This window comes from Rhinoderma darwinii, chromosome 5, assembly GCF_050947455.1.
Source record: "Rhinoderma darwinii isolate aRhiDar2 chromosome 5, aRhiDar2.hap1, whole genome shotgun sequence".
In the NCBI taxonomy this organism is placed as follows: domain Eukaryota; kingdom Metazoa; phylum Chordata; class Amphibia; order Anura; family Rhinodermatidae; genus Rhinoderma; species Rhinoderma darwinii.
This window is the reverse complement of record NC_134691.1, coordinates 261,532,581-261,820,938: the sequence shown is the minus strand read 5'-3', so window position 1 is coordinate 261,820,938 and position 288,358 is coordinate 261,532,581. Positions and strand designations below refer to the sequence as shown.

At 41.6% G+C, this 288,358-nt stretch overlaps 3 protein-coding genes and 1 long non-coding RNA gene across 7 annotated transcripts; 2 read left to right on the top strand and 2 right to left on the bottom strand.

Moving 5' to 3' along the window:
- Nucleotides 1-58,509: 58,509 nt before the first annotated feature.
- On the bottom strand, nucleotides 58,510-77,885 carry KIAA1143 (KIAA1143 ortholog). 2 transcript variants are annotated; one of them, XM_075827080.1, is made up of 4 exons: nucleotides 77,788-77,885; nucleotides 74,941-75,050; nucleotides 62,785-62,926; nucleotides 58,510-58,860 (listed from the first exon to the last, which is right to left on the bottom strand). In XM_075827080.1, exons 2-4 carry the CDS (start codon nucleotides 75,046-75,048, stop codon nucleotides 58,652-58,654), a joined length of 459 nt encoding a protein of 152 aa, XP_075683195.1. In that variant the 5' UTR covers nucleotides 75,049-75,050; nucleotides 77,788-77,885; the 3' UTR covers nucleotides 58,510-58,651. The 2 variants fall into 2 exon arrangements, with proteins under 2 accessions (XP_075683195.1, XP_075683194.1); XM_075827079.1 differs by having other exon boundaries at nucleotides 77,774-77,875.
- KIF15 (kinesin family member 15) lies at nucleotides 77,816-167,506 on the top strand. 2 transcript variants are annotated; one of them, XM_075827077.1, is made up of 35 exons: nucleotides 77,816-78,124; nucleotides 93,017-93,050; nucleotides 94,184-94,370; nucleotides 95,595-95,671; nucleotides 98,133-98,170; nucleotides 100,674-100,771; nucleotides 102,669-102,848; nucleotides 103,937-104,146; nucleotides 104,710-104,835; nucleotides 105,493-105,615; nucleotides 114,746-114,869; nucleotides 118,373-118,461; nucleotides 123,230-123,439; nucleotides 124,654-124,831; nucleotides 125,980-126,118; nucleotides 126,498-126,639; nucleotides 129,418-129,615; nucleotides 136,658-136,765; nucleotides 137,579-137,684; nucleotides 138,239-138,404; nucleotides 143,808-143,958; nucleotides 145,121-145,206; nucleotides 145,345-145,423; nucleotides 145,528-145,614; nucleotides 147,992-148,096; nucleotides 148,303-148,425; nucleotides 148,571-148,717; nucleotides 150,634-150,723; nucleotides 156,334-156,471; nucleotides 156,549-156,658; nucleotides 158,483-158,558; nucleotides 161,562-161,599; nucleotides 162,306-162,471; nucleotides 163,508-163,639; nucleotides 166,106-167,506. In XM_075827077.1, the coding sequence occupies exons 1-35, from the start codon at nucleotides 78,106-78,108 to the stop codon at nucleotides 166,166-166,168; spliced, it is 4,143 nt and encodes a 1,380-aa protein (XP_075683192.1). In that variant the 5' UTR covers nucleotides 77,816-78,105; the 3' UTR covers nucleotides 166,169-167,506. The 2 variants fall into 2 exon arrangements, with proteins under 2 accessions (XP_075683192.1, XP_075683193.1); XM_075827078.1 differs by lacking the exons at nucleotides 161,562-161,599; nucleotides 163,508-163,639; nucleotides 166,106-167,506 and having other exon boundaries at nucleotides 162,306-162,434.
- Nucleotides 167,507-176,233: 8,727 nt separating this feature from the next.
- LOC142652897 (uncharacterized) lies at nucleotides 176,234-178,599 on the bottom strand. Its single transcript, XR_012847975.1, has 3 exons — nucleotides 178,263-178,599; nucleotides 177,891-178,165; nucleotides 176,234-176,317 (listed from the first exon to the last, which is right to left on the bottom strand). It is a non-coding gene; the product is annotated as an uncharacterized LOC142652897 (long non-coding RNA).
- Nucleotides 178,600-181,332: 2,733 nt separating this feature from the next.
- Nucleotides 181,333-264,999, top strand: TGM4 (transglutaminase 4). Of its 2 annotated transcripts, XM_075828591.1 has the most exons (15): nucleotides 181,333-181,395; nucleotides 182,494-182,640; nucleotides 244,150-244,342; nucleotides 244,835-244,941; nucleotides 245,097-245,229; nucleotides 247,035-247,153; nucleotides 249,243-249,350; nucleotides 250,033-250,207; nucleotides 257,141-257,279; nucleotides 259,690-259,793; nucleotides 260,789-261,040; nucleotides 262,325-262,621; nucleotides 263,055-263,224; nucleotides 264,348-264,484; nucleotides 264,746-264,999. In XM_075828591.1, the coding sequence occupies exons 3-15, from the start codon at nucleotides 244,165-244,167 to the stop codon at nucleotides 264,885-264,887; spliced, it is 2,061 nt and encodes a 686-aa protein (XP_075684706.1). In that variant the 5' UTR covers nucleotides 181,333-181,395; nucleotides 182,494-182,640; nucleotides 244,150-244,164; the 3' UTR covers nucleotides 264,888-264,999. The 2 variants fall into 2 exon arrangements, with proteins under 2 accessions (XP_075684706.1, XP_075684708.1); XM_075828593.1 differs by lacking the exons at nucleotides 181,333-181,395; nucleotides 182,494-182,640 and adding an exon at nucleotides 237,329-237,416.
- The last annotated feature ends 23,359 nt before the right edge of the window (nucleotides 265,000-288,358 follow it).

Genomic DNA, 288,358 nt, shown 5'->3' with positions numbered 1-288,358 from the left:
AATGCAAAGACAATGCAAATAAATAAATAAAGACAGTGTACAAGATAGGAAAAGAAGCGATTACCACACCATGCTGGTGGAATTAAAGGCCGGGTCCTGTGAGGGAAACAGGGGCCGAGACCCCACGCGTATCGCCGTTGGTACGGCTTCATCAGGGGACATGAAACGACACATGAGCAGTGGAGAAAGCACTGTTTATAGTGGGTGCGGCAAAAGGAGATATGAGAGATTGGGAAGAATTTTAAAATAAAGGTGTATTAGGAATGATTACAACTTTACATCATATGTTTGATTATATTTATTATGGGGGTACAGCAACAGGAGATATGACAGAATTCCAACTAAAGTAAACTTTACAACTTTACGTCATGTTTAATTAAGTATATTTATAAGAAAGTGGCCAACCACTTTAAGGCTTTGTTCACATCTGCGTCGGGGCCCTGTTCTGACATTTCGTCTGAGCTTTCCGTCAGAACGGGACGCTGAACAGACACAAACTGACACAAATGGAAACCAGAGGTTTGCGTTTCCATCACCATTGATCGACTACGCTATTGCTTCCGGCAAAAGGACGGATCTGGTGCACAACAGGGACAAACAGAAACCATGGGCACCGAATCCGTCACCATTCAAATCAATGGTGATGGAAATGGAAACCTCTGGTTTCCGTTTGTGTCTGTTCAGGGTCCTGTTCTGACGGAAAACTCTGACGGAATGTCAGAAAGGTACTTTTACTTTTTATCCTTTCATTGCCAGAAATTTGGAAGCTGTATTTCTACAGGTTTTTGAACAATGTTTTCAATTCAGCTATGCATCAAATTTTTGCTAACAATAGCTGCAAAATGGGAAATTAGTCAAAATTACCCTATACACGTATACCAAATATGCATATGTTACTGACAATTTGTCACTACTACAAAACCAAAATGAATGGATACAAAATACAGTTTGTGACATTTTCAATCAAAACCTGGTTCTGAAACTTTTTCTAACAAACTTTGTGTAATGACAGGGATAGGGAAAAGACAAGTGAGCCCTAATCTACCCGCCACTCAGTCCGTGCCTACTTGCAACGACCCGCCCTAGGCGACGGGGTACAACTGGGCAACGGTCCCTACACTCAAGAAGTGCACGACAGACAACCAGACAAGGGAACACAGAACAAAAGGGAAACAGGGCAGTTGCCCACGGCAACACCGTGAGCAACAAGAGTAGTAAACGAGCCGAGTCAAACCAGGAGAGTACGAGGTGCCAAACGCAGAGCAGGAGAGTAGTGAACAAGTCGAGTCAAACCAGGAGTGTACGAGGTACCAACCGCAGAGCAGGAGAGTAGTCAGTAAGCCAGGGTCAATACGAAGCAGGGACAAGTAGTTCAAGAAGCTGCAGCAGGGCCAGGAAACAAACAGAGAAGAATCACAAGCAAGGAGGAACAGGAAAGGCAGGTATACATAGACAGAGGGCGGGAGGAAGCTCCGTCTGGCCAGGCTGTGATAGACTCTCCCACTCCTAAGCCTGCCATCCTGAGTGGTGGAAGATGGAGTCAGTCTCACAGACATAGAAGCAGGTGCAGACTGATTACCTATGGGCGTTGATACAGAAGTTGTGCCTGGCAGATCCTTTACAGTACCCCCCCCCCTTTTATGAGGGGCCACCGGACCCTTTCTAAGTGGACCTGGTTTATTGGGGAAACGAAGGTGGAACCTCCTGACCAATATCCCAGCGTGAACATCCCGGGCGGGTACCCAAGTCCTCTCCTCAGGCCCGTATCCTCTCCAATGGATCAGGTACTGGAGGGAGCCTTGGACCATCCTGCTGTCCACAATCTTGGCCACCTCGAATTCTACCCCCTCAGGGGTGAGAACAGGGACCGGAGATTCCCTCGAGGGAGCCAAGGACGGGGAGCAGCGTTTAAGGAGGGAGGCATGAAACACGTCGTGTACTCGAAAATATGGGGGCAACTCCAGTCAGAAGGAGACAGGATTGAGGACTTCAATGACCTTGTACGGCCCAATAAACCGGGGAGCAAACTTCTTGGACGGGACTTTAAGGCGCAAATTTTTTGACGATAGCCACACCAGATCCCCGACCATAAACAAGGGGTTAGCAGAAGGTCTACTATCTGCCTGAGTTTTTTGTATGCTCTGGGACGCCTCTAGGTTCTTCTGAACCTGGGCCCAGACTGTGCACAGTTCCCGATGAACAACCTCTACCTCGGGATTGTTGGAACTACCAGGTGAAACGGAGGAGAACCGTGGATTAAACCCAAAATTAGAGAAAAAGGGGGAGACCCCTGACGAGTTACTGACCCGGTTATTAAAGGAAAATTCGGCGAGGGGAATGAATGAGACCCAATCATATTAACAGTCAGAGATAAAACACCTTAAATATTGTTCTAGAGACTGATTAGTCCTCTCAGTTTGGCCATTAGTTTCAGGATGGAAGGCAGAGGAGAAGGACAGATCAATCCCCAACTTTTTACAGAAGGCTCTCCAAAATAATGAAACAAATTGTACCCCTCTGTCAGAAACAATATTGACAGGGACCCCATGGAGACGCAGGATGTGTTTGACAAACAAGGTAGCTAACGTCTTAGCATTGGGTAGTTTCTTGAGGGGCACAAAGTGGCACATCTTACTGAAGCGGTCTACTACAACCCACACCAACGACTTGCCTTGAGATGGAGGCAAATCGGTGATAAAATCCATGGAGATATGGGTCCAAGGTCTCTGGGGAATGGGCAAAAAACGTAGTAAGCCCGCTGGTCGGGACCTGGGAGTCTTGGACCTAGCACAAACTTCACAAGCGGTGACGTAGGCCTTAACGTCTTTAGGAAACCCAGGCCACCAATAGTTTCTGGCAATGAGGTGCTTGGTACCCAGGATGCCTGGATGACCAGATAGTGCAGAGTCATGATTCTCCCTAAGTACCCTTAGCCGGAATTGCAGGGGAACAAACAGCTTGTTCTCAGGAAGGTTCCCGGGAGCTGAACCTTGATCAGCCACAATGTCAGAGACTAAATCAGAATCAATAGAGGAAATGATTATACCTGGAGGCAAAATACAAGCAGGATCTTCCTCCGAAGGAGGGCTGGCCATGAACCTACGCGACTGTGCATCAGCCTTAATATTTTTAGACCCAGCCCTATAGGTAACCAAAAAGTTGAATCTGGTAAAAAATAACGCCCATCGAGCTTGTCTCGGGTTTAGCCTCCGGGCAGATTCTAGGAAAACCAGATTCTTGTGGTCGGTAAGGACCGTTACCTGGTGCCTAGCCCCCTCCAGGAAGTGGTGCCACTCTTCAAATGCCCATTTAATGGCTAAGAGTTCGCAGTTGCCAATATCATAGTTACTCTCAGTGGGCGAAAACTTCCTGGAGAAGTAGGCACAGGGACGGAGATGGGTGAGGGACCTGGTACCCTGGGACAAGACAGCCCCCACTCCCACCTCGGACGCGTCAACCTCCACGATAAATGGTTCCATTTGGTTGGGCTGAACCAGCACCGGGGCCGAGATAAAGCACTTCTTAAGGACCTCAAAAGCCTGGACAGCCTCAGGAGGCCAGTGGAGGAGATCAGCACCTTTGCAAGTGAGATCCGTAAGAGGCTTAGCGATGACCGAGAAGTTAGCAATAAATCTCCTGTAATAATTAGCGAACCCCAGGAAGCACTGTAACGCCTTCAGGGAGGCAGACTGGACCCATTCCGCCACAGCCTGGACCTTGGCGGGGTCCATGCGGAATTCATGAGGAGTGAGGATTTGACCCAAAAATGGTATCTCCTGCACCCCAAACACACATTTTTCGGTCTTCGCAAGCAGTTTGTTTTCCCGAAGGACCTGGAACACCTTCCTGACATGCTCAATGTGGGAGGACCAGTCCTTGGAAAACACGAGTATGTCATCAAGGTACACTACAAGAAATACCCCCAGGTAGTCTCTTAAAATCTCATTTATGAAATTCTGGAAGACTGCGGGAGCATTACACAACCCAAAGGGCATGACGAGGTATTCGAAATGACCTTCGGCCATGTTAAACGCAGTCTTCCACTCATCCCCCTCTTTGATGCGGATAAGGTTATAAGCCCCCCGTAGATCAAACTTAGAGAACCATTGGGCCCCCTGAACCTGATTAAAGAGATCAGGAATCAGAGGAAGGGGATACTGGTTCCTTACAGTGACCTTATTCAAGCTTCGGTAGTCAATGCATGGCCTAAGACCACCATCCTTCTTCCCTACGAAGAAGAAGCCAGCACCTACCGGAGAAGTAGAGGGGCGAATGTAACCCTTGGCCAGGCACTCCTGGATATATTCTCTCATGGCTTCACGTTCGGGACAAAAGAGATTAAATATCCTACCCTTAGGGAGTTAAGCTCCTGGTACCAAATCAATTGCGCAATCGTATTCTCTATGAGGAGGTAACACTTCGGAGGCCTCCTTAGAGAAAACATCAGCGAAGTCCTGAACAAACTCAGGTAGCGTGTTCACCTCCTCAGGGGGAGAAATAGAATTAACAGAAAAACATGACGTCATGCAGTCATTACCACATTTCGTAAGATCCCCAGTATTCCAGTCAAACGTGGGATTATGCAACTGCAACCAGGGAAGGCCTAAAACCAAATCGGACGATAATCCCTGCATTAACAGTACAGAGCACTGCTCCAAATGCATGGAGCCAACAAGGAGTTCAAAAACAGGGGTATGCTGAGTAAAATAACCATTAGCAAGAGGAGTGGAGTCGATACCCACTACCGGGACAGGTTTAGGCAAATCAATCAAAGGCATAGCTAGAGACATAGCAAATTCCACAGACATGATATTAGCAGAAGACCCTGAATCCACGAAGGCACTGCCGGTAGCAGACCTACCACCAAAAGAGACCTGGAAGGGAAGCAAGATTTTATTACGTTTCATATTTACGGGAAATACCTGTGCGCCCAAGTGACCTCCCCGATGATCACTTAGGCGCGGAAGTTTTCCGGCTGCTTATTCTTACACCTAGGACAGTTGTTCACTTGATGCTTGTCGTCCCCACAGTAGAAGCAGAGACCATTCTTCCTGCGGAACTCTCTGCGTTGTTGGGGGGACACGGAGGCCCCGAGTTGCATAGGTACCTCCGAGTCTTCCGTGGAAGAACGAAGTAACGAGACCTCGGGAGGCATCATGGGGGAGTCAGAGGAGAAAACACCAAGACGTTCAAGTCGTCGTTCCCTGAGACGTCGGTCAAGTCGTACCGCTAAAGCCATAACCTGGTCTAGAGAGTCAGAAGAGGGGTAGCTAACTAGCAGGTCTTTCAGGGCGTTCGACAGGCCCAACCTAAACTGGCACTTTAAGGCAGGGTCATTCCACCGAGAAGCTACGCACCACTTCCTAAAGTCAGAACAATACTCCTCAACAGGTTTCTTACCCTGACGTAAGGTCACCAACTGACTCTCGGAAAAGGCAGTCTAGTCAGTCTCGTCATAAATGAGTCCGAGAGCAGAAAAGAAGAGATCAACGGAGGAAAGTTCAGGGGCATTAGGAGCCAAGGAGAAGGCCCATTCTTGGGGCCCCTCCAGGAGCCGGGACATAATTATACCCACCCGCTGGCTCTCAGAACCTGAGGAGTGGGGCTTTAAGCGAAAATAGAGCCTACAACTCTCCCGAAAGGAGAGAAAAGTCTTCCGGTCCCCTGAGAACCGGTCAGGCAACTTGAGGTGGGGTTCAAGAGGTGAGGTGAGGGGCACTACCATGGTAGCATCAGGCTGGTTGACCCTCTGAGCCAGGGCCTGGACCTGTAGGGAGAGACCCTGCATTTGCTGAGCCAGGGTCTCAAGGGGGTCCATAGCAGTGTCAGGGACCAGGGTAGACTAAGTATATGGGCTTGTGATTATGTAATGACAGGGATAGGGAAAAGACAAGTGAGCCCTAATCTACCCGCCACTCAGTCCCTGCCTACTTGCAACGACCCGCCCTAGGCGACGGGGTACAACTGGGCGACAGTCCCTACACTCAATAAGTGCACGACAGACAACCAGACAAGGAAACACAGAACAAAAGGGAAACGGGGCATTTGCCCACGGCAACACCGTGAGCAACAAGAGTAGTAAACGAGCCGAGTCAAACCAGGAGAGTACGAGGTGCCAAACGCAGAGCAGGAGAGTAGTGAACAAGCTGAGTCAAACCAGGAGTGTACGAGGTACCAAACGCAGAGCAGGAGAGTAGTCAGTAAGCCAGGGTCAATACGAAGCAGGGACAAGTAGTTCAAGAAGCTGCAGCAGGGCCAGGAAACCAACAGAGAAGAATCACAAGCAAGGAGGAACAGGAAAGGCAGGTATACATAGACAGAGGGCGGGAGGAAGATCCGTCTGGCCAGGCTGTGATAGGCTCTCCCACTCCTAAGCCTGCCATCCTGAGTGGTGGAAGATGGAGTCAGTCTCACAGACATAGAAGCAGGTGCAGACTGATTACCTATGGGCGTTGATACAGAAGTTGTGCCTGGCAAATCCTTTACACTTTGCTTTCAAAATTTGGTCCAAAAGACAATTTTTTACAGAAACAACAACAAAACCCATCAAAACAAAAAAATACAAAACATGTGCCACACAGATGGAAACTCCACACATTAAACTTGAAACATTTCACAAAGGTATACACTTTAATTAAACCAAATGCATAAGGCTAACACAGTTAAGAGTAATAACTGCAAAAAACACCAAACCTAAAAGAATACTGTGGGGATGTCGTATGCTTGACTAGATTCTTTGAGAATTACAAAAATGGTAGCAAAATCTAAGTCTAAGCAAGAGGAAATGTCTGTCCTATAAATAAATACATTTTTATAGATTAAACCAAATAAATAAATACTTTCTGCAGGCACGAAACGAAATCAATAAATAAATATATTCTTTGATCATAGACCAAACCATAAAATAAAATGATTGTAATCAATGAACCCCTTTTTATATATTTGATAAACAAACTCATTATACACTAAATAAACCGTATGCACACTTCACTTTAAGGCTTCGCAAACTTTTGCAAGATTTTTCTCTATTATTAACTCAATGTTTTAGATGCTTATGAACATTTTTTTAAAGACCTTTATTACATTTTTTGCTTTGTTTTTCCAATACACCTTTTCGTTCGCTTTTAGCCAAATCCGTCAGTTCAACTAAACTAAAGTCTCGGCTGAGAGCGGGTCCTGTATGTGTCTAACACACAGGATCATCATAGTTACGATCTCATCTAAGTTGATGAACTTAGATGTGATCGTAATTATGGTTTTATGTACTCCTTGCTCTCCTACAACTCATCATAGAGCTCTCTCCATTATGTCTCTCTAACAATCCATCAGTAATTGTAAGCCATGAAATTCATTAGCCCAGTTCCTTACATGCAACTAATATTCAGTAGGATACAGCTTTTAAGGTAACAGTGGACACCTTTATCTACTGGGCGCCTATGCAAATGCATAGGTTGCACATATGGTATGCAATGTATGGTTATAACTCATAATTACATATACATTTCTATCAGTAAGTGATGATTTTGTCACCATAGACCCACAGAGAGTATCATTATTGTCTCAAAATCTTTATACCAGTGTTAATAATAAACTGATTCTGATGCTAACTAACACAACTGGCTTGGAATTAAATCTAGCTTTAAAACTTAAAGGCTCAGTAAAACTTTGAAAGTGTTTTTTTTTTTAAATAAAAATGTCAGTCAGTGTGATCGGTGCAAATTTCAAATAGTTTTTTATAAAAAAAAAATTTGGGGGAGATACAGCTGCTCTGTATCCTGTATACAGAGCAGCTGTATCATTCGCTCAATCCTGTACCCGTCAGGTCCGAGGGACTGACAGGTTTAGTGAGAGTGGGTCTAAGTTCTAACTTAGATGTGAAAGATTACAGGCGGATCCTGCGTGTCAGAGACTTGCAGGACCCGCTGACACTGAACCCGTTAGGTCAGCTGGACTGACGGATTCAGGTCTTAGTGAAAAATACAGCAAAAATAATTTTTAATAAAAACTAATTTGGAAGTTGCACCAAACAGACTGACTGACATTTGTATTATTATATAAAAAAAAAATACTTTCAAAGGTTTACATATCCTTTAACAGGAAAGTTTGTAAATTTGGAAATTAAGAATATTAAGAGGATAGCAAGTACATTATGTCAATTCTACTTTCTTAGATATCCAACTTCTTATACAAAGTAAGGGTATGTGCACACGACAATGCCAAATACGTCTGAAATGACGGAGCTGTTTTCAGGAGAAAACAGCTCCTGAATTTCAGACGTTTTTACAAGTGCACGCTTTTTTGGCAACTTCCATTACGGACGTAATTGGAGCTGTTTTTCAATGGAGTCAATGAAAAACAGCTCCAATTACGTCCCAAGGAGTGTCCTGCACTTCTTTGACGCGGGCGTAATTTTACGCGCCGTCTTTTGACAGCGACGCGTAAAATTACAGCTCGTCTGCACAGAACATCGTAAGACCCATTGCAAGCAATGGGCAGATGTTTGCCGACGTATTGGAGCCGTCTTTTCAGGCGTAATTCGAGGCGTAAAACGCCTCCATAGTGTCTGAAAATAGGTCGTGTGCACATACCCTTACTGAAACTTTACCAATTTATTCTGTATCAGTTTTTGTTCATATTATTGTTCAAAAGCATGTAATGGTTTTTATAGACAGGGTTCATTTTTGGTCAGGTGTATCCACATGTTCTAGTTTAAAAAGATGTGAACCCTATTCTTGTGAGACGTTATAACAAATAACACATCAAATATGTTGAGTTATATTATGTAATCAAACCTGCTATCTGAATGTATTTGTCTTCAGTAAGAGATGGAGTATGCTATGAAGTAGCAATCCAGGATTAAACCCACTGACAAGAGGATGTATTGTGCTGAAAGCATGCATTTAGAGATAAGGCTGCTGTCTAATAACATGTACCTTGCTCTGCCAATAGAGCCTCAATATATAATGCAATGGCTCTGTTAACCAATAAAAGCTTGTAGTGCTAACCGGACAAAATAAAGAGTGCTTAAATACATTAAAAGTGAAATTATATCAGCTCACTACATAAAAAATTAAGGTCGTCTTAGAATTCTGTTTATGTATTTATTCCCATAGACATGAGATATTTAACAAAAGGAAGATAAGGTGATGGTTTAAAGTGGGATTGCCTAAGGGAAAGAAACAGATTATTATAACACTTTGATATATTTTATTGGATTAGGCATCAGCGTTAACACATAGAAACTTTCAAGGGCGCTAATTGTCTCATGTCCTAAAATGTGCTATCATTGTAGGGCATAGTAACTCCTTCCCTTCAATGCTTTTACCATGGTTCAGTGAATGAATCTCAACTGTCTTTTCTTGTTAGAGTAGCAATAAAGCTCTCCACAAAATTTTGTGTGTGCGTTTGTCAAGGAGGCAAAGGCTTCAGCAGAAGGTGAGACCTGCTGAAAAGTCTTTCTCTACAGAAGAGATTAATCTGTCAATCAGCACTTAAACAGATGCCGGTGAACACAGAGGTCTTTCCACTAGGCTGTATTGTAGGGTTTCTTGTGCCTTGTATTTCCGTATGCACGGATTTTGAATTGTTGTTTTTATATTTACTTAGTTTCTATTTTGTACATACCCTAAAGAAATAAATGCGGTTTAGTGTAAATATGAAAAATGTCGCTGTGAAGCCATAAGTGAGGTCAACTATAAAACAGTCTGTGTTGCATTATCAAGGGACACTGATATGAATACTCAGTGCAGGAAAGGACTTTGCACTCTGATAATAATCCTTTAAACGCTTTTATATTAGTAGCAGTGTAATACAGGGTGGGCCATTTTTATGGATACACCTAAACAAAATGGGAATGGTTGGTGATATTAACTTCCTGTTTGTGGCACATTAGTATATGGGAGGGGGGAAACGTTTCAAGCTGGGTGTTGACCATGGCGGCCATTTTGAAGTCGGCCATTTTGTATCCAACTTTAGTTTTTTCAATGGGAAGAGGGTCATGTGACACATCAAACTTATCAAGAATATCACAAGAAAAACAATGGTGTGCTTGGTTTTAACGTTACTTTATTCTTTCATGAGTTATTTACAAGTTTCTGATCACTTATAAAATGTGTTCAAAGTGCTGCCCATTGTGTTGGATTGTCAATGCAACCCTCTTCTCCCACTCTTCACACACTGATAGCAACACCGCAGAAGAAATGCTAGCACAGGCTTCCAGTATTCGTCGTTTGTTGCTGCACATCTCGTATCTTCACAGCATAGACAATTGCCTTCAGATGACCCCAAAGATAAAAGTCTAAGGGGGTCAGATCGGGAGGCATTTCTTCTGCGGTGTTGCTATCAGTGTGTGAAGAGTGGGAGAAGAGGGTTGCATGGACAATCCAACACAATGGGCAGCACTTTGAACACATTTTATAAGTGGTCAGAAACTTGTAAATAACTCATGAAAGAATAAAGTAACGTTAAAACCAAGCAAACCATTGTTTTTCTTGTGAAATTCTCGATAAGTTTGATGTGTCACATGACCCTCTTCCCATTGAAAAAACTAAAGTTGGATACAAAATGGCCAACTTCAAAATCGCCGCCATGGTCAACACCCTGCTTGAAAAGTTTCCCCCCTCCCATATACTAATGTGCCACAAGCAGGAAGTTAATATCACCAACCATTCCCATTTTATTTAGGTGTATCCATATAAATGGCCCACCCTGTACCTAAAATTAGTAGTGTTAAGTAGACCAGATATTTTCAAATGGCTGTCCATAGATCAATTGCAGTTCTCAGATTTTCAGTGTAGATACTTCATCGTGGTCAACTTTGCATACTCTCGCAAAATAACAAAACTGGTTTCAGAAACTTCCTCTGTGCCCTTGGAAATGTCTTTGTTTTTAGAAGATGGACAGACTGCACAACATATTCCTCTTTTTCCCTTTGATGAATTAAATTCTTATCATCATTGAATGTTTGCAGCCTTTAAAATTCATAGTCTCAAAAATGTATTCTATTGTAATATTCAGTAATTATAGGGGTTGTCTCATCAGGACAACCCCTGCTCATATGCCCTATAAGGGTCTATGGAGATCATTGAGTGCCAGAACAGAATGTCCCTGTGGCGAACCCAATGCATCTTTGTATTACATGTATGGCCATTTATTTAAATGACCGGCATGTAGTGCAACATTTCCCCTACAGCAATTGCTATTGGGTTGTCTTCATTAGTAGCCGGCAGAAACAATGAATGACTGGGACCGTTATTGAGTTCATGCAGGCTAACCTGGATTGCAGAGTCTAAAATAAACCCTTGTTCTTCACTCCTAAACCCCACAAAGACGTATGGATTTGCATGTAGAATTCCCAGGTCGAGGTCCCCATAATAGTCCCCAATAGACAGTTGATGCTGATGATGGTGGGTATAGGCAATACTGTGGTCGAACAGCTCAGCGTTGTTAACAAGTAGGCAGCATCAGGTCAAGTAAACGGCATCAAGAAGCAAGGTCAGGCTCAGGCCAGAGGTTCGGACACAGATTATCAGATCAAGCAAAGTCAAGACAAGCAGGGTCAAACACAAGAAATCCCGGGGGAACTAAAGAAAACTCACCACTAGCATTGAGAAACAAGCAAGGAATTTCAGAAGTAGTTCCTATTTAAGTTTAATCTGACAATATCTCCTGCAACCTAGCCTAGATCATGCAGTTCAACCGCACAGAGTGCAGAGCAGGGAGCGGTGGCGTTGCCCTAGCAACGGGATGCCATAGCTCCGGATTCATCATATCTGGGGTAGGCAGAGCCAATGAGCTCCTTGCCGTGCAGATGGAGCCCCATGGTGGGACAAGTGTGATGGCTGGCATGCTCTGGCCGGGCAGATGGATTCCTGCAGTAGGTCAAGCCAGGTGGCGATCCCTGACACATGTGAATAGATTTTCAACTAGAAAAGTCTTTCGTTTCTCTACATAAAAGCACACTGGTTTCATCCTGTGTCTCTACCTACATCTATTTCCATTATTTTTTTAATTAAAAAATGTATGTACATTTTAGTAATTGGACCTCTGCTTACATAGGTCCATGGTTTCTGTACAGAGCCATCACAAGTATGACGGGTCAATTTTCAAACAGATCCCAATGAATCCTGACAGAGCCCACTGACCCACAGACCCACAGGGTCTGTTAGGTTTCCTTTGGGTTGCCATTGTTTTGGATTTCAAGAATATCACTAAAACTACCCTATTCTTGCCACCAAAAACATTTGAATCAGCGCCATACAACATAGCAGCAAAGCTAAGAGGCTAAGGCTTTTAATTATGTAGATATTTATTAAAGGGTATGTGTCACCAGAAAATGACTTATTGTTTAAATTAAATTTTTATGCTAAACATATTTTTAAAGAATTTTTAGCGATGTTTTTGGGTTTTTTTCTAAGTCACTATCTATAATTTAAAAAAAAATCTGAAATCCTGCAAATTTCACTCTGTCCACTGAGCCTCATAATAAACTAACACTTTCTGTTCTGTAGAGATCACTTCTCAGCAGTCATCTCATTATCATCATAGGTAGGATTCCAATAACAGGTAGCACCTTTATTATACATCATTAGGCAGATATAACAGAATACACCAATGAAAACAGGTGATGGCCACAGCTCACCGTTCCTTATCCCTGCACCGTGACCTCTGCACAAGTCGCAGAGCATACCTAGAAAAGTCTCATAGGAGTCATGGGTTCAGATTATTGTTTCCTATGGTCCATATTGCTGCTGTAATGTGTATCTCTAAATGCTGTTTACAGCAGCTCAGGCAAGATGGCTGCCCCCATAATCATAACAAAACAATAGAAAAAAAAATGTATAATAAAAAAATAAAAGTAGACTAGAATAAAAAAAAGAATAAAAAAAGAAAAAAAATATAGGCGATACATTCCTTTTAACTTTAAACATAGTAGACTGATATCTAATAGACCAATGGCTTACCTTATTTGGCCATCAATGTTCATTAATGTTCTGGTTTAATTGTTCAGCAATTTGACATCTAATGACATCAAATTAATGTATTCTATAAATAAAATGAAACCATTTTTAAGAACAAAAGTAAGATTCCAAACTATTTTCTTATTATGTAAAGCTTTTGAATTTGCGTTTAGTAGAAAAATGGTAATGCAGTGTTATACATTTTTGAATGACAACTTGTACAATGAGAAACGTATGCTGAGTGCAGACTTGATGATTTACTTTTCTCTATATTCCACTAGAGCGCACATTATGATACTTCTGGCAATGACCTCTATAGTAAAGGAATCTCAAAGCAAATGTATATCTTTCTGCATTAAAGATTATTACTGCTGAATATTTGTTAACATACACTTTTTAAAAGTATTTCACGAAAATTAGTTTGCAATTATTTATATTTATTTTTTCTGTTATTAAAAGCAATATATGGTACAAAATAAAAATGTTGCTGCAGCAGCAGATACTTCAACCCTTACAGAGGTTGTCCAGCAAATACAAGTTATTTTTAAACCAGCTCACAATGGTGTGCACACAAAAAAAGTCTTACTCACCTCACCGATCCCCCACCGCTTCTGTACCGTTGCTGCCCGTTCCCCTGCTAGTCTCTGCTTCCTGCTGCAACGACGATGTCCCAACACAGGGACATGTGACCGCTGCATCCAATCACTGGCTGTAGTGGTTACAAAATCCAGGGCAGCCAATTACAATCTCAAGGTTTAACCATTGTTGAACAGAACAACCATAAATAAGTAAAGATCACTTTAAATGTTATAATTGCAGCCTCAGCAAACAAAGTATGGTAATCAATCTGATCAAAACCTGTTTTAGAACAATAGGTCTGTCTTTACAGTATTTCTTCAAGGAACACATTTGTACAGAGAAAGGAATTTCAAGGATAGTACATATGACAAATTAAAGGGGGTTTTAACTGGACGATTATCGGGCAGACGAGCGCTCATAGAACCCTCGTTTCTGATAATTGCCCTGTGTAAACGGGAACGATCAGCAGATGAACGAACAAACGCTCGATCATCTGCTGGTCGTATTGTTTTAAAAAAGTAAAATATTATCGTTGTCGGCAGCAAATCTCCCTGTGTAAACAAGGAGACGCGCTGCCGACATGATAATAATGTATGGGGACGAGCGATCGAAGTAATGACCACTCGTCCCCATCCATAGCACCGTGTGACAGGGTCAAACGAGCGCCGATCACTGCATCGGCCGCTTATCGGCCAGTGTAAAAGGGCCTCAAGGCTTCGTTCACATCTGCATGAGGGCTCCATTCTAATGTTCCGTCGGAGCTTCCTGTCAGAACGGAGCCCTGACTAAAACAAACAGAAACCATAGGTTTCCGTTTACATCACCATTGATTTCAATTGTGACGGATGCGGTGCAAATGGTTTCCGTTTGTCTCAGTTGTGCAAGGGTTCTGTCGTTTTGACGGAAGCAATATCGTAGTCTAATCTGTGTATAATGCCTTTTTTTTTTTGGGGTGGGAACTGGAAATTGTCATTTAGAGGGCAGCGTGAGATTTTTACGCAGATATGCAACTACATTATTTAAGTGCCCTAATAAATAGCTACATAGATAGACAATCCTAGAATTGTTCAATGGACCCTGGGCTGCCTTCCTATTTAAAACATGGTTACAGATGATGTCACAGGGCATTCCTATGGCGTGATCAAAGGGGGATCCCACTTTGCGTTTTGCCGTTTAACTTTGATTGTGGCATACAAGAGGATAATGTTGTCAGGGCAGACAGTGGCTATGTATAGATCAGTGTGTTGTTATAATAGTACCATGGAGGTCCTCTGGGGACTCCTGCCTGCATTAAACTGTTACTGTACAGGTCCTAAAAAGGGTTAAAAGAAATGGTCAATACTGATTTGTTTTGTCATCTCCACCTTATATGTTCGACTAAATAAGACTGCTCAACTTTCTAACCTGCAAGCATGAGCACTGTGTTTTTGTGAGTAAGGTGACATTTTTTCAGATGCTTTAACCCATATCCCTTTCTGGTAATACATGTACATCGACGTATGTGAGAAGTTAACTCAAAATAAAAAATATTTGTGGATTTCGTTGTTTTTTTTTACATATTTCCATTTTATACACTGTTCTGCTGCAGATGATGGGTGTAACCCATTTTGTGATCAAACAAATCCAGGTTGGTAACAGGTGGACAACGTAAGGCCTAGTAATCGGAATCAAGAGGCAAGGTCAGGATCAGGCCAGATGTCAGTACACAGAGAAGTAAAAACAAGCAGATTGATGACGAAAGCTGGGTCAAATACAGGAAAATCACAGGGAACAACAGGAACAAATGTGAGAAAACTCACGATCATGGCTGATAATAAAGCAAAGAATTCCAGGAGCAGTTCCCCTTTAAGGGTATGTGCACACACACTAATTACGTCCGTAATTGACGGACGTATTTCGGCCGCAAGTCCCGGACCGAACACAGGGCAGGGAGCCGGGCTCCTAGCATCATACTTATGTACGATGCTAGGAGTCCCTGCCTCTCTGCAGGACAACTGTCCCGTACTGTAATCGTGTTTTCAGTACAGAACAGTAGTTCCACGGAGAGGCAGGGACTCCTAGCATCGTACATAAGTATGATGCTAGGAGCCCGGCTCCCTGCCCTGTGTTCGGTCCGGGACTTGCGGCCGAAATACGTCCGTCAATTACGGACGTAATTAGTGTGTGTGCACATACCCTAAAGGTGCAGGAGGAGTGACATCACGCTACACGCTGGGTCCTGGTCTTGCAGCTGAAGCCGCACAGGACGAGAAGTCAAAACAGCAGACAGACTTCTTTTTCAAATATCAAAAACATTTCTGAGCTTATTCTCCATCACATGAACACACGATGTTTCAGCTCAACAATGAGCCTCTCTCAAGCAATTACAAAGTGTTGTGTCTCAACTATAAAAATAATTTATTTACAACAATATCATTAATCAATCAAGAAAACTCAGTACAAATAGCATGAATATACGTATACAGTGTAAAAAAACACATTTTATAAATAATAAACCGACCAGTGCATCTCTGTCCAATAAAAAAAATCTCTAGATAAAGTCCATTTCAGAATAAACTCATAGAATTCTAATGTTATGTTCTTCAGCCCACCACTAAACACACATGAAAAGTTAGTATATGCTTTAGCAGTCTTCTCACTTGGATTACAAAGGGTCAAAAGTTACTTGAACTTGTCTTTACCCCAACTAAATGGGCAATAGAATTTATTAGATTTACTGGACTGGATTTTGGTTGTGCATGTTTTTGTTGGTGCTGGATTCCTAACTTATAAAGGTCATTCAACATGTTATTGTTGGTGGAGGTCTGCACTTTTCTTGTCACCTGGCTTTACTATCACCTTTTCTCTTTCCACATCCCTGTGCTTCCTTGAACTTATCTCAAATTATTTGAGACACATCCCTCGCTATACATGTCTTTTGTTACAGTAACATTTTAAACATACTCTATGTAAGGCTACAAAGATTCAGTGTTTTTTAGCTATGATATTATAAAAAAGCAAATCAGGTTTGCAGTGTCCGCCGAATAGGGAAGTGTCTGGCATCTTGAGCTCCAACTACTTCCCTTGCCCTCCCTAATTGACGGCTCTGCTTGTATGACGCTGTAGACAAACAGAGCCATCAATGAACTGCAGAGGCGAAGTGGAGAATTTGGAGCTCAAGATGCCGGACACTTCCCAATTTTTTGGACACTGCAAACCTAATTTGCATGTGCCAGGATAAAACTTTTTTTTACTCTAATGTAAGGACTAAGAACAGTGGTATGGTTCTACTGCTTTATCCTACAGCTAACTAGCGGTATCGTTAAAAAAAAATCTCAAACTAGCCATTTACTGTCTTATCGTAGCACAACAACAACTGTTTTTCCATATTCGCTGCTTCTAAAGTTGTGCCCTTACAACATTAGAATTCTTAAAAAGATAATTGTTAATGCTCATTGACCTAAGTTTATTATTCAATTTCTGCCTGATTTTTGTGGAAATTGCACAACCTGAAAAGTCACATCTTTCAATAAATTAGGCGCAGTGCTTACAATCTACCATCTTGGTGCAAAATATGGCAATATTAATAAACATTGGCCATTGTTTTGAGGATGCTACTAAAACGGCTGATGTATATTTATTTAATCTCTTGTAACATATTTGGGACATGCTTTAAATTTTTGCCATAGAGGCAGAACATGTGGCTGCTATGGGACCTTGGAAAAAAGGGGCCCAGACTTGGTTGGTCCCACCCCTTTATAATAGTTGACGAGCGACGAACTTCACTGTTAGCAAAGAGTCACCCCATGAGTCACGAAAAGGGAATGTAGGGGACACAAATTCCAGGCCCCTTTTGTCTGGGTGGCAACACCTGGCACCATAATGGGGGCCCATTTTGATCTTTGATAAAAGTACCTTCTACTGTATACGCAATTGGCAGCAGGTACTGACTGTCTCACTTTCTGAGTCATTGTAGCCCATAGCAATGAATCAGACCATCTTTTGCTTTATATACTTCATTGGGAAATAGCAAGGCGGAATCTTATTAGTCACTATGGGCAACACTGATTTTTTGTATTTGCACATGTTTTAAGTCCTTAGTAAATAGAGGATCATTGGGTAACGTAATTTTTTAATACAATTGGGCCATATTAATACTGAGACCAGATATATTGCAGTTCGTGATGAATTTATCTAGTATCTAGCTGCATTGTTTTAAGCAAAACCCTTAAACATGTTCTCAATAGTTACATTTAAAGTGATATCTAAAAGTAGGCAACAATAATTAAAGGTTTTTGAAATCTAATTTTACATTTTATTGAAAGATCAGAAACCATTCGGTGTGACAAATATGCAATAATAATAGCGTAAATCCAGAAAGCGGCAAATACTTTCCCATATCACTGTCCTGGCTATTTGGATTATTTATTATCAAGTTAAAAAAAATCTTTATAGCTGTGCCTTTTTAGTTTTTTTGCAGTAGTATTATTTATTGTAATTTTTTTTTTTTTAAAGATAGTTAACCTGCGAGTTGCTTGATCTATTTCATGCCATTCAAGCGCAGCCATCATTTATAACCATTATTTGGCCTAAAGTAGGTACTGTTTTGAAGGGGTTAAATAATATCTAAGGTCATATGTATGTTAGTGAATCCCAGCATGCAGAAAATCTCTATTGTGTCAGAAAGAAACGCCTTTGATAATGAAAAACATTTCCACTCTTCATTCCAGGCATGGCCAGTCAGTATTTCTTAAGACTGCACATTAGTTTTTCATTTGCCTCATAGATTTTATTGTTTTTTAAAAGACTTAAATGATGCTATATTTTATTGGCAATCTCCTTGCCCTAACACTGATTCTTGTCATTGACTTCGCTCATTACAAAGCAGCCAGTGCTCAAATTGAAGATTATTTTTTTTTATAATAGAGTATATCACTTTATCTAAATGTAACTATAGGCTTGGGAGGAAAAGCTTAGGATTATTTTTTGAACTGTTTGCATGGCTTCATCATTTATGGCTTACATGTAGTAATATAAAAATCAAATATCACAAATGAAGGTATTGTACTCACCCATATACTGTATATTTAGTCAAGCTGCACAGGTCAGATCTAGTGACATGTGGCTCAGGAAAAAAATGGTTTTGTCTAAAAGTTGACACTTTGGCTCTGATGTATGCCCAAACGTATACACTCCTCAACATTGTAATTGCAATACCAAGAAAAGGAAGCTGTAACGTTATGCAAATCGAGGAAGTAGCAAATGTCGCTAAGATCTACAAATTATCACATTTTCAAGCACCTAGCGCCAATCTGTAGCATGTAAGAGCGACATAAAAGCCAGGTTAAAAGAAAAGTTTTTTAGCCACATGAAACCTCGAAAAACCTCAAGTGGTGTGGAATGATTGTGCGATGCCTCCTGTTCGTCGACATGCCAGTTATCGCCACTTGTCGCAAACTGAGAGGGACAGAATCCTTGAACTGAGAGACCTTGGTTTATCACTCCGGAAGATCACTATGCGCCTAGGCCGAGATGTCAGCACTGTTCAATATTGCGCGTCCAGGAGGTTGGGAGAACAATGAACGGGAATGACAGCAAGTGGTGCGTGGAGGGGAACCTCTGCCGGATGGAACCTCTGATTGGAAGAATGGCGAGTAGTGATCCATTCTGTACTGAAAGTGGAATTGGACATCACATCCCAAGCCTATGGCGGCAACAAACCTTTAGAGTGTGCTTGCACGACATTGAACTATGAGCCAGACGTCCAACTACAGGTGTTCCATTGACCACACGCCACCGCTCTCAAAAGCTATCATGGTGCACAGCAAGATAACATTGTAGGTTGGAATAGAGGGCTATCCTCTTCAGCGATGAGTCCCGCTTTTATCTTTAACACAATAATAGCCAGAGATTGGTCTGGAGACCACATGAGCAACTCCATGACAAAGCCTTCATAAAGGAAAGTCACACTGGTCCTACTCCCGGGATTTTGGTGTGGGGTGGCATAATGTACGGCACCCCTCTAGTCTTCATTTCAGGTACACTAACAGCTCAGCGTTACATTGATTTGGACGTGGACCCAGTGGTACGGCCATTTCTCCAAAGTGTCCCAGAAGCTGTTTTTCAACAGGACAACGTCAGGCCGCATGTTGCTCGTGTTACTGTGAGCAGCTTGCATGCCCTAAACGGGAGTAAACGTGCTACAATGGCCTGCAACGTCTCCGGACTTGTCTCCCATCTAACACATCTGGGACGTTATTAGTCTGCAATTGCAAAGGGACCTGCCAGCAGCCAATCTTGATTGTTTGCGTGCCCAAGTGCATTCAGTGTGGCATAAAATTCCTCAGACAAGCATTAATAACCTCATTGATTTCATGCCAAGGCGTGTAAGTGCATGTATTTCTGCACGTGGTGCTCATACTGGATGCTGAATAAATGACAATGTTTGGAATATTTTATTTCCATTTTTTTTTATCATTTGCATATCATTAACATGTCTATCAATCCTGTGATTCACACAATTCCAAAACTTTTCCTTCTTGGTGTTGCAATATTTTGACTTTGACTTCTATTGTAAAAAAGAATACCATGTGCTATATTTCGTGGGATATAGCAATTTTTCATTTAGAAAAGTGTTTTTTAAAGCCTCCTGCACACGGGACCTAAATGCTGCAGAATTTTCTTCTGCAATTCAGAAATTCCACAGCGTTTGCTCAAAACAAATTGATATGCTGGGGTTTGAGAAACCACACTGCAGGTTAATTTTGGACATGCTTTATGCAGATTTTTTCCACAGGAATACCAAGGTATGCCAGCAAAACTGAGACACCCTTTTGGCGTGCTTCTTTTTAAAAGAGCTCTAAGGGAATATTATACGTATTCATTGGGAGTGTTTTCCGTACAGCCTCAATAGGGTTTGATCAAAGCCCTCTATATAACTGAGACCTAGAATGTGTTTACAGATGTCAGGTTATATTGGGTAGTATTGTGTTAGTGCTAAAATATCAGATTCCCTTACGTCCTGCAGCAGCACAATAATGGGGGTATCTCTGCCCCTGTGAACTAGTAGGACAGATGGAATTTTTATTTAATCAAACTAATCAACTAGAGTCTCCTCCCTACATAAATACATCCTCCTACCATGTGTTTATTCCTGTCCTTTGGGAAAGGATTCGGGAAAGGACTGAGTCTATCGACCTGGAAGGTCCAAAATTTAGTCCAGGCCGCATTTTGGGTAAGATACTTTGCATTAGTCCTAAGAGGTTTATGATCAACTACCTCTGAACCTCGGGAAGAGGTCCCACATAATTACTTATCCTAAGAGGTTATTTGCTTCTAATCATAATTCAGGGCGAACAAGAGCAGTGGAGAGCCCTGTGTAGGGGGTGGGGTGTGTGGGACCCCATACTCTCCAATAAGACAAAGGACGCTACTCTTATATTGGATTGTACTGGGTTACGATTAAAGATGGGATATAATAAACAAAATTTATAGTAATATCCCACAAATAGTCAGTGATTTTTCTTAACATATGTTTACAAGTGTTCAAGACAAACGCGAATTATGGCCATTTTTAAAATGGTTTTGCAAAAACCAACACTTCTTAAAAAAGTCAGTAATCAGTCAGTAGTCCCACATCGTGTTTCTTCGTAGAGTGTACATTGTATGGCAACCGACAAAGAGATCTATAGCAGTTAAAAACTGCTCCTAAGGCCTTATTCAGACAAGCCTGTTTCATGCGTTTTAGTTCCGTGTAGTTTCAGTGTGCTTTCCGTGTGGCATCAGTGTTCCCCATTTTTTTCTTCTCACCATTTCTTTAGAAACTGGTGCATGAAAAACACGGACAGCACACAGATGTCGTCTGTGTGTTGTCCGTGTTTTTCACGCACACATTGACTTCAATGGGCGACATGGTCCACAAAAACAGACCAAAATAGGACATACAGTGAGTTCCACGTAACGAACACACACTGCGTGAAAAAACACAGACCTGTAAATAGCCCCATTGAATTGTATAAAATGCTTGTCTGAATAAAGCCTAACCATATCCCACTTATGTAGCGGCACAAAACTTTGTTCGGCTGTTTTTCAGAACACAGGATTAAATCCCTTTTTCCAAGCACCATAAAATTGTGATGGGAGTTATAACGCTAGGATTTGTTAGAATCTTTTCCCATAATCACTATGATAAGTAAGTGTTTGAAGCCATACCTCTTAAGTATATATGATGTCATTTTAGTCTATTCCACTATTAATTATGCTTTTTGGTAACATCTAAATCCATCTTATCTAATTCTTTCAGAATGTTAAGCCCTATAAGGTAGAGACTCAATAATATATTATTTTTATTATGTGCCATATGTTTTATCTAGAGAAAAAAATTATTTTACTTCATCCTGAATCATTTCACTGCCTTCCTTTACTCACATTCAAAACCATCACGGGATATAGGCAATAAAATATTGAACAACATAGAAGCTTCATTTATCATCTGGAAATGTCATAATAATTACTTTCACCCTGTATCTTTGTGGATATAGTAAAAAAAAATATTTAACTTTTTGTATTTGCTATGGCTCTATTAGAATTTACTGTTTTCATTTTTTGAAAATGTTTTGTGTGCATTAATATAGATAAGAATATATTTTCTATATATTTTATAAATTTTTTGAAATTTGTTATTACTGTTTATTTTGTTGTTTTTTAATTGTTCATTTAAAGGGTTTCGAAGTTAAGATGATCATAGGGTGTCACACTGCTGAGACCCCAGTGATCAGCTGAAATCTGTGCTGGAACCCAGACACAAGTATTCAACTCTCCTGTTACGCAACTGCAGGTTAAATGAAGCATTACCAAGTTCGCATTTAAATAAATCGGCTGTCCGAGTAATGCACGCACAGGCCACGTCCTCCACAGCGAGAGACACCCTTTGCAGCAGCCCTCCTTCCTGACTAATAAATGAATTGGAGCCCTCCTTTATTAACTTACAATTTTCTAATGGGATTTCTAAATTAGATATAAAGGACACCGGCCACTTACCAGGCCACCATGGACAACATCTAGATTTACTCATCGTCTACCAGTCTATTACTGAGCACCTCTAGATATTTAAATGTGCCTCTGACATGACATCCTTGCCTAGGTAATAGATTCTTTTGTTCCTGTGCTCTATGAAGTTATACCATTCGTTTACTTCATTTTGACTTGGCTTGATTCCTGACAACGATAACTGATCGCTGACTCGTGTCTGTTTACTCTTACTGCAACGTTCCACCAACCCTGAACTCGGTTCTGTACTTCTATGCATCTGTCTATTGTCCTAGTACTTACTTTGGATGTACAGTCTGCATACACTTCTGACTACCACTTCCAGGCAGAGCATCAGTGCACAGCAGGAGGTGTTTTTTTGGAAACAACTGAGCTACGCTGCTTTCCCCGTAACTCCCATGGAAGTAAATGGGAGTTACGGAAAAACCAGCGCAGCTCAGTTGTTTCCAAAAAACCTGTGGAAGTAAATGGGAGTTACGGAAACAACGCAGCACAGCGAGCGTCGCTGTGCTACACTGTTTCGGTAAGACTAATACACTTCTATATGATCTACTGGTATTGTTTTCGAAACACCCATCCTGCTGTGCACTGAAGCACCGCCTCAATGTGACAGCCAGCGGCCACCTCACCAGATGGCACGGGGTCGGGAAACTTCAGTTCGAGAGATAGGTGCACATCCCAGAGGTGGATATGCTGTGGACATGCCATAAATGTCTGTCATGAGACAAACCTTTAATTATTAAAAATAATAGATAAGCAATTACTGAGTATGTGAGAATTAAACAGGCCCAGGTGCATTATGTACATTAGAGCGCCTCTATCAGAGCTCCTATCTGAAGGCAGCATATAACAAAGGGGGGATGCTGAACTTGGGGATATATCGTTTTTTATGATATGATTCAGTATTTTCATGTAAAACCTGTTTAAATGGTTTAAATTGTGTTATATGGGAAGGGACCTTGGAGATATTGCAAAGTTTTGCTTTATAGTATTTTCTTGTTTAAAGCATTTGTCTACTTTTAAATGTGAACATTTTTGTCTACATATTTAAGATTTTATTTACTGAAACCGGAAATATCCCTCTAAGCTAATTGTGTGGAATTTGTTAAAATTTACACACTGCCTATTCTCAATCTCATCTAGTAAATGTTCTTGTTCGTTGTGCAATTGCACTTGTGTTGCAGGTTAATTTTATGTCATATATGTTTTCTTTGACGTTTCTATAATCGTATTAAAGTTTTTTTTATAGGGAATTCATGCATAGTGACTGTTGTAGTATGGGCTAGGCACTGGTTATTATTGGCTTTAGGTGTTTTTAAATTTGTGTATTTTGTGGTGTAATAAAGACTATGTGTAATAAAACTGATACATTGTAGCAGTGCATTCTTCTTTTTCCTCTATAATAGTTTTGGTCATAGGGTTTAAAATATAGTTTTCGCCATCTCTGTCCTTATTTAATATATATTCAAATCCTAAATAACTTAGAGAAACATTGATTTGCCGTTCGCCAGATCTAAATATTAGTGCTCTTACAAAGGCATAGTTTTCATACCAATCCTCCAATGAATCATAATATGCATACTAAATAATGGAAAAAAACAATTCTGATGGAAAAATTCAGTGCCCTGTGAATTAAGGGAGATGAAGATTTGGATGAACCTCAAAATAAATGCTGGATATGGTGCCTTCTGTTACAAATTATAATAATATATATAACCTGTTACAATATATAACCAAATGTTTTGAGACTCTGACTAGAAGAATATAGGTGAAAACATAGCGAAGACGATTCCTTTGAAATATGAGGAGGGGTTTCATTATACTTAGTAGATTGCAGCAGACTGACAGCACTTTTCTAGTGGCTTTTCTTCTAAGTACATTTATTCTGAACAGAAGAAACTTGGATCCACCTTACCCATTAGATGAGGTTTCTGTCACATCTTAGCAGTGCTTTGCTTAAAGTGGAAGAAAGGGAAGAAAAGACATGAAACTCAAGATGCGGAAACCAATTAAGAAGTGGCAAATTGATACAATATGTAGGGCAAATATTGTCATCTATATCTATCAATAAATCATTTTATTGTAGATAATATGAAGATAGAAGTTTGTTTTTAGTTATTATTGACTTACAATACATAGCCATTACACTTGAAAGGAAAGATGTTGAGGATTTAAACTGGTGTAAAGAAAAGGTACAGTACTGTCAGGCTTCATCTACACAGTAAAGCCTTGTGTGCTTGGAAACACCCATAGTCAATTCATGTGCCCCTGCATGTTGGTTCCATAAGGCGCTCTATTACAGAGCTATATGTCGTAGATTTCAATGGCTGCTCTATTACAGCTTTGTACATGTCAGGGGTTGTACAAAGCCATAATACAGTACTGTACATAAAACTTACTCATAGTCTCTGAGCAGATGTTATTTCTCCAAAAATTTTGAATATGGCAGCACATGTTGATTTGCAGGTAGCAACATATTTAACTTTTATATCAAAGGTTATGGTAAATATTGAGCAATCCTGTAATCGACATGAAGTGCATAATATACAAAGTAAAGGCATATATTTGCCTACAGAGACCGATTTTGAGACTGGTTTGGAAATTGACATAATTATTTCTAATTGAAGAGATTGTATCATCAGAGAATGACTCATTATTTACATCATGCTTTTATTATAAACAGATTTCTTAATTTTTGCAGTGTTTTTAATGTTTAGGTTACTATCCATATTAAAATCATGAATTATTCTAGTTTTCAAACTCGCCAATGAAGCACACACAGTAAGCTGACATTTGATGTTTTCCGCAGCTAAACTTTTAGCTTTTCTGTGTAGACTGGGTTAGAGTCAGCAGTCATCTTTTAATTATAGAGGGTCCTATAATGTTGTACTGCTGAAAGCCTAGATAAGGCAGGATAGTAACAATATAGACTATACACACAAATAAGGCTTTTTATGCATCTCCCTTGTTAATCCTTGGCCTCTCGGGAGAACGATCTGTACTTCATCACTTCCCAGAGATCATTAAATTTCATTTCTCATAGTCGCCATAAAGTGCACACACACCCTGCTTCACTGTCTATACACATAATGCAGGAGAGGTGTGTATCTCCAATATGGCAGCCCCACAATATGTTTTTAATATTAAAGAATTCAATAGCTACAACATAAAATTACAAACACATTATCTCTCTTCTACAGATTTAGATGTAATGAATGAAACTAAAATAAGGTTCATGATACATTACATTTAACTACAGTAATCAGTTATTATAATGAATGTTTTAAACACTTATTGTGCTTCTTAAATCTATTCAATTTCTCCAAACATGTTTGCAGAATAAACAAATCTTAAATTAATTGACTTTATTTACTGCCTATTCAAAATGTCTCTTCTCTTGTTACATTGGTACATGCAGGGACTATCAAATATTGATTTGAAATGCACCAGCTATGATAGATAGATAGATAGATAGATAGATAGATAGATAGATAGATAGATAGATAGATAGATAGATAGATAGATAGATAGATAGATAGATAGATAGATAGATAGATAGATAGATAGATAGATAGATAGATAGATAGATAGATAGATAGATAGATAGATAGATAGATAGATAGATAGATAGATAGATAGATAGATAGATAGATAGATAGATAGATAGATAGATAGATAGATAGATAGATAGATAGATAGATAGATAGATAGATAGATAGATAGATAGATAGATAGATAGATAGATAGATAGATAGATAGATAGATAGATAGATAGATAGATAGATAGATAGATAGATAGATAGATAGATAGATAGATAGATAGATAGATAGATAGATAGATAGATAGATAGATAGATAGATAGATAGATAGTATATATTTCTTTTATACAATTTTTGTATAAAATGTTTAAAAGTTATGCTCAAAAGAGCTGTAATTCTAAATGGTAAAGTGTCTAATCGTATAGACCCAGTACTGGCCATTATAAAGATGTAGCAAAGCTGAGTTTGTAATTTGGCGCAATTCATTATGGTATCATGATCTATTGATTTACAAGGGCTGCAAATAGGATGCACAAAAAATGACACGTTACAAATGAGCATTTTCATGAGGTGTACCGGAGATTCATACAACTTGCTTCACAATAACAACTTGCTTCACAATAACTGCTAGGATGTCAGTCATCCTATTTTTATGAAAGTAAACAAAAGGTTGTCACAGCCTTTCCCTGGCTAGTAAGCCACTGAGCAGTAATGTATGTAGAAATGATGATATAGGTGTTACAATGAAGATAAACAGTAAAGATATTTTCTCCAGAGCTATTTCTCTTGTTAAGGTTTTCAAGAGTCGATCCCTTAAAATAGGGAATTGGATCAATCAGTACAGAACACAGTGTACTTTAGCTAGTACGTAGAGATTAATATGTGGTCTTGTATACATACATAATATTTTATATGATATATTTCTGCTTTGTATACCTACAACACAAAATGTATGCATGTGTAAATTAAATTGTTAAAAAAACAAGAGGTCAACATTTCCTCTGGAGCAAAATTTGCTGGTGTAAAGACAATATATCCTATCTTGCTGGCTAAGATGGTGCTGATAGAATTAGTTTTTTCAGTTTTCTGATGGCTAAGCTGAAAGATCTGACAGAAATGTATAATGATACTTGCAATCAGTGTAAAGAACAGCAGGTTCTTCTCAAAAAGTGAGAGCTCAGAAATAAAGGAACATCTGTTTTACAACTGAGAAAGCGTCACATACTAACAAAACGGTATCATTCCAAAATATATTCTGTAGGTCCATAGCTCAAATCACTAAAGTCTTTTTGGTCATGTATTAATTTGTTACATTCGAAATTGTCTTGGAATAGCTTTCCGCCGACATACCAAATGGGACCGGTTAATTGGGTTAGTAGAAGGAGCACAAGCACAAGCACCAGCTGCTTATTCCAGCCACAAAATGACATTATAACATTTAGGGAAAGAGATTATATAAGTAAAAACTATGCTGAAATATAAACACAGGAAACTTTTTGGAAAACATTATTGCTCGGACTAGGGTTGGAAGCGGTTAAGAAAATCTGCAGATATATTTTTCCCAGAGCTTTGTGCATTTCAAATTAAATAAAACCTAAGCAGCAGGTGCTGGTATAGATATGTAGAAGTAAAAAAAATGCCGCATGCAACTCTCGGCTTTAAAAACCTAATGAAAAACACACTGAGTTACCAGAAGCTTCTTTCTAGTCAGGCCCCCTGCTGAGATAAAAGGTCAGAAAAGAGAGAGTGGGGATGGGAGGAGGCAGAGAGAAAGAAGAGAGGCAAGGTATTTTGCAGGCAAGATAAATTTAATGCGAGTCAGTGCCCAAGCCGATAGTCCGGAGTGATTATTTTCTTTGAATGCCAGATGTTAGCATCCTTCATAAAGAAAAATAAGATATAATCCATTTAAAAACAAATACAGTCATATTTCCCCAGCTGCAGTGACGTCTGCAGCAAAAACTCCTTTTTACAGCTAATCATTTTCAGGCGCTTATGGAGGATTTTTCAACAGTCCCCTACTGCCTCCTTCAGGATGAATTGTGAATTGATCTGTTCCAGGAGAAATATGAAAGAATATTATAATATAGATCCTAAAAATGAACTGCTGACAGAAGTGCTACATTCTGTTTCTAAAATAGACTGATATATACGGGCAAATGTAAGCCGGTACTATTCAACATTTTAAACTGATTTTTCTTCTATTTTTTGTATATACACAGTTGGACAAAGTAACACAAAAAAATTACATTACACAAGAAATATCACAATAGGTTATATATCTCTACACATCTATTGCCCCTAGATCGGTGTATGTGTAAAGATGCATGTAACAGATTTTAAGGATGGACAATGGGGAAATAAGTGGATTAGGCCGGTTTCATACAGCTGTCGCAACACGTGTCTCAACTAGGCTTCCGACTATTCTACTAATCCGAACTTAGATCACTTTAGAACCCTATGTTGATCTAAGTTCAGTAAAACTGTGGGGTCGTGTCTTGCTGTCGTAAGACAGATAAAATGAGTCTGTGTAAAAGTGGTTTTCCGATATATATAAATATATATGTATATATATATATATATATATATATATATATATTTATTTTTTAATCACTGCAACGGTTCTATATGTATATAATAATGTCCCCTGCATATTGTTAGCTATTTTTTTTATTTTAATTTACGATTATGCTCCAACGTTTACATATTGAGATTTGTTTACCCGTTTCTTCGTTCCGTTGCTCTTCCGGTCATTGTGTTCCCTGCATGCAATGCTTGTATCCCAGCACGCAATGCGCCGGCAGCAGGGACTTAAATTGAATTTTACTGCGCATGTGTGATTGTAATAAAAATATGTTGGAACGTTAGTCGGAGGAGCTGACGACAAGGACGTCACAGATGATGCACCTTTCGAGCAGAAGACCGGAAGAGGAGTACAGAATGGAGAAGACCAGACAGTACGTCAGCGGAAGACAAAATTTCTGATGCTGGCAGTCACATGACACTACTCGGTAGTAGAAGACATCTACAGCTTTAAAACGGTAAGGCCCCATGCACACGAACGTGCTTTTGTGGCCACAATTCCCCCGAAAATCCACGGGAGAATTGCAGCCCCATTCATTCCTATGGGGCCATGCACATGTACGTTTGCCAAGAAACCCGGACCGCAGAAAGAACGGGCATGTCTTATTACGGCCGGGTCCAGGCTCATAGGAAATAATGGACGCGGCCATGTGCACGGCCCGCGATTTGTGGGCGGCTTGCGGGTGACACTCCGCTGCCGGCCGACCCGAAAATCACAGCCGTGCACATGGCTACGGTCATGTGCATGAGGCCTAAGTATATCACAAAGATACATTATGATATACGTATAATGTATTGTATAATTGTTTTCAAAGGTGGACAACTCCTTTAAGGCTATTTAAAACCGTCCTTAAACTGCTTTCAGTTAAGCTTAATACATGTGATTTTTTGCATCCGTAATACGTACGCAACACCAGGACCTCCCGCGGTTCATCACAACCAAAGTTAGAGGATAATAGGTTTCTATTGTGCTTTATCTCCCGCTCTAATGAGCCCGCAATAGGTCCAGGTGTTGTGTTTGTAAAACGGGCGCAAAAGAGCACCGGTATTACGCCAGTCTGGAAGCGGCCTTACAATGATGAAGTATGAGCAAAAATTGGGTGATTATAAAAAGGAAGATTTCATGACATCTGAACAATTATTCACCAAAGAAAAAAAGAAACATAACGTATCCTTTTTCCTGAGGAAAAGGAAAGTCAACTTTTTATTAAGTATCAAATTTGCCAGCTAATATATTTACCAGGGTACTCGGTACACTTTATTGAAATGCATTAATGTTCTCAATGTCTGTGGCCTCCCATTCCATGCAACTTCTCTTCACGGCTGACTGCCATTGCCCACCCAAAACTTTCAGCTGCAATTCTGGGTCTCTTAAGGGACCAAACGATATACAGGGTGGGCCATTTATATGGATACACCTAAATAAAATGGGAATGGTTGGTGATATTAACTTCCTGTTTGTGGCACATTAGTATGTGGGAGGGGGGAAACTTTTCAAGCTGGGTGTTGACCATGGCGGCCATTTTGAAGTCGGCCATTTTGTATCCAACTTTAGTTTTTTCAATGGTAAGAGGGTCATGTGACACATCAAACTTATCGAGAATTTCACAAGAAAAACAATGGTGTGCTTGGTTTTAACGTTACTTTATTCTTTCATGAGTTATTTACAAGTTTCTGACCACTTATAAAATGTGTTCAAAGTGCTGCCCATTGTGTTGGATTGTCAATGCAACCCTCTTCTCCCACTCGTCACACACTGATAGCAACACCGCAGAAGAAATGCTAGCACAGGCTTCCAGTATCCGTAGTTTCAGTTGCTGCACATCTCGTATCTTCACAGCATAGACAATTGCCTTCAGATGACTCCAAAGATAAAAGTCTAAGGGGGTCAGATCGGTCGACCTAGGGGGCCATTCAACTGGCCCACGACGATCAATCCACTTTCCAGGAAACTGTTCATCTAGGAATGCTCGGACTTGACACCCATAATGTGGTGGTGCACCATCTTGCTGGAAAAACTCAGGGAAGATGCCAGCTTCAGTGCATAAAGAGGGAAACACATCATCATGTAGCAATTTCAGATATCCGTGGCCTTGAGGTTTCCATTGATGAAGAATGGCCCCACTATCTTTGTACCCCATATACCACTCCATACCATCAATTTTTGTGTTCCAACAGTCTTGGAGGGATCTATCCAGTGTCAGACCAATAGCGGTGGTTTTGTTTGTTAACTTCACCATTCACATAAAAGTTTGCCTCATCACTGAACAAAAGTTCTGTGTAAACTGAGGGTCCTGTTCCAATTTTTGTTTTGCCCATTCTGCAAATTCAGTGCGCCGATCTGGGTCATCCTCGTTGAGATGCTGCAGCAGCTGGAGTTTGTAAGGGTGCCATTTGTGAGTAGCGAATATCCGGCGAAGGGATGTTCGACTGATGCCACTCTCCAGTGACATGCGGTGAGTGCTACGCTGTGGGCTCTTGCTGAATGAAGCTAGGACAGCCACTGATGTTTCTTCAATAGTGACAGTTTTCATGCGTCCACATTTGGGCAAATCCAACACTGAACCAGTTTCACGAAACTTGGCAAGCAGTTTGCAAACTGTAGCATGGGAGATGGGTGATCTTGTAGGGTGTCTTGAATTGAAATCTGCTGCAATGACCCGGGTACTGCGTTCACCAGACATCAACACAATTTCTATCCGCTCCTCACTTGTTAACCTCTGCGACATGTCAATGGCTGTAAACAAAGAGAAGCTTGTAAATAACTCATGAAAGAATAAAGTAACGTTAAAACCAAGCACACCATTGTTTTTCTTGTGAAATTCTCGATAAGTTTGATGTGTCACATGACCCTCTTCCCATTGAAAAAACTAAAGTTGGATACAAAATGGCCGACTTCAAAATGGCCGCCATCGTCAACACCCAGCTTGAAAAGTTTCCCCCCTCCCATATACTAATGTGCCACAAACAGGAAGTTAATATCACCAACCATTCCCATTTTATTTAGGTGTATCCATATAAATGGCCCACCCTGTAGAATTAGCAGCCAGGGGCGTTGGTATGATCTTAAAAGATCAGGGGGAAAATTCCCAAGACATCTAATTATTATCTATAAGACTGTGAACCCCTATAGTTACTCCACTATATAGGATTAGATACAGTGTCTCAGGAGACAGTATCATACATGATAGGCTTAGCTACAAAGCTCAGCAGAGAGTATCCCACATGATAGGCTTAGATACAGAGTGAGAAATTATTCTAACTTTACAGCTATTTCAAGTAAAATCTTAGTAATGAGAAACTGGTGGAGTGGATAAGAGCAATGTATGTGATACATGTGAATACATAGAGAGGAGAACACCGGATGGAATGGCACCGGATGGAAGAGACCCTGTTATCTAATTGGGGGGTATACAGAAATTTGTTTTAAGCATCAGGAAACCATGTGGAAACAGCGATCTAGTTTATGTTCTATGAGCAAAGGTAGAAAATCCAAAAAAAGAAATTCATTTAGTAACATGAGCACATTCAGTCATTACTCACCGAACAGACTCCCCGGTGCTCCAGAGCATCCATTCCGGTGCTCCAGAGCATCCATTCCTAGTCCTCCCCACCGCCAACATTTGTTGACATGGCTGCAGCGATGATGTGCCCATATATCCACATGATCACTGCAGCCAATTAATAACCTCAGTGACCCCATGCCGTATACCCACTGAAGCCAGTGATTGCCTGTGATTAACCAACAGTTACAGAGACGACCAGAATGGCTGCGCTGAAATGACGGGGGATCTGTCAGGTTAGTAATTCTTGTTTGTGTTATTGCATTTTCCCACATTCATGATACTTTAAATTAGCTAAGATCAACATTGCGCAATTTAATACAAGTTCAGCTCACTTTAACCCTTGTGAATGTAACACGGACGCTAAAATGCAGATGTACTACAGCCGTCTCAATGAGGCCATATAATATGGTATGTTATATTTTCTTAGCAGTGTCAAATCATTTTTATTCTATTGATACAACTATTTGTTTAATTCAAAGTATCGCTAGCAGTAAAGAAGTAACAATAGTAATGAAGTATTTTTGTCATCAATTCTATAACAATTGTAAAAAAAAAGATCAATAACTATCAGCAACAATCTGACTATTCATCATTTCATAAGGATTGATTGACTAGTACATGATCCATAAACATTGATCTGCGTATGTATTGCTTATGTTAATTACACGGCAGATTAAAACTGAAGGCTTACTAGGCTTGCGTCTATTGTTGCGAGGTCATAATATCTGTGTTAATAGTTTATCATTCATAACATCAATATATACTATATTGTGTCGAATGTGTATGTACTGTATATATAATGCTGTATTATATTTTCTTTCAATGCGAGAAATTCAGTGATAACATATTTCTCAAAATTAACATTGTGTAAACTATGATGCAAATGCAACTGCATATAACAATCACTTTATAAAGGTGAACAGCCCTGTATTACCGTTGTCCCTTGTACAATTTACAGAACAAAAATGAGAAGCAAGTTCAAAGGTTATGCAAACCTTTGAGCACAATATATACATATATATATATATATATATACACACTACTGTTCAAAAGTTTAGGGTCGCTTAGAAATTTCCTTATTTTTGAAAGAAAAGCCGTTTTTTTCAATGAAGATAACATTAAATTAATCAGAAATATACTCTATACATTGTTAATGTGCTAAATGACTATTCTAGCTGCAAACGTCTGGTTTTTAATGCAATATCTACATAGGTGTATAGAGGCCCATTTCCAGCAACCATCACTCCAGTGTTCTAATGGTACATTGTGTTTGCTAACTGTGTTAGAAGGCTAATGGATGATTAGAAAACCCTTGAAAACCCTTGTGCAATTATGTTAGCACCGCTGTAAACAGTTTTGCTGTTTAGAGGAGCTATAAAACTGAGCTTACTTTGAGCTAGTTGAGAATCTGAAGCATTACATTTGTGGGTTCGATTAAACTCTCAAAATGGCTAGAAAAAGAGAGCTTTCATGTGAAACTCGACAGTCTATTCTTGTTCTTAGAAATGAAGGCTATTCCATGCGAGAAATTGCCAAGAAACTGAAGATTTCCTACCACGGTGTGTACTACTCCCTTCAGAGGATAGCACACACAGGCTCTAACCAGAGTAGAAAGAGAAGTGGGAGGCCCCGCTGCACAACTGAGCAACAAGACAAGTACATTAGAGTCTCTAGTTTGAGAAACAGACACCTCACAGGTCCTCAACTGGCAGCTTCATTAAATAGTACCCGCAAAACGCCAGTGTCAACGTCTACAGTGAAGAGGCGACTCCGGGATGCTAGCCTTCAGGGCAGAGTGGCAAAGAAAAAGCCATATCTGAGACTGGCTAATAAAAGGAAAAGATTAATATGGGCAAAAGCACACAGACATTGGACAGAGGAAGATTGGAAAAAAGTGTTATGGACAGACGAATCGAAGTTTGAGGTGTTTGGATCACACAGAAGAACATTTGTGAGACGCAGAACAACTGAAAAGATGCTGGAAGAGTGCCTGACACCATCTGTCAAGCATGGTGGAGGTAATGTGATGGTCTGGGGTTGCTTTGGTGCTGGTAAAGTGGGATATTTGTACACGGTAAAAGGGATTTTGAATAAGGAAGGCTATCACTCCATTTTGCAACGCCATGCCATACCCTGTGGACAGCGCTTGATTGGAGCCAATTTCATCCTACAACAGGACAATGACCCAAAGCACACCTCCAAATTATGCAAGAACTATTTAGGGAAGAAGCAGGCAGCTGGTATTCTATCTGTAATGGAGTGGCCAGCGCAGTCACCAAATCTCAACCCCTTAGAGCTGTTGTGGGAGCAGCTTGACCGTATGGTACGCAAGAAGTGCCCATCAAGCCAATCCAACTTGTGGGAGGGCCTTCTGGAAGCATGGGGTGAAATTTCTCCCGATTACCTCAGCAAATTAACAGCTAGAATGCCAAAGGTCTGCAATGCTGTAATTGCTGCAAATGCAGCATTCTTTGATGAAAGAAAAGTTTGAAGGAGAAAATTATTATTTGAAATAAAAATCATTATTTCTAACCTTGTCAATGTCTTGACTATATTTTCTAGTCATTTTGCAACTCATTTGATAAATATAAGTGTGCGTTTTCATGGAAAACACAAAATTGTCTGGGTGACCCCAAACTTTTGAACGGTAGTGTATATACATATATATATGTTAAACAATATATAATATACATATATAATGTTAAACAATATACATATATAATGTTAAACAATGCATTAGCGGTTTCTTTAACTTTTTAATTGGTTTTTATGTTAAAAGAAATTTACTTTTTGAGTTGCAGTTTCTGTGTATCCTGAATACATGGAAGCTGTATCTTGTGCCCACATTTCTTTTAATAAAAAACAATTAAAAAGTTGTCTAAAATCCTCTGATACGTTGTTTCATTAAAAAAAAAAAATGTGCTCAAAGGTTTACATAGCCTTTAAGTATCTCACCCTTTAAATCAGAATTGATGTCTTTAACAAGCAGTATCGAATGGGGTCAAATGTCCAGAATATGTGGCTTTAAGAAAGCACTTTTCCAAAAAGTCCTATGATCTATGGATTAAAGTGTAGCTAAAGGTACGACAAACTTCTGACATGTCAGAAGTTTGGATTGGTGGGGGTCCGAGCACTGAGACCCCCACTAATCGCAAGAACGAAGCAGCTGAAGTGCTTGTGTGAGCGCTCAGCCGCTTCATGACTGTTCGGCCTTTTCCGTAAATAAATGTATCGTGTACGGACTCAATACAAAGTCTATGAGCCCGTACTCCGATACATCGGCTTTCCGGAAAAAGCCAAACAGAAACAAAGCAGCTGAGCGCTCACACGAGTGCTTTAGCTGCTATGTTCTAGCGATTGGTGGGGGTGTCCGTGCTCAGACCCCCACCAATCCAAACTTATGACATGTCACTATGACATATGATAGACTGGTTATCCACAGCACTCACTTGATCGGAATACAGCTACTCAATATCAGCTGGATGTAAATTCCAAGTCCAGTGATCCCTCCTGGACAATCAATTGTAGCAAAAAAACTTGAGGACAGCATCCGTATGGCAAAAGTAAAAAAGTGTTTATTAAGACATCCCAATATCAATAGTGCTACGTTTCGACCCTGCAGGAGTCTTTATCATGCTTGATAAAGACTCCTGCGGGGTCGAAACGTAGCACTATTGATATTGGGATGTGTTAATAAACACTTTTTTACTTTTGCCATACGGATGCTGTCCTCAAGTTTTTTTTATATTTTTTATGTCACTATGAGATGTCAGAAGTTTGTCGAACGTTTAGCTACACTTTAAGTTTTTTGCTGCTGAAATTTTTTCCCCACTTTAGACATATATAAATAAAACCTGCAAGATAAAATAGAAAAGTCATATTATACTAGATCTAATCTCTATCCCTTAAAATAGAAAATGAAAAACCATTTTAAGGGGTTGCACTGATGACTAACACTATAACCTGCCTTGACCATGTTAAAAGGATTGTATGATGATAATTAATCCTGAACAAGCGCCAACACAGCACAGTAAATGTATGAATACGGCAGATGTCACTAAGGGGTTAATGTTATCTTTTGTGTGTACAATGTAGGGTTGTCACGATACCAGAATATGGACTTCGATACCGATACTTTGTGTAGTATTGCGATTTTCGTTACCAAAACGATACTTTGCCAACAGTAATAAAAAAAAATAAGTTCTTCCATTTTGTGATGTGAGGCACAATGTATGATGAATTTTGAATGTGCCTCACACTAATAGTAATTAACCCCATGTTTCTCAGTCCTAATGGGTTAATGTGTATGGTACATGATGGGGTTAATTACTATTAATGTGAGGCACATTGAGGTTAAATTCATCACACCTCGTGCCTCACATTAATAAGTGAAAGAAAGCCGTTTTTATTTTAATTTTCTACAGCGTACAACTCATAAATGACGCAAAAATATAGTTGTGCATGTTATTACGGCCGCGCCAATACCGAATGTATATATTTTATGTATTGAGACTTATTTTAATGTTTATTGTAAAAAAGGTGTATGCGTATTTTTTTTAATTTAACATTACTTTGTTTTTACTTTTTTATTTTTAAACTTTAATGTACTGGCATGTATCTATATGCCAGTACATTACTCTGTGTACTGATAGTACACAGGCAGTTGTTAGGACATACCTAAGTATGCCCTAAATACAGGAAATATGGTAAGACAACCCTGGGGTCCTCCAATGAACCCTGGGCTGTCTGCCTATATATGGTATGTCCCTCAATCGCGTCACAGGTATTCCCTGTGACGCGATCCAAGGGGTATCCCCCCTTCTCATTTTCCCCTGAATGCTGCGGTCAGCTTTGATCGCAGCATTCAGGGGAATAACGGCGGAGATGAGAGGTTTCTCTGATCTCCGGGGTAAGAGCGGGGCTGCGGCTGTGTAATGCAGCCATTACCCTGTTCCTGACCACAAGTGCGCTTGCGATCAGCATGAGGTGATGCGGCCGGCGCTGCACTAATGAGTGGTAGGCACTGAAGACATAGCATGGGGGTGTTTTGCAGTGCTTCCGGCATTTTTGGTCTTCGGTGCCGCCGCTCAGGGCCGCCATCAGGGGGGTATTAGGGGTACTACTGTAGGGGGCCCGGCCAAACTTAATTGAAAGGGGGGCCCGGCAACTGCCGCGACTTGCCTTTGTTAGAAAAAAACAGGCCCCTGCAATGGGGCCTGTTCTTTTCACCAAAGCAATGTCGTGAGCTGCGGGCCCCCCTCTCATCAAACACCGCTGTGAGCTGCGGGCCCCCCTCTCATCTAACACTGCCGCGAAACACCGCGCGCGACCGCGCGCGCGAACGACCGCAAGCGCGCGCCGGCGCACTCGTTACCGCAAACGCGCGCTCACGCGCGAACGACCTGGGGAAGGCTGGAAAGCAACCCGCTCGTGCCCGCCGCCGAGAGGGATGCGGTGCGCACACACCAAAAGTACAGCGACCAATCAACTGGGAAGAACAGCGGCGCACAGTCTAATTACCTGCTGGCCCGCCTCCGACTCCTCGTCCTCCTCCTCCGCCTCCTCGTCCTCCTCCTCGGCCTCCTCGTCCAGCGCCTCCTCGTCCGACTCCGCCTCCGCCTCCTCCTTCTTCTCCTCCTCCAGAGCGTAGCTGCGTAAGGAGAGGGGGAGGAGTCCAGTTCTTGCGCGACGGCAGGAGTTCTTCGATCCTCGCAATTTTCTGGAGCCTGGAGGTGAAGGACGACATCTGGACCGAAGACATCGCCTGACGAGGACTGGAGTGGGAGCAGCTCTTCTGACACAGTGAGTAAAGTGTCTGAAAGTGCTGTTTATGTATGGCCCTGTTCACACAGAGTATTTTTGCAGGGCAAAAAAATCTGCCTCAAAATTCCTTAAAGAATTTTGAGGCAGATTTTGACCTGCCCACACTATCTTGCCGCGTTTTTTGCTGCGTTTTTTGCCCGCGGCGATTGAGGACAGCAGACAAAAAAGGCAGCGAAAAATGCATTTTCTGCCTCCCATTGATTTCGATGGGAGGTCAGAGGCAGAACCGCGGCAAGAAAGGACGTGCTGCTTTTTCTTTTTTCCGCGACTGGCTCCCATTGATTTCAGATTAAATCAATGGGAGGCGGTTTTGGAAGTTTTTTGGTGCTGATTCTGACGCAGTGTCCGAGTCAATATCAAGGTCCAAAAACTCTGTGAACTGGGCCTTATTGTTAGGGCTTATTCAGACGAACGTGTAATACGTCCGTGCAACGTGTGTGATTTTCACGCGCCTCGCACGGACCTATGTTAGTCTATGGGGCCGTGCAGACTGTCAGTGATTTTCACGCAGCGTGTGTCCGTGTGTCCGCTGCGTAAAACTCACGACATGTCCGATATTTGTGCATTGTTCGCGCATCACGCACCCATTGAAGTCAATGGGTGCGTGAAAGTCACGCCCAGCACATGGAAGCACTCCCGCAGCCGTATAAACTATGAATGAAAACAGAAAAGCACCACGTGCTACAAACATCCAAACAGAGTGTCATAATGATGGCGGCTGCGCGAAAATCACGCAGCCACGCATCATACGCTGCTGACACACGGAGCTGTTATGGACCTTTTGCATGCGCAAAACGCCACGTTTTTTGCGCACGCAAAAATCACACGCTCGTGTAAATCCGGCCTTAGGGTAGGAACACACTAGGCATGAACACTGCGGATTTTATGCAACACATTTTATTGTGGAAAATCCACAGTGTATCACAGTCACAGCCGAGTGGATGAGATTTGAACAAATCTCATCCACACGCTGCAAAAAAAATTGACCTGCAGTGTGGCTTTTTAGGCCGCAGCATGTCAATTTATGCTGCAGAATCGCCACTCGTCTGGTGCGGAAATGCTGCGGTTCTGCCGCAAAAATCACAAAAGAGAAAAAAAAAAGGCACTTTTTTAAATTGATAAAAAAGTTTATACTTACCCCGGCCGTAGTCCTGGTGACGCGATCTTCTATTCTTAGCGCAGCTCCTGGAGCTGCTGCCGGTCTCTAAATAGGCAGTTGGTCCAGTAAAATTTGGAATTATTTTTTTTTGTGAACCAGCTTAAAAAAATACAAAACTTTTGTGTTAGGGCCTGTTCACATCACCGTTCGCTTCCGCTCCGGGGTTCCATCTGAGGTTTCTGTCGGGTGAACACCGCAACGGAAAGTGAAAGTGACAGCACAGCTTCCGTTTCAGTCACCATTGATCTCAATGGTGACGGAAACATCGCTAATGGTTTCCGTTCGTCACCATTCCGGCTGGTTTTCGGACGGAATCAATAGTGCAGTCGACTGCGCTAATTGTGACGGAAGCTGTGCTGTCACTTTCACTTTCCGTTGCGGGGTTCACCCGACGGAAACCTCAGATGGAACCCCGGAGCGGAAGCGAACGGTGATGTGAACAGGCCCTAACACAAAAGTTTTGTATTTTTTTAAGCTGGTTCACAAAAAAAAATAATTCCAAATTCTACTGGACCAACTGCCTATTTAGAGACCGGCAGCAGCTCCAGGAGCGACATCATAAGGGACACACTAGGCGGATATGCTGAGTAAAACTACACAGCTTATCCGCCCCGGTAGCCGCAGGGAATTCCGCCAGCAAAACCGCACCAAGTAGTGGTGCAGGTTTCGTGAGGCGTGTCCGCTGCGGGAATCCTGCAGGGAAAAAAAAGTTTAGACTTCCCCCGGCCGTAGTCCTGGTGACGCATCTCTCTCTTCTGAACGTAGCCCCGCCTCCTGGGATGACGCTGTAGACCATGTGACCGCTGCAGCGGTCACATGGGATGAAAAGTCATGACAGGAGGCCGAGCTGCGCTAAGACTAGAGGATCGCGTCACCAGGACTACGGCCGGGGCAAGTCTAAACTTTTTTATAAATTTAAAAAAGTGCCTTTTTATTCTCATGTGTGATTTTTGCGGCAGAACCGCAGCATTTCCACAACAGAGGAGCAGCGATCCCACAGAATACATTGACATGCTGCGGCTTAAAAAGCCAAAAGCCACACGGCAGGTCCATTATTTTTGCAGCGTGTGGATGAGATTTGTTCATATCTCATCCACTCGGCTGCGACTGTGATACGCTGCGGATTTTCCACAATAAAATGTGTTGCATAAAATCCGCAGTGTTCATGCCTAGTGTGTTCCTACCCTAAGGCCGGATTCACACGAGCGCGTGCTATTTGCGCGCGCAAAAACATGGCGTTTTGCGCATGCAAAAGGTCCATAACAGCTCCGTGTGGCAGCAGCGTATGATGCGCGGCTGCATGATTTTCACGCCATCATTATGACACTCTGTTTGTATGTTTGTAGCACGTGGTGCTTTTCTGTTTTCATTCATAGTTTATACGGTTGCGGAAGTGCTGGGCGTGACTTTCACGCACCCATTGACTTCAATGGGTGCGTGATGCGCGAACAATGCACAAATATAGGACATGTCGTGAGTTTTACGCAGCGGACACACGCTGCGTGAAAATCACGGACAGTCTGCACGGCCCCATAGAGTAACATAGGTCCGTGTGAAAATCACGCGCGTTGCACGGACGTATTACACGTTCGTCTGAATAAGCCCTAACAATAAGGCCCAGTTCACAGACTTTTTGGGCCTTGATATTGACTCGGACACTGCGTCAGAATCAGCACCAAAAAACTTCCAAAACCGCCTCCCATTGATTTAATCTGAAATCAATGGGAGCCAGTCGCGGAAAAAAGAAAAAGCAGCACGTCCTTTCTTGCCGCGGTTCTGCCTCTGACCTCCCATCGAAATCAATGGGAGGCAGAAAATGCATTTTTCGCTGCGTTTTTTGTCTGCTGTCCTCAATCGCAGCGGGCAAAAAACGCGGCAAGATAGTGTGGGCAGGTCAATATCTGCCTCAAAATTCGGTGCGCGGTTCCAGGCGGTCGCGGGTGCCCATGCGCAGGAGTTTGCGGGTGCGCGCGATCGGTCGCACGGGCAGCGGTGTTTGACGGCCCCATGACGACCCCCATGCTACCCAGGGCCGCCATCAGGGGGGGTATTATGGGTACTGATGTGAGAGGCCCGGCCAAACCTAATTGAAAGGGGGGCCCGCAGCTCACGACATTCTTTTGGTGAAAAAAACGGGCCCCATTGCAGGGGCCTGTTTTTTTTCTACCAAAGGCAAGTCGCGGCAGTTTGCCGGGCCCCCCTTTCAATTAGGTTTGGCCGGGCCTCTCACATCAGTACCCCTAATACCCCCCCTGATGGCCGCCCTGGGTACCATGATATAGTGCTGGACGGAGTACCGTTAACAGGCGGTGCCACGGTAGGGGGGCCCAAAAAATTTAGCTGTAGGGGGCCCTGAAATTCCTGATGGCGGCCCTGCCGCCGCTCATTAGTGCGGCGCTGGTTGCATCACATTATGCTGACGGCACGCACTTGTCAGGACTCAGGAGCGGGGCAATGGCTGTATTACACAGTTGCAGCCCCGCTCTCATACATTCATGTGTTTCAATGCTAAGCTGTGCGGCCGCTTAGTATCGAAATGCATGAAAAACCGGTATCGAAATAGTATCGAAGTTTCGATGCATCGTGCATCCCTAGTACAATGGTAGCAACAAAGTTTATGATGCAATTCAAAGTGAACATGTCCTGTACAGTTGGAGGACGGCCTTCGTAATCATTTCCTCTGGTGGGCTCAAAGAACCTCAGTCCAATGCTGGTTGTAAAGATGCTCTGCGTCATGTGCAGAGGTCACTGTACAGGGATGGGGAGAAGGAGGGGAGCTGTCTCTATCACCTATTCTCTATGGTGTTATCTTATGTTATCTGCCTCCAGATTTATAATAAATGTATTACCTTTCATTGTAATCCTCTGATAATAATGAGATAACCGCTGACCCTGATTCCAGTGTACACAGAAAAAACTGAAATTGATCTCTGTCTAACATAAAAACTTGATTTAAACAAAGGTAATTTTTTTATGATAGATTCCCTTTAAATTTGACTACTTAATTGTAAACAATAGAAGAGAATTGTTAACAATAACAGGGAGAACCGGTTTCTTCACGCCATCACAGGATGCAATGTAAAGGCTTGTGGTCCTCCACCTGCTGCTTTCTTATCGATCATATGGTATTATTTGGAGAATGTTCCAATTACAAAGCTGCTAAACTGTGGAGTGTAAAAATAAGCTCAGCATGCAGGGAAACGTGAAGAGGGGGAAGCAAGACTAAGCTATCAAGAGGAACAAAAGAGCAGGACCAGACAAACAGCAGGAAAAGAAGCCTTCTGAATGGAGAAGGAAAATAGGCAATATAGATTAGATTGCCTGCTGCTAATTTGAACCTAAACGTCCCAGATGAGATGATGGAAATAAAAAACACAGTAAAATAGTATGAACGGAATACAGTGTGTCATACTGGCAGTTAAATTCCTTGATGGCTTGGAGACTATATTTTGTAACCCCTTAACAACGCAGCCTAGGTTGGGCCTTAAGAACACAGTAATTCTTTTTTTCCAACTCTGCATCCCGAAAGCCATTACTTTTTTACTGATGAAGCTGATGACTACTTGTTTATTGTTAGACGAGTAGTATTTTTAACTGGTTCCCAACCTTCGGCTGTATATAAAGGGCCGATGGTCGAGGTCCTTAAAACCCGCGCTACAGTGTATCTACGGCGCGTGCTTTAGCGGGCTGCCCGAGTGATCGGGCAGCTGAATGTCGAGTACCCGGCAGTCCGTGACGGCCGGGGACCCTGAAGACTGCTTCTGTCTTCTCTGATCGGTTGTACGCACAGCACTCAATGAGCTGTGTATAGAATAGAGGCAGCGGCGCTACCTCTATTGGTCCCGGTGATCATGTGACTGGTCACACAATTGCCGGGATGCCGTTAGTGGGAGGCTGATGCTGGGTCTAACTGGATCCAGCACAGCCTTATCAGTGACAAAAAAAACACTATAAGAGGGCTGATTTCCCCTGTAACTGGGGCTGCTGTGCTAAAGTAAAAAAAAATAAAGTCCCCCAAAGGTCTTTTCTGACCTTTGAGGGACAGACCATAATAATAGAATAATAAAAGTAAAATGAAGTAAAAACAAACTAAATAATAAATACACCCTATAAAATACCCGGCCAAAAAAAACCATTTACCATGCCAATCATTATTGTAACGCTAGCTCCGACCCAATTACTCTAAAATAGACATATAATACATCAAAACTTATGGTAGACAATGATGATCACAAATAAAAGGTCTATTTTAGGGTAAAACTAAAATATTACCAGAAATAAATAGCTAAAATGTAAAAAAGCATATTTTTTTCACTACTATTATCAAACTATAAGCCTGAAAATCCTAAAATAGCGGAGAGGATGCGTATAAAAATGATTAAAAAAAATAAATGCATTGTCTAATAAAAAAAATCACATGGCTAGCTCAACAAATAAAAAAGTTATAGCCGTTTTACTAAAGTGTGCTAAAAATGGCTAAATGGTTTCTGGTCCTGAAGGCTCAAAATAATCTGGTCCTGAACCGGTTAAATAGCAGTATTTTTAGCTACATATAATGTATTAAATAACCTTTAAACATTTCTTTTAAATATGAAAACATTATTTATTGTGTCGATACGATTACGGCGATGCCAAATTTATGCATTTTATATGACTTATGCACAATAAAGAAACTTTCTTTTTGGTAAATCATTTGTTTTTGTGTTGCTACTTTCCAGGAGCCATACATTTTTATTTTTCTGTTGACGTAGCTTTATGAGGGCACGTTGTTTGTGAGTTGAGCTGTAGTTTTCATTGATACCATTTTGGGGTACACAAGACTATTTGATTACTTTTTATTCATTTTTTGCATGGCGTGATGTACAAAAAACACAATTCTATTTTTCAGGTTGTTTTTTTACAGCATTTACTGGGCAGGATAAATAAAGTGATCATTTTATAGTACGGGTCATTGAGAATGTGGCAATACCAATTTAGTATAGTTCTTTTAAAAAGGAATTCCCCTAATAAAGCATTTCTTAGCGGAAAAATGGTTTTCGGTTTATTTTTTTACTTTGTTAAACTTTTTTTTTTTTTACAATATTTTTACTTGAACCTGCAATTATTCATGATCACTTACATAATAGACTGCACTACTTACAATTGCAAGGAATTATAAGTGGACCTTTTGGAATCACCTGAATTTCTGCATTGCTTACTAATATAATGTGGTCTGATTGGTTGATCAGCGCTCGTTTGCTCCTGTCACACAGAGCTATGGATGGGGACTTGCGGTCGTTACTCTGATCGCTCATCCCCATACATTATCATTATGTCGGCAGAGCGTCTCTGTTTACACAGGGAGATGTGCTGCCGACAACGATAATATTTTACTTTTTAACCCCTTTAGGACGCAGCCTGTTTTGGACTTGTGGCACAGCTGATTTTTTCAAATCTGACATGTGTCACTTTATGTGGTAATAACTCCGGAATGCTTTTACCTATCCAAGCGATTCTGAGATTGTTTTCTCGTGACATATTGTACTTTATGATAGTGGAAAAATTTTGTCGATAAATTCAATATTTATTTGTGAAAAATGCCAAAATTTAGAGAAAATTTGCAAAAATGTGTATTTTACTAAATTTAAATATATCTGCTTGTAAAACCGATAGTAATACCACACAAAATAGTCACTAGTTACCATTTCCCATATGTGTACTTTATATTTGCATCATTTTTTGAACATCCTTTTATTTTTCTAGGACGTTACAAGGCTTAGAACTTTAGCAGCAATTTCTCACATTTTCAAGAAAATTTCAAAATTTTTACAGGGGCCAGTTCAGTTCTGAAGTGGTTTTGAGGGCCTTATATATTATAATACCCCAATAAATCACCCCATTTTAAAAACTGCACCCCTAAAAGTATTCAAAACAGCATTCAGAAAGTAGTTTAACCCTTTAGGCGTTTCACAGGAAATAAAGCAAAGTAGAGGGGAAATTTACAAATTTCTCTTTTTTTTGCCGAAATTCATTTGTAATAAAAAATTGTGTAACACAGAAGGTTTTACCAGAGAAATACAACTCAATATTTATTGCCCAGGTCCTGCAGTTTTTAGGAATATCCCACATGTGGCCCTAGTGCGGTAATGGACCGAAACACCAGCCTCAGAATCGAAGGTGCACCTAGTGGATTTTGGGGCCTGCTTATTTTTAGATTATATTTTAGGCATCATGTCGAGTTTGAAGAGGTCTTGTGGTGCCAAAACAGTGGAAACTCCCCAAAAGTGACCCCATTTTGGAAACTAGACCCCTCAAGGAATTTATCTAGGGGTATAGTTTGCATTTTGACCCCACAGTTAGTTTGCTATATTTATTGGAGTTAGTCTGTGAAAATGAAAATCTACTTTTTTTCTGAAATAACATAGACATTTTTAATATTTACAAGGAATAAAGAAGAAAATTCACCCAAACATTTGTAAAGCATCTTCTCCCGATTACGGAAATACCCCATATGTGGTAATAAACTGCTGTTTGGACCCACGACAGCGCTCAGAAGGGAGAGAGCGCCATTTGGATTTTGGAGCACAGATTTTGCTGGATTGGTTTTTAGTGCCATGTCGCGATTGCAACGCCCTGGAGGGAACAAAATAGTGGAAACACCCCAAAAATGACCCCATTTTGGAAACTAGACCCCTCAAGGAATTTTTCTAGGGGTTTAGTAAGCATTTATACCACACAGGTCTTTTGCAGAATTTAGTAGAATTAGGCCGTGAAAATGAATATAAAAATTTTTGTCCACTAAAATGTTGAATTTTTTCATTTTCACAAGGGCTAAAGGAGAAAAAGACGCCCTAAATTTGTAACGCAATCTCTCCCGAGTACGACAATACCCAGCATGTGGTAATAATTATTTTTTTTTAATACAAATTAATTAACCTTTGCAGGTCTGATCCTTTTTTTCTTTTCCATTTTAGTTTTTCACTCCCCGCCTTCCAAACGCCATAACTTTTTTATTTTTCCATGAATTGAGCGGTGTGAGGGCTTATTTTTGGCAGGACGAGCTGTAGTTTTTATTGGTACCATTTTTTGGTAGATGCAAATTTTTGATCACTTTTTATTACATTTAATTTAGAGCTTTGGTGGGCAAAAACAGTGATTTTGGCGTTTTAAATTCTTTATTTCTTACGGCGTTCATAATGCGCTATAAATGACAATTTTACTTTATTCTGCGGGTCGGTACAATTACGTCAATACCATATGTATATAGTTTTTTTATTTTTTGCAGCGTTTGCACAATAAAATCACTTCTTTATAAAATAATTTATTTTCTGTCACCATATTCTGAGAGCCGTAACTTTTTTATTTTTCAGTCAAAAAAGCGGTGTAAGGGCTTGTTTTTTGCAGGACGGGTTGTAGTTTTTATTGGTACTATTTTCAGGCACATGCGACTTTTTGATCACTTTTTATTCTATATCACTAAAATAGTGATTCTGCCATTATTTTTAGTTTATTTTTTTTGCGGCGTTCACCGTGCGGTAAAAATAACATTATAGTTTTATAGATTGTGTCGTTACGAACGTGGTGATACCAAATATGTGTACTGTTTTTTAACGGTTTCATTTTTTCCCTATAATGAGAGATTTATTATAGGAAAAAAAAATCTTTTCTTTTTACACTTTTGCAAAACATTTTTATTAACTTTTTTTTTATTTTTCTTTACTTTTTACACTTTCTTTTTTTACCTGCAGCTCTGATCGCTGCTAGAATACATTACACTACCTAGGTAGTGTAACGTATTCCAACTGTCAGTGTGACGTCACAGTCACTCTGACAGTTAGTCTACGAGGACCAGCCTGAGGCTGATCCTCATAGGCTTGCATACATGGCAGACCCGGGGACCGTTGTCTGGCCCCCGGGTGCCATCACAAGCATCAGCAGCCCCCACAATTGCATGGGGGTTGCTGATGTGCTACAAACCCCCTACATGCGGAGATCGCAATCGAGCCCCGCATGTAATGGGTTAATTGCCGAAATCAGCGACAATGAGCCGCTGATCGGCATACAGTGGAGTGTCAGCTGTCAGGGACAGCTGGCCTCCCGGTGCACACTGTCGCCGACAGTGTGCAATGGGAACCACGCAGTAACTGTACGTCCCTGTGCCTTAAGACACTGGCCACATGGACGTACAGTTGCGTCCTGGTGCGCCTAGAGGTTAAAACAATACGACTAGAAGACCGTTTGCTCGGTCATCTGCTGATCGTTCCCTTGTTTACACAGGGCAACGATCGGCAACGAGCATTCTATGAACGCTCCTCTGCCCGATAATCGTCATGTGCAAACATCCCCAGTAGGGAGAAAAACTAAGTGAACCCTTGAAATTAATAACTTGTAGATCCCCCTTAGCAGCAATCACCTTCACTAAACGTTTTCTGTAGCTGTAAATAAAATTTGCAGCTATTGAGTAGAAACTAGGGATGTCACGATACCAGAATTTGGACTTCGATACCGATACTTCGTTTAGTATTGCGATTTCGATACCAATTTCGATACTTTTGCCAACAGTAATAAAAAAAAAAAATCTTCAGTTTTCTGATGTGAGGCGCGACGTGTGATGAATTTTGAATGCGCCTCACATTAATAGTAATTAATCCCATCATGTTTCTTAGTCATAATGGGTTAATGTGCGAGGTACATGATGGGGTTAATTACTATTAATGTGAGGAACATGGAGGGTAAATTCATCGCACCTCGTGCCTCACATTAATAAGTGAATGAAAGCCGTGTTTATTTCATTTTTTTACAGCGTACACATCATAAATGATGCAAAAAAATTGTTGTGCGCGCCATTACTGAATGTGTGAATATTTTATGTATTGAGACTTATTTTAATGTTTACTGTAAAAAAGGTGAATGTGTATTTTTTTTTTTAATTTAACAATACTTTGTTTTTACTTTATTTTTAAACTTTAATGTACTGACATATATCAGATATATGCCAGTACATTAGCCTGTGGATGGATAGCACACAGGCAGTTGTTAGGACATACTTGGGTATGTCCTAACAACAAGAAATATGGTAAGACAGCCCTGGGGTCCGTCAATAGACCCTGGGCTGTCTGCCCATATATGGTATGGCCCTCGATGACGCGATCCAGGGGCATCCCCCCTTCTCATTTTCTCCTAAATGCTGCAGTCAGCTGTGATCGCAGCATTCAGGGGAATAACGGCGGAGATGAGAGGTTTCTCTGATCTCCACCGTTATAGAGCGGGGCTGCGGCTGTGTAATACAGCCATTGCCCCGCTCCTGACAGGAAGTGCGCGCGTGGTCAGCATGAGGAGGTGCGGCCCGCGCTGCACTAATGAGCGGCAGTTCAGGCACTGAGGACAGAACATGGGGGTGTTTTGTAGTGCGCCCGCCATGTTCTGTCTCCAGTGCTGCCGCTCATTAGTGCAGCGCTGGCCGCATCGCATCATCCTGGCCCCGCGAACTTATCATGACTCAGAAGCGGGGCTGTGGCTGAATTACACAGCCGCAGCCGCGCTCCCACACATTCATGTATTACTATACTGAGCTGTGCGGCTGCGCAGCTCAGTATCGAAATACAGGAAATAGCGGTATCGAACCGTTTAGGGATGCAGAGTATCGAAACAGTATCGAAGTTTCGATGCACCGTGCATCCCTAGTAGAAACCATTCCATGCAAATGTGTGTTAATTGATCAATATTTCTGGTATGCCATTCGTGCACAGCCCACTTTAGGTCATGCCACTGCATCTCGATAGTGTTAAGGTCAGGACTCTGACTTGGCCATTCAAAAACACAAACCCACTTTTTTTTAACCATTTTTTAGTTTATTTACTTCTGTGCTTTGGGTCATTGTTTTGTTGCATCACCCAATGTCTCTTCAGTTTGAGGTCATGGACTGCTACCCTTACATTCTCCTGTGAAATGTTTTGATGTACCTTTGAAATCATTGTGCCCTCAATGATAGCAAGGCGTTCAGGCACTAAGGCAGCGAAGAAGCCCCAAACTATTATGATCCCTGCACCAGGGTTCACAGTTGAGATGAGGTTTTGTAGTTGGTGTGCTGTATTCTTTTTCCGCAAAAAAAAGTGTCGTGCATTTCTGCTAAAAAGTTCCACTTTTGTCTATCTGTCTGTCGATAGAACATTTTCCCAAAAGCATTGTGGAACATCCAGGGGGTCTCGAGCAAACTTGAGACGGGCCACAATGTTTTGTTTTTTTTGGACAGTAGCAGTATTCTTTGCGGTATCCTTCCATGAACACAATTCTTGTTCAATGTTTTTCTAATAGTGGACACATGAACAAAGGTTTTTGCAGTTTGTAGAATAGGTCTTTTTTTCTCACCCTTGGGATCCCTCTCACCTTTTTCAGGATTGGCCGTTGTGCTCTTCGAGTGATCCTAACTAGATGCTCACTCCTAGTAAGAGTAGCAACAGTCCTGACTTTCTTCAATTTGTAAATAATTAAGTCTTATTGTAGATTGATGTATACCCAGATTTTTAGCAATGCTTTTGTAGCCTTTTCCAGCTTCATCCATCTCTAGAACACATCTTCTGAGGTCCTCTGAAAGCTGTTTGCCTTAAGGAATGGCTCACACTATTTAATCTTTCTTGAGAAGAACATTTTTGTCAGTAACCAAGCTTTGTGTGCTTTTATTTAATGGGAAAAGCACTTGTGACACCCACACTTTCAAATCTCATCTACTTAATTGAAACACATTTTGTAAATTAGCTCTTGGAGAAATCATTACCACGAAGGTTCACTTACTTTTTCTCCCTGCACTGTGGATGTTTACTCAATAAAATATATGAATAATGCAAACCGCAGAAATCTAGGTAATTTTGTCAGGGTTCCTTTCGCTGTTATTCCACAACGAATAACCACCTCTGTAAATTGGAAACTGAGTGCATGCATAGAAGAAATACACCAGACAGAGTAGTGTTGGTAAAGATCCTCTCTCAGTGAAGTAGGAAATACAACTGCAATTTATTACACAAAAGTTTACAAGACTTCTCTGTAGAAATGTGGGACGTGCTTAAGCCCGATTGGTTCTATTCAGTTGTAACATTCATCTGCACACTCCTCTTGCATTCCAGGGCGGTGTCTTCTATGGGCGTTGTCCCTGATGCAGGCTCCATCTTGTTGCATAGATTCAGGTCCTTTGTGAAATATACTGATACGTAGCTTATGTAAGGTAATAACGTTTTTGCAAGCAATATACATGCTAAGGGCGGGTTCACACATGGCGGAATTTCACTTAAATTCCGCTGCGGACACTCCGCAGCGTTAATCCGCAGCGGAGCCGTTTCTCCATTGACTTTCACTTTAATTTAGCAGTGTTCGTTTACACGATGCGTACAATTCCGCTGCGGAGCATAGGCTGCGGAGCGGAATTTGGTGTCCGCAGCATGCTCTGTCTGTTGCGGAGCAGTGGCGGACTGGTTGCGGACTCATGGCGGAATTTCTCCATTGACTTCAATGGAGAGTCAAAATTCCGCAATGAAGTCCGCAGATCTTATGTGTGCTGCGGAGCGTATTGTTTTTACTACCATGACATTTCTTCATTCTGGCTGGACCTATGTATTTCTAGGTCTACAGCCAGACTGAGGAAGTCAATGGGGCTCCCGTAATGACGGGAGCGTTGCTAGGAGACGTCTGTAAATAGTCACTGTCCAGGGTGCTGAAAGAGTTACGCGATCGGCAGTAACTGTTTATGCACCCGGGACAGTGACTACCGATCTCAATATACATGTATCTGTAAAAAAACATATAAGTTCATACTTACCGAGAACTCCCTGCGTCTGTCTCCAGTCCGGCCTCCCAGGATGACGTTTCATTCTAAGTGACGGCTGCAGCCAATCACAGGCCAAGCACAGGCTGCAGCGGTCACATGGACTGGAGCGTCATCCAGGGAGGTCGGGCTGGATGCCGAAAGAGGGACGCGTCACCAAGACAACGGGCGGTAAGTATGAATTTCTTTGACTTTCACTAGGGAAAGTGCTGTCCCTTCTCTCTATCCTGCACTGAATAGGGAGAAGGGAAGCACTTTTCCTGCAGTCCGCAGCGGCCAGTCCGCATCAATTTTCTGCACATTTTGTGCAGATCCGCAGCCGTAATCCGCAACCCGGATTAGGTGCGGCATTGATGCGGACAGTTGCGGAGGAATTCCGCCATGTGTGGTCATGCCCTAATAATCCAACAATTTCAAAGGGTTCACTTACTTTTTCTTACAACTGTATGTAGTGCAGTGTTTTAGGCATGCCAATATTATACGGACAGGCAGCCTATTAGGCACAACCTCCAACAGGGTCTAAAAACCTCATGTCTGTGGCAAACCTGGGGGCTTTTGTTAGGCCCCTGGTTGCCATGGCAACCAATCGGCTTACAAATGGTGCCCCAGCCTCTATAAAACATTTAAGGCGCCACGATCAATAGCTGAGGAGTTAAAGTCATTCCAGCTGACACCTGCTCCAGACTTGGACACATATCCTGAGGCCGCACAATCATTGCACAGTACATTTACAGTGCTAGATGGAAAATACCAGCCACCAGCACCGTAAATGTATGGTGCAGGGCAGGAAGGGGTTAAAGAACTTGCAGTTCTCAATGTAATCTCTGACATTATTGAACTATACCATTAATTCTATGCTATGATAATTATATTTTGTAACAATCATTTATGAGGTTCAGAGGCGTAACTTGCCCTCCAACTATAATGTGCCATGTTTAATACTAGTGCCGGGTGTAACAGAAGCCTCTGATAAAGGTTCATTTTTATTGTGGCTTGATATAAAAGGTCCTCCACAGAAGAAAGACTATATCAGTGGGAAACAATGGCCAAATGAAAAAAAAAATGCACTTTGAAAGCTTCATAATAAAAATAATAATAACAAAAAATAATTCCACTGGTATTATGATTTCTTTATTTTGTTCTCTACAATTAGAGGATTTCGTACATGCACATTATTCCTTGCCCCAGTAGACCTAACAATCTTAATTTATTTTTATCATTAATTATAAAAGCAGCAAGACATTTTCCTACACAATACAATATGGAAAAGGCACAAACATATTAATAGCAATGTAAGAATATGTAGTCAAAGAAACATTAGTTATTTAGTGTATATATTGTTCTTATAACCACTCAAGGGACTGAAATTTCTCCTACACGGTGTGATGAGCGCCTTATATTGTTCATAATGAACTATTAAAGTTAAATATTTTGTACAAAGGAACTTAAAGAGGCTCTGTCACCACATTATACCTGCCCTATCTTCTACATAATGTGATCGGCGCTGTAATGTAGATTACAGCAGTTTTTTATTTAGAAAAACGATCATCTTTGACGGAGTTACAACCTATTTTAGCTTTATGTTAATGACTTTCTTAATGCCCAACTATTTGACCAAGTGGGCGTTGTGGAGAGAAGTGTATGACGCTGAGCAGTGTCATACACTTCTCTCCTTTCATTTACTCTGCACATAGTGATCTTACTAGATCACTATGTGCAGTCAGATACTCACACATTAATGTTACTGAAGCATCCTGACAGTGAATAGACATCACTACCAGCCAGGACGTGATGTCTATTCACAATCCTGACACTTCGGTAACGTTTGTGTGTGATTTACAGCATAGCAAGCGTAGTCTCGCGAGATTACGCTGTAAACTGTCATTTACAGCGAGATTACACTTGCTGTGCTGTAAATCACACACAAACATTGGTAGTGATGTCTATTCGCTGTCAGGGCACTTAGAATGTGGTGACAGAGCCTCTTTAATCACCACCGTCCCAAAATATATCTTCCATAATCTAATTTTTCTTCCAATTTAAACTTTACGTTTTATAATTTTGTTTCCACTGAAAATGCTGTAAAATGAAATAGTTACTGATTTACACAATTTAAAATAAAAAGATGAAGAATGCATACGTAGCATTGCCCACAATTATATCCTAGAGGTCGAAACAACGCTTTACATATGCCCTATTAGGACATCATAGAAGGAGAGCCGCAACGAGTAGCTTCTGCATTGGAGGACTTGATGTGACATGCTCACTACTTTCATGAATACTTAGATTACCTCGCGGTTATCCTCCATTTAAACGTGGAGGTTTTATTGTGTCTGAAAGTAAAACTCCACCTTCCATTAACACTGGCTATAAAGCCAACAAAAAAAATCTAACATCTCTTTCATTTTTTTTTGTTGCTTTCGCTCATTTTAAATTATTCACCACTAAGTAGGTTTACAGCAATGTAGAGAACTTTCCAAAATTAAGCGTCAGTGTCTAAAGCCAACAAGTCTATACTTTACCTTGTTACTGAAACGAATTGATCAGAATCCCTATGGTTTAACAACCATTCAAACTGGTCAAGATATATCTGCCTGGACAAGAATGGCTCCGTTCTGGGTACCAGCGTGAAGGGTCTGGACTGAATACGGTCTCCTTTCTGCTGATCGGTCTGGCTAAGGATAACCCATCAATGTAATACCTTGTAAAATCCTCTAGACTAATTTCACATTGTGTAGATGTACATTCTGGGGATTGCACAGGCACAGCAGCTGTGTCCACAGAAAACCGGTTGTCAATCACCTTCAATAATGATAGCGGTGCCATCCATTAAATGCTTCCATGTATATTTGTACCTGAACCAGACTTGTCATCTTTGGATTTCTTTTTCAACAGATAATTTTTATGTGGCACAGATTGTGGCAAAAATATTTAAAGCATACATAATTTTTCAGGTGACTTTTCAAAATAAGCTGTCGTGTGTGTACATGAGGAATAACACTATTTCTGGCCATTGTATGACTTATATTCTGCATGTTTCATACATTTGGTGCTCTGCAGAATTCTTAGTTTCTCCTCAGCAGGATCCAATTCTTAGTAGTCTCTGAGCTAGTGGGTTGTTCTCTATACAATGCACACACAAAGAAGAGGAGAATCCTGCTCTAATATCTCTATCCAACACATATATTTAGAAACTGAAGAAGCATAAAGGACATTATACAGCACTAATAAACAGTGTAGCTGAGAATTCAGGACATGAGACAGTAACACTTAACAGGAAGCTGCAGCACATCTATATGTGTTTTCTCACTCTGCTCCTGATTCCGTCTCCTCCACATAGACTTGTATGGGCAGTGTGTCTGTCTCTTTTTCTCTCTGTTCACTCCTCCTGTCCCCCTCCCCCTCTATAGATTTTTATTGGGAAACAGTGAAGACACACACCCCCAGTCCGTATAGAACTAGGGACAGATTTTGTTCGACAACAGGTGGTGGACAGCAGATTACAGGGAGGGAGATACCTAGTGGCAGTAACTTCACACAGAATTTGCATGGATAAAACAACTAAAATTTAACATTAAGTAAATTACAAAGTTGTTATATATCAGGCATGCTTTAAGATCAGCATAAGTCGTTTGAAAAGTTAGCGTCCATTTTATTTTAATTCGGGGGGGGGGGGAATGGCCAAAAATAGGAAAACAAACCCATTCCTTCCTTTCTCCCCATTATAATTAAATATAACTACTTTAACCATGAAAAATTGGGCAGCACACTCGTCTGACCTAAACCCCATAGAGAATGGGGTATTGTCAAGAGGAAGATGAAAGACCAGACCCAACAATGCAGACGAGCTGAAGGCCGCTATCAAAGCAACCTGGGCTTCCATAACACCTCGGCAGTGCCACAGGCTGATCACTTCCATGCCACGCCGCATTGATGTAGTAATTCATGCAAAAGGAGCCCCGACCAAGTATTGAGTGCATATACTGGACATACTTTTCAGTAGGCCAACATTTCGGTATTAAAAATCATTTTTTAAATTGGGCTTATTTAATATTCTAATTTTCTGAGAGACAAAATTTGGGGTTTTCATTAACCGTTACCCATAATCATCAACATTAAAAGAAAAAAATGCTGGAAATACGTCACTCTCTGTGTAATCAATCTATATAATATATGAGTTTCACTTTTTGAATTGAATTACTGAAATAAATTAACTTTTTGATGATATTCTACTTCATTGAGAAGGACTAGTATATTGCTGTTATGAATCCAAAGAAAGGTCCCCATATTAGTTCTAGTGAGTCTTCCACCCTTGGCTGTAACATTAAATCTGTAAACGGGTGCAAAGTACCGATGTACAAAAACTTATTGTAGGTCGACTTCCTAAAATTAACTTTGAACCTCTTTTAGCTTCTTTGCAGGGAGAATTGGACCAAATTTCTAAACATGAACCATCATGGTTAGGTCGCAATGTTTGTTATAAAATGTTCATACTGCCCAAGATACTGTATTTTTTTGCGGACATTGACAATCCCAATCCCGTTTTCATGGCTCTCTAAATTCCAAAAACAACTCCAGATTTTCTTGTGGGGGGGGGGGGGTGGGAAACCTAGGGTGGCGGCGTCTAACCTTATGAAGCGGAAACATAGAGGAGGTTTGGGAGTCCCTAATCTGATGGCCTACCATAGAGCGTTAGTGCTAAAACAATCTGAGAAATGGTTTTCCCCCTCTACTGGCTCTAGTTGGCATTCAATTGAAAATTACCTAATGGGGGGGGGGGGGTCAATCTCTGTCAAATGTCTTATTGGCCTAAGCTTTAAAACCTGGTCTCCCTCTACCCAATATTCCCACGGTAAAGGTTTCCTTGCAGAGCTGGCTGTATTTTCTCTCACAGCCCTCTAGACTTCCTGGGAGCAGTATGATACAGCTCCCGGTGGGAGTTTTAGAATTGTTGATTCCTAATCTAGGCATTAAACACTGGCCTGCAGTAGGCATTCATTTTGTCTCTGATTTGATTTCTGGGAAGAGTATTAAGTCCTTCGCCGAACTTCAGGAGCAGTTTCACATCTTGGATAGAGACGCTTATAAATACTCTGATACTCAGATAAAGTCCTACTTGGCTAGTTCGCCTTTGCCAGATCTCCACTTGCCTTCATCCATTAGTACTCTCCTATCTGGGTCTGGTTGGGGAATTGGGAACCTTACAGCTCGATTCTACGACACTTTGAATGGGTACGTGGAGATCCCCCAGGCGAGCACATTTTTTGAACTGGAAAAATGATCTTGATAAAGCATTTACCCTGGCACAATGGGAAGAGGCAATTAAGTGGACTTTGAAATCTTCGGTTTGTATGAATCTTTTGGAAGTTTTTCATAAGGTTTTGATGACGTGGTATTTAAATTGGCTAGGATCTACCCTCAGACCTCCAATTTATGTTGGCGCCTTTGTGGCCAGGTAGGTACCATCTACCATATTTTCTGTGGTTGCCCCCTTATTTCCACCTTTTGGACTGACATTTTCCAATTACTATCGGCGGTTATAGGGATTCCCATAGCTAAAGGTCCCGGTCTGGCGCTACTATCTTTGGAGATAGAGAAGATCCCATCTGTTTTTCGACGCCTAGTGCGCCATGTTTTACTCACAGCCAAACTTTTGATAGCTAAAGCCTGGAAGTCCTCGACGTCCCCCACATGTGGGCAGGTTGTCGCCAGTGTCAACACATTGTATATATGAACGTCTCTTCTATCTTAGACAAAACAGATATGCCTCTTATATTGCCTTCTGGAATCATTGGATATTGTATCACAAAGTGGTAGCCGGGGGGGCTCTTGTACCCTCGGTTTCCCATCCTTCCCCTTCCCGTCTCCTGATTTGTCCTGTTATCTGGATTTGCCTGATCACTGCTATCAGTACTAACGCAACGAAAGATTTTCAATGTACTGCCTTTTTATTCCAAATGTTATTGTACTTGAAAAATGTCAATAAAAATTGAATGTTGAGAAAAAAAAACAAAAAAAACAAACTTATTGTAGGTGTATAAGGAGGAGGGGTGGAGACTGTAGAGACAAAATTGACAGTTAATTATCGTTGTGGATTTGGATAATATATTTGGTGTGATAAAGATGCATTATTGGGTGTATGATGCCAATGTAAAATGCATTCATGGGATTAAGGATGCTAGGAAGGCATGATCTGTGTTATCCCAGCATTCCCCTGTATGTAGATCACACATGATAGTGTTTTAATGTCTGCTGACATACAGAGGAATGATGAGAGGACAAAGATCATGTCCTCCTAGCATCTACCGTTCTCCATGTTACAGTTGGAGGTGTACCCAACCTTTCAGGTGACTTCTCAGTATAAGCAGTTGTGTGTGTACATGAGGAATATCACTATTTCTGGTCCTTACATGACTCGTATATGGCATTTTTTTTAGCAGTTTTTCCCTCGGAAGTCTCTAATTCTTAGTTTCCTCTGAGCTAGTGGGTGGAGCCTAACTGCTATCATGTCTTCTATACACCGCACACATAGAGAAGAGGACATCCTGCTCTCCTGTCTTCTTGTAGCACACCAGCGGAACAGCAGCATTGAGGACTTTATACAGTAGTAATGAGCAGTGTAGCTGTGAATCCAGCACTGGGGTGAGATATAACAGTTACTAGGAGTTGCAGTAGTATCTCGGTTTCACTCTATACCTCTATCTCACTCATTTCCTGCTCCCTCCTAGCCCCTCCCCTCTCCATAAACTTCGGGTAGCTCTAACCTGATCGCTAAGTGAGTAGATGGCATCATCTTGGGGAAACGGATTTAGGAGTAAATCCAGAGTAAATGAACAGTTAGAGGGGAGGGGGCTCATAAACCTCCAATAAGATATACAGTATTACAAAGTTTCTTATATTCGCTTGCACTATTGATTTTTGCAAAGTTTGTTGAAAAGTTGGTGACCCTTTTAAAGGATTATTAGTGATACAATTGGTTTTTGGGTTATTCAAGATAGAATATTAAGTCAGCTGTATAATGTTGCCGAAGTTATTTCAGCTCTTATGGATATTGTAGGTACAGTCTGGGAGTAAAAATACCTTTTTTTTTTTTTAATTCAAGATGTTTTTATTTCACTTTCATTCTATTACAAATACATAAATATATTAAATTTTAGGCTATGTTCACATCAGCATCGGGTTCGGTTAGTCGACTACGCTATTGTTTCCGCAAAAGTAAACAGAAAACGTATGGAACGGAAACAAAGGGAAACTAATTGCAATGGAAGCATTACCATTGAAATCAACAGTAATGCAAACAGAAGCTGTGGTTTCCGCTCGGCCTTCCGTTCATCGGTTCCACCGACGGAAAGGTAGATGAACTGATGAACGGAAACCCGATGCTGATGAGAACAGGCCATTAATGGTCTTTTTATTCTACTTATACCTGAAGTATGTAAGTGGACAATTTTTTATATAAAGAGCACTATTCGCAATAGATAAAAGGAAATCATTTAATAGAAAACAAAAATCTGGAAAATATAGTGCAATACATAATTGTTTGAACACAGAATTTTCAAAGAAGGGGTTACAGTTCTTAAATAAAATGTAAAAAAAAATCCAGTAATTTCTCATTTATGATCTAATCTTCATCCTCATCATCATCAAAAGAAAGTAAGCTGGAATTTCGCACTTGTTTTTGGATGGATTTCGTAGATGTTGAGTCCTTGTTTTCTTCATGCTTCTTTTTCTTGCTGGAAGATGCATTTATACCTGTAAACTTGTCACCAGTTGAACGTTTTGTTGGCTTTTTAAATAAAATCTTTCCATCTGTAGGGGCTGGTACCTCATCTATAGTAAATCAAGATTAAGGGGGGAAAAATATATGACTAAAATGGTTTTGTAAACACAAAGTGTGACAAATCTTTAGAGAGACTCTAAAGTTTTAAAAATGTACTTGTGATAATCATCCTCTTCCATGATCCTGTTCTGTGCCATGTTGCAAGACAAAGATTCAGTTTAACCCCTTAATGACCGGGCCATTTTGCACGTTAATGACCAAGGATTATTTTTTTTTTTTCATGGTCGCATTCCAAGAGTCGTAACTTTTTTTTTATTCCGTCGACATAGCCGTATAAGGGCTTGTTTTTTGCGGGACGAGTTGTATTTTGTAATTGTACCATTTTTAGATGCTTACAAATATATTGATGAACTTTTATTAACTTTCTTTTAGGAGAGAATTGAAAATAAGCAGCTATTCCAGCATTAATTTTCACGTTATAAATTTACGCCGTTTACTATGCAGCGTAAATAACATGTTAACTTTATTCTATGGGTCGGCATGATTACGGGGATACCAAATATGTAAAGGTTTTATATGTTTTCCTACGTTTGCACAATAAAAACCCTTTTAGAAAAAATTATCGCCGCGTTCCAAGAGCCGTCATTTTTTAATTTTTCCGTCGATGTGGCCGTATGTGGGCTTGATTTTTGCGGGCCAATGTGTAGTTTTCATTAGTACTATTTTGGGGTACATAGGACTTATAGATTAACTTTTATTTTATTTTTTATGGGGGGAATGGGAGATAAGAGAGAATTTTTCCGTTGTTTTTTGCACGGCGTTCATCCGGCGGTTTAATTAATGTGTTCATTTTATTGGTCAAGTTGTTACGATCGCGGGGATACCATATATGTGTTATTTGTTTTGACACTTTTACTGAATAAAGTTTTATTTGATTTTGACTGTAATTTTATTTTTATTTTTTCCACAAACTTTATTTAACTGATTGACATTTTTTTTTTAAGTCCCACCAGGGGACTTCACTATGCGATGTGCCGATCGCATATATAATGCTTTGGTATACTTCGTATACCAAAGCATTATTGCCTGTCAGTGTAAAACGGACAGGCAACCTGTTAGGTCATGCCTCCGGCATCGCATAACAGGCAGTTGCTGAAGACAGACCTGGGGGTCTTTGTTAGACCCCCGGCTGTCATGGAAACCCGACGGCGACCCGCGATTTGTTTGCGGGGGCGCCGATCGGGTGACAGAGGGAGCTCCCTCCCTCTGTCAAACACATTAGATGCCGCTGTCACTATATTACAATATATCACTATTTAACCCGCACGGTGAACGCCGTTCAAAAAAAAAAAAATGTAAACCGCCAGAATCGCTCTTTTTTGGTCACCTCATCTCCCACAAAAAATTTAATAAAAAGTGATCAAAACGTCGCATGTACCCCAAAATGGTATCATTAAAACTACAGCTTATCCCACAAAAAATAAGCCCTCATACCACTTAAAATCGACAGAAAAATAAAAAAGTTATGGCTCTAAGAATTTGTCGATACAAAATAAATTTTATTTTTTACACTTAGGTTTTTACTTGTAAAAGTAGTAAAATATAGAAAAAACTATATATATTTGGTATCGCCGTAGTCGTATTGACCCACAGAATAATGTTAACATGTTGTTTTAATTGCACAGTGAATTCCGTAAAAACGAAGGGCAAAAAACCATGGAGGAATCGCGTTTTTTTTTTCCCTGTTTCCTGGTACATTATATGGCACAATAAATGGTTCTACGAAAAACTACAACTCGTCCTGCAAAATCAAGCCCTCATAGGATAATTGATAGAAAAATAAAAGTTATGACTTTTGGAAGGTGGGGGATGAAAAAACAAAAATGAAAATCTGAAAAATGGCTGCGGCGGGAAGGGGTTAAAGCGCAGATGCTCCTGCACAGATTTACCCTGCACATCAACACTCAGCCACCCGCTGTGCATGGTACTACCACACAGCACCATTCACTTATTGCAGTTCCCTGCACAGCAGGCGGCTAGGAGCACCGATGTGTAGAGAATAAGCCGAAGGGATCTCAGCCCCTTCATTCTCATGATTGGCGGGGGTCCAAGTTGCCGGCCACCCATCAATCATAATGTCGTGGCATATACTAATGATATACCATAACAGTATTAGATGGGAATACCCATTTGAAATAAAAACCTTTCTATATGTGTCCTAGAAGGGTACCATTTTCTGTTTTTCGTCTCTTCTATAGGTGTTTGGAAGGTTTAGGCTGAGAAAATGTCCTCTTGTGCACGATCTAAAATAGAATCAGTACAGCCAGTACTATGCCTCCTATGTCAGTACCCAGCCAATGGTGGAGAGGATCAGCAAGAGGAGCTCATGCACACAGTTGTATAAAAGGTGTTTTTTTTTTTAAATCCCTATTTCTTTATGAATGAAAAAAGCGAAAAAGAAAATTATGGCATTTGCTTCGAAGGGAGAATACAGTGCCTCCCAAAGGTGCCACATAGCAGCATACCCATAGGGAGTCTTTGTGCCCTCATACAAGCTATGTGCATGAGCCCTAATTTGTAGGTTTAGCGTACTGTAAAGGGAAGTGTTTTCTATGTCAGATATTATTTGGGTGTGTATCTCTGCCCTCTGGGGGAGAAGACATTAGACACATCCAATGCATTCACACAAGCTGCCCTCCCGTCCCCCCCCCCCCTCACCAGGTAATGGTATTCCATGAAGTAGCCATAAGCACATGTCCTCCCCGCCTTGCACGTGCATGAGCATGTGATGTCACACAGATGTGCACGGGAGGGTTTAAAAGGACAAACGGTCCCAAACCTCTCTCTCTTATTCCCTGCTCCCAACGGACTCCCCTTCCCTCCTGGTCTCTCTTTTCCTGCCTACCTGAAGACACACCAACTTGGACCACATGAACTGCTAAGTATCTTCTCCCCTATACACCCTAAGTAACCCTTTCTCTCCAGTTCCTCACCTGCACATTCCCATACCCTGTTCCCTGAGTTCCTGATTTCCCCTACTACCCCTTGCGGCCCTGAGTTTACCTGCATAGCCCCTGGTACCTGTTTAACCCTTTCCCACCATTTACCTGCTACATAGCAACCCATTGACCCTTTATCCTCCTGCTGTCCCTGGTAACACTTGCTGTCCCTAGTGACCGTTGCTATTAACCCTTACTGTACAGGGATAGTTATTGTTAGGTGGGAGTGGGACAGAAACAGTGAGCATGTGCATGTGTATTGTATTGTAACGTAACTTCTATGTATGTTTAGGTAAGTGGGTGGCGGTATAATTAGGATTGTGATACCGTGTTTATACTGTACTACGTATAGTGTGAGTATATTCAGTATATATTAACGTGTTTTATGTATTGGGGTATACCGACACTATACAGTGATCGGTTACTGTGTTCTGTGTGATTATTGTTAGTAATAAATATTACCATTTACTATACAATCGTATTTACTGAGTCGTATACACTTACGTAGCAGCAAAGCAAGTAGAAAGAAAAGCAAAGCAGTGGAAAGAATAAGCAACGTTTCGGTTCACACCTAATTAGATTGAGAAAGATTCAGGTGCGAACCGAAACGTTGCTCATTCTTTCCACCTGGTGGTGAATAAACCAACATCTCCACAACATTGAAGTCCTGGTGCTGTTACTGGTCTTCTGTTCCGATATATATATATATATATATATATATATCCCTTTTACACATACATACAACTTTTTCATGCAAAACTTATATGCACATGGCATTCTATCTTTATAAATATTTAACTTAATTTAGAGTGTAAAAATGGAAAATTCAGGTTTAGACTACACCCATGTAACCCAACATTTCCCCAAAAATGTTACTTACCCAAATGCTACCATTGTTCAGAAGAGTCTACTCTTCAGAAAACATAGTTCATAAGATTGGACTTCTACAAACAGAAAAAGGTTTAATTTACAAACCTTTTGAACTTTTAAATTGTTGTTTAATGTCCATAACCTCCTCTGCTGACAGGTCACCCGTCTTCAGCATCACAACCTGTGGGAGTTCATCCTCCTTATCACTGTCATCACTGTCACCTGGCAATACTGGAAGATCCTGTCGCTGTAGGGGTGAAACAGTAAATAACATAAGACTATATTGAATATTTTATTATGTCACCTTTGCCACCATTCCTAAGAAATAAAACACATAATGAGCAAGTAAACCAAAAACCATAAACTTTAGAAGTATATTTTTCTTTTTACGTATGAGTAAAGACAATATACATCCTTGCCTGCACATTTCTTAAAGCGGATGTCCAATTCTTGACTTACAAATTTTCTGTAAATCAGTACCAGTTCACTATTTACTTTCTTTAAAGAGGCTCTGTCACAAGATAGTGCCCTATCTCCTACATAACCTGATCGGCGCTACACTCTGCTGAGGAGTGGGGCACATCTTTCTTCCTGGCGCATAAGCTACCGTCCTCGTGCTTCGCCCAGGAAAATTTTTTTAAGATTCTCACCAGATGGTACCGCTGTCCTTCTTTGCTGCATAGGATATTCCCTAATGTATCTGATGAGTGCTGGAGGTGTGGGGAGGCTCCTAGAACCATGCTGCACATTTGGTGGGATTGTCCCAAGCTTCGTCTCTTTTGGGGAAAAATTTTTGATCTTGGTAACAAACTTTTTCATACTGAGGTTCAGATTTCGGCCTCCATTGGCTTACTTTCCATGGTTCCTGGATCACTCCCACACCTCAAAAAGGGTGTCTTTCGGCATTTCTTGACCGCAGCAAGAACAGTGATTCCTCGTCATTGGAAGTCCAGCACTGTACCTACCTTCCTTGAAGGAATGGGTAACGGAGGTGAACGGAATTATGAGGATGGAGGAGTTGATGTCTGCTGATCGGGGTAAATCTGAGCTCTTTGTCCGCACTTGGGCAGTGTGGTCTGGATTCCGGGGTGGTAATGATCTACCTCTCTGGCTGGATGGCCTCTTTTGAACACCTATATAAGCCTACTTTTTGCGTACTAGGTCCGTATGTGTTTCCCCTTGTTGTCTTGTGTCTGTGTTAGTCTAAAGTATAATGTGCACTTATATGCGACAATTCTTATCCAACTGTGGGGACTGGCTTCCCTAAATAATGCACTATTTCTGCTGCACTTATGGTACTATTTTCATTGCATTCTTATTTAGCTTTGCTTACTGAATAGGAGGCTACCCCCTACTGCTGTTTCTATGTCTCTGTATATTTTATGCGATATTGAAGTAGTTATATTGCACTGCGTGTGAAGTTTACAAATTTATGAAACCTGTATGCTGTTATGTATTTTATATTTTCAAAATAAAAATCTTTGATAAAGAAAAAAAAATAATCTGATCGGCGCTGTAATGTAGATAAGTGTTTTTATTTTGAAAAACCATCATTTTTTCAAGTTATGAGCAATTTTAGATGATTTATGTTATTTACTTTTTTAATGCCCAACTGGGCGTTTTTTAACTTTTGACCAAGTAGGCGTTGTAAAGAGAAGTGTATGACGCTGACCAATCAGTGACCAATTCGCGTCATACACTTCTCTCCATTCATGTCCATTTGTATTCAGCACAGCGTGATCTTGCTGTGCTGTTACATACTCCCACATTAACTTTACTGAAGTGTCTTGAGAGCGAATAGACATCACCTCCAACCAGGACGTGATGTCTATTCACACTCCCGACACGTCTTTAAAGTTTGTGTGGGACTTAATAGCTGCACAGCGTGATCTCGTGAGATCACGCTATGAATGACAGCACAGCTATGATGTGTGATTAAGTCCCACAAAAACTTTACCGAAGTGTCGGGAGTGTGAATAGACATCGCGTCCCGGTTGGAGGCAATGTCTATTCACTCTCAAGACACTTCAGTAAAGTTAACGTGGGTGTATGTAACAGCACAGCATGATCTCACGAGATCACTCTGTGCAGAGTACAAATGGACATGAATGGAGAGAAGTGCATGACGCTGATTGGTCAGCGTCATAGACTTCTCTTTACAATGCCCACTTGGTCAAAAGTTAAAAAACGCCCAGTTGGGCATTTAGAAAGTCATTAGCATAAATCTAAAATTTCCCATAACTTGGTCGAAAATTATTGTTTTTCACAATAAAAAACACGGTTAGCTACATTACAGCGCCGATCATATTATGTAGGAGAAGGGGCACTTATAATGTCATGACAGAGCCTATTTAATCCTTTCTAACTCTACTTCTTCAGGATAGAGCTATAATCAAAGATGCAGCTTATCTGCATTGTATACAAGCCTGAGACAGTCTGAAATCCAACTGCTCTGTTAGAGGCACAGAACCCCCCACCATGATTTATACCGCACTTGTGATTGCTACCAAGTATGAGCGAGCACAAGTCCACCCAAAGGTGATAAGTCAATACAAAAAGTACAGATTACCATTCAATATCCATTGAAGGATGGACATAATGAATACAAAATTACAAGCAACTAAACCATTTCTGACTACAACTAATATATATGAAAATATCTGCTGAGGCAAGTAACAGAGTGTGGGATCTGCTTTATGTTTAATAAGGAAAATCACTTATTTTATACCCACTGGGGTATAGGAGGATTATTTTCTGTTTTTGGACTGATTTTAAAAGGCGCTTCCCTCCCAATTTACATCCCCTATACACAGGACAGATAATACATTTCTGATCACTAGGACCCCCACCGATCACTAGAACTGGGGTACCGAGCCCCCTATTCGACCTCACTGAACAATCACAATGAGGAGGAGCTTGTTGGTTATGCATGCACCCTGCTGCTCCATTCAAAGTTGATGGCGCTGACGGAATAAGCCGAGCAAGAGTACCTCGACTGTTTCCATAACTCCCAGAGAACATAATAGAGAAAGCCGTGCGAATGCTTGGCCAGCTCTTCACATAGTCCCTGCCTGGTATCAGGGGACAGGGGTCGGATGACCCCCATTCGATAAAGGTCCAGGTCCTAATGGTCTTTGTTAGCGGTCCTGCAGCGATAAAGTGCTGACTGTCCACTGTAGTCAATCACGGGCCTTAGTGGTGATGCAGTGGTTATGTGTAAGTAGACGGCATGTCATCACTGCAGGACAGATAACAAATACCAGTGGAACCATGGAATCGGCGGCACTGAAGCAGCAGAGGATATACTGGGTGAGTAATGTTTCTTTTGTTATTTTATCACACTCCCTGCATCTAGCTAATTTTTGTGGGGACTTGGAACACCCCATTAGATTTGCCATGATTTCTGCGAACAATACAAACAATTTCACCATTGAAAGTGACACTAAAACAATAAATTCCAACTGATGGAAATCTGCTCTAATGGTCAGAACACGTATCATTCATGCTTTCAAGATTTTTCTTGGTCATTATTGGTAAATTCTAGGAACATATAGTTTTTCTTTAGTGTAGCCAATGAAAAATGCATGTGGGGCCCAATATTTCTCATGAAAGGAAAAAATGTAAAATAAATGTATATCTTGGGAATTATCTGCTCATGTACGCCTCTTTCCTGATAAGCATTACAATTGCAAAAAAAGAAAAGGAATAATTGTATCATGGAAAAATCTTTTACGCCTATAGCCAGATACCTAGAGAACATTTAATTATTTTGTTGCATTGAGTATTCAAGTGTTAACCCCTTCCCGGCATTCAACGTACAGTTACATCATAGCCAGGAAGGGTAAGTATGGAGCGATCTCACGGCCTTAACAGGAGCTGGTAAAAGCACGATATACTACAATACATAAATATTAGCAAAACAGAGCAAAAGCCCCATAACATAACAGGTCATAGTGAATCGATGATAATCCAACCCAGAAAAGATCACGACCACATATTGAAAAGTATACAAAAGATACTTTATTAACCCCTTCCCACTTTGGCCACTTTTGACCTTCCCGACAGAGCCTCATTTTTCAAATCTCACTTTTCACTTTAAGTGGTAATAACTTCGGAATGCTTTCACCTATCCAATCGATTCTGAGACTGTTTTCTCGTGACACACTGGACTTTGTTACTGGCAAAATTTGCTCGATACATTCAGTATTTAATTGTGAAAAAACACCAAAATTTAGTGTAAAATTGCAAAAATTAGTTTTTTCTAAATTTTAACGTATCTGCTTGTAAGACAGGCAGTTATAGCACACAAAATTGTTGCGAATTAACATCCCCCATAGGTCTACTTTAGATCAGCATCGTTTTTTGAATATCGTTTTATTTTTCTAGGACGTTACAAGGCTTAGAACGTTAGCTGCAATTTCTCACATTTTCAAGAAAATTTCAAAAGGCTTTTTTACAGGGGCCAGTTCAGATGTGAAGTGGCTTTGAGGGGCCTATATATTAGAAACCACAAATAAGTCACCCCATTTTAAAAAACTTCACCCCTCAAAGTATTCAAAACAGCATTTAGAAAGTTTCTTAACCCTTCAGACGTTTCACAGAAATTAAAGGGAAGGTGTCATGAAATTAATTTATTTTTTTGTATCATATTGCTTTTAATATGATATTAACATACATTTTATTTATTTGTGTTCTCATGTTCTACTTTTTACTTTGTTCTTACTTTTACTTCTCTATTAGGGCTGCCATTTTTTTTTCATCTCTGTATGTGTCGATTAACGACACATACAGAGATGGAATACGGCACATACAACCCCATAGAAAATGCGAACGGGAGCCGTTCCATTCTCTGAAGCGCATGCAGTCTGTGTGGGAACGGCGCATGCGCCGCTCCCACACAGACCAAATCCGGCGCCATTTTCATGTGGACTGGAAGCCGCTGCTGGAGAGTAAGAAAGATTTCCGGCCGCGGATTCCGGCCATATGTTCATGGAAACGAAGGCAGGAAAAGGTAATTTATGTTCGTGTATGTGATGTGTGTATTATGTTCGTGTTATACTGTCTGCTGAGCACTGTATCTAATCCTCCTACACTGTGCAGTCGCTCAGAAAATGGTGGCACACAGTGTAGGAGGTTTGAAGATTCAAACCCCTCCTTCTCCTGGCACTAGCCAGAATAAGGGAGGGAGGATTGTGTGAGGACACTAGAGAGAGTGGGTCTACCCCAAATTTGCAGCATAAAGCAATGAGGTTGCTTTACCACATTGACCATGCTGCAATTTTGGGAACTTCTCCCTCTAGTGGCCAGCACATTGAAATGTTATAAATTAGAATCTAATTTATAATATTTCCTGACTTGTGAAAAAATTAAAACAATGTGTAATCACGTAAATAATAATTGTTTAACTAGAAAAACAAAAACAAATTCTAGCGACACATTCCCTTTAAAGCAAAGTAGAGGTGAAATTTACAAACATTTTTTTTGCAGAAATTCATTTTTAATCCATTTTTTTTGTAACACAGAAGGTTTTACCAGAGAAATGCAAATCAATATTTATTGCCCAGAGTCTGCAGTTTTTAGAAATATTCCACATGTGGCCCTACTGTGCTAAAGGACTGAAGCACCGGCCTCAGAAGCAAAGGAGCACCTAGTGAGTCTTGGGGCCTCCTTTTTATTAGAAAATATTTTAGGCACCATGTCAGGTTTGAAGGGCTCTTGCGGTGCCACAACAGTGGAAATCCCCCAAAAGTGACCCCATTTGGGAAACTAGACCCCTCTTGGAAATTATCTAGGGGTATGGTGAGCATTTTGACACCGCAGGTTTTTTGCAGAAATTATTGGAAGTAGGCCGTGAAAATTAAAATCTACATTCTTTCAAAGCAAATGTAGGTTTAGCTAATTTTTTCTCATTTCCACAAGGACTAAAGGAAAAAAAGCACCACCACATTTGTAAAGCAATTTCTCCCGATTAAAACAACACCCCACATGTAGTTCTAAATGGCTGTTTGGACACACAGCAGGGCTTAGAAGGGAAAGAGCACCATTTGGCTTTTGGAGCTCAAATTTAGCAGGAATGGTTTGCGGAGGCCATGTCACATTTGCATAGCCCCCAAAGGGACAAAACAGTGGAAACCTCCCACAATTGACCCCATTTTGGAAACTACACCCCTTGAGGAATTCATCTGTGGGTGTAGTGAGCATTTTGACCCCACAGGTGTTTTATAGATTTTATTAGGATTGGGCAGTTAAAATAAAAAAATCCTTTTTCTTCAATGAGACGTAGCTTTATCTCAAAATTTTTCATTTTCTCAATAAATAAAAGACCCACAAAGTTTGTAAAGCAATTTCTCCTGAGTACGGCAATACCCGATATGTGGTCATAAACTGCTGTTTGGGCACACAGTAGGGCTCAGAAGGGAAGGAGTGCCATTTGGCTTTTGGAGTACAGATTTTGCTGGATTGGTTTCTGGTTGCCATGTCACATTTGCAAAGCACTTGTGGGGCTAAAACAATGGATACCCCTCAAAAGTGACTCCATTTTGGAAACTACACCCCTCAAGGTATTCACCTAGGGGTGTAGTGCGATTTTGACCCCACATATGTTTCATTGATTTTATTAGGATTGGGCAGTGAAAATAAAAAAAAATCCTTTTTCTTCAATAAGACGTAGCTTTAGCTCAAATTTTTGCATTTTCTCAAGAAATAAAGGAAAAAAAGAACAACGTTTATAAAGCATTTTATCCCGAGTACGGCAATACCCAATGTTGGGGTAAACTGCTGTTTGGGCACACGGCAGGACTCCGAAAGGAAGGAGCGCCATTTGACTTGGAGTGCAGAGTTTGCTGGATTGGTTTTTGGGCACTATGTCGCATTTGCAAAGCCCCTGTGGGACCAAAACCATGGAAACCCCCCACAAGTGACCCCATTTTGGAAACTACACCCCTCAAGGTATTCACCTAGGGGTGTAGCGAGCATTTTAACCCCGCATGTGTTTTGCAGAAATTAGTCTGCACTCGATGTTGCAGAGTGAAAATTTTATTTTTTCCATAGATATGCCAATATGTGGTGCCCAGCTTGTGCCACCATAACAAGACACCTCTCTAATTATTATGCTGTTTCCCAGTTTTAGAATCATCCTACATGGGGCACTAATCTTTTACCTGGACTATCAACAGGGCTCAGGAGTGAGAGAGTACAATGCGAAGTTGAGGCCTAATTTGGCAACTCACACAGTATTGGTTCAAAATTGCAGAGCTCTGATGTGAAATAATAAAAGAAACCGCTGAGAAGTGACCCCCATTTTGGAAACTACACCCCTCAAGGCATTTATTAAGGGGTGCCGTGAGCATTTTCACTCCACAGGTCTTTTACATAAATGATTGCGCTGCGGGTGGTGCAAAGTAAAATTAAAATATTTCCCTAGATGTGACATTTCAGTGGGAAATATGTAGTGCCCAGCTTGTGCCACTGGAGACACACACACCAAAAATTGTTAAAAGGGTTCTCCCAGGTATGGCGATGCCATGTATGTGGAAGTAAACTGCTGTTTGGGCACACTGTAGAGCTCAGAAGGGAAGGAGCGCCATTTAGCTTTTGGAGCGTGGATTTAGCTTGGTAGTTTGTTTGGAGTTTTACTGGTGTTTCAGTTTATAATGTGGGGGTACATGTAAGCTGGGCAGAGTATATTAGGACCATAGTCAGGTGTTGATGGGGTAATAATGGCATAAACAATAAAATAATACATAGATATTTGTTACGCTGTGAAGCAATCCTTTCTGCACAGGCCAGTGTCGCACTGATAAATGGTGTTCTTACTTCTCTCCCATTCGGTCTACACTCCGCACCTTTGCAGTTTGGGGAATTTTGCTGGGAAGTGTTGTTCCGGTATAATACGGGCGCCCTCGCTTCTAGCAGATATGTTTGGGCCCTACCCTTCCTGGTTCCCTAATTTTAGGGCCTTGATAAAATCGCCTCTTGAAACAGAAGAAATGTTCCCCTCGGTCTGCATAACTGCATATTTTTCTTTCCAGACATGGAGCCTTAACTAATTTTATTTTTTTCATAGACGTAGTGGTATGAGGGCTGTTTTTTTGTAGGATGAGCTGTAGTTATTATTGGTATCATTTTGGGGAACATGCGACTTTTTGATCACTTGTCATCCTTTTTTTTGGGAGTCAAGGTAATCAAAAAACTGCAACTCTGGCATAGTTTTTTTTTATACAGCGTTCACCATGCGATATAAATTACATGTTACCTTCATTCTGCGGGTCAGTCTGATTCCGGCGATACCTAATTTATAGCACTTTTTTATGTTTTACAACTTTTTGCACAATAAAATAAAACTTTTGTAAAAAACAATGTATTTTTTCTGTCTCCAAGTTGTAAGAGTCATAACTTTTTAATTTTTTAGTCGATGGAGCTGTATGAGGGCTTGTTTTTTTGCGAGACGAGCTATAGTTTTATAGACACCATTTTTGGATACATGCGACTTTTTGATCACTTTTTATTTCAATTTTTGGAAGACAAAGCGACCAAAAAAAAAGCAATTCTGGCAATATTTTCTAGGTTTTTTTTCACGGCGTTCACTGCGAGGGACAAATAACATCATATTTTTTATAGTTCAGGTCGTTACGGATGTGGCGATACCAAATATGTATTGTTTTATTATTATTTTTACAATAATAAATGACTTGATAAGGGAAAAAGGGCGATTGTGTTTTATGTTATTAATTGAAACTTATTTTTTACAACTTTTATTTCGTCCCACTAGGGGACTTGAAGGTCCAACTGTTTGATAGATGTTCTAATACATTGCACTACCTATGAAGTGCAATGTATTAGAACTGTCAGTTATTCACTGACAGCAAGCCGATTAGACTCCGATCGGGGTCTAATCGGCTTCCGTAACGGCAGACAGAAGGCCATTGTTAGGCCTCCTGTTGCCATAGTAGCAGTTGGCAGCCTTGCCATCGAATAGCAGGCTGCCGATTTGCTACAAACCACTTTGATGCAGCGATTGCATTGGATCGCTGCATCTATGGGGTTAATGGCAGGAATCTGAGCTAGCTCCGGTTCCTGCCGATACATCGGGGTGTCCGCTGTAACATACAGCAGACACCCACTGCTGATGACGCCGGCTCAGCTTCTGAGCCGGAGGCTGAGCTGGCGCCATCTTGCCGATGGTACTGGAAGCCTTTTAGGCCCCGCCGCCGAGCAGGGCATAGGAGACTTCCATTGCTGGCAGACCGGGCGGTAAGTATTAGGCCTCCGATCGCCTTTGCAGCAATCGGCAACCCAGCGATCACGTTGCTGAGGTGCCGGTGGCTAAAAACTCCTCACATGCTGCGATCTCTATTGAACGCAGCATCTGAGGAGTTAATCGGTTGGATCAGATGCTAGCTCCGGTCCTGGCCGATACCTCAGGGTGCCAGCTGTAACATACAGCTGGCACCCGATGGTGATGGTGCAGGCTCAACTCCTGAGCCTGCACTATTACCGCAACGTAATGGTACTGCTCTTCGCGGGAAGCCCTTCCCGACAGCGCCGTATATATACGGCGGATGTCAGGAAGGAGTTAATGAACCATAAAATACATAAACATTAGTTAAAAACAGAAAGCACAGAGCCCTAAGGCCCCATGCACCCGAACGTGCTTTGGCGGCCGCAATTCCCCCCGAAAATCCACGGGAGAATTGCGGCCCCATTCATTTCTATGGGGCCATGCACACGACCGTAGTTTTTACGGTCTGTGCATGGCCCGGGAGCCCGCACCGCAGAAAGAACGGACATGTCTTATTATGGCAGTTTTCTGCGATTTACGGGCGGCTCGCGGCTGACAGTCCGCTGTCGGCCGACCCGAAAATCACGGCCGTGCACATGGCTACGGTCGTGTGCATGGGTCCTAACAGAAATAATGGATGATCCAAGTAAATGCACAGTTTCAAGTTCCTTCAGAAGAATTACAAGTACAATCAAGCCAGTCAGCACATATAGAGTTTGTATTCAGAGGTAATACTAAGTTACTAGTAACAAATGCGCATTGCAGTAAGTATACATGTGTTAACAGAAGATATACATACACATATAGATGATGGTGATATGAGAGGGACTAAGACCGGACCACCACTGCTGACCTGACGCGCGGGAACAGGTTAAAGAATACTCTGGAGGCTCTTGTGTAGATCTGTTCTAGTTGATGTGCCATTTATGGGTTGTCTACCATTTTGGTTCCTTCTTCAGCTCTGATATGGTTTCCCTAATGCAGCCTACATTTCCCATGATGCGTCTGGCCTTGCAGAGGGGCGGAGTCTCATCACACTGCACTTTCTCTGCTCAGAGTCCTATCTAAGTGAAGCAAGTGATAGATCTGTGACATAGGACTGCAGTCTCAGTGTATCCCTATATGATGCAGCTCATCCTGTCTCCTGCTTGTATCAGTTTTTACACAGGAGGAGGTAAGAAGCAGCATCTAACAGAAATACACTGGACTCACTACATGTGCCAGTCTTAATTTAAAATCAAGTTGGAGTAAGATGCAACAAATTTATAAAGCCTCTTAATAAAATTTGTCGCATCTGCGCCTGTCTGTGAAGCATTGATTAAAATGTACGCCAGCCAGGAGCTGGCGTAGATTTCCGCCACAGTTTAGGTCAGTTAATTAATACCAAATTATAGTAAATGTGTAGCACCGTGGTGGCTAAGCCCCCTTTTAATAAGCTCTGCCCACTTTTTTGAAAAGCATTGAGAACGCGGAAAACAGGCCAAAAGTCCAAAGTTTTGCGACTTTTGGGTAGTTTGCTGAATTTTTATGACAGAAAGCTCTCATAGAAACGGTGTTACATTCCCCTAAGTCAGGGGTGGGGAAAGTCCGGCTCACGGACCGTATAAGGCCCGCGCGATCATTTGGTCCGGCCCGACCTCACTCAAATTTAGGAGCCAATGATGGCAGCGGCAGTCTGAGTGAGGTCGGTGCGTGCCGGCCCAAGAGTGGATCAGTCCTGTCACCTGACCTGAGCCAGTGACGTATGGTCAGGTCAGATGACTGGACTGTGCCAGCCCAAGTGTGGCCCAGTCCGGTCACCTGACCTGAGCCAGTGACGTAAGGTCGGGTGACCGGACTGGTCCACTCCCGGTCCAGCAGTGGCGTAGCTATAGGGGTCGCAAATGCGACCAGACCCCTAAGCCTGGAGTGTCAGCAGGGCCCCCATTGCTACACAGCGCTGACCGTGCTGGTCTCGCTTCCAACTGAATCTGCGTCCGCAGGACACACAGTCAGTTGGGTTCAAAGCTGGATCTTTGCGCCAGCATTCACTGTGCTGTGAGCGGCTCGGTGCAGGCAGGCGCGATGTAGTGACGTCATCGCGCCTCTCTGCGCCGAGTCATTCACAGCACAGCGCAGAGGACAAGGATCTTCCACCTGTCGTGGGAATGGGGATAGGTAAGTAGTTAGATTATTTTTCTTTTAGAAACATACCTATGGGGGCATTATACTGGGTATGGGACAGCTAAGGGGGGCTTTATACTGTATGGGACAGCTAAGAGGGGCATTATACTGTATGGGATAGCTATGGGGGGCATTATATTGTATGTGGGCATTATACTGTATGGGGCATCTATGGGGGGCATTATACTGTATGTGGCAGCTTAAGGTGGCAATATACTGTGGGGGCAGCTGTAGGGGAATTATACTGTGGGACAGCTATGGGGGCATTATACTGAGGTGGTCTGCTATGGGGGCATTATACTGTAGGGGGGCATTATTAAGTTGATAATTTTGTACGGCCCGCAAATGATATTATAAATATCAAAATGGCCTTTGGCAGAAAAAAGGTTCCCCACCTATGCCCTAAGTCTTTCATGTCCTAAATAACCACTTTCTAATCCTCACTGTTTGCCAAGAACGAGCCTGATTATTTGTTGGTGTAAATACTAGGGACACCAGAGACACTTTCCGACTGGTCGACAGTAACAGTAGAAAGAGCCGCTCTGGTGCCAAAACTGCTGAAATGTTATGATTTGGATAGCGTTTCAAATTGCAGGAAATAAAAATGAATGAAAGACTTGAAAAATAAAGGAATTTTACCCCATCATTGAAGATACTGCACTGATATAAAAGTGAAATACTGTTCACAGAAGTTATATTATCTAGACAGAAGAAATACTTGTAGCTGTAGACTAAACACCAACAACTCCTAGAGTCAGTAAGCGATGTTTCTGCTAAAAAAAAAACAATAATGTAAGGTGAACATAGGAAACGCATACCTTGGTGTCCACCGTCGGCCCTTCTTTGTAGCCAACATCATTCTTAAACTTTTTCAGGAAAGACGGCTCTGCAGGCTTCACATAGGAGACTTGATTCCTTTTACTCATGGCTGAAAAATATTCAAAGGAACAGGAAAACATGCCAACATCAACCTTCTACCTGATGGTCTATTCAGATCAATGTTTAATAACAGAAACCTATGACCATTTAACACAGGGGATGGATTGCTCTCTAGAGCCCTTTCATTTTGGTTACACAGTGGCGGTCCTGGGTCTCAGACCTCACCAATGTGATATTCCCACGTGTATCTAGGACATATCAGAAGATCAGTTTTACTCAGATTTGCTGCATAGCGTTTCGTCAAACTGCCACATAGATATTGGAGAACACATAAGGAAAAGATGACAATTTGTCAGATGCGGAGCAGCAGCAGTGAGAATACGTCAATGGAGGTGGAACTGCACAAAAATGATGTCATCACTGATGTCTTTCCCACAAGTGTCAGTTATACACAGTCATGTGACACGTAAGCTTCCACTCGAGAAGTAAAAATGAATTTTGGAAACTATACATCATGGGACCTAATTACAATAAAAATTACATATTGACATATATTAGGTCTCGTGCACACAGTATTATACGGAGCTGTAATAGGGAACCCATATAGGTGCATGGGCAGTTTACTGTACATCAAAATTCATATGGTGGTATTTTCTGTCTGAGCTCTACATATCCGCCAGAAAAAGATGGTGGCATGCCCCATCGGATGCCGTATGTACAGAGTTTTTCTCTACTAGGAGCATTGCTGTTCGGGTATCATAGCTCCATAGATAGGATACCCAGTAGAGCATTATATGGTGGCACACGGAGTCTGATATGGATCGGTAGTACACAACTGCTTGGGGGTCCATGTGCATGATGCCTTAAAACGGTTCTGTCCCTATTAATGCTGCCTAGAAATCAGTAGTGATCAAGGATCACAGATCAGAAGATATTTTTGACTGGATTTCTCCTTGAAGGCTGGGGTCAACCATTTTTTTTTTTTACTGCAACAAAGCGTTCCATTGATAAGGTTTGCAGACGTTATGGTGCCATGTGTGAATCTATTCTAAATCTGCCCGATTGTGCTCAACCCTCCTGATCTCTGCAAACCATAATCAGGACATTTCTCCTCGTAAAAGGGAGACTTTTTCAGGGAACTCAGGTGAGATCTTACTGCTGTTTTATCCTATAACCGAGGACTTTGAAGGGGCCAAGGTGCAGGAAGGAGAGGTCTCCACAACATGGTTTTCCTTTCATTTAGGAGAGATTTTCCCACCACAGACACTGAAGGATATTAAAGGGTACTAGGCAAAGCACTGTGACCAGGTTGTTGTCATCGCTGCTCATGATCTGGGACTTTGTAAGAAGTGCCACACATCACCATCCCTTGAATGAACTGGTGTTGCAATGCCAGATAAAACCCAAAGCGGCCAATGTGCTTTGCCTAGTGCATTGAGCCCCTTCCTTCCAGGCATCGGTGGGGTTCCCAGTGATTGGACTCCAACTGATCAGATTGATGACAATATGCCATCAATGCTTATAATGGGAAAACAGCCTGGTTGGGGTTAATTGACTCTGTGTAGTGCGACAGATCAGGAGAGGAGTTGTTCTTAGGAATACATTGGGCACACTTATCAATGCCATTACCTTAAAGAGAACCTTTCACCTGCCCATACATGTGCAGCATGTAATAGGCAGGGCTTCACAAACACGGTCTCACTTTAAAAAAAAATCCTATCTTCCTCCATTATTTACATATCGGTGCTGTTATATTTGGCGCCCGATATGTAAATAAGCCCCTGAACGGTCAATGGGGCGTTTCTATCCAACTAAATGGCAAGGGGGCGTGATGTCTTTGCTCTGACACTGTCCAATCAGCTACGGACAGTGTCAGGGCGGCTTGCGCTGTGTTCACACCTGCGAGATCACACACAGAGAGCGCCCTCTGCAGAACCACCGGTCTGTGTTCTCACGGGAGGGAACACAGCGCAAGCCGCACTGACACGGTCCGTTATATGGTATTGTCTACTGAAAATGAAAGTAAACCAGTGCCAATCGACTTCCTGCATTGTCAATCAGCGCTCATTACGGGCAGTTAATCTGCCCATTCAAAAAGACTCCAGGCCTTGGTCACACAGTGCAGATTTTCCTTCAGATTTTTAGGCCAAAACCAGAATTGTTTTCATGAGAGGAGACTTACAAGGCCTTACTTTATTTATTTCTTCTGTCTATATTTCATTCCTGGTTTTGGCTTAAAAAATTCATGCAAAATCTGCATTAACTCTGCACTGTGTGAACAAGGCCTTAGTTTTGTAGAACGGCGTTCACCATGAACACTATATCATGTTCTGTCGCTTTTTCTGTGAGAATGGTTGTTTTTCATGTTACGTTCCCTCTGATTTATGACTGTTCTAAATGTAAATTGTGCGTAAATCTCACTAGTTAGTAACAACGCTGCTTGAAGCGAGTCACACAATAATTGAAACTGAAGCTGGCGTGCTGCAAAATGTCTGCGTGTAGTCCCAGCATGGAAAAAATCATAGGAACTGAAACAGAACATTAAAATAAAAATATAATACTTTCTGCGACTAGTAAGTCCCAAATCAAAGATTAAACCACTGAAAAGCCAAATCAATTCATTACGAACATGGGGCTCTGGTTCAAGTGCGAAATAGCAAAATAACATCTGAAGCGTAAGAAGACGGACTGGATAAAATGGGGTTAAATCAGAATTTGCGCCACCAACACAAAGTCTATACAATCCCATGGAGCAGCCGCCGCTGCACATACCTCTCCTCACTTACACACAGCTCGACTACCCACAATCCTTTGCGCTGTTTCCAAACAAGCGACACCGCGTGAACGGTGGCTCCTGGGGGACAATCCTCACACTGACATTCGGCCTACACGATTCAGAGAAAAGCAAAGGACTTGCGGACTACGCAAAGATGGCCGACGGAGCCTCACAGAGTATGGATGTTTCCGAAAGTAGGCGTGACTTAGTGACAGCTATTGAATGTTTCTTAGTTTAAAGCGCCAAATTTGAAGCCACCGCCATTTTGGTTTTTAGCTGAAGCAAAAGAGCGGATCAAAAGTGAGAGAGACGTGAGAGGACAAAGAGGATGGCGCCGGGGACCAAGGGTACGAACATTCAATGTAGTAATTATGTGTGGTCAGTGTTATTTAACGGAATGTAGAAAAGGAGGGTGATCAGCGGCCAGTCACTGACTGTGACAAGAGCAATAGAAGAGTAACTGTCTACAGTATACACTAGAGGAAACTAGTTATCCATATATTACTGACGTGTACAGAGACGCTGATCTCTACTGTCCATACAAGTAACGATACATATAGTGATCTGTACAGAGACGCTGATCTCTACTGTCCATACATGTAACGATACATATAGTGATCTGTACAGAGACGCTGATCTCTACTGTCCATACATGTAATGATACATATAATAGTGATCTGTACAGAGACGCTGATCTCTACTGTCCATACAAGTAACGATACATATAATAGTGATCTGTACAGAGACGCTGATCTCTACTGTCCATACATGTAATGATACATATAATAGTGATCTGTACAGAGACGCTGATCTCTACTGTCCATACATGTAACGATACATATAATAGTGATCTGTACAGAGACGCTGATCTCTACTGTCCATACATGTAATGATACATATAATAGTGATCTGTACAGAGACGCTGATCTCTACTGTCCATACAAGTAATGATACATATAATAGTGATCTGTACAGAGACGCTGATCTCTACTGTCCATACATGTAATGATACATATAATAGTGATCTGTACAGAGACGCTGATCTCTACTGTCCATACATGTAATGATACATATAATAGTGATCTGTACAGAGACGCTGATCTCTACTGTCCATACAAGTAACGATACATATAATAGTGATCTGTACAGAGACGCTGATCTCTACTTTCCATACAGGTAACGATACATATAATAGTGATCTGTACAGAGACGCTGATCTCTACTGTCCATACATGTAATGATACATATAATAGTGATCTGTACAGAGACGCTGATCTCTACTGTCCATACAAGTAATGATACATATAATAGTGATCTGTACAGAGACGCTGATCTCTACTGTCCATACAAGTAACGATACATATAATAGTGATCTGTACAGAGACGCTGATCTCTACTGTCCATACATGTAATGATACATATAATAGTGATCTGTACAGAGACGCTGATCTCTACTGTCCATACATGTAACGATACATATAATAGTGATCTGTACAGAGACGCTGATCTCTACTGTCCATACATGTAACGATACATATAATAGTGATCTGTACAGAGACGCTGATCTCTACTGTCCATACAAGTAACGATACATATAATAGTGATCTGTACAGAGACGCTGATCTCTACTGTCCATACAAGTAATAATACATATAATAGTGATCTGTACAGAGACGCTGATCTCTACTGTCCATACAAGTGACGATACATATAATAGTGATCCGTACAGACGCTGATCTCTACTGTCCATACATGTAACGATACATATAATAGTGATCTGTACAGACACGCTGATCTCTACTGTCCATACAAGTAATGATACATATAATAGTGATCTGTACAGACACGCTGATCTCTACTGTCAATACATGTAACGATACATATAATAGTGATCTGTACAGAGACGCTGATCTCTACTGTCCATACAAGTAACGATACATATAATAGTGATCTGTACAGAGACGCTGATCTCTACTGTCCATACAAGTAACGATACATATAATAGTGATCTGTAGAGAGACGCTGATCTCTACTGTCCATACAAGTAATAATACATATAATAGTGATCTGTACAGAGACGCTGATCTCTACTGTCCATACAAGTGACGATACATATAATAGTGATCTGTACAGAGACGCTGATCTCTACCGCCCATACATGTAACTATACATATAATAGTGATCTGTACAGAGACGCTGATCTCCACTGTCAATACATGTAACGATACATATAATAGTGATCTGTACAGAGACGCTGATCTCTACTGTCCATACAAGTAATGATACATATAATAGTGATCTGTACAGAGACGCTGATCTCTACTGTCCATACAAGTAATGATACATATAATAGTGATCTGTACAGACACGCTGATCTCTACTGTCCATACATGTAACGATACATATAATAGTGATCTGTACAGAGACGCTGATCTCTACTGTCCATACAAGTAATGATACATATAATAGTGATCTGTACAGAGACGCTGATCTCTACTGTCCATACAAGTAACGATACATATAATAGTGATCTGTACAGAGACGCTGATCTCTACTGTCCATACATGTAATGATACATATAATAGTGATCTGTACAGAGACGCTGATCTCTACTGTCCATACATGTAATGATACATATAATAGTGATCTGTACAGAGACGCTGATCTCTACTGTCCATACAAGTAATGATACATATAATAGTGATCTGTACAGAGACGCTGATCTCTACTGTCCATACAAGTAACGATACATATAATAGTGATCTGTACAGAGACGCTGATCTCTACTGTCCATACATGTAATGATACATATAATAGTGATCTGTACAGAGACGCTGATCTCTACTGTCCATACATGTAACGATACATATAATAGTGATCTGTACAGAGACGCTGATCTCTACTGTCCATACATGTAACGATACATATAATAGTGATCTGTACAGAGACGCTGATCTCTACTGTCCATACAAGTAATGATACATATAATAGTGATCTGTACAGAGACGCTGATCTCTACTGTCCATACAAGTAACGATACATATAATAGTGATCTGTACAGAGACGCTGATCTCTACTGTCCATACATGTAAGGATACATATAATAGTGATCTGTAGAGAGACGCTGATCTCTACTGTCCATACAAGTAACGATACATATAATAGTGATCTGTAGAGAGACGCTGATCTCTACTGTCCATACAAGTAATAATACATATAATAGTGATCTGTACAGAGACGCTGATCTCTACTGTCCATACAAGTGACGATACATATAATAGTGATCTGTACAGAGACGCTGATCTCTACCGCCCATACATGTAACTATACATATAATAGTGATCTGTACAGAGACGCTGATCTCCACTGTCAATACATGTAACGATACATATAATAGTGATCTGTACAGAGACGCTGATCTCTACTGTCCATACAAGTAATGATACATATAATAGTGATCTGTACAGAGACGCTGATCTCTACTGTCCATACAAGTAATGATACATATAATAGTGATCTGTACAGACACGCTGATCTCTACTGTCCATACATGTAACGATACATATAATAGTGATCTGTACAGAGACGCTGATCTCTACTGTCCATACAAGTAATGATACATATAATAGTGATCTGTACAGAGACGCTGATCTCTACTGTCCATACAAGTAACGATACATATAATAGTGATCTGTACAGAGACGCTGATCTCTACTGTCCATACATGTAACGATACATATAATAGTGATCTGTACAGAGACGCTGATCTCTACTGTCCATACAAGTAACGATACATATAATAGTGATCTGTACAGAGACGCTGATCTCTACTGTCCATACAAGTAACGATACATATAATAGTGATCTGTACAGAGACGCTGATCTCTACTGTCCATACAAGTAACGATACATATAATAGTGATCTGTACAGAGACGCTGATCTCTACTGTCCATACAAGTAATGATACATATAATAGTGATCTGTACAGAGACGCTGATCTCTACTGTCCATACAAGTGACGATACATATAATAGTGATCTGTACAGAGACGCTGATCTCTACCGCCCATACATGTAACTATACATATAATAGTGATCTGTACAGAGACGCTGATCTCCACTGTCAATACATGTAACGATACATATAATAGTGATCTGTACAGAGACGCTGATTTCTACTGTCCATACAAGTAATGATACATATAATAGTGATCTGTACAGAGACGCTGATCTCTACTGTCCATACAAGTAATGATACATATAATAGTGATCTGTACAGAGACGCTGATCTCCACTGTCAATACATGTAACGGTACATATAATAGTGATCTGTACAGAGACGCTGATCTCTACTTTCCATACAGGTAACGATACATATAATAGTGATCTGTACAGAGACGCTGATCTCTACTTTCCATACATGTAACGATACATATAATAGTGATCTGTACCGAGACGCTGATCTCCACTGTCAATACATGTAATAATACATATAATAGTGATCTGTACAGAGACGCTGATCTCTACTTTCCATACATGTAACGATACATAAAATAGTGATCTGTACAGAGACGCTGATCTCCTGTCCATACATGTAACGATACATATAATAGTGATCTGTACAGACGCTGATTTCTACTGTCCATACATGTAACGATACATATAATAGTGATCTGTACAGAGACGCTGATCTCTACTGTCCATACAAATGACGATACATATAATAGTGATCTGTACAGAGACGCTGATCTCTACCGCCCATACATGTAACTATACATATAATAGTGATCTGTACAGAGACGCTGATCTCCACTGTCAATACATGTAATAATACATATAATAGTGATCTGTACAGAGACGCTGATCTCTACTTTCCATACATGTAACGATACATAAAATAGTGATCTGTACAGAGACGCTGATCTCCTGTCCATACAAGTAATGATACATATAATAGTGATCTGTACAGAGACGCTGATCTCTACTGTCCATACAAGTAACGATACATATAATAGTGATCTGTACAGACGCTGATCTCTACTGTCCATACATGTAACGATACATATAATAGTGATCTGTACAGAGACGCTGATCTCCTGTCCATACATGTAACGATACATATAATAGTGATCTGTACAGAGACGCTGATCTCTACTGTCCATACAAGTAACGATACATATAATAGTGATCTCTACTGTCCATACAAGTAACGATACATATAATAGTGATCTGTACAGAGACGCTGATCTCTACTGTCCATACAAGTAACGATACATATAATAGTGATCTGTACAGAGACGCTGATCTCTACTGTCCATACAAGTAATGATACATATAATAGTGATCTGTACAGAGACGCTGATCTCCACTGTCCATACATGTAATGATACATATAATAGTGATCTGTACAGAGACGCTGATCTCTACTGTCCATACAAGTGACGATACATATAATAGTGATCTGTACAGAGACGCTGATCTCTACCGCCCATACATGTAACTATACATATAATAGTGATCTGTACAGAGACGCTGATCTCCACTGTCAATACATGTAATAATACATATAATAGTGATCTGTACAGAGACGCTGATCTCTACTTTCCATACATGTAACGATACATAAAATAGTGATCTGTACAGAGACGCTGATCTCCTGTCCATACAAGTAATGATACATATAATAGTGATCTGTACAGAGACGCTGATCTCTACTGTCCATACAAGTAACGATACATATAATAGTGATCTGTACAGACGCTGATCTCTACTGTCCATACATGTAACGATACATATAATAGTGATCTGTACAGAGACGCTGATCTCCTGTCCATACATGTAACGATACATATAATAGTGATCTGTACAGAGACGCTGATCTCTACTGTCCATACAAGTAACGATACATATAATAGTGATCTCTACTGTCCATACAAGTAACGATACATATAATAGTGATCTGTACAGAGACGCTGATCTCTACTGTCCATACAAGTAACGATACATATAATAGTGATCTGTACAGAGACGCTGATCTCTACTGTCCATACAAGTAATGATACATATAATAGTGATCTGTACAGAGACGCTGATCTCCACTGTCCATACATGTAATGATACATATAATAGTGATCTGTACAGAGACGCTGATCTCTACTGTCCATACAAGTGACGATACATATAATAGTGATCTGTACAGAGACGCTGATCTCTACCGCCCATACATGTAACTATACATATAATAGTGATCTGTACAGAGACGCTGATCTCCACTGTCAATACATGTAACGATACATATAATAGTGATCTGTAGAGAGACGCTGATCTCTACTGTCCATACAAGTAATGATACATATAATAGTGATCTGTACAGAGACGCTGATCTCTACTGTCCATACAAGTAATGATACATATAATAGTGATCTGTACAGAGACGCTGATCTCCACTGTCAATACATGTAACGGTACATATAATAGTGATCTGTACAGAGACGCTGATCTCTACTTTCCATACAGGTAACGATACATATAAGGCCTCATTTACACGAGCGTGTGCGTTTTGCGCACGCAAAAAAACGCTGCGTTTTGCGTGCGCAAAAGGCAATTGACAGCTCCGTGTGTCATCCGTGTATGATGCGCGGCTGCGTGATTTTCGCGCAGCCGCCATCATAGAGATGAGGCTAGTCGACGCCCGTCACTGTCCAAGGTGCTGAAAGAGCTAACTGATCGGCAGTAACTCTTTCAGCACCCTCGACAGTGAATGCCGATCACAATCTACACCAACCTGTGAATAAAAAAAGACGTTCACACTTACCATGAACTGCCTGCTTCCTCCAGTCCGGTCTCCCGGCCGTTGCCTTGGTGACGCGTCCCTCTCTTGTCATCCGGCCCCACCTCCCAGGATGACGCGGCAGGCCATGAGACCGCTGCAGCCTGTGATTGGCTGCAGCCTGTGCTTGGCTGCAGCTGTCACTTGGCCTGAATTGTCATCCCGGGAGGTCGGACTGGAGGAAGAAGCCGGGAGTTATCGGTAAGTCAGAACTTATTTTTTTTTTTACACGTATATGTATATTGTGATCGAAAGTCACTGTCCATGGTGCTGAAACAGTTTAAGTCTTTCAGCACCGTGGGCAGTGACTGTCTCCTGACGTCGCGTACCCGAACATTTTTTGCCGGGTTCGGTTAAAACGAGTTCGGCCGAACCCGGTGAAGTTCGGTGCGCTCATCTCTAATTTGACACTCCGTTTGGATGTTTGTAACCAGAAAAGCACGTGGTGCTTTTCTGTTTACATTCATCCTTTTGACAGCTCTTGCGTGATTTTCGCGCATGCAACGCAGGACCGTCAGTGTGGCATGCGTTGTTTTCACGCACCCATTGAAGTCAATGGGTGCGTGTTGCGTGAAAAACGCAAGAATATAGAACATGTCGTGAGTTTTACGCAACGCACTCACGCAGCGCAAAATTCACGCATCGTCTAAACAGCCCCATAGACTATTATAGGTGCGTACGACACGCGTGAAAAGCACGCGCGTCGCACGCGCGTATAATACGCTCGTGTAAATGAGGCCTAATAGTGATCTGTACAGAGACGCTGATCTCTACTTTCCATACAAGTAACGATACATATAATAGTGATCTCTACTGTCCATACAAGTAACGATACATATAATAGTGATCTGTACAGAGACGCTGATCTCTACTGTCCATACAAGTGACGATACATATAATAGTGATCTGTACAGAGACGCTGATCTCTACCGCCCATACATGTAACTATACATATAATAGTGATCTGTACAGAGACGCTGATCTCCACTGTCAATACATGTAATAATACATATAATAGTGATCTGTACAGAGACGCTGATCTCTACTTTCCATACATGTAACGATACATAAAATAGTGATCTGTACAGAGACGCTGATCTCCTGTCCATACAAGTAATGATACATATAATAGTGATCTGTACAGAGACGCTGATCTCTACTGTCCATACAAGTAACGATACATATAATAGTGATCTGTACAGACGCTGATCTCTACTGTCCATACATGTAACGATACATATAATAGTGATCTGTACAGAGACGCTGATCTCCTGTCCATACATGTAACGATACATATAATAGTGATCTGTACAGAGACGCTGATCTCTACTGTCCATACAAGTAACGATACATATAATAGTGATCTCTACTGTCCATACAAGTAACGATACATATAATAGTGATCTGTACAGAGACGCTGATCTCTACTGTCCATACAAGTAACGATACATATAATAGTGATCTGTACAGAGACGCTGATCTCTACTGTCCATACAAGTAATGATACATATAATAGTGATCTGTACAGAGACGCTGATCTCCACTGTCCATACATGTAATGATACATATAATAGTGATCTGTACAGAGACGCTGATCTCTACTGTCCATACAAGTGACGATACATATAATAGTGATCTGTACAGAGACGCTGATCTCTACCGCCCATACATGTAACTATACATATAATAGTGATCTGTACAGAGACGCTGATCTCCACTGTCAATACATGTAACGATACATATAATAGTGATCTGTAGAGAGACGCTGATCTCTACTGTCCATACAAGTAATGATACATATAATAGTGATCTGTACAGAGACGCTGATCTCTACTGTCCATACAAGTAATGATACATATAATAGTGATCTGTACAGAGACGCTGATCTCCACTGTCAATACATGTAACGGTACATATAATAGTGATCTGTACAGAGACGCTGATCTCTACTTTCCATACAGGTAACGATACATATAAGGCCTCATTTACACGAGCGTGTGCGTTTTGCGCACGCAAAAAAACGCTGCGTTTTGCGTGCGCAAAAGGCAATTGACAGCTCCGTGTGTCATCCGTGTATGATGCGCGGCTGCGTGATTTTCGCGCAGCCGCCATCATAGAGATGAGGCTAGTCGACGCCCGTCACTGTCCAAGGTGCTGAAAGAGCTAACTGATCGGCAGTAACTCTTTCAGCACCCTCGACAGTGAATGCCGATCACAATCTACACCAACCTGTGAATAAAAAAAGACGTTCACACTTACCATGAACTGCCTGCTTCCTCCAGTCCGGTCTCCCGGCCGTTGCCTTGGTGACGCGTCCCTCTCTTGTCATCCGGCCCCACCTCCCAGGATGACGCGGCAGGCCATGAGACCGCTGCAGCCTGTGATTGGCTGCAGCCTGTGCTTGGCTGCAGCTGTCACTTGGCCTGAATTGTCATCCCGGGAGGTCGGACTGGAGGAAGAAGCCGGGAGTTATCGGTAAGTCAGAACTTATTTTTTTTTTTACACGTATATGTATATTGTGATCGAAAGTCACTGTCCATGGTGCTGAAACAGTTTAAGTCTTTCAGCACCGTGGGCAGTGACTGTCTCCTGACGTCGCGTACCCGAACATTTTTTGCCGGGTTCGGTTAAAACGAGTTCGGCCGAACCCGGTGAAGTTCGGTGCGCTCATCTCTAATTTGACACTCCGTTTGGATGTTTGTAACCAGAAAAGCACGTGGTGCTTTTCTGTTTACATTCATCCTTTTGACAGCTCTTGCGTGATTTTCGCGCATGCAACGCAGGACCGTCAGTGTGGCATGCGTTGTTTTCACGCACCCATTGAAGTCAATGGGTGCGTGTTGCGTGAAAAACGCAAGAATATAGAACATGTCGTGAGTTTTACGCAACGCACTCACGCAGCGCAAAATTCACGCATCGTCTAAACAGCCCCATAGACTATTATAGGTGCGTACGACACGCGTGAAAAGCACGCGCGTCGCACGCGCGTATAATACGCTCGTGTAAATGAGGCCTAATAGTGATCTGTACAGAGACGCTGATCTCTACTTTCCATACAAGTAACGATACATATAATAGTGATCTCTACTGTCCATACAAGTAACGATACATATAATAGTGATCTGTACAGAGACGCTGATCTCTACTGTCCATACAAGTAACGATACATATAATAGTGATCTGTACAGAGACGCTGATCTCTACTGTCCATACAAGTAATGATACATATAATAGTGATCTGTACAGAGACGCTGATCTCCACTGTCCATACATGTAATGATACATATAATAGTGATCTGTACAGAGACGCTGATCTCTACTGTCCATACAAGTGACGATACATATAATAGTGATCTGTACAGAGACGCTGATCTCTACCGCCCATACATGTAACTATACATATAATAGTGATCTGTACAGAGACGCTGATCTCCACTGTCAATACATGTAACGATACATATAATAGTGATCTGTAGAGAGACGCTGATCTCTACTGTCCATACAAGTAATGATACATATAATAGTGATCTGTACAGAGACGCTGATCTCTACTGTCCATACAAGTAATGATACATATAATAGTGATCTGTACAGAGACGCTGATCTCCACTGTCAATACATGTAACGGTACATATAATAGTGATCTGTACAGAGACGCTGATCTCCACTGTCAATACATGTAATGATACATATAATAGTGATCTGTACAGAGACGCTGATCTCTACTGTCCATACATGTAATGATACATATAATAGTGATCTGTACAGAGACGCTGATCTCCACTGTCAATACATGTAATAATACATATAATAGTGATCTGTACAGAGACGCTGATCTCTACTTTGCATACATGTAACGATACATAAAATAGTGATCTGTACAGAGACGCTGATCTCCTGTCCATACATGTAACGATACATATAATAGTGATCTGTACAGACGCTGATCTCTACTGTCCATACATGTAACGATACATATAATAGTGATCTGTACAGAGACGCTGATCTCTACTGTCCATACATGTAATGATACATATAATAGTGATCTGTACAGAGACGCTGATCTCTACTGTCCATACAAGTAATGATACATATAATAGTGATCTGTACAGAGACGCTGTTCTCTACTGTCCATACAAGTAATGATACATATAATAGTGATCTGTACAGAGACGCTGATCTCTACTGTCCATACAAGTGACGATACATATAATAGTGATCTGTACAGAGACGCTGATCTCCACTGTCAATACATGTAATGATACATATAATAGTGATCTGTACAGAGACGCTGATCTCTACTGTCCATACAAATAACAATACATATAATAGTGATCTGTACAGAGATGCTGATCTCTACTGTCCATACAAGTAACGATACATATAATAGTGATCTGTACAGAGACGCTGATCTCTACTGTCCATACAAGTAATGATACATATAATAGTGATCTGTACGGAGACGCTGATCTCTACTGTCCATACAAGTGACGATACATATAATAGTGATCTGTACAGAGACGCTGATCTCTACTGTCCATACAAATAACAATACATATAATAGTGATCTGTACAGAGATGCTGATCTCTACTGTCCATACAAGTAACGATACATATAATAGTGATCTGTACAGAGACGCTGATCTCTACTGTCCATACAAGTAATGATACATATAATAGTGATCTGTACGGAGACGCTGATCTGTACCGCCCATACATGTAACTATACATATAATAGTGATCTGTACAGAGACGCTGATCTCTACTGTCCATACATGTAATGATACATATAATAGTGATCTGTACAGAGACGCTGATCTCTACTGTCCATACAAGTAATGATACATATAATAGTGATCTGTACAGAGACGCTGATCTCTACTGTCCATACATGTAACGATACATATAATAGTGATCTGTACAGAGACGCTGATCTCTACTGTCCATACAAGTAACGATACATATAATAGTGATCTGTACAGAGACGCTGATCTCTACTTTCCATACATGTAACGATACATAAAATAGTGATCTGTACAGAGACGCTGATCTCCTGTCCATACATGTAACGATACATATAATAGTGATCCGTACAGACGCTGATCTCTACTGTCCATACAAGTGACGATACATATAATAGTGATCTGTACAGAGACGCTGATCTCCACTGTCAATACATGTAACGATACATATAATAGTGATCTGTAGAGAGACGCTGATCTCTACTGTCCATACAAGTAATGATACATATAATAGTGATCTGTACAGAGACGCTGATCTCTACTGTCCATACAAGTAATGATACATATAATAGTGATCTGTACAGAGACGCTGATCTCCACTGTCAATACATGTAACGGTACATATAATAGTGATCTGTACAGAGACGCTGATCTCTACTTTCCATACAGGTAACGATACATATAATAGTGATCTGTACAGAGACGCTGATCTCCACTGTCAATACATGTAATAATACATATAATAGTGATCTGTACAGAGACGCTGATCTCTACTTTCCATACATGTAACGATACATAAAATAGTGATCTGTACAGAGACGCTGATCTCCTGTCCATACATGTAACGATACATATAATAGTGATCTGTACAGACGCTGATCTCTACTGTCCATACATGTAACGATACATATAATAGTGATCTGTACAGAGACGCTGATCTCTACTGTCCATACATGTAATGATACATATAATAGTGATCTGTACAGAGACGCTGATCTCTACTGTCCATACAAGTAATGATACATATAATAGTGATCTGTACAGAGACGCTGATCTCTACTGTCCATACAAGTAATGATACATATAATAGTGATCTGTACAGAGACGCTGATCTCTACTGTCCATACAAGTGACGATACATATAATAGTGATCTGTACAGAGACGCTGATCTCCACTGTCAATACATGTAATGATACATATAATAGTGATCTGTACAGAGACGCTGATCTCTACTGTCCATACAAATAACAATACATATAATAGTGATCTGTACAGAGATGCTGATCTCTACTGTCCATACAAGTAACGATACATATAATAGTGATCTGTACAGAGACGCTGATCTCTACTGTCCATACAAGTAATGATACATATAATAGTGATCTGTACGGAGACGCTGATCTCTACTGTCCATACAAGTGACGATACATATAATAGTGATCTGTACAGAGACGCTGATCTCTACTGTCCATACAAATAACAATACATATAATAGTGATCTGTACAGAGATGCTGATCTCTACTGTCCATACAAGTAATGATACATATAATAGTGATCTGTACAGAGACGCTGATCTCTACTGTCCATACAAGTAACGATACATATAATAGTGATCTGTACAGAGACGCTGATCTCTACTTTCCATACATGTAACGATACATAAAATAGTGATCTGTACAGAGACGCTGATCTCCTGTCCATACATGTAACGATACATATAATAGTGATCCGTACAGACGCTGATCTCTACTGTCCATACATGTAACGATACATATAATAGTGATCTGTACAGAGACGCTGATCTCCTGTGCATACATGTAACGATACATATAATAGTGATCTGTACAGAGACGCTGATCTCTACTGTCCATACATGTAACGATACATATAATAGTGATCTGTACAGAGACGCTGATCTCCTGTCCATACAAGTAACGATACATATAGTGATCTGTACAGAGACGCTGATCTCTACTGTCCATACAAGTGACGATACATATAATAGTGATCTGTACAGAGACGCTGATCTCCACTGTCAATACATGTAATGATACATATAATAGTGATCTGTACAGAGACGCTGATCTCCACTGTCAATACATGTAACGATACATATAATAGTGATCTGTACAGAGACGCTGATCTCCTGTGCATACATGTAACGATACATATAATAGTGATCTGTACAGAGACGCTGATCTCTACTGTCCATACATGTAACGATACATATAATAGTGATCTGTACAGAGACGCTGATCTCCTGTCCATACAAGTAACGATACATATAGTGATCTGTACAGAGACGCTGATCTCTACTGTCCATACAAGTGACGATACATATAATAGTGATCTGTACAGAGACGCTGATCTCCACTGTCAATACATGTAATGATACATATAATAGTGATCTGTACAGAGACGCTGATCTCCACTGTCAATACATGTAACGATACATATAGTGATCTGTACAGAGACGCTGATCTCTACTGTCCATACAAGTAATGATACATATAATAGTGATCTGTACAGAGACGCTGATCTCCACTGTCAATACATGTAACGGTACATATAATAGTGATCTGTACAGAGACGCTGATCTCTACTTTCCATACATGTAACGATACATATAATAGTGATCTGTACAGAGACGCTGATCTCCACTGTCAATACATGTAATGATACATATAATAGTGATCTGTACAGAGACGCTGATCTCCACTGTCAATACATGTAATGATACATACACACATTAGCCATATTAGAAAGGTGAAGTAAATGACATCTGGTTACAATGGCGCTTGTGAAGGGGTGGGATATACCGTTAGTTCTTGGAGTTGATATGTTGGAAGCAGGAAAAATGGTTAAAAGCTATGTACACCTTTGAAAGTTTTTTTTTTTGTTTTTTTCGGTTTTTTTTTACATACAGGTCTTATTAGTGTGTTTGGTGCAACTTTCTAATTACATTTTATTAAAAATTATTTTTACTTTTTGAGATACAGCTGGTTTGTATCCTGTATACAGAACAGCTGTATCTAGCGCGGAGACCTGAACCCGTCTGGTGTACGGCACTGACGGGTTCAGTGACAGCGGGTCTTGCATGTCTCTGATACACTGGGTTCACCTGTAATCTATCACATCTAAGTTATCGAGTTAGATCTGATGGGTAACAGCTTGATTCTGCATATCAAAGTCGATAACTTAGATGTGATAGATTACAGGTGAACCAGTGTATCAGAGACATGCAAGACCCGATGTCACTGAACCCGTCAGTGCCGCACACCTGACGGGTTCAGGTCTCAGCGCTAGATACAGCTGTTCTGTATACAGGATACAAAGCAGCTGTATCTCAAAAAGTAAAAATTATTTTGACTAAAAGTATTTAGAAAGTTTCACCAAACACACAGTCTAAAAATGTCTATTTCAAAGGTGTACAAAGGAAATTAGTGATAGATTGCTGAAAATCAGTGAGGGCAGGAGGGCTAAGAGAGAGCGAGCCTTCAGCGAAGGCAGCAAAATGTTAATAACAGGCTCCGCTTAATCTGACAGATCGGCATGTATTAGAAATTCTATGTGTATGGTGTTCAAGGTAGAATTTCTTAAAAAAATTATTTTTTAACAAATATATTTTGTGTTTCTAAATTTGTGTGTTTTTGTTTGTTTTTGTAGTTGACCCCCTTGACGTTACCACATGTTTATCAAGGTATTTAGTTATTTTAATGTTATTAAAGCTGTCTGTGTTTTGATAAAAGTGTCACATTTGTAACATTTAATTCTTTGGCTGCTGCGACAATTTTCACACTTTTTACACTCACAAATAACACCTGAATTTTAGAATGAAAAAAATCATCTTCCTCCATACCCATATCATTTATTGAAGTAGACACATTGTAAAAATGCCTCCCATCACTTTACAATCATAAGAGCCTTCATGCAATATTTCATCAAAGTGTAATATTGTACAAAACACGCATAAAGGTGCGTTCATGTCACTTATGCCTATGACTTCATGCTTATATCGTCACATCACCAAAACTGAATAGACCAAAACCTCTGCAATCCAGAAGCCGGTAAACCTCCGAGCCAAAATCGACAAATGATCTGATTAGGTGCTGATTCCGGTTATACGTGTAACTGCTCGTCTTCACACCCCTGTAGTAGGGGAAAGATGTGACAATCAGAGCCATATCCTTCCTGACCGGGTAGGGAGGGTGATAACATGTAGAAAAGTTCCTGTATCACTCCCCTGTGGCCACTAGATGGCTGTACAGGGGGGCAGATGACCGTAACCTGCTGCGATCTTTCTTCCTGCTCTCACTTGCAGCTTCTCTCTCCCATCCCCTACACAGACACAAGACCAGGAAGTAAAACTTTTTATTCCGCTCCCTGACTTCAAACTAGTGCTGCTCCCTAAATATTAGACTCAGCGCTTTGAACCTGTTATAATTTGAAAGCTAAGATTCTGGGCTTTAATATGATACCAAACAAATAGGTAATATACTACCATAAGCTTTTTCTCTAATATTCTATTGTGACGGCACGCATATGGCACACATATGGTAAACGTCCTTGGCAGTGGAAGGGTGAAAGGCACTGCCATCCTAGGGACAAGACCCTAATGGAGAAAAAAAAACACCAAATTTTTATAGGCTTATTGGCTCCTTAGATTTGTCCTACGCTCCTAGAATTTTGTCTTGCTCATGTGAGACTGGTTCTGCCACCTTTTGCTTTTTTTTCCATGAATACAGCAGTCTTCAAATTTTGACTTGTCCTAGTATAGGGACACGTTCATAAAACTGCGTCAGCTAACCACAATTTTTCTTCTTTACTATACAGCCCTGAGGGTGATGCCATCAAGGTTTTTGTGAGGATTCGGCCACCTGTAGAAGGAAGCCTGGTTGGAGGTGATGGGGATCATGGACTATGCCTCTCTGTGTTGACTCCGAAAACAATGCGACTGCACTCTAAACCCGAGCCGAAAATTTTTACTTTTGATCATGTGGCTAATATGGATGCAACCCAGGTCAGTTTGAGCTTCTACTTCATGACCAGTTACGTACGTTCTAGCGATTTAAGTGGTTTCGTGTCAGATTTTTATTTTGTTTTTTTTTACTATTTTTACCCATGTAGTATTTATTTTGAATATTTTTGGGCTTTTACAGTGTATAAAAAAAATTATTTTCAAATTCAAACAAATTTCTTTTTTTAATTACATAGAGAAACCCTTCAAGAGGCTCTGTCACCAGATTATAAGTGCCCTATCTCCTACCTAATCTGTTCGGTGCTATAATGTAGATAACAGTGGTTTTTATTTTGAAAAACGATCATTTTTGAGCAAGTTATGAACAATATTAGATTTATGGTAATTTTGTTCTAAATGACCAGCTGGGCGGTTTTAACTTTTTACCGAGTGGGCGTTGTAAAGAGAAGTGTATGAAGCTGACCAATCAGCGTCATATGCTTCTCTTCATTCATGCTCAGCTTGTTTCACTGCACAGCGTGATCTCGCGGGATGGGACTTCCTCCCACAGGTTCTTCATCTGAGCCATGGAAGACTGAACAGACATCGCCTCCAGCCGCTGCAGATTCGGATAAACGTCCTGGCACGGAGGCGATGTCTGTTGAATCTTCCATCACTCCGGTTAAGGACCTGTGGGAGGCACTTATAAACTGGTGACGGAGCCTGTTTAAATAGACTGTGTATTTGTGCCTGCTTTGGTCTACGATGTACATTATTACATGACATGGCTTAGTGGAGGGAGGGATATTACGAATTTTTCATAGTTTGTTTTTTTTGTTTTCATTTGTTTTATCTTCAAATTTTTTTTTGTACAATTTGTCCCAAGAAGGACAGAAAAGAGTAACATTTTTACACTACAAGCACAGGTATTACTAGAGTTAGTTACTTGAAGCCCTTACCCCTTTCATGACCAAGGGTCATTGATGCCCCTGTGTCCAGGTAAAATTTTCAGTTTTCGATATGCACTTCTTTAAACGATAATATCTTTGGAACCGCTTTGAATATCACAACTATTTTTACTTTGCTTTTTACAAGACTTATGAGGCGTTCATTTTCTAGATTAGTTTAATGAATTCAGTATTTAAAATTTTTATTATGAGCAGGCAAATCACCCAAAAAATTTTAAAAGAAACTTTTTTTTTTTGTACCTGCCTAGTTAGAGATTCTCTAGGATATTGGTCTGTTTGAAATTTGAAGTGTCTTTTTTTTTTCTTTGTCTTCTTTCAGGAATCTGTGTTCTCAAGTGTGGCAAAGAACATTGTGGAGTCTTGTATGAATGGCTACAACGGTACCATCTTTGCTTAGTAAGTTAATACCCCAATAGCATATATTACAGGTGTTTGACCTGACCAGTTTTCTGGTTGTGCCATGAGCCTAGTAAACGTACCATTTCTACCTCAGCAGGAGTTAGGCGAAGTCCACACAAGAAAGAAGTTTGCGGACAGAAAATCTGCAGTGCAATACAGTAGCAGGCAAGTGGATGAGATTTTAACAAATCTCATCCACGTGCTGCAGAAATTAACCTGCGGTGCGGCTTTTCAAATCCGCAGCATGTCCGTTCCTGTCACAGAATGAACATGGATTTATTGCGGATTATCAATAATTGATTGCGGATTTATTCAATAAGGACGTTTCACATTTTAGTTCTGCTGATCCGCAGCAAAATCTGCAGGCGCAGATTTAGCGTAATTATTATTTTTTTTATATATAAGGCTTTGTCGGATTTACTTGCCGAGAATTCCGCAGCAATCCAACCAAGAATCTGCAGGAAACCCGCACCAAATCATGCAAATTGTGGTGCAGATTTCCCATTTTGTGGCGAGCCCTCTATTGTCCCTCGCTGGTCTCTGTTTACCGACCTCTAGTGATGACGTGTCGTGCTGCAGCTGTCCCATGGCGATACGTCATTGCGTGAGGCGGGGACACGAGTCTGGCGGGGGACCAGTAGAACATCACGAATGGAGCGCCAGGGGTAGGTAAGCTGAGTAAATACGTTTCTTTTGGCGAAAGGGAAATGCACAAGCAAAGTTGCCAATAATTTATGGCCTGTTTCCTTGCGAAATTCTCCGCAACATATCTAACCCTTTTGGAACCAGCATTACTTAAAGAGGCTCTGTCACCAGATTATCAAATCCCTATCTCCTATTGCATGTGAGGCTCATTTGCATAAATATAAAATTGCTCATAACTTGGCCAAAAAACTTTGCTGTTATCTACATTGCAGCGCCGATCACATGCAATAGGAGATAGGGGTTGATAATCTGGTGACAGAGCCTCTTTAAGCATCAGACAGCAGGAGTTGCATTTGTTCATGCACATAGTTAACTTTAGAGAATAATTGTGTTCCTCCACTGATCATTATCACTGAAGCCTGTTAGTTTAGTGACAAGATGACCGTAGATGGAAACCTATACATGCCAAAGTTTTCTAAATACACTTATAATTATGACCTATTCATTAGAAACATCATTAAATATATCAATGTTATGAAATATTCTCCATTCACATCCAAAGTATAAGGAAAGTTTCTGCTGGTTGTTACTTGGAATCTCCCTGAGGTTTTTGTTCAGTTTCAGGTTATGTGACCGTAGTTGTGTTCACGGCCCGTGATTTGCGGCTCGGACAGCGGCGGAGTGTCATCCGTGGGCCGCCCGTGAATTCCGGTCCGTGCACATGGCTGTGTACAGTCGTTTCAATGAGCCTGGACGGCAAAATACGGCTGTAATAAGACTTGTCCTGTCTTTTTGCGGTCCAGGCTCCCGGGCAATGCATGGACCGTCGAAACCACGGTTGTGTGCATAGGCCCATAGAAATTAATGGGACCGCAATTTACCCGCAGATTTGCGGGTGAGTTGCGGATGCAAAAACACGTTCTTGTGCATGGGGCCTAACTGTTTAGAGACTGATTTACATGTTGTTGTGTTTTGTTACTTTATATCGCATGCTGGCTTCCAAAGTCTGGTTGCGTTAGAATTTTTTGGGGTTCAGCAAGTGACAGCATTTTAAGGCTCTGAGGAAGCCATGATGCGTGTTGGGTTACTATCCATTTAACAGGTTTTTTTCTTATTGTCTCCAATGGCTCTATTCTTTACTGATATAATATAATTTGGTCACGAACGAGCGTGCATGTGCTCTCAATAGAGAGAAGGGCATAAGCCACTGCCAGGCACTTTTGGTAGCGGCTTATCTCTTTACTTACAAAAGGATTGGGCATGTTGAAATCCAACAGCCCGACCCCTACCTCCCCTGACATCCGCTGTTTTGAGAAAGTCGAGACCCTGCCAAACACATTAGATGTTTGGCCAATATTGGTGGGTTGATCCGACGGTTATCTAATGTTTATGCCCACCTTTAGACTTTGTACAACTTAAATGTGTTTAATTCAATTGTCCTATCTGTGCATAGCAACATTTTAAATCAATTTATATGGAGATGTAATACAGCACCCATCAAAATCTATGGGACCATCTAATTCTATATAGAGTCAGATCTATATGTAAGGCGGCAGCAAAAAAGTGGCATGTGCTGTACTGCAGCACCAACAATGGCACATCGTGCCTAGGGTTCTATGGGGATTATGGGTTTTGTGTGCCGCCATACAGGCTCCGTGCACATTGCTCTATCCTGCATTGAGCTTTGGGTGTAACGGCTAGTAAATGGTATATTGTTTAAGAAATGGTTAATCTTTTTCCATCAAGTGGCACAAAATGACCAATCTGATTTACTATTTCATTCAGCAAAGTGATATTCTTCCTTCTCTTTTAGTGGCCAGACTGGTTCAGGGAAGACATTCACAATGCTAGGTAAGAAGGGGGGGGGGGGTTTGTTTGCCTTGCATTTAACCTATATTGTAACTGTCTGTTTTTTTGTTTGCAAGATTATCCCCGTTTTATGGATTGGATTGCTCATTGTTTTTTGACGATACTCTGATTGAAATTTGAGAGCAATAGAATTTATATAAGTAAATTGTCCCAGAGAATCGACAATTCTCACCTATCCACAATATAGGTGATAAATATCTGATCCCTGAAAGCCCCACTGATTGCAAGAACAGGTGTCCTGAACCCCCAATATTCTCCACACTGCACCCCCCTCCCCCTCTGCGGTAAGGAGGAGCTTGAATAGAGTGGTGGTCAATCATGCGTCTACCGCTCCATTCAATGTCTACGGAGATGATGAAAACTGCCGAGCGCGTTAACCGCCGCTGTATTTAAGGTCCTCTTTATTGCGGCCGAGCATTTAGGAGGAACAGGCGGTTCGGGACGCCTGTACTTTCCACTGGGTTGGGTTCCAACAATCAGACAATTATCACCTATCCTGTGTATAGTTAATAATTGTTGATACTAGGAATACCCCTGTAACTTCTAGATGACCACAGTAGGGTAGAAACTTTGATACTGTTTCGATGCCGTGCACCCTCAAACGGTTCGATACTACTATTTCATGTATTTCGATACTAAGCTGTGCGGCCGCATATATGCTTATATATGACATATATGCCAGTACATTGAAGTTTAAAAAGAAAAAAATAAAGTAATGTTAAATAATAAAAAAATAAAAAACACACATTATAATAAACCTTAAAATAAGTCTCAATGCATAAAATATACATTTGGTATCGTCGTGACCGTAATAACAAATTTTTTGCGTCATTTATGTTTACGCGGTTATAAAATAAAAAACTGCTTTCTTTCACTTATTAATGTGAGGCACGAGGTATTATGAATTTTGAACCTCCATGTGCCTCACATTAATAGTAATTAACCCCATCATGTACCTCACACATTAACCCAATGTTGTCCATTATGACTGAGGAACATGATGGGGTTAATTACTATTAATGTGAGGCACATGTAGGTTCAAAAACTATGCCACTATCAGCCATCCTGTGTAACGCAATTGTGTTCTGTATGGGCATCACACATTGAGATGATACATCGTGCAGAATTTCTTCACCAAATCCACAAAAGTGTGCGGATGTCTCGTCACACGTGCTGTTTTTAATGCAAATTCCTGGTGTGGATTGTAAAGGGAGGGGATATACAAAAAAAAAGTTCATTACTCACCTCACAGATCTCCGTCGTTCCTCCCTGCTGCTGTTTGCCCATATACCGACGTGATTGCTCCAGGCAAGCACTGGCCTCATCGATCCTGTGCCGTATACCCACTGAGACCAGTGATCGGCTGCAGCGATCATGTGGGTATACAAGCACATGCAGTATGTCAATACACAGCGGTGGGAGGACCGGAAGCGGGCGCTGGAATGATGGGGATCTCTGAGGTGAACAATGGCTTTTTATTTTTTTTCTTCCCTCCTACTGTGGCCTATTTTTTAAAATAACTCGGAAAATCCCTCTATGTCACTTATATTTTGGTTATTATAGGTGTTTGGCGTCATGGTAAATGTGACCATCCCCCTTTTTTTTTTTTTTTTTTTTTGAGAAGCCACGTTAAAGTTAGTTGCAATTTTTTAGCACAACACAGCCAAAATTTGCGACTTTTTAATTGACCTTCTCAACCACCTATGTGTGGTTTAAGAAGTTCCCTACGGAGCAGGTAGTTTGTTTTATATTTATACTATGTTCGTGTGTAATTTGCACTAAAAGAGGGTAATTGCCTTTTACAAAGAAAAAAATATTTTTGGAATGGAGGATAAAAAAATTTAAAAAAAGGGATCAAAGTTAGGTATGTCTATTAAGATATTTTTGTTTGTCGGTTTAGTCTAGTTAGAGTTTAGGATGGCAGCATGTAAAAAATATTCACGTTTAATGAGGAGCATTTGATTGGACAGAGCCTTTCCTTTTTTTTTAATGGCGTAGTTTTCACGCAGAGGCGTGCACCTCTAAATAATATTGATGCATTTTACTCTAGATTGGTGTCCTATGAAATGCCAGTCTTAATAAATTCCCCCCATAATCTGTAGCTAAAAGTCCATATCAGAGCAACATGAGATTGTACAATTGCATTGGATGACACTAGGATTTCTATTGCAATGCCACATTCCAACTTGGAGCGAAGAGCAGTACTTGCTGGCTGCAGGGCCATCCGTACAGGGTTAATGGGAGCATTTCATGTCTTCCTGCTATTGCACCGAGTTTTTCCAGCAACCTATAGCCGACTGTTCATGGAAGTCTATTATCGGAGTAAAAGAATGTCTACAAGAAATCAAGGCAACAATGGGAACTTTAAAATTCTGTATCAAATTGTGACCTGGATTTATTCAGAATTGTTTAACTCCCAACTTAGGTTATGTTATTTGTGGTTTATTTTTATATAATCTAGATAAATGTTTATCTTTCTCTTTAGGACCATCTGACTCTGACAATTTTACTCATAACCTCAGAGGGGTTATTCCTCGGAGTTTTGAATATTTGTTTTTTCTAATCAATCGGGAAAAAGAAAAGGCATGTATACTTTGATATAAGTATCTATTAATCTAGGGGAAATATACGGCAATTACAAGCCCTTTATGGTAATAATACACCGTGGAAATGGGGGTGACATTATAGTACTTTAAAGGCTTTTGACGTGGAAAAAATAATTTTAATATATATTAGTGGTTACCAGGAGTTAAAAAGGTTGCACTAAGTTTCAGGCTGCAATTTCAATTCCTTCATGCTTTTTTAGACCCGTTATATTCAGTTTACAATCTGCTCCTAATTTTAAGACACTTCTCATGTGGGCATGTCCCTCCCAGTAATACATTCTTTGTGAGTTCTGTCAGTCCAGGATGCTGCTTCCTTCACTAGCTCTCATGTGCTAGCATAGCTTTATTCCTGTACTGATTTACCCTTCTACAGCCCATGAAGGATCTCTTCTCTCTTGTGCTGACGGACACTGATGCTGAGGAGTGTGCAAATTCCCCCTCGTCTGTCGTGGGTGCTACACAGCTTTTGTGATACCTTTCCCCTTTCCTCGTGCACTTCCACGTGTTCTTTCCTGCCTGTCTTAACTATGATACTGACAGCCTCTGTGATTTTCCCTCCCTGTGCACTTGAATGCTTTCCCTCCTCTCCACACTTAACTGTCATGTACAAGCTTCTACTGCTCCCTGCTTCTATCTCTGAGAAAAGGGAGGGGGAAAGCAGAGAGAGCCGACACAGCAAGTAGCAGTGTGCTATTGGATCAATGTCCGAAACAGCAGCACAACCAGTTATGTGAAGGAGTTACACAGACTCTTCAACTGAAAATTGGTAGCAAAGTTTTAATGATGACTATTTTGACAGTTTAACTTTGCATTAAGGCATCAAACCCCCAAAAAATGTGCAAATGTGGTCATAGCATTTAATTTGTGGAAGATTATCGGTAGTGTCAAACACTGTTGCTGTTATGTGAATATGACATCTCACCTGTGTATGTACCAATCTGATTTAAAGGGGTTTTCCAGCCAGTAAAAATTGATGGCCTATTCTCAGAATAGGCCATCAATAGCTGATGGGTAAGGGTCCAACTCCCGGGACCCTCGCCGATCAGCTGTTTTGATGGGGGTGCTTCCCCTTCATTTCTACTTGCTCACTGTGAATCTTTGACGTGCATTTAGTGGCGATTCACAGGTATTGCAGCCATTTCTCCCATCCACTTCAGTGGGATAAAATGCTGCAATACCTGTGAATCGCCGCTAAATATGTCAAACTTTCACAGTGAGGAAGAAGAAATAAAAGGGAAGCAGCGCTGCAGCCCCCTCAAAACAGCTTATCAGCGGGACGGGAGTGGGACCCCGACTCTTCAGCTATTGATGGCCTATCCTGAGGATAGGCCATCAATTTTTACAGGCTGAATAAACCCTTTAAGGCTATGTTCACACGGAGTATTTTGCAGGAGGAATATCTGCCTCAAAATTCAGTTTGGAAGTTTGAGGCAGATTTTCCTCTCCCTGCACGCCGATTTTCGCGCTGTTTTTCGCCCGCGGCCATTGAGTACCGCGGGCATAAAACACAGCGAAATACGCTTTCTCTGCCTCCCATTGAAGTCAATGGGAGGTTAGAGGCGTAAACGCCCGAAGATCGGGCATGTCGCTTCTTTTTCCCGCGAGGCAGTTTTACTTCTCGCGGGAAAAAGTCGCCGACGCCTCCCATTGAAATCAATGGGAGGCATTTTAGGGCCGTTTTTGCCGAGTTTTGCGACGCGGTTTCCGCGTCAAAAAACTCGGCAATATACTCCATCTGAACTTAGCCTAAAGCAGACCAGTATTGTCCCTCTATTTTTAGTATTACCAAAATAGCTATTCTTTATTTGTGGCTTTGACTTATAAGAAATGCTGCGACACGCAATTTCTTAAACAAGACTTCATTATGTTTTTAGGCTGGCGATGGGAAAAGCTTTTTGTGTAAATGCTCTTTTATTGAAATCTATAATGAGCAGATATTTGACTTGTTGGAATCCGCGTCTGCAGGCCTCTGTCTCAGGGAGCATATTAAGAAGGGGGTCTTTGTTGTGGGAGCTGTGGAACAGGTGGTGACCTCTGCAGCTGAGGCATATCAGGTATGTTTAGAAGAACGCTCTGGCATTTTTCATTTGGATAAAAACGCAAGCAAAGAAAATCTGGTGGATTCACCTATAGCCACCAATTAGATCGTTAATTTTATAGTTTAAAATGTGTTGTTAGGGAATGGGACTTCTGTAGTTTAGGCATTTTACTCCAAAATAGTGTCATCTGCTGTGACAGCTTTAATGACCATTTGCGCTAGAATTTAGAGCCGCTTGCGCCATATTCATGTCCGTGCAGTTAAATTTGGGGGTGGGTTATCAATTGCGACTTTTTAAAGCTTCGCAAATGAGAATAAAGTTTCATCCCTACTCCACACAGACGCTGGCGCATGAAAAGTACCGTATTTTTAGCCAGTCTGACGGCAGCGATATCTGCTGTGACATCTTTTGCAAAGTAGGCCGATGCAGTCATAAATTTGTTGTAGCATAAATAATTAAATTAGCCTAGCTTTAACTTAGATGTTGGGTAAATGACACCACTTTTGATGCATGTGGGCCAATGTTGTTGGTTTGATAACCTACCTTCTACTAGTTCTACTTAGGCTAGGGCTACACGGCAACACTGGGCACGACAACGATCGCTGTTTTGTCCTGCCTACTACATCGCAGTGTGAAAGCAAATATGGTCGCAACGCAGCAGCACTCAATTTCATTAACTGCGATGCAGTTGGGGTGACACAGCAATCTTCGGTCATGCTAACTGTGTCGCGGCCAAAGTCACTATTTAGCTCGTAGCCTTATACTAATTCCTGTGTTCCTAATTTAATTTGCTAGTCATAAAGCCCAATTCTACAAATGAATGCCACCAATATGACGCTAAAACCTTGGAAATCTCCTTTCAAATGTAACGTTTCAGGATTTTATAGATCAAGATCCAATCCCAAAGTAGACAAAAGCTCTATATAGATGGGAGTTTATAGTTCTCATTTTCTAATGGGACCTAAAAGATATGCAGAAATAATCACTTCATAATTTTTTTTTCTAGTTTTTATATATAAAAAAAAAATTATGGTTGTCACTGCTTTGTGATATACTTGACTGTACTTCATTAATAAATATAGGCAAATTTGTTATTTTGTTAGGTTCTTTCCACCGGATGGCGGAACAGACGTGTGGCCTCCACTTCCATGAACAGGGAGTCCTCACGATCGCACGCTGTATTCACAGTCACCATTGAATCAATGGAAAAGATCAATAAAATTGTCAACATTAGATCTTCACAACTTAACCTTGTAGATCTTGCCGGATCGGAAAGGCAAAAAGACTCCCATACTGAAGGAGTCAGACTTAAGGTTGGCATGCAATTTTTTTACTTAATGGAACAGTTTTCTAATTCATATACGGGAACCTGAGCTATAAACAAGTAACTGTGTAATATATTGGTAAAAAGTGTGGGCTTATAGTTTTCCCCCTACTAAAATATTTTGTTGTCCCATTCCTCAATATTATCATTGTAAGAAATGTAACTTGGAAATTCCATGCGATCTGTCGCGCCCGGTAACAAAATGGTGCAAATTTTGTCAAGACAGAATCCCATTGAAATCAATGGTATCCACTTTGTTTTCCATTTCAGACCGGCTTTTCAGCTGGAGAAATGGCAGGAACAGAGTAAGGATGGACTGATGTTATAGTGGCCTCAGAATATAATTTTTGCCCAGAAGTGCGAGCCTGTCGACTTTTCATGTATTACATTTTTCCAATAATAGTATACGGTTTGTAAGTCTGGTTTACGAACTGCACCAGTGTGTCATATGTCCATGTAACACATCACTCGGAGATCTATCACATTTCTGAGGTAATTTTATTGGACTGTTGTGAAAGATGAACTTCATGCTTGTATATTTCTATTGTATAGGAAGCCGGCAGCATAAACAGATCATTGAGCTGTCTGGGTAAAGTGATAACATCTTTGGTAGATGTGGCTAATGGCAAACAAAGACATATCTGTTACAGAGACTCCAAACTTACCTTCTTGCTGCGGGTATGTATCCACTGACACAATACATGTTACCCAAATATAACATTCATTTTCAAATTCATAGAAGACGTAGAGGTCCTAGTCCTGGAAGGCAACAGCATAAATGGCTTTTATCCCTACCACCACCACCCTGACAGGATCTCTCTAACAATATACTGTAGTTTAACGGTTGTAATCATTTTTATGGGGTTTTTTTTATTTCATTTTTGTTCCAATGCATCAAAAAAACTACAGTCTTAATTAAAAATATCCTATTGTTTTGCATCTACAGTTCCCATAGAGGGCTATATGTTTCTGTGCTAACAGACCGCAATCAAACTCTGTGTTGTCCTAACCTGCAGTGATATTGCTTTCCATAATGCTCTAATTCTTACTAGCGCATATGTTTGGTATTTAAGCAAGTAGTAGGGGACAGATGGAAGGCAATATGAATGCATCAGACTACACCGGGTTTATTTGCGGTCTGTTACCATGGAAACAGTCCTGTATGGGAGCTGTATACACAAAACCTTAAGAAATTTTTAATGAACACCGTTTAGAAAGGTGTTTTTTGTATATTTTTAGATGCACTGGAACAACAACAATAAGATGGTGGCCATAGCTTTAAGTTTCAGAAATGTGGTGTTTAGAAATTTTACATTCCATTGTTCTTATTTACAGGACTCACTTGGTGGGAATGCAAAAACTTTTATTATTGCAAATGTTCACCCTGGATCAAAGAGTTTTGGGGAAACCTTATCGACTCTGCAATTCGCACAGAGGGCAAAACTTATTAAGAACAAGGTAATGTGTTACAGGAGTTGTCAACCTTGGACAATCCCTACTTGTTAGAAGAGTCCGTTGACAATAAGCTGATATCAAAGTGTCACCCTGCTGGGACCCCCAACGATCAGCTATAATCTGTGGGAAAAACAGTCCGTATCTACTCAATTTCCCTACAGCACCACCACAGCAGAAATTAGGCATTACACAATTCAAATCAATGGGTTATCTGTGAAATGCAGGACAGGTCCTACAGAGCGAGAGACGCTCTGTGTAACTGCTCTCGTTAAAAGATGAGGATCCTGAGCAGATGATTAACCCAGAATTTCTTAATAGGGTATATGAAAATGGGTTTTCTAAACCAGATAACACCTTTAACCCGTTAGTGACCGCCCCATAGTGTTTTTACGTTGTCACTAATGGGCTTTATTTCGATGCAATAGCCTTTTTACATCACTGCATCGAATAAATAAACAGGGAGCTGTCAAATCTCCCTGTTCTCAGCTGCCAGAGGTAGCTGGGGGCATCCCTGCTCGAACGTGTGAGATCGATATTCGTATCGATCTCACCCGTTTAACCCCTTAGATGTGGTGCTCAATTGCGTGCGCCGCATCTGAGTGGTTTTGGAGAGAGGGAGGGAGCTTCCTCTCATCCCACCGGCACCCGGCGATAAAATCGCCGAGAGTCTGTGTCTCCGATGGCAGCCGGGGGCCTAATAAAGGCCCCCAGGTCTGCCTATAGTGAATGCCTGCTAGGTCATGCCGGAGGGATGTTCTAGCAGATGCCTGTCCGTTTTACACTTCATACACTTCTCTGTACAACACCCAGTTGGTAAAAAGTAAAAACACGCCCAGTTGTCCATTGAGAGTCATTAGCATAAATCTAAACTAGCTCATAACTTGCTCAAAAATGATAGTTTTTCAAAATAAAAACCACTGCTGTTCTCTACATTACAGCGCCAATCAGATTATGTAGGAGATAGGACACTTATAATCTGGTGACAGAGCCTCTTTAAGGTCTAAAATAGGCTGGTCATTAAGGGGTTAAGAGACCCAATGGATATGTCCTAAATCAAATCAATTTTAATACATTTTATTACTTTAGGCTTTAGAATTTCTCTTCTTTGTGGTTCATTACCTCTGAGTTTTAGATTTCTGAACACTTCGCAGCTGATCTTATGCTTTTAGTATTTTTATCTTTTAAACCTAAGCTCAGATTCTTCCAATTGGTGATGCGTATTTCTATTCTGTTTTGCCACCAGGAAACTGTTAGGGTATGTGCACACACACTAATTACGTCCGTAATTGACGGACGTATTTCGGCCGCAAGTCCCGGACCGAACTCAGTGCAGGGAGCCGGGCTCCTAGCATCATAGTTATGTACGATGCTAGGAGTCCCTGCCTCGCTGCAGGACAACTGTCCCATACTGTAATCATGTTTTCAGTACGGGACAGTTGTCCTGCAGCGAGGCACAGTTTTCTGAATGCCTTTTTCACACACTGCAGATTTTGCATGTAGTTTTTTCAGCCAAAACCAGGAACGGAACCTAAAAAGAAGGAATATTATAAAGAAAACCTTTAAAGCGAACCTTTCACCTGCCCATACATGTGCAGCATGTAATAGGCAAGGCTGCACAAATCCTGGGGCACTTTACATTTCTTTCCCACCCTTCTCTGTTATTTAGATATCGGTGCTGTTATTTTTGGTGTCCGATATTTAAGTAACCCCCTGAACTGTCAATGGGGTGTGTAATAGCAAGGGGGTGTGTAATAGCAAGGGGGTGTGTAATAGCAAGGGGGCGTGTAACATTGCTGGGACACTGTCCAATCCGCTACGGACAGTGCCACAGCAAGAGCTGGAGAGAGGAGAGCGTGTGTGCACGCGCAGCTCGGAGCTATGCGCGCACTCACTCCTCAGCTCACGGCAGACAAGGACAAAACTGAGTGATCTTGAGAAATCACAGTCATGTCCGCCGAGAGCTGAAGAGCGAGTGAGCGTTCGTACACGCACAGCTCCAAGTTGCATGTGCACACACACTCTCCAGCTCTTGCTGTGGCACTGTCCGTATCTGATTGGATAGTGTCACAGCGATGTTACATGCCCCATTGACAGTTCAGGGGGTTATTTAAATATGGGACGCCAAATATAACGACACTGATATCTAAATAACTGAGATGGGTAGGAAAAAAAATGTAAAGTGCCCCCAGGGTTTGTGCAGCCCTGCCCATTACATGCTGCACTCAGCTGCATGTGTATGGGGAGGTGAAAGGTTCTATCTAAGGGTATGTTCACACGTGCACGTCCGTTACGGCTGAAATTACGGAGCTGTTTTCAGGCGAAAACAGCTCCTGAATTTCAGACGTAATGGCAAGTGCAGGCTTTTTTTCGCAGCGTCCATTATGGACGTAATTGGAGCTGTTTTTCTATGGAGTCAATGGAAAACTGCTCCAATTACGTCCCAAGAAGTGACATGCACTTCTTTGACGCGGTCATCTTTTTTACGCGCCGTCTTTTGACAGCGGCGCGTAAAAAATGACTGTCTGCACAGTACATCGTAAAACCCATTCAAATGAATGGGCAGATGTTTGCCGACACTTTCAAGCAGTATTTTCGGCCGTAATTCCAGGCGTAAAACGCCTGAATTACGTCCGTAAATAGTGCGTGTGAACATACCCTAAGTGTCTCTTCTAGAACCAGTTCTGGTTTTGACTATGTAATTGTTTGAAATTGTGTTTAAATCTGTGACCGGTTCAGTGTCAGCGGATTGAGCTGCTATCCATCACATGTAAGTTCATAACTTAGATGTGATCGTTTACAGGTGGATCCTGCATGTCAGGCACGCAGGACCCGGTGTCACTAAACCCGTCAGGTCCACGGGACTGACGGATTAAGTGAATAGCGCTAGATACAGCTGCTCTGTATAGAAAATACAGAGCAGCTGTATCTTAAAAAGTAAAAATAATTTTTAATAACACACTAAGGCCGGATTTACACGAGCGTGTGCGTTTTGCGCACGCAAAAAACGCGGCGTTTTACGTGCGCAAAAGGCACTTAACAGCTCCGTGTGTCATCATATGGTGTGCGGCTGCGTGCTTTTCGCGCAGCCGCCATCATGATGACACTCTGTTTGTATGTTTGTAAACAGAAAAGCACGTGGTGCTTTTCTGTTTTCATTCATACTTTTCACTGCTGTTGCGCGAATCACGCGCGTCCCACGGAAGTGCTTCCGGGTTGTGCGCGTGAACAACACACAAATATAGGACATGTCGTGCGTTTCACGCAGCAGACACACGCTGCGTGAAAATCCAGGACTGTCTGCACGTCCCCATAGACTAACATAGGTCCGTGCGAGGCACGTGAAAATCACGCGCGTTGCACGGACGTATATCACGTTCGTCTAAATAAGCCAATAAGCCCTAATACACGTTTTATTTAAAAAAAACAAAATTAACACTTTCAAACATTTACCATGCCTTTAAAAATGCATGCAAAATCTGCATCATATCTACAATGTGAACAAGTCCTTAACCCCTTCAGGACTGTTTTGGCCTTCAGGACACAGCCGATTTTTTTCAAATCTTAAGTTTTACTTTATGTGGTAATAACTTTGGAATGCTTTTACCTATCCAAGCGATTCTGAGATTGTTTTCTCGTGACATGTTGTACTTTATGTTAGTGAAAAAATGTAGTCGATAAATTTGGTATTTATTTCTGAAAAACACCAAAATTTAGAGAAAATTAGCATTTTTCTCAATTTAAACGCACACAAAATAGTTACTAATTAACATTTCCCATATGTCTACTTTGTTTGCATCGTTTTTTGAACATCCTTTTATTTTTCTAAAACGTTACAAGGCTTAGGCTGGGTTCACACGACCTATTTTCAGGCGTAAACGAGGCGTATTATGCCTCGATTTACGCCTGAAAATACGGCTCCAATACGTCGGCAAACATCTGCCAATTCATTTGAATGGGTTTGCCGACGTACTGTGCCGACGACCTGTCATTTACGCGTCGTCGTTTGACAGCTGTCAAACGACGACGCGTAAAATGACTGTCTCGTCAAAGAAGTGCAGGACACTTCTTTGAAACGTAATTTGAGCCGTTCTTCATTGAATTCAATGAAGAACAGCTCAAATGTTCGGCCGTCAATGACGCCTTGCATAATGCGAGGAGGAGCTTTTACGTCTGAAACTACGCAGCTGTTTTCTCCTGAAAACAGTCTGTCTTTTCAGACGTAAAAGGAACCTAGCGTGTGCACATACCCTTAGAACTTTAGCAGCAATTTCTCATATTTGAAAGAAAATTTCAAGGCTTTTTTTTTCAGGGACCAGTTCAGTTCTGAATTGGCTTTGAGGGCCTTATATATTAGAAAGTCCACATAAATCCCCCCATTTTGTAAACTGCACCCCTCAAGGTATTCGAATCAGCATTCACAAAGTGTTTTAACCCTTTAGGCGTTTCACAGGAAGTAAAGCAATGTAGAGGTGAAATTTACAAATTGTAATTTTTTTGCCGAAATTCATTTCTAATACATTTTCTTTGTAACACAGAAGGTTTTACCAGAGAAATGCAACTCAATATTTTATTGCCCAGATTCTGCCGTTTTTAGAAAAATCCCAAAAGTGGTCCTAGTGTGCTAATGGACTGAAGCACCGGCTTCAGAAGCAAAGGAGCCCCTAGAGGATTTTGGGCCTCCTCTTTTTTTTTTTTTTTTTTAATAGAATATATTTTAGGCACCATGTCAGGTCTGAAGAGGTCTTGTGGTGCCAAAACAGTGGAAACACCCCAAAAGTTACCCCGTTTTGGAAACTACACCTTTCAAGGAATTTATCTAGGGGTATAGTTAGCACTTTGACCTCACAGGTTTTTCACTAAATATATTGGAATTAGTCTGTAAAGATGAAAATCTACTTTTTTTCTGAAAAAACATAGAAATTTTTAATATTTACAAGGATTAACGAAGAAAAAGTACCCCAACATTTGTAAAGCAATGTCTCCCGATTACGGCAATACCCCATATTTGGTAATAAACTTCTGATTGGCCCTACAGCAGGGCTCAGAAGGGAAGGAGCGCCGTTTGGATTTTGGAGCACAGATTCTGCTGGAATGGTTTTCGCTGCCATGTCGCGTTTGCAACGCCCAGGAGGGACCAAAACAGTGGAAACACCTCAAAAGTTACCCCATTTTGGAAACTACAAATCTCAAGGAATTTTATCTAGGGGTTTAATTAGCATTTAGACCCCACAGGTTTTTTGCAGAACTTATTAGAATTAGGGCGCGAAAATGAATATCACAATTTTTTCCACTAAAATGTTGCATTTCCACAAGGGATAAAGGAGAAAAAAAAACAACCAATTTTTGTAAAGCAATTTCTCCCGAGTACGGAAATACCCCACATGTGGTCATACGTTTTTTTCATTAAATATTAATTAACCCTTTCAGGACTGATCCATTTTATGCTTTCTTTTCGTTTTTCACTCTCCTTCCAAGAGCCATAAGTTTTTTCTTTTTCCGTCAGTAGAGTGATGTGAGGGCTTATTTCTTGCGGGAGGAGTTGCATCTATTGACACCATTTAAAGTACCATAAAATGCACTTGGAAACGGTTTAAATTATTTAAGTTTTTTGCGGTGTTCACCGTGCGAGTTAAATAATGGCATATTGTAATAGTTTGGACGTAGCGATACCAATTTTGTTTATTTTTTGACATTACTTGAGAAGAAAAATGGGAAAAGGCTTTTTTTTTTCGTTTTTAATTTTTTTTTTCTCATTACTAATAACTTTAATTCTTCTACACATTTTATTAGATCGTTGGATCGTGGGTACAATATGCTGCGATACTAATGTATTGCAGTATATTGTTATTTTTACAGGCTTCTGTAACAGCACGATCGCTTTTCCTGTCCGTTAGTCCCGGGTGTCAACTGTAATCCACAGCTGACACACGCAGCGTATGGTGCGGGCTCAGCACATGAGCCCGCTCCATACATCAACCCACACACCTTGACGTGCAATTAAGTCATAATGCGCCAAGGGGTTAATGTACAGCGGATGGTTCAAAGTGAATATTGCAATTTTCCACTGATATGCCATTTTAGTGCACAATATGTTGTGCCCAGTTTGTGCCATTGAAGACAAATACCTCAAAAAACGTTAAGCGGGTTCTCCCAGGTATGGCGATGCCATATATGTAGGTGGAAACTGCTGTTTGGGCACTCTGCAGGGCTCAGAAAGGAGGGAGCGCCATTTTGCTTTTGGAGCACAGATTTTGCTTGGTAGTTGTTGTTTGGAGTTTTGCTGGTATTTCAGTTTATAATGTGGGGGCATATTTAATCTGTGCGGAGAACATCAGGGCATAATAAGAGGGTATAATAATGGGGTATTATCCGCTTTTTGAACACACTGCACATTTTGCATCGTCCTATTCTGAGAGCCAGAACTTTATTTGTTCTCCATTGTAGCTGTGTGAGGGCTTATTTTTTGCGGGACAATCTGTCGTTTTCATTGGTACCATTTTGGGGTACATGCGATTTTTGATCACTTTTTATTCCATTTTTTTGCAAGCCGGGTGACCAAAAACAAGCAATTCTGACAATGTTTTTCAGTTTTTATTTTTTTGCGGCGTTCACAATGCGCTATAAATGACAATTTTACTTTATTTTGCGGGTCGGTACGATTACGGCGATACCAGATGTATATAGGTTTTTTTATGTTTTGCAGCGTTTGCGCAATAAAATCACTTTTTTATAAAAATAATAATTTTTTTGTCGCCATATTCTGAGAGCCATTACTTTTTTTTTTTAGTCAAAAAAGCTGTGTAAGGGCTTGTTTTTTGCGGGACGGGTTGTAGTTTTTATCGGTACTATTTTCGGTTACGTGCGACTTTTTGATCACTTTTTATTCTCTATTTTGGGAGGGGTGGTGACCAAAAAATAGCGATTCTGGTGTAGATTTTGATTTATTTTTTTTTGGGGTGTTCATCGTGCGGGAAAAATAACTTTATAGTTGGGGTCGTTGCGAACGCGGTGATACCGAACGTTACTTTTTTTAATGTGTTAATTTTTTTCCTATAATGAAAGTCTTATTATAGGATTTTTTTTGTTTACATAACTTATAACTTTTATTTTACTTTTTAAAAACATTTTTATTACCTTTTTTTTTATTTTTTTACTAGTCCAACTAGGGGACATTTAGACTTGCAGCTTTGATCGCTGCTAGAGTACATTACACTACCTGCGTAGTGTAATGTACTCTAACTGTCCTTGTCGGTCACACTGACCGGAAGCCTAGGAGGACCGGCCGGAGGCTTCTCCTCTGAGGCTTACATACATGGCAGCCCGGAGACCATTGTCTGGCCACCGATTGCCACGACAAGCATCGGCAGCCCACACAATCACTTTGTGGGGGCTGCCTATGTGCTTCAAATCCCTTAAATGCGGCGATCGCAATCGGTCACCGCATTTATGGGGTTAATTGCCGAAATCCGCGGCGGTGGTCCGCTGACCGGCAAGACTGAAGTGTCGGCTGTCGGGGACAGCTGACCTCCCGGTTCCCGGACACTGTCCGTTAAGACAGTGTGCGCCCGGAACCGCTCTGCAACTGTATGTCCTGGTGCGGGAAGCAAGCCCTCTCCAGGACGCACAGTTGAGGCGCAGCGTGGGAAGAGGTTAAAGTGAAACTGATGATGGCTGGAGTTTCACATTGCGTTTTATTTATTAGGCCAAGTTCACACAGCATATTTTCAGGTGTATTTCAGAGCATAAAAATACACGTGGACATAACTTCCCATTGATTTCAATGCGAAATAACGTGTAATTCAAAAGACCCATAGATTTACGCTGCTAAATTAAAAAATGTCTCGTAAAGAAAAATTAGCTTGTAAAACACTTCAAGAAGTGACGTAACTTCTTTTTATTTCCCAATGATACTTCAAAATACGCTTAAAAAAACTCTTATAAAAATAAAAAACGCCTTACAAATCCGCTCCAAAAACACCTGGATTTCAGAGGCTGTTTTCTCTTAAATTAGCATTGTTTATTTCAGCCTGAGCATATGCCTTTCATGTATTTGTGAACAAAGCCTTAGGAAGCCTAATCTATTTTTATTTATTTTTTAAATTATGGACTTTTTGCTGAGCATTGGAGGAATAAAATTGGGCCGTTACTTTGAGGGACTTTGTCACCAGTTTATCAATTCCCTATCTCAAAACTAATCTAATAGACACTTTGCTGCTGATAACTACAGTGTGTTTTTTTTTTAAAAAAACTTTTATTATTTGCAAAGTTATGAGCGTTTTTCTAAATATGTAAATGAGCCTTTATTAGACAAGTGGGAGGTAACCGCAGCGATTCTCCTGAGGTGGAGCCTCCTCACAGACTCTGACGCTGTCCTATCAGCATGCTGAGACACAGTCTAGAGGGAAGGGGATCACTTCAAACAGCCATATCTCGGGTTGTGGACCACCTAGAACTTTCTGGTTCTAGGTGGTCCACAGTTCGATTTTGGTGGCATATGAAAGAGAAGACTCTAATCTTTCATATGACACCAGGATCACTATCTGTGACACAACCGGAGATAACACCAGTTTAAAACAGTCAGGAATGGAAGCTGTGCACTATATGATCGGGATGTGTTGCTGGGCAGGGAAGGGGGAGAAGCTGATTGGACAGCGTCATACAGAAAACATTACACCACCCAGAGTGAGAAGAAAGTGTAACCTCCTATTTGACTACTAGAGCCAAATTAGCATATTCAGAAAAATGCTCAGAACTTTGCAAATCGGTTTTATTTAAACAAATCATACTAGTTATCAGCAGCAAAGCACCTATTCGATTAGTTAGGAGATAGGGAAAATACTGTGTGAAGCCACCCTACTGGTCATTCACAAATTCATCGTGACATTTGAAAAAGCAAAATAATCCACAAATATTTCAATTGTTCAAATTAAGTGTCGCAAACTATTTCAAAAAAAATAAATCACACTGACCCTTGTAAATTGACGTTCATACATATGACAAATTGATGTGACCCAAAAAGTAAAGCCATTGCATCCAGGGCATGCCGAGTTCAAATACCCAAAAACCTCTTCCAGATTTGTGTCCAGTTCTTTTCTAGAGTTAATTCTAATATCATGTCATTTAACACCTCCAGGCTGTAGTTAATGAAGACACCCAGGGGAATGTGAGTCAGCTGCAAGCAGAGGTGAAGAAACTGAAGGAACAGCTTTCTCAGCTCCTTTCCGGACAGATGCCACAGGATATTTCAATTGCCAGGGGTGAGATGAGAAATCAAAAGCATTTCCTATTACCTGCTTAACTCCTTCACCTTCACATTGTGCTTGGCATGGTAATGATGGCTTCTAGCTGTCACTACATAAATAATTTGTCACTGTGGTAAATGTCAGATTCTCAGGAACTGACATTTTTATTTGACTTTATAATTAAGTCAATTTTTTTTAATCATATACTTTTTTTTTTACTTTTTTTTTAAACTACTTCCAACTTTTTATTCCTAAAACTTTATCTGAATATGAGCATCTAGAGTTATTTAAAGGGGTTTTACAGGCAAATCTGTTTTGGGCACTTTTAATATGTAAGTCAGCACTACTTACATATAGATGGATGCTTCGGCAGGCAAATTCGCCATTCCGCCCCTTTCCACCATTCTCCAAACGTGACCACTGTGACTGATATGGGCGGGCCATGAAACTCACACCCAGCTCAAAGCCCTACCTCTCCAATGTGACACCTAAACTTTTCCCCCTCTCCTCTGCGTGATGCCGCAAGCAGGGAGATTTTGGTCACATGATGTTATGACATTCCGCCCACTGGGAGCATGTCTAACCCTGAGACTTCTGGTCGTTAACACTGACTACCAACGAAGAGACATGGTTAAGCTAATCACGTGACTTAGGAGAACAGATGACCGAGGCGGAACGGGGCATCTGGCTGCCGGATCAGCAATCTATTGTAAGTAGCGCTGACTTACGTATTAAAGGCACACAAAACTATATTGGGCTGAAAAACCCCTTTAATTTACTGCAATATGTTTGATTTAGCTTAAAGGGGTTGTCCATGACCGGACAACTGATGACCTATCTTGTTTATAACTTGCTAAAAAATGATAGTTTTTCAAAATAAAAACCGCTGCTGTTATCTACATTACAGCGCCGATCAGATTATGTAGGAGATAGGGCGCTTATAATCTGATGACAGAGCCTCTTTAAAGAGAACCTTTCACCTCCCCATACATGTGCAGCATGAGAAGGGGAGGGGGGGTGCACAAACCCTGGGGCATTTTACATTTTTTTTCTACTTCCCTCTGTTATTTAGATATCGGTGCCGTTATATTTGGCGCCCGATATTTAAATAACCCCCTGAACAGTCAACGGGGCGTGTTACTATGGCTGTGACACTGTCCAATCAGATATGGACAGTGCCACAGCAAGAGCAAGCAGAGAAAGTGCACGCTCTCTCTCTTCAGCTTGAAGATCAGTCTTTTCACCCGAACTGGCAAGAGAGTGTGTCCCTGCTACGGACAGTGTAAGAGCTGGGGAGCGCTTACACTGTCCGTAACACAGACACGCCCTTTGCCAGTTCGGCAGACAAAGTACAAGAATGATCTCTCGCAAGAGCTGAAGAGATTAGAGCGCGCTCCTCTCCACAGCTCTTAGGCTGGGTTCACACAAGCATGTTACGTCAGTAATGGACGGAACGTATTTCAGCCGCAAGTCACGGACCGAACACACTGCAGGGAGCCGGGCTCCTAGCATCATAGGATGTACGACGCTAGGAGTCCCTGCCTCTCCGTGGAACTACTGTCCCATACTGAAAACATGAATACAGTACGGGACAGTTGTCCTGCAGCAAGGCAGTGACTCCTAGCGTCGTACATAACTATGATGCTAGGAGCCCGGCTCCCAGCAGTTTGTTCGGTCCAGGACTTGCGGCCGAAATACGTTCCGTCCATTACTGACGTAACATGCTTGTGTGAACCCAGCCTTACACTGTCCGTAGCAGTGACACCCCCTTGCCAGTACACTCCCCGTTGACTGTTCAGTGGGTTATTTAAATATCGGGCGCCAAATATAACGGCACCGATACCTAAATAATGGCGGGAGGTAGAAAAAAAAATGTAAAATGCCCCAGGGTTTGTGCAGCCCTCCCTGTTACATGCTGCACATGTATGGGGAGGGGAAAGGTTCTCTTTAAAAACTGATCAACTGTCAGTTTTTCATGGCCATTTTGCATCCGTGTGTCTCTAAATTTTCATCGATTTCCAGTCCGTTTTTAATGGAAGTTTGTCATCCATTTACCATCCGTTTTTCACGGCCATTAAAAAAAAGATGGATGTAACTTGTCAGGTTTTTTTCATGCCCCAACTCCCTGAACACACCGTAGTGCCACAATGCCCCTGTAGATAGTGCCACTATGCCCACTGTTGATAATGCCCACATAGTGCCACAGTTCCCACTGTAGATGGTGCCACAGTGCCCACATATAAAGTGATAGTGATACATTACCTATTGTAGATAGTGCCACAGAGCCCACATAGTGCCGATGTAGAAAGCGCCAGTGTCCCCTGTAGATAGTGCCACAGTGCCCATGTAGATAGTGCCACACCCACCATATGGTACGCCCCCTTGTAGATGGCACCCTCTCCCCTGTAGATAGCGCCACTGTAGCTCACTGTAGGAGCGGAATCATTCTGCCCATAGAGGAGCCCCTGACGTCTCTGTCCATATATGGACAGTGACGTCAGGAGAGCAGAATCCCCTGCCAGAGCAGGCTGAAGATTCCACTACAGGAGTAACCTGTATAGTGACGCCGGGGGCTTCCGGCCGCCGGGGATTCCGCTCCTACAGGGAGCTACAGTGGCGCAATCTACAGGGAAAGTGGGACAATGTACAGGGGAAGGAGGTTGCTATTTTCAGTCAGGGGGGAGTTATCTACATGGAGTGGTGCTATCTACAAGACTGGTGTCCCCTGGTGTCCCCGGCCAGAGATCTTGCGATTCTCTGGCGATTCCATTGTTGAAAGTCCGACATCACTGTCCTACTATGCACAGTAATGTCAAGGGCTTTCCCGGGCTCAGCGCTCAAAGTAGCGCACTGTGCGGGGAGTCCTCGGCCAGGATCAGTTTTTACCGGCCGTCACATTCACTTCTTTGGGATCCGTCTGGCCGCGAAACGGCCAAAACCAGGACATGTCCTATTTTTTGACGGACAATAATCACTGGCCGTTAAACAGCCATGCGAGTAAACCCATAGACCTTCAATGTTCTGAAAACGTCCGTTTTTCACTGTCGTGTAGGTCACTGCCTAAGGCTACATTCACAGGACGGGGAAAAATGGCCGTGTGATGATGTTTTTTTTTTAACGGCCCTCAAGTGGCCATTTTCAAAACAATGTAGTTCTATGGCCATCAAAAAATAGGCATGCCGATACTCTGGCCGCTATTTCTGCTCCTGGAGGAGCCCCTGGCGTCACTTGCCATATATAGACTGTGGCGTCATGTGAAAACTGATCCATTCAGCTCTATATCCTATTTTTTGATGGCCTGTATTTACGGGCCGTTGAAAAAACGGCCGTGTAAATAGTCATAGAACTACATTGTTCTGAAAACGGCCATGTGATAGCAATTTAAAAAAAACGTGCATCACACCATTGTTCCCTGTTGTGTGAATGTAGCCTAAGTAGTCTATACTGCTATAGCTGTGTGCTCATACAAATAAAATAAAACAAATTTTTGCATGAAATATTTTTCCTCCTAAATCTAGCGCCCTCTGTCGATGAAAACACTGCAGACTATATGAATAACTTTTTAGAAGCAATAATGATCCTGGAGAAATCGGATGCTGAAAAGAAGGTGAGATTGTCTGTTAGTCATAGAACTGTTTAGAATTGGAAACTGAAATAGTTAATATCTGAAACAGATCAAATATTCATTTATCAACAAAATTGAGGCAGTATGGGGGAATATATTAAAAGCTTTACACCAGGTTTCTGGCATTTAAATTTGGGGTATTTACTTTTTTTTTTTTTTCTCTTCTCTTGTCTCTTCTCTTGTCACTCCAAAAGTGGCGAGAAAAGGTGTGTCGCTTAGCGTAAGGAGAACCACTCCTTCCACTAAAAATGTCAGCATTTCAAACGCTAGTCTTAAAACTAATCAACATTGGCGGGAAATGCGGCACATTTATTAAGTATATACCTCTTAAAGTGTAGCTAAACGTTTAACAAACTTCTGACGTCATAGTGACATGTCAGAAGTTTTGATTGGTGGGGGTCCGAGCAATGAGACCCCCACCAATCGCTAAAACAAAGCAGCTAAAGCGCTCAGCCGCTTCTTTTCTGTTCGGCTTTTTGTGGAAATCAATGTATCGGAGGCCGTACGTAATAGAAAGTGTATGAGCCCGTACTCCGATACATCGGCTTTCTGGAAAAACCCAAACAGAAAGGAAGTGGCTGAGCGCTTCAGCTACTTCGTTTTAGTGATTGGTGGGGGTCTCCGTGCTCGGACCCCCGCCAATCAAAACTTCTGACATGTTCTAATGACATGTCATAAGTTTGTTAAACATTTAGCTACACTTGACGCATCTCTGGCTGTCCATGCAACAGAAATGCAATTCTACACCTGCTACGAGAAGTTATAGATTTGCGCCTTAACTTACGCCCTTTCTCCTTCCACTAAGCCACAAAAACGTTTATTTGCATTTTTCTAAATATGCTAATTTGGCTATACTTGCCAAATGGGAGGTTATTCTTTTCTTTTCACTCTGGACGATGTAATATTTTCTGTATGACATTGTCCAATCAGCATACAGCTTCTCCCCCATCCCTGCCCAGCAACACAGTGTGATCATATAGTATACAGCTTCCATTCCTGACTGTTTTCAAGTGGTGATACCTCCGGTTGTTTCACAGCTAGAACTGCGATCCTGGTGCCATATGAAAGATGAGAATCTCATCATGCTCATAACTTTTAAAATAAACATTTTGGGACACAATTTTCACTAGCATTATTAGTGTGACGGCGCCTATTAGATTAGCTAGGAGATGGGGCATTACTAAACTCGTGACAGATCCTCATTAAGAGCCTAATTCAAATAAATAAAAATTATAGCGTTCTTTTAAAGACACTATTTCCCTTTGAAGGTAACAAGAAAAAGGTACAGGTCACTTCTGTCAACACTTATTGTTTTCCTCTAGCCTATCCCCAATTCACATTAGCATTTGGTGACCACTCTCTGTCTGCTTCAAAGTTTTTGAAAATGTCTGCATCCTTTCTGGGACTGATTTTGGAGATCTCAAACAAAATAATAAGGTTTATTTGTAACCTTTTAATATTGTATGCGGGGGGGTCTCATAAACCGTTTCCTAAGGCTATATTCACAATTGCTTTATTTTTCTACCATAGCGTACATATATGTAGCGGATTTTCCGCTCAGAATCTGCATGTGTTACATACGGATTCTGCATTGAAAAGGGTAAAGTCCGCTGTGATAATTCGTAACAGAAAATCTGCTGCATGCGATCTGTGTGGAAAATGTTTAGCAGCATTTGAATAAGATTTGTTCAAATCTCATCCACATGGCTGGGACTGTAATCCACTTCAAATTTTCTTGTCCCTTTTGCAAGGAACCACAAATTCTGTTGCTCCATGACTGCCAGAACAGTTCCGCATGCTGAAGTAAAACAGACAAAAGCCTGACAGACCCATTAACCACCTACCGGTTTATCCCAAGCTCAGGCAGCGTGTTTGAAGAGGGCTTCAAATGCTCAGTGACTCTAAATGCTCTATTTTGGCTTGAAAGCAAAAGCTGTTTGTCAAATATGGGGGGTAGTCCATTTACCTTGTCAGATGCCGTGGTCCATGCTGATCACAGCATTTAAGTGGATTAGCAGAAAAAAATAAAAATGACTAACTGGTGTTGCCGTGTCCTGCATGATAAATGGCATAAAAAACACTAAAAAGCAATGCCAGAATAGCTATTTTCTGTTTATCTTGCCTCCCAAAACAGAAATAAAAAGTAATCAAAACGTCATGTGTACCCCAAAATGGTAACCGTAAAACCTAGAAGTTGCCCCAAAAAATAAAAATGTTATGCGATGACCCTTTTTTTTTTTTTTTTTTTTTTTTAAAGTGGTTGTAGTTTGCAAAAGTATTAAAACCAAATAAAAACTATATACATTTGTTATCGTTGTAATAGTAACGACCTGTAGAATACATTTAATGGGGTTTGTGTAGTTTTGGGGCGTTTTTTTTATACTGATGACCTATCCACAGGACAGGTCATCAGTATATGATCGTTACCACTGTATAGCAGCCGTGCTGGGTTACTGCAGCTCCTCTCCTATTCACTTGAATAGGAGCCGAGTTGCCGGACGGCCACTATACAGTGATCGGAGCCTTCTGCTTCCGGCGCGACCCCTTCATAGCTTCCAGCACCCGCAGGCAGCTGGAACAGCTGATCGGTGCGGGGTCTGAGTTTCGAACCCCCATCAATCATAGGTGATCAGTATAAAAATCAGTCCCCAATCTGGACAACCCCTTTTAACGTATTATTTATACCACATGGTAACCATAAAAATAAATCCAAAAAACAATGGGGAAATTGCTGTGTTTTTGTTTTTCTTCCATTTCCCTCCCCAAAAAAATAAATAAGACCTTCAATACATTATATGTTCCCCAAAAGGTTTCCTATAAAAACGACAACTCATCCTGAAAAATACACGGTCTAATATTACTACAGTAAAGAAAAAAATTATGACCTCATGAATACAGGGGGGGAAATAAATTTACTAAAATTAAGTCACTAAAGGGTTAAAATGCACTTAAGAAACCTGAGTTATTTTTCAACTTTATTTACTTGTCATAAATTCAAGGTCTGCAAAAAAAGTGACATTTTCAGAGGGTTTTTCCCAATTTTGATGTGTTAGTAGATTAACAGTGAATGAGATTTGTTGGGAGCGGTTCCAAAAAGTATCGGTCATACTAATAGCCGTTTTAAAAATGGAAGCCATGACGCCAGTGTGAACACAGACTAAAGCCTTATTCAGGCCGCATATGGATCTATGGTGCAGTAAGTTTAATTCAGTAATACTGCCGGTAATTCCGATGTTGCTAAATTCCAATATTCAGTGTAAATAGTGTACGTTTATTGTTAATTATACGGTCCTGCCTAGATAAACATTTAAAATAATTTTATTAATATGATATTAAAAATAGGGCACTAATGGCAAAAATAGTGAGTCTAGGCGTTGGCAAACAGATTCCACGGTCCCTGATAAAGTGTCAGGCAAAAGGTAATGTTAGGTAGACCTTTAATCAACAGGACACTAGACAGGGGAAGTGAATCGTACTCCTTGTCCATTTGCCATAGCAATACAAAATCACCAAGCCTCCTTAGAATGTCCTGTATGCACAGATGATTAGCGTGCACCACTTAGAACATAAACAGAGGACCCTAGCAATTATAAATGTGGTCTGTATGCCACAAGTAAGCAAAGTCCCTTTAAAGGTCTACCTAACATTACCTTTTGCCTGACACTTTATCAGGGACCGTGGAATCTGTTTGCCAACGCCTATACTCAGTATTTTTGGCATTAGTGCCCTATTTTTAATATCATATTAATAAAATTATTTTAAACGTTTATCTAGGCAGGACCGTATAATTACGATGTTGCATCCAGAATATCTAGTTATAGGGGTTTTCCCATAATCAATATTTATCACCTAGCCACAGGATAGGTGATAAATATCTGATCGGTGTGGGTCCGACCGCTGGGCCCCCCACGATCAAGAGAACTGGCTTACCTTGCCGTTCTTGCGAGGCCCATAGGAATGGAGTGGTAGTGCGCATGCTCAGCCGCTGCTCTATTCATTTGTATGGTGCTGCCGAAGATGTCGCTCGGCAGCCCCATAGAAATGAATGGTGTGGTGGTCGAGCATGCGCATTTCAGCTCCATTCCTATGGGGCTCCCAGGAACAGCAAGCTAAGCTCGTGATCGGTGGGGGTCCCAGCAGTCAGACCCCCACCGATCAGATATTTATCACCTATCCTGTGGATAGGTGATAAATAATGATTATGGGAAAACCCCTTTAAACATGTATACAGTACGCCTGTCTGAATGAGGCCTAAATCATTACTAATTTTGCTTTGGTACTAAACAAAATACAAACATATAATGTCAGGGAGTATGGTAGGGAGCACGGCTTAAATATAAGGCACTAGCACTACAATGAACTGGTTAAATAATTGTGGATTCTCTAGCATACAATGCATCTGGAAAGTCTTCAGACCGTTTCACTTTTTCACATTTTGTTAAGTTGAGGCCTTGTGCTAAAATAAAATAAAATTCAAGTTTTTACACACAATTCTACATTCAATTCCCCATAATGATAAAGTGAAAACAGAATGTTTGACATTTTTGCAAACTTATTGAAATTTAAAAACTCTAATTTTGCATGGACATAGGTATTCAGACCCTTTACCCAGTACTTAGTTGAAGCGTGCGTGCGTGCGTGCGTGCGTGCGTGCGTGCGTGCGTGTGTGTGTTATCTCCAAGTATGTTAGGGAGTTTTTGAATCAAAGAAATCTGGAATTTGATGTTGGTTTAACAAAAATGTTCCATAGGCGCTACTACAAAAAGTGTCTCAGCTTGAAGATCTCTGTAACAAGAAAGAGAAGTTTATCCAGTCCAACAAAATGATTGTAAAATTCCGAGAAGATCACATATCTCGATTAGAGAAGGCCCACAAAGAGGGTCGAAATCTATTTTCAAATCTTGAACAAGATGACCTCATAGCGGAAATGAAGGAAGAGCTGCTTGTTTTAAAGGAACAGGTACTGATTGTTCATATTTTTGATTCCAGAATCTTTTGTTTTACGGATCCGATCAGAATATTTCCTTTGTACAATGTTGGATAGACACAGAAAAAAGCAGTGGAGATCATATTCGGAGGGCGTGCTTCCGTGATTGTAGATGAGAAAGTTTGTCCTGATCTAACCAATGCATGGCCGACTATTGTGAATATCATTCATGAACATGTATTTTCTAATCTGAATGCTAGAATGGTAGCGAATTGTAGGCAATTTGTAACCAAATCCCTTACCTGCTACAATTGATTAAACAAATTTCAGGTGGTTAGAACCAATCGTTTTAGTATCAAACAGAAGAATTTGTCTTTTCCGATCAGATTGTTTACAGTTATCGTTATGTCTGTGGTCAACACAGGATGGTGTAACGCGGAGGAACCATACACGATTTACTAAACTTCGAAAGATTTTTCAAAGCTTAAACCACTAGATCTGGTAAAGAGAAAATCGCACTGCTTGCAATGTCTATATTAATATAACAGAAATATGGCTGTATTAGCGCACCTATATCTGGACTAGTTTGACCTGCTGTTTAAGTGTCTTGCCACCATTGTAATGCATTATCATGTAACAGATGTCTTAGGCAAAACAAGCCACTGGGTGGTCCTGCATCTAGCAAACGCGTTTGTCTCCAGCACATCTCCAGTCCCTAAAAATATTCGAAGGACAACACTTCTCTAAATTAAATTGTCCTGTAGTGTATAGTAGAAAAACAAAATTGCTGAAATCGCTTACTTATTACTGCCTGAATGTAAAGGGCCGTAACCTGAAACGTTTCTACCACATCACAGTGACCTTTTCTGCCACTGCTGTGGACTTTATCACCTTTATGTCACAGTGATACGGTTTAGGTACAGATTACTATTCATATCAATGTGCACATATGCAGTATTCAACCAGTTAGGATGTGACGTTGATGCGTATGATGATATGAGACACAATGTCGGTGGTCATGTTCAGCCTTGTCATAGCAACACTTTTTGTCATTCTATAGAAGAACAGGAACTGTGGACTTTTAGTCCGTAACTTCAAGTAATCGATTATAAAACAATCTTTAGATTTAAAATGTACATTTAGGACCATTTAGTTGTCCTTTAAGATTCTCTGTCATAAACTGTGCAGTAATTTGTATTACCTCCCATGATGTGTTCATGTTTTTTTTGTTCTATACAAATCACCAGATTGAGCACCACCCCCGCGTCACAAAGTATGCGCTAGAGAACCATAGTCTCAGGGAGGAGAATAAAAGCCTGCGCTCCCTTCAGTCTGTGAAACGGGCTCAAGAAGTTACCAATCAGATGATTGCAGATCTTGAGAGAGCTTTCCTGGAAGCCTCGTCCGCTGTGAAAAACACTGGAGGTAATAATACCTTTTGTATTTCAGATCTATTACACGTGTATATTTTGTTCTCCTTTTTTTTAATTTTTATATATAACTATACGTAGGTGAACAGATGATAAATTCTAATGAGAGGAATACTTTTTAAAGAGCGTGTGTCACCAAAATTCGGTTTTCCCATGTTTTCTGAGTAATTACAGAATAATGTGATGACTATATTCTGTACTATGTGACACTGATTTTCTTCTAATATCTTTTCTCTGCAGCTATCCTGAATTTTATGTTTTTATCTTAACAAAATGACTGCTCGTGTGTATTCATTAGGAGTTCTGACCTTGTCCCAGCCCTCTAAGCATACAATGAATTAGAGGCTGATTGGTCGATCATGTGACCTCATATACTCTGCTGAGCTACACTGAATCTAATTGGTCAGAGCCCTCACTGCAGCTCCAGCCTTTAGACTCATTCAAACACAAGTCAACTCTTTAGACTCATTCACGTGAACATCACTGAGAAATCACACAAAGAAACACTAAAATAGTAAAAAGAAATGTATAATTTAACTAAATGTCACCAAGGGACTAATTAAAATAGTACTGATTAAACCTCAAAATTGGTGGCAGGCATAATAACATCATTAACAATCTCCTATAAGCTTTGACAAGAGGCTTTATATACAGTATACATGGACTAGGGCAGTTATTACTCAGTAAGCCTTATTTATGAATAAAAAAGAAAAAGGTTTCCAAAGCAACCAATCATATAATCTAGGTGTCCTTTTTTTCTCTTGTGTAGATTAGCTAGTGAAAGTATTGCTATTTGGTTGCTATAAGCAGTTCTCATTCCCCAACACATTTGGAAAAATCCAACCTAGAAATAGGCTTGAATTTTAACACGTCAGTTGCACTTGAGTCCAGTGTTTGCAATTTGCACTGTGGTTCCGGCATGCTGTGCGCTCCTTACCATAGTGTGTCTATTCGGAATGCAATAAGTGGTTTTCCTCAAGCTGAAATTGCCAGGAACAATTTAGTCTTAGATGTCCAGTTAGACTGATCCCAAGAGATAAGTTACATGATATTATTCTGTTTATGATAATAGAACAATTAATACCCCTTGCTCTCTTGCGAACATTAAAATCGTATCTGTATCTATCTTCTTTGTTCCACCAGTTCGACCTCTACACTCAACTCCAATAGCTTCAGATAGCCATCTGGCTTCTACTGAAAAGCTAAAGGAGAAATTGATGCAACTTCAAAGTGAGCTGGCCACTGCAAAACAAGAATACGAAGAATTCAAAGAGCTTACAAAGTTAGTTCAAATGTTTATAGGACCTTTCAGCAGGTCCCTTACTTTATTTACTGCTCTGTATACAGGGCTTGATGCCTTGGTGGTAATATAAAGAAAAGGTCGCTATGGAGCCCTGTTCTCCCTGAAGTGAGTATCTCTTGAGCATGTTGCCCTTTCCTCTGCAGGGAGTTGCTTTCTGTGCATGACTGCAACAGGTGTTTGACTCTAAACCCCTCATCACTGCCATATGGCAACACTTCTTTTCATGAGCTGTATGAAATTTATAGATTTTTTTTATATTATATATTTTACAAATTACCCCGAAATCCCCCAAACAAAATAGACATTTTAAAGTTGTGAAGATGTCGCATAACCAAGTAATTGTGTGTTTATTTTTTAGGAAGAAACAAGTTGAGCAAGAGTCAGAGCTTCAGTCTCTATACAAATCCAACAACCATCTTGAAAATATTTTGGAAGCCATCAAGGCTCATAAGAGGAATGAAGTGTCACAGCTGAACAAAATGCACGTAGAGACAATCAAGGTAAATTTAACTCAATAGTAACTCTATTGTGAGGCCTCATGCACACGACCATAGCCATATCCACGGCCGTGGTTTTCGGGTCGGCCAGCCGCGAGCCGCCCGGACCGCAGAACACGGCCGTAATACGGCTTGCCCGTTCTTTCTGCGGTCCCGGCTCCGGGGCCATGCACGCGGACTGTGGAAACCACGGTCGTGTGCATGGCCCCATAGGAATGAATGGAGTCGCAATTCTCCCGTGGATTTTCGGGGGAATTGTGGCCGCAAAAGCTTGTTCGTGTGCATGGGGCCTTATTACTGCTCTTGGTCGTCGTCTTCCTGTCTGTCACCATTGTGCACCTGTCTTGATGTATTATGCATAATACATTGCTGCACTTTATAAACTTGGTACTGCGTAATGCTTTATAATGTATTGATAAGCCACGGCACATTGTCGGGATCTTCATCGATTTTAATGTCTAATGACATTAGAAAAAAACGTTTTTCTTTTTTTTTTTTTTTCTTTCTTTCTAAAATTAGTCTATTAGCGAAACGTCCCAGTATAACCATAACAACACATACAATAAGGGTAGTGCATTAATTATGGAGCCCAGTGAACAGCAAAGAATGAAAAGATATTGGCGGAATCACTTGCATATACTCCAGTGATAAAAGTTTATAGCGTAAGTCCACCTTTGCCGAATTTTAGGACAACCACTTAGAATAAAACGCATGGTCAGAGGCTGGCAGTTTGTAGTCCGGTTCTTGAACTCACTTTCCGAAATTTTATTTGTCGTGTGACCAGTCTCCGCAAAAGTGGATTCAAATAAATTAATTTCTACATTGTATGTCCCCCAAAATGGGGCCTACAAAAACTAGGCTTTATATACAAGATTGGGGGGAAAAAAAATAACTGGTTCTTTAACTCAGAATGACGTGTATGTACGTCATCTGCAGGGGTTATTTGGCGCATGATCTCTGTGGGAGCAATGTTCGGAGATAACTTTTGAACTTGACCGTTTGGCTGCTTAAATGCTCCGCTCAATAGCGACCATGGCATTTAAGTGGTTTGACAGGGGGAGGAGGCTCCCTCTGTCACCTATCGGCAGCCCACAATCGCCGATGGGCTGCCATGGCTGTTGGGGGCCTAACAAAGGCCCCTAGGCCCGTGATTGGATGCCTATTAGCCAAGCCAGAGGCTAATAAGTCGCCTGTCATTTTTACACTATACCAAAGCATTATAGAAGTGACTTATTTTCTTTTAAAAGGGTTTTCTGTAAAAAAAAAAAATTGTAAAACCCAAATAAACGATACATATTTGGTCTCGCAGTAAATGTTAGAACATTTACGTCGCACGGTGCATTTAAAATGCAAACAACAATGGCGGGATTGGCTTATATTTTTTTTTTATATATATATTCTCCCAAAAAAAGTTAATAAAAGTTAATGCAATATATTATATGTACTCCAAAAAAATGGCGTTGAAAAATACAACTTATCCAGAAAAAAACAAGTAGATGGGAAAAATAAAAAAGTTATGGCTTTAGGAATGCGCTGATGAAAAATGGGACTGGTGGTTAAAGGGTTAATGAAACATTCCAACTTGCTGATTAACTATTACATTTTAATATATAATCCTCTATTCTTATTTATAGTTAGATCTACTTACAATATGATCTATTTAACTTCTGGTTTCTAACAGCTATGGTTTTTACGTGATGGTTTCTCCTTCCATTGTTTGCCTGCGGTGCTGTTCTTTCTTGTGTGGAATGTCTCCTTCCATGTTGCAGTCTACCATTCACACAGAACGAAGTATTATCAGTGCCGAAATCATGGTATAGATAAAAGAATGTACAGCAAGGTGGCCACCATGATACGCTGATATCTAAGCACAGAGTTTGTGGTCACCTTGCAGCTGGATTGGCTATCTAAGGCCACATTTGACTTTGTCCTCGTACTGGGATGTATTAGAAGAAGTCCTGATGACCTCCTCTATTAGACAATTCAGGGAGCAGCTCTCCCTCTTGGGAATTTAGATTCTTTTATTTCATTGGGTGTCATTGCTTAATGGGTGACTAAACTCGAAAAAAAACCATGTCTGAGTGATGTGCTTAGTTTCTGAGCGAGCGGTATCCGGGTTTAATAGAAAGTCTATGCTCGTTTGGATTTCCGAAGAAAGCCGATCAGAAACGAAGCGGCACAGTGCTCACCCGAGTGCCTCTGCCTTTTAGTTTTAGCGAACCTTGTGGGTCTCAGTGCTTGGACCCCCACCAATCAAAAACTACTGACATGTCAAAAGTTTTTTAAAATTTCAGTTACGTTTTAATTTCCCATGCAGAAAATTAACACCCATATTTCCTTTTTTGGCAAGAACAGCTAATCGCGGGTGGTCTCAGCTGCGAGATACTTATGATCAATGTCAGGGGTCCATTGACATAGTTATGAGTAGTTCAAACCAAAGAAACCCTTATAAAGGATTAGTTGCATCTAATAATGATTGGTTTATTGCTAGGATAAGCCAAAACATTATGATCTGCTTGATGAGATGTCATCACTTCCGATAGTGGGAAACCTCTTTAAAGGAGCGCCCACCGATCAGATATTTGTGGCCTATCCTGAGGAGAGACCATCAATTTTCTCTCTGGGAAAACCGCCTTCAAGTATACAGTTCTTGCATAGCAGATGCTTGGTACATGCCAAGGTATCTACTTGGCTCTCAATACCGTCCCCAGACTCACGTTTACGGTGTACATAATGCTCCTTTTTTCACTTTCATAGTTCTTTTTTGTCTTCTGCTTTTAGAACATGACAACTCCCACAAAAGCTTACAACTTAAGGTCTCGACTTGTACCACGTCTCAGCGCCGATTGCTTGAATCCTGATTTGATGGACACACCTAAGTCCAGGCATGATACGGACGATATAATCAATGAACCCATCCCTCCAGAAATGAGTGAGCAAGCCTATGAAGCTATTGCTGAAGAGCTAAGAATGGTGCAGGTATGTGGAGTAATGGGTAGATTAACCAGTTAGTGACCGCCAATACGCCTTTTCACAGCGACCACTAACGGGCTCTGTTCAGATACATACGCCTTTTCACGGCGCTGCATCAGAATAAGTAAGCGGCGCCGTGAAAAGGAAAAACTTTATGCGTAGGGCTTGGAGCAGCGCCGGATCGAAATCCACTCTTTTAACCCCTTCGATGCAGCGCTCAATAGCCGGCGCTCACCCCACCGGCACTCTGCATGCGATGCGATCGCAGGATGTCTGTGCTTTCCACGGCAGCCAGCGGCCTTAGAAAGGCCACCAGGTCTGCCTCTAGTAAATGCCTGCTAGGCCATGCCAGAGGCATGACCTAGCAGGTGCCTGTCAGTTTTACACTGAACGGCATAATACACTGCAATACAGAAGTATTGCAGTGTATTATAAAAGCGGTCAAACGATCGGATAGTAAAGTCCCCTAGTGCAGCTGCATGGGCGGAAAAATAGAAAAGTTATAGCTCTTCAAATAAGGAGACGCAAAAACAAATAATTTTGAATAAACTTGGTTTTTACTGTGTAAAAGTAGTCAACCATAAGAAAACGTTATAAATTTGGTATCGACACAATCGTAACGAACCGCAGAATAAAGTTGTTATGTTATTAACCCCTTCAGGACTGAGCCTGTTTTGGCCTTCAGGACGAAGCCGATTTTTCAAATCTGACATGTGTCCCTTTATGTGGTAATAACTCCGGAATGCTTTTACCTATCCAAGTGATTCTGAGATTGTTTTCTCGTGACATATTGTACTTTATGTTAGGGAAAAAATTTGGTCGATAAATTCAATATTTATTTGTAAAAAACACCAAGATTTAGAGAAAATTTGCAAAAATTAGCATTTTTCTAAATTTAAATGTATTTGATTGTAAGACAGATAGTAATACCGCATAAAATACTTACTAGTTTATATTTCCCATATGTCTACTTTATGTTTGCATCGTTTTTTGAATATTATTTTATTTTTCTAGGACGTTACAAGGCTTAGAACTTTAGCAGCAATTTCTCATATTTTCAAGAAAATTTCAAAAGCCTATTTTTTCAGGGACCAGTTAATTTCTGAAGTGGCTTTGAGGGCCTTATATATTAGAAAGTCCCCATAAATCACCCCATGTTGAAAACGGCACCTCTCAAAGTATTCAAAACAGCATTCAGAAAGTGTTTTAACCCTTTAGGCGTTTCACAGGAATTAAAGCAAAGTAGATGTGAAATTTACAAATTTCATTTTTTTTTTCGAAAATTCATTTGTAATACATTTTTTCTGTACGACAGAAGGTTTTACCCAAGAAATGCAACTCAATATTTATTGCCCAGATTCTGCAGTTTTTAGAAATATCCCACATGTGGTCCTAGTGCGGTAATGGACTGAAACACAGGCCTCAGAAGCAAAGGAGCACCTAGTGGATTTTGGGGCCTCCTTTTTCTAGAATATATTTTAGGCACCATGTCAGGTTTAAATAGGTCTTGTGGTACCAAAACAGTAAAGACCCCCCAAAAGTGACCCCATTTTGGAAACTATACCCCTCAAGGAATTTATCTATGCGTAAAGTTAGCATTTTGACCCCACAGTTGTTTTGCTGAATTCATTGGACTTAGTCTGTAAAGGTAAAAATCTACTTTTTTTTCAGTTAGAACTTAGACATTTTTAATTTTTACAAGGAATAAAGGAGAAAAAGCACCCCAACATTTGTAAAACAATTTCTCCCGATTACGTAAATACCCCATATGTGGTAATAAACTGCTGTTTGGACCCACACCTGGGCTTAGAAGGGAAGGAGCGCTATTTGGCTTTTGGAGCTCAAATTTAGCTGGAATAGTTTTTGGGTGTCATGTCGAATTTGCAAAGCCACTGAGAGAGCGAAACCGTGGAAGCCCCCCAAAAGTAACCCCATTTGGGAAACTACACCACTTAAGGAATCTATCTAGGGGTATAGTAAGCATTTGGGACCCACACGTCTTTTGCAGAATTTATTAGAATTAGGCCGTGAAAATTAAAATCAACATTATTTCCACTAAAATGTTAAATTTTTTTCAATTTCACAAAGGATAAAGGAGAAAATGCACCCCAACATTCGTAAAGCAATTTCTCCCGAGTACGGAAATACCCCACATGGGGTCATAAATTTTTTTCATTAGAAATGAATTAACCCTTTCAGGATTTTTGGCTTTCTTATTTTCATTTTTCACTCCCCGCCTTCCAAGAGACATAACTTTTTTCTTTTTCCGTCAGAGTGATGTGAGGGCTTATTTCTTGCGGGAGGAATTGTAGTTTCTATTGATAACATTTAAAGTGAAATAAAAAGTGCTGGGAGACTGAAAAAAAATAGGAAAATATAGGAATATAGGAAAAAAATCTGATTCCATTTTTTGGGGTTTTCGTTTTTACAGCTTTCGCCGTTTGGTAAAAACGAAAACTACAGCGATTTTGGCGGTTTAAATTATTTAAGTTTTTTACGGTGTTCACCGTGCAAGTTAAATAATGGCATATTGTAATAGTTCGGCCTTTTACGGACGTAGCGATATCAATTCTGTTTATTTTTTTACATTACTTTTGAAGAAAAATGGGAAAAGGTTTTTTTTTGTAACTTTTTTTTCTTTCTCATTACTAATAACTTGAATTCTTCTACACATTTTATTAGTCCCCTTAGGGGACTTGTACCAGCGATCATTGGATCGTGGGTACAATATGCTGCGATACTAATGTATTGCAGTATATTGTTATTTTTACAGGCTTCTGTAACCGCACGATCGCTGTTCCTGTCCCTTAGTCCTGGGTGTCAGCTCTAAAACAAAGCCGACGCCCGCAGCGTATGGAGCGGGCTCAGCACGTGAGCCCGCTCCATACATCACCCCCGCACCATGACGTGCTATTAAAGGGAATGTGTTGCCAGCAAAACATGTTTTGTTTTTTTTTAATTAAACAGTTCGTGTGTAGGTGATTAAACATTGTTCTAATTTTTTTTTTTTTTTCACGAGTCAGGAAATATTATAAATTGGATTCAATTTATAATATTTCCCAGCACTGGTCACTAGATGGAGCCATTCCCAAAATTGCAGCATTGCATGTGGTAAAGCAACCACATTGCTTTATGCTGCAAAATTGGGTAAAAAGCCCTCGCTCTAGTGAGCACTCAGAATCCCCCCCTCCCTTATCCTGGCTAGTGCCGGGATAAACGAGGGGTTTGAACGGTCTAACCTCCTACACTGTGTGTCGCCATTTTTTGAGCTAACACACAGTGTAGAAGGTTAAGATACAGTAGTAAACACACTGAAACACGAACATACATAGAAATCTCTTACCTGCTCCAGTCGCCGCCGCTCCCTCCGGTCCATCCGCTCCGTCTGCTGCCGCTGCTCCATGTGCACAAGTCCGGAAGCCGCGACCGGAAGTAGTAATCTTACTGTCCGGCTGCGACTTCCGGTCCACAGGAAAATGGTGCTGGACGGCGCGCATTTCAAATTGAACTGTGTGGGAGCGGCGCATGCGCCGTTCCCACACAGCGGCGTACACGATAGTGGATGGAACGGGCTCCGTTCGCAATCCCTATGGGACTGGAGCTGCCGTATTCCATGTCTGTATGTGTCGTTAATCGACACATACAGAAATGGAAAAAAAAATGGCAGCCCCCATAGGGAAGAAAAAGTGTAAAAATAAAAAAAAGTAACACACAAACACACAAATTAATCCAAACGTTTTTAATAAAGCACTAACATCTTTAACATATTAAAAAAAAAATTGTGGTGACACTGTTCCTTTAAGTCATAGTGCTCAAAGGGGTTAATGCACAGCGGATGGTGTGAATATTACAAGCCGGGTATGGTGATGCCATATATGTGGGCGCAAACTGTTGTTTGGGGACGCTGCAAGGCTCAGAAGGGAGGGAGCGCCATTTTGCCTTTGGAGTGCAGATTTTGCTTGGTGGTTGTTCTGTTTTGGGTTTTGCTGGTATTTCAGTTTATAATGTGGGGGCATATGTAATCTGTGCGGAGAACATCAGGGCATAATAAGAGGGTATAAAAATGCGGTAAATAAATAATAATTCATAGATATGTGGCCGGTGTCGCACTGAAAATGGTGTCGGATGTTACCCGCTTTTAGAACGCTCTGCACATTTTGCATCGCCATATTCCTGGGAGCCAGAACTGCTTTATTTTTTCACCACCGGAGCTACGTGAGGGCTTATTTGTTGCGGGACAATCTGTACTTTTCATTGGTACCATTTTGGGGTACATGTGATTTTTTTGATCACTTTTTATTACATTTTTTTGCAAGCCGGGTGACCAAAAACCAGCAATTCTGACAATGTTTTTTAGTTTATTTTTTGCGGCGTTCACCGTGCACTATAAGTGACCATTATATTTTATTCTGCGGGTCGGTACGATTACGGCGATACCAGATGTATATAGGTTTTTTTTATGTTTTGCAGCGTTTGCGCAATAAAATCACTTTTTTATAAAATAATTTATTTTCTGTGTCACAATATTCTGAGAGCCGTGACTTTTTTATTTTTCAGTCAAAAAGGCGGTGTAAGGGCTTGTTTTTTGCGGGACGGGTTGTAGTTTTTATCGGTATTATTTTCGGGTACATGCAACTTTTTGATCACTTTTTATTCTCTATTTTGGGAGGGGTGGTGACTAAAAAATAGCGATTCTGGTGTCGTTTTGTATTGATTTTTTTTTGGGGTGTTCATCGTGCGGGAAAAATAACATTATAGTTTTATAGCTGGGGTCGTTACGAACGCGGTGATACCAGATATGTGTACTTTTTTTTAACGTGTTCATTTTTTTCCTATAATGAAAGACTTATTATAGGAAAAAAATGAAGTGTTTGTTTATATCACTTATAACTTTTATTTTTACACTTTTTTTTAAAACATTTTTATTCTTTTTTTTACTTTTTTTTACTTTTTTCACTTGTCCCACTAGGGGACACTTAGACTTGCAGCTTTGATCGCTGCTAGAGTACATTACACTACACACGTAGTGTAATGTACTCCAACTGTCATTGTGACGTGACAGTCACACTGACAGGAAGCCTCGGAGGACCGGCAGGAGGCTGCTCCTCCGAGGCTTCCGTACATGGCAACCTGGAGGTCATTGTCTGACCTCCGATTTGCCGTGACAATCATCGGTAGCCCCACAATCACTTCGTGGGGGCTGCCGACGTGCTTCAAACCACTTAAATGCGGCGACGGCAATCCGTCGCCACATTTATGGGGTTAATTGCCGAAATCAGCGGCGATGGTCCGCTGACCGGCAAGGCTGGAGTGTCAGCTGTCAGGGACAGCTGACCTCCCGATTCCCGGACACTGTCCGTTAGTACAGTGTGCGCCGGGAACTACTCCGCAATAGTACATCTGGATGCGGGAACTAACCCCTCTGCAGGACGTACTATTGCGGCGCAGCGCGAGAACAGGTTAAGGTTTAAAATAGGCTGGTCATTAAGGGGTTAAAATATTGTGTGTTTACAAATTTATGTAAAAACAAATGTTATAAACTGGTAACTGATTTATTATGTACTTAATTTGCATTTGTCATTTGAAACTTGAGGTTAAAAGATGTGATTTACCCAGGTGACCACTGTTTACGTTTTTTGCGGGATCCGGTATGATGGACTAGTGTAGTCTGCTAATCCACCCTTCAAAAAAAAAAATAAGTTATACGGACGTATAGCAGCCCATTGGAGTCCAAAAGGATACACTTTTGGCCTCCGTCAGTCTAGTGAGGTCCTATGGACACGTCTTGTGTGTACGTCAGGTCCTATGGACACGTCCTGTGTGTACGTCAGGTCCTATGGACACGTCCTGTGTGTACATCAGGAGCTTTCCCGACATACGCGCTAAGTGTAGGGCAAAAACATAATGTGAATATTAAACAGATACCATTATAGTCTATGGGCAACTTATACGTTAAATAAACTCCTAGTAGTGGCATCCGTCACCCATACACTATAATGATATCTATTTAACGGATACTTCATAAAAGTCTATTGAAAAGTGCTTGACGTATATGGTCATAGTATACCTGTGACGTTTGCCATATAGTGGTATAATGTCACCCATAGGTTTCCTTGTTATAAAAACGGTATACGCATGGTTTACTACGCTATTCCATTATTCAATCCTGAAAAACAAAAAAGCCAGTCGGAGTCCAAAAGAATACACTTTTGGTCACTATGGTCCTGTTTTAGAATGAGAGAGACTCCTGCGGAGTGTAAATGTAGCTCTTTTATATTTGGGGTGTGTTAATAAACATAATTCCATTTTTGCCACATGGATGCTGTCCTCAAGTTTTTGTATCAGTAGTCCGTCCGGATGGGATTTCTGGACATGGAATTTGCATCTCTTTTAAGTTGAAGTGGAGAGATTCCGATCAAGTGACTGCTGTGGGTAACCTGTTTACTATGGTTTTAGAATGTACTTCGGTAGCATTTTCGATGTACATGCTAAACGTAGAGCAAAAATGTGATGTAAACAAGAACTTCAGAGTATGGCCTGAGCAGTAAAAAAACAAACTGACCGTTACTCTTCACTTGCTACCTAGGCTGCATTCGCATGTTCATGGGTTCCGTTGGACCTTTCTGTCGGGAACCCATGAACGGAATCCAAACATAAACCATAGCTTTTCCTTTGCATCACCATTGATTTCAATGGTGATGGATCCAGTGCAAATTGTTTCCGTTTGAACCGTCGACTACGTTATTGATTCCGTCAAAACAATGGAACACTTACACAACGGTGACAAACGGAAACCATTTGCACCAGATCAGTCACCATTGAAATTAATTCTGATGCAGAACCTATGGTTTCTGTTGGTTTCAGTTTGCATTCCGTTCATGGGTTCCCCTGATGGAAAGATCCGACGGAACCCGTGAACGGTGTCCCGACGCAGATGTGAACGCAGCCTTAGAAACAAATGACAATCAATTTTCATCAGCATGTCCACCTTTTTATCGTGTTGTTTTTATTTTAATATATGTGACAATTATTTTGCGTTTAATTTCAGGAACAAGTTGCAACTTTACAAGCCAAGCTGGATGAAGAAGAGAGTAAAAACATGAAGCTCCAGCAACATCTAAATAAGATAGAACATCATTCAGCACAGATTCAAGAGGTGGGGTGAAGGCAACTACACAAAAAATATTCAGTGCAGTTGTTTTTTTGCAAGAACCAGGGTTGTATCCAAGATGTGAAGTATAAGTCTTTGCTTTATATGTGCCACACCTTCCACGTCTGATTTGGATACGTTTTTCTCAGGAACTCAGCTGTGTCCTCGCTGTACTGAATCTTGCTATAATCTTTGCAAGCGGCATTGTCCTTGTTTCACGTTTGAGCATTTTTTTTGCCCACAATTTGCATTAGCTTCAATGGCCTCGGTCGAAAAAACACGGAAAAATAAGTGCAGACAGTAGAAAATCTGGCTCAAAATTCCCGAAGGAATTCTGAGGCAATTTTTTTCTGCCTGAAAAAAACTCAGGGTGAAGAGGCCTGATCATTAAAAGAAATATAAATAGAGTATTTTATTTTGGATAAAAAGCAAAAACTGTTAAAGGAAAAGAAGCCCCAAACTGGTCCAGTAAAGAGTGTTGGGTATAAAGAAGTAAGAATAAGCTCTCCGTATACAATTAAATGACATCTGTCTCTAGGTCATGCCCCATTATATTAGGACATCTACAGGTTGCTGTTATAGAAGTTGGCTAGCAGTTACCCCCATCAAGCAGCCCATGTAAGACGATGCTATATGGATACGGCGCATCCTGGTTGTCACTAAGACGGCTTAGCTAGCTTACCTCAAATAGTTGTGTCCGTGACCTCGTTTTAAGAGATTTTTCCTAGTGTCGAATGAGAAGTTGCTTTAAGATGCTTTTTCTGTGATGGTGACGATGACCTAGCGTGGTTTTTTTTTTTGTGTTAAATGTCCCAACAGCTCTTCACTTCAGAAAGGGCCGCCTGGAACACAAAGCATCAGGAGCTACTTAAACAAATTAGTGTCTTTGAAAAACAACAGCAAGACTTTAAGAGCAGTGAGTTTGGTAAGTTGTTGTTTAGGTGTGTTCATAGCTCATTTGCCCCCTACTGATATAGCCACCATTTGTTGTCTCTATGACTTTAAGCCCATTTACACCAGCAGATATTCCTTCATATTCCAACGCTAACTTGCGAGCGTGCGCAATAATCTTACTCTGAATAGATGTAGCGGCTGAACGACTAGCTATAAAACGCTCATCGATCGTACAAATCGTTTGTGAACATAAAAATGGTCGTTCTGACATTGTGTTATATAAACATGACTCGTAGATTGATAGCAGACATGTGACCTTAAATGGGGGACGAAAGGATACGATTATTAAGAAGATAACTTGTGTGTAAATACTTCACTACAATCGCTGCTTGATCGCTTACAACTCCTCAAAGATCGCTAATACAATTTCTTCTCGTGTAAATGGATTTCATTGGATTCCCCTTCATAATATTTACCAAGTAACTGATTATGACCCACAACTATTTATTTCACCGCATTATGCAAACACATGATACTTTACACTGTATATTGTGCTTAATTTATTCATTTTTAACTATTTTGAAGTATTAAAGAGCGAAGTCCATGATCTGCGAGTGGTTCTTCAGTCTGCAGACCGTGAGCTTTGTGCAGTGAAGATTGAATACAATTCATTCAAAGAAAAGCAAGAGAAAAAAATGAGTCAATTGTCTGACCGACACATTAATGTTCAGCTGCAACTGGATAATGTCAGGTATTGCCTAGTGAATTGGAGTGGCACAAAGTACTATAGCGGTCTCTCTTAATCACTTATATTTGAAGTTATTGATCAGTTATTGGATCATTTAGGCACTAAAGTGTAGCTCTAACTTAGATTTAAACCTTGCTACTCAGTTTGCAGAATCTAAAAGCTAGCATGTTTGATATATATCACTATAACCATGTGTTGCTCTTTTCACTTATTTAGTTTATTTTTTTTATTATGAGTACTGTAGTGTAAAAAAAAAAAAAAGTGTTTTTTTGCTTTTTGTTACCTGTAAATTCCACTTCTTACCGAGTTCATTGGGGGACACAGTAGACCATGGGTATAGGCTTCTGTCACTAGTAGATGGGCACTAGGCCTACACAGGCTATACCCTCTCTGCAGGCAGTGAACTAATCAGTTTGTACACAAGCAGTAGGAGCAGATAGGAAATGCCATCGAACGGTAAACCATAAAAATACAACAAAACTCTGAATTGGTAAGGGCAAAAACAAGGGTAACCCATCCTGTAAAACAAGCAGATGTTGTTTCTCCCAATGAAGTCAGCGAGAAAGAGATTTTATGGGTAAGTGACAAAAAAAAAATCCACTTTCACGTTATTATCATTCCGGGGGTTTAGGCCCTTGCCACTAGAAGGCTCACATTCGGTGTGAAAGGGTCTTTTCTCTGCCCCGGCAGGCCATACACTTCTCACAGACACTGGCTTCATCCGTTTTAGCCTAGTGTCAATAGTAGGCAGTAATAACCTCATTCTCAGGTCTGCTGATATTTTTCATTTTTGCTTTATTTAATTCCTTTTTCACCTTAACGGCAGAGGGGGGTAATCGGCCTGTACTGCCAGCCTACTCAGCCCCCTGTGGGTTCTGGGAGACCAGGCAGTTCTCTGCACTTTGCTTTAGTCACCAAACGTATTCTTTGCGTGTGGAATGCGATCAGCCCCATTTTTGTCAGAGGTTACTGAAGAGGTGACTCTGCGTACACCTGAAGCCTTTGGAGGGTAAGTATATCTTCCTGGCCCTTATTACTGTCTACCTCTCAAAATCTCATAAATCCATCCCTCCACCTTACTACCATGCTAGGGACCATGCCTAGGGGAATTTCTTTATTAAAATGGGGAACGTTCCTATCTACTTCCAGGCTTCTCCTTGTGCACCAGAAGCGGTGCTGCCTGCTGCTATACATTATTTTATTCCCCGGCTTTTCAGTGCCCCGCCCACCTGTTGGACGCCCTTGTCTTCCATACTGGCTACCTGAGGAGGGCTTTTATGGGGGCGGTCGTCTGTCACATGGGAACTTGTAGAGATGCTCTCTCATTTCTAAACTAGCTTCTAGTGGGCTGTTCCCTCTTTTTCCAGGGCGTTGCTTGAACAGGTCACCGCTCCGGTGCCATTACATCAGGACTTCTTTAGACTTCTATCTCCAGCACCATTTCTAGCTCCTCATCAGAGTTTCTCAGTCTCCTCTACAGTTGCTTTCGGGGGTACACTTCAGTAGGGGTCCCGTAGGCTAGCACAGCAGGAAAATGTTTGTTTGTTTTGGTTTTTTTTTAAATATCAGGGGTCATGCCTTTTTCTTGGCTAGGTGACTTCTCCCAGCGGCCGCTATTCCTTTGACACCACTAGTCTGTCCCTCTCCTTGTGACGTGTCTTCATTTATTGAAGACCCGTCAGGCAACTGTACCAGGTGGGCATGGCAACATTCTACGTCTGTGGCGGAATTAATAAGAAATTCACCTGCAGCCAGTCTACCCCATTTTGCCCACAGTGCTTGCAGTCCAGAACCTCCCATGATGCTCTCACCAGAATGTGGCACCCTCTGACAGTGCAAGGTCCTTTTCTGGGGCCATAGTGGATATTTCCAGACTCTCCTCACAATGGTAGTCTTTGGAGCTCTTTTCATCCAAAATTGTGATTGCCGTTTAGGGCCAGTACTCTAGAGGCTGCTTTCTGACAGGATACTCTGAATCAGAACAAGACTCACAGCAGACGCCTGCCATGCAGACGTTAATACCTTCTGTCAGGGACGCCTTACATGTTAAGGATGACCCCACCACCCCCTCTCAGGAAGAAGCGCCCCTACGTCGTCAGAGGCTATTTTTTACCAAACCATAGAAAGTTTCAGGAAATCCTGTCCATTTCAAAGAAATGGAAACACCCTCACAGGCGTTTGGCGGTTTCAAAACGTATGACTGTTTCCTTTCCAGGAGGATTTAGTTTGTCTAAATGTACTACCATCCCACTGTCAGCATCACTTAGTGTTTTGGTTTTTTAACAAAAATTGGACTCCCAGGCCAAATTTGCCTTCGTAGTAGCAGGTTCTGCCCTGTGCCCAGTATTTGCCTCATCCTGGGTTAGCAAGGCCTTTTCAGTATGGGCAAAACAACTGTGCTGCTGTATCTCGGAGGGAGCGCCACACGGGAATCTAGCTGATCTATCTTCTTAGGTTGTCTTTGTTTCAAAAATCTTATTTGAGGCTTCCCTTGAGACAGTTTTGCTGCCACAGCATCAGCTAATGTAATAGATATCGGACGGTCAGTTTTGGTTAAAATCTTGGACAGCAGACCCTGCCTTAAAAAATAAATAAATAAAAAAGCCCTTGGAATAACTTTTGTATGGGACAGACTCTTCAGAAAACACCTGGATGAAATCCTTTCTGAAGCTACTGGCAGTAAGGGTTCCCTTCTGCCTTAGAACCATCCTCAACGTCTCTCCTTTCTTAAAAGCTTTGGTCTTTCCTAATTTTTCCTCTCAGAGGTCAGACGAGGTCTAGCCATCCCATGGACTTCAGGTGCTTAGCATTGAAGCCCAAGCCCGCTTTGCAACAGCGTACCAGGCCTCATAAGCCCTCCTCTTCCAAGACATCTTTAGCCTGAAGGTGTCTCCTTACTCAAATCTGCTGTCAGAGAGGAGGGGCGACTTCTTTCCTTTCAGAAGATATGGCTTGCTCATGTGGACAACGCCTGGGTTTGAGAGAGAGGTGGAGTCAAAAGGGTACAAAGCAGAATTCTCGACTCTTCCCCCGGGTCGTTTATTTCTGTCGACTCCACCTCAGGCCTCGAATTGCACTTATGCTTTTGTCCAGGCTGTTCATTCCCTTTTTTCTTTTTTTTTTTTTTTTTTTTTTTTAAATGATCGTCCCAGTTCCTCAGTCAGAATGGTTCCAAAGATTCTACTCGAATCCCTTCCAAGTCCCCAAAATGGACGTATCAGTCAGACCCATTCTGCATCTAAAAAAAAACCTATTGCTCGCTATTAGAGGTTTTGCATGGAATCCCTGTGGTCAGTGGCCGCATCACTGGAACAGGGAGACTACATGTCCTTTATTGACATTCGCAATGCCTACCTTCACATCCCTATTGCAAGGGGCCAACAGCATTTTCTTTGCTTTGCTGTTGGTTCTCAACATCTCCAGTTTGTCGCCCCTTCTCTTCGGGCTCGCCACGGCTTCAAGGCTCTACACCATGTTCCTGTATCATTCCTTACCTGGACGAATTGTTGGTGAAAACACTCTTCAGAGTGGAAAACCTTTCCAGTCTCAACATCACCCTTGACATGTTGAAAATTTTTGGGTGGATCATGTAGTCAACCTACACGAAGACGCACCTTGGTGTCTTCCACTAAGTCCTGGCCTCCTTTACTGGAAACCACTGGTGAACCCTCCTTTACCTTAGATTGGTTTAACTGCGTGCCTGTTGAAGCCAAGGTTTTGAGAGCCCGAGGTCACTCTGAATCATTCATCTAAATAATTTTAAAGCCCACCGGATGTGGAAGGCTTATTTCAGTTGGTGTAAACACAGCAGTTTCCATCCCATGGTATGTTCTACACCTAGGAGAGTCTGCCCTCCCTTCAATCTGGTCCTGATCAGGAACTTGGCACATCTTAGGGTCAGGTCTCTGCTCTGCTTGTCCTTTTTCCAGCGAATGCTGGCCATCCACTTTCAGGTAAACACTTCTCTGCAAAGGGGTTGCCCCTGTTGTTTCCTCCCTTCCAACGTCCCACTAAACCTTGGGATATTAACCTGGTTATGGGTGCTCTTCAGTCCTCTCCCCGACGGAGTCCTTTACACACACCGACTTGTTTTGTTCTTCCTGGAAAAAATGTGCAAGGGGTTGACATTGCACAAGGCAACTATTGGTCATTGGATCCGGTTTGTGATTTTGGAAACCTATAGGTCCAAGGGATAAAGTTTTTTCCCTTCGCGTTACTGCTCATTCCCGGAGGGTGGTTGGTTTCTCGCAGGGCGGTGCGGTACCAAGACTCAGTCACTCTGGTTTGCATAATTATTAATTTATATCCTATATTGATTTTCCTGTGTTATAGGTATTCATGTGTTATTCAGCTAAGCCAATGTATGCATTCACACAAGCAGTGATTTGAATAAAAATAGAGCCATAACGATATCTGTGCACAGCAGTTAGCCTATAGATACCAATGGGTAGAATAAAATAATGAAAACTTAAAAGGTACTGAAGGTATATTACTAAAAGGTTACATTTACTGACTATAAAGGAAATCATAATCAAAAGGACCGCTTCACCACATATGTTTCACTAAATAAAATGTGCTATCAACAAAAGTCACACTACATACAGTTCAATAAAAGTTGTAGCAAGCACTTAAAGCAACTGTTAAGTAGTAAGCATAACAATTATATATGTTAGTACCTACCTGCTATATATTTTTAGCTTGGCTCCATTTAAAGACCAGCTGTACATAGCTACAGTGTCTACAGGGAGTTGGAGGTAGTCTGAAATCCACCTCCTGCCTCATCATTGGTTCAGTCTGATTCTTCCCCACCCCACTGCAGCTCTGCCTCTTCAGATTGGCTGCTGTGTATAAGCACAAGTTCTTCACTAGCTCACCAGGAAGTCAGTGCTTGGGGAGCAGCTTTCCATTACCGCAGGAATATATTTATTATAAAGCACAGACTACTAAACCACCAGTGAGAAAAAAATTAAACCTGAGGTTATTGCCACTCATACACTATGGCAAATTAGGGAGGGTCCTGGAGCATGTCAGGGTTGTTGTAGATGTCAAAGCAATTGCTCATATACATTAGAATTTTCATGACATGACAAAAGTTTCTCATTCAGAGCGGATTGCTTCACATTTTATGGTTTGACACAATAAATGTAATGCTATGGCCTTTCTCTTTTTAATTATTGTTTTCTCGCTCCAAAATCTTTTACCTGTTTGGCCAGGAGAACACACTTTTACAATATAGTGTTAAGGTTATTTATTGAGTCTGTCACTAGAGGGAAGACATCCTATTGAAATCAACTCCTTACACATTTCACAGTCACGGTTTTTAGGATTGTTACTTGCAAATATTAATCTATATATCTACATGCATTCGATGATATTAATGAAAGCTAATTTTTCCGAAAACACCAGCCTGGAACACGAGACTTTGTTGGAGGAGAAACGATCTCTTCAAGATGCTTATGACAACCTGGAGGAAGTGATGAAATTTGAGATTGACCAACTAAAACAGGAGCTTTCTGATGGCAAACGAGATAATGAAACGCTGAAAGCTGAACTTGGCGTACGTTTTATACATTTCATTTTTTTTATATACTGAACTTGTATTGTTTTTAACCATTTGGATGACCGTATGGAGTATAAATAAACAGGAGGATATCCTAGCAAGTGTTGCGTAAAAGATAAAAACAGGTTAATGTGTCCCAGAAGGAATGCGTCTTGACTGTCCATCCCAACCCCACCACAATCCTTTTTGAGAAAGAAGCCGTTACAATAAATATAGGAAATATAGAAAAAATGAAGAATTCTTCTATATTTGTCCCAGGAAATCAGCCATTTTCACCCCCCCCCCCTCCTTATACAACTACTATTCTGTGTCTCGCCCTTCCGCCACTGCTTTATTTGCAATGGGAGACCAGGAACTTGCCTCTTAGCTAAGCCTTCCTCCTCAGCTGTCTGCAAGAAGAAAATAGGAGGGATCAGGAAGAAATTCTGTAGACTTCGTATAGGCAAGTTTTTATTCTGTTTTACCTTTTGTCATTCATTTATGGGTTTAGTGTTCCTTTAAACTGCTTTGTCTGGCTTTGAGTCCAAATTTAGCTGCAGAAAAACTCCTTAATTGTCTTCTAGCAATCAAGATCATGCAAGCCAAAGACTCTGCCCCTTCCGATAACCCCCCACCTCCTTTCTCACTTGGTCCCCCAGGCAAACTTGGAGAGAACCATGGCAATATTGTCCTGTATTTGTTTGACGGGCTTGCTGAAAGAATAGGTTTATGCCTTTTGTTCGTTTTTAGTTTTTTTTTAATCATCTAAATGGGTCAAAATTTTGTGCTATGATAACATATATTTTTTTTATAGAGCTCCCAATTTCCTACGTTCCTTCACATAGTTATGAAGCTAATTTAATATTCTGACTGCCTAAAACTAATGGTTGCTCAGTGAAGATTGCCTTACCGTTGAACTCCATAATAAATCTGTCTGCATTAAGCGCCCCATACTGGTGACTGCAGGCAGCCAAAATTTTATCATTTAACTCTATGGCTGTGTGGAAGGAAACAGGATTTTGGGCTCAGCATAAGGTAAAAAAAACTAAGCTTTGACTTCTGTAAGATAGATTATGAATTGAATCAGTGCAATATTGTGATACATCTTCAATACTTTACACAGCTGATAAATTCCTACTTTTATGCACCTGATGGAAAACAATTTTTTTTTATTTAACAGAATCTTCTGGAGCTTTTAGAAACTGAAAAGGAGCACAGACAAAACCTGAAATGTCAACTGGAGGAGGATAAGGAGAACAAATCAAAGTAGGTAAAACGTTACCAGACCGTAAAGTAAAATAATAGTCTACTGTTATACGTAATCTTCACTACAGATTAAGCTAGTGTTTTAGGGAAATTTATTGGGATTTACGGTAATAGAACGTGAAATGATTCTGTTTGTAGAGAGCTTGTGAAGGTTCTGGAAGAGAATGTGAATCTAAAGAAGCATTGTTCTGAGCTGCTGACAAAGTGTGAACTTCAGGTATTGTAGGATTTAGACCCTTGTTCTATTGACACTGAACACTTTCTTCTGTCTAATTCATCAAAATCCTCTTCTGTTCAAAAACATTATGCTGCTCATTTTAGGTTGCAGAGCTTCAAACACTAGAGCTTGGATTAACCTCTTCCAGAGAGACTATCCATGAAATGGAGAAAAAATGTTCTTCAGATAAGGTATTTTATCTATGTCTATTTCTACCAGCAGTAACGTTTACTATGGAAATATTTTAGGCTATGTTCACACCTGCTGTGTAGGGCTTTCCATCAGGGTTTCCGTTTGATTTGATGGCAAACGTAGCGCAGCATGCTGTTCTTGCCTTCAAAATGATGGAAAACCTCAATGGAACCCATCATGTCTAAATGTTGTCCGGAGGAAGAATTTCACCAAAAGTGTATAATGTTGACGTTCATCTCCCAGCAAAGCGGGCACTTTATTACATTTAAAATGAACAGTATGGAGTCTAAAGAGGAAATGTACTCCGATTGTCTTATCTTTATGTTTGAAGTGCAGACACTATCCCCTTGGAAACACGGCCAATTTCCTTTTTGTCATTTTCATTCTTCCTTTGCTGCATTCCAAGAGCCATTACATTCCATCGACAAAACGATTCCTCCATTGTTCTTTGGGTTTCGTTTTTACGGCGTTCAAGGTGCGGTTGAAACGTCAAGTTAACTTTAGTCTACGGGTTACGATTATGGCCATACCAAATTTGTATACTGTAGTTTTTTTTCCACGATGTACTACTTTTACAAAGCAAAAACAATTTGTTAAAACATGTCTTTTTTTTTTTTTTTGTTATTTTTGTGTTGCCATATTCTGAGAGCCGTAACTTTTTTTATTTTTCCATCGATGGAGCCCCCTCTGTCTTAACAGCTCAGATGCTGTGGTCGCTATTGACCGCGGCATCTAAGGGGGTAAACGTCCGGGATCAGAGTTATGTCCAATCCCAGCCATTGCAGACAGGTGTCAACTCTTAAACAGCCAGCACCCGCCAAGTATGGGTAATTGTACATAGGATGTCATTAAGGAGCTATTAGGCCACGTTTACATGTAGCAGATTTGCAGTGGATTTTACGTCCGGATTTGTGAATGGATAATCTGCAGCGGTATGCAGTAGTAGCGGATGATATTTTAGAAAAAAAAAATGTCAATTTCTTCTGCAGAAAGTGCACATATAAGATCTGCAAGCAAATAGTATAGTGGATTATCGCGGATCCACAGCAAAATCTGCTAATCCAAATAGTTTAAAATAATTTAAAAAAAAAAAGCAAATTACTCTCCCCTCCCCTGGCATTCCTGTGTCAACGCTTTCCTTGGTCTCCTGTCGGTTTCAAAATATATATATACGGTAGAGGTCTGGTGGAGGAGTATGGAGTGGGAGCGTGTTGGCTGTATGTAACAGCCGACACTTCAGTGTAATGAGCGGTGTCCCGCTTGTTTAACCCCTTAGATGTTAATGGGTGCTGCCCCTTTTGACGTGCCATCGGCTCTCGCGCAATAAAATAAAAATAATAAAAGTTAAAAAGAAACCAAAAACTTCCCATTTACACCCCAGCGCAAAAAAAATAAAAAAATTAACGTAACTGCTTTTGCGGCGTTCGTAGTAGTCCGAACTATTACAATTTAATATTATTTAACCCGCATAGTAAACGCCGTATATATATAAAAAAAAAAAAAATCTCAAATCGCAACATCGCTGTTTTTTTAGTTACTTCATCTCCCCTAAAATATGGAATAAAAATTGATTGAAAAGTCTCCAATACCCCAAAATGGTATAATTTTTTCGCCCCCCGCAAAAAATAAGCCCTCACAACGCTGAATTCACAGAGGAAAAAAAAATTATGGCTCTCAGAATATGGTGCCAAAACACAAATTTTTATTTTTAACAATCAGTTTTTCCCTAGTAAAAGTAATAAAACAAAAAAAAAACTATAAATTGTAGTATCGCCGTAATCGTATTGACCCCCAGAATAAAGTTAACGCGCCATTTTTACCACACGGTGAAAACTAAATCCCCAAAATATGGAGGAGTCGCTGTTTATTTTCCCATTCCATCCCCCAAATAATTTTTTCCCAGTTTCCCACCATATTATATGGTACAATAAATAATGCTGTCATAATCTACAACTCGTCCCGCCAAACACAAGCCCTCATACTGCTATATCGACATAAAAATAAGTTCTGGCTTTTGGAAGGTGGGGAGACAAAAACGAAAGTGAAAATCCAAAAAATGGCTGAGGCAGGAAGGGGTTAGTATGAAGCTTCCTGCAATGAGGTGGAGAGGACATTTATACAGCAGTACTGAGCAATATACAAGTCATGTAATATCATGTACACACCTATGACTGCCTATTCTGAAAAGTACAGGTACGCTTTAAATGTTGTGACTGTGGAAACTGCCGAGACACGTGTCCTGCTTAGGGTGTATGAAACGGCAAAGCCTACAAAATACCAGTGCGTTTATAGTTCACATTTGGGCGATCTACACTGTGATGTGACTTCTAGTGTGCAGAAGGATATCAAATAATGTTTTTTCTGTTTTAACACAAGGAAATAATGACGGATCTTATGAACCAAATTCAAGGATCGAGAACGACGATCATGCACAAAACTGAATCTATCGATGTTCTTACACAAGAGCTGGAAGACCTAAATGTATGTGCGCCTTTTGTAACCTACCCCGTTTCTGTGTCTGCCCTGGCTAGAAATATGGTTGGGCAGGATTTGATGGCGTCAGCCTTTGGTCATTTATGTATAAGGGGAAAACTCAGTCCAAGAAAATCAATGATTGTCTTTTTTTTTTTTTTAATGATTCGTGTACTCATTGATCTGTCAAAACAATAGAATAACTTGTTGTTTAGGGTAAATACAGTTCCGCAGTATCAGCTAAAGAGGAAAGCAAAGCTGTGTTAGAAAAGCAAGAAAAACTAATTGAGGAGCTGAAGGAGAACTTGGAAAGGAAGCTGTCGGCTGACCACATTGAGGCAAGTCACCGTGGCAAGGGGTCTCTTGAGATATTTTCTATTGTAAAATAGATGGTTGTGCTTTTTGCATGCGTTCAATAGTTGAGGAGCTTTTTGTTAGAACTAAATGTGTAACGATAAATTCATGGCTTTTTTTTTTAAACAGAGGGAGCTTTTATGCGATGACTTGGTTCATGCAACTGAACAGCTTGGCAAGTTAACCGAAGCTTTTAACAAGCAGGAGGCTTTGCTTAAAGACCAAAAAGAACAACTACTCAAAAAGGAGCAGATAATTGTAGAATTAACTAACCAGGTAAATCGTCTACTCCAGGTAGAATATTGAGCTTTGAGGTTTTTCCGTGGATCACAGCTGTCATGTTTTTGTGTCATCTAAAAAATATTTGGCTTTGGCTGTAAGAGCAAAAAAAACTGAACTTGATAGAAAGGTGATTAAAACCCTAACATTTTGAAAATGATCTAATATAACATGCTTATGGCTAAAAATACTGTAGTAAAGGTTTTTAAAATGATGGGATTACCCCCTTAACCTCCAATTTTCTGGAAGCTAAGAGAGTTGTTTTGGGACCTTACATTGAATCTTTGGTTTTTTCTTTTCTTTTTTTTATCAGTCCGTGTGATTGGTGCAACTTTATAATTCGTTTTTATTAAAAATGATCTTTACATTTTGAGATGCCTCTGCTCTGTATTCTCTATACAGAGTTGCTGTATTGTTCTCTAAATCCTGCTCCCGTCAGGTACGCGGGACTGACGGGTCTCTGACACGCAGGATTGAGCGGATTATCGATCACATCGAAGTTCATAACTTAGTTGTGATAGGTTACAGGTGGATCCTGCGTGTAAGAGACGCGCATGTCAGAGACGCGCATGTCCTGCTGACACTGAACCGGTCAGTGACGCTGACCTGCGGGATTCAGGTCTCAGCGCTAGAAACAGCTACTCTGCATAGAGAATATAGAGCAGCTGCATCTCAAAAAGTAAAACACAATTTTTAATACATTTTTAATAAAAACGAATTATAAAGTTGCACTAAACACATGGATTGACCTTTTTATAAAAAGAAAAAAAAGAAATGCCCTTCAAATGTTTACATAGCTTTTAAAGAGGCTCTGTCACCAGATTATAAATGCCCTATCTCCTACATAATCTGATCGGCGCTGTAATGTAGATAACGGTGGTTTTCATTTTGAAAAAAGATTTTTGAGCAAGTTATGAACAATTTTAGATTTATGCTAATTCGTTTTTTAATGGACAACTGGGCGTTTTTTTACTTTTCACCAACTGGGCGTTGTGAAGAGAAGTGTATGACGCTGACCAATCAGTGACCAATCAGCGTCATCCACTTCTCATTGTTCCAGCCCAGCTTCTTTCACTGCACAATCACACTGTAACAATGAGAAGTGTATGAGGCTGATTGGTCAGCGTCATACACTCCTCTGTACAACGCCCAGTTGGTAAAAAGTAAAAACACGTCCAGTTGTTTATTAAGAAATGAATTAGCATAAATCTAAAATTGCTCAAAAATGGTCGTTTTTCAAAATAAAAACCACTGCTGTTATCTACATTACAGCGCCGATCAGATTATGTAGGAGACAGGGCACTTATAATCTGGTGACAGAGACTCTTTAAGCTTTTTCCTGTGCCAGTCTGTGAAGCGGATGAAACATTGTGGTTGCCAGTGGTTTTATATTTCCGACCAACAAAATGCAAGGTAAAAAGGGGAGAGAGTACCACTTTGACTACGGTTGCTGATGGTAGAAAGTCTTAAGGAAAGAATAATATATTCCCATTTGTACATATATTGTCTAAGGGCTCATTCACACGAGTGTGAATCTTGTCCATGTGCTGTGCGTTGAAACAACACACAGCACATGCCCCTATTGATATCAATGGGGCTATTCACACATGCATGAGTTTTCACGCAGCGAGAGTCCGTTGTGTGAAACTCACTGCATGTCCTATATTGGTGCGTTTTCACGCACCTAGCCGCCCCTTGAAGTCAATGGGTGCGTGAAAACTACAGACAGCACACGGATGCATCAATTACATTGGAAAAAAAAAGTTCTTGCGACTGAATGAAAAACCCATGCCACTTGCAAAGCACTCTGATGCATAACGCAACACCCACGGACAGATTTAACGCGCGTTTATCTGTCACGCTCGTGTGAATGTAGACTAAGTTTCTGTTTAATATTTTTATCTGTCTTTAAGTTAAAGCAAGAGAATGAAATGGGAAAGACGGAGGATTGTGAAATAATGCCACCCAACAGCAACAAGAGTCCTCCTGCCATGTTTCTTCAGGTAGCTTTTAGACCATACAAAAAAAAATAAGGTTGTGATTTTAGATTACCCTGTATTTTATATGTTCCTTTTCTTCCATAAATGAATTGTATTTGAGTTTTTTGCCCTAGTGCTTATTATTGATATATGTTACAGCTAACCGTTCAATTACCTCTTAAATGGAATTTCTCTTGATGATGCTTTCTTTAACCCCTTCAGGACCCAGCCTGTTTTGGCCTTCAGGACCCAGCCAATTTTTTCAAATCTGACATGTTACTTTATGTGGTAATAACGTTGGAATGCTTTTACCTATCCAAGCGATTCTGAGATTGTTTTCTCGTGACATGTTGTACTTTATGTTAGTGAAAACATTTTGTTGATAATTTATTTCTGAAAAAACCACAATTTAGAAAAAATTTGCAAAAATTAGCATTTTTCTAAATGTAAACGTATCTGCTTGTAAAACAGATAGTACCGTGTTTCCCCCATAGTAAGACACCCCCGATTGTAAGACGTATCGGGGGTTTCAGGGGGGTCGGCTAATATAAGCCGTACCCCGAAAGTAAGACATATGTCTTACTTTCGGGGAAACACGGGGGTATTGCCGCCTCCTGCCCACTTCCGCGCCGCCCCCTCTCCATACGTCACCGTGCCGGATATATCCGTCCTCAGCAGCTGCTAGTTCGCGCAGGAGGACGGATATATCCGTCCTGTGATGGCGCGGGTACTGAGACTGTACCCACGCGATCAGCGGCAGGAGCACGGCTGTTATACACAGCCTGGCTCCTGCTGCAACTGCCGGAATCGAAGCGCGCGCCGATTCCGGCAGTTTAACCCATTAAATGCCGCTGTCAATAGTGACAGCGGCATTTAATGTGTTTGACAGAGGGGGGAGCTCCCTCTGTCACCCGATCGGCGCCCCCGCAAACAAATCGCGGGTCGCCGTCGGGTTTCCATGACAGCCGGGGGTCTAACAAAGACCCCCAGGTCTGCCTTCAGCATCTGCCTGTTAGGCGATGCCGGAGGCATGACCTAATAGGTTGCCTGTCAGTTTTACACTGACAGGCAATAATGCTTCGGTATACTAAGTATACCAAAGCATTATATATGCGATCGGCACATCGCATAGTGAAGTCCCCTGGTGGGACTAAAAAAAAAAATGTAAAACAGTTAAATAAAGTTTGTGAAAAAAAAAAAAATAATACACTGTCTTACTTTCGGGGAAACACGGTAATACCACACAAAATAGTTACTAGTTAACATTTCCCATATGTCTACTTCATGTTTGCATCGTTTTTTGAACGTCCTTTTATTTTTCTAGGACGTTACAAGGCTTAGAACTTTAGCAGCAATTTCTCATATTTTAAAGAAAATTTCAAAAGGCAATTTTTTCAGGGACCAGTTCTGAAGTGGGTTTGAGGGCCTTATATATTAGAAAATCCCCAAGAAGTCACCCCATTTTGAAAATTGCACCCCTCAAGGTATTCGAATCAGCATTCACAAAGTGTTTTAACCCTTTAGGCATTTCACAGGAATTAAAGCAATGTAGAGGTGAAATTTACACATTTTATTTTTTTTGCCGAAATTCATTTCTAATACATTATTTTTTTTGTAACACAGAAGGTTTTACCAGAGAAATGCAACTCAATATTTATTGCCCAGATTCTGCAGTTTTTAGAAATTTCCCACATGTGGCCCTAGTGTCATAATGGACTGAAGCACCGGCCTCAGAAGCAAAGGAGCACCTAGTGGATTTTGGGCCTGCTTTTTTTTAGAATATATTTTAGGCACCTTGTCAGGTTTGAATAGGTCTTGTGGAAACACCCCAAAAGTTACCCCATTTTGGAAACTACACCCCTCAAGGAATTTATCTAGGTGTATAGTTCGCATTTTGACCGCACAGGTTTTTCGCTAAATTTATCAGAATTAGTCTGTAAAAATTTAAATCTACTTTTTTCTGAAAAAACATAGAAATTTTTAATATTTACAAGAGATAATAAAGAAAATGCACCCCAACATATGTAAAGCAATGTCTCCCGATTACGGCAATATCCCATATGTGGTAATAAACTGCTGATTGGACCCACAGCAAGGCTCAGAAGGGAAGGAGCGCCATTTGGATTTTGGAGCACGGATTTTGCTGGATTGGTTTTCGGTTCCATGTCGCGTTTGCAACACCCTGGAGGGACCAAAACAGGGGAAACCCTCCAAAAGTGACCCCATTTTGGAAACTACACCTATCAAGGAATTTATCTAGGGGTATAGTTAGCATTTTGACCACACAGTTTTTTTGCAGAATTTAGTGGAATTAGGCAGTGAAAATGAAAATCAACTTTTTTTCTGAAAAAGCATAGAAATTTAAAATTTTTACAAGGAATAAAAAACCACAACATTTGTAAAGCATTTTCTCCTGATTACGGCAATACCCCATATGTGGTAATAAACTGCTGATTGGACCCATGGCAGCGCTCAGAAGGGAGGGAGCGCCATTTGAATTTTGGAGCACGGATTTTGCTGGATTGTTTTTCGGTGCCATGCGGCCGTTGCAACGCCCTGGAGGGACCAAAACAGTGGAAGCCCCCCAAGTTACCCCATTTTGGAAACACCCCTCAAGGAATTTTTCTAGGGGTATAGTGAGCATTTAGACTCCACGGGTCTTTTGCAGAATTTATTAGAATTAGGCGGAGAAAATTAATATCACAATTTTTTCCCACTAAAATGTTGCATTTTCTCATTTTCACAAGGGATAAAGGAGAAATAAACAACCAATTTTTGTAAAGCTATTTCTCCCGGGTACGGAATTACCCCACATGGGGTCATGCATTTTTTTCATTAGAAATGAATTAACCCTTTCAGGACTGATCCATTTTTTGCTTTCTTATTTTTGTTTTTCACTACCCGCCTTCCAAGAGCCATAACTTTTCTTTTTTTCCGTCAGTAGAGTGATGTGAGGGCTTATTTCTTGCGGGAGGAATTTTAGTTTCTATTGATACCATTTAAAGTGCCATAAAAAGTGCTGGGAGACTGAAAAAAAAATAGGAAAATATAGTAATATAGGAAAAAAAGCGGATTCCATTTTTTGGGGTTTTAGTTTTTACAGCTTTCGCCGTGCGGTAAAAACGAAAACTACAGCGATTTTGGCGGTTTAAATTATTTAAGTTTTTTACGGTGTTCACCATGCGAGTTAAATAATGGTATATTGTAATAGTTCGGCCTTTTACGGACGTATCGATATCAATTCTGTTTATTTTTTTACATTACTTTTGAAGAAAAATAGGAAAAGGTTTTTTTTTTTAACTTTAAACTTTTTTCTTTCTCACTACTAATAACTTTAATTCTTCTACACATTTTATTAGTCCTCTTAGGGGACTTGTACCAGCGATCATTGGATCCGCGGGTACAATATGCTGCGATAATAATGTATTGCAGTGTATTGTTATTTTTACAGACTCCTGTAACAGCGCGATCGCTGTTCCTGTCTGTTAGTCCCGGGTGTCAGCTGTAATACACAGCCGACACCCGCAGCGTATGGAGCGGGCTCAGCACGTGAGCCCGCTCCATACATCACCCCCGCAAAATGACGTGCTATTAAGTCATAGTGCTCAAAGGGGTTCATGCACAGCGGATGGTTCAAAGTGAATATTGCAATTTTCCACTGATATGCCATTTTAGTGCATAATATGTCGTGCCCAGTTTGTGCCCCTAAAGACAAATACCTCATAAAGCGTTAAGCGGGTTCTCCCGGGTATGGCGATGCCATATATGTGGGCACAAACTGCTGTTTGGGCACGCTGCAGGGCTCAGAAGGGAGGGACGACATTTTGCTTTTGGAGCGCAGATTTTGCTTGGTAGTTTTTCTGTTTTGGGTTTTGCTGGTATTTCAGTTTATAATGTGGGGGCATATGTAATCTGTGCGGAGAACATCAGGGCATAATAAGAGGGTATAATAATGGGGTAAATAAATAATAATTCATAGATATGTGGCCGGTGTCGCACTGATAAATGGTGTCGGATCTTATCCGCTTTTAGAAAACACTGCACATTTTGCATCGCCATAATCCTGGGAGCCAGAACTTCTTTTTTTTTTCACCACCGGAGCTGTGTGAGGGCTTATTTGTTACGGGACAATCTGTAGTTTTCATTGGTACCATTTTGGGATACATGCGATTTTTTTGATCACTTTTTATTACATTTTTTTGCAAGCCAGGTGACCAAAAACAAGCAATTCTGACAATGTTTTTTAGTTTATTTTTTTGCGGCGTTCACCGTGCACTATAAATGACCATTATATTTTATTCTGCGGGTCGGTACGATTACGGCGATACCAGATGTATATAGGTTTTTTTTTATGTTTTGCAGCGTTTGCGCAATAAAATCACTTTTTTATAAAATAATTTATTTTCTGTGTCACAATATTCTGAGAGCCGTGACTTTTTTTATTTTTCAGTCAAAAAAAAGCTGTGTAAGAGTTTGTTTTTTGCGGGTTGTAGTTTTTATTGGTATTATTTTCGGGAACATGCGACATTTTGATCACTTTTTATTCTCTATTTTGGGAGGGGTGGTGACCAAAAAATAGCGATTCTGGTGTCGTTTTTTATTGGTTTTTTTTGGGGTGTTCATCGTGCGGGAAAAATAACTTTATAGTTGGGGTAGTTACGAACGCGGTGATACCAGATAGGTGTACTTTTATTTTTACACTTTTTTAAAAACATTTTTATTATCTTTTCTTTTTACTTTTTTCACTTGTCCCACTAGGGGACACTTAGTCTTGCAGCTTTGATCGCTGCTGGAGTACATTACACTACACACGTAGTGTAATGCACTCTAACTGGCATTGTGACGTGACACACTGACAGGAAGCCTCGGAGGACCGGCCGGAGGCTGCTCCTCCGAGGCTTCCGTACATGGCAACCCGGAGGTCATTGTCTGACCTCCGATTGCCGTGACAAGCATCGGTATCCCCCATGCCGATGTGCTTCAAACCACTTAAATGCGGCGACGGCAATCCGTCGCCGCATTTATGGGGTTAATTGCCGAAATCAGCGGCAATGGTCCGCTGACCGGGAAGGCTGGAGTGTCAGCTGTCGGGGACAGCTGACCTCCCGGTTCCCGGACACTGTCCGTTAGGACAGTGTGCGCCGGGAACTACTCCGCAATGGTGCGTCTGGATGCGAGAACTAACCCCTCTGCAGGACGTACTATTGCGGAGCAGTGCGGGAAGAGGTTAATATCAGGGCATCGCTTTTGAAAGACTAAATTCAAGAGAGTCTTGGGTGTCCTTAAAGGTGTTTTCCCATAATAATTATTTATTTCTATGCTGCTGCCGAAGATAGCGCTCGGCAGCCCCATTGAAATGAATAGAGCGGTAGTCGAGCATGCACACTACCCCTCCATTACTATGGGGCTCCCAGGAACGGCAAGGTAAGTTCGTTCTCATGACCGGTGGGGATCCCAGCAGTTAAACCCCCACCGAGCAGATATTTATCACTTATCCTGTGGATAGGTTATAAATCATGATTATGGGAAAACCCCTTTAACATTCTCAAAGTCCCTTTTAAGGACCCTTGTACACCAGTTTTTCACTTACGACATATTGCTAAATTTCCCCAATGTGCCCTCTTTGCTTTGTAGACTCCTAAAACTCCAGTGGGAACCCCATTTGAGTCTGAATTTACACATCTTTCAAAGAAAAATTCAATGTTGGAACAACTTGTATCTGAGCTAAACGAGGAGCGAATGACCAAGAATGAAGAAATAATCCGACTTAAGGCAAGTCTTGTTGTATCACTTCTAAGTTAAGAGTTGTATTTCCTTCTGTGTTTCTATGATATTTAATTTTGTTACAGACCCAGTTGTGTGAAACAGAAAATCTGCGTCTTGAAATCCAGAACCTGCAGGGAAAATGCCAGGATTTACAGCTTCAGCTGGAGAATCGTAAAAAAGGAGAGACTATTTAGTAAGTAATTTTTTATAACTATAAGGCCTCCCACACAGGAGCGTGTTCGGTCCGTGATATACAGTCCGTATGTCAGCAGCATTTCCCGGACCGTACACACTGCAGGGAGCCGGGCTCCTAGCATCGTAGTTATCTACGACGCTGGGAGTCCCTGCCTCGCTGCGGGACAACTGTCCCGTACTGTAATCATGCTTTCAGTACGGGATAGTAGTTCCGCAGGGAGGCAGGGACTCCCAGTGTTATAGATAACTATGATGCCAGGAGTCAGGCTCCCTTGCAGTGTGTTCGGTCCGGGAAATGTGGCCGACATATGGACCGTATATCACGGACCGAACACGCTCGTGTGAATCCGGCCTTAAAGCGGTATTCCAATGGTACTCAAGCACATTAGCGCTGCTGATCCACTCAAGCGCTTTGGGAGTGAGGAAAACGGCTGAGCAGTTGTTGTTTTTTATAAATCCACATGAAACTAACATTTGTGTTTCATTTTCTATCAGCCTGTATCCCCTTTTTTTTCGTACAGGCTCTTTAGCCCACAAAATTGTGTGGTTTTACTTTTTCACCAATGGTGGGTATGTTTACATTAACTGTATGAGTAACTTATAGCTCTATAGCTTTATGTTTAGTCAAATGCATCTTATATGTAAGAAATATTCTGGACAGTATACATAAGTAGTGCAGTGTATTATGTAAGCGATCAAATGATCGCATGTTTAAGTCCCCTAGAAAGATTAAAAAATATTGTGGAAAAAAAAGTTGTGAAGTGTACAAATAAATTAAAAAAAATCCTTTTATCCCTTACAAAATGCTTTATTATGGGAAAAATAAAATTGATCATGTTGTTTATCCCACGCAATGGGGCTGTCCACAATGGTATCACACAGCACAGCAAGAACCATGGGAGATGAAGACTATGGAAAAAATAATCTGTTCATGGTCTATTCAAACTCTTCCTGTGAGTCAGAGCTGAGCATGGTGAAGTGCACCACATGGCACAAGTGAGAAGAATAAAATAGTTCTATAGTTAGCAGTTCTATGAGCAGTGATTCTTTATGAAATGCCTATAATCTCTTACTGTCTGCCCTGGGTGCAGAAGGACTATGCAACTATCTGTCGGACTGGCCCAATCATCCCTCTTTACTGTCAGTATGTGACAGGAAGAGTTGCACATTGGTGGATCTTTTGACAAGAGAATTGTTTTATGGATGTGTCGGAATGTCTATTACCATTCTCCCCCAAGCAGTGCCGGGACACCCAATCACCCCCAAGTAGCATCGCCAGATTTGTTTCCTCTAGAGAATAATTGAAGGTACAAGTCGGGAAAAGCTCCTGACGTATACGTCCGAGAGAGGCCTGTGATGTATGTCTTACATTGGCATTTATCAGCCATAGAGTCCCATTGTAAGAAACGTATACATTTAGCATGTGAGTCAGGCGCTTTCCCAGCGTACATGCTAAACGTACGTCACAAGCGTGATACGAACCGGGCCGTATATGTTATCTTCCTGCCATTATGTTAGTTTACTCACTTTCATGACTGTGAAAGCGACAGGAATTAAATACTTGAAATGTACTACATTGACCAAACTTTGCTTACTAATATCACAGTATTAACATAGTGCACCTCCGTACAACTTCCAGCTAAATACAAAAGGATATAACTAATTTTGAGGATCGTTATGTGTCAATGTTGAATATAATAGAAAATGGTATGCATAAATGTAGGAAACATAGCACAATGTTTTTGCTCACTTAACTAACAATTACGAAGTCATTTAATCCTTACACGTTTTGTCGTCACACCCCCCCCCCCCTCTTTCTTAGCAACGAGAATAAACAATCTGACATGCTAGATCTGAAGAAAGAGATCGAAAAGGAAGTTTTTGAACGAATGGAAAAGGTATTTTTTTTTTTTGTACTGCAAGGTGTATTATTTTATGTTTTTAGAAGACCAATTCTACTTTTATATAAGAATTCCAGTTTTAGGTTAAAGTTTCCAAATAAAATTGTTAGAAAATGTCACCTGACGTTGTACAAACACTGGTTTGTGTCTTGTAATGATCTTGCGTTGCATGATGTTTTTATTTCTATCTACAGATCAGGGGCGTAACTAGAGTCCTATGGGCCCCAGGGCAAATGTTCCAATATTACCAATGATACCACTATACAAGGGACAAACTATACCGCCACACCATAATCCCACATTCCAAACACATAATGACTGAATAATACAACAACACTGTGACCACATGTTACTACTACATAGTGACTGAATAATACAACAACACTGTGACCACATGTTACTACTACATAGTGACTGAATAATGCCACCATGCTGTTACTGAATAATACAGCTATACCATGACTACATATTTAGAGCACATAGTGACTGAATAATACCTCTACACCATGACCACATATTGCCACCACATAGTGACTCAATAATACCACCATACTGTTACTGAATAATACCTCTACATCATGACCACATATTACCACCACATAGTGACTCAATAATACCACCATACTGTTACTGAATAATACCTCTAAATCATGACCACATATTACCACCACATAGTGACTCAATAATACCACCATACTGTTTCTGAATTAAACCACTATACAAGATCAATATTACCAGTTTACAGTGACCATATACTAGTGGGCACCAGTCCTGCACAGACGCTCTGCAGACCATATAAGTGAATACAGTACAGTTACATCCAGTGACTCACAGGTGTGACTGCTTCTCAGACCAGAGTCGTTTAATTTCTCTTTTCTTCATCCAAACCACCATGATGACTTCTCCTGACCATGACTTGTCCCTGCAGAATTTACAGTACAGATATCTCGATTTTCCTGCACTCTCCCCACTTCTCCCCAACCCTCTACACAAATTTGCTATCCATAGTGCCCCAGACGGTAATAATGCCTATCTTGGTGCCCCACACAGTACTAGTACACCCTTTTTGTGCCCCTCAAACAGTATAGTGTCCCTTTTTAGGCCTGCATAGTAATAGTTCCCCCACATAGTAGTAATGTCCCCCATTGTGTGCGCATACATTTTAGTAGTCCTCTTTTGTGCCCCCATCTAGTAGACCCCCTTTATTAATAGTTCCCGCTTTGCTCCAATAAGAAAACAAAAACTCCCGTTCCCACAACGAGTTGCTGAGTTTTCTGCCATCCGGCTCAGACACCTAATCACGCCACCTGTGCCGGGACGTCAAGCTGATGTCCTCCTGATCTCTAGTAAGCCACAAGCCTAAAACAGCCTGTGGCTTACCAAGGTTACTAGTGGGGCAGGGAGCCAATGGCTCTTTACTCCGCCACAGTAAGCGTTGGTTGCACCCCCTGCAATAGTTATGTCCCGGCTATCGATAGTTTTTAAAAATTCAGTGTCATAACGTGTAATTGTATTGGTCTCTGAAGAGTTTGTATTAAGTACTTAGAGGGATTTGGCCCATGAAGAGTCAGAGGCTAGAGCGGCTCCTGCCCTGGCAGATTAGGCCCTGCTATGTATTAATGCTCGCCCATTCATTTGAATGGATACCATGTAATAATAGATTCCCCCTGTAGCAGCCCCTGAAGGGGCAATGTGTGGTGGAAAGGGGCATCCCCAGCCATAACTGCTAAATGCTGGGACTTCCGGCTCCGGAAGGATCAACTGAACAATGGGATAGCTCATTTTAAAAAGAGGTTGTCTTGATGATTAAAGAGGACCTGTCAGTCCTCTTTATTCCTCCTGGAAATGTATGCAGAAATAGACAGATGAGCATTACTATTTTCCTTGACAATTAGGTTGGTCCCTACGCCATCTGACACTGGCAGCACTGTTTGGACAGTGGAGGAGTATGTAGGGACACAGTCTTTTGAAAAGCAGAATGGTAACACCCTTTTCTCCATTTGTTTATACATTTCCAGGCGGAATAACAGGAACAGCACAATGCAAAGTTGTAATAATTGCTATTTTATGGGGAATGCACTATAGTATACTGGATATAGATTTTCAGTAACTGATAACACATCTATGAAATCAATCCTTGCATTAAAATAATCCTTGCGTTTTATGGAGTACTTACTTTGGCAAAATCTTACACTGATCACAAAAAATTAATCTCTGCATGTAACACGTGTATATAGCCCCTTCACAAAACATATCAAATTTTATAGTTATATATCATTCAACATTAAAGGGGTTTTCCAGAGGGAAAAATGTATGCCCTATCTTCAGTATAGACCATCAATGTCTGGTGGGGGTCAGACTTTCGGCACCCCCGCTAATCGGTTGTTTTTGAAGGGGCTGCAGCGCTCATGTGAGTGCTGCATCCTCTTCATTACTGTCATTGTTCCGTACTGTCAAACGCCTATACACTTGTGGCAGCGGTTGACTGTATTCCAGCCTTTTCTCATTTAACTGAATTGGAGAAGGCTGTAATACTGTGAACCGCCACTACAGTGTCAGTGTTAACCAGTGCGGCACAGTGATAGGAATGAAGGGGAAGCTGCACTGCGGCCCGGTCAAAGCAGCTGATCCGGACCCCCACCAATCACATATTGATGGCATATTCTGAGCATAGCAAACAAGAAATCAGTAGCAACAGACAAATACTAAAAACGGATATGAATTATAGTGTTCGCCTCGCTTGAGAAAGGCTCTAGCCAGAGCTAAAATGTTGCAAAGGGTGAAATTAACAGGACCATTGAGAAGAAGTGCTGTCTCGCTCGCTCTATCCTAAAGTTAAGCCATCAATTTTTTTTCTTTGGAAAACCCCTTTAATTTCTGCCCCAGGGTTTGTTCATTTGGCCAGAAAGGTGTGTGTGTTATAGATATTTTAGATAGATATTAATATCTCAATTAGAATTTTTTTGTAATCTGTTTATTTTTTTTTTATTTTTTTTTAAGGGCAAGACAAATGAGCAACTCCTGAAGGTGCAGAAAGAGTAAGAGTTTGTTCTTTTAGAAACCATATATATTTTGGAAAGAACATGAACTGGGTGGACACACAAGGGCGCATACTAAACCGCAAGTCGATAATCTGCTCTGTTCACATTAGTCTCATGGCTTCTGTTTAGAACAAACAATCAATGACCGACCCCATTGACTGAAATCGGATCTTTTGGGGTTTTGGAATTTTTGACAGCAAGAATACCTCTACAGACTGCACTATTCTTGGCATCAAAACTAATGGAAAGTTTGCCAGAGCCCTCGACAGAGGGTCACAGCGCAAATGTGAACAGAGCCTTATGTGTAAAGGTACAGAAGGTATAGAGATTATAATGCCACATGTAATGGAGAAAATATTTCTGAATGCATCAAGAGTACCATGAATTTGCACATTCGGGGAAATCTTTTATAAATAGCAAGAAAAATTGTCTATGTATAGTGATGGTATGTGTAATGATGGCAAGTAATATATTCATGTTTTTGAAACTTAGCTGGTCCAAGGCAGGTTAGGTCATCTTACAATGTGAAAATTAATGAGCTATCTAGATAGAAATTGTGTGCTATAAAAAAAAAAAATGCATTAACGGTAATTAAAAAAATAATCCTGTTTGAATGTGCTATCAAACCTAATGGCTTCAAGTGTAACAGACCAGTATCTGTTGGTCATTCTCCTGGTGCTATGTGCCTTTTTATTCAATATAGGTTAGAAGAGGTCAGGACCATGCTCAGCAATAAAGAGCAATCAATCACAGAGTTGAACAGCGAAATAGAACGGACACGATTTTTAGAGTTCAAAGCCTTCCAGGACAAAGAAGAAATCCGTTCACTACTAGAAGCAAAGAATGAGGAGACCGAGAAGAAGTTGCAGGTAATTGGCAAGAATGGCTTGTCCAAGTCCTCCTACATCTACAGTAAAATTCCTTTAATGCAGCATCAGTGGGACCAGATAGTCATACAAAATATAAAAACAAGCATTTATAAGGGAATGGAACCTTTAGCAAAATAAAAATGTTCATGCTATATGCTGCTGTTGTGGCTACAAAGAACATCTCTTGAGGACCCAGCACATTCATGTATAACACAGCCAGTTCTTTTATTTCAATGGGAGTTGTGTGGTGCCTAATTTTCCTGTGGTTGTGGTGCCGCAGGAGAAAATTGTTACTGGATTCCCTCATAGACTTACGTTTTCTGGGGGTCACAGCAACAGGACACCCTATGATCAGCTTTACTGCACAGAATGTCTTGTGTCTCAAAAAACAGACTTTGAGGTAGATTTAGTCTTAGGCTGGGTTCACACGAGCACATTACGTCCGTGATGGACGGAACGTATTTCGGCCGCAAGTCCCGGACCGAACACAGTGCAGGGAGCCGGGCTCCTAGCATCATAGTTATTTATGATGCTAGGAGTCCCTGCCTCTCTGTGGAACTACTGTCCCGTAATGAAAACATGATTACAGTACGGGACAGTTGTCCCGCAGCGAGGCAGGGACTCCTAGCATCGTACATAACTATGATGCTAGGAGCCCGGCTCCATGCACTGTGTTCGGTCCGGGACTTACGGCCGGAATACGTTCTATCCATTACGGACGTAATGTGCTCGTGTGAATCCAGCCTTATACATCATTGTTCACATTTTACTGTTGATGTGTAAAAGGTATGATCAGCGAGGGTGACAGCAAATTTATTGGGTTTTTGGAATTCATCTAGTTAACTACATTAGGACGTTTCTTTGAAGATGTTGCTAATGTCTGGCTGTAGAATCATAACCGCCATATTTTTACTAGAAATGTATCTGCATATTGTGTGAAATTGTGTTATAAGGATAGTTTCTGCATCTCTAAAGGATTCTCTTAAATCCTGTATGTTTATGATATAACATTCATTTTTATAATATTTTTAAACAGGAGTCAGAAATGTTGAGGAAGCAAATTGCATGTCTTGTGGAAGAAAATGGGAAGCTCCTTGGACACCAGAATCCCCAACAGAAAATCCAGTATCTAGTGAAGCTTAAGAAGGATAACAACAAACTTGTGGAGGTATAAAATGCAAATTCAGTGGCTGAAATGGCAAAACCACAAGAAGAATGGCAGAACATGAGCTGTTCTTGTCTGTCAAAATGCCGAAACCGTTACAGAGATTTAGAGTGCTTTCTATCCTTAGGCCACATCTCTGTTCATGAACCATATATGTTTAATGCCAAGAACGGAATTGTAACCCTCTAGTGCAAGACAGGGAACACTTTCCCCCAAAAAACCCTGTTTTCCTGACAGAATTTGATCCTATTACAAAGTATACAGCTCCTGTACTGAGCCATACTATGACCGGCTGAATGTGGCTTATTTAGGCTAGATTCACACGAACTTGTCCGTTTTTCATCTGCAAAAAACGCATTTCTTTAGCAACTTGTGCGTGAATCACTGACCGCACACTGTTTACTTTCCGTGTGCTGTCCGTGATTTTCACACACCCATTGACTTCAATGTATGCGTGATCTGCAAAATAAAGCATCAAAATAGGACATGCAGTGCGTTTCACGCAACGGAAACATGCTGCGTGAAAAATCACGCATGTCTGATGCCTAGGTCCGTGTGCTGTCCGTTGTTTTTACTCACAGCGGGCGTATGTATACAACGTTCGTGTGAATCAGGCCTTAGAGACACACACACAAAAACAATTCTGAATAGAATTAGTGTGCTATCATTCAATGCTTACACAAACGTTTTCACAAATCGTTTCATTTCTAAAAGGTTTAAATTATTTATACGTAAAATGCATGTCAAATATGCAGTTTTGCAGTGATAGTGGTGCAGTTCTGAACAGACTCTCAAATGTTAAAGCGGATCCATTACGAACGCTGCTCTCGCTCTGTGGGCGGTGTTTGTGTTGTCTGCATGACGCTGTCCAATCAGTGCCATACAGCTTCCTTGAGATCACGCTGTGTTTACAATTCTGGCCGCAGCCCCTTCAACACATCGCCTTAGCGCTGATTCGGGCAGACGGTCCCTGCAGCGACAGTCTCATCCAGGGACAGTCTTCCTGGATGAACGCTGAGGCGATGTGTTAAAGGAGATGCGGCCAGAAGTGTAAAGACAGCATGATCTCGCGATTGAAGCGGAGCTCACGCTGTGCAGGGAAGGGGAGCAGCTGTATGACGCTGATTGGATAGCATCATACAGACAACACAAACACCGCCCCTTTGGCTAGTATATCCTCATTTGCATATTTAGAAAAAAGGTGATAGCTTTTAAAATAATATACTTTTTGGGACACAATTTTCACTGGAATTATTAGTGTGACAGCGCCAGTTAGATTAGCTAGGAGATTGGGCATCACTAAACTAGTGACAGATCCTCTTTAACAATATGACTACATTTATGGAATTTTTTCCCCTACTTGGTGGTCCAAGAAAAATGAGCGCACTTCACAGTTCTGTGCCGCAGGACGTACTAGCCATTAACAACATAGAAGAGTGACTATTTGGGAAGAGGTTGCCCAATAGGCAATAGCCAAAAATGTTACATACAGTGCTCCAACTATTTAATAGCATTTTATTTTTGACATGTCTAGTATTCATTGTGGGCCTGGTTGCTGAAACCCTCACAATTGCTTAAACAAAAAGGCTGTGGCTGCAGTCTGCGTGTTGTGCCCCTTTGGAGCAGATCAGCTTTCCCCACATTTCAGAAAAAGACATACAAGCCATATACTGTTCGGGTATGTTCACACGCAGTAGCAAAATACGTCTGAAATTACGAAGCTGTTTTCGCCTGAAAACCGCTCCTGATTTTCAGACGTTTTTGTAACTACTCGCGTTTTTCGCGGTGTATTTTACGAACGTTATTGGAGCTGTTTTTCAATGGAGTCAATGAAAAACTGCTCCAAAAACGTCCCAAGAAGTGACATGCACTTCTTTTGACAGCGACGCGTAAAATTACACCTCGTGGGAACAGAACATCGTAAAATCCATTGAAAGCAATGGGCAGATGTTTGTAGGCGTAATGGAGTTGTTTTTTCAGGCGTAATTCGAGGCGTAAAACGCCCGAATTACGTCTGAAAACTGTGTGTGTGAACATACCCTAAAAGAGAACCTGTCACCTGCCCAAAAAACTGCAGCGGTCCCCAACCGTTGCTGAGATATCGGGGCCGTTCGTTTTGGTGTCCGATATGTAAATGAGGCCTTTGACTGTCAACTGGGCGGGTAACACCTGTGAGGTGCCCGTAATCTAACTGTGATGTCCACTGGACAGGTCCTCTTTAAAGCCACTTCGTTGTAGCCATTGGTTTGGGGGTCCCTATGCCTAGACTTCACCAAACACAACTTCTGACATGTCTCTGACAGTACGACACAGGCACTTCTTACTAACGTGCACTGCCATGTAGGAAAACAATAACTGCTTAGCGTTTTCAGTCTGTCATGCTTTAATCCTAGTTTGCTTAATACAATTGGTGAGCATTGCAACAAAATAAACAATATTTAACTGTGTATATATTTTTATTTTTTTTAGGAAGTAAATCGGTTGCGAGCAGAAAATACATCATTTAAAGAACTATCTACAGACTTTTCTTGAAAGAAGTGTTTTTTTTTGTTTGTTTTTTCTAAAGCTGCACACCTCCTCTATAATAACCAGCTGGGTCCTAGAATTAAATGCATTACATTTTCCAGCTCTGCTTTTGAGAAGTTAAAATAATATATCCATGTATGTACAATCTAACTATTACGGACCTTACAGATTTCAAACTCCGCTCTACTAAGGCTTATTCAGGGATGGTTAAAGGGTAAAACCACCTTAAAAATTATATAGTTACATCTTTATTAGTTGAAATTTCAAGTAAAAAAAATGTTTCCTGCTCTGACTTTCCCAAAAAAGCAGGACTTGTATGCTCGGTAGGACTGTAGCCAATAAGTTTCCCATTGATCATCAATGGAGATGGCATATTTACTAATAAACAAAACAAAGTTTCGTTGAAATGTATAGAAATAATTCTAAAGTCCATTTTTTAAAAAAAAAACTTTTTTACAGGAAAGTCAATTTCTGTAAAAAGAGAATATGGGTTTAATTTAAAATTCAGTATAATGTAAATTTCTATCTTATTTCATATTGTGGTTTCATTATTTAAAGGTCTTTGTATTCACTTTGGAAGGACCTTTTCGTGGCACGTTAAAGTACATCCTACTTTATTTTTTTATTTTTCCCCTTCAGAAGTTGGTGTTCAATTTCGTTTGCTATGGAGCCCCAAATCCCTGTAAATGTCAATTTGTCTATGGTAACTGCATACAACTGTTCATGGATCACACCGCTGAACAAAGGCTGGGGGCTGTAGAGGTTTTACATCTATGCCTCTGAGCAAACAAACCAAACCTCACAAAAAAGGTTCATAAATCCCTTCAAATCTTTGTTTATGGAGAGAAAAAATTAAATGGGAGGTTCACTTTAAATTTGGCTTTGTTTCATTATAAAAAGTTTGAATAGGGATTGTCTTATTACATTTTGAATATTGGGCCTCATTTTGTACTGCAGTTTTTGTACTTGTACAATTCTATTTAAAAAGTTTTCTCCCACCCAAGACCAAAAACGGCAGCTTTCTCCGATCTAATGTAGAAATGTGAATATGTATTGTCTTTTTCTGTGTAGACTATAAATGTAAAGTGAAATGTGTACACACGTCTGTCTGGTTTTTTTCTTTGAAATTGTGTTATTGTGGGCGGCTACTAATCGCATTTGGGTATAACATTTAATTTGTTTCATTTGAATAATGAAGTACTTGGATATTCTGATGAAAAATAACATTACCTTTGAAATTGTAATGTTCCTGCAATATTTTAAGAAAAAAATGTAACAAATTTAAAGATTCAAAAATTAAAACCTTATTCACCACAGATGAATAAACGTTTTCTATAAATGCTATTGTTATTTTTTTAGGTTCATTTTTTTAACTGTTTCAGCACCTTTAAAAGCTAAGTATTAATGTACAAAAAATAAACTTAAAATCAACCCTGACAGAGTGCCAGGGACCAACACGTAAGGCCCTTTTCACATGATCTGTGAACACATCCGGCGCATGGGGCAGAAAAGCTCCCAACGCATACGCCTAATGTTTCCAAGGCCCCCCATTTACCCGAAGAAAGGACAAAAGAGTCTCCTTTTGGCCTCTGCCGGGCTGGTAGGCGTCTGAATACTTTTTTTTTTTTAACTGGATAGGAAAGTGCTGGTGACGGCGCTTTCCTATACAGTTCACCACCGCAAAAAAAAAAAAGTAGACCGCACAGTGGTATGAAAGTAGTACGGGTTCTTAAAGTGGAAAAAATTAATTCTCAAACGCCACTAATTACCGATTCTCTCTTCTAGGACGCAGCTGAAGCCTATGCTTGCCAAAATAACCGAGCAGCACTTGCATGAGCCAACGTGCACGCAGCATAGAAAATACTGCAACTGAACTGCAGTGGTTGGTAATTGTAGGATTCCCTATTCTGCCCACCATGTGGCTCAAACAAGTGCTGCTCTTTTCTCATGGCCGGCACAGGCTGAAGCTGCGGCTTAGTAGAGGACAATGTGGGATCTCCGGTTTGACACATAGGTGTAGCTTAACATTGAATTTACAGTTTTTGCCCGGAGTTACAATGTAACTGAACTGTTATCGTGTGAACAAGCTCATGTGGTCATATTGTAAAAAAAAAAAAAAAAGTCAGCACCCCTAAAAAAGTGAATTAAATGGGCAGGTCCAAATCTGCAGTAACTGCAATGCAGAAGACTGTTTTATGGTCATATTGCTCAATAATAAAAAGCAAAATATAACTGCTGCATTAATAAAGATATGAAAGGTATGTTACACTATATTTCTGTCTAGTACTTAGGCCCTTTTCACATCCTCTTGTGGAGATTTGTGTGTCTTTTGTTAAAGAGGCTCTGTCACCAGATTTTGCAACCCCTATCTCCTATTGCAGCAGATCGGCGCTGCAATGTAGATTACAGTAACGTTTTTTTTTGTTTTTTTTTTTAAACGAGCATTTTTGGCCAAGTTATGACCATTTTTATATTTATGCAAATGAGGCTTTCTAAAGTACAACTGGGCGTGTTTAAAGTTAAAGTACAACTGGGCGTGTATTGTGTGTGTACATCGGGGCGTTTTTACTTCTTTTACTAGCTGGGCGTTGTGAATAGAAGTGTATGATGCTGACGAATCGGCATCATCCACTTTTCTTCGTTACCACCCAGCTTCTGGCAGTTCAGACACACAGCGTGTTCTCGCGAGATCACACTGACTCGTCACTCACTTCCTCCCACAGGAACTTCATCGCGTCGGACGAGCGAGGACACGCTGTGTGTCTGTGCACTGCCAGAAGCTGGGTGGTAACGAAGAGAAGTGGATGATGCCGATTCGTCAGCATCATACACTTCTATTCACAACGCCCAGCTAGTAAAAGAAGTAAAAACGCCCAGATGTACACACACAATACACGCCCACTTGTACTTTAACTTTAAACACGCCCAGTTGTACTTTAGAAAGCCTCATTTGCATAAATATAAAAATGGTCATAACTTGGCCAAAAATGCTTGTTTTAAAAAAAAAAAAATGTTACTCTTATCTACATTGCAGTGCCGATCTGCTGCAATAGCAGATAGGGGTTGCAAAATCTGGTGACAGAGCCTCTTTAAGCAAAAGGAGGATTGGATCTGGACATACGGGACAGGAAAACATTCCCTTCAGGATTGAAAGGGATATCCCAAAAGCAACGTGAAAGTAGAAATAAAAACTCAGTTAATTTAGTTTTTACGAGCCTTCCCTGATAGCACCACAGAGAGATTAGACTTCCCCTTGATCTTCTAGGAACAGGAAACACAAAAAGGTCAATAAGATCCTTACCATCCTCCGTGACAAACAAATTAGTAGACGGACGAGAATATATATGCCCAGAAAACGTTTTTATTTAGAAATCACAAAAAAGGGAGAGGTAAGTAAGGGTGCGGTCATGGCTCGGAATAACTGCATTAAAGAGGCTCTGTCACCAGATTTTGCAGCCCCTATCTGCTATTGCAGCAGATCGGCGCTGCAATGTAGATTACAGTAACGTTTTTATTTTTAAAAAACGAGCATTTTTGGCCAAGTTATGACCATTTTCGTATTTATGCAAATGAGGCTTGCAAAAGTACAACTGGGCGTGTTGAAAAGTAAAAGTACAACTGGGCGTGTATTATGTGCGTACATCGGGGCGTGTTTACTACTTTTACTAGCTGGGCGTTGTGTATAGAAGTGTCATCCACTTCTCTTCACAACGCCCAGCTTCTGGCAGTGCAGCACTGTGACGTCACTCACAGGTCCTGCATCGTGTCGGCACCAGAGGCTACACTTGATTCTGCAGCAGCATCAGCATTTGCAGGTAAGTAGCTACATCGACTTACCTGCAAACGCCGATGCTGCTGCAGAATCATCTGTAGCCTCTGGTGCCGACACGATGCAGGACCTGTGAGTGACGTCACAGTGCTGCACTGCCAGAAGCTGGGCGTTGTGAAGAGAAGTGGATGACACTTCTATACACAACGCCCAGCTAGTAAAAGTAGTAAACACGCCCCGATGTACGCACACAATACACGCCCAGTTGTACTTTTACTTTTCAACACGCCCAGTTGTACTTTTGCAAGCCTCATTTGCATAAATACGAAAATGGTCATAACTTGGCCAAAAATGCTCGTTTTTTAAAAATAAAAACGTTACTGTAATCTACATTGCAGCGCCTATCTGCTGCAATAGCAGATAGGGGTTGCAAAATCTGGTGACAGAGCCTCTTTAAGGTTGAAATTTCCTATTTTATACTTCACTTCCATGACTGAACCACAGAGAAATACCAAATCAGATATTTAGGGGGGGGCAACAGCCTACAACACTTTTCTTCCAAAGGCTAAATCCCTGGTAGCTAAGACGTTAAAGCGTATCTTTCCTTTCATGTGACTTTTCAGAATAAGCTGTCATGTGTGTACCTGAGGAATAATATGACTTCGAGCTATTTTATGACTTGTATATTTTATGACTTGTATATTGTATATATTTTATGACTTGTATATTTTATGACTTGTATATTTTATGACTTGTATATTTTATGACTTGTATATTTTATGACTTGTATGTGACTTGAATTTTCCCCTCCTATCTCTTATTCTCGTTTTCTCTGAGCTAATGGGTGGAGCCTAACTGCTTTCATGTCTGCCATACATTGCACGCATACAGTAGATAACATCCTGCCCAATCTATATCACCTATATATGGAAGCAGCAACATGAGGGGGTTCTACAGCAGTAATGAGCAGTGTAGCTGTGAATCCACCACTAGGGTGAGATATAAGGATGGATTTACACAAGCATGTTCAGTCCATAAAGGACGGAACGTATTTCAGCCGCAAGTCCCGGACCAAACATACTGCAGGGAGCCGGGCTCCTAGCATCATAGTTATGTACGATGCTAGGCGTCCCAGCCTCGCTGCGGGACAACTGTCCCGTACTGTAATCATGTTTTCAGTACAGTAGTTCCACGGAGAGGCAGAGACTCCTAGCGTCGTACATAACTATGACGCTAGGAGCCCGGCTCCCTGCAATGTGTTCGGTCTGGGACTTGCGGCCGAAATACCTTCCGTCCTTTACGGACCGAACATGCTCGTGTGAATCCAGCCTAAGGGTATGTTCACACTGCCTATTTTCGGCTGTTTTTCAGGCCGTAAGCGGCTGAAAAATCGGAAGCAGAACGCCTACGTGATTTTCGCGCAGCCGCCATCATTATGACACTCTGTTTGGATGTTTGTCACAGAAAAGCATGTGGTTCTTTTCTGTTTACATTCATAGTTTGACAGCTGTTGCGCGAATCACGCTCGTCCCACGGAAGTGCTTCCGTGTGGTGCACGTGATTTTCACGCACCCATTGACTTCAATGGGTACGTGATGCGCGAAATACGCACAATATAGGTCCATGCGGCGCGCGTGAAAATCACGCGCGTTGCACGGACGTGTATCCTGTTCATCTGAATAAGCCCTTAGAGTGAGTGTTCACTTAGCAGGCTCCCTCTCCTGTATAAAAAGGCATTTTTCTCCCATAAGATTTACACTATATGGACAAAAGTATTAGGACACCTACACATTAAACCTGCGGGAGCTTTTATGGCATCCCATTCTAAATCCATAGGCATTAATATGGAGTTGGTCCCCCCTTTGCAGCTAAAACCGCTTTCTCTCTTTTGTGAAGTCTTTCTACAAGATTTTGGATTGTGCCTGGAAATTTTTGCCTATTTATCGGGAAGAGCATTTTGAGGTCATAAACTGATGTTGGGTGAGTGGCTTGCAATATGTGTTCTAGTTCATCCCAAAGGTGTTTGATGGGGTTGAGGTCAGGACTGTGCGGGCCAGTCAAGTTCTTCCAGACCAAACTCACCCAACTATGCCTTTATGGACCTTGCTTTGTGCACCGACATACAGTCATGCTGAAACAGAAAAGGGCCTTCCCCAAACTGTTCCCACAAAGTTGGAATCACGCAATTTTCCAATGTCTTGGTATGCTGAAGCATTAGGTCCTGTTCACACAGAGTTTTTTTTACATGGAAACCGTGCCAAAAATTGGCTGAAAATGCCTCCCATTGATTTTAGGGTATGTTCACACGAGGGCGTCCGTTACGGCTGAAATTACGGGGATGTTTCAGCCTGAAAACATCCCCGTAATTTCAGCCGTACCGGCATGTGCAGGCGCTTGAACGCCGCGTCCATTACGGCCGTAATTAGCGCTGCTATTCATTGGAGTCAATGAATAACGGCTCCAATTACGGCCAAAGAAGTGACAGGTCACTTCTTTGACGCGGGCGTCTATTTACGCGCCGTCATTTGACAGCGGCGCGTAAATATACGCCTCGTTTGAACAGACAAACATCTGCCCATTGCTTTCAATGGGCAGATGTTTGTCAGCGCTATTGAGGCTCTATTTTCAGACGTAATTCGGGGCAAAAACGCCCGAATTACGTCCGTAAATAGGCCGTGTGAACATACCCTTAATGGGAGGTGGAAAAAAACTCCCGGGAAAAAGAAGCGTCATGACCTATGTTGAGGCGTTTTCCGCCTCAAAAATCCCGTTATTTCAATGGGAGACGGAAAAAAATGGGCGCAGCGGTTTTTTGGAAAAAAAACGCTTGTGGTTTTTTTCCTTTGCCTGTTGATGAAAGGGGTAAGAAATTGCAGCAAAAAAACGCATGTGGTGCAAAAAAAACTGAGCTGATTTTTCCAGGTGGAATTTTCTGCCTGCAAAAACCTCAGTGTGAACAGGGCCTTAAAGGCAATGTGTTGCCAGAAAAACATGTTTTGTTTTTTTAAATTAAACATTTAGTGTGTGGGTGATTAAACATTGTTCAAATTTTTTTTATTTTTTTCACATGTCAGGAAATATTATAAATTAATTCTAATTTATAGTATTACCCATTTCTGGTCACTAGATGGAGCTATTCCCAAAATTGCAGCATTGCAACATTGGGTGAAAAGCCCTCGCTCTAGTGAGCTCTCAGCATCCCCCCCTCCTTTATCCTGGCTAGTGCCGGGATAAACGAGGGGTTTGAACGGTGTAACCTCCTACACTGTGTGTCGCCATTTTTTGAGCTAACACACAGTGTAGTAGGTTTACATACAGTAGTAAACAAACACGAACATACATTGAAATCTCTTACCTGCTCCTGCCGCCGCGGCTCCCTCCGGCCTGTCTGCTGCTGCTGGTCCAAGTGCACAAGTCCGGAAGCCGCGACCGGAAGTAGTAATATTACTGTCCGGCCGCGACTTCCGGTCCACAGGAAAATGGCGCCGGACGGCGCCAATTTCAAATTGGACTGTGTGGGAGCGGCGCATGCGCAGTTCCCACACAGACGCCGTACACACAAGTGAATGGGACGGGAGCCGTTCGCAGTCCCTATGGGACTGTGGCTGCCGTATTCCATGTCTGTATGTGTCGTTAATCGACACATACAGAAATGGAACAAAAAATGGCAGCCCCCATAGGGAAGAAAAAGTGTAAAAATAAGAAAAAGTAAAACACAAACACACAAATAAATATAAACGTTTTTAATAAAGCACTAACATCTTTAACATATAAAAAAATAATTTGTGATGACACTGTTCCTTTAAGGTTTTCCTTCACTGGAACAAAGGGGCCTAGGCCAACACCTAAAAAAACAACCCCACCCATGTACATATTCTATTGCAGGGTGCAATCTGGATTGGGGTTCATTGTAATGGTACCTCGCACAGGAACAGAGGTGCTGCTGTTAATGTAAATTGTGGTGAATATAAGGACATTCCTTCTTACACTTGGCCAACAACATATTCCAACTAAATAGTGCCATGCTCTCACCCTTTCTCAGTCTTTGTCTAAACTGTGTTTGAGGGAGGCCTCTCTGGTTTTTGCGCACAGTACCGCATGCTGCAGTACTTCTGGTAGAGAGGCACTTAGAGTAGGATGCTGGTATAGAAGTTATCCACGTAGAGGTGGTAACCCTGGTCCAGCAGTGGGTGCACCAAATCCCACTATTTTCCCAGTAACTCCCGGGGGGGTTAGGGGCATTCTGAGGGTTCAATCCTGGAGTCCTTCCTTTTGTAAACCCTAAACCTATGGGTGCACCTTAAGGTACTCTCACACAGCTTACTGGGCAGGTGTTGATGGCATTTGAAACCGCCCTTTAAAATGTACAAGGGACTCCTCTGCGGAAATATACTATTCGGGGTAGTATGCTTGTGCAAACTTGGTGCTGAAATGATCAAGGACACACACCAGGAGAGTGTGCGGTTGGCAAAATAATAAAAAAAATTACTAAAGACAAAAGTCCTGTCGCAAAAATTGGGCACAGACGCTGATCGTTATTGGAGGTCACTGATCAGCGGTTGCAGGATGCACACAAGAACAATGTGCAGCTAGAAATTATAATAAAAATTACACAAAAACAGTGCTGCGCCAAAAATTGAGTGTTGGCGGTCACTGATCAGCACTCCGCGGCTGCAGGACTCACATAGGGAGCTGGTGGGGTGAAAGGGAAAATTTGGTTGTGAGGTCAAGGATAGTAGAAATGATGACGATCCGACAGCAGCAAGTTTTACAAAACTCTCAAAAGTGCAGCACAGAGGATCATACAACCGCAATGTTTCTAGCCGGAATGAGGCGTGCAGAGCCTTCATGAATTTTTTTTTTATTAATTTGTCTTTTTATCTAACTTATGCTGTGGCTGTTATATTGTATCGGGCTGATTATGAAAATGGGGACCCCACATAATTTTTAAGAAAAATGAATAACTTGACGACAACAACAAGCCCCCCCCCCCCCCTCCCCATTTTCATAACCAGCCAGAGACAATAAAGCAGCCGCAGCCTAGCATAACCAGGGTGGGAAGAACAACTGTTTTTGGCCCTTCCCATCCTAATAATACCAGCCTGCTACCGCCCCAATGCCCGACCATCACTACAGATGGTCGGGTACTGGATCGTACCCGGAGCTTCCCGATACCCATGGTGATGGTGGGTACCGGGGTAATAATGGGGGGTTTAGTTGCAGGCTTTTACTGGCTAACACTAAGCCGCGCCTTAGTAATGGATGTCGTCAAATAGACAACTGTCATTACTAAGGTGGCAATAAAGTATTAGAAAACAGATATAAATCCCTGTTCACACAGAGCTTGCTGATTTTGATGCGGAAATCAGGATCGGAATTGGCGCCATAAAACCCCCGAAATCTTCCCGCATTGATTTTAATGGGAGGCAGAGGTGTTTTTTTCCCCGAGTGGCTTTTGACCGCTCACTGGGAAAAGAAAGCGGCGTTTCCTTTCTTGCGACTTCCGCCTCTGACCTCCCATTTAAATCTTTTCGGAGGCTTTTTTTGTGGCATTTTTGCCCATGGTTCTTGGATTAGCTTCAATGGCCGCGGACAAAAACTGCCGTGAAAACAGCGGAAAAAAGTGGAGGCCGTTAAAAATAGTTTTCAAATTTCCTGAAGGAATTCTGAGGCATGTTTTTTTTCTGCATTACAAAAAAACTGTGTGAACAGGGCCTAAGGGTGTATTCACACAGTGCAGTTTTGCCGTGTCTTTCCCGTGCGGCTGAAAACCACATTCAATAGCGCATGCGTATTTACCACAATTTTTTCGATGTGGTTTTCAGCTGCATGGCGAAAACGTGGCAAAACAGCACTGTTTCAATACACCCTAAGGGTATGTTCACACGATGAGAAGCGACTGTTAGCAGCTGCCTCGTTTCACACGTAAATGCTCCTCCTCGCATTTTGTGAGCTGTCTGAGACGCTCGTAAATCTTGAGCTGCTCTTCATTGAGTTCAATGAAGAACGGCTCAAATTACGTGGCAAAGAAGTGCCCTGCACTTCTATTGACGAGGCTGTATTTTTACGTGTCGTCGTTTGACAGCTGTCAAACTACGACGCGTAAATTACAGGTCGTCTGCACAATACGTCGGCAAACCCATTCAAATGAATGGGCAGATGTTTGCCGACGTATTGTAGCCCTATTTTCAGGCGTAAAACGAGGCATAATACGCCTCGTTTACGTTTGAAAATAGGTCGTGTGAACCCAGCCTGAGAAAATATTTTTTTATTTAAATAAAAACTCCCCCGCACAACCCTCGTTAACCATTTTATTTATTTTTTAAACGTAGATAGTCTAAGTAATCCAGCGTATCTACGACGCAGTACAAACTGTCAAGCAGAACCTGCCAAATAAAAAAATAAAGTTAGTAAGATAAAAAAATAAATATCTTCTATTCTACAGTGACTTCTGTCTTCTCCCTGCACCGCAATATAAACTACAGGCCAATGAAAAAGAATTCCCTTAGGGCATGTTCAGACGACGCTCCAAAAAAACAAAACGATGTATAGATGTGTAAAATAGAATAGCATTTCTTGTGAAGCGCCTTTTTAAAAAAAAAACGGTTTTTTATGTGTTTTTGATGCATTTTGCGTCATTCGGAGTCTCATTGATTATGGGAACATTTGGTGTGCTTTATGTGCCAAAGAACTGAAAAGACGCAGCTTTTTTTTTTTTTTTTTAAAAACGCTCACGGAAAAAATCGTGTTGTATGTACAAACGGCATGCTTTCCCATTGATGTAAATGGGAAGCTTAATCAAGTGTTTGATGCGTTTTTCGGTGCGTAAAATGCGTCAAAAACCTATCCAAATACATGCCTCGTGAACCTGTCAACTGAAAAGCCATTCACTCTTCCCTCTTGACTTTCAACATTCTTAGCCTTTTGGGGTGTCCTACAGCTTTTGCCAAAAACACTTCAAAAATGGAGCTAGACAATGCTTAGCAATTTGAAGACACCTTTTCTTGGCTTGTAGCCAAAAATAGGGAGGGGGTGTATGCTGTAATTCTGGGTGCTCCCTCTGGTGGCCAACATAGGAAAACGTCAAATTATTATTTAATTTTGAATAGTTTCCACCTTGTGGAAGAAAAAAAAACAATACAGCAAAAAAAATATATGATAAAAATAAGTAACTTACTTAAAAAATTTTTTATTTGGTGACATTCCCTGAAGGGTATGTTCACACGGCCGATTTTCAGACGTAATTCGGGCGTTTTTCACCTCGAATTACGCCTGAAAAAAACGCCCCTAATTCGCCTACAAACATCCGCCCATTGCTTTCAATGGGAATTACGATGTTTTCTTTCCACGAGCCTTTATTTTACGCGTCACTGTCAAAATACGGCACGTAAAATGACAGCTCGTCAAATGAAGTGCAGGACACTTCTTGGGACGTTTTTTGGAGCCGGTTTTCATTGACTATTGAAAACCGCTCCAAAAACGTCCCTTGAAACCAGCTGCGTATTTTCAGACGGTTTTGAGTTTGCGTGTGAACATACCCTTACAGGGAGTCTGTCACCAGAACTGTACCTATCAAACTAGCAACAGGGTAATATAGAGTAGGGTAACCTGAATCTAACATTTATTACCTTTTTCACATGGGTGCATCCTTTGCAGAGAAAATAGTTTGTCGCTATATGCAAATGAGCATTTTTGAGCAACAAGGGCATCTTCGTTCCCCAGTCCAACAGAGTTCACATACCCTAATAGGCGAGTTCACACCTGACCCCGTAGTCTCCTATGTGAAAATTCCAACTCCAACCCTCCCCCCCCCCCTTCTTAATATAATACTTCATTGATCAATACAAACATATCTATCCCTGGGGGCGCCTCAGTTTAATAAGTACTACAATCTAAATCCTATAGCGATACATACAGGCACCGTTATTGTATATTAACAGTTGGGCAGCCTGCCCTTACCTAACATGGCGGACACGTCTCCAGCGTCTACGGCTAGAGGCGTCACTTGATCACGTGGTGAAAGAGGAAATAAGTTTTCTCTTCAGTTCAATGTTGTCCAGCTGGGGTTGTAGCGCGGCAGCCGGGCTCATGGGGGCGCTGTCCGCCTGCTCCGCTAAATTTGCTCTGGGTGCGGATTACATGAGGAGCCTGTGTGAAGTTGCAGCAGGGGAGCAGGCAGAGATCTGTGAGTGGGTAAGTTTGCGTTGTCTGCTGACGCATCTCACGTTGATTCACTATTAGATAGTAAAATGTGGGGCATGTTGTAAAGTGTTTATACTGAACCATAATCTTGTTTTATGGCTTCTTATAAGTAAAGTTATTTAAAATTACCTCTGCACGTGCTCACAGTTTATAATATAGATCATGTCCTACAAAATTCTAATCCAGTGCCGACAGGGCCAGTTATGTGTTTCCATATATCCAGGGCTCACCTAGATGTCCACAAGCAGCTCTGTCCCTGGCACCGTGGTGTGTGAATCCCTCCAGGACTGAATTGTGCCCGTTCTGCTCCGGGCATATGAAGGTCACATAGGGTGACCCTACCGCTCAGGAGCCCCTCATTCTGCGGACTCTGCAACCATGTATTACATTTCCGCTTACAGTGACAGCGGATTATACAGGGTTCTTGTACATGCCACACGCCTGGACCCGTTTCAATGTGACATTTCGCTTTGACGTTTTTTAGCATTCAGGGTGGGAACGCACTGGGCTTAATCACTGCAAATTTTCCGCAACTGATTTAATTTCGGAAAATTAAGGCTGTATAAGGCTATGTTCACACGGAGTATTTTGGGGGAGGAATATCTGCCTCAAAATTCCGTTTGGAACTTTGAGGCAGATATTCCTCTCCCAGCACGCCGATTTTCGCGCCAATTATCGCGCTGTTTTTCGCCCGCGGCCATTGAGCGCCGCGGGCATAAAACAGCGAGAAATACGCTTTCTCCTGCCTCCCATTGAAGTCAATGGGAGGTCAGAGGCGGAAGCGCCCGAAGATAGGGCATGTCGCTTCTTTTTCCCGCGAGGCAGTTTTACTGCTCGCGGGAAAAAGACGCCGACGCCTCCCATTGAAATCAATGGGAGGCGTTCTCGGGCCGTTTCTGCCGAGTTTTGCGACGCGGTTTCCGCGTCAAAAAACTCGGCAAAATACCCCGTGTGAACATAGCCTTACAGTACCATCAGTGTATGTGAGGTTTGCATAAATCTAGTTCACACATATCAAAAAAAAAATTCCGAAATTTACCTGTGGTGTGTTTTTTTTTAATCCAAAATCAGGTACAGAATCTAAACAGAAGAACTAGATAAAGGAAGGCCTTACAGGGCTGCTCCTCTGGATACAATAATGGTTTTGGCTTAAAAAAAATGCATGCAAAATCTGCAGCAAATCTGCACTGTGTGAGCAAGACCTAAAACTGACAGGCGTCTCTGAGGCCATGCCTCTGTCATGGCCTAACAAGCATTAACTAGAGGCAGACTTGGGGGACTTGGTTAGGCCCCCGGCTGCCATAAAATTTATCGGCGCCCCACAATCACATCGCAGGTGTGCCTATGGGGTGTAAGAGGGAAAACCTCTGAGATGCCGCATCTGAGGGGTTAAACGGGCGTGATCCGTGCCGATTTCGATCCCGCTCGCTCAAGCAGGTATGCTCCCAGAATCGCTGCTCTTTTGTTGCAGGGTTTTTCCTATTGTATTCAATGGGGGGGGTGGGTAAAACCAGCAATTTAGAACTATGTGTTGTGACTTTTGTGGTAGAAACGCTACGATTCTGCTGCAAAAATCACAAATGGGGGAGAAAAAAAAGTGTTTTTTTATGTGAAGTTTATTAAAAAAAAAGTTCGTTTCCCTCTGCCGTAGTCCTAGCGATGCAATCCTCTATTCTGAGCCCAGCCCGGCCTCCTGGGATTACGTTTCATCCCATTTGACTTCTGCAGCTAATCAAAGGCTGCAGCCGTCACAGGGACTACAGCGTCATCCCAGGAGGCCGTGCTGTGCTCAGAAAAGAGGAACGCGTCTCCATGACTACAATCGTGGTAAGTATAAACTTTTTATTTTATTGCCACTGGTTTTCCACAGCGGACATGCCTCCCGAAAAACTGCACCACAATTTGGTTCGTTTTTTCAGATGGAATTCCCTGCGGCTTCCAGGACGGATATTCTGTGCACTTTTATGCAGCATATCTGTCCTGTGTGTTCGTACCCTTAACCCCGTTAGTAACCGCCCATTGGCCTTTTTACGGCAGTCACTAACGGGTTTTATTCTGATGCAGTAGCCTTTTTACGGCGCTGCATCAAAATAAATCTGAGTCACCAGGAGCAGTAAAAGCTCCCTGCTCTCAGTTACCGTAGGTAGCTGAGGGCTGGGAGCAGACCTGCTTGAGCGAGCAGGATCGAAATCGGCCCTGATCCCGCCCGTTTAACCCCTCAGATGCGGCATCTCAGTGGTTTTCTCTCTTACACCCCATAGGCACACCTGCGATGTGATCGTGGGGCGCCGATAAATTTTATGGCAGCCGGGGGCCTAACAAAGGCCCCCAGGTCTGCCTCTAGTTAATGCTTGTTAGGCCATGACCGAGGCATGGCCTGAGAGAAGCCTTTCAGTTGTAGGTCTTGTTCACACAGTGCAGATTTGCTGCAGATTTTGCATGCATTATTTTTCAATCCAAAACCATAATTGTATCCAGAGGAGCAGACCTATAAGGCCTTCCTTTATCGATTTCTTCTGTTTAGATTCCGTACCTGATTTTGGATTAAAAAAAATACATACAAAATCTGCAGTAAATCTGCACTGTGTGAACAAGGCTTTACACTGACAGGCACAATACACTGCAATACAGAAGTATTGCAGTGTATTATAAAAGTGATCAAATGCTTGCATAGTAAAGTCTCCTAGTGGGGCTAAAAAAAAAAGTTTAATAGTTTATAATAAATAAATACAAATAGCAAGTAAAAAAAAAAAAATGAAAAGCCTCCTTTTTACCCTTACAAAATGCTCTTATTATGATAATACAAAAAAAAGTTACAAGTTACACACATTTGGTATCTCTGCTTCCGTAACAACCCCAACTATAAAACGATTACATTATTTAACCTGCACGGTGAATGCCGTAAAAAAATAAAAAAAAAAATTCCAATTTTCCGTTCGTCACCATTCCGGCTGGTTTCCGTTTTAACGACTGAATCAATAGCGGAGTCGACTGCACTATTGATTCCGTTGGAAAAACGGAAACCTGCCGTATTGGTGACGAACGGAAACCATTTGCAATATTTCCGTCACCATTGATATCAATGGTGACGGAAACGGAAGCTGTGGTTTCAGTTTGACTTTCTGTTGCGGGGGTTTACCCGACGGAACCCCGGAATGGAAAGCCAGCGCTCATGTGAACCGGCCCTAGCAGTTTTGATGCAGTTTTTGGCTCCGTTTTTTTTTTAAGTCAAAACCAGAAGTGGATCCAAAAGGAAGGAAAGGTATAAAGAAAAGACTGATGCATCTCCTTTTTGTTGTGTCCATTTCTTTATTTGGCTAAGGGGGGATTCACACGAGCGTGTATTCGGTCCGTGCGGGCCGCGTGGTTTTCACGCGGCACGCATGGACCAATACAAGTCTATGGGGCAGTACAGACAGTCCGTGCTTTTTGCGCAGCGTTTGTCTGCTGCGCAAAAAGCGCGACAGGTTCAATAACTCTGCGTATTTCGCGCATCACGCACCCATTGAAGTCAATGGGTGCGTGAAAACCACGCGCACCACACGGAAGCACTTCCGTGGGACGAGCGTGATTCGCGCAACAGCAGTGAAAAGGATGAATGAAAACAGAAAAGCACCACGTGCTTTTCTGTTTCCGAACATCCAAACGGAGTGTCTTTGCGATGAGCGAAGCCGGACAAGCGAACCGAACTTCATGATTACAGTACGGGACAGTAGTTCCACGGAGAGGCAGGAACTCCTAGCATCGTACATCACTATGATGCTAGGAGCCCGGCTCCCTGCAGTGTGTTCGGTCCGGGTCTTCCGGCCGAAATACATTCCGTACATTACGGACGTAACATGGTCGTGTGAACCCAGCCTGAGGAGCAAAAGTTAAAATCCCCTATCTATAATGTACTGATAGATCTTTCTATTGATCTCTGTAGACCAGTACATTGTGCCTGTGAAAAATGATAATATTGAATCATTTGAAGGAGTATTTTAGCCTACAGCATTTTTCAGCTATCCACTGGATAGATGATAAATTCTAGATCAGTGGGGGTCCGACTGCTGGGATCGCCACTGATCGTCAGAACGGAGGACCAAGGTGATTTTTTTTCAGTTCTGGGTCCGATTTTCACTCTAAAGTGATAGTCTTGCTTGCTCTCTTGTGTATACGATACACATTTCCCCTCATCACATTTTTCATTTCCAGGGATAAATTATTTCGGCCTTCACCTATATTGACTCCTGTTGATGAACATTATTAGGAATGGTGCGCAGAATATCATTGTTGTTTACAATACTTCTGAATGTGATTTTTCACTATTATGAGGGGATGATATACAGTTAAACTGTGTTAAACGTTCTGCTGTTTGCAGGTCCATCTGATCCTGCGCCTGGGCTGTGCCGGCCTGGTGCTCCTGTGTAATGCTGCTATGTGGACGTTCTTTGCTAAAGCTTTAAGATATTCTTCATCATCAGCTGCTGCTACTGTGACGACCACCGCCTCAAATTTTGTGTCTTCAGTGAGTATTTTAATGCAAAAAAGATCAGTGTTTTATATCATTTAACAGTCTATCTAAATGGTAAACAATTAGTCATTAACATTTCATAAGCTTATCCTCCTATATGCACATGCCCTGACTGGCAGAGTATACATGTTTACTGCCATAAGAAGAGTGGTATAAGCTGCTGTACTTCCTGGCAGCGCTCATCTCCTGGAGGAACAAAGGTTCAGGCATATTGAAATTCAGCATGCCAAATCCTTGTCTGCCCAACACCAGGCATCGCGGGACAGTCAAGATGCCCCCATGTACTTTAGACATTTATAATGTGTATGGTCGGCTTTACTCAATGAGCTGCTAAACCTGTGGCCAAGGATACATACTAATCCTGTGATGCAAAACCTAAATGTGAACCCAAAAGAAGGATAGATCACCCAAATAAAAAATATATATTTATATATATATCTTTACTATATATATTAAGTAACAAAAAATGTTAAAAATGAGAGAGCAAGATGGAAACAGATTTGTCCAAAGTAGGGATGTCACGATACCAAAATTTGGACTTCGATACCGATACTTCGTTTAGTATTGCGATTTCGATACCAAAACGATACTTTGCCAACAGTAATTAAAAAAAAAAAAGTTCTTCCATTTTCTGATGTGGGGCACGAGGTGCGATGAATTTAACCTCCACGTGCCTCACATTAATAGTTATTAACCCCATCATGTTTCTCAGTCATAATGGGTTAATGTGTAAGGTACATGATCGGGTTAATTACTATTAATGTGAGGCACATGGAGGTTAAATTCATCGCACCTCGTGCCACACAATATGTGATAGAAAGCAATTTTTATTTTTATTTTCTACAGCGTACACATCATAAATAATGCAAAAAAATTGTTGTGCAGGTTATTACGGCCGCGCCAATACTGAATCAGTGTATATTTTATGTATTGAGACTTATTTTAATGTTTATTGTAAAAAAGGTGTATGTGTATTTTTTTAATTTAACATTACTTTGTTTTTACTTTATTTTTAAACTTTAATGTACTGCCATATATCTATATACTGATAGTACACAGGCATATATCTTTATTACAGTACATTAGCCTGTGTATTGATAGTACACAGGCATATATCTATATACTGATAGTACACAGGCATATATCTATATACTGATAGTACACAGGCATATATCTATATACTGATAGTACACAGGCATATATCTATATACTGATAGTACACAGGCATATATCTATATACTGATAGTACACAGGCATATATCTATATACTGATAGTACACAGGCATATATCTATATACTGATAGTACACAGGCATATATCTATATACTGATAGTACACAGGCATATATCTATATACTGATAGTACACAGGCATATATCTATATACTGATAGTACACAGGCATATATCTATATACGGATAGTACACAGGCATATATCTATATGCCAGTACATTAGCCTGTGTACTGATAGTACACATGCAGTTGTTAGGACATACCTAAGTATGCCCTAACAACAAGAAATATGGTAGGACAGCCCTGTGGTCCTTCAATGGACCCTGGGCTTTCTGCCCATAATGGTATGTCCCTCAATCGCTTCACAGGGATTCCTGTGATGCGATTATCCCCCCTTCCCATTTTCCCCTGAATGCTGCAGTCCGCTGTGATCGCAGCATTAAGGTGAATAGCGGCCGCACAGCTCGGTATCGAAATACATGAAATAACGGTATCGCACCATTTGGGGATGCAAAGTATCGAAACAGTATCGAAGTTTCGATGCATCGTGCATCCCTAGTCCAAAGACCAAGAAAAATGGTACACTTCAATATCCCTAACAAGAATCACAAGCTAGTGCATATATACGTACATACAGATAATACCAGTTATAACATATCTGGATCCATGTAATATATAAGGGCTTATTCAGACGAACGTGATATACGTCCGTGCAACGCACGTGTTTTTCACGCGCCTCGCACGGACCTATATTAGTTTATGGGGCAGTGTAGACTGTCAGTGATATTTGCGCAGCGTGAGTCTGCTGCGTAAAACTCACGACATGTCCGTTCTTTGTGCGTATTTCCCGCATCACGCACCCATTGAAGTCATTGGGTGCGTGAAAATCACGCGCACCACACGGAAGCACTTCCGTGGGACGCGCTAGATTCGCGCAACAGCTGTGAAACTATGAATGTAAACGGAAAAGCACCACGTGCTTTTCTGTTTACAAACATCCAAACGGAGTGTCCTAATGATGGCGGCTGCGCGAAACTCACACAGCCGCGCATCATACGGGGCTGACACACGGAGCTGTTAAGTACCTTTTGCGCGTGCAAAACGCACACGCTCGTATGAATCCTTCCTAAAAATAACATACACAGATAGAAATCCCACCATTGACCAAGGATATCAGGCTGGGTGCATGCAAAATGAATAGTATAATCAAGTACAGGAGGATCGAATGATCCACAGGAAGATCGGTGCCCTAAGGTCCTAATAAGCATGCAACCAGTCTGTGATGCCAAGTCATTAAGTGTATACTAGCCCATGGGAAGAAAAGTAGTATATAAAAAAGATCTATATAAATGGATATATACTCTGAGCTGTACATAAGTCAGAAAATGGTTGTCAAAGGCCTATGAGGGTATGTTCACACGAGGGCGTCCGTAACGGCTGAAATTACGGGGATGTTTCAGCCTGAAAACATCCCCGTAATTTCAGCCGTAACGGCATGTGCAGGCGCTTGAACGCCGCGTCAATTACGGACGTAATTGGCGCTGCTATTCATTGGAGTCAATGAATAACGGCTCCAATTACGCCCAAAGAAGTGACAGGTCACTTCTTTGACGCGGGCGTCTATTTACGCGCCGTCATTTGACAGCGGCGCGTAAATTACGCCTCGTGTGAACAGACAAACGTCTGCCCATTGCTTTCAATGGGCAGATGTTTGTCAGCGCTATTGAGGCGCTATTTTCGGACGTAATTCGGGGCAAAAACGCCCGAATTACGTCCGTAAATAGGCCGTGTGAAAATACCCTAAATGTAATGAAAACTGACAACATACCATTGGCCATGATGGGGAGAGTCTGGGGTAGGAGAAGAGGCTGTACCACAAAGCATGCCTCGTTGAGCATTTTGCCTATGGCTTCATCAGGAGGCTAATGTTAAAGAGGCTCTGTCACCAGATTTTGCAACCCCTATCTGCTATTGCAGCAGATAGGCGCTGCAATGTAGATTACAGTAACGTTTTTATTTTTAAAAAACGAGCATTTTTGGCCAAGTTATGACCATTTTCGTATTTATGCAAATGAGGCTTGCAAAAGTACAACTGGGCGTGTTGAAAAGTGAAAGTACAACTGGGTGTGTATTATGTGCGTACATCTGGGCGTGTTTACTACTTTTACTAGCTGGGCGTTCTGACGAGAAGTATCATCCACTTCTCTTCAGAACGCCCAGCTTCTGGCAGTGCAGACACAGCCGTGTTCTCCAGAGATCACGCTGTGTCGTCACTCACAGGTCCTGCATCGTGTCAGACGAGCGAGGACACATCGGCACCAGACGCTACAGATGATTCTGCAGCAGCATCGGCGTTTGCAGGTAAGTCGATGTAGCTACTTACCTACAAATGCTGATGCTGCTGCAGAATCAACTGTAGCCTCTGGTGCCGACACGATGCAGGACCTGTGAGTGACGTCACAGATCTGCACTGCCAGAAGCTGGGCGTTCTGAAGAGAAGTGGATGATACTTATCAGAACGCCCAGCTAGTAAAAGTAGTAAACACGCCCCGATGTACGCACATAATACACGCCCAGTTGTACTTTTACTTTTCAACACACCCAGTTGTACTTTTGCAAGCCTCATTTGCATAAATACGAAAATGGTCATAACTTGGCCAAAAATGCTCGTTTTTTAAAAATAAAAACGTTACTGTAATCTACATTGCAGCGCCGATCTGCTGCAATAGCAGATAGGGGTTGCAAAATCTGGTGACAGAGCCTCTTTAACTAAAACACCAGGATATATATAGGGAAAATATAATGAACCGGTGCTGCAACACCTGAGTCGCAGACCGCAATGGCACAACTCCACCATGTGGCCATATACAGTACAAAGGTTATTATTATACACTCCACTACAATTGTGATGTACTGCATCAGGTGTCATATATGTATAATTACTGATCCTCAATTAATTAGAATATCATCAAAAAGTAAATTTATTTCAGTCATTCAATTCAAATAGTGAAACATGTAATATAGATTCATTCCACACAGAGTGATCTATTTCCAGCATTTTTTCTTTTAATGTTGATGATTATGGCTAACCGTTCAAAAACTATTTTTAATACCGAAATGTTGGCCTACTGAAAAGTATGTACAGTATATGCACTCAATACTTGGTCGGGGTTCCTTTTGCATGAATTACTGCATCAATGCGGCGTGGCATGGAGGCGATCAGCCTGTGGCCCTGCTGAGGTGTTATGGAAGCCCAGGTTGCTTTGATAGTGGCCTTCAGCTCGTCTGCATTGTTGGGTCTGGGGTCTCATCTTCCTCTTGACAATACCCCATAGATTCTCTATAGGATTTAGGTCAGGCGAGTTTGCTGGCCAATCATTCACAGTGATACTGTGGTTATTACACCAGGTATTGGTACATTTGGCAGTGTGGGCAGGTGCCAAGTCCTGCTGGAAAATGAAATCAGCATCTCCATAAAGCTTGTCAGCAGAGGGAAGCATGAAGTGCTCTAAAATTTCCCGGTAGACGGCTGCGTTGACTCTGGACTTGATATAACACATATATATATATTTTGATATATGGCAGTTCTTTAGCTGGGGTCATACTATTGCTGGTTGTCTGCTCCCTTCCCTCCCCATTTTTTTGATTCATGCAATTTGGTACATCCATTTGGATGCTGTACTGTACATGAATTCAAATTTGCAGACTAATTCTACTTATAAAAATCCCTTTTTCCTTATGCATATCTTTTATTTACACTACCGCCGCTGTTGACACATACGCAGAATGACTGGAACGCAAGCTCCGTCTTTGCACATGCGCAATAGTGATCTTTCTGCTCTATGCGGTCCACTAGATTAAACTTCCGGTTTGAACGCCATCTTCGAGCATGCGCAGTAGATAAGCGCGGACGCTACATGCTGGTTAGGTCTGATACCGATGTTCTACTACTAACTGTAAGTTTTGCATATATATAAACATTTAATTGGCCTCTGCATCTCTCTAAATCAGCTTAATTGCTAGTTTAATTACTGTTCACGATTTTTATACACTTTATTTTCATGTATAAGTTATCTTATATATGAATTCATAGAGAAATGTTTGCACTTTAAAACCAGCTTTTGATATAGGTAGGGTGTCATATTTATATATGTATATTATGTAAACTGTACATCTAATAGGCTTTCTGTGAATTATTGTATGTACTTCCTATTTATACTTGACACTGTGTGTAGTATGTTATAGCTTGAGAAAGGTTCTCTGTTGAACCGAAATTTCGCTCACTTGAGGTGAATAAATTCACCGTTTCATCTACCCTGAAGTCCTGGTGCCGTTACTGCGTTCTATGGTTGCTTTATATTCAAGTTGGGGAATTGATTCATCCCCTGGCAACGAGCACATGGCCTGATATATAGGTATGTTGGAGTGCTGTGTTCATCTCTATCTGGACTATATATATATATATATATATATATATATATATATATATATATATATATATATATATATATATATATAATCGATTTTAAACGTGATTAAGCAAAAAAATTTGAGAACAAGGTCACAGTGCCACAAGTAATAGAAATAAATACAAAAATTTATTTATTATTAAATACACAACGTCACATAACACAGATAAAAAAATGATACAAGGATCTAAAATACCAAGTGTGGGTAATTAGAAAAGTTGATTTTGCCACGAGTATCCTGTATTGTAAACACAAATGAACATATATGCCCTAGGCAATGAAAAGGCCTGCATCAATGGTGCATCGTCATAGCGTCTTGTTTATGACATGAAAAAGTGAATTTACATATGGCAATGTACTAGGACACAAAACAAAAAAAGGATCCTAGTGCCATCAGTGACAAGTAGTAAGAAAGACACTAGGAAGAAGCATCATCCGAAAAGGCAGGCTCTTATCTTGAAGATAAGTACAAAGGGGAGAGATATCCAGGCATGCATTATGGTGTTCAGTCAAAAAAGGATCTGCCTTCAGTGGCAGGTATCGATATAAGAAGCAAGCTTACCCATGGAGATAGAGATCGTCAAACAGCCCACACAATAAAGCCTGATGTAGTGGCGCCCCAACGCGCGTTTCGCTATTGTCGCTTCCTCAGGGGGTAGTGTTTGATAAATGTGAATGTCCATGTTTATATATACGGGCCCTAGTGATCAAAAAAGTAGTGTTCCGGTGTGTCCTATCGGTCCGGTCTCCAGCGCATGCACTGGAGTCTGCCTAGAGCCGCGAGATCCCCGCCGCCTGTCGTCACACTCGCACTGCGTCTGCGTGCCCCCAGGGACTCGTGTCCAAGGAGACAAAACAGGCGCAGCACCAGCGTATAGACGAGAGGGGAGCGGGGTGGGCTCTCAGTCTTGCCACCGCATGCACAACCCCAGGATGAAGGATATCGTTGTAACTGTGTCTGCAATTAATTGATGTGATAGTATCGGTCATTATATGTCTAATACATGCCAAGGTATATCCCCTGTTTGCATTACCAGTGAAAACAGAAAAGATCATAATCCATAACATTTTATAGTGGGGCATACAATTTATGCCTAATAATATACAGAAGGGAGAACAGGTGTAGGCATATAAGTAATCAGAACAAATGACAATGTGACTAATATGACAGAATCAGCCGAAGAAATCGCGATAATGTGAATATAGCAAAAGATACGTCAAAGCCAAAATATCAATACAGTATGATTTTCTATACAAAACTCAAAAAATAATAATAAAAGGGGTAAAGTGAAAGAAGAAAAACATGGCTACCATGTAGGGAAGACGCGATTTCGAAATTTCGAATGTGAATACAAAACCAATAAATATTTTTTATCAAGCAGGGGGAATAATGACAACTTATTCAGTTACAGAGAAATTACATATGATGTTTACAAAGACTGAGATGTCATAGATCTCCGAAAAAGAGAGATCTTTTATTTTGCTAGATGATCCTTCTATCCAGTATATCTCCCGGAACACATCAGAAATGAACACTATATAGGTCCACCCAACGAAATCTGGACATAAATGTAAAACAGGAAAATTAATAACAAATCATAAAATGTAAACAATTTTTGGACAACAGAGGAGTTTCTAACCATTTATAGCAGTACAAAAAAACAAAGACAACCCTATAAAAAGGCAGCGAAGCTTAAATTCTCATTGAGACCATATGGAGTCATGGTGCCCAAAGTGACAATCCACCTGCATTCTTTTTGTGCAAGCATCATCTTCACATCTCCACCTCTGACACCACAATGTATCCTATCTATGCCCCGTACGGAGAAGGTTTTGGGATCACATCCATGGTACAGTTTGAAGTGTTTGGGGATTGTTTTCAAGGTTGTTATATCATCTATATCCTTTGCGGCGGATATATCCCGTACATGTTCGCAAATACGAATTCTCAATTGCCTCGAGGTTAGGCCTACATAGACCTTAGGACATCCACATGTCGCATAATAGATGACATGGGTTGTACTACAGGAGATATAATGCAGAATTTTAAACCGCCTTCTATTTTTGATAGAGTCAAAAAATGTAATTCGTAATACATTGGGGCACGCCACACAATCCCCACAGCGGAAACAGCCTTGGACAGGACCTCTGGTTGAGAAGGGATTTTGTTGTTTAGGTATGTAGTGACTTTTAACTAACATATCCTTTTAGGTTTTTAATTCTTCTCGCCGTCATTTGAGGATTTGATGGTAGGGCTACAGTCAGAGTTGGTTCCAATTGTAAGATGGGCCAGTGTTTTTGTAATATAGTTCTCATTGTCTGCCACTGATTATTATAAGGAGATAAACCTGATCTTACTGTTCGCTACATCACGTGATGTATAGCTTTGTTCTAGCCCTAACTACTCGTCTTTTATCTGAATGAACAATGCTGATCGATTATTTGTTTATTAGAGAGGTTGTCAACATTGAATTTTTTATGGTTATTGTGAATTGAATTTGATACTTATCTATAAAATATCTTTGACAGGCTGTCCTTGGCAAAGTTCTGTTTGGAGAATCGTGTGCCATGCTCTGGTGGGTTGGAATTTCAATTACTCTCTGCGGATTGGTTTTACTTCACACCTCCTCTTCACAAGCAGAAGATACAACAAAAAAGAAGAGCTAGCTGACTACTGGAGACAACTTTACCTGTTCGCACACATAACCAGAACCATTCTTTAAAATACCTCGTTCTAATGTGAAAACCAAGGAACATATTATATATTTTACAAATTGCTAAGGGACACTGATATCAATAACGATTTCCTTTTTTCTGAGGGAAAAAATGAATGCAATTATTAATGCTAATCGGATGCTATAGGCAACACTTTTTTATTATTTATATTATTATAAATAGGGCTAGATACATTTAATCATACACCCTCGCATTTCCGTAATAGTTCTTGAAATCCCTTTCCAACCAACCGCGAGAGGAGAGTTTCATCTTATTTGTCATACATACAAACCTTTTAAGGGAGCAGAGGGGAATGTTTACGTATGCCTTCTGTGTTTCCCAAAGATTTCTTTATGCAATACTAGACAATAAAGAAACGTGTTTGTCCTTTATTTTCTTTCTAGCCATTTTACTTGTTTTTTTTCTGTATCTAGCATTGGAATATTCAGGCCATGTATTCTTACCAAGCATATTTTGCCAAAAACAAAGTGTCTTCTTTCCTCTGACAGGATTTGATATGGTTTTTGGCAAAAAAAAGTGTAATGATGTAATAGACCAAAAAAAGTACATCTATGTGAATGCAACCTTAGGCAAGAGCTACACAGTGTTACAGTGAAATCAGGGTAAAACATAGGAAACCATTGAGGTCACATTGCAGTAATCTAATCATGACCCCCAAATATATTCAACTGAAATTAGTAATGGGTATGTCAACCGATACCCGCCCAGTGGATTTATCCAGATGCTAATCATAGATTATCAATATATCGGAGAGGAGGAAGACACAGACACCATGCTTGTATGCTCAAAATCCTTCTCTGACGTTTATTCATCAAACAATTACATTAATAATCTTTTGAAAAAGGAGTAGCTTGATTCCTGCGAATCGTTTACAATGTGATGTTAATTTGGCTTAGAGGACTTGTTTTAAATGTAAAACCATGAGTTCCCAAAATATACCGCATCATAGATGTTAAGAGACAGACTGACCTCCTCCCTTACACCTCATGCACATGACCTAAAGTGAAGACTATCGGATGCCGCCAAAAACGGCCCGAGTGGCACAACGGTCGTGGGCAAGAGACATTCTAGTAAACCATGTCATTCTCCAGAACCTCAAGGATGAGCAGATATCAGAACAAAAATTGCTAAATATTCCTCTGTATTCTCCATGCAAAGAAAGACTAAACAAAACATACAGCTTACTAAAGAAAAAACATAGAATTGTTTCAGACAATGCTGACATAGATATATCCAGATATCCAAAATGGACACAACCATACAAGATGGAGTCTACGCAAAATGTAATCATTTAAACATATTCTAATCACTTTCACATTTCCGAACTTTTGTTTATTTGAGGACATTTTGTATCCAAGCCAGTTACTTAAAGAGGGCTTATCCCCCCCCCCTCCTCTAGGACTTTTTTTCTTAGCTTGTTCTATGTTATACTTGACCCGCATAATTCCAAAGAGGTCTATATAATGGCAACATGCTGGGCCAATTACTTAGCACAAACCTCAAATACATAATCTGTAACATCGTCAAATCTGTCAGCTAATTTCTCTATATTATGAGCATTCTCTACTGCTAAACCTACTAATGTTAGCGATAATCCAAACTTGTCCTGCCACGGCACATGTATTGGTCATAATTGTGTTGCACTGTCACTTACTGTCCTAATGGGACTTTTACCACTGCAGATGTAACAGGTCGTGGGTAACGTAACCTCAGGACTCTCATTGCTACCATGTACTTCTTATGAGTGACAATAACCATTGACCTTCTCATAACTCCACATAAAACACCTCAGATTGTAATTTGCAGTACCGTGGTATATTTACATACATTATAAACCTCAAACAATATAAGCAATAGGGCCTCAACTAATAAAATAATACCATCACCAATCTCAGTATTTCCCCTCAAGTTTGGGTCCCATCAGTTCATTGGCAAGTTCTGTACATCATCAGCCTCTTCTGCTCTTCACTGACTGTCACCCTTTGGGTAACCCACAACATTGTGGAGTCAGACCGCATGGTGGTGTCCAGTGGGGGATTTATTATTACCCACCTCCTGGTCACTTATCTTGCACTGTAAAACACTTGGATGTTGCTGACTGGTTCACTCAGGTCTTTGGACTTTGCTTCACTTTGACAATTGCTGATGTCATCAGGACATGGTTTGGTCCTTCTCATCTGTCAGACACCGCCTCTTTTACTGTAAGTCACCGGGCTGTACACAGCACCTCATGCTGTCAGCCTGGGGTGAGTTCTAGTGGAGTTTTATTATGACTTCCACAAACCATCCACATTGAAATCCTCTTCCTCCGGCAAGTTGCTTGTCTACACGGCTGCTTAGAATTGTAATACTGCCTTCAGTTCATAACAAGCATGCTGTATTGGCTCAGGCTGTGCCTGCCGCATCTTTAATGGAGTTCATCGTTTTAACTCCTTCCCGCTCCTTGACATACTATTCCGTCATGATGAGTGCATCGTTCGCGCTCCGTGACGGAATAGTAAGTCACGGGAGGAACGGCCATTTCGGCCGTCCTCCTGACTCATACAGGAGGTGTGACAACTGCTGTCTCGTAAGCAGTTGCCACAGCCACCGATCGTGGTGTTCCCCGCTGATTAACCCCTTAGAAGCCACGTTCAATAGTGATCGCGACTTCTTAGAGGTTAAAGTACCATCGACGTCCCGCAACATGATTGCATGCGCCGATGTTTGCTATGGCAACTGGAGGCCTAACAATTGCCTCTGGCTATGCCATCTGCGGAAGCCTAGTGGGTCCTGACAAAGTCAGGACCCACTATGCTTGGTGTCAGTGAGTAGCTGACAGCTCTAATACATTGCACTACGCATGTAGTGCAATGTATTAGTATTGCGATCAGGGCCTTCTGCCTTCAAGTCCCCTAGTGGGACAAAAAATAAAAACTTTGAAAGAAATAAAAGTACAAAATCACCCTTTTTCACTTTTATTATTAAAAAAAAAATACATACATAAACTATACATATTTTGTACAACTACAAAAGTATTTTGTTATCTTGCGCGGTGAACGCAGTAAAAGAAAGTAATAATAAACCATACTAGAATCACAATTTTTTTTGGTCACTTCACCTCCCAAAAAGTCGCATGTACCTAAAGATTTAACTGATTGGAACTACAGTTCGTTATGCAAAAAACAAGCCCTCACACAGCTTTTTTTTATGGAAAAATTAAAAAGTTATAGCTCTTAGAATATGGCAACACAAAAAGTAAATGATTTTTCATAAAAAGTATTTTATTGTTCAAAGGCCATAAGACATATATAAATTATAGTGCAGGGTGAACGCTGTAAAAAAAAAATAAAGGATTAAAAAACAATAGTAGAATTTGCTGTTTTTAGTCACCACGCCTCTTAAAAAATAGAATAAAAACTCATCAAAAAGTTGCATGCACCCCATAAAAATTACAATGAATTCTTCAAGGGGTCTAGTTTCCAGAATGTGTCACTTTTTATGGATTTCCCCTGTACTGGTACCTCAGAAGCTCTGCGAATGCGACATGGTGTCCAGAAACCAATCCAGCACAATCTAAATGCCAAATAGCGCTCCTGCCATTCTTAACCTTGCTGTTTGTCCAACAAGCAGTTTATGACCACATATGGGGTATTGCCATAATCGAGAGAAATTGCTTTTCAAATTTTGGGGTATTTTTTCTCTTTTATTCCTTGTAAAATTAAAAATGTGTACCTTTTATCAGAAAAATTTGATTGCACAGCCTAATTCCACAAAATGCGGCAAAAAACCTGTGGGGTCTAAATGCTCACTATACCCCTCGATAAATTCCGTGAGGGGTGTAGTTTGCCAAATAGGGTCATATTTGGGAGGTTTTCACTGTTTTTGGCACCACAAGACCTCTTCAAACCGGACATGGTGCCTGATAAAAAGAAGGCCTCAAAATCCTATAGATGCTCCTTTGCTTCTGAGGCCGGTGCTTCAGTCCATTAGCAAACTAGGGCCACATGTCAGATATTTCTAAAAACTGCAGAATCTGGGCAATAAATATTGAGTTGTGTTTCTCTGGTAAAACCTTCTGTTTGACAGAAAAAAATGGAATAAAAAGGATTTTCTGACAAAAAAATTTCATCTCTATTTTGCTATAAATTCCTGTAAAACGCCTGAAGGGTTAATAAACTTTCTAAATGCTATTTTGAATACTTTGAGGGGGGTCTAGTTGATAAAATGGGGTGTTTATGTGGGTTTCTAATATACAAGGCGCCCAAAGCCACTTCAGAACTGAACTGGTACCTTAAAAAAAGAGGCTTTTGAAATTTTCTTAACCAACGGGACCCCAGTAGCAAGATTTGGGGCCCGGACGAAGCAGGGAAGACTGTTGGACCATACATGACGGGCGCATGCGCGCTATCGCAGACGAGATTGTGGCATTCAGGACAGGCCAGTTTTCGGTGGTAGGTGGACATAAGATGAGTAACGAAAGATTATTACCATTAAAGGTGCAAAATGTTTGCAGACCGTTATTTACGGTCAGAGGAGGAGTTTAGGAGAGGGATAATTGCAAAGAATTTTTGACATTAGCGGCCAGCGAGAGATGAGTAGACTTCAATAGGTGAAATGTTGGTGACAGGTTTCCTTTAAACTAAATCAAACAAACACCTTTATATAAGAAAAACTTCTGTGTCCCACTGGACAGGGCACCTAGAAAATGTATGGCTACTGGGTACATTTTAGTTTGAACTTGGTGTAACACTTGTCAATGGGATTTATACCTTGATCTGAGCTGATTACCTGTAACAGCTCCTACTCACAAAAATATTTACAAATACCATATATTTTATCTGGAATTTTTTTTTTATCAAACCACTTTTTACCTACTCTACTCTGATTTGTATTACATTGGAAGGCCTCTCAAGGTCTCTTCGTGGGAGGCGGGTATGATAATAAGATTGGCACCAGTTTGCCAGGACTGTTCTGTAGGCAAATCAAACGGCTCTAACGGATCTAACATCCATTCACGGTCCATTAGAATCAGTTTTTTACGCCTTCTGCTCCCAGTTGGACACTTCCTGTGGAAAACAATCGTTTTGCCACATAATCAATAATTGATCTTTTTTTTTTTATAAATTCTTTATTTTAAAGACAGTTTTTCAGTATTTAAACATAACATAAAACATTATAAAAGCAGTGTAGTATATACAATCACTTTCATATATCAAAATTGCAAATAGGCAATTCCCGCATAACTTAGTTCCAAAAGGAGAAGTGCACACGAAAGTAATTCACTGCCCAATAACAAGTCCCAGTAACATACAAAACATACAAGAAATCATAAATGAAAATATAGGAAGAAATAAGACAAAATAAAATCACACAAAATGTATCTCCAGCACAAGAATTCGGAAGCATGTGATATAAGAACCCGCGTATCCAAGAACTCGTAAAAGAAGCACATACTTCCAGGGCAAATTGTCTCTCGGATGTAGCCACCGTCCAAAACAAAACATTCCATTAACCCCTTTAGGACACAGCCTCTTTTGGCCTTGTGGCACAGACGATTTTTTCAAATCAGACATGTCAATTTATGTGGTAATAACTCCGGAATGCTTTTACCTATCCAAGCGATTCTGAGCTTGTTTTCTTGTGACATATTGTACTTTATGATAGTGGAAAAATGTGGTCGATAAATTCAATATTTATTTGTGAAAAACACCAAAATTTTGAGAAAATTTGCAAAAATTTGCATTTTTCTACATTTAAATGTATCTGCTTGTAAAACCGATAGTAATACCACACAAAATAGTCACAAGTTACCATTTCCCATATGTCTACTTTATATTTGCATTGTTTTTTGAACATCCTTTTATTTTTCTAGGACGTTACAAGGCTTAGAACTTTAGCAGCAATTTCTCACATTTTCAAGAAAATTTCCAAAGGCTATTTTTACAGGGGCCAGTTCAGTTCTGAACTGGTTTTGAGGGCCTTATATATTATAATACCCCAATAAATCACCCCATTTTAAAAACTGCACCCCTCAAAGTATTCAAAAGAGCATTCAGAAAGTATTTCAACCCTTTAGGCGTTTCACAGGAAATAAAGCAAAGTAGAGGGGAAATGTACAAATTTCTCTTTTTTTTGCCGAAATTCATTTGTAATAAAGAAAATTGTATAACACAGAAGGTTTTACCAGAGAAATACAACTCAATATTTATTGCCCAGGTCCTGAAGTTTTTAGGAATATCCCACATGTGGCCCTAGTGCGGTAATGGACCGAAACACCAGCCTCAGAATCGAAGGAGCACCTAGTGGATTTTGGGGCCTGCTTATTTTTAGATTATATTTAGGCACCATGTCGAGTTTGAAGAGGTCTTGTGGTGCCAAAACAGTGGAAACTCCCCAAAAGTGACCCCATTTTGGAAACTAGACCCCTCAAGGAATTTATCTAGGGGTATAGTTAGCACTTTGACCCCACAGGTATTTTGCTATATTTATTGGAGTTAGGCTGTGAAAATGAAAATCTACTTTTTTTCCTGAAATAACATAGACATTTTTAATATTTACAAGGAATAAAGAAGAAAATTCACCCCAACATTTGTAAAGCATCTTCTCCCGATTACGGAAATACCTCATATGTGGTAATAAACTGCTGTTTGGACCCACGGCAGCGCTCAGAAGGGAGGGAGCGCCATTTGGATTTTGGAGCACAGATTTTGCTGGATTGGTTTTTAGTGCCATGTCGCAACCCCCTGGAGGGAAACAAAAAATAGTGGAAACACCCAAAAAGTGACCCTATTTTGGAAACTAGACCCCTCAAGGAATTTTTCTAGGGGTATAGTGAGCATTTATACCACACAGGTCTTTTGCAGAATTTAGTAGAATTAGGCCGTGAAAATGAATATAAACATTATTGTCCACTAAAATGTTGCATTTTTTCATTTTCACAAGGGATAAAGGAGAAAAAGTCGCCCTAAATTTGTAGCGCAATCTCTCCCGAGTACGACAATACCCCACATGTGGTAATAATTAATTTTTTTAATAGAAATTAATTAACCTTTGCAGGACTGATCCTTTTTTGCTTTTCCATTTTATTTTTTCACTCCCCGCCTTCCAAACGCCATAACTTTTTTATTTTTCCATGAATTGAGCGGTGTGAGGGCTTATTTTTGGCAGGACGAGCTGTAGGTTTTATTGGTACCATTTTTTGGTAGGTGCAAATTTTTGATCACTTTTTATTATGTTTTATTTAGAGCTTTGGTGGCCAAAAACAGTGATTTTGGCGGTTTAATTTCTTTATTTCTTACGGCGTTCATAATGCGCTATAAATTAAAATTTTACTTTATTCTGAGGGTCGGTACGATAACGGCGATACCATATGTATATAGTTTTTTTTATGTTTTGCAGCGTTTGCACAATAAAATCACTTCTTTATAAAATAATTTATTTTCTGTGTCACCATCTGAGAGCCGTAACTTTTTTATTTTTCAGTCAAAAAAGCGGTGTAAGGCCTTGTTTTTTGCGGGATTGGTTGTAGTTTTTATTGGTACTATTTTCGAGTACATGCGACTTTTTGATCACTTTTTATTCTATATTTTGGGAGGGGTGGTGACCAAAAAATAGTGATTCTGGCATTGTTTTTGTTTGGTTTTTTTGCGGCGTTCACCGGGTGGTAAAAATAACATTATAGTTTTATAGATTGGGTCGTTACGAACGCGGTGTTACCAAATATGTGTACTGTTTTTTAGCGGTTTAATTTTTTTCCTATAATAAGAGACTTATTATAGGAAAAAAAAACTTTTATTTTTACACTTTTGTAAAACATTTTTATTAACTTTTTTTTCTTTTTTCTTTACTTTTTACACTTTCTTTTTTTACCTGCAGCTCTGATCGCTGATAGAATACATTACACTACCTAGGTAGTGTAACGTATTCCAACTGTCAGTGTGACGTCACAGTCACTCTGACAGTTAGTCTACGAGGACCAGCCTGAGGCTGATCCTCATAGGCTTGCATACATGGCAGACTCGGGGGCCGTTGTCTGGCCTCCGGGTGCCATCACAAGCATCAGCAGCCCCCACAATTGAATGGGGGCTGCTGATGTGCTACAAACCCTGTACATGCGGAGATCGCAATCGAGCCCCGCATGTAACGGGTTAATTGCCGAAATCAGCGGCAATGAGCCGCTGATCGGCAACTAGTGGAGTGTCAGCTGTCAGGGACACTGTCATCGACAGTTTGCATCGCGAACGGCAGTGACGTCCTGTCACTGACAGGAGGTCTATCAGGAGGCTGATCCTGATAGGCTTCCGTACATGGCAGACACGGAGGCCATCATCGTGAGGTCTGCCGATGAGCTAGAAACCCCTGAATGCGGTGATTGCAATCAATCACCGCAATCAAGGGCTTAATTGCCGGAATCAGCGGAAATAAGCCGCTGATCGGCATACAGTGGAGTGTTAGCTGTCAGGGACAGCTGGCCTCCCGGGTCCCGGTGCACACTGTCGCCGACAGTGTGCACCGGGAACCACGCAGTAACTGTACGTCCCTGTGCCTTAAGACACTGGCCACATGGACGTACAGTTGCGTCCTGGTGCGCCTAGGGGTTAATTCAGTGTCTTCCTCTTGTCCCTTTGCGCCTGAGTCCCTCGAGGCTCATATTACCCTTCTACCAATACCGGGTAAGGATCCTATGACATGCGCAAACTTCAGGCCCATCTCGCTGATTAATGTCGATGTAAAGCTCTTTGTGAAACTGCTTGCCTCTCGCCTCTCTCCGTTATTGCCTGGCCTGGTCATGGATGATCAGGTGGGGTTTATACGTGGCAGAGAATCTCGGGATAATACCAACAAGACCCTTCTTTTAACGTCATATTGCCAATCACGCAAAATACTGATGTGTCTCCTCTCAGTTGATGCCGAAAAGGCTTTTGACAGGGTGCACTGGATGTTTCTCCGTAGTGTCTTGATGCAGGTTGGCCTTGGCACCACTATGGTGGACAGGATTATAGAATTGTACCGTGGGCCTACAGCTCGAGTTCGAGTTAACGGTCTCTTATCTGACTCTTTGTCTATTACTAATGGCACGAGACAGGGGTGCCCACTCTCGCCTCTACTATATGTTTTGGTCATGGAACACCTGGCCGTGGCACTACGGAAGAACCCCAACATTAATGGCATATGTGTTGGCGCACAGCATCACAAACTCGCACTCTATGCTGACGATCTTCTTGTATACATCACGACTCCTATGATTTCTTTGCCATCTCTGACTGGGGAGTTTGAGCGGTTTGGGCATTTGAGTAATTTTAAAGTTAATTACTCTAAATCGGAAGCGCTGAATATATCTCTAGATGCTCCTCTTGCTGCTCATCTCGCTCGTGTTTTCCCGTTTAACCCCTTAAGGACACAGTAAATTTTGGCCTTGAGGACAGAGCAATTTTTTTACATTTCCCCTCTTTGCATCCCGACGCTCATAACTCTTTTATTTTTTGTACGACGTAGTTGTATGAGACTTTGTTTTTTGCGGGACGAGTTGTTCTTTATGTAGGTACCATTTTTTGGTACAAATACATTATCGTTTAATTTCTATAAATTTTTATTTTGGCGAAAATGCAGAAAAAAAGCAGTTCCGCTGCAGTTTTAATATTTTTTTTTTTACACCATACACCGATCATCATAAATAATGTTATACATTTGTTGTACAGGTTGTTACGGTCGTGGCGATACCAAATATGTCTATATTATTTCATGTTTTGGGACTTATATTTTAAAAAGTTTATTTATTATAAAAAATTTGTGTTTCTGTGTATTTTTTTTACTTTTTATTTATTTATCATTCTTTTTTTTTTACATTCATTTAACTTTTTTTTTTAATCTCATAAAGGGATTTATCATTTTCATTTTGATTTTGTAACTGTAATGTACTGGCATAGATCTATATGCCAGTACATTAGCCTGTGTACTGATTGTACACAGGCAGTTGTTAGGGCATACCTCAGTATGCCCTAACAACAGGAAATATGTTCAGACAGCCCTGATGTAAATCGGGTATTATAATTACAATTAGCTGTTATTATCTTCTTCCCATTGCTTCGGTGGTTGGGAGGCTACCTCCTACCAATGTTCATATGTCTTTGTAACATTTTATACAGTCTAAATTTATTATGTTGCACTGCGTGCAAACTTTTGCAATTTTGTGAGATGTTTTATATGCTCTGCTATGTTTTCTAATCTAATAAAATTGTTTTGATAAAGAAAAAAAAAAAAAAATATTCCTTTTGCTTTCTCCACCAAGACTGCTATGCCTCACACATTATTTTTACACTTTAATGGCGGATAATATTGTGTGCATGACCTGGAATGTAAGGGGATTTAGCACACCTCTTAAAAGGGTTAAAGTATTTTCCCATATACGACAATATATGCCTTATATTTTAAGTCTTCAAGAAACTCATTTGACATCAAACTCGGCTAGATGGCTAAATACACCGTGGGTTCAGTGGTCTGCCCATTCCTTTCATACCTGCTATTCTAGGGGAGTGTCCCTTTTGGTTCATAGGTCCCTGCGGTGGGAGGCTAAGGTGACTCGTAGGGATTCCGAGGGGTGATTTATTTTTACATACGCTGAGATTAACTCTACAGGATATGAAATATTACACTGGGTTAGCTTCGCACTCGACTACCCAGACGCTTCTATTATATGTTTGGGGGACTTTAACCTATTAATAGATAATAGCATGTATAGATTTCGTGATTCATTGACTTCTCGTATGGGCCCCATTACTCCTACTTCTTTATCCACTTTTATAACTGGAACCGGCCGGTTAGACCTGTGGCATTTTAAATAACCTGATTTATTAGAGTATACATGTCACTCCTCAACGAGACGCACATTGTCTCGTCTGGATTATATCATTGGGTCCCCTGATATTGCACTACGCATATACTCCATACAACATGGTCATAGGGGAATATCGGATCACAATCCGGTCATTCTTTCTCTTAGAACTCCCTCAAATAGATGCAGACCTTCGTGGAAGGTGAACCCATTTTGGATATATCAGCTTGTCATTCAGACTTATCTTTCTTGCAACTCACGGATGCTCAACATGCACTTTTAGATGCGGATATAACTGTAGACAAAATTAACCTCCAGGTCCGGATGGCCTCCCTATAGAAATTTATAGTAAATAAAGTGACCACCTAGTCCCTCATCTGCAGAAGGTCTTTAAATCTGCCGCCACCTCTGGAATATTGCCACCCGTGTTCTATGACGCCACAATAGTAGTTTTGCTTAAACCCGATAAGGATCCTATGGACTGCGGTTCTTACCGCCCCATATCTCTGGTGAATGTTGATTATAAGATATTGACCAAAATTCTTGCTACAAGACTAAATAGTGTCATCCTCCACTTGATACACCCTGACCAAACCGGGTTCATGCCAGGTAAAAGTACATCTATAAGTATTAGGAGAGTACAGACGATAGTTCAGTGGAGCACATTGCTAGACAATAACTGGGCTTGGCGTCTTTAGATACGACAAAGGCTTTTGATTCAATTGAATGGCCTTTTCTCTTTGCTTGCCTTGGGAAATTTGGTTTTGGCCCTGCCTTTAGTAAATGGATTAAAACAATATATGCTTCACCTCGAGCTAATGTTTTAGTGAATAATATGTTGTCCCCATCATTTGCTCTCCAGAGGGGTACGCGTCAGGGATGCCCCCTGTCACCAGATCTTTTTAGTTTAGCGATCGAGGCCTTGGCACTGAGGATACGTTCCTCTCCACTTATTACAGGTATAACTATAGCAGATCGCACAGACACCATTGGCCTATATGAAGATATGGTGCTCTTCATGCTCTTCATGGACAACGTACGTGATACACTTCCTCCAGTTATAAATATTATTGAACAATTTGGACGATATTCTGGTCTTTCTATTAATTGGGGGAAATCCTCTTTAATGTCCTTACCTAAAGTACCACCCCCTGAACTGTCTGAGCTGTACCCATTACCTCTAGTAGACAATTTCAAATATTTGGGCATTTTTAAAACCAAACTTTCAGATACAGACCTATCCCTTAACATTTTACCACTACTAGGCTACACACACCCCAAATTGAATGTCTGGAGTAAATTGCCGCTTTCCGTATCTGGCCGTATAAACTTGGTAAAAATTATTCTATTGCCCAAATTTCTTTGCACTCCAACACAGCCCAGTTGTTGTACCTAAATCATTTTTAAAACGCTTAACTCCTTATTGTCTCCAGTTATATGGGGTAGCTCTAGACTCAAGCTTGGGTTATCCAAGATCCAAAGGCCCAAGTTGCTGGCAGGAACGGCACTGCTGGATTTTTTTCTATATATTAGGCAGACCAACTCAGGGCCCTGAAATCGTGGATGCCTGGAGAGGTTCTTCCCAATTCGGAACATTATTTGTCCCATGTCATTGGTAGTCAGTGTTTGCTTGGTTCCCTCGAAGTGACTACTGTAAGTACCTCTATTAAACCCTTGCCCTTACACAAGCTAGCTCGTGTTGTTTGGAGGCAGGCAAAAAAACAATTGGGTTATGATAGTGTTATATCTGAGATGCCTTTATGGCACAATACTCCCTACTTTAGCTCCAAATGTTGAAACTATAGGGGACCTGTATGATAATAATGTCCTACTTTCATTTACTCAAATACTGACTAAATATGACATACCACGTACCCATTTTCATCGGTATTTACAGATACGTCATACCCTACAAACCCAATTCCAACGCTTTGGGAACTAATTAACAATCTCCTCTTTCCCACTTAAAGGAATTCTTAAATCACAGGGTCCACAATGACTGATCTCTACTCTGTATACTCATTTATCATCTATAACGGTAAATTCATCACCGCTTATTGTGGAGAGTAGATGGCACCAATGGATCCCTGACATTCAACCAGATGAATTGAGAGATATTTTCACACAGAGTTTTTTGCAGGAGGAAAATCTGCCTCAAAACTCTGTTTGGAATTTTGAGGCAGATTTTCCTCTGCTTGCACGCCGATTTTCGCATATTTTTTCGTAGCGTTTTTCACCCACGGCCATTGAGTGCCGCGAGCATAAAACGCAGCGAAATACGCTTTCTCTGCCTTCCATTGATAGGGCATGTCCCTTCTTTTTCCCACGAGCCGGTTTTTCCGCTTGCGAGAAAAAACGCCTCCGCCTCCCATTGAAATCAATGGGAGGCATTTTCGGATGTTTTTTGGCGCATTTTGCAGCGCAGTTTCCGAGTAAAAAAACTTGTAAAAAAACTCAGTGTGAACTCCCCCTTAGAGTCCAACATCCATGTTTCTCCTTCCGCAAACAATAAAATGATACAGTTATGTATAATACACCAGGCATATTTAACCCCTGTTAAGATATTTAAAATGGGAAGATTGCTCTCTACAGATTGTTTACGATGTCATGCTCCAGAAGCAGATTTTTGGCACATGATATGGGCATGTCACTTCATCCGGGACTTTTGGCTTGACATAATATCCCTGTTATCTTCCATGATGCATGAAAATGTCCCTTTCTGTCCTAAGATTTGTTTGTTTGGTATATTGGATGAGGAGACAAGGAGACACCACACTAGAATTTTTTGGAGAGAAACTTTATTTTTAGCAAGAAAAACTATAGTACAACATTGGATGAATGATCAACTCCCATCCATTAGTCATTGGAAAGGCTTGGTAAATTCTGTGATACCCTTTGAAAAGATTGTCTATCAGAATCGTGGTTATAACACCAAGTTTTCTAAGGCAGGGGCGTAGCTAGGGGGAGCAGGCGGGACATGTGCCCCGGGCGCAGTTCAGAGGGGGGCGACCCGGCCATTCAGCGCCTTTCCACGAATGAAGCAACTGGTACCTTTTGTACCAATGAAGCTTCCGTCGATGAAAGGCGCTGACTGACTGACCGGGAAAGTCATCCTGCCCAGCTAATCAGCGCCTTTCATAGACGCTGCGTTCAACCCCCTGGAGACCTGTGCAGAAGAGAGCAGGTCTCTATGGCTGCCGGACGGCGTGGGAGCGGGAATAAGGTGAGTTTGAATATTTTTATTTTTTATTTTTTTTAATTGTAATAGAAGTGTGTGGCTGTATCTGCGGGGGACTTTGTCTACACGGGGGGGCCTTTATCTACAAGGGGGACTTTATCTACGGGGGTCTATCTACAGGGGGACTATATCTACAGGGCTGGGCTATATACAGGGGGACTATATCTACAGGGCTGGGCTATATACAGGGGGACTATATCTACAGGGTTGGGCTATATACAGGGGGACTATATCTACAGGGCTGGGCTATATACAGGGGGACTATATCTACAGGGCTGTGCTATATACAGGAGGACTATATCTACAGGGCTGGGCTATATACAGGGGGACTATATCTACAGGGCTGGGCTATATACAGGGGGACTATATCTACAGGGCTGGGCTATATACAGGGGGACTATATCTACAGGGCTGGGCTATATACAGGGGGACTATATCTACAGGGCTGGGCTATATACAGGGGGACTATATCTACAGGGGGGCTATATACTGGAGTGGGCTGTCTATAGAGCACCATATACAGGGGTGGGCTATAGCTACAGGGGGGGCTATATAGTATATAGCCCCCTGTAGCTATGGCCCACCCCTGTATATGGTGCTCCATAGATAGCCCACCCCAGTATATAGCCCCCCCTGTATATATAGTCGCCCTGTAGATATAGCCCACCCCTGTAGATATAGCCCAGCCCTGTAGATATAGCCCACTCCTGTAGACATAGCCCACCCCTGTAGACATAGCCCACCCCTGTAGATATAGCCCACCCCTGTAGATATAGCCCACCCCTGTAGATATATTCCCCCTGTATATAGCCCACCCCTGTATATAGCCCCCCTCTGTAGATATAGCCCCCCTGTGTATAGCCCACCCCTGTAGATATAGCCCCCCTGTGTATATCCCAGCCCTGTGTATAGCCCAGCCCTGTAGATATGGTCCCCTGTAGATATGGTCCCCCTATAGATATGGTCCCCCTGTAGATAGCCCACCCCTGTATATAGTCCACCCCTGTAGATATAGTCCCCCTGTAGATATAGCCCACCCCTGTATATAGTCCCCCTGTAGATATAGCCCACCCCTGTATATAGTCCCCCTGTAGATATAGCCCACCCCTGTATATGGTATCCCACAAATAGCTCCCCCTATAGTGCTCCACAGAAAGCCCACCCCTGTATATAGCCCCCTTGTACATATAGTCCACCCCTGTATATAGTGCTCCACAGATAGCCCTCCCTTGTATATAGTATATACAGGGGTGGGCTATCTGTGGAGCACTATATACAGGGGTGGACTATCTAGAGGAGCATTATATACAGGGGTGGACTATATGTTCAAGGGGTGGCTATATACATGGGTGGGCTATCTGTGAAACACTATATACAGGGGTGGACTATATGTGGAGCACTATATACAGGGGTGGGCTATATCTACAGGGGGGCTACATACATGGTTGGGCTATCTGTAGAGCTCTATACACAGGGGTGGGCTATATCTACAGGGGGCTATATACAGGGGTGGGCTATCTGTAGAGCACTATAGGGGGAGTTATTTGTGGGACACTATATACAGGGGTGGTCTATATGGGGGCACTATCTACAGGGGCTCTATGGCAGGCACTATCTACAGGGGGCTCTATGGCAGGCACTATCTAGAGGGGGCACAGTGTGTGTGTGGTACATGATGTATGGTGCTATTATAATTAGAGGTGCAGTGTATAGCGCTATTATATTTAGGGGTGTAGTGTGTGGTATAATGATAACTTTATATTTATTTATAGGTGCAGAAATGTTGGAAAAGTGAGAAGCTGAAGACATGTGAGCGGCAAACTGCAGAAATGGGCTGTGACCGGGAGAATTCATCATAGAGGTCTGGACCGGATGGAGAGAAAGAACTAGAATCTGAGACGTCACCGGTGAGTCACTTAATGTAAATGTTTATTCTGCCTCTAATCAGTAATGTAGTCACTGTATGATCTGCAGCGAGATGATGGGTGGTATGATTATGATAGGATTTATTTTTTGTGAAACGGCATCTCTCAGCATATCCTCACCATTGTTCGGGCCATGCTGGGAGCTGTAGTTTTACGCCGTACACACCTATACAACAGGGGTTGCACTAAATTGAGCTGTATTTGTGCTGGTGTTGTATTTATGTATTGAGCTTGCTTCTGGGGCTGTATATATGTACTGAGCTTGGTTCTGGTGTTGTGTATAGAACCATATTGCTTGTGAAATGTACAAATATTTTTATGCTCGCGTTACATAAAAAGAAATGACACGTCGATTGGTAGAGAAAACAAACACGGCGAGGGGGAAGGAGATGTCGGGAAAGAGGTTGGGGGGGGGCGCCAAACTGAATCTTTGCCCCGGGTGCTGGAGAACCTAGCTACGCCTCTGTCTAAGGTATGGGATATTTGGAATACTTCCCCTTTGACAGTCAACTACTTCACTGATCCACTATATATTATGTTATGAAGTGAAAAGGAACCACACATTTACTATTTCCTTCAGTATACTTATTATTATACTTACTTTCTCCGCTGCTTATGGAAGATCTGGCTCCTTTTTTTTTTTTCTTTCTGTACATTTTTGTTATTGGTTTTGTCCTTTTTGTTCAAGATGGTTTATACTTCCTTGTGAACAATTACAAGCACTGATGTTTTTATATTCCTATATCTAATTTGCAAGGTGGAATGTAATCTAAAGTACTTTGATTATTTGACCTTTTGTATGTATACGTTGTATATCCATGTGATTTATTCTACAGTCAAGAATGTCTGGCTGGTTTATGCAACAGTTCTCAATAAAACGAGTTTAAAAAAAAAAAGAGAAGCCAAGAGGCTAGTGTGAACAGTACTTTACCCGTACTAAAAAATCGGCCACATAAGTATGGACATCTGAATGTAATGTATTTCTCACTTTAAGAAAATAACTTCAAAACCACTTTTGATCTTGAATGCGTGTGAAAGTGATTAGAATATGTTTAAATTATTACATTTTGCGTAGACTCCATCTTGTATGGTGGCGTCCATTTTGGATATCTGGAATCCATCTTCTGGCCTGAAGGAGCCATTTTGAGTTTAATAAGACAGAAAAACAGATTTTGACCCTGGGTAGTCAGCAGGTACATTACATATAGTCAATAGAAGGAATGCCTGCAGGCAGACAGAACCCTTTTTCCTGACCACCCAAAAGTTAATAAAGAGTAAATTATTATTTTCAAATTTTATTAAGCTACGTGTAGCAAAGAACAGACCACATATAACAGTTTAAAATTGTCACTGCCAGAAGCCGAGGTTACAGTAAGAGCAACCAGCTGGAAGATCCCAGCAAGGTATTAAACAGCCAAGAGTAAATGCCGGCTGACAGTCAGTCAGGAGGCAGCAAGCCACACTTAAATAAGTAGGGCAATAGATTCGGCTAGGCAGGAATTAAAAACACTTAGAGCCCCCCCGACATGTTTCGCTAGCTCGTAGCGTCCTCAGGGGTACACGGGGCTAATGGCGGCGCGGCGAGAAACTACTCCTCTTAAGGGAGTGTAGAATGACGTGGGTGGGAGGTGGGTGTGAGAACAGACAGCCAATGGAGCGGAGCAGAACACAACAGGCGTCAGGAAGGAGGATACAGCCAATGGTTGACCATGTATCACAGAACCAATAGCGGTAATCAAGCCGCGCAGGCGCACAGCCGAAACTGCAGATACAGTCAAGAGACAGGGCGCCTGCGCAGTAGCACAAAGAAAGGACTTAGAATAGTGCCGAGTAGGGAGAGAACATGACAGAACGACGCAGGCGCAGTAGAAGTCCCTTTGGACTTAGTGCAAAAAAATGATGATGACAGGTCTGACAGTAGGAGCGATTCACAGCAGCGCACCTGCACCTGCGCAGTAGGGCAAGAATAGGACTTAGACATTATATCGAGTACAGGGAGGACATGACAACTCGGCGCAAGCGCCGTAGGTGTCCCCCTGGACTCAGTGCAGGGACCAATATGCATCCCCCGTCATCGTGCGACAGTGGATGCATAGCCAGACCCGCGGTAACAATCCAGAACAACCTGCCTGCGCTATGGGGCCAAGAGAGAACTTAGATAAATGCCCAATGCAGCAGGGACATACCAGATATACACTTTTTTTTACTTTTTAGCGTCGTCAGTGTCCCCCTAAACTCAGCACAAAAACCAACATTAGCCCCCGCTATGGTAAGGCAGTAAATGCATGTATATATGGCTATAGTATAAAGCCACACACAAAAGCCCCCCCATTTCCACCAATGCAGCAATATAAAGAGAAATTATTGCTATACAGCAAATAATAAAAGCCGCCATATTAAAGAATTATATATGGTCAAATATTGAAATAGTAAGTCAAATAAATGATATATCAAAACAAAGCCGCTCCGTTAGGAGGGGCCAAGTAAGTAAACATAAGGCGATAAAAATGCCGGAAACCGACGTATTATATATAATTAAAGTGGAAGATAGGAATGTCCATATAGAATACAAGGAAGGGGACAACAAGATCACAGAAACGCACTGTATGTGAATCCCTCGTTAAGCCCCTGAGGAGTCATAGAGCCAAGACGGTGGATCCATCGTGCTTCCTCCTGTAGGAGCCTACGATCCAAGTTACCAGCCCTAGGTCCCAACTTTAGCTGTGTAATGGCCCAGAATTGGAGCAACTTGGGACTGTCGTGATGAAACCTATGCATGTGTCTAGAAAGAGTGGTATCCTCCTTGAGGTTGATGGTACTAAGGTGTCTAGACACTCTCCTCCTCAATTCCTGCAGAGTCTTGCCCACGTATAGCTTCGGGCAAGGGCATCTAGCTAAATACACAACCCCACTACTTTGACAGTTGAGAAATTGCTTTATGTTATAGGACCTCCCATCCACAGGGTTAGTAAAGCTCTTAACCTTGGGCATTCCTTCTATTGACTATTTTGAGTTTAATAACTCATGTTGCTTTAAAGCTAATATATCTATGTCAGCATTGTCTGAAACAATTCTATGTTTTTTTCTTTAGTAAACTGTATGTTCTGTTTAGTCTTTCTTGGTATGGAGAATACAGATAAATATTTACCCATTTTTGTTCTGATAAGCAGCCACTCATCCTTGAGAGTCTGCAGAATGACATTGTTTAATATAAGGGAGGTGGTCTGTCTGACTCTTAGGCCCTATTCACACGACAGGGTTTCCCGGCTGTCACAAAATGGCCGTTTTTATCCGCCTACACTCGAACCCTGTCGTGTAAATATAGCCTTAGACCTTATTCACACGACAGGATTTCCCGGCCAAAAACGGTTAAAAAAAACTACGTTGCACGGCCGCAGTAGGAACAATAGACCCCAAATGGGGCTATTCACACGACCGATTTTTTGACGGCCCGGGAAACTCAGCTGTCAAAAAATGGGACATGCCCTATTTTCGGTTGTTCTCGCGGCTCCCATAGAAGTCTACGGGGCCGGATAATGTGTCCCGAGTGACGGCCGTGTCTTCCGTCGCTCGCGCTCTCTCCTTCTCCTCACAGTGCGAAGTGCATGTGAGGAGGAGGGTATTTTTTTGCTCCCTATTGGAGCGAAATCCCCAATCCCCGGCCACAGCTTCGACAACGCTGTGGCCGGGGATTGGGGATTCCGCTTTAGGAGAAGTCACTGACTACACTGTCCATATATGGACACAGTGACATCAGGCACTTCTGAAGCGGAATCCCCGACCCTGTGGCTGGTGTTTCCGCTCCAGGAGAAGTCCCTGACTTCACTGTCCATATATGGATACAGTGACGTCAGGCACTTTTGAAGCGGAGTCCCCAACCCTGTGGCTGGTGTTTCCGCTCCAGGAGAAGTCCCTGACTTCACTGTCCATATATGGACACAGTGACGTCAGGCACTATTGAAGTGGAGTCCCCAACCCTGTGGCTGGTGTTTCCGCTCCAGGAGAAGTCCCTGACTTCACTGTCCATATATGGACACAGTGACGACAGGCACTTCTGAAGCGGAATCCCCGACCCTGTGGCCGGTGTTTTCACTCCAGGAGAAGTCCCTGACTTCACTGCCCATATATGGACATTGAAGTTAGTGACTTCTCCAGGAAGGGGGGGGGGGTGCTATGTAAAAGGTTCCTGTGTAGAACTACCTACAGGGGGCTGTGTGGCATAACCTACAGGGGGCTGTGTGGCGTTGCCTACAGGGGGCTGTGTGGCATTACCTACAGGGAGCTGTGTGGCACTACCTACAGGGGGCTGTGTGGCACTACCTACTGGGGGCTAAGTGGCACTACTTACAGTGGGGCTGTGTGGCACTACCTACAGGGGGCTGTGTGGCACTACCTACAGGGGGCTGTGTGGCATTACCTACAGGGGGCTGTGTGGCACTACCTACAAGGGGCTGTGCGGCACTACTTACAGGGGGGCTGTGTGGCACTACCTACAGGGGGTTGTGTGGCACTACCTACAGGGGGCTGTGTGGCATTACCAACAGGGGGCTGTGTGGCACTACCTACAGGGTGCTGTGTGGCACTACTTACAGGGGGGCTGTGTGGCACTACCTACAAGGGGTGCTGTGTGGCACTACCTACAGGGGGCTGTGGCAGTATCTACAGAGGGCAGTGTGTGGCATTATCTACAGAGGGAAGTGTGTGTCAAAAAATGTACAAATGAAATTCATCCGATTTTTAAACGGACAGGGAAAAAAACTGATGCAAAACGGGTCAAAAAACGTCAACACGGCCCGGACCGGTCGGAACGGATGCAAAATGGCTGGGAAAAGGTCTAAAATGTCAGTTTTTATCCGCCTACACTCGGACCCTGTCATGTGAATAGCCTTAGACCTTATTCACTCAACAGGGTTTCCCAGCCGTGTGACGGCCGTTCATAAAATGGCCGTCACACGGCCGCAGTAGGAATAATAGACCCCTAATGGGGCTATTCACACGACCGATTTTTTTGACTGCCCGGGAAACCCAACCGTCAAAAAATGGGACATGCCCTATTTTCGGGCGTTCTCCCAGCCGCCCGGCCTTCATAGAAGTCTATGGTGCTGAGTAATACACGGCCATCACTGGAATGTGTCCCGAGTGACGGCCGTGTCTTCCGTCGCTCACTCTCTCCTTCTCCTCCTAACAGTGTGAAGTGCATGTGAGGAGGCGGAGGAGGGTATTTGTTCGCTCCCTGTAGGAGTGGAATCCCCAATTGGGGATTGGGGATTCCGCTTCAGAAGTGTTTGACATCACTGTGTCCATATATGAAGACACCGTGAAGTCAGAGACTTCTCCTGGAGCAGAAACACCGGCCACAGGGTCGGGGATTCCACTTCAGAAGTGCCTGATATCACTGGACATAGTGACGTCAGGCACTTCTGAAGTGGAATCCCCGACCCTGTGGCCGGTGTTCCAGCTCCAGAAGAAGTCCCTGACTTCACTGACACAGTGACGTCAGGCACTTCTGAAGCGGACTCCCCGATCCTGTGGCCGGTGTTTCCGCTCCAGGAGAAGTCCCTGACTTCACTGACACAGTGACGTCAGGCACTTCTGAAGCGGATTCCCCGATCCTGTGGCCGGTGTTTCCGCTCCAGGAGAAGTCCCTGACTTCACTGACACAGTGACATCAGGCACTTCTGAAGCGGAATCCCCGACCCTGGGGCCGGTGTCTCCGCTCCAGGAGGAGTCCCTGACTGCACGGTATCCATATAAGGACACAGTTACGTCAGGCACTCCTGAAGCGGATTCCCCAACCCGGTGGCCGGTGTCTCCGCTCCAGGAGAAGTCCCTGACTTCACTGTCCATATATGGACATTGAAGTCAGGGACTTCTCCTGGAACGGTGGCGCTATCTACAGACAGGTAGGGGGGTGCTGTGTAGAACTACCTACATGGGGCTGTGTGGCGTTACCTATGGGGGGGGCTGTGTGGCATTACCTACGGGGTTGTGTGGCATTACCTACAGGGGGCTGTGTGGCATTACCTACAGGGGGCTGTGTGCCACTACCTACAGGGGGCTGTGTGGCATTACAGGGGGCTGTGTGGCATTACTGGGGGCTGTATGGCATTACCTACAGTGGGCTGTGTGGCACTACCTACAGGGGGCTGTGTGGCACTACCTACTGGGGGGCTGTGTCAGTATCTACAGAGGGCAGTCTGTGGTATTATCTACAGAGGGAAGAGTGTGTCAAAAAATTGACAAATGAAATTCATCCGATTTTAAAACGGACAGGAAAAAAAACGAATGCAAAACGGGTCAAAATCGTCCGTTAAAAACGGCAACATGGCCCGGAGCGGAATCGGAACGGATGCAAAACGTCCGACACTCGGACCCTGTCGTGTGAATAGAGCCTTAGACCTTATTCACATGACAGGGTTTCCCGGCCGTATGACGGCCGTTGATAAAACGGCCGTCACACGGCCACAGTTGGAACAATAGACCCCTAATGGGGCTATTCACAAAACTGATTTTTGACGGCCCGGGAAACCCGGCCATCAAAAAATGGGACATGCCCTATTTTTGCTCATTCCCCCGGCCGCCTGGCTCCCATAGAAGTCTATGGGGCCGGGTAATACACAGCCATCACTGGAATGTGTCCAGAGTGACGGCCGTGTCTTCCGTTGCTCGCTCTCTCTCCTTCTCCTCCTCACAGTGCGAAGTCCTGTGCCCGGGGATTGGGGATTCCGCTTCAGAAGTGCCTGACGTCACTGTGTCCATATATGGACACAGTGACAGCAGGCACTTCTGAAGCGGAATCCCCGACACTGTGGCCGGTGTTTCCACTTCAGGAGAAATCCCTGACTTCACTGTGTCCATATATGGACACAGTGCTGTCAGGCACTTTTGAAGCGAAATCCCCGACACTGTGGCTGTGGCTGGTGTTTCCGCTCCAGGAGAAGTCCCCGACTTCACTGTGTCCATATATGGACACAGTGACGTCAGGCACTTCTGAAGCGGAATCCCTGAGCCTGTGGCCGGTGTTTCCGCTCCAGGAGAAGTCTCCGACTTCACTGTGTCCATATATGGACACAGTGACGTCAGTCACTTCTGAAGCGGAATTCCCGACCCTGTCGCCGGTGTCTCCGCTCCAGGAGAAGTCCCCGACTTCTCTGTGTCCATATATGGACACAGTGATGTCACCCACTTCTGAAGCGGAATCCCCGACCCTGTGGCCGATGTCACCACTCCAGGAGAAGTCCCTGACTTCACTGTCCATATATGGACAGTGAAGTCAGGGACTTCTCCTGGAACGGTGGCGCTATCTACAGACAGGTGGGGGGCCATCTATGGGGGGTGCTGTGTAGAACTACCTAAAGGGGGCTGTGTAGCCTATGGGGGGCTGTGTGGCATTACCTATGGGGGGCTGTGTGGCATTATCTATGGGAGTTTGTGTGGCATTACCTACAGGGGGCTATGTGCCACTACCTACAGGGGGTTGTGTGGCACTACCTACAGGGGGCTGTGTGGCACTAACTACAGGGGGCTGTGTGGCACTACCTACAGGGTGCTGTGTGGCATTACAGGGTGCTGTGTGGCATTACAGGGGGCTGTGTGGCATTACCTACAGGGGGTTGTGTGGCATTTCCTATGGGGGTCTGTGTGCCACTACCTACACGGGGCTGTGTGCCACTACCTACAGGGGGCTGTGTGCCACTACCTACAGGGGGCTGTGTGGCATTACAGGGGACTGTGTGGCATTACAAGGGGCTGTGTGGCATTATCTACAGGGGGCTGTGTGGCACTACCTACAGGGGCCTGTGTGGCACTACCTATAGGGGGCAGTGTGCCACTACCTACGGGGGGCTGTGTGCCACTACCTGCGGGACGCTGTGTGTCACTACCTACAGTGGGCGGTGTGACACTACCTACAGGGGGATGTGTGGCATTACAGGGGGCTGTGTGGCATTACCTACAGGGGGTTGTGTGGCATTACCTACAGGGGGCTGTGTGTCACTGCTTACAGGGGGCTGTGTGGCACTACCTACAGAGGGGCTTTGGCAGTATCTACAGAGGGAAGTGTGTAGCAAAAAATGTACAAATGAAATTCATCCGATTTCAAAACGGACAAACGGATGCAAAACGGGTCAAAATGGGTCGTTAAAAACGGCAACACAGCCCGGAACGGAATCGGAACGGATGCAAAACGGCCGGGAAAAACAGTCGAAAACTGGCATTTTTATCGGCTGGCACTCAGACAGGGTCCGAGTGTTGCCCAGTAAAAACTGCAGTTTTGGTCCATTTTTTCTCGGCCGTTTTGTATCTGTTTTGCATCCGTGTTTCCGTTTTTTAACGGCCGATTTTGACCCGTTTTGCATCCATTTTTTCCCTGTTTTAAAAATGGATGAATTTCATTTGTACATTTTTTGCCACACACATCCTTTTGTAGATAATGACACACACTGCCCTCTGTAGATACTGCCTCGGCCCCCTGTAGGTTGTTCCACACAGCCCCCTGTAGGTAATGCCACACAGCCCCCCTCTAGGTAGTGGCACGCAGCCCCCCTGTAGGTAATGCCACACAGCCCCCTGTAGTTAGTGCAAAACAGCCCCCTGTAGGTAGAGCCACACAGCCCCCTGTAGGTAGTGCCACACAGCCCCTCTTGTAGGTAGTGGCACACAGCCCCCTTGTAGGCAGTGCCACACAGTCCCCTTGTAGGAAGTGCCACACAGCCCCCTTGTAGGTTGTGCCACATAGCCTCCCCGTAAGTAGTGCCACACAGCCCCCTGTAGGTAATGCCACACAGCTCCCTGTAGGTAATGCCACACAGCCCGCCTGTAGGTAGTGCTAGACAGCCCCCTTTTGCACGGCACCCCCCCATAGATGGCACCACCCTACCTTCCAGTAGATAGCGCCACTGTAGGGGACCGTTCCAGGAGAAGTTTGACTTCAATGTCCATATATGGATAGTGAAGTCAGGGAATTCTCCTGGATCGGAATCACTGGCCACAGCGCCAGGGATTCCGCTTCAGAAGTCCCTGATGTCACTGTGTCCATATATGGACAGTGAAGTCAGGTTCTTCTCCTGGAGCGGAAACACCGGCCACAGCGCCGAGGATTCCGTTTCAGGAGTAGGGGACCGCGCCAGGAGAAGTCCCTCACGTGCTGTCCATATATAGACAGTGAAGTTAGGGACTTCACGTGGAGCGGAATCCCCGGCCACAGCCTCGGCAATGCTGTGGCCGGGGATTGGGGATTCCGCTCCTATAGGGAGCAAAATAATACCCTCCTTCTCACATGCACGTCGCACTGTGAGAAGGAGAAGAGAGCGAAGGAGCGGCAGAAAGCTCGGCCGTCACTCAGATCACATTCGAGTGACAGCCGTGATTTACACGGCCCCATAGACTTCTATGGGAGCCGTGCAGCCGGGAGAGTGACTGCAAATAGGGCGTGCTCCTTTTTTTGACGGCCCGGTTTACTGGGCCATCAAAAAACTTGGCTGTGTGAAAAGCCCCAGAGCTTCTTTTAGCCATGTTTCCAAGAAATGCTCTGTTGGATCTGGTCATTTCTAATAATGCAGAGCTTCTTGGGAATGTCAATGTTCGTGAAAACCTCGGTAACAGTGATCACAATATAGTTACATTTTACCTATACTGTAAAAAACAAACGCAGGCTGGGAGGGGAAAAGCACTTAATTTTAAGAAGGCCAATTTCCAAAGGATGAGGGCTGAAATTCAGGTTATAGATTGGGAAGAACTAATGTCACATAATGGTACAAATGATAAATGGGAGATCTTAAAATCCACTTTGGATAATTATAGTGCAAAATTTGTTCCTATAGGTAACAAGTATAAATGACTAAAATTAAACCCCACATGGCTTACACCTTCTGTAAAAAAGGTAATACATGACAAAAAAAGGGCATTTGAAAAATACAAATCTGAGGGTACAGCTGTAGCCTTTGTAAATTACAAAAAGCATAATAAAATCTGTAAAAAAAATAATAAAATTAGCAAAAATACAAAATGAAAGGCAGGTGGCCAAAGATAGCAAAACAAATCATCCAGAAAATCTTCAAGTATATAATTGCAAAATAGCCAAAGTCTGAACATGTAAGACCCCTAAATAGTGGTAATGGGGAGTTGGTCACAGGGGCTCAAGAGAAGGCAGAGTTACTAAATGGGTTCCTTAGCTCTGTATATACAACAGAAGGAAGAGCAACTGATGTAGCCGGTGCAAGTGCTGTTAATACATTAGTTGATATACCGAATTGGCTGAATGTAGATATGGTCCAAGCTAAGTTAAATAAAATAAATGCGCACAAGCCTGGGGGACCAGATGGGTTACACCCAAGTGTTCTTAACCCCTTAAGGACGCAGCCTTGTTTTGGCCTTAAGGCTCAGAGCCCATTTTTAAAATCTGACATATTTCACTTTATGTGGTAATAACTGCGGAATGCTTAAACCTATCCAAGCGATTCTGAGATTGTTTTCTCGTGACACATTAGTGTTAGTGGTAAAATTTGTTCGATATATTCAGTGTATATTTGTGAAAAATTGCAAAATTTAGAGAAAATGTTGAAAAAATATAATTTTTCTGAATTTTAATGCATCTGCTTGTAAAACAGATGGTTATACCCCCCAAATAGTTACTAGTTCATATTTCCCATATGTCTACTTTAGATTGGCATCGTTTTTTGAACATTCTTTTATTTTTCTTGGGCGTTACAAGACTTAGAACTTAAACAGCAATTTCTCATATTTTTAAGAAAATTTCAAACGCCTTTTTTTTAAGGTACCTGCTCAGTTCTGAAGTGGTTTTGAGGGGCCGATGTATTAGAAACTCCCATAAAACACCACATTTTAAAAACTAGACCCCTCAAAGTATTCAAAACAGCATTTAGAAAGTTTTTTTTAACCCTTAAGGCATTTCACAGGAATTAAAGCAAAGTGGAGGTGAAATTTGCAAATTTCATTTTTCTTGCTCAATTTCAATTTTATTCAATTATTTTTCTGTAACACAGAAGGTTTTACCAGGGAAATACTACTAAATATGTATTGTCCAGATTCTGCCGTTTTTTGAAATGTCCCACATGTGGCTCTAGTGTGCTCGTGGACTAAAACACAAGCCCCAGAAGCAAAGAAGCACCTAGTGCATTTTGGGGCCCCTTTTTTATTAGAATATATTTTAGGCAGCATGCCAGGTTTGAAGAGGTGTTGAGGTGCCAAAACAGTAGGAATCCCCAAAAAGTGACCCCATTTTGGAAACTACACCCCTCAAGGAATTAATGTATGGTTGTTGTTACCATTTTGACCACACAGTTTTTTCACAGCACGTATTTTAATTGGGCTGTGAAATTTAAAAAATGATTTTTTTTCCAATAAGATGTCATTTTTGATAAAATTTCATATTTTCACAAGAAATAAAATATGCCATTTTGTTGGCCAATTTGTCCTGAGTACAGCAATACCCGATTTGTGGTGATAAACTGTCCTTTGTGCCCATGGGAGGGCTCAGAAGGAAAGGAGCGCTATGTGTTCTTTGGAGTCCAGATTTTGCTGGATTGGTTTTCGGGTGCCATGTCACATTTGCAGAGCCCCAGAGGTATCAAAGCAATGGAAACCCAGCAGAAGTGACCCAATTTTGGAAACTACACCCCTTGAGGAATTCATTTATAGGTGTTGTGACCTATTAGACGCCACCGTTTTTTCACAGAACTTATTTGAATTGGGCTGTGAATTAAAAAAAATTAAATTTTTTACAATAATATGTAGTTTGGGCTCAAAAGTTCTTATTTTCACAAGAAATAAAATACCCCATTTTGTTGCCCAATTTGTCCTGAGTGCGGCAATACCACATTTGTGGTGATAAACTGCCGTTTGGGCCCATGGGAGGGCTCAGAAGGAAAGGAGCGCTATGTGTTTGTTGGATTCCAGATTTTGCTGGATTGGTGTTCGGGTGCCATGTCGCATTTGCAGAGCCCCAGAGGTATCAAAGCAATGGAAACCCACCAGAAGTAACCCCATTTTGGAAACTACACCCATCAAGGAATTGATTTATGGTTGTTGTTACCATTTTGACAGCACAGTTTTTTCATAGCACGTATTTGAATTGGGCTGTGAAATTAAAAAAATGACATTTTTTCCAATGAGATGTCATATTTGATCAAAAGTTCTTATTTTCACAGGGAACAAAATGCCCCATGTTGTTGCCCAATTTGTCCGGAGTGTGGCAATACCCCATTTGTGGTGATAAACTTCCGTTTGGGCCCATGGGAGGGCTCAGAAGGAAAGGACCACCATTTGGCCTACTGGAGCTTTTCTGGTGCTAAGTCATGTATGCAGAAGCCCTTGAGGTACCAGTACAGTTGAAACCCCTGAGAAGTGACCCCATTTTAAAATCTACACCCCTTAAGACATTCATCTAGAGGTGTAGTGAGCATTTTGACCCCACAGGTACTGTGTAAAAGATAATGCGCAGCAGATGGTGCAGAGTGAGATTTGCAATTTTCTCTATATATATATATGCCATGTCAGTGTCCGATATAGTGTGCCCAGCATGTGCCACTGGAGATATACACCCCATAAACTGTAATGTGGGTTCTCCCGGGTATGGCAATACCCTAAATGTGGCTGTTATTAGCTGCCTGGGCACACAGCAGGGCTCAGAAGGGAAAGATGAGGGGGATAAGCTGTGCGGAGTGCATCAGGGTAGATTAAAAATCTAAGGGATGTATGATACATTTTAAAACACTTTCATACAGAGCCCTGGTTTTTCGGGACACGTGTCACATTGATATATTGTGTACTCCCTTATCCCCCTCTTATAGCAGACTTTGCACCTCTTTTGACATTTTCCCTTCTTGCCAGTTTGGGGAACTTCTTCTGGAAAGTGTTGCCCTGGTATGATGTGTGTGGCCTCGCTTCCAGAAGTACTGGGTGCCCCCTTCTTGGTCCCTAAAGATTAGGTTCTTGATAATGATGTGCACGGCCATCTTCTTATACCACACCGCATGGCGCTGTAGGGCTTCAGGTCTTGATCTGACAAGTCCACATTTCTCCCATGTAACTATTGTAGTTCAGGATGCAGTCTGGTTTGGGGGTCTCTGTACTGATGCCTCATACAGGTACATGGGTACTGGTGTGGCCATGTATTGTTGTCAATACAAGGACATCTCTCTTGTCCTTGTACTTGACACACAATATGTTGCTGCTAGAATGTGCCCTGCTCTCACCCCTTCTGAGTGTTTGCCCAAGCAGAGTCTTAGGGAGGTCTCTCAGATTTCTTCTAGCCACATGCCGCAGTACTTCTGGAAGCGAGGCACTTGAAGAGTGAGACGCTGGTATAAAAATTATCCAGGTAGAGGTGGTAACCCTGGTCCAGCAGTGGGTGCACCAAATCCCACATAATTTTTGCATTAACTCCCAGTAAGGGGGGGCATTCTAGGGGGCTGAATACTGCTGTCCTTCCCTTCATATATCCTAAATTTGTGGGTATACCCTGATGCACTCTTGCATAGCTTATACATCTTCACGCCATACGTTGCTCTCTTACTCGGCAGATACTGGCAGGAATTGAAGCCTCCCTTTAAAATCTACCAAGGACTCATCAATAGAAATACACTTCTCGGGGGTGTATGCTTGGGAAAACCGGACACTGAAATGGTCTATTAGGGGTCTCCGTTTATACAAGCGGTCAAAACTGGGGTAATCTCGGGGTGGGCACTGCTCATTATCAGTATAATGTAGGAAGTGAAGTATTGCCTCATTTTTTTTTTTAGGTTCCAGTTCAGTTCTGAAGTTGCTTTGAGGGGCCTATATATTAGACACCCCCATCAAACACCCCATTTTAGAAACTAGACCCCTCAAAGTATTCACAACAGCATTTAGAAAGTTTATTAACCCTTAAGGTGTTTCACAGGAATTTAGAGCAAAGTAGAGGTGAAATTGACATATTTCTTTTTTTTGTCAGAAAATCCTGTTTATTCCAATTTTTTCCTGTAAAACAGAAGGTTTTACCAGAGAAACGCAACTTACTTATTGCCCAGATTCTTCAGTTTTGAGAAATATCCCACATGTGGCCCTAGTGCGGTAATGGACTGAAGCAGCGGCCTCAGAAGCAAAGGAGCACCTAGAGGATTTTGAGGCCTCCTTTTTATTAGGCACCATGTCCGGTTTGAAGAGGTCTTGTGGTGCCAAAACAGTGGAAACCCCCCAAAAGTGAACCTATTTTGGAAACTAGACCCCTTGAGGAATTCATTGCAGTTTTCATGGGGTACATGCGACTTTTTTATCAGTTTTTATTCTATTTTTAAGTGGCGGGGTGACTAAAAAAGAGCAATTATACTATTGTTTTTTATTGTATTTTTTTTTTTACAGCGTTCACCGTGCGCTATAAATGACATATTCACTTTATTTTGCGGGTCGATACGATTATGGTGATACCAGATGTTTAGAGTTTTTTTTATGTCTTATGGCGTTTGCACAATAAAATACTTTTTGTAAAAGATCATTTACTTTTTGTGTTGCCTTATTCTAAGAGCCAGAACTTTTTTATTTTTCCATCAATAAAGCCGTGCGAGGACTTGTTTTTTGCATAACTAACTGTAGTTTCGATCAGTACCATTTAGGTACATGCGACTTTTTGATCTCTTTTTATTCCATTTTTTGGGAGGTGAAGTGCCAAATTTTTTTAAATTCTGGTATGGTTTATTGTTATTTTCTCTTATGGTGTTAACCGCGCGGGATAAATAACGAAATAATTTTGTAGTTCAGGCCGTTACGGACGCGGCGATACCAATTATGTATAGTTTATTTGTTTATTTATCTATTTTTATTAATTAGAAATGACTGATAAGTAAAAAATGGGGATTTTTACTTTTATTACTTTTAAAACTATTATTTTCTCATATTTACACAACTTTTTTACTTTGTCCCACTAGGGGACTTGAGGGCAGGAGGCCCTGATCGCTATTCTAATACACTGCACTACATGCGTAGTGCAGTGTATTAGAGCTGTCAGCTACTCACTTACAGCAAGCATAGTGGGTCCTGACTTTGTCAGGACACACTAGGCTTCCGTCGATGGCATAGCCGGACGCCATTGTTATGCATCCGGTTACCATAGCCACCATCTCCGGCCGCTATCGTGTAGCGGGCCGTCGATGGTGGTTTAACCCCTAAAAAGTCACGATCGCTATTGAACATGGCTTTTAAGGGGTTAATCAGCGGGGACACAGCGATCGGTCCCCGCTGTAGGAGCTGCGGCAACTGCTGTACGAGACAGCAGCTGTTACAGCTCCTGCATGTGTCGGGAAGATGGCCGAAATGGCCGTTACTCCCGTGACATACTCTTAGGTCATGGAGTGCGAACGATACAGCTACCATGACCTAATAGTACGTCCAGGATTTCTGTCCCCCTCTTCATAATATTCTAGTGACTGATATAGTGCCAAGGGACTGGCGCAGGGCAAATGTGGTGCCTATTTTCAAAAAGGGCTCTAGGTCTTCCCGGTGTAATTATAGACCAGTAAGCTTAACATCCATCGTGGGAAAAATGTTTCAGGAGTTATTGAGCTATTGAGGGATTATAATAAGTGACAGCCAGCACGGTTTTACTAAGGTCAGAAGTTGTCAAACCAACCTGATTTGTTTTTATGAAGAGGTGAGCAGAAGCCTAGACAGAGGGGCCGCTGTGGATATAGTGTTTTTGGACTTTGCAAAGGCATTTGAGACTGTCCCTCATAGACGTCTAATGGGTAAATTAAGGACTATAGGTTTAGAAATTATAGTTTGTCATTTATTGAAAATCGTCTCAAGGACCGTATCCAGAGAGTTGTGGTCAATGATTCCTACTCTGAATGGTCCCCGGTAAGAAGTGGTGTACCCCAGGGTTCCGTGCTGGGACCACTATTATTCAACTTATTTATTAATGATATAGAGGATGGGATTAATAGCGCTGTTTCTATTTTTGCAGATGACACCAAGCTATGTAGTATTGTTCAGTCTATGGAAGATGTTCATAAATGACAAGCCGTTTTGGACATACTAAGTGTTTGGGCAACTTGGCAAATGAGTTTTAATGTAGATAAATGTAAAGTTATGCATCTGGGTATCAACAACCTACATGCATCATATGTCCTAGGGGGAGCTACACTGGGAGAGTCACTTGTTGAGGAGGATCTGGGTGTACTTGTAGATCATAGACTAAATAACAGCATGCAATGTCAATCAGCTGCTTCTAAGGCCAGCAAGATATTGTCATGTATTAAAAGAGGCATGGACTCGCGGGACACACATAATGTTACCACTTTACAAAGCATTAGTGAGGCCTCATCTAGAATATGCAGTTCAGTTCTGGGCTCCAGTTCATAGAAAAGAAGGCCTGGAGATGGAAAAAAAATACAAGGAAGAGCAATTAAACTAATAAGGGGCATGGAGAATCTAAGTTATGAGGAAAGATTAATAGAATTAAACCTATTTAGCCTTGATAAGAGATGACTAAGCGCGGGACATGATTAACTTATAAACATACAGTGAAGGAAATAAGTATTTGATCCCTTGCTGATTTTGTAAGTTTGCCCACTGTCAAAGACATGAACAGTCTAGAATTTTTAGGCTAAGTTAATTTTACCAGTGAGAGATAGATTATATAAAAAAAAAAAAGAAAATCACATTGTCAAAATTATATATATATTTAGGGGGGGCGGAGTTACGACGCATCGTGATGGCAGCTTAATCTCTGAGCTCCTCACTTCACCTTTAGAAACTACAGCTTCAAAGACGATATAATCGACCGAAATGGTGAGAACATCAAGGGATAAGGGCAGAGACTCACCCGGTCCTGCAAATCAAGGAAAGAACCAGTCCGAAATGGACAAATACCTGAAGAAGAAACTTTCCTCTCCTGCGGCCCGAGAAAAAATGGCGCCAGCACAGCAAGCAGACGAGGCTGGAGGTGATGACTCAGAGGGAGACAGCTCTGCAGCTTATTCAGAACCAGCGAGGGGCAGAGACACGCTGTCGCGCTCCTACTTTAAAAAGGTACTGACACAAGCAATCTCCCCAATAATGAAGGAACCGGCGGATATAAAAGGGGATATTAAACAGATTGGGCAAAGGGTGGAATCACTAGAAGAAACACAGACCTCCATTTTAAGCCACAGCGCTGTTGTTTCCACCATGCTTGTCTCTCATCAGAACCACATAAATAATGCCCATTTGATGATTGAGGACCAGGAAAACAGAAGTCGCCGCCAGAATATTAGATTGCGGGGTCTCCCTGAAGCAGTAACAGGAGACACTTTGCCCCAAGTGATTACTCAGATCTTTGCTGACCTTGTGGGTCAAGAGAGGGCCGACAAAATGGTGGTGGAACGGGTTCACAGGGCGCTGAGACCAAAGCCTGCACCGAACGAACCGCCGAGGGATGTGATTTGTGGCCTGCTAAGTTTCATAGATACATCAAGTCTGCTGAAAGCGGCGAGGGAACGACAGGAATATCTCTTTGAAGGGACACAACTACTCTTTTTTCAAGATATAGCTCCCAGCACCTTGGCTAAGCGGAGGATCCTGAAGCCAGTGACGGACATGCTACGTGTCAAGAAATTGCCGGTGCGGTGGTTATTCCCGTTCGGTTTAGCGACCATGATAGAGGGGCGACAATTCACCATCCGTTCTCCAGATGATCTCCCTAAATTTTGGGAAAAGTTAGGCACTTCACCGCTTGACATTCCGTCATGGCTACCTGTGCAGGCAGCATCGGATATACCAGAACTTCCATACTTACCGTCGTCACAGGGATGGCAGGTGGCTGCCAGGATGAAGTCTCCGCGATATCGGAAACATCCAACGCCAACTCTGGCTGATTGAAATGTTCGTCATGGACGATGAAAATGTCTTCCTTCACTACCTAAGTTGTGAGCCATAGGGAGTGCGTGAGTGTTTATTGACCTGCTTATGTTCTACCAGCAGATCCCTTTGTACCTTGTATTATATAAGTAAATGGTTTATTTCAAATGCCCTAATATAATGCATACCCCATTATCTGCTATATCCATGTAGCTAAAGTTGTATCAGACGTTGCTATAGTATACTTCCAAAAGAGTGGAAAGTGTTTATTATTTAGGAGCTCGCATACTACATTATATAGAGATTCTATATAGATATGCTAATTTACACTAGTACAGGGAGATGGATGTTAAGGACAGTCCATTCTTACTCTAGTATTGTCGATTAGCTTAATTGGATGTTAAAGTTTCTGGAGGTGGAACTTTGTTTCCTGGCGTTCCATCCTCCCCCCCCCCCCCTCACCCCTCACCAAGTGCTATCTCTGGAACGGAGATACTAAGGGCAATTTTGGATACTGGAGGAAGTGCAGGATCTCCCTCTGCCTTCCCTCTGGGATCTCCTCGCTACGGGGTTGATAGTCCCATGGGATTATTTGTACATAGTTTAAGTTTTTATGTTTACACCGTGACCGTGCTCAGACATCACTGCGTCTGTCTCATTGTATTACTTACTTATGGCCTCGCTTAAAACGTTATCATTTAATGTTAAAGGCATGAACATCCCGCAGAAACGGAGTCAGATTTTCAATATGTTGAGAAGAGAAAGTGCTGACCTCATTTTCTTACAAGAAACGCACTTCAAATCAAATAAGATCCCTTCACTTCCTACTAAGCCTTATGACAAGTGGTATCACTGTACGTATGCTAGCGCCTCGAGAGGGGTTTCAATAGCGATACGAGACACAATACCCTTTGTTCATGAAGCCACACAAATCGACCCTGGTGGTCGTTATATATTTCTCAAAGGAGCTATTCTGAACACGAAAATTACATTAGTTAATCTTTATGGACCAAATGTGAGACAGGCGCAGTGGTTGACGAAGGTATTGCATTCTCTTCAGCCCTTCTTTGAAGGGTTGGTTGTAGTAGGAGGGGACTTTAACCTGGTACTGGATCCGAACTTGGATTCCACCTCCAAAATATCACATATTACCCATAAAGCCCGCAGACGTCTCAAAATGCTGTTAACCAGGTTGAAACTGATCGATGTGTGGAGAATACACCATCCGTCCGACCTAGACTATTCCTTTTATTCGGCCCCACATGAGTCATATCAACGTTTAGACCATTTGCTAATTTCAGAAAGATTTTTGCCTGCGGTCACATCTTCCTCAATTGGTAACATTACCATCTCGGACCATGCACCAATTTCTATCAAAATTACATTGACAGACCTTCCAGTACGAGGGTGGAACTGGAGGCTAAATGATACTTTATTAGAGAATGTAAAAGATTCTGACGCCTTAGAACTTAGGTTGAAGGAATTTTTTGTGTTTAATGATGATCCTATTGTCTCTCAGCCTATCTTGTGGGAGACGCATAAGGCTGTTATAAGAGGGGAACTTATTGCCTTGGGGACTAGAGTCAAGAAGGAACGGATGAAAAGTATCAATCAGATGTTGGGTAAAATTTCCTCGTTAGAAAATATACACAAATGTGCACAATTGGCTTCAGCACAGGTTGAATTACGACATCTTAGACAGGAACTCAAGAATATCCTTAATGTACGATCAGCGAAAACCCTTCAACTATTAAAATATAAAACCTATGCTCACGGGGACAAAGGGAACAAAATAATGTCAAACCTCATTAAAAAACAAAGAGGGAAAACGTTCATTTCTTCCATAAAAGACGGGGTAGGACACAAACTCTCCACAACGGATCTAATTGTCAGGGAATTTAGGAATTATTACTTGGATCTGTATAATATTAAAAAAGACCCTACACAGACCAGTGTGACGCCACAGGCTGACGCCATACAAAATTTTTTAACATCTATTGAAGCGCCCTCCTTGTCAGAAGAGGAACGAGCCTTGTTAGTGGTTCCATTTACTATATCTGAAATTGAAAAGATTTTGATGTCCATACCAAACGGGAAAAGCCCTGGACCGGATGGTCTTCCCATCATTTATTACAAAAAATTTAAAAATATACTAATGCCGTACTTTCTATCATTATGTAATGCCATGCTGAATGGAGCTACCTTCCCTAAACAAGCCTTGGAGGCCAACATTACCATCCTACCGAAGGAGGGAAAGGATCTGGAAAGGTGCAGTAGCTACAGGCCTATTTCCCTTTTAAATTCGGACTTGAAATGGTGGGCAAAAATTTTGTCAACACGCATTAATGTCTATCTTTCTAAATTGGTTGGAGAAGAACAGGTGGGATTTGTTCCGGGGAGGGAGGGAAAATTTAATACAATAAGAACGGTTCATGCAATATATCATGCTAGACAAAACAAAATACCCCTGATACTATTAGGGACGGACGCAGAGAAGGCCTTTGATCATATTGACTGAGTATTCCTGAAGGTTCTCAATGTTAGCGCCACTCTCTGTACTTCCATGTTTGGTGAACTCCACTTGCTCTACAGTTCCTGACTCTTGGTCTCATTTGAGGTCATTAAAGATAGCAAGAGTTTTTGACTCAAGGGGTCCGCCTACACTACATACCTTACATGAGGAATTGCATATTCCAAGCCCTTCAAGTTTGCAAGTGATAGACTTCTCATACACGTGTAAGAGGTTTCTCGCTTCTGCAGCTGTACGCAAATCGGATCCTACGTGGTTGGAAAATTACACCTTACTTGCCACGACCCCTAAAAAATATCTCTCTAGGATATACAAACAATTGATAACAAACATGAGCAAAGAGCCTCCAGGTTTTATATCAGCATGGGAACGGGAACTAGGTTGCTTATTTTCTGCAGAAGAAAGATCTTGCATTCTGCGCCATTCACATGGTTTTTCCAGGTGTATCAGAATGCAAGAAAATTCCTACAAAATGCTAACGCGGTGGTACAGAACGCCGGATTACTTATGTAAGATTCGGGTTTCAACCTTCTGATCAATGTTGGAGGTGTGGGAGGGAAGTGGGTAGCATCTCACATATATGGTGGTCATGCATGGAGATTCAACCCTTTTGGAAAGAAGTGGAAAATCTGATTGCGAGAATTTGTTCTAATCCAGTCGTACTCACAAGAGATTTGATTTTACTTTGGTTACCCACTAAAGAGTTCTCTCCATCCTCCAAAAATCTCCCCACATACATAATCTCGGCGGCTAAAATATTGATCCCTACCTTGTGGAGAAACTCAGTACCCCCATCATTGGATCAACTCGTGAACAAACTCCACCAAATATGTCGGCTAGAAGAACTTGCAGGGTGGGAAAATAAAAACAGGAAATCCTTTCTCAAAATATGGCAGCCTTGGCTGACGCATAGGGACAGGGCTTAAGGTAATCAAAGATCGGAAAGACATGTACGGATCTTGTTAGTAGGGATGGGAGCTCTGAAATCTAGATTAAGTGGGATAGTACATAGTACTTAGTACTTGATAGTACCTACAGTAAAGCAATAGTCTTACATGAGTCACGGTCACGGTGGAATGTTTATTTGTTTATTTGGTTTGTCTGTCATATTGCAGTTGAGCTAACAAGATATACTGATTATATACATTAAAAATTATACTGCTGTGGCGTGAGATTTTTGGATGTCATGAAGAAAATATATTGTTCTCAAGCATAAAATATTGATGTGCCGGGCATAAATGCTGCCTGTTATGGTCTATGTAAATAGATGATGTATTTCTATGCAACTGCTTTAATAAAAAGAGCGTATACAAAAAAAATTATATATATTTATTTGCATTGTGCACAGAGAAATAAGTATTTGATCCCTTTGGCAAACAAGACTTAATACTTGGTGGCAAAACCCTTGTCGGTAAGCACAGCAGTCAGACGTTATTTCTAGTTGATGATGAGGTTTGCACACATGTTAGATGGAATTTTGGCCCACTCCTCTTTGCAGATCATCTGTAAATCATTAAGATTTCGAGGCTGTCGCTTGGCAACTCGGATCTTCAGCTCCCTCCATAAGTTTTCGATGGGATTAAGGTCTGGAGACTGGCTAGGCCACTCCATGACCTTAATGTGCTTCTTTTTGAGCCACTCATTTGTTGCCTTGGCTGTATGTTTTGGGTCATTGTCGTGCTGGAAGACCCAGCCACGAGCCATTTTTAATGTCCTGGTGGAGGGCAGGAGGTTTTCACTCAGGATTTGACGGTACATGGCTCCATCCATTCTCCCATTGATGCGGTGAAGTAGTCCTGTGCCCTTAGCAGAGAAACACCCCCAAAACATAATGTTTCCACCTCCATGCTTGACAGTGGGGACGGTGTTCTTTGGGTCATAGGCAACATTTCTCTTCCTCCAAACACGGCGAGTTGAGTTAATGCCAAAGAGCTCAATTTTAGTCTCATCTGACCACAGCACCTTCTCCCAATCACTCTCAGAATCATCCAGATGTTCATTTGCAAACTTCAGACAGTCCTGTACATGTGCCTTCTTGAGCAGGTGGACCTTGCGGGCACTGCAGGATTTTAATCCATTACGGCGTAATGTGTTACCAATGGTTTTCTTGGTGACTGTGGTCCCAGCTGCCTTGAGATCATTAACAAGTTCCCCCCGTGTAGTTTTCTGCTGAGCTCTCACCTTCCTCAGGATCAAGGATACCCCACAAGGTGAGATTTTGCATGGAGCCCCAGATCGATGTCGATTGACAGTCATTTTGTATGTCTTCCATTTTCTTACTATTGCACCAACAGTTGTCTCCTTCTCACCCAGTGTCTTACTTATGGTTTTGTAGCCCATTCCAGCCTTGTGCAGGTCTATGATCTTGTCCCTGACATCCTTAGAAAGCTCTTTGGTCTTGCCCATGTTGTAGAGGTTAGAGTCAGACTGATTAATTGAGTCTGTGGACAGGAGTCTTTTATACAGGTGACCATTTAAGACAGCTGTCTTTAATGCAGGCACCAAGTTGATTTGGAGCGTGTAACTGGTCTGGAGGAGGCTGAACTCTTAATGGTTGGTAGGGGATCAAATACTTATTTCTCTGTGCACAATGCAAATAAATATATCTAATTTTGACTATGTGATTTTCTTTTTTTTTTTTTATATAATCTATCTCTCACTGGTAAAATTAACCTAGCCTAAAAATTCTAGACTGTTCATGTCTTTGACAGTGGGCAAACTTACAAAATCAGCAAGGGATCAAATACTTATTTCCTTCACTGTATATGAATGGCCCATACAATAAATATAGTGAAAACCTGTTCCATGTAAAACCACCTCAAAAGACAAGGGGGCACTCCCTCCATCTGGAGTAAAAAAAAAGGTTCAATCTCCTTCTTTACTGTGAGAACTGTCAATCTGTGAAATAGCCTATAGCAGGAACTGGTCACAGTACGGACAGTAGATGGCTTTAAAAAAGGCATAGATAAGTTCCTAGAATAAAAAAATATCAACTCCTATGTCAATGTGTAGAATTTTTGTTTCATCCCTTCCCTTTCTCCCATCCCTTGGTTGAACTTAATGTACATATGTCTTTTTTCATCTGTACTAATTATGTAACTATATATATGTCTGAACATGGCCTAAAGGTCCTATTACATGGCCCTCGTTTGCTCCTTTCACAAGGAGCAATGCTTGGTTATGTATGGGGACCAGTGATCGTTACTACAATTGCTCGTCCCCATATATTTCCATCATGTCGACAGCACTTCTTCCTGTTTACACAGGAAGATGTGTTGCCGACACAATTTATATTTATTGCTGCATAAATTATAAGATCAGTCGATGAATGAGTGCTTACTCGTTCATCAGCTGATTGTTGCCCTGTTTACACTGGGCAATGATCGGGAACGGGCGTTCATATGAACGCTCATTTGCCCGATCATTGACCAATGTAAGTGGGCCTTGGGTCTGATTTAGCAAAGATCTTGTGAACAGGTGAGAGTGACTCCTGATGGACCAAATGTGTGGATACCTGGTTTAGTCACTAATGGACATGCGGTACCAGTTTGAGAGAGGTGCCAGCAATGTAGAGGGAGGGGAAAGCTGACACCCAAATGTTAAAGAAAAGACATTCTTGAGCTGACATTGACACCAGACATAACCAAATCCATTCAACCAGAAGTAAGATATCACCTTATTCTATAGATGTGTCAGTTCAGACAATTAATGAGAGTCCTAGTGTTTGTGACATCCACCACGAAATCAGTTCCTTCGTAGAGATCCTACGTGTAGCCATCTTTATCTTGACTCTTGTTAACTTGCTGCAGCATGATATCACACAACAAAAGCCATTGAAAAATCATTGAAAAAGTCAAGATAAGGGATCTTGCCACTGTGTATTTAAAGCGTTAAAAGTCAAGATACAGATGACTACATCTGTACATTACAAATTTAAGAATGAACATGGTATCTTGCTGAGACTGTGAACCAAAGAATGTGCACTCCTGTGTCAAAATAAGGAATGTTAATCTTGACTCAGAGTCAAGTTGACAATAGTTGCAATCCAGATGACACTTGCAACAGAATCACTAATTTAGGAATGGGGTGCTCACCAGAAGGCTCTAGGCCAAAATCATCCAACTTCAGTGTGTGGAAATCTGTAATGCAAGCTGTTTGTTTTTAGTTTTATTAGCGGTTAAATAAAAAAGAATATATATATATATATATATACATACATACATATATATATATATATATATATATATACATACTTAAGGGAAACATTTTTTGGGGGGTTTAATTTATAGGTCTTTTTTTATTTTTTGAAAGTTCACACTAAAATAAAGCATTAAAATGGGTTGCTGATTTGGTTTCGGACATTTTGATATATAAAAAAAATGTATAATGATCGAGGTGGTTGTGGCGATGGTTTCGGTTGGCGTGGACGGTGTATGTTTATTTACTTGTTTTTGTTTATATAATATGTCTCCTTATAAAAGAACTCTGGGGGACATTCAAACTTTATTTTATTTTTTCCACTGTTACAAGGGAAAGCAGTCCTCCGTGGTGACATCAGTCACTGGCAGAGCTGATTTGAGTCTGTTAAATCCGAACAGCTCTGCCATGTTGGGGGGCAGCCTCTTAACACGTCATCAACGGGATCACTAGAGCATTGCGCTCACATTTACGAATCGCTTCTGTCTTCTCTTCAGTGTGTCTGTCTGTCTCTTAGGGTATGTGCACACGTAGTGTTTTCAGGGGCGTATTTTGGGGAGTTTACACCTCGAAAGACGCCTTAAAAAACGGAAGCTGAATGCCTACAAACATCTGCCCAATGATTTGAATAGAAAATACGGCTTTCTGTTCCGACGGTGGCGTTTTTTACTCCTCATTTTCAAAAAACGGCGTGTAAAAAGACGTCCGCGAAAAAGCAGTGCATGTCACTTCTTGAGCCGTTTTTGGAGCCGTTTTTCATTGACTCTATAGAAAAACAGCTAAAACAACAGCCGAAAAAAATGCAGCGAAAAACAAGAGTGGCTTAAAAAACGTCTCAAAATCAGGAGCTGTTTTCCATTGAAAAGAGCTCCGTATTTTCAGACGTTTTGGATTTTACATGCGCACATACCCTTAGCCTGTGTTCACACGGGGTTTTTTGCAGGAGGATTGGGATTTTGATGCAGATTTTGACCTTCCTGCACGCCATTTGCCGCAATTTTTGGCGCGATTTTTGCGGTATTTTTTCGCTCGCGCCCATTGAGTGCTACGGGCAAAAAACTCAGCGAAATAAGCTTTCTCTGCCTCCCATTGATGTCAATGAGAGGTCAGAGGCGTAACCGCGCGAAGATAGGGCATGTCCCTTCTTTCTCCTGCGAGGTGGTTATACTGCTCGCGGGAGAAAACCGCCTCCGCCTCCCATTGAAATCAAGGGGAGGCATTTTCGGCCGGTTTTTGACGAGTTTTGCTGAGCGGTTTCCGCGCCAAAAAACTTGTCAAAATACTCCGTGTGAACAGGGCCTTACAGTCGAGCACTCGACCTGCTCCAGCTAGATTGAAGGAGCTTTAAACCATACATTCTCTATAAGTTTCATATTTCTACATAAATCATATATGACACTTGGCTAAGACTCCTATGTTTAACGTGTATTAAGGGTGTTCTCCGATAAATTCACTGACCCGTTTAACACCTTTGTTATACCTTAATATTTGTATTCGTATGAAAGCCAATTCTCAAGCAACAAATGACAATGAATAACTTACCTCCTTTCCCAACATGCCACATAAATACAGGGGTGGATTGTGCTTTACTCTGTTTGCAGCAAACTCTGGAAGTGTGCAATATTGATAAAAGACAGTTTCTTTAAATCCTTTCAGGATTTATACTGATATGTAAGAACATGACTGACCCACAAGGTGCTATAACATTTATTTAAAGCATATCGTAATTTTTGTTCAGAAATCAATAGTAGAAATCTGTGACTATGCGAATGGGGGAAAATACGTTTGCATAGTACTGTATAAAAATTTTGCGAAAAGCAACAGGGGAGGCTTTTTTTCTGCTGTGGAGTGGAAGGAGGACACATCAAAAATAGCCTGCCAAGCATTTGTGGCTGTCTCAACAGCTCAGTTTCATGACCTAGTCATTGTGCCACATCCCTATCACAAGGTTCACCCAGTGCCAGGAGTCAATCTTACAGAGTATGACTTAGAAGAAAAGAGTAGAATTACAGGGGTAAATGATTACAATTTGGGTGGCACTTCAACTTTTGTTCTGTTCAGTTACACAATAATGTAAAATCCATTTTTAAATCTTAGGGTCAATATTGAATAACTAATTTAAACAAACCTTTTCACCACCCTTTCAGTTTGCACAACACTTGTGCTTGTTTTTGGTGTGGCTCATGCGTTTTTGTAGTTATTTCTATGGCTCGTGTGGTTAGTTTGGGCACTCAATTAAAATTCAGATTTATTTAAAACTTGGCATATAAAAGGGGTTCTTTCACAGTTTATTTTTCATGTAACTTTTTCTTCTTAGTTTCACCATTTCAGCCTCATTCATTGTTTAAAGTTTACTTAACCGCAATTGTGCCAAACAAACTAAGATGGTGGTAGCTATAACGCGATCTGCTGAAAGACTTTATCTAAAACTTAATGAACATATGATGTGCATGTATATGAATTATTCATTAATAGAGTTGATTTTAATAAATTTTATATATATTTATATTGTAGGTCTTGTCTAGGTCTTGGCTATACATATCTTAGAAGTAACAAAACCCAATGCGTCTTTAAATTGGTTGCCTTATGAATACAACCCCTTTCAATATGTCCTATATTGGAATATGAACATAATAGGGGGGGCTCCCCACTCAGGAACCCCTCTACTAGCAAGAGTAGAAAGTCACTAAGTAAGAGCAGCTCCTGCTCTAGAGGACTCGACCAAGCCACGTATTACATGGCTCCCCATTATGGGAACCATGTAATATCACATTTCCGCTGTAGCTACAGGCAGTAGCTTCAAGTTTCAGAAGACAAACCCACAGCAGTCAGCTGAACACCAAGCAAGTTTAATTTATAACAGCGGTTTTCGTAGTGAGGCAACACCTTGAAGGCTTGGTTCACATTGTGCAGTTTTCTTATGCATAGTTTTTAACCAAAAAACAAGTAATAGATACAAAAAGAAGAAGACATAATAGTCTTTTATTTATACTTTTCCCACGTTATTGGATACACTCCTGACTTTGGCTTAAAAACTAAATAAAAAAAACTGCATTAAACTGCCCTGTGCGACTCTGGCCTAAATCCTGTTGTCTTAGACCAGTTTCAGATGGCTGTAATGTGTTTTAACATCAATATAACAGCTGCAAAAGCCAGATGCCCAGCAGTTCTACTGAAGCAAACTGAGATCCCTATAGGGTTCTCTAAAGATCGAAGTTTGGTTCAGTAGAACCAAGAGGGATCCAGCTCATGCGGACGTAATATGGATGTTAAAATTTAGCTGTATTATAGTCATCTGAAACTGGCCTAAGAAATTATAATGTATGCAAAAATAGGTTATGCAGCCAGTGACAGGGGTCATTTCTGGACCTGGGTATAAATTAAACATTTGCACTCAGACATATAATTTCACTTAGGCCTAGTTCACATCTGCATTACAGGCTCCATTAGATTCTGCCAGAAACACTGGAAACAATAGCTTAGCATGCTGTGCAATTGTTTCTGGTACAGCTACGGACACCCCGACAGAAGCCTGACGGTAACCAATAATGTCAATGGGTTCCGTTGGCTGCCGGTGGTGTTCATGGTGCAATGGAACCAGCTGGAATACTGATCACAGATGTTAACATAGTCTAATATTGGAAGCAAGCCTAACATGCCTGCAGTCAAACCAAGGAAACGCTAACAGGAACATGAGTTAGGTTACTTTCAATACATGTATGGCAAACATATTTGTGAACTAATTTATTATAGTTTTAAAAATGTTGGCCTTTCACATAATTTTTCTTAAGTTCAATGGACAATAGTTTTTTTTATTTTCTTACATTAGTTTTTGCTGAATTATATGCTGCATATACTGTATTTTCTACAGATTTTTTCCTTCAAATGTGTCTAAGCAATAGAGTTATACAATCGGTTTTCTGTCCTAGCAAGTCGAGATTTCTGTCTAAATATTGAATGTAGCCATTGTCAGACTTGGGGTTCCTTCGGCCGTCCATTGAAAATTATTCTGATGGGCACACCCTTCATCTATACAGAACATATCGATAAACGACTCTCAATTCCATCATAGACTTTGCAGGCCATGTCAGCAATAAGGTGCAGTTTATTTTATTCATTTATGAATTACCCATACAAGAAAGACGCTCAAGGCAAGTGATTAGCTCCAAGTCAGCTCCGAATAGTGTTGTGTCCTGCTGAACTTTTGGGGCCCTGTTGTATTAGAAATCCATAACAGTGTCAGAGCCTGGGCCTATCAGAAGATACTCTGGTAGGCCATTTCATTATATGCTATTTATATTAGTTCACCTTATACATTTCACCTTATACACCTCATACATTTGTCCACAAAAACCCAATTTTCTGTGATATAATAAACAACTCAACTGCAAATGTTAATAAGATTCCTTTTTTTCTTAAATTTGGACAGTGATGGTGGAGTAAACCATCTTCTCATTCTTATTCCCATAGTAAACCACTATAGTCTGTGTATGTTCAGATCTTGTGATGTGCAAAAGCAGCCCATGCAGCTGCTATTGGGCCCATTGAGAAGGGATGGGGGTGTCAGGATTCAGAATTGTATTATTTCCAACTGCTACTGGTGATTTATTTTCCCCAATTTTTGGTTTATATACTTATGATCTTGTATAGCAGGGGTCCTCAAATGGCAAACTGCTGCCACCAGTTGTCCGGACTCCAGACCCGTTATCTGGACCGGTGTCAGGACAAAACCGGAAATGCGGCCGCACAACTTCTGCTTTTGTCCTGACATTACAGCGGTGAAGGAGGGAGGTCCCTCCACTCCTGCAGCAGCACATAAGTGAGCTTTTAGCTCGAAAGCACACTTAGGTGCTGCTGGAGCCGAGCGGGGATGCAGACTACTGCCACCGATGAAATAACCAGTTTGGGGAGTGAGGGAGGGAGAATGGGAGGGGGAAGGGCAGAGGCAGAGGGATCACAACAGGCAAGAACTGCCTACCACAGCATCAGTGGTACATTCCCATCGTGTCTGTGCCTCTCTGTCAGTGGTCCACTGTGAAGACAGTGGATATTTCAACGGTAATACTAAAAAAATAATGACATTACATGTTATAAAGTCACATGGGGTTAGTATCTTCATGTGCCTCACATTAGTAAAATAGCAATCCATGTTCTTACTATGTTTGGTTCTACATATACTTGTGAACCTACATTCTCCACTATGAATCTGGTGAAGAACAGATACCGCACTCGGATTACAGATGAGCCTTTGCATCAGTCTGTTCGAATGGCAGTCACCCCCTTTGTACCTAATTTCAAAGGGCTGGTGAAAGAGAAGAGATGCCAGTTTTCCCACTAATAAACAATAAATCTGGAGGCAAATAGTTCAACAAAGTTTGCAAAAAGTTATCTGGACGACGTCTTTACTACTGGTGTTCAGCTCGGACCTTCACCTGACGATAGACCCCGGTAAGTGGACCTTTGCTAAAAAGTAGTTGAGTACCCCTGCTGCATAGAATAACTGTCTAGCTGTGGTACATATAGTACACATCAGTTTTCTAAGTCATATAGTTCTGAAATTTTAGACTGAGATTACAGCTCTACAGTAAATACCATAACCACTAAACCACTCCTCCTATTTCCATTTATCATCTTATTACGTTGATTGTTTGCCCCATTCACATGGTTAATATTATATAAACATTGCCTCATTGGTGAACTTCTGTTGTCAGATTCTCAGATTGAATATAAGGGTTGCAGTCTTTACATCAAGCAACTGACCTGAGAGCAGCCTAATAAGAACGTTCAGAGGTCCTACTACTGGTGAGTGACATATACCTACATTACACATAGATGCACTTCATGTTTGCAATGGTTAATTATCTTAGAGATAATCTAAAATTTTCCCTATTTATCTCAGTATAAACCACAGATACTTTATTACTTGTATATGTACTGAACAACGAATATTAGTTAAAGAAATAAAAAGTTATGGAAAAGCAGCGTGTGAATATGAATATCTATGCTGCATACAGATATTCATTAACACTGAATTTAGTTGCTAAATATTCTCAGCACACTATTTGCAAATAATATCTAACCTTGGCATAGTTTCCATGGAAATTCTTTTACTTCATCTGTATTGCACAACTTTTAATATTATAGCTGTTTGAATAAAAACATTTACAAAGTTTATTTTGTGCCACATGAATGCATTAGCATTGCCTGTGAATACAACTCCTATATAATAAAAAATGGAAGAGGAAGAAATATATTTGTATATTTCTATATTATACCTGATAGGTTGTACTTAGTGATCTCTTTTCCCGCATTATTCTCTTCCAATAGTTGGCTTCAAACTCATCATTTAGAAGTGGTTGGTCTGTAAGACTCTTTAAAAGGATCCTAAAGATCAAATGCCTAGAGTTTACTTTAAAAATTATTTTAATTATTATTCTTTTTTTCTTTGCAATTTCCTTTCTGATGTGTACTAGTATATTAGTCTCAATGTTGCAATAGAGGCAGCAGTTTTAGCAATAGCTACAAAATTGGTCAATCTAATAATTTCCACCAGACCATTTACCATGCGGTATGCCCAGCTTAGCAACCAAAATGAATTTCTAGATATGATACAGTACATTAAGAGGTTGGTAATGTCGGACACAGTCAGCTATCCCTGGGGACATAGATAGAGAAGTTACATAGCAAAACTTAAAATAGGGTCCTTTCTGGATGCTGGTTCATTTCACTAGACAAATTTCACAGAATATAGTGTGAATTTCTTAGAACCTAACATTTATTAGGATACTCTTTAAAATCTAAATGTTACAGTATGACATTAAAATATTTAGAAGAGCACTCCAAATATTAGTAAACCTAAACTAATGCAATGTTATTTATTGTAACATACGGGCAAATATCAAGGGAAAGGCATTTATCCTCTCTTACCCAAGATTTTCTGCCATGCGGGTTCAGTCCTCCAGCTTTAATGTTGGTGATAATCCATACTTGGTGGGGAGATTTTGTGCTTTAATAAAAATCGATTGAGACCTTAGCAGAGTCTCTTGATCAGCTCTGTAGAGCCTTACCCGGCTAGCAGAACTACTGCCCCAAAAAAGACAACCGCGCAAATCTCACCTTTGCTGCCCCTGCAATAGTTATTCCGCTATTTTTGTAACATACATCCCAACGCTATTCCACCAACAATTGCATAGGTCTCTTCAGAAAACCATCATCATTAATACATTAGTAGTCTAGATAAAGTACATATTTACTCCACCAGAACCTTCATTACAGGATAGCATTTTTTTATTCTTCCCAATCTTTGTAGAAGAGCCTAATTCCCCCTCCCTTGTTTGCTATAAGGGGGGGGGGGGGGTTTCTGCAAACATTCATACCACAATGGATAAGGCAGATGGTCGCCAACTAGACCAAAGTTCTCTATCTCCATGAGTTCCATATCAGCTGCAGGTTCTGGTTCTGTGGTACTTTCACCCTTGACCCAACCTTCACATTTTTCCTTGTTTAATTTTTTTTTTTTGGTCCATATTTAAATTAGTTTGCACTACTGATGTTCCTTTATGTTAATAAAAATGGACTGTCTATAAAAAAAAACCATATTTCTACTTTTATTCTACTTTGTTAAAATGGAAACAAAATTTATTATAAAGTCGCAAACATTGCCTAATGCAGTGATTAAGCTTTCTTAATATAAAACCGGAAAACTCCTTTAAGAACAAGACTGAAATGGCTTTGTATGGATGATGACACTAATCTTTCAGTCGCTTTCAAGGTGTGTTTATTTTGTATTAAAAGTTTTGTTTGTACTGGCACATTTTCTTTTGAACACTATGCGAGGCCAACAAATACTGTTCTCCAGAGAGAGATGAATAGACAGTAACAGGATTGTAATGCAACAGCAAATCTCAAATTTTTACTTAACCCCTTCAGGACGAAGCCATTTTTTTATTTAGTTTTTAGTTTTTCACTCCCCCGCATTCCAAGAGCCATAACTTTTTTATTTTTCCGTCAATAGAAAAATACATTTTTATTTTTTGCGGGAGGAGTTGTAATTTATTTTGGTATAGTTCCATATAATGTACTGGGAAACTGAAAAAAAACGTACCATGCGGGCTGAAGTTGCAAAAAACTGCGATTCCTCAAAAGTTTTTTGGGTTTGGTCTTACGCCTTTCACAGTGCAGTAAAAACGACAACTTATATTTATTCTGTGGCTCAATACGATTACAGTGATACCAAATTTATATAGGTTTTTTTAAATTTTAGTACTTTTATTGATAATAAACTTCATGTTAAAAAAAAAATGTTTTGTGTCGCCACATTCTGAGAGCCATAACTTTTTTATTTTTTCACCGATTTAACGGTGTGAGGGCTTATTTTTTTGCGGGACTAGCTGGTTTTATTGGTGCGATTTTTTGGTACGTAGGACTTTTAGATAATTTTTTATTCCATTTTTTTTAGCGCTAAGTTGACCAAAAAACAGCGATTTTGGCATTTTAGATTTTTTATTTTTTACGGCATTCACCATGCACATTAAAAAACTCTATATTGTAATAGTTCAGACTTTTATGGATGCAGCTATACCACTTTAGGGGACAAATGGGAAAGGGTGTTTTTTTGAACTTTTAATATTTCCATGTTTTTTCACTACTAAAACCTTTTTTTTTACACACTTTATTAGCCCCCCTAGGGGACTTGAACCAGCGATCGTTAGATCACTGGTACAATATACTGCAATACTAACGCATTGCAGTATATCGTAATTTTTACAGGGTTCTTAATAGAGGCAAAGTGGAGGCAGCCCTGGGGCCCTTCATTAGGCCCCTGTGCTACCATAACAACCGTCGTAACCCACGATCTCACTGCGGGGGGGGGTGGCGATGGACTGTCAACTTTTCAACGCCTCAGATGCTGCAGTCGCGATTGACCGCAGCATTTGAGGGGTTAAACAGCCAGAAACAGCGCGATTGCTGCTCCTGGCTGTTAGTCCTGGGTGTCCGCTGTAAAATACAGCTGACACCCACAGCATATGGAGCGCGCTCTGCGCGTGAGCGTGCTCCAAACATCATCCCCCGCACCCGGACGTAATAGCACGTCCGGGTGCGCGAAGGTTTTAAAGGGGTTGTCCACTTTAAACAATCCTATTTGTTAGAAGGTTGCCTGGATGATAAGCTGATCACAAAGTGTCACCCTAAAGGGACCTCCAGCAATCAGCTGTTATCTATGGGAAAACCTGGCAGTAGGTGTTTAATTTTCTTGCAGCACCACCACAGGGTAAATTAAGCATTGCCCTAATAAGATATATGAAAATGGGGTTTTAAAATTGGACTACCCCTTTAAATTTCAGCATGTCATTGAGACATGTCAAAAGATATATTCGGTGGAGATCAGTGAACACCCACAGGCAAAGCTTGCATTTGTTAGGGCAGCTCAATGATTTAAACATTGTTCATCATTATTGTAAACGAGGCCGTCTGACACCCATGCTACCTTCTCCTGCTGTTGCTGCTATTCGGCCACTCAGTTACGACACAGAAGTGAATAAAAGTTATGGAAACAGCATAGCACAGCAAGCTACGCCATTTCCATAGATTCTGGGTTCCGGAAACAGCTACGCCGCAGCATTAGGGTGTCAATGTTAGAGTATGTTATGTGTGTTTGCTTTGTGCTTCTCTGTTCTCAGTTCAAAATCATGGGTACCAGTCTAGTCTTGTGTTTTTCCAGCTCTGTCCTGTATTTCCGCAGTCCTTGTTTAGTTCAATGTTTGGTGTTTTTTAGTTGTTCAGTTTTATCCTGTCTCAATTGTTTTCTGTTCTGCTTGCCTTGTTTCACTGGGTTTTGGATCTGTGTCATTTTGTTTTCATAGCCTTTTAGTTATTAGTGCTTTCCTAGTGTTGTGTTAGGGATAGTGTTTGCAGTTTGGAGACTCCTTTAGGAACAGATTTGGGACAGTGAGGGTTAGTGATGTCTGGTGTTAGAGTCATTTCTAAGGGATAGATACAGAGAAGGTCATAGGGAGAGATAGGGTCTACAGTGTGCCCAAACAGCCGTTTACTTCCACATATATGGCATTGCCATACCCGGGAGAACCCTTTTAACAATTTTTGGGGTGTGTGTCTCCAGTGGCATAAGCTGGGCACAACATATTTGCCACTGAAATGACATATCTAGGGACAAATTGTAAATTTTACTTTGCACCATCTGCAGCGCAATCATTTATGGAAAAGACTTGTGGGGTGAAAATTGAAGGTGTGTCATTGGCACAATTATATACTCTTTGTTCAATTGTGAGAAACACAGCGTATTGTCTTTTTTTATCTGTTGGTTTATGGATTCCTCATTTTATCTATTGTCTTTTAGTATGTAATTGAACAAAGATTTTTTCTATTCTTTGCATATTTTCTTGTCTTTATAGCATCTGTCTCTTGTAGGTTATATAAAAATATTATGTTATTTGTCCCGCGAAGTGAAATTGCCGTAACAAAAACCTAGAAATCTAGTAGTAGAACTGGGCTTCATCTTTAGGAGTCCTCTTTTTCTGGGACTAACAGCATTTCCCAGTAGTCAGTTATCCCCAATAAATACAGGAGGGCCAAATTGTGAGCCAACCTGTCTGTGAAATGAAAGGGAAATATGGATCACATATTACGATACTAGCAGGCAGCAGGAATGCAAGAAACAGGAACTCACAGATTGAAGACAGGTATGGTAACAAGATGATGTCAGGCAGATGATGGGAAGAACTGGATGATGGGTGATGATAACAGTCGAATGATAGCAACAAATGGATAATGGGTAATAATAACAGTCGATTCTTGGTAACAAACAGTTGATGGGTAACAATAACAGTCAAATGATCATAATAAATGGATGATGGGTGGGGAGAACAGGCTCACCCTTACTCTAGCTCGCCCTTAATCTATCCATCGATTTATCCATAAGCACTGACCCTAACACCAGACACGACTATCCCTCACTGTCGCAAAAACTGTCTTTATTGGACTCCCTGATCTGCAGACACTATCCATAACACAACACTAGCAAAACACTAGGAACCAGAGGCAATGAAAATAAAACTAAACATATCCAAAACCTAGTGAAACAAGGCAAGCAAAATACAGAAAAAATTTAGACAGGGTAAAGCTGAACAACTATACAAGACCAAACACTGAAGCAAACAAGGACTGAAGAAATACAATACGGAGTTAGGAAAATCCAAGACTAGGTTGGTAACAAACAGTCAGTGAAGAACAAAGCAAATATATATAGCATACTCTATCGCCCATACCCAAGTGCTGAGGCCAGGGATTCTTAAGGAGCGGGAGACAAGTCAGGTCGCTCTCTCCAAACGAGACTCAGGGACTTACATCAGTGGGGTTATCTGACCTACACTGATCAATCAGCTGTGCAGCAGTTGCTGATAAATAGCTAGGAGCTGAAGAGCATTCATGAACAGACCTGCTGCTGGTAAAAGATTCAAGTGGAAATCCAGGCCAGTTTATTTTCCAGTATGTTATACAGGAACATATATGTAAATATATCACTACTAATTGACAGAAAAAAAGAACTCTATAAAGTCACAGCATAAATATTTGTTACTTTTAAATCTGACAATATTCTAAACCAGTGACTCCAAAACTTTCTGAGGCAGGTACCCACTGTTGGCTGAGACTTTTGTCTGGGACTTTCCACTACCCCCATTAGGTCTGACATATGTCAACATCATTCATAGTTATATGGCGGTACTTAGCTCCATTCTAAAAATGAGTCCCTGAAACATCGAAAACAACAATAATTATACAGGAGGAGGATGGGCGGGCTCAAGGTATCCTGCTGCTGTGCGTTGCTGAGGCCCGACTATGACCACTGATGGTGGGTCAGTGGCCATCAAAGGCGTAACTAGAGGTTTATTACAGTGGGTGCTAAACTTCTAGTCCTTACTCCAGCATTGGATTCAACTGTATCTGCATTCTAAGGACATAGATACAGTTGAAACCGGGACATCAGTGAGTGGCTTGTGACTCCACTTAGGTCTTTAAATGACCCCCTTAGGGGTTCGTGACCATAATTTGGGAAACACTGTTCTAAACAAAGAGTCATTCAAACCAATGTGCTTCAGATGTTGTGTCAGATTTCCAGTAAGGGCTCATGAACGTGGCACTACTATGTCCATGGACCAGTATAGCAGTACATGGACGACATTGATCCTTAGGCGCTCTGCATACTGTCGTATGGTGCTGCTATAAGGCACCATATTATCCCCTAGATGGAATGTTTCAAGGGGAGAATACCTCTGTAATTCAGAATCCAATGGAGCATGACACAATTGTCTCACAGTATTCACATCAAAAACATGTACCTTTGTGTAATATTAGAAAGTACATGGAGGTACAGTATGGGCCAAGATATTGGTATAAGGTTTTGTATTCGAAAACCACGTTCTACAAATCCTGAAGACGGCCATGCGCGTGGCCTCTAACTAAAACCTTTAGGCAAGACGTTTTCTGGTTCATAGGTTTTAACTATTTTTTTCTTCAGTTTTGATTTGTAGAAATGGCTCTGAGAGCAACAAAAGTGGACTTCCACAAGCAGGAGAATGCCAGTCAACACAACACTTCAGAGTTTGACAATTCACACCTAATTGTGAGAAGAGGACAGCCATTCAAATTAAAGATTTCCTTTGACAGGGAAGTGACTCAGAGGGATAAAATAATCTTGCAGCTCGCAAATGGTAAGAATACAGAATAAACAACCTACAAAGGCACTATCTTCATATTATTCTATGTTCACATCTGCGTTGCAAATCTGGGGAAAATGGAGGACAAAATAGTGCATCAGTTATCTGGTACAATGACGGACACAATGACGGAAACATTATCGAATGCATTAAAGTCAGTGGATTCTGTCTGGCGCCTTTGGTACCCGTTCTGTAAAGAATTTGTGGCTCCCGGTTTTTCGTTCTTCTGCACCTATAATGAAAAACTAGAATGCTGATGTGAACAGAGCCTTAGTTATACACAGTATATGTATTAGCGGTTTTGGTACAGTATAATCAGACAGTATCCAACATCCTGATCTGAACCAGGTCAAATTGCTAAATTTTTCAGTAAAAGAAATATAAAACTAAAGAGCAAAACCAAAATAGGGAGATCAGTACTGCAGTCAAAACCAGAAAATGAGCGTCTTTGCAAATGTATTAAATACAATCTTTGGTTAATCCTAGGGTCACGTCCAATGAAATCCAATGGGACCCTTGTATCTATTGAGTTGAACTCTTCATGCCTGCCTAATGAATGGAGTGCTAAAATTCAAGATTATCATGGCAAGGAGGTAAATAAATGTTACAATAATGTATTTTTCATTTCTGCCTATACTTCTTTTATTGATATATGTACTCAGAATTACTAGCCATTTAATTTAGTTAATTATTAATTATACAGTTTACAGTCTCCTTATGTTAAACTAACAAATGTTGTTATTCTTAGTGTATTGTAGCTGTAAATATTCCAGCCAATGCAATCATTGGAAAATACTTTCTAAGTATAATAACAGGAAGAGGAGTCGTTTATATGGCAGGAGATTATCCCATTTACGTCCTGTGCAACCCTTGGTGCAAAGGTAAGTTTTCATTTTGTTTTTAATATCCAATTATCATATTGCTCATGTTCACATATTTTTTTTGGTGCTCAGATTCAAGATAATATACTTCTGTCTGCTTTAAAAATCTAATTGAAAACAAACTTTCTCATGCATCACACTTTGAGCATGGTGGGGAGATGCAACTGCAGGATGTCTCCCTCATGCTGTGAGAGGGATGGAGAAAAGCCCTGACATCACTCAAGGAAGAGCCCGCCTACTCAGAAATCATGGAGAGAGAAAATGTGCAGATTTTGCATTCATTATTTGTAAATATAGGATACTAATAATTGTTTGCTAAACTGCAAAACGAATAATGTGCCTTTTATACCAATAAATATGAATTAAGAAGGTGAACATCACAATAACTTGTGAAATAAATGAAGAAAATCTGTGAACGATTAAGATCTTTATGAATTTTGTATTCAATTAGGCAAAAGGGAACACCATTCAGGGAGCATCTAACAGATTCCATTCTTTTAAGAGGTCTAAGATTCTATTCTTTTAAGAGGTCTATCAGGTGACAGATTCTCTATAGATTAAAGGGAATGTGTCGCTAGAAAATTTTTTTTTTTTTTTTTTAGCTAAACAGTGTTTAAATGATTAAACATTTTTCTAATTTTTTTAATTTTTTCACGAGTCAGGAAATATTATAAATTAGATTCAAATTTATAACATTTCCCAGTGCTGGTCACTAGATGGAGCAATTCCCAAAATTGCAGCATTGGCATGTGGTAAAGCAACCACATTGCTTTATGCTGCAAAATTTGGGAAAACACACTCGCTCTAGTGAGCTCACAGAATCCCCCCTCCCTTATCCTGGCTAGTGCCAGGAGAAAGGAGGGGATTGAACGGTCAAACCTCCTACACTGTGGGTCGCCATTTTTTGAGCTAACACACAGTGTAGTAGGTTTACATACAGTAGTAAACACACAGTAAAACACGTACATACACAGAAATAACTTACCTGCTCGTGCCGCCGCCGCTCCCTCCGGTCCGTCCGCTCCCTCCGCTCCAAGTGCTTGCATTAGAACACAAGTCCGGAAGCCGCGACCGGAAGTAGTAATCTTACTGTCCAGTCGCGGCTTCCGGTCCACAAGAAAATGGCGCCGGACGTCGCTCGGCCGAAGACCTTCCATTTGGACTGTGTGGGAGCGGCGCATGCGCCGTTCCCACACAGACAGCGTACAGCATAGTGAATGGAACGGGTCCAGTTCGCATTCTCTATGGGGCTGTATGTGCCATATTCCATGTCTGTATGTGTCGTTAATCGACACATACAGAGATGAAAAGAAAATGGCAGCCCCCATAGAAAAGAAAAAGTGCAAAAATAAAAAAAAGTTAAACACAAACACACAAATAAATAAAACATTTTTTAATAAAACACTAAAAGCAAATTGATATAAAAAAAAATATTTCCGCGACACTCGTCCTTTAAAACACTGCTGTAAAAAAAGTGACACAAAAAAATATTGACGTCTTCATGTTCCTCTAAATCCCGCAAAATTGTCCTTAGTAGCAAATCAACTTTAAGTGGGGTTGTCTTCTGCTGGACCTTTGGACTGAACCTACTCTTGTGGGCCATTCGGACCCTGGACATTTGAAGTATCCGCTAGCTTTAGTGCTCACAGTAAAATGTAAATGTTATCTATAGGAGACACTTTTGACTCTGTCTGCTTTGTAGCCCATGCATAAGGGCCAGTATGCCATCAGTCTGGAAGGTGTTCTAGAAGCAAACTAAAAATGATTCAGATTTAAAATGTGTCTGAATATGTTTATGTTATTAGATGACAATGTATACATGCCAAATGAGGACGAGAGAAAAGAATATGTCCTGAATGACACGGGTTACGTTTATGTGGGATCTCAAAATAACATCAAAGCAAGGCCATGGAATTTTGGGCAGGTATGTGTTCACTTACAGCAACAAAGCCTTGTAATGGGAAAGCCACATTCAGGCAGGCAAAATAATGAGTCTATACTTGAAATGTATATTATATACAAATAAAGGCATGGGATGGTGTCAGATCAAAGGAGAGAAACTTTTACCAAAGGGTTTGTTTGGGAAAGGTTTCCCTGCTTTGTTATGACTTGATCCCATCCCAATTTTGCCACAAAATATGGGCTCATATATCACTGCATCTGTGCTGGCAAAAAGAAATTGATGAAAATGAATCCATTAGTTGGTAAATTTATCTCTCAAAAATTCTTTGCGGTTGTATGTTGTTATTGTTACAGCAAAACTTTATTCAATCCCTGCATATTTCTAATTTAGGGACATTTGAATGTCAGAAGTGCAGAATAATTTAGATAACTTTCAGAACAATATGAAAATGTTTTTGATTGTAACAAAATATCTTTACTTCTATTTGGTTTAAAGACAATACTGGAACAGTCGTCTTATCCTGATCAAATCTCAGCATTATAGCCATCTCATGTAGCAATAGAGACAAAACATTGATAAAACCAGCAGTAGACATACCTAAGAAGTAAAGCCTCTTTTAAGGGGTTGTTTGGTTTAGAAACACAATTTTAAATAATTTATAAGGGAATTCTGAACTAATGGAAGGGTTCTCCAATTCAGGGCCTCTATCAATTAGCTACAGCAGGGGGGCAGTTATAAAGAGTGCCTGTTGCTCTGGGGGACCCTGCACAACTGTGCATTACACAGTACACAGACAGACCATTGCTTAAAGTGGAAAGGGTGTAATACTACATTTCACCTGCAGTTGTGCTGCAGGAAAATTAAACACTTGCTACCAGGGCTCCCCACAGATTACAGTTGATTGCTTTGGGACCCAGCAGCGAGACAATTTGTGATCAGTTTATCATCAGGGAAAATTTAGAACAAAAAGGGATTATACAACGCAGACAAGTCCTTTAAAGATTATAATTCAGGAAACTTCATTATCAGCATTGTTGCTGGAAGTGTGCCCTTTAGTGGGAGTGGCACAGTAAACTCAAGCTCCCTGCTAATCCCTCTTCTTTAGTAGAATAAAGGCAGTCTTTATTCTTCTTTACGCTGCTGTCGTGATGTAATGACATTTTAATGATGCTGTTTTATGATTTGTACTTTAGTTTATTAAGAAAAGACTGATTCCTGATTTAACATGTAGACTTTGGTAGTTGTTAAGAAATCAAGTCAAGAACAAAACAATAACTTTTTACATGATAGAGTAAAAATAGTGTCTTCATTCTAATGTGGCAGTGAAGCATAACATTCTCTACAGATTCTGACACAGTAATATCTACTGAGAATAAGTTTGGATCATATGAAAATCCAAGGGATTGATTTATTGCATTATGTATAAGCCATGTATATTTAAATAGTAATTAGACAAGCTTTATTTCAGCAATTGAGGTAGAGGGCATGCAAGTCTATCCAACAAGCATGAAAAATAGCTGGACCCTACTTCGTGTAACATAACATCTTAAGTATTTTGGTCCGTGAGCACAAGGGTACCAGGACAACACTATTTATTACATACAGTGGAAAAGATTAATTAAATTAAGTGTAAGAAAAAGATGGAGTAGTTGCTCCTAGCAGCCAATCAGAATCCAGCACTCATTGTTCAGAGGGATTTTAGAAAATAAAAGGGGCAATATGATTGGTAACGAAGGGCAACTGCTCCACTTTTCCCTTGCACTAATTTTGATAAATTTTGTGTATACATAGAATATTATGTGACCGTTACTCACCCTAGATGCATTGCCCATGTATCTGTAGTCCACAAATTGCCCTTTGGGACCAAAATTTAGCATGTGTTAATTTCACCTAACTTTATTTACAGAAACGTAGAGATTGTATTGTAGGGGGAAAGGGAATTTGTCCTATTAGTCCTATTACTATTTAATATTCTCCAGTTAACACATATTCACATAACATGCTACAGAGGTCATTTAATAGCTTTTAAAAATACATTGACAATGTAGCATCAGAATCCAGTTGTATCCAAATGTATATCTAATGACATTTTTCTCTTTTTGATTTTTAGCATGAAGAAGATGTGTTGGACTGTTGCTTCTTTCTTCTTGACCGTAGTGGACTCAAACCAGCAGCAAGGAGAGACCCTGTGATTTTATCAAGGAAGTTCTCTGCTTTAGTATGTTGTACACCAAATTTTATATTATTCAAAGTCTCCTGGTATTCAATAAATGCATTTGTTTAGTGAACAAAGTTCTTTGATACCCACATGACCCTGAATAATCTATTATATGAAAATGTATCAACTTCATAAAGAGCCTTATCTGTGTGTATGGTATTGCTATACTACCTTATCTAGGCTTCCAGCAGCACAAAAGAGCTGTAATTAACTCACCCACCCTCTACCACAGGATAGGTCATCAGTATATGATTGGTGGGGGTCTGACACCTGGAACCCGCACCAATCAGTTGTTCTGGCTGTGTTGCAATGTTCGGTACTGGCTCCAGTCACACTATAGTGGCCGAGCTGCAGTACTGCAGCTGTGCTCCTATTCAAGTGAAGTGCAGTTCTGCAGCACGGCCACTATGCAGTGTACGGAGCCAAATTTAATAGTGCGGGGTCTGGGTGTCGGACACCAATGATCATATACTGATGACCTATGCTGCAGATAGATCATCAGTATGAAAAACATCCCATGTCCGGACAACTCCTATAATTTTCTTAAAAGATCAGAAATCATTTAATGTGACAAAAATTCAATAATAGGAACTATTAGAAAGGGGCAGATTATCTATAGCACTGTAAATATGATTATTGGTGTGCCATCGCATAATTGACCAGATATATATACTTTCCTTAGGTTAATTCAAACGATGACAATGGAGTCCTGACGGGCAATTGGTCTGGAAATTATTCTGCAGGATCTTCTCCCACCTCCTGGACAGGAAGCAGTGCTATTCTGCAGAAATTTTACAAAACAAAAAGGCCTGTTCTGTTTGGTCAGTGCTGGGTATTCTCAGGAGTTGTAACAACAAGTAAGTAAAAAACATGCCATAAACATTTTTTTTGTGGTTCTCAGTCCTGATGCAGTCTGGACCACTAGGGACATGGTAGGGACTCCTTGGACAGCAGCTTAGGAAACATGATTTAAATATGTAATTTATATTATTGATTTACAGCTCTGTCTTTCACTGTCATAGTTAAATAGTTGATAAGGTTGAAAAAAGATACAGGTCCATCAAGTCCAACCTATAATCCTTGACACTTGGCCTGATGAAGACGCTGGTTCAGCGTTGAAACGCGTAGACTTTTAGAATAAATTATTTATTTTTGTATTTCAAAACACTGGAACTGCTTCTACCTTTATTATCAACAGCGCCATTTATGCTCCACCAATTTTTTCTTCCTGCAAAAACCTAATAATCCTATCAGTTGCCTATTGCCCTATATTAGTAGAAAAATTCCTGTGCGACTCCAAATACGGCAATAAGAATAAATGAGTTGATCAATGTCCCATCTCCAGAATTTAAATTACACGGTTGAACTTATAAACAGCAGGACCAGTATATTACTGGTTTCTTTTGGCCTTGGTACTGCAATCCACCCATTCCCTTTTACTCTGTAAATCCTCTACAAGGTAATTGTTAAACATATTAAAAAGAAGATAGCCCACTCATGACCCCAGTGGTACCCCACTGTTAACTGTACCTTTAGTCAGGGGCGTAGCTAAAGGCTCATGGGCCCCGATGCAAAAGCTCTTATTGCCCCCCCCCCCCCCCGCAAACTTCTCATGGCCCACGGTCCGCAGCTTTCAGTTGCATCGCTGGGTCTCCTAAGTGACCCAACAATACAGCACTAGCAGCCGGGGCGTCACTAAGGACTTAAAATGTCAGGGGAAATAGCCCCAAAAAAAAAAAAGTGTGTATATGAGACAGCATAGCATATCTATAGCACTACGACCCTATAAACTATGGATAGGATTAGATACATTGGCTCAGCAGACAGTATCACACATGATAGGATTAGATACAGTGGCCCAGCAGACAGTATCACACATGATAGGATTAGATACAATGACTCAGCAGACAGTATCACACATGATAGGATTAGATACACAGCTCAGCAGACAGTATCACACATGATAGGATTAGAGATAAGGCCCAGCAGACAGTATCACACATGATAGGATTAGATACAGTGGCTCAGCAGACAGTATCACACGATAGGATTAGATACAGTGGCTCAGCAGACAGTATCACACATGATAGGATTAGATACAGTGGCTCCTCAGACAGTATCACACATGATCGGATTAGATACAGGACTCAGCAGACAGTATCACACATGATAGGATTAGATACACAGCTCAGCAGACAGTATCACACATGATAGGATTAGATACAGTGGCACAGCAGACAGTATCACACATGATAGGATTAGATACAGTGGCTCCTCAGACAGTATCACACATGATCGGATTAGATACAGGACTCAGCTCGCTGACATTGCAGCTCCAGCGCTGGACCCAGCAAAGGTAAGAATAATAATTTTGCTTCTTTATGTGTTACTAATTATTTTTGTGCGTTTGAGTTTTCTTACAGGTTCGGTTGTTGGACTTCGGATACGAGGACTTCAATGACGGCGTTTTTTTATTCTCAATAAAATGGTTAATGAGGGTTGTGTTTTTTTATTTCAATAAAATATTTTTGTTATGTGCTTGTATCTTTTTAAACTTTATTATCACCGCCTTAGTAATGGCCGCTGGCTGATTGGCAACCTCCATTACTAAGGCGGGGCTTAATGTTAGCCGGTGCAAAGGCCAACACTAACCCCCATTATTACCCCGATACCCACCGCCACCAGGGGTACTGGAAAGAGCCGGGTACGAACCAGTACCCATCCATCTGTAGTGACGGGCAGGCACCGGGGTGGCCGCAGGCTGGTAGTATTAGGCTGGGGAAGGCCAAAAACAATGGCACCTACCACCCTGGTAATGCTGCCTGCTGCTGCTGTGTTGTATATGGCTGGTTATGAAAATTGGGGGGGGGGACCCGACATCGTTCTTTCCAATTATTATTATTTTTTTTTTTTTTAAATGACGTGGGGTCCCCCCCATTTTTCATAACCAGCCAGATACAATAAAGCAGCAGCAGCCTAGCATTACCAGGGTGGGAAGGGCCAGTTTTTGGCCTTTCCCCTCCTGATAATACCAGCCTGCGGCCACCCCAGTGGCCGACCATCACTACAGATGATCAAGTACTGGATGGTACCCGGCTCTTCCCAGCACCCCTGGTGGTGGTGGATACCGGGGTATTAATGGGGGTTAGTGTTAGCCTCTGCACCGGCTAACACTAAGCCCCGCCTTAGCAATGGATGCTGTCAATCAGCCGGCGGCCATTACTAAGGCGGTAGTAATATAGTTTAAAAAAACCCACAAAAGACATAGAAAAAATATTTTATTGAAATAAAAAAAAAACACACAACCCTCATTAACCATTTTATTGATAATAAAAAAAAAAAAAACGTCATCGAAGTAGTCCTGGAATCCGACGTAGTCCAACGACCGAACCTGTAAGAAAACACACAAAAAAAACGATTAGTAACACATGTGTTAGGCTTAGATACAGGGCCCATGTGTGATACTGTCTGTGGGACCCTGTATCTAAGCCTACCACAAGGTAGGCTTAGATACAGGGTCAAGCAGACAGTAATCTTATACAGTATAAGATTACTGTGTGCTGGGGCCCTGTATCTAAACCTACAGTGTGGTAGGCTTATATACAGGGCCCATCAGACAGGATCACACATGGGCCATGTATCTAAGCCTACCATGTGATTGGCTTAGATACAAGGCCCAGCAGACAGGATCACACAATCTGTGATCCTGTTTAATGGGCCCTCTAAGCCTGCTACATCGTAGGCTTAATGGAGTTGTGCAGTCCCTAAACATTGATGTGCTATTCTCAGGATAGGCCATCAATAGCTGATGTGTCGGGGTCCGTCTCCGGGGACCCGGCAATCAGCTGTTTTGAAGGGGCCGCAGCACTCGAACGACAGCTGCTTCCACTTCATTTCACTACTCGCTCACACTGTGAATCGCCGATACCGATTCATAGCGTGATCGGAATGAAGGGGAAGCAGCTCTCGTACGAGTGCTGCGGCCCCTTCAAAACAGCTGATTGGCGGGTCCCGGGAGTCGGACCCCGCCAGTCAGGGCTACTAATCTTACCTTCCTCTTCAGCCGCGGCGGATGTTCTGTCCTCTCGATGTTGTGCGCGGCGCATAGCGCTGTGACGTCATGCGCTGCGCACAGCGCTTGACGTCAGGACCTCCGCTGCGATCCGGAACCAAGAAGGTAAGTACAGTCTGTTACTATAATAACAGGGGCCCGCGGCCCGAGTTACTATAGTAACTTTTTATTGATCTGGTGCGGGGGGCTGTGGGCCCCCCTCGCTTCAGGGCCTGGTCACAATTGCGACCGCTGCGACCCCTGCTGCTACGCCAGTGCCTTTAGTCATTAACAAGGTACAACATTTTCGAGCTTAAAAAAAAAGACAAAGAAAAGTATCTAAATATGTCTGAATGTTCACCAAGTGATGCCACCTTAGCCCAGAAGTACTTAATTTTCATTTTCTTACCCAGCTCTGTTCAGCATCTCTGTTTTGTTGCTGCCAGTGATTTTTGTAGGTGGGATATCCATATAAAGGACTACAGCTTTGCCTATATTTATAGCTGCCAGATTGCCCCTTTATTACAAGGTGTAAGGTAGTGCTGTAATTACTCACTGTCTGCTACTGAGACATAGATCTGCTGGTCAGCATGTGAAACAGGATGCCTCCAGAGACAGGAAGGGAGGAGGAGAGCAGGGAACATAAGAGCAGTGGCGTAGCTATAGGGGTCGCAGTGGTCGCAGTTGCGACCGGGCCCCTAAGCCCCCGTTGCCATACAGCATGTTTCCGGCACTTCCTGGTTACGGTCACATGGTACACTTAGTGTACCATGTGACCGTGTTGTCATGTGACACGTCTTCCAGACAGAGCAGAAGAGTCGGTGCGGAGGACTCCAGGTAAGCTGCAGTGTAATGTAATGTATTGTGTTGTAATGTCTTGTGTTGTAATGCCTTGTAATGTATTGTATTGTGTTGTTTGCGGTGGAGAGGGGGGGGGCGTTAAATCACAGCCCCCCCTCCTCCACCGCAAACTGCACAATACAACACAATACAGTATAGTACACATGACTATGAGAGCGGGGCTGCGGCTGTGTAATACAGTCACTGCCCCTCTCCTTTGTCCTGATATGTGCGCGCCGTCAGGATGATGCAATGCGGCCGGTGCTGCACTAATGATCTGCGGCACTGAAGACAGAACATGGCGGGCACGCTACAAAACACCCCCATGTTCTGTCTTCGGTGCCTGAACCGCCGCTCATTAGTGCAGCGCCGGCCGCATCACCTCATGCTGACCGCGCACGCACTTCCTGTCAGGAGCGGGGCAATGGCTGTATTACACAGACGCAGCCCCGCTCTATAACGGCGGAGATCAGAGAAACCTCTCATTACCGCCGCTATTCTCCTGAATGCTGCGATCAAAGCTGACTGCAGCATTCAGGGGAAAATGAGAAGGGGGATGCCCCTAGATCGCAAAACAGGGAATTCCCTGTGACGCGATTGAGGGACATACCATATATGGGCAGACAGCCAAGGGTCCATTGAAGGACCCCAGGGCTGTCCTACCATATTTCCTGTTGTTAGGGCATACTTGGGTATGTCCTAACAACTGCCTGTGTACTATACATACACAGGCTAATGTACTGGCTTATAGATTTAGGCCAGTACATTGAAGTTTAAAAATAAAGTAAAAACAAAGTAATGTTAAATAAAAAAAATACACATACACCTTTTTTACAATAAACATTAAAATAAGTCTCAATACATAAAACATACACATAATCGGTATTGGCGCGGCCGTAATAACCTGCACAACAATTTTTTTGCATCATTTATGATGTGTACTCTGTAAAAAAATAAAATAAAAATTGCTTTCTATCACTTAGGCCCGATTTACAGGACCGTGCCTGCAATCACGGCCCGCGATTGCGGGCACGGCCGGCCGCCGACTGCCACCCGCATTTTCAGGCTGTGCTCCCATACAAAGTATGGGAGCACGGCCCGCAAAATGCAAAAGAACGGACGTGTTCCATAATTTTCGGAACATTTCTACGGCACGGACACCCATCCGTAGTTCAACGGAAATGTGTCCGCGCTCAATGAAAGTGAATGGGTCCATTTTTGCAGACCGCAATTGCGGTCCTCAAAAATGGAGGTTATTTACGGTCGTGTGCATGGGGCCTAATTGTGAGGCACAATGTGCGATGATGAATTTAACCTCCATGTGCCTCACATTAATAGTAATTAACCCCATCATGTACCTCACACATTAACCCATTATGACTGAGAAACATGATGGGGTTAATTACTATTAATGTGAGGCACATTCAAAATTCATCACACCTCGTGCCTCACATTAGAAAACGAAATAACTTTTTTTTTTTTATTACTGTTGGCAAAGTAAATGAAGTATCGGTATCGAAGTCCAAATTTTGGTATCGTGACATCCCTACACTGTGGGTCGCGTCCCCCTGGTGGTTCGTGAGTCACTCACCGAGGTCCCGGTTCCAATCAATGCTGGAGCAAGGAGCTGACATCTCTTTGATCCAGCATTCACTGTGCCCTGAACGGCTCAACGCAGGCAGGCGGGATGTAGCGACATCATCGCGCCTGCCTGCGCTGAGTCACTCATAGTACACACCGGAGGAGGCGAAGGATCCTCCACTCGATGTGGGAACGGGGATAGGTAAGTAATTATGCTATTTTTATATTATGCACATATGGGGGCATTATACTGTATGGGGGGCTGATATGGGGAGCATTATACGGTATGGGGCTGTTATGGGGGGCATTATACGTTATGGGGCATTATACTGTGTGGAGGCAGCTATGGGAGCATTATACTGTGTGGGGGCATTATACTATGGGGGCTGTTGGGCAAGGTGTCTGGGCATAGGCGCGCGCAGGGGTCTGATGATGATGGTGGTGTTGGGGAGGGGTAGGGGGGCCCAAGCTGAATTCTTGCACCCGGGCCCATGAGCCTTTAGCTACGCCCCTGCATAAGAGGCATGTGATGTGTGACCTCCCATACACTACAGGAAAGGGGGAGATGGGAGACAACCATGTGGCCAGAGTATCAGATGCCACACAAGCAGAAGAGCAGGGTCATGTGACTGCACGTGAGACTGGTTTACAGAAGCATTTTTAGTTACAGAAAGTATATTAGTAAGTAATATATCTTACTGCAGTTAAACCATCTGCACATCATTTTTAAAGACCGGAAAATTCATAAAACAAAATTAATTTTGATAAAATAGTAGACCAACAGAATAGAGTTACCTCAAAAATAGTGTTTTTCTATCATAGTTAAACATTTTGGATACTTATAAAACATTATCAAATCAGCTGTGCATTCATAGAAGACTAGTTTAGGTAAGATGTAGGGAGAGGTTTTCTGGGATATAAACATTAGGATTAAAGGTTTATTTGTTTATTTGGAGTGGGTCCAACACCGATCAGCAAAATAAAGGGCCCTTGTATGTACATCGTAGGTGACTCGCTGGAGTGTTGTAGCCCCTTCATTCTACTGATTGGCTGATTAGCATGAATTTTAGGGATCGGATCCAACCAACGAAACATTGATGGCCTATTCTAAGGATTGGCAATCCAGGTTTAAATCTCGCAAAACCCCTTTAATCAAATTGATATTTGATTGCTTACTATAAGTTTTAGACCATTATTGCCATTACGGTTTTCCACCATAATATTCAGAAATCCATTTGATTTATTATTTATTTCTGGGAGCTGGAGTGAAATCAAGCTTTTATGTCCCTTTATTTTGTTTTCTTTTTCTTTTAAATAGTTATGCGCTGCTTAGGGATCCCAGCAAGAAGCGTCACTAACTTTTCTTCAGCTCATGATACTGAGGAGAATCTAAAGATTGATTTTTACATAAATGAAAAAGGAGAAAAGATGGATGATTACTGCAGTGATTCTGTTTGGTAAGAGAAGTACTTTCAAAAAGGCTTCTGAAAAGACTCTTATCCGCTTTATATTCCTATTTCCCATGAGTATAGGGTATAGTATCTTAGGCACATTAAGATAATAATATAGAGTATTTTTAAATAATTTGTGAACAACAACTACCAAGTGTCATTGCTTGTGCTTTAGCCTCGGGCCACCAATTTGCAACTAATAACTATTTACTAAAATCAAATAAACCTCCGGGGCTAGTTTTGGCTTTTCTGACAGAGTCCCATTTTTTAAATCTGATGAGTAACTTTATGGGGGAATAACTTTTTTTTAAAGCTTTTACTTATACAAGCGAATCTGAGATTGTTTTTTCATGACACATTGTACTTTAATTATGTCGATACATTCTGTGTTTATTTGTGAAAACACTAAAATGTATAAAATTAACATTTTTCTAAATTTTTATTTCTTTGCTTGTAAGACAGATAATCATGGCACACAAAATAGTTAATAATTTAAATTTCCCATATATCTACTTTATGATGGCATTATTTTTTAGACTTTTTTATATTTTTTCGAATGTTAGAAGGCTTATACATTTATCTGTATTTTTCCAGATTTTTAAAAAAGGGACCAATTCAGTTCTAAAGTGGCTTTGAGAGGCCTAGAATTAGAAACTCCCCATAAAGCAACTCACTGTAAAAACTGCACCTGTCAAAGTATTCAAACCAGCCTTTAATTGTTTAACAAGAATTAAAGCAAAGTAGAGGTAAAATATAAATTAGTTTTTGCTGAAATTAAATTTTTATATATTTTTTTCTGTAACACAGCAGGTGTTAACAGGGAAACAAAACTCTATGGGGCAGATGTACTAATGTGGATGCGCCTAGAATATGTTGTAAAATGCACCAAAATGTGGCACATTTCTGGAGCATAATGTCGTATCTAGATTTAAACATTAATTAAGCAAAGAATGCACAAAAAAACTGATCTTTGTGCTTCACTAGACACTTTTAAAAAGTGTCTCAAAAGGGAGCATGGCTTAGCAGAAAGATGGAGCAGCTTAAAATATGACAATGTGCTTCAAAATTGCGCTAACAATCTGGCACAAAATTTTGTCGCAAAGTAAGTCAAACTAGTCTAAGTTTACGCTGTCTAAATCTTAGACAGAATTCGTATATCTGCCCCAATATTTATTAGCCTGATTCTACAGTTTCTAGAAATATCCAATATATATGGCCAAAGTTCACTACTTGACTCAAACAAAGGTCTCAGAAATGAAGGAGCACCTTGTGGATTTTGAGGCCTCCTTTTTATTAGGCACCATTTACCTGGCACCATTATAGGCCTTGAGGTGCCATAACATAGGAAACACTTAAAAAAGACCCAATTTTGGAAACCACACTCTCGAGTAATTCATTTAGGGCTGCAGTGAGCGTTCTGACCCCACAGGTGTTTGATAGATTTTATTACTATTGGGCCGTGAAAATTAAAAATATATTTTTTTCCAATAAGATGTATTTTTAGTCCAAAAATACCACATATATGAAAATACTGTATATGTGGTTGTAAACTGCTGTTTGGGCACACAGCAGAGCGGTTGTTTTAGCTAAACATTTTTCATTTTCACAAGGCTTAATAGGGGGAATTACGTAATTCCCAAATATGACATTACCCATATGTGGTTATAAACTGGGCACACTGCAGGGCTCAGTAGGGAAGGAGTGCCATTTGGAGCGCAGATTTCGCTGGAATGGTTTTCGGGTGCCATGTTACGTTTTGCAAAGCCCCTAAGGTACCAGTACAGTAGAGAAGTCATCCCAGTTTGGAAACTACATCTATGTGTCTAGTGAGCCGTTTTTTTTTTTTACCCAACAGGTATTTTCCACAAATTAGTGCGTAGTGGATGTTGTAGGGTGAAAATGGCAATTTTTCCATAGATTTCCATTTCAGTCTCCAATAAAGCTGTGCCTAGTCTATGCCACTCTGAAAAGACAGCTTTCTAACTATTATGCCATGTTTCCTGATTTTATAAACATCCTACATGTGGCTCTAATCTTTTGCCTGGACATAGGACAGGGCTCAGGAGTGAAAGAGTACATGCGCATTTGAGGCCTATTTTGGTGATTTATACAGCATTGGCCCATAATTGCAGAAATCTCCGAAAGTTGACCTTATTTTTGAAACTACACCCCTCAAGACTTTTACCAATGAATGTAGTGAGCATTTTGACCTCACAGGTGTTTTCCCCTCTAGGTTATTTCTATTGTTCTGTATGCATTCTAATCATAAGCTTACAAAGTGTTTAGGTGCCTATGAAAATATACTGTACATCTACCATCATAAAATGAAATATTTAGAGATTGAAGCAAGTTTAATATATATGCTGATGAGAATGACATTATTTATCAGCTATCATATGAAAGTTGTTTATTCTAGGAATTTCCATGTATGGAATGATGTATGGATGAAAAGGCCAGACCTTCCCAGTGGATATGATGGCTGGCAAGCAATTGATGCAACCCCGCAGGAACCAAGTGAAGGTAAGATGTACGATGTAAGTTAAAAAGCTTTTCATCTGACTGGCTGCAGCATAGTACTTTTTATAACAGTCCCGAAATGACGAGAATAGTGATATTATGGAAGTACCGTATCAACAGGAGAAATTTTTTTTGTTCTTTTTTAAATCTTAAGACAGAGCACAGCAGAAAATAAGGAAATAATAATTCATGTGTCCATGATCTTTTTTAAGCTGGAGGAGGCTGTGTAGGTTATTGTAATTCTCGTCATTTTACAGTTCAAGGTAAATTATACTAATGTGTTAATTTTAATATCTGAACTATAGGCACATATCACTTATCAGCTTTATGATTTATTATGGTTTGGCAATTTGCCCATAAAAAATGTTGGTTGTCTGTGATTTTTTGGATAATATGTCCAGAAAAAAGAAAAATCAGGTTGGCAACTCTGGGTACATAATTCTGAAGAATATTGGATTATGCTGTAGCATTGAAGGGGTTGTATCAAACAAAATTTTACATTTTCTCTTCATTGTATTAATGGGTTGAGCCCAAACCATAAAAAAAAAGTCCCAGATTATTATTCTCAACCATAAAACTTTACAGTTGATGTTCATCATTTAGGCTGGAAGCATTTTTTTTGGGCATCTGCCAGACACAAAGCTTTTTATCTGGCTGCCAGTTTTTATAGAATACATAAATCACTGCAGAGAACATGTATTGTACAGAAAACAATGACGTTGTGCTGTATACCACTCCAGCCGACTATTGACATAACCAATGGAGATCTCAGGTCTCGACCATGGAAACCTATACATAAAAAACTTCCGAAGCCAACATTGGGCAGATGGGAACTAAATATTAATTATTGAAGGTGGCATCCCACGACTGTGTCACATTGAAAGTCATTCAACTTTTTAGTACAACCCATTCTACGGCTAATGTTTGTCTATGGAGAATGCATGCCTATTTTTGACATATATACCAATATTCACTTTCCTCTATATATTCCTATCTAGGTGTCTTCCAGTGCGGCCCTTGTTCTCTGACAGCTATAAAAAAGGGAGTGGTATATCTGCCATATGATGCTAAGTTTGTGTTTGCTGAAGTGAATGCTGACAAAATTGAATGGATGGTTAGAGAAAAAAATGGAGAAGAGCAACTCACCCAGTTAAAGGAGGAGAAAAAGAGTATTGGTAAATTTATCAGTACTAAGACAGTCAATAAGAACTTAAGACAAGATATTACATTACAATACAAACACAAAGAGGGTAAGTAGCAATCTGTGAACTCTGTGCTTTGCACTTAAATACACCTATACATAGCTCAACAAATGCAGAAAGGGAAAGTTCTAAGCATTAATATTGTATATATTTAATTTATATATTATATATATTTATTCACTGTATATAATTTTATTTATTACATTTATTTTTGCTCATCAGAATTTTTACAAAGTACAAATTACTTATTTGCATGTATATTTAGGACTCATTCAGGATTGCATGATGCCTACATAATAAGGGATTTAGTGTGACAAATTTGGTTTAGTCGAAACCTTCATTGTTTACTCCCAAAGAGTCAAAATTTATCCTGATCATGTAATGGACACAAGGTGCATGGATTGATAGAAGACACAGCTCCCATACAAATAGTGCAATGAGCAGTTCACCTCCAACAGCAAGTAGTGATCTTGAAAACCGTGAGGAGATGATACAGAAAGTCATTTTACAAAAATTATTTGCTGAAACCGGAATACCCATTTAAGTCGTATGTTGAGTATATTAGACAAGGGTGTATTAAAACTCTTCATCTGAAATTTATTTATATATTTGCAGAGGTTCTCTACTCTTCTACTTACTTATTTTGACAGAATACAGGATAGACAGTTTTTGCTTCGAAGACTACTTACCCCTTCTTTGCCCTTAGTTCAGTGATTTTGCCACGACCTGAAATTGGTTGCTAGAATTGCTACCCGAGAACGCCTTTAAAAAGAATGTGGTTGTTAGGTAGGGTGTATCCCTAGCTACCAGTCTATCTGACATGCAGGAAAAAGGAAAAGACGCTTGGAAGCAGTCAAAACATGTCATGTATCATCTCAAGCTGCAGTAGCAATCAAATTGCAAAAATAAAAAAAGGGGGTTTTCCCTACAGAAAAAATTTATGACCTATTCACAGGACCCCCACAGATCGTTAGCGCCTTTATCCTCCATAGAGTGCACGGAAACAGCAAAGCACTTTCACTTGTCTGTTTCGTCACTCCAATAGAGTTGAATGGAGCAGTGGCGGGCATGCTCAGTTGCTATTCCATACACACTCCTCCTCATCGCAGTTGTGGTGGTAAGGAAGAATGGGAGACGTAGGACCCCCATACTACTGATCGGTGAGAGCCCTATAGGTGATAAATGCTGTTTGTGGGAAAACCCTTATGATGTGGAAAACCTCTTCACAACATTTTATAGACTGATATGTTTTGCAGTGAAAACTTCTGACATAAAAACGAATTGAGCAGTAGAAAAGTGACCATAACTGATAATTTAATCTTTGTTGTCCAGGTTCTCCAGAAGAAAGAGAAACTTACCAAACAGCCTGCTCCTACCTAAAGTCAGACGCTTGCTTAGTGTTTGCAGCTCCTCCAGCACCACCTCCACCTGGCATTAAGATACAGATCACAGGAGAAAAAGAGTTACTACCTGGGAATCCTTTGTCCCTTAATATTTTGGTTGAAAATGAATCAAATCAATCAAAAACTGTGACTGTCACTGCTGGCTGTCAGTTACAGGCCTATACAGGCAAAATTACTGCCCCACTAACATCCATCATACAGACTGTGGAGGTGGCAGAGAAACAAGGTAACCTACCTACTGACTGTAGTAATCCCCTTTTTTTATAGCACTGTTGATTCTGAGCTTCCTGCTTCACTAATGGAATACAAAAACTACTTATGTGGGGGTCTCATTCCCATGGAAGCAATATCACCAAAAATGCCGCAAAAATCTCTGATGTGAACCTTAACAGTTCTAAAAAATTTCTAAAAGGGGGTTTAGAAGAATTTCCATAGATAGTCCATCCTTAGGATAGACCTTTGAATATTTTGGGGTTTTCAAAATTACAACTTTTACTCTCTCACAAAGAAAAGCCCTGTTCATCCCATTCCTTTTTACATTTTTTGCATGCACTTTATACCATACATATATTAATAACGCAAATTATGTAGCAATATTATTATATATCCATTTATCTTCCTTCCTTATTTATTTTTCCTGCTGCACATCACATTTATAGTTGCTACCATTCCTGTGAACCTTGCTGCCGACCAGTACATGAAGTCTATGACTTTAGTAGATGATGAGCTCATGATCAGACTCAATGTCATAACAGAAACTAAAGAGGGACAGGAAAAAAATAGTGAGTGCCTGGTCATACCCTTTATATACCCACCGATCAAAGTGGAGGTAAGTTTTACTTGTTACATCATATGTAAATCTTTTTCCTTAGCAATATATAACTAAGATTCCAGTAAAGGTGGCCAAACACAGTAAAGTAGGCAGATCGTAATGTTTTCTGTGATATGTAATGTTTTTTCTAAGGGTATTAGTTACCCACTTTCACAAATGTTGTCAATTCCTTAGTTTTGCCCCTGATAGAAATGGCATAAGAGGTGCTTGGCACCTGTATCTCCTCCCTGAAGCGTCATGCACATGACAGAGTCCTGTGCACGGAACCAGTACAGAGTCACATGGAGTTCCTGCGGCTCTGCACTGTGGAGTCATAGGCACTGCATGTGCCACCATACGGTACCTCCGTATGATGGAAATATTATCCCCTGAAAGATTACTTCACTAATAGGGCAACCATTGGAACTTGCCACTATTTTTTATTTTATTCCACATGAATCCAACATAAAAAAACCTCTATATGATTCCATATGAAGTTGGGGGCGTACAGAGGTACAGTAGGGCCCCAAGCACCTTTGTAGGTTTTGTATTATGGCTCTGTACAACTTGGTGGATGTACCATTGATCTAGAATACGGTCAAGTGCGTGAGTCCTATTTTGTCCTTCTGTAATAAAAATTACTTTAGCTTCCTGCTTTGGCAATCACACAATAATTGTCAGGTCCGTATTTCACACCGAGTAACCACCTCTGTAAATTGAAAGCTGAAGGCATGCCTGGAAAGAAGTACACCACACAGAGTAATGTTGGTAGACATCCCCTCCGTCAGCCAGGAGGAAGACTGAAAAACTTTTTATTCAGAACAAAGAAACACAGAAAGAGACACATGCCTCCTCCCCAGAGATATGGGAGTGCCCAAGCCCCCACCGGTTTCTCAGCTGTAACTTCTCAGACTCACTCTTCTTGCATTCCAGGGGGCAGTGTCTTCCATAGGTGTGTCCGACATGAACAAAGAACTTATTATATATCAGTATATTACACAAAGAACTGAAATGTATATACATATGTGTGAGGATAATATTTTTCAAACAATATACATAGTAATGATCCCTGACATAATCATATAGTAAAGTGAATGTCTGACTAAAGTCACCATATATTTTACCCTTTGTTTTCCTACAGATGCCAGAAACTGGAAAGATTGATGAAGATTTTACCTGTACTTTCACATTTAAAAATACTCTAAGTGTTCCCTTAGAGAAGTGCGAGCTGCATGTTGAAGGACTTGGCATCTTCCGACTTGAGAAGTTTGATCAAGGGTAAACACAACATGCTTATGTATCATTCTTTTATTGACTCAGTATACCAATATATATGCATCTTACTATTTGCAACTATGAAAATATTGTTTGGTATGAAGCCCAGAAGGATTACTCAGTTACTAATTCGTTATCTAGTTAGTTGCATCTTGGCTAATAAATACTAGTCACAAAAACATGGGTTGGTAGGAAGATTTTACATAGTTTGAAGTTTGTATTATTGTGCATGTTTCAATATTAATATTCTCATTTCCTACATAGGGATATTAGACCTGGAGGAATCTTTCGTTCCAAGATTATATGTGCCCCTAAGAGAGTTGGAGAAAAGAAAATTGTGGCAGAGCTAATTTCCAAGCAAATTAAAGGAATTCATGCAGAGAAGATAATAAATATCACTAATTGAATATGGAAGAGATGTATTTTAATGTACGGCAAAATTAATGCCTTGTTGCCGTTGGTGCAGCTGATACAGATTTGAGAAATCATTTACCTTGAATACAAAATAAAACTAAGAATTGTGGAAAATCATCCTACATCCAGATTTCACAAACTCTTCTTTGCTAGATGAAGTGAGCTGCTGTGACTGATTAGCAAAAGGTCTAAAAAAAACAACCATGCAGAGTATTTAGTGCAATGGGTGTCTTAACGGTCTGTTTACACGTTGCGTAAATGCTGCGGAATTCCTGCAACGGAATTCGTTGCGGAAAATCAGAAGCAAATACAGTAGCAGCAAAGTGGATGTGATAATAACACATTTCATCCACACACTGCGTAAATACTGAGCGAAAAAACGCTTAGAAATTGACCTGCGATGCGGAATTTTATTTTGCAGCATGTCAATTGTATTTGCGTAAACGCTGCTTATTTGTTGCGGGTTTTCCCCATTGAATACAATAGGGAGGTAAAACCTGCAACAAATAGCAGTTGTTGCTTTTTTTGCGGCAGGTTCGCAGCGATTCCACCGCAAAAATCCCATGTGACCGCTACAGCCAATCACAGGCTGTAGCGGTGGTCACATGGGATGAAACGTCATCCCAAGAGGTCGGCCTGGACGAGGTCAGAGGACCGGCCTCCTGGGATGACGCTTCATCCCATGTGACCGCCGCTGCTGCCTGTCACAGGCTGTAGTGGTCTCCTGGGATGAAACGTCATCCCAGGATGCCAGCCTGCTAGCCAGCCAGCTAAGCGCTGCAGTTTTCTGCAGCAGACATTCCGGGTGGAAAAGTGCACCACAGTTTGGTGCGGTTTTTCGCCCGGAATTCCCTGCACCGCACAGGGCAGATATGCTGCATGCTTTTACGCAGTGTATCCACCCCGTGTGAACTCAGCCTAAGGCTATGTTCACACAGAGTTTTTTGCAGGAGGAATTTCCGCCTCAAAATTCCGTTTGGAAGTTTGAGGCAGATTTTCCTCTCCCTGCACGCCGATTTTCGCGGCGTTTTTTTCGCCCGCAGGCATAAAACACAGCAAAATACGCTTTCTCTGCCTCCCATTGAAGTCAATGGGAGGTCAGAGGCGTAAACGCCCGAAGATAGGGCTTGTCGCTTCTTTTTCCCGCGAGGTGTTTTTAGCGCTAGCGGGAAAAAGACGCCTCTGCCTCCCATTGAAATCAATGGGAGGCATTTTCAAGCCGTTTTTGACGAGTTTTTTGGCGCGGTTTCCGCGTCAAAAAACTCTGTGTGAAGATGGCCTTAAAGTGACAAGAAATGTCTGCTCATGTCAATATTGATAAAGAAATCTTGAACAAACTCTTTTGTCTAACAGTGAAAGTAAACGAAAAGTTTATTTAGAAGTGCGGTTACAGCAACAAAAATTAAGAGACAATTAAGGAGAGAATAAAAAAAAGTAGCCAGAGATCGGATCACAAAATAAGAAACATTGGCTTTTAAGCAATATTTCTGGGAGTTTCATAACAAATTGTAGGTCGTCATTACGAAGCCGTACAGCTCTGTATTAAGTTTGGCAATCTTATCACAAATCAGCCTTGTAGGGAGGCCAGCAGACTGATATTTTCCGAGAATACTGTTTAAGAACAAACCTTAGCTAGCAAGATTATCTAAAATAAATTTTAGCAAGGTTGAAACTTATAAACTGTAGATAGATAGATAGATAGATAGATAGATAGATAGATAGATAGATAGATAGATAGCATAAGCACATAATAATAGCGATTGATTTCTAGCAAAAGCTATAAGGGTATGTGCACACACACTAATTACGTCCGTAATTGACGGACGTATTTCGGCCGCAAGTCCTGGACCGAACACAGTGCAGGGAGCCGGGCTCCTAGCATCATACTTATGTACGACGCTAGGAGTCCCTGCCTCACTGCAGGACCACTGTCACGTACTGAAAACATGATTACAGTACGGGACCGTTGTCCTGCAGCGAGGCAGAGACTCCTAGCATCGTACATAACTATGATGCTAGGAGCCCGGCTCCTTGCACTGTGTTCGGTCCAGGACTTGCGGCCGAAATACGTCCGTCAATTACGGACGTAATTAGTGTGTGTGCACATACCCCAACGATTATTTTTCATTATCAACTCCCTCCTTTTATTTATTACATAAACACCTTCGTTAGCACAAACATAATGCTATTTTTTTTATGAGGTTTTTGGAAGTACATGGATGACAAATGCACATAAAAATGCTAATTGCGACATAAATGTTAAAAATTAGAATAATTCTTGCAACTATTTGATTGAGGAATGAGCCAAAAAACCCATTCAACCAAGCTCCTATGGAACCCATCCACGCTAATGGGTCCCACTCTAGTTCACCGGACTTTGATGTTAACCCTTGAAGCACTTTTACCTTCTGTAAATGCCCTGCTATAATATTAGAGCTATCAGAAATATAAGTACAGCACTCATCCCCAGGGCCGCCATCAGGAATTTCAGGGCCCCCTACAGCTACATTTTCTGGGCCCCCCTACCGTGGCACCGCCTGTTAACGGTACTCCGTCCAGTACTATATCATGGTACCCAGGGCCGCCATCAGGGGGGGTATTATGGGTACTGATGTGAGAGGCCCGGCCAAACCTAATTGAAAGGGGGGCCCGGCAAACTGCCGCGACTTGCCTTTGGTAGAAAAAAAACAGGCCCCTGCAATGGGGCCCGTTTTTTTCACCAAAAGAATGTCATGAGCTGCGGGCCCCCCTTTCAATTAGGTTTGGCCGGGCCTCTCACATCAGTACCCCTAATACCCCCCTGATGGCGGCCCTGGGTAGCATGGGGGCCGTCAAACACCGCCGCCTGTGCGACCGATCACGCGCACCCGCAAACTCCCGCGCATGCGCACCGGCGACCGCCTGGAACCGCGCACCGAATTTTGAGGCAGATTTTGACCTGCCCACACTATCTTGCCGCGTTTTTTGCCCACGGCGATTGAGGACAGCAGACAGAAAACGCAGCGAAAAATGCATTTTCTGCCTCCCATTGATTTCGATGGGAGGTCAGAGGCAGAACCGCGGCAAGAAAGGACGTGCTGCTTTTTCTTTTTTCCGCGACTGGCTCCCATTGATTTCAGATTAAATCAATGGGAGGCGGTTTTGGAAGTTTTTTGGTGCTGATTCTGACGCAGTGTCCGAGTCAATATCAAGGCCCAAAAACTGTGAACTGGGCCTTATTGTTAGGGCTTATTCAGACGAACGTGTAATACGTCCGTGAAACGTGTGTGATTTTCACGCGCCTTGCACGGACCTATGTTACTCTATGGGGCCGTGCAGACTGTCAGTGATTTTCACGCAGCGTGTGTCCGTGTGTCCGCTGCGTAAAACTCACGACATGTCCGATATTTGTGCATTGTTCGCGCATCACGCACCCATTGAAGTCAATGGGTGCGTGAAAATCACGCCCAGCACTTCCGCAGCCGTATAAACTATGAATGAAAACAGAAATGCACCACGAGCTACAAACATGCAAACAGAGTGTCATAATGATGGCGGCTGCGCGAAAATCACGCAGCCACGCATCATGCGCTGCTGACACACGGAGCTGTTATGGACCTTTTGCAAGCGCAAAACGCCACGTTTTTGCGCGCGCAAAAAGCACACGCTTGTGTAAATCCGGCCTTAGGGTAGGAACACACTAGGCATGAACACTGCGGATTTTATGCAACACATTTTATTGTGGACAATCCGCAGCGTATTACAGTCGCAGCCGAGTGGGTGAGGTTTGAACAAATCTCATCCACACGCTGCAAAAATAATGGACCTGCAGTGTGACTGCAGTCGCATGTCAATGTATTCTGTGGAATCGCTGCTCCTCTGTTGCAGAAATGCTGCGATTCTGCCGCAAAAATCACAAATGAGAAAAAAAAAAAAGGCACTTTTTTAAATTTATAAAAAAGTTTAGACTTGCCCCGGCCGTAGTCCTGGTGACGCGATCCTCTATTCTTAGCATAGCCCCGCCTCCTGTCATGACGTTTCATCCCATGTGACTGCTGCAGCGGTCACATGGTCTACAGCGTCATCCCAGGAGGCGGGGCTACGTTCAGAAGAGAGAGATGCGTCACTTAAACTACGGCCGGGGTAAGTCTAAACTTTTTTTTCCCTGCAGGATTCCCGCAGCGGACACGCCTCACGAAACCTGCGCCACTATTTGGTGCGGTTTTGCTGGCGGAATTCCCTGTGGCTCCCGGGATAAGCTGTGTCGTTTTACTCAGCATATCCGCCTAGTGTGTCCCTTATGATGTCGCTCCTGGAGCTGCTGCCGGTCTCTAAATAGGCAGTTGGTCCAGTAGAATTTGGAATTATTTTTTTTTATGAACCAGCTTAAAAAAATACAAAACTTTTGTGTTAGGGCCTGTTCACATCACTGTTCGCTTCCGCTCCGGGGTTCCGTCTGAGGTTTCTGTCGGGTGAACCCCGCAACGGAAAGTGAAAGTGATAGCACAGCTTCCGTTTCCATCACCATTAGCGCAGTCGACTGCGCTATTAATTCCGTCCGAAAACCAGCCGGAATGGTGACGAACGGAAACCATTAGCGATGTTTCCGTCACCATTGAGATCAATGGTGACTGAAACGGAAGCTGTGCTGTCACTTTCACTTTCCGTTGCGGGGTTCACCCGACAGAAACCTCAGACGGAACCCCGGAGCGGTGGTTCGTCACCATTCCGGCTGGTTTTCGGACGGAATTAATAGCGCAGTCGACTGCGCTAATGGTGATGGAAACGGAAGCTGTGCTATCACTTTCACTTTCCGTTGCGGTTTTCACCCGACAGAAACCTCAGACGGAACCCCGGAGCGGTGGTTCGTCACCATTCCGGCTGGTTTTCGGACGGAATTAATAGCGCAGTCGACTGCGCTAATGGTGATGGAAACGGAAGCTGTGCTATCACTTTCACTTTCCGTTGCGGTTTTCACCCGACAGAAACCTCAGACGGAACCCCGGAGCGGAAGCGAACAGTGATGTGAACAGGCCCTAACACAAAAGTTTTGTATTTTTTTAAGCTGGTTCACAAAAAAAAATAATTCCAAATTCTACTGGACCAACTGCCTATTTAGAGACCGGCAGCAGCTCCAGGAGCGACATCATAAGGGACACACTAGGCGGATATGCTGAGTAAAACTACACAGCTTATCCGCCCCGGGAGCCGCAGGGAATTCTGCCAGCAAAACCGCACCAAATAGTGGCGCAGGTTTCGTGAGGCGTGTCCGCTGCGGGAATCCTGCAGGGAAAAAAAAGTTTAGACTTGCCCCGGCCGTAGTCCTGGTGACGCATCTCTCTCTTCTGAACGTAGCCCCGCCTCCTGGGATGACGCTGTAGACCATGTGACCGCTGCAGCAGTCACATGGGATGAAACGTCATGACAGGAGGCCGAGCTGCGCTAAGAATAGAGGATCGCGTCACCAGGACTACGGCCGGGGCAAGTCTAAACTTTATCAATTTAAAAAAGTACCTTTTTTTTCTTCTCTTGTGTGATTTTTGCGGCAGAACCGCAGCATTTCCGCAACAGAGGAGCAGCGATTCCACAGAATAAATTGACATGCGACTTAAAAAGCCAAAAAGCCGCACTGCAGGTCCATTTTTTTTGCAGCGTGTGGATGAGATTTGTTAAAATCTCATCCCCTCTGCTGCGACTGTAATACGCTGCGGATTTTCCACAATAAAATGTGTTGCATAAAATCTGCAGCGTTCATGCCGAGTGTGTTCCTACCCTAAGGCCGGATTTACACAAGCGTGTGCTTTTTGCACGCGCAAAAAACGTGGCGTTTTGCGCATGCAAAAGTTCCATAACAGCTCCGTGTGTCAGCAGCGTATGATGTGCGGCTGCGTGATTTTCGCGCAGCCACCATCATTATGACACTCTGTTTGTATGTTTGTAGCACGTGGTGCTTTTCTGTTTTCATTCATAGTTTATACGGCTGCGGAAGTGCTGGGCGGGATTTTCACGCACCCATTGACTTCAATGGGTGCGTGATGCGCGAACAATGCACAAATATAGGACATGTCGTGAGTTTTACGCAGCGGACACACGGACACACGCTGCGTGAAAATCACTGACAGTCCGCACGGCACCATAGAGTAACATAGGTCCATGCGAGGCGCGTGAAAATCACGCGCGTTGCACGGACGTATTACACGTTCGTCTGAATAAGCCCTAACAATAAGGCCCAGTTCACAGAGTTTTTGGGCCTTGATATTGACTCGTACACTGCGTCAGAATCAGCACCAAAAAACTTCCAAAACCGCCTCCCATTGATTTAACCTGAAATCAATGGGAGCCAGTCGCGGAAAAAAGAAAAAGCAGCACGTCCTTTCTTGCCGCGGTTCCGCCTCTGACCTCCCATCTAAATCAAAATGCATTTTTCGCTGCGTTTTTTGTCTGCTGTCCTCAATCGCCGCGGGCAAAAAACGCAGCAAAAAAACGCGGCAAGATAGTGTGTGCAGGTCAAAATCTGCCTCAAAATTGTTTAAGGAATTTTGAGGCAGATTTTTTTTTGCCTGCAAAATACTGTGTGAACAGGGCCATACATAAACAACACTTTGAGATAATTTACTCACTGTCAGAAGAGCTGCTCCCACTCCAGTCCTCTTCCGGCGATGTCTTCCAGGGGAGGTCTTCGGTCCAGACGTCCAGTCCTTCACCTCCAGCCAGGCTCCAGGTAAGTTTTGTCCATGTGGGTCCGCGGCTGCGCGCGCTTCGTTCGCGGGTGCGCGGTCGATCGCGGGTGCGCGCGCGGGCGGTCTCCAGTGCGGGCGTTCGTGGATGCGCGCTCGCGAGTGCGCACGCGCGGGAGTTTCATTGTGCACGCGATCGGGTGCGCGCGCGCGGGCGGACGGTTTGACGGCCCCCCATGACGAGGGGAGGGGGCCCGCAGCAGCAGCAGCTCACGACATTCTTTTGGTGAAAAAAACGGGCCCCATTGCAGGGGCCCGTTTTTTCTTACCAAAAGAATGTCGAGGCAGTTGCCGGGCCCCCCTTTCAATTAGGTTTGGCCGGGCCCCTCACACCACTACCCCTAATACCCCCCTGATGGCGGCCCTGCTCATCCCCCACAAACGCTCACACCACCATGCACAGCCAGTAAAAAAAATCATCTGCCGTCGTATATTGCAAAGCTACACTGCGTGACTGTGCTAGTTCATAAGAGATCTCTGTAAGGGCATCAGATGTTTCGTTAATAACCTGATCCATTAGTTCAGAGTACAGATTTAACTTTCTCACAATGTGAATACCCCATCCAGTAAAAAGTAATCTATATCCCGTTTAAGTCTGAAACTTGTGTAATGGAAAGACAAAGTGATCTACTCAGAAAGGGTCCGATTTTCTGGCAAAATCAAAGATTGGTTACTAATAACACATAAAAATGCGGCAAGCTTTATCTAGACATAACAGTCCTTGAAATGGTGCAGCAAAAGCAGAAGGAGCACATACTGAGCCCTTCAGGAATATTCAGAGTTGTCAGCAGTGAGTTTTCACTGCGACACTATACCGAGTCTCTCCTCCTGACAGCAGGAGCAAAGCCACGGATGCGTCCTGGATTGCTGGCTACCAGCGTCTCTGTCTCCCAGGTTACCCTGATAGTGGGCCGGAGCTGCAGCACAATACTGTTATAACTGTCAGCAGTGAGTTCTCACTGCGAGACTATGCAGAGGCTCTCCTCCTGACAGCAGCAGCAGAGACACGAGTATGTCCTGGGTTTCAGGTTACCAGCGTCTCGGTCTCCCAGGTTACCCTGATAGTGGCCTGGAGCTGCAGTATAGTATTATGCAGAGGCTCTCCTCCTGACGGCAGCAGCAGAGACACGAGTGCGTCCTGGATTGCAGGTTCCTGGCACTCGTATTGTTGCAGCTACAGCATTCAGCAGGTAAGTTAAATTGCTATTCTATTGCTCTTCCTCAAATAGCTTTCCCTATTTCTAGAGTTGGTATAATTACGTTTCGCTGACATAGAGTCAGCTTCTTCCGGGGGCGGGAGCCTATAGTACATGGCCCTTTTTATGGGCCAGACGTTGATTGACAGGAGATCAGACCAATCAGCGTACTTGTAGCGCCCATGGCTGCGGGCCGTCGGGTTTACTCACCTCCCGACGCCCGCAGCCATGGATCTGTGAGCTCACTTCCGCTCTGTTCGGCTGGATCCCGTAGGGTGCACGCGCACGCTTGCGCCCGGCCTTAAAGGGCCAGCGCGCGCAATTAGGAAATCGTCATCACCATCAACTGCCACGATTTCCTGGTCTATAAGAAGGCCCCTGGCCTTCTAATCCTTGCCTGAGCGTTGTTAGTCTTTCCCAGTCTGTCTCGCAAATGGTTCCGTAGTGTCCCCCGTTCCAGCTGTTACCCGTGCCCTGTTACCGTTCCTGTATTCCGTGTTGTTCCTGTGCCTGCCACGTCAAGTGTCTTCTGCCACGTCAAGTGTCTTCTGCCACGTCAAGTGCCATCTGCCACGTCAAGTGTCTTCTGCCACGTCAAGTGTCATCGGATACTGCCCGCCACGTCTGGTGCCACTTGCCGCACCTGCCTCCATCCGTGCTGAAGCCACAGCCACCGCCCGGACTATTTCAGGTACCCAAGCATACTGTCTGCCATTTACTTCTGCTTAGACTGTGACCTGGTCAGCTGCCTCCCCGCTACGTCGGAGCGGCCTAGTGGGTCCACATATCCTGTGCCCGTGACAGTACGCTCAGGCCATGGAACCCGCTGGCCAGCCCAAGACCCCAGTACAGAAGATTCAGACAGAGATGCAGGACCTCCGCACACGTCAGGATCAACTCCTTGAGGCGGTGAATTCTATCCTGGTCCGCCTGGATCTACTCGCTGTTCCACCCCCGGTTCTTCCCCCTGAAGCTGTTGCCGTGCCACTGCCTGTTGCTCCCCCTGTTTGTTCCGGATCCTCAGTTCCTCTGCCTCTTCGCTACGACGGTGACCCCAGAGCATGTAGAGGATTTCTCAACCAATGCACAGTGCATTTTAGGCTACGGCCTCATCTCTTCCCCTCCGAGGAGGCCAAAGTGGCATTTATTATCTCCCTCCTCGCTGGCAAGGCCCTCGCATGGGCAAACCCAATTTTGGAGCAACAAGGACCTGTATCCGCGGACCTAGCCTTGTTCCTGCAGTCCTTTCGTGCCGTGTTCGAGGAGACGGGTCGAACATCCTCTGCCGCAGCCACTCTGCTGACCCTCAAGCAAGAGGGCTCCACAGTAGGGGAGTATGCGATCTCCTTCCGTACCTTAGCAGCCGAGCTGGCATGGAACAATGAGGCACTGGTGGCGACCTTCTGGCAAAGACTGTCCTCTCACATCAAGGACGAACTGGCAGCCCGCGACCTTCCTTCTACCTTGGATGCCCTCATCCTGTTAGCCACCCGGGTTGACATGAGAATCCGGGAGCGCTCTCAAGAGGTTCGTCAGGAGAGCCGGGCCCACAGACCAGCACCCTCTGCCCAGAGACCACTATTGTCCACTCCTAGTGCGCTACCTGAGGAACCCATGCAGGTAGACAGAGTCCTGTTATCTGAACAGGAGAAGCAGCGCAGACGCTCCTCTGGACTTTGTATGTATTGTGGCCTCAAGGGTCATTTTGTGCGCCAATGCTCACAGAAACCGGGAAACTCCAGTACCTAGGGTTGATTGGAGAGGCAACTCTAGGTGGAACGTCTCCAAACGTTAAAACCTCTTCCAAATTGTCCATACCTGTGGCCATCGTCAGCGGACAGGCATCACATCCTTCCTCCGCCTATCTTGACTCTGGAGCGGCTGCTAATTTTATCCACCAGGATCTAGTGGACCGGTTTCAACTACCCACAGTCCGTCTGGAGAGACCCCTGGCAGTTGCTTCTGTGAATGGTCTACCGTTGCCTGATCCGATCATGCTCATCACTGAGCCGTTGACACTACGGGTCGGAGCTCTTCACTCGGAACAGATCTCCTTCCTGGTACTACCCAAGGCTATCAATCCTATCCTGCTGGGTCTGCCATGGCTCCGTCTACACGCCCCGACACTCGACTGGAGTTCTGGAGAAGTTCTTTAATGGGGTTCCAGATGCCATAGCCATTGCCTGTCACAAGTCCGTCCTGTTGTGCCTCCTCTGCCTCAGTCACTCTCCGATCTACATTCTCAGTATGCCAGTTTTGCGGATGTCTTTTGCAAACGAGAGGCTGAGACGTTGCCTCCACATCGGAATTACGACTGTCCCATTGAACTGGTTCCCAATGCTTCTCTTCCCAGTGGCGAGTATAGCCTCTCTCCTTGCCAGAGACTTTATCGATGTCAGCCTATATCAAGGAGAACTTGGAGAGGGGTTTTATTCGAAAATCTTCCTCCCCGGCCGGGGCAGGATTCTTCTTCGTTAAAAGAGAGATGGATCTCTCCGACCCTGCATTGATTACCGTGGTCTCAATCAGATCACGGTCAAGACCAAGTACCTGTTGCCACTCATTTCCGAGCTGTTTGATCGCATACGAGGAGCCAAAAATTTTTCCAAGCTAGATCTGCGGGGGGCCTATAATCTAATCCGGATTCGCCGGGGTGACGAAAGGAAGAAGGCATTTAACACCCGCGATGGGCACTACGAATACCTAGTGATGCCCTTCGGACTGTGTAACGCTCCCGCAGTATTTCAGGAGTTCGTTAATGACATCTTCCGAGATCTCCTCTATACGTGTGTTGTAATTTATCTCGATGATAATCTAATTTTCTCCCCAGATCTGATGACCCATCGGAGGCATGTTCGTCAAGTTCTTCTGCGACTAAGAGAGAATCACTTGTATGCCAAGTTAGAGAAATGCACCTTTGAAGAGAGGTCTTTGCCCTTCCTGGGCTATGTCATCTCGGATCAAGGCCTTAAGATGGACCCTGAGAAGCTAAAGTCTGTCCTGGAATGGCCACGTCCTCAAGGCCTAAGGGCCATACAGCGGTTCCTGGGTTTCGCCAACTTCTACCGGCAGTTTATTCCGAACTTTTCTTCTCTGACGGCCCCCATCTCTACCCTTCCCAAGAAGGGTGTGAACGCCAAGGTGTGGACTCCAGAGGCAGAGTCCGCATTCATTAGCCTCAAGAAAGCCTTCACCTCAGCTTCAATCCTCCATCACCCTGACGTATCTCGGCAGTTTTCACTGGAAGTGGACGCTTCCTCTGTTGGTGCAGGCGCACTTCTGTTCCAGAGGAGCTCCAAAGGAAAGGCAGTAGTATGTGGCTACTACTCAAGACTGTTTTCCTCTGCTGAGCGCAACTATTCCATTGGAGATCGGGAGCAACTGGCTATCAAATTGGCCCTGGAGGAGTGGAGACACCTTCTGGAGGGCGCTGCTCACCCCATCCTGATCTTCACCGACCACAAGAATCTTACTTACCTTCAGTCTGCTCAACGACTGAATCCCCGTCAAGCCAGGTGGTCACTGTTCTTCACCCGTTTCCAATTTCTGCTCCACTACCGTCCCGCTGACAAGAATGTGAGGGCCGATGCCCTGTCCAGATCATTTGAGACGGAAGACACGGTGGAGTCCCTTCAGACGATCATAGACCCATCCTGCGTTGTCACCGCCAATCCTCTGCAGCTTAGAGATATCCCTCCGGGGAGAACTTTTGTTCGGTTGGCAGACCGAAAAAGAATTCTCCGCTGGGGACACTGTTCTAAACTGGCTGGGCACGCTGGTGTCCGTAAAACCCAAGACCTGGTCGCTCGTCACTTCTGGTGGCCCACGCTACCTAAGGATGTTCTGGACTTTGTCTCTGCTTGCACGGTGTGTGCCTCCAACAAAGTGACTCACAGCAAGCCTGCCGGCCTGCTTCAACTCCTGCCTGTACCCAGTGCCCCCTGGCAGCGCATTGCTATGGACTTCGTCACAGACCTTCCTCTCTCAGCAGGATGCAACACCATCTGGGTGGTGGTGGATCGGTTCTCTAAGATGGCACATTTTATCCCGCTGACCGGCCTACCCTCTGCTCCTGCTCTTATTAAAAAGTTCCTCTCTCACTCTGGTCCCAAGAAGAGGGGGCGTAAGAGGGGGGATACTGTAGCGCCCATGGCCCCGGGCCGTCGGGTTTACTCACCTCCCGATGCCCGCAGCCATGGATCTGTGAGCGCTAGCCTCCGTCTCCCTCCTAGGAGATGCCAGCGCTCACTTCCGCTCCGTTCGGCTGAATCCCGTAGGGTGCGCGCGCACGCTCGCGCCCGGCCTTAAAGAGCCAGCGCGCGCAATTAGGAAATCGTCATCACCATCAACTGCCACGATTTCCTGGTCTATAAGAAGGCCCCATGCCTTCTAATCCTTGCCTGAGCGTTGTTAGTCTTTCCCAGTCTGTCTCGCAAATGGTTCCGCAGTGTCTCCCGTTCCAGCTGTTACCCGTGCCCTGTTACCGTTCCTGTATTCCGTGTTGTTCCTGTGCCTGCCACGTCAAGTGTCTTCTGCCACGTCAAGTGCCATCTGCCACGTCAAGTGTCTTCTGCCACGTCAAGTGTCTTCTGCCACGTCAAGTGCCATCTGCCACGTCAAGTGCCTTCTGCCACGTCAAGTGCCATCTGCCACGTCAAGTGTCATCGGATACTGCCCACCACGTCTGGCGCCACTTGCCGCACCTGCCTCCATCCGTGCTGAAGCCACAGCCACCGCCCGGACTATTTCAGGTACCCAAGCATACTGTCTGCCATTTACTTCTGCTTACACTGTGACCTGGTCAGCTGCCTCCCCGCTACGGCGGAGTGGCCTAGTGGGTCCACATACTCTGTGCCCGTGACAGTACTCTTGGTAAAAGTTGTTGCACTACGTTTGTTTATCTCATAGCGAATTAATATACATGTTCAAAGTATCAAAGTATCCACAATAAAGTGAAGTCTTGTGATGTGACATAAGTAATTGATCGATTCTGTTATTGTATTATTTTTATATAATTTTCTAATAAAATGTCCTCTTGTAATAGACAGGGAGAATTATTTTTCCCCTTGGTTCTTTGGCAGGATGTTAGCGTCTTATTCTATTTTCAGTGAGATTTGGTAATAATATATTTTTATGTTTGTCTGCTTATCTTATTTGGTTTTGTTATATATTAGGAGAGAAGTAATCCTTAATTAGTAATTGTTACTGTAAGGCAATGTTCAATCATTCTATGTAAATTCCGCAAAAAAGGGGATATTACTAACATTAGGGAATATCAGGTACTACATCGATAGTATTTGGACCATGATATTTCATGATCAAAGGCTATAAATTCTTATGTTTATTAATATTACGTTGCTTGGGGGAGCGAAAAAAGCAAATATTGCATGGCTGGTTGCCACTGTAAGTTAGTATTCAGTGGTTCTTGAGTAATTTGCACTAAAAGAGATATTGTTTAAAGGGGGAAAGGAGGGATCTCCCAGATCTTCCGTAAGACGTGTTGTAACCTATTCGAATACACCCACATTATTTAATGGGTGCCTCTATAGTCTTTATTGAGGACCATATTTTTCAAAGGAAGCAACCAAAATGAAAGGACTCATTGAGTCCATTGGGGCTTACTGAATTCATTTTATAGATCCACTTACTTTCCTCTTGTAGCAGGATGGAATCTATGTCCCCACCTCTTATACCTATAGTGAGGTGACAGATAGCCCATCCTGAAAGGTCCTTCAGATTGAGGTTGTGGTATCGTTTAAAATGTCGGGCAACCGGAGGCGGTTGGAATAGTTTGTCTTGTCTCTTGCTTTCTGCCTCCAGCTTATCATAATTCCTGATACTGCCTATATGTTCCCTTATTCTGATTTTAAGCTCCCTTTTTGTCTTACCTACGTAATACAGATTGCATGTACATTTAAGAGCATAAATTACCCCTTTTGTAGCGCATGTAATGTGTTCTTGGATTTAAAAAAGCACTCCAGGTTTGACCTTGGTTGAGGGTGACTGTATGTTTAGGAACATTAAGCAGGGGTCTATGGTGATGCAAGATTGGGTTATGGTGTTCAACAGGGATTGTATATGAACCCAGTATGGAGCTATTTTTTCACATTCCCACCATACATGAAGGTACGTACCCATTGCCTTGTTACATCTCCAACATAGTGGTGAGGTTTCAGGGTAAATTCTGCTCAGGACCCAGGAGCTTTTGTACCATCTGGTGGCGAGTTTATATGTAGATTCCTGAATTTTTAAACATCTAGAAATACCTAGGGAATTCCTGTAAATCTCTCCTATCTCTTTTTCCATGAAAGTCATATTTAGTTCCTTCTCTCAAGATTTAACATAGAAGAGGGCATCAGTAATATACATTTTAAGAAGGTTAGTATTCAGAAGAGCGATTGATTTCTTAGGTGGTCTGCCCAAGAGTAAAAGTTTCTCCAGCCATGACTCCGAGCTTCCATATGAATTTCGCTTAAGCACCCCTAGATAACACTGAGATGAAAATAGGCGAGAAAGTTAATAGAGGCAAAATTTGGGGAATCTTTCAGCTCCTGATAGGTGGGGATCGTGCCTTCCCTCAGGATGGAGTCATACGGCACGTGCCGCTAAATGCTGCTTTAGGCAAAGTTGTACAATCTAATTTAGTTTGGAATACTACCAAATCCTCAATTGACTTCCATGGCGAGGGGATGTGATACAGAGATATTATATGCTTATTTGTCAACCACATTTGAACGCACGCTGACGTAAGGAGGTTCTTCGCAAGATAAAGTGCTACCTTTGGGCTGTCCATCCATAACAAGGATGTCAATGGAAGACCTATTGTGGCTTCCTCCATGGGGATTCCAACTTTAGGGGTTGACTCAAACCAGTCCATAATACGTGTTAGTTGCACCGATCGTTAGTAAGTCTCGACGTCCGACAGCCCAATTCCTCCACATTTTATGGGTAGGATAAGGGTATGATATGCTATCCTAGGTTTAGTATCATTCCAAATATATTTGGAGAACATACGAGGTAAAGAAGTTTTGCGGGAGGGGGATGGGCAAAGTCTGTAAAAGGTACAAAATTTTTTGCCAATATCATCTTGAGTAGGTTTGTTCTACCTATGCATGAGATATATGGAAACTCCCAGGAGGCAATGGTGGCTTTTATATGTGAAATTAGAGGGACATAATTACTCTGATACTAGGTCTTTGGAGATGGGGTTAAAACGGTTACCAAATATTTAGTGTGGTCAGACCGTAGCGGAAATGACGACGTGTGTTGTAAGTTAAGAGGTGTGTTTGGGGGCACGACACACACAAGGCTTTGGATTTGGCAGAGTTAAAATTGAAGTTCGACAAGTCTCAAATTGTTTAAAAATATTTGCCAGCTTGAGCAATGCGGTGTTCGGATTTGTGATAAGACTAAGCAGGTCATCTGCAAAGGCAGCTGTGGTGAGTGTACTATTACCTATACTACTACCAGCTGTGGTTCTTGTCTTAGTTGCTGTATCAAGGGCTCTATAGTAAGGATAAACACAAGCGGAGAGAAGGGGGCACCCTTGTCTGGTCCCATTTCTTATAAGAAAGAGTGTTGAATGCTGCCCAGTCAGGCTGACCTTCACACTCGGGGCGGTATATAAGGACATGATCTTATGTATAAATGCCTGTGGAAATCCGAAGCAGGTAAGCACCCGCGTAATGAAAGTCCAATCCATCTGGTCTAATGCCTTTTCAGCATCTGTTGATAACAATACTAATGGGATGTTTCTAGACCGAGTGTATTGGAGTATATGCATGAAACGGGTGGTGTAATGCTTGCCCTCTCTACCTTTAACCAAACCTGTCTGTTCAGGATCAACCAAGTGCGGGGGCAAGGGTTGCATTCTGTTAGCCAAAAGCTTCGCAAAAAGTTTGACATCTACATTGAATAACGAGATAAGGCGATAGCTGCCACACTGAGTCAAGTCCTTCCCTTCTTTGGGTATGATAGTAATATGTGCCTCCAGAGCTTGAGGGGGAAGATTGTGCTGTTCGTTTAGGGAGTTTCAGACTTTCAAATAGAAGGGTAGTAGTATATCTTAAAAATGTTTGTAATATGAGGCTGGCAGGCCATCAGGGCCCAGGGACTTGCAGTATTAAGCTCTTGTATTGTGAATGGGGATACCAGAGTGGCTTTGTGACTGTCCAGGAGAGTTGTTAGCGTAAGTGATAGTATCTAATGGAGAAAAAAGAACATAGGGCGCCACATCGTGCAATAAATCCAACAGGTTTATACGTGAGTGTTTGAAGATTATAAGCGCTCACCATATCTGGTTGTACATGCTAGGTACAACACTAGTGTGTGCATTCGGACAGTAAGTTTTCAGCTGCTGCTATCCCCAACCAGTGGGTAATGTATCACCTCTGCTTAAAATCAAGAATATACTCCAACAAGGAAGCAAATAAAAAGGGGGTTTCCAGAAAAGCGCTGTGGATATCCAGTGGGTTTAAGATCAAAGTTATTTATTATTAATTCAATAAAAAATAATTAAATAAAATCCATAAGTGATGTGGCTACGTGTTTTAACACCGGTCTGGTGTCTTAATTTTTCCTTACATTGAATTAGGTCAGAGAGAGCTTCCTGGGCTAAAGAGTGTTTGTGTCTATTTTCTAAATCACACATTTGGAACAGTAGAGTGTCTACTGCCCTATTGCATTCTCTTTTCATGTGTGACCCTATGCCAATCAGAACGCCCCTAATCACGGATTTATGTGCTTGCCAGATGGTACCAAGCGAGACATCCATCATACTATTCTCAACAAAGTAGGAAGTCAAAGCCTTTTCTATTTGCTGTCTGGTATTCTGTGAACTAAGAAGTGTCTCAATTAGCTTCCAGTTGTATTGTCTGGTTGGGGGGGGGGGGTGTATGCTTAAAGAGGCTCTGTCACCACATTATAAGTGCCCTATCTCCTACATAAGGTGATGGGCGCTATAATGTAGGTGACAGTAGTGTTTTTTACTTAGAAAAACTATCTATTTTTACCACTTTATAAGCGATTTTTAGCTTTATGCTAATTAGTTTCTTAATGCCCAAGTGGGCGTGTTTTTACTTTAGACCAAGTGCGCGTTGTACATAGGAGTGTATGACGCTGACCAATCAGCGTCATACACTTCTCTCTATTCATTTACACAGCAGCATCGTGTTCTTACTAGAACACGATGTGCAGCCACATACACACACATTAACGGTAATCAAGTGTCCTGACAATGAATATACATTACCTCCAGCCAGGACGTGATGTGTTTTTAGAATCCTGACACTTCTGAATCTTTTCTGTGAGATTTCCAGCAAGGCAAACGTAATCTCGTTTTAAATGACAGTTTACATCGTAAACTTGCGAGATTACGTTTGCCTTGCTGGAAATCTCACAGAAAAGATTCAGAAGTGTCAGGATTCTGAATATAGATCACGTCCTGGCTGGAGGTAATGTATATTCATTTGTCAGGACACTTGATTAACGTTAATGTGTGTGTATGTGGCTGCACATCGTGTTCTAGTAAGAACACGATGCTGCTGTGTAAATTAATGGAGAGAAGTGTATGATGCTGATTGGTCATTATGGATATTATGATGGGTGGTTTGTCCTCTTTTTGTTTCCCGATATATGTACCTCTTGATTTCCATTGGTTTTATATCGTATTATAATGAGTAGATCTCACTCATTCATTCATTTGACAGGACATGTCCAGAGACTAAAGATATGTAGCAGAATGGGAAGGTGTGACTACATCTCAAATCACATACAGATGTGCCCAACATTAACTTTTCTTGAATAGCGTTACGTTATACCATTTTTTATGATCCAGGCAGCTATAAATGTAAGACCAAGAGATGCCTATGCTGTAACACTATCACCCACAATCTCACCACCTTCCAATCAATCTGCTCAGGTGACTCTTTCAGCATTAAATTTCATCTTTACTGTAAATCCTCCCATGTCATTTATCTAATTAATTGTATTTGCCATAAACATTACGTAGGCAGAACTATTTAACCCTTGCACTGCCATTTAAATAAACACAGATCTAACCGTGCTAAATACTTCATGCTACATAGCGTCCATAGGCATTGTATAACCCAACACAAGGGAGACATCAGTTGCTTTTATATCACACCTATTGATAGGATAGACCCTGCTAGCAATAACAGCTTTGAAAACCTATGCAAAAGGGAGACCTTTTGGATGTATAAATTGGATACCCTAAAACCGAATGGCCTCAATGAAATAGTGGAAACCATCATCTGATTTGTAGAGACTGTCATTTCTTCTGTGATCCACACTTTCCAACACCCCACCAAAAAACTGTTTACCCCTTGGGCATCACCAGTTTTATACCTTTTATACTTCATACATTGTATTTTACTCACTATATATATTTTTTAATATCCCCATTTTACCTCCGCTGTGCACCCTATGAGAATATATCTATGTATGGCAACAAATGCATATTTCATTTTTTCTGAACACCGCACCATATTAAGGCACTACCATAATCCTTACACTTATTATTAGTTGCTTTTTTAGCGAACATACTTGAAATCAACCTTCAGGGCACCATGTTTATTATGATCTATCTACACCTATATGTTTTCACCTCTATATACCAATTTTTCAGCATACAAAGGTTTTCAGTCCAGTCTCCATTCCATAATAAACTGAGAGCTAATACAGACTCCATATGTCACATATATTAGTGGCCCCACAACGGTTATTACCATAGAGCTAGTTCATTTACATTTTTACATCTTTACATCACTTACCAGCACGCCGCAGGGTTTGTTTCTCTCGCACCTTCATCCCGATCAGTAGTTCTACGTGTATTTTTTGTATACTTCACTTTCCTTCCGTTCCCTCCAACTCGTGGTCAACATCATCTGCGCAATTAATGTGCACACAACCTGCTATGGCCTTGACAAACATCACCCTCTCTGCAGCGGATACATGCCAGCGCAGAGATGATATATACCTCCTCTTTTCCAACCTTCAGAGGCCTCCGTAGCTCCTTGGCTGTCTCCATGAAAACAGAGGACGCGACTCCGTCTGAAAAAGGTTGTAGTTCCCATAGCAACGGAAAACGCTCCCTACGATCCTCCGTTCAGTTATTTAAACCTCGCTGGGTCTCTCCAGCAACTTGTATGTTTTTTAGCCTGATGAAGAGGTCGGTCCGATCTCGTAACACGTAGCTTATTTTCTATTAAACATATAGCATTTACCTCCTGCCTCACATGGACTGATTGCTATAATCATTTGCATTTACCTTCTTTGCAAAGAGACAGTTCTGGGGAAGTATTCCAAAAAATATTTTTAGTCTACCTCCTCCTACACCTAATATAACACGGCGCCCATGTGGCTCCCGGATGGAATCCTAGCTGCAGTCTCCTACTCTGACAAGCACAAGAGTGTGTTGTGCCCCTAGCACAATGCCTTGTGGTAAGCATATTTCTTACCCCATAGCCCCGATTTGCTTTTCTTTTGTGATGATTAACTATGTGCGCCAGGCGTTCTCTCTTTTTTTTCGTTCCCTCATCCTGTAGATATTCATTAACACTATGACATCCCTGGTGACACTAGGGCACAATGCAAGGGGCTGGATAGCTACATGTGGCTCCCGAGCCATTGGTTGGGGAACACTGCATTAAAGCACGCAGGCATGGCCTGAAAGTTCAGTTGCAGTTAAGACCCAGCATCAGAATTAGTGAAAGAAATGTGTTCTGAATCATGATCTCGAATTTACGCTGATTTTTAAATCTTATGGTGATTTAAGTTAGGTTCAGTAGATGGTCCAGGCAAAAATAGTGGCCATATTACAGCCATCTAAAACTGGCCACACAAAGAATGATTACATAGTTACTTACGCTCTAATACAAATATGTCCATCAAGCTGAATAATTTAAACGTGCCTTATTTCAAAAGCTCAGACTATTGGTAGTGTTTTTTTGCTGTTGCACAAATTAGGCTTCCGAATAAAAATTGAGCATTGATTCTATCTCACGGTGTGTCTGTGTCGCTGCTGACCATATGTCTCTCTCTTTGGCTAATGTTTTAGAACAGGCATATTAGATTTCTCCTCCTCCTAAACTGTATGATTCAACTGCTTTTGTATATGATCACATATAAAGTGAGGTCCTCTGCTTCAGTTATGCGGTACATCTTCTACCAATGTTCTTGGACTTTACTTTGAAATCATTAAAGTAAACGTCAACTTTGTAAGAAAAATTTAGATTTTGACTGCAGTGACTTTGTACTGCAGTCTCTACTTATCAAGCGCATTAATAATGACAATGCCTCATTACCATTGAAAGCTTTATTGTATTACTTCCAGAAAATACATCTGAACAGTTCAACAACAACCTATTATGAAATAATAAATGATGAAAATACAGCTTTCTGACAGACAGTTAAGACCGTATTACACGGGCCAATGATCGAGCAAATGAGCGTTTATATGAGTGCTTGTGTAAACAGGGCAACGATCAGCCGATGAACGAGCAAACGCTCATTCATTGGCTCATCGTATACTTTATGCAGCATTAAATAATATCGTTGTTGGCAGCACCTTTCCCTGTGTAAAGAGAGTTGTGCTGCCGACATGATGGTAATGCATGGGGATGAGCGATCATAGTAACGATCGCTCGTTCCCATACATTACTGATCAGAGCTCCTTCTGAAAGAAGCAAGCCAGCGCCGATCAACGAGCTGTCTCGTTGATCGGCGCTCGTTTTTATAGTCCATAATGGCCAGTGAAAAAGGACACTAACTTACTGTATTTGTAAGTAAGGAATGTGGAAAATCCTTTATGCATTAATATAACTATCTGTAATGACGGGGTAGGGAGACAGACAGGTGAGCCCTAATCTACCCACCACTCAGTCCCTGCCTACTTGCACGGCCCGTCCTAGGCGACGGCGTACAACTGGGCGACGGTCCCTACGCTCAATATGTGCACGACAGACAAACAGACAAGGGTACACAGAAGCTAAGGGAAATGGGGCAGTTGCCCACGGCAAACCCGTGAGCAACAAGAGTAGTGAACAAGCCGAGTCAAACCAGGAGTGTACGAGGTACCAAACGCAGAGCAGGAGAGTAGTCAGTAAAGCAGGTTCAATATGAAGCAGAGGACAATAGTACAAGCAGCAGCAGAGCCAGGAAACAGGCAGAATCACAGGCAAAGGAGGAGCAGGAAATGAAGGTATAAATAAACAGAGGGCGGGAGCTAGCTCCGTCTGGCCAGGCTGTGATAGGCTCTCCCACTTCTCAGCCCGAGTGGTAGATGATCGAGTCACTCTATCAGACTTAGGAGCAGGTGCAGACTGATTAACCACGGGCGTCGACACCGAAGCTGTGTCTGGCAGATCCTTTACACTATCATAATGTCATTATTATTAGTGTTGGTTCTGCTGTAGGTCTATTACAATGCATCCAATTTGTAAAGATCCCTGACTGTTAACTATATTCTTTTATTTTTTGTGGCCCCAACAACCTCGTTACATTATATAAAGTGAACTGATTATGATGCAGTACTTTGCGAAATAATTGTTTTGCTTACAGGGGTTTTCCAAGCCCATGACATTTTTAGCAAATAGCGGACAATAACAGAACTGCAATACAATAACAAAAGGAGTAATACTCACCTTACGGATTTCCTGCTGCTCTAGCGCCAACACTTTCCCGGTCCCCTGCCAGTCTTTATTTACCCGACCCAAGCAATGATGTCTCGTCTCGAAAGGGGACTAAGGAAGCATCAGTGCAGAAGTGGCAGGGGATTGGTAAGATGAGTATTACTCCTTTTATTTAAACCATTTTCAGTAGTTTCCAAAAGATTTAATGGGGCTGGAGAACACTTTTAATGATTTGATTAGAGAATTCGGTTAGCGGCTCTTCACTTTGGACAAAAATAAATGCAGCCCAACAAAGCATGAAAAATTATTATTACCATTATGACAGTCATTCATATGTAATACATGGGCGGCTCGAGTCCAACAAAGTGGGAGATGTTCTAAGAGAGCAGCACTCCGTTCTGGCTTAGAGAGGGGGGGGGGTGAACAGGGTTATCTTCAGAAGAATAGGAAAAGGAGCTGCTTAAAACAAAAAGAGAGGATGTTCTGAATTTATTGAGGAGGGAGTAGAAGTTGCTTTTGGCAATTGCTTCAGTTTTCCGCTGCACTATGTTTGATAAATTTCCCCCCAATTTCTCAGAGTACAAGCCCTACGAGGAAGATTTAACTGCTAAAACCAACATGGTTTTACAAACATGATTCCCGTTTTCTAGAGGAATTCTGTAAACAATTTCTCTTAGAGCATGAGAACTGATCAGAAATACTCATCATGTGTAAAACTATTTTGGCAGCTAATCGCTGATATTGAATCAGCCACTAGGTGGCACTCTGTACTAAGATCAGAGATATTTGAACTGCTGCACCCTGATAAAGGCATTTAATACAATATCTTACAAAGCATTGCAAAAAAAGAAAAAATTTAATAGAAAATGTGTTGAACGTGTAAGAATATTAAAGAAGCAATTTTCATAGATCCACATCCCCAGGTTTAATGCAACTATCTTTTACAAAGGTTAGAATTGAAGCTCTGGTCTGGTGACACTTTACATATTATATTATCCATAACACTGGTGCAAAATACGCCATTATTAGTAAATGTGGGCCAAAGTCTTTACAATGTTCAGATAAGGTACAAATAGAACAAAAACTAAATGATAGGCCTTTCTTAACCGGTTAAGGACTAGGCTGTTTTACAGCTAAATGACCAGAGCAAATTTCACAATTTTGCTATGCGCTTCTTTAGATGACTATAACTCTGCAGGTGAATAAAGTTCATCTTTGAATTTTACACTCTTTTTAAAGGACAGATAGGGCTTTGTTTTAGTGGCATTTGTCAGTATATATCATTTTTATTTTTTTCTCTAAAGTGGGCAAAATTGGAAAAAAATGCAAGAATTTAGCAATTGCGTCAGTTTATGCTAGCATTTTTCACACACGGTATGGACCACTGCCAAAATTCATCTCCTTTCACGTTCTTCCACTTCTCCCGTGCATGGGGATACCAAATATGTGTGCCTTATTCGCTGTGCGGGCATGTACCAGGGCTTGGCATAAAAGGAGGCTTTTTGGCCTTTTCGGTCCAGGAATTTTGCATTTGATTTTATAGCCGCATACTGTTTTCTGGGGGTCTTAATGCTGCTGAAACATTAGAAACACCCCATAAATGACTTCATTCACACAAGTAGACCCCACAAGGTTTCCTTCAAGGGGTTTATCATATTTTTAGCAAGTCCAGTTTTCTTCTGAAAGTTTCTTGAATAAGATGGAACAAAATAAAATCAGCACTTTTTTAGCAAATGCGTCAGTTTAGGCTAGTATTTTTCACACACGGTATAGACCACGGCCAAAATTCATCTCCTTTCACGTTCTTCCACTTCTCCCGTGCATGGGGATACCAAATATGTGTGCCTTATTCACTGTGCGGGCATGTGCCAGGGCTTGGCATAAAAGGAGGCTTTTTGGTCC

Bases quoted from the DNA above. Each gene is read 5' to 3' on its own strand.
- KIAA1143 (XM_075827080.1), bottom strand. From the start codon at position 75,048: ATGAGTAAAAGGAATCAAGTCTCCTATGTGAAGCCTGCAGAGCCGTCT. The intron at 62,927-74,940 runs GTATGCGTTTCC...TCACCCCTACAG, and splicing joins GGCCGACGGTGGACACCAAG to CGACAGGATCTTCCAGTATT. The intron at 58,861-62,784 runs GTTTGTAAATTA...GATTTACTATAG, and splicing joins ACAATTTAAAAGTTCAAAAG to ATGAGGTACCAGCCCCTACA.
- KIF15 (XM_075827077.1), top strand. The intron at 94,371-95,594 runs GTCAGTTTGAGC...GTCTTCTTTCAG, and splicing joins CTAATATGGATGCAACCCAG to GAATCTGTGTTCTCAAGTGT. The intron at 150,724-156,333 runs GTAGCTTTTAGA...TTTGCTTTGTAG, and splicing joins CTCCTGCCATGTTTCTTCAG to ACTCCTAAAACTCCAGTGGG.
- TGM4 (XM_075828591.1), top strand. From the start codon at position 244,165: ATGGCTCTGAGAGCAACAAAAGTGGACTTCCACAAGCAGGAGAATGCC. The intron at 262,622-263,054 runs GTAACCTACCTA...TCACATTTATAG, and splicing joins GGAGGTGGCAGAGAAACAAG to TTGCTACCATTCCTGTGAAC. The intron at 264,485-264,745 runs GTAAACACAACA...TTTCCTACATAG, and splicing joins CTTGAGAAGTTTGATCAAGG to GGATATTAGACCTGGAGGAA.